This window comes from Lagopus muta, chromosome 2, assembly GCF_023343835.1.
Source record: "Lagopus muta isolate bLagMut1 chromosome 2, bLagMut1 primary, whole genome shotgun sequence".
Lineage (NCBI taxonomy): Eukaryota > Metazoa > Chordata > Aves > Galliformes > Phasianidae > Lagopus > Lagopus muta.
Window position 1 is genome coordinate 100,031,615 of NC_064434.1, and position 281,602 is coordinate 100,313,216.

General features: G+C 43.5%; 3 protein-coding genes and 3 long non-coding RNA genes across 25 annotated transcripts; 2 read left to right on the forward strand and 4 right to left on the reverse strand.

Annotated features, from left to right (window-relative positions):
* Window positions 1–795: 795 nt before the first annotated feature.
* On the forward strand, window positions 796–69,395 carry GALNT14 (polypeptide N-acetylgalactosaminyltransferase 14). 3 transcript variants are annotated; one of them, XM_048936379.1, is made up of 16 exons: window positions 981–1,092; window positions 18,908–19,057; window positions 23,300–23,469; window positions 35,593–35,691; window positions 43,356–43,423; window positions 45,136–45,201; window positions 47,073–47,194; window positions 51,554–51,641; window positions 52,288–52,372; window positions 53,190–53,293; window positions 55,647–55,773; window positions 57,666–57,758; window positions 59,027–59,110; window positions 59,993–60,137; window positions 63,677–63,796; window positions 64,371–69,395. In XM_048936379.1, the coding sequence occupies exons 2-16, from the start codon at window positions 18,956–18,958 to the stop codon at window positions 64,530–64,532; spliced, it is 1,635 nt and encodes a 544-aa protein (XP_048792336.1). In that variant the 5' UTR covers window positions 981–1,092; window positions 18,908–18,955; the 3' UTR covers window positions 64,533–69,395. The 3 variants fall into 3 exon arrangements, with proteins under 3 accessions (XP_048792334.1, XP_048792335.1, XP_048792336.1); XM_048936377.1 differs by lacking the exon at window positions 18,908–19,057 and having other exon boundaries at window positions 796–1,092; XM_048936378.1 differs by lacking the exon at window positions 18,908–19,057 and having other exon boundaries at window positions 796–1,092; window positions 64,374–69,395.
* On the reverse strand, window positions 35,702–48,815 carry LOC125689371 (uncharacterized). 3 transcript variants are annotated; one of them, XR_007375226.1, is made up of 6 exons: window positions 48,670–48,810; window positions 46,706–46,796; window positions 45,233–45,404; window positions 44,755–44,829; window positions 43,931–44,121; window positions 35,702–43,489 (listed from the first exon to the last, which is right to left on the reverse strand). It is a non-coding gene; the product is annotated as an uncharacterized LOC125689371 (long non-coding RNA). The 3 variants fall into 3 exon arrangements; XR_007375225.1 differs by having other exon boundaries at window positions 43,931–44,088; window positions 48,670–48,808; XR_007375224.1 differs by having other exon boundaries at window positions 43,931–44,829; window positions 48,670–48,815.
* A 1,807-nt stretch (window positions 69,396–71,202) lies between the features above and the next one.
* LOC125689259 (calpain-13-like) lies at window positions 71,203–122,950 on the forward strand. 13 transcript variants are annotated; one of them, XM_048936208.1, is made up of 22 exons: window positions 71,203–71,378; window positions 72,127–72,227; window positions 90,639–90,887; window positions 93,979–94,048; window positions 94,881–94,999; window positions 97,506–97,639; window positions 99,226–99,400; window positions 100,364–100,432; window positions 101,428–101,513; window positions 102,146–102,220; window positions 103,047–103,213; window positions 104,449–104,597; window positions 106,777–106,937; window positions 108,524–108,560; window positions 109,954–110,016; window positions 111,001–111,058; window positions 111,529–111,596; window positions 113,012–113,080; window positions 114,024–114,102; window positions 115,938–116,054; window positions 118,887–118,942; window positions 121,790–122,950. In XM_048936208.1, the coding sequence occupies exons 2-22, from the start codon at window positions 72,147–72,149 to the stop codon at window positions 121,940–121,942; spliced, it is 2,235 nt and encodes a 744-aa protein (XP_048792165.1). In that variant the 5' UTR covers window positions 71,203–71,378; window positions 72,127–72,146; the 3' UTR covers window positions 121,943–122,950. The 13 variants fall into 13 exon arrangements, 10 of the variants coding, with proteins under 10 accessions (XP_048792165.1, XP_048792166.1, XP_048792168.1 ...); XR_007375144.1 differs by lacking the exon at window positions 71,203–71,378 and adding an exon at window positions 119,849–121,356 and having other exon boundaries at window positions 71,844–72,227; window positions 115,938–116,161; window positions 121,790–121,848; XM_048936212.1 differs by lacking the exons at window positions 71,203–71,378; window positions 72,127–72,227 and adding exons at window positions 86,159–87,235; window positions 87,915–88,014.
* Window positions 113,182–121,621, reverse strand: LOC125689261 (uncharacterized). The gene is made up of 3 exons (XR_007375149.1): window positions 121,522–121,621; window positions 113,952–114,134; window positions 113,182–113,287 (listed from the first exon to the last, which is right to left on the reverse strand). It is a non-coding gene; the product is annotated as an uncharacterized LOC125689261 (long non-coding RNA).
* On the reverse strand, window positions 122,948–133,055 carry LOC125689260 (uncharacterized). Its single transcript, XR_007375148.1, has 4 exons — window positions 132,848–133,055; window positions 132,071–132,221; window positions 131,234–131,440; window positions 122,948–123,891 (listed from the first exon to the last, which is right to left on the reverse strand). It is a non-coding gene; the product is annotated as an uncharacterized LOC125689260 (long non-coding RNA).
* A 6,450-nt stretch (window positions 133,056–139,505) lies between these two features.
* LCLAT1 (lysocardiolipin acyltransferase 1) lies at window positions 139,506–245,840 on the reverse strand. Of its 4 annotated transcripts, XM_048938120.1 has the most exons (7): window positions 245,692–245,838; window positions 243,408–243,430; window positions 207,485–207,653; window positions 206,199–206,397; window positions 195,626–195,772; window positions 187,035–187,151; window positions 139,506–143,561 (listed from the first exon to the last, which is right to left on the reverse strand). In XM_048938120.1, the coding sequence occupies exons 3-7, from the start codon at window positions 207,647–207,649 to the stop codon at window positions 143,053–143,055; spliced, it is 1,137 nt and encodes a 378-aa protein (XP_048794077.1). In that variant the 5' UTR covers window positions 207,650–207,653; window positions 243,408–243,430; window positions 245,692–245,838; the 3' UTR covers window positions 139,506–143,052. The 4 variants fall into 4 exon arrangements, with proteins under 4 accessions (XP_048794077.1, XP_048794076.1, XP_048794078.1 ...); XM_048938119.1 differs by lacking the exon at window positions 243,408–243,430 and having other exon boundaries at window positions 245,692–245,837; XM_048938121.1 differs by lacking the exons at window positions 243,408–243,430; window positions 245,692–245,838 and adding an exon at window positions 237,093–237,177.
* Window positions 245,841–281,602: the final 35,762 nt, after the last annotated feature.

Below are 281,602 nucleotides of genomic sequence, written 5' to 3' on the forward strand. Positions count from 1 at the left end.
ATAAATCAGCAGCAGCTCCAACACTCACTCACTTTCCAGCATTTGACATATTATCTTCAATTCATTCCGTATGTTACTTTATGCACAGGTTCCTGCTTTTATGGGGTTTGTTCTACAGTTTCTGTACCAACATAAACAACTCGCATCTGCTTCGATAGTTAATTTATTCACTAATGTCTTCTGCAAGAGAAAGCTCAGCTGCTGCAATGCTTTTCAGCAGTGTGGAAGAGCAGCGGGTCAGGTAGGTGAGAAGGGACACCCGGGCAAGGCAACTCTTTCCCAGCACCGTACGATGCTTGATTTCTCTTGGCAACGTGTCGGTACTCCACTTGGGTCTGCGCTGTATGGGGCCGGCAGGTAGCGCCCCCGGGGCAGGGCTGATGGTGCACCAGCAGCCTCCCCGCTCCGTGTCGATGATTATGATTTTATTTTCTAAGTGCTCTTGACAGCTCTGGAGACTCGCATCTTCTCATCCAAACGCAGTAATTAAATTCCACCTACCTGAATTCCCCCTGCTGTTTCAATTGGATAAATTAATCTTCCCATCATGTCTGAGCCTCCCGTGCGTGCTGTTAAACACCGGTCCAACCCCCGGGCCGGGACAGGGATGAGGAGCGCGGCTCCGGCGGGGACCAACTCGGCAGCACTGCCGGGAACGGCTCGGTGTGCGAGGGGGGACACCGAGGTGACCGCTCCCCATGCAGGGGGGCCGCGCAGCCCCTTCCAGGGGCGAGCGGCTCCGGCTCCAGCACCCCTCCCTCCCCACGGCGGTGCTGGTGCCGCCTCTCCCTTCTCCTCCCCTTTCCTCCCCTCCCCTCCTTCCTCTCCTCCTTCTCCCTTCCCTGCAGCGCACTCACAGCCTGGGACTCGCATCGCCAGCTCCTAAGCAGACGGTCGAGACCCCTCTTTCCTCCCTTTGCCCCCTTTTGCCTTTTTCTGCCCGTCACCCCAACCCCCGCAGCCATGAGGCGCCCGACCCGCCGCCTGGCGCTGTCTGTGCTGGGGGTGCTCTGGATCGCCGCTCTCCTCCTCCTCTTCTTCGGGGCGAGGAGGAAGCCAGAGGCGGAGGGACCCGAGGGCCAAACTCTAGAGGTAAGGGGGCACCGGGCGCTGCGTGGAAAGTTTAGCTCCGTGCCCACTGCCGGAGTCTCTCCTCCGGCGGGGAACTGATGCTCTGAGCAGAGGGAAATCCCCGCTGTGCCGCTGCCGAGCCCGACTTTGCTGCTGAGATGGGGCACGCAGGCTGCCTCCGACACAAGGCACCTCCGGGCACCGCGCTGAATGGGGAGGAACCACGGGATGGGCAGCGCCGTGCCCGCCTGGGAGCCGAGCATCTTCAGCCTCGGTGGCACTTGTGGTCATTTTGCGTTTGCTACCGTTGTTTCTGTTTGCACCGGTGTGATTCGCGTTTGGAAGGCGTCCGCGTCTCAACATCTCGGCGCTCGCACGCTGCCGAGTCTCGGTGCGCACCTTCCAGCGACAGCGCAGGAGAAACGCACGGGGCATCAGACCCAGCTCAAAGAGGGAAACCGAGGAGCCCCGCTGCCCGAGTGGTGCGAAAAGCAGGGAGGCTGCAGGGCTCCCGGGGCGCTGCTTTGATGACGGCTACGAGTTGGCTGGGCAGGGAGCGGGGCTAACTTTGGAAAGCACCTGGATCGGCTCCCGCTCTTGGCGATACTGCTGTACATCTCGAGGAATTGAATGGGGGTTAGGCTGGATAAGCGAACTGAAGGTCTGCTGAGGTGGCTGCTTATTGCAGCAGGGGTGTGAGCCCCCCGTTCCTCCCTTTTCTCCCCCCAGGCAGCTTTGTGCTGCCTGCATCCTCACCGTTCTTCCTACGTGTGTCATCTCTGAAGCTGTGAACTGACGGCTTTACTAGGGGGAAAAGAATTGAGCTCATAAAGCTTGGTTTGATTTTTATTCATGTAAAGGAGTGATTGGTTCTTCGTGTTTTTTTGGTTTTTTTTTTTTTTTTTTTTTTTTTGTTTTTTTTTTTTTGGAAATAAAACTGATGGAGTGGGTTTTTCAAGCTTTCAAAAATCTTTGCCCCAGCAGAGGGGAATGAATCTGTGCACATTTGGGCCGAAAAATAGTTATATGTACGTACATTTATTTATTTAAGCAGGGGAAGGTAATAAGTCACTGAACTGGAAAGCTCCCTTAACCGTAACCATGCTTTTATGTAAATAGGTTTCTGTTGGAAAAATTTTCTTAAAAACCTGAAAAATAAAACCTGCCCTGTTGAGAGGAGCTGCTGCCTTCTCCTTCACATGAGCCCAGCTTTTGGCTCAGCCCCAGCCCTGGCTGTGCCACTGCTCTGTATTGCAGAATAGTGGGGCTCCTGGCAGAACCCCCTCCCATTCACTGCACCCCACCGTTTGGGCCAGCCTGGTCCCATCATCCAGCAGAGCAAACTTCAGCCCCCCAGATTCTGAAGCTGCAAGTGCCAAGTTGCCGTAACTCCGGTAATTTGACTGCTAGAATTGCCTCTCCTTCATTTCCTCTGAATTTTCCATCAAAACAGTTGCATCCCCTTGAGATTGATACAGCACAGATTTTCATTTTTGTCATGCATTACATTTTTGGCTTTGGGAACTGCTTTGGAGTGGCATGAGTGATGTGCTGCTGGCTGCAGGGATGCAGTGCCACCTTGGTTAACCCCTTGGAGTTGGGACTCAGTCTGACGCCAGGACAGCAGCAGTTCCTCCATCTCCTTTCCCATTGCAGCCCGTTCTGCAGCTGTGTGACCACCATACACCACCCCGGTGTAGGTTTAACCTTTGTTCCCTCCTCGTTAGGCTCACATCCAGCGCCGTGGGCTCCATTTAGGATCATGGAGCTTGTTGCAGAGAAGCTGTTCATAGGACAAATTCTTCCTGTTCTTATAGTACTGTTATCTGTCTCCTCGTCCCAGTGGTGTGCTGGCTGGATGCACTGGAAACCAGAGAAGTGAACTGGGGTTGGTGCCCTCCACGCTCTCACTGAGAACTCAGCTCTCTTGCCAAATGGGTCTGCAGGGAAGTGGGAACCCTGAGCCCATGCTCACCCAGACCCTTTGCTCTGCTTTGCTTTGGAAAGGAGGGGGAAAAAAAAAAAAAAGAAGAAAAAAGGAGAAAATAAAAAAAGACAAATTAATAATTTAATTGCATTAAGAAATAATGAGAGGAGCTGATACATGGGATTAATTACAAAGACATTCCCAAGCTGATACGTGTATGTGGAGCAGTGGTATTTCACCCACGTGCCAGCTCCAGCCAGTGGCTGTGCAGGGCTGGAGCAGCCCTGGGGGTGCAGGTGGCAGCTGAGGGTGCAGGTGGCAGCCCCTCAGTCAACTTGCCTCCTCTTCAAGGAGAGTCTGCTCAGCTTTGTATCAGAGCCCTGCCATTGTCTCATGCATGCCGACTTGGTTGCTCCAACTGATGGATGGCTGAAGCACAGCTGAGAGCTCAAAGCAGGTCATTTGCAGGCTGGGTTGTTGCAGAAAGGCTATGGATGAAAAGTTTCTTCTATTGAACAGGTGACCTAACAAGATGCATGTGGCTCACCTCGATGTTTGCAATGCAACAGCTCCTTCCTGACTCTGCTCAAATGCAGCATGGGGATGGCTCCCAGGGCAGGAGCAGTGCTGCCTCCTCACCGCCTGCTCCAAGTGCTCAGGGTGCTCAGCACCCCATGGGATTTGGTCTCCGTGCAAAAGGATGCTTGTGTTTGTATGCTTTGTAGCAGCCTGCATTTCCTTCTGCATCATTGCCATCGAGAAAGATTCAGCACCTGGAGCTCAGCTGATGGTCTCCAGATACTAAATCCCTTTCAGTTTTATAGCAGCGGAGCCACTTAACAGATTAAAATAACTTTACGCTGCAAAAATTCATATCTTAGCCATTAAGGGATTGCAGTGCCAAATCTGTCATGAGAAACAAGGTGGAACAGAGAAGTTTGTGCTCAGTGGGCTCAGTTGGTGGTTTGTGTAGGTCCAGAGAGGGGCAGAAGAGGAAAGTTGTGCTGTCTGGGCATAAGCACACTCTGAAGTGTAAAGGAACAATAAATGATAACTAATTTTTTTTACTGGCAATGAAAACCCTGTTAATTTTTTAGCTCTACAGAAGAGTTGGGCCCTGCTGGCTTGACCACGTGGCTGGTTAAAAACATTAGGAAGCCTAAAGGACTCAGAGCAGTGTTTTCCTCATTAACCCCCAGACATGGGGAGAGGCAGGGAAAGGAGCAGGAAAGCTCAGATCATCAATGCCTGCCTCCAGGACTGGAGTCTGCTCCAGAATTTTAGGCTTTATGACCATAGGAGGGTCTTTGAGATGAGAGATTTACTGGACGCCTGTCTTAATGGGGGAAACATCTCTTGACATGTAAGCTGGGAAGAGTGATGAGAGGGCTTTAAATTAGGATTGATGCAGGAAGGGATCAGCATCAGGAGAACTATGAAGCTAAGACAAGATATGGCACCATCTGAGGGTGACAAGGTTAATGAGAGCATCTAAAGGACATTGCAAGGAGCGCTGTGGGTTCAGGAGTGCATTTGAAACATTTGTAGAGAAACGCATGCAATATAAGGAACAAATGGGATGAAATCCTTTCCATGATAAGAGTATCCTCCTGATTTATTTGGATATAATTGGGGCCCAGGGACTGTTCTGGCAGGGTGTGCATCTCCTGCTCTTCCCAGGCATCTCTTTGGTTCCTAGCGTGTTGTGCAGTCTGTGCCTCTCTGCAGGTAAGTGGAGCTAAGCCTGCAGGGCCGGAGTTATAGATGGCAATGCTGAGTCCATGGGCATGCCACAGCACTGGGACAAGAGGTTTGCCTTTCCTCTGCAAGTTCAGTAGTTAAAGTTTAGGGCAGAGTACAGCAGGGCTGGTGTGCTGAGCTACTTTTGCAGGCATACAAAAGGAGGAGCATCATTCTGGGAGCAGCAGAGTTGCAAATAGCACAATTGTACAGACCCAGGGAAATCAACAGGACGGAATTGGCCCATTTGTTGAGGGAAGCAGTGGCCTGAGGTTGGCGTGCTTGAGCAGTGCTGGAGCAGCCAGCACACGAGGTGCTGGGCCCCACTCTTTTTCATCATTTAAGCTCGCTCTTAAAACACACCAGCCTTCCCTATAGGCTTGTGTGCAACTGCACATAGGAGTTCTGCGGATGATATTGGAACTGGCATCAGGCAGTCCATGGAATGCCAGCGTGGTGCTTCTGCGTGACTGGGTGCGAGCTCTGCTATCGTTGCCAGTGGAAAAGCAAGTCTGGGAGAAGTCATAGAGATGCAAAAGCAACGTACTGCAACTGTGAGAAATGCTGCCATAGCCAGCTCCCTGCACAAGGCAGCCCAGCAAATGAAGCCCATTACAAGGATGCGTCTGGGGAGAAAGTGAAAGTCAGATCTGGTTAAGAAAGATGTTTACATGAAGTAGTAATTATGTGTAGTGCAACAACAAAGGGTGCACTGGATTGACTGTTAATTGGAGCAGCTCTGGCACTGGCTGTTTGCTTCTTGCTGCCTTCTTCCTGTTTAAAGGAAGACGTGAGGGCCAGATGACTGTCACACGGGCTTGCTCTCAATTCACTTTCTTGTGCAATAAAAAAGCAGCGTTCTCCCCTTTCTCTCACAGTGAAAGGCTCCGATTTTGCCAGTGACACTTAGCACAGTTGCTTACTAAGCTGCAATTAAATTGATTTCCCACCCTCCTTGTCTCAGCAGGAGTTGGTGCTGTAGGAAGTGTGAGCCAAGGAGATCGTCAGGCCCGTCTCGAAATTAGCACTGCTCTGCTCCCTGTGTGCATTCCCAGATGAGCCACATGGCTGCCACCCTGTCCATAAGCCCCGACCCTCCTGTGGCACAGCTCCATGCCATCCCCTCTGGCCCTATCACTGACCTCAGAGAGCAGAGCTCAGCGCTGCCCTCCGCTCCCTGTATTGAGCTGCAGCTGCCATGAGGCCTCATCTGCATCCTTCTTCACCTCCATTGCTCTCCTTTGGATTCTATAACAAAGTGACTGAGGGCTTTAAGTCTTAACTCCTCAGTTTTCTGTTGGTGATGCCAGCAGTAAACCTGACTGGGAAGCGATATGAGGAGAGCAGGGCTTATGTGCTGCGAAACAAATGGACTCTGAAATCACCTTCTATTCTCTAAACATTGTTTGCAAAGCAAAGGAAATAGAGACGCACGATTATTATTTTTTGAAACTGCTGAAGGAATACGTCCAAAGGATGTAATTTGGCCCCACTGAGGAGAGCAAGGCTGCTTTGTCCCAGCTTTCTGAATGGCTTTGTCTGCATTTAGGCACACATCATTTCCTCCTCAAGGACCACTGCTGGCATCAGACAGTTACAAACACACCTCATAGCACATTATTGAGGTGCATGGCTTGCAAGTAAGAGGAAGGCATGTTCAGCAGGGCAAGCACTGACTGCAGCCCCCTCATGCTGAGAATGATTTGTACAGACCTTCTCACTTTTACACATTTAATTTTCCTTAATTGTGATTGGGTACAAGGGAGAAAATATTGGGATCAAAGAGTGTGCTCATGGCTTGTGCCAGTCCTTGTTATTAAAACATTGTTTTGTTGTTTGGTTTTTAAGCATTTTTCCCTCTGATTCGGGGCACTCTACTCTGCCTGATTGTAACTTGGGGTGCTTTGGGATGACAGTTGCTGTGTGCTTGTGGAGTATATGCAATACAAGACAACGTGGTTTAGTTTCTCCTATGGAATAAGCAAGACAAATTTTCCTTTTACACTCCCCTGCATAGTGGTGAGGAAGGAGTGGGGATGAGCTGCTGTGTTTGCAATGCCCACTGTGTTTTTCTCTTATTTTTCTCCTTACCTCTCCCTGCTGACCCTAGATCCCATTACTGAGGTACATACAGCATTATTCACTTCCGTGCAGGCTGCTCAATGCTCTGGTAGCTTAGAGCTCTATAGGCAATAATAATTGCACTTGCACAGTTTCCTGGGTAAATAAGAGCATGCATCCCCTTTGTGGAGGTGATACATGGAGAGTTTGGACACAACTTGAGTCACAGTCAAGTCTACAAACATCCTGAAATCTGCAGAGACTTCACAGGTCTGATCTTGTGCATTGCACATTTGTGCAGAATAGGGCTTAAGGCTTCTCATTTTGCCAAGTTTGCTGATAATCCTGGGGCAAAACTAAAATATCTGAACTCAATGGAGAGGCTTTTACTGCCCAGTGTGCAGTCACTGCCCCAAGACTCGGAGAAGGACTGATATCTAGAAAGGTCACCAGGGTTTCCTATCAGAAGCAAACCAACTTTTTCTTTCCCTTGTTTTCTACACCTGCTCCAGAAGCCCCTTGGCTTTTTGAGCAGCCCTGTGTGTGTAGGCTGTGGTTGCTGTCCTGGGGCATCAGGCTGTATGGCAGCACCCATGGGTTCAGCACAGGGGTCTATCTCTGCGTTAGCTGGAAATGAACTAATCCAAGTGTAATGTACGTCGTTTAATCTCAGTCATGCCTGTGTGAGCACACTTATTTGAGAGAAAAGATTATTCTGCTTCAATTAGTGTTATATCAATATCAGCTAAGTAATTAAAGGTGTGAGCAAGATGCCAACGATTTATTTCCTTTCTCTACAGCACAGGCTTTACTGAGAGTAAGGTGGGGATGAGACCTGGGCAAGCAAACATGAGGCCAGCCAAACTGTGTGTGAGTCATCTCACAGCTGATATTAGGAAACATTTCTTCTCAGAAAGAGCAGTGAGGCATTGGCACAGGCTGCCCAGGGAGGTGCTGGAGTCACTATCTCTGGACACGTTCAAGAACTGTGGAGAGGTAGCACTAAGGGATGTGGTCAGTGGGGATGGGTCAGACATTGGCATGATGATCTTAGTGGTGTTTTCCAACCTTAATGATTCTATGATTCTATGTTGTTCCCATCTTGGAAGAGCTGGCAACCTTTGCTGTATCAGAAAAGATAAAGCAGAGCAGCTCCCACTTTCCTCCCCATTTCCAGAAACTCTCCTATGAAGCCTATGGCTTCAACATAGGCTTTACTTTTCCTTTGGGAAATTTTTCAGGATGACATTCATCCAACTACAAAGTAAAAACGTTAAAGAATAAAGGTTAGTTATGGATTTTTTCTTTGAAAACAGGCTAACATTTAAACTGAAAAGCACAATATTTTTTTCTGAGAAGCATTTATATTTATACAGTGCCCAGAAATGCCCCCCCACCCCAAATCCTTCTCATGTGTGTCACAGGTGCAGAGATATGGAAATGAATCTGTTGAAGGTTTCAGCATTTCCACACTCATTTTCTCCTCACTAGGGCTGATTTTGGATGCTGCATTAGGGAACCCCGTGAAGCTTTATCACCTGGTGGCCAGGGTTCGTGCCTGCGGCTGTGCTGCCTGCCTGTGCTCTTGCATGGGAGCCACAGCGAGATTACAAGGGCTGTTAAGTGCCTGTAATATTCATGCTGTTAGAGAGACCGTTTGCTCCTGCGGGCTCTGCTGTCTGCTGCTGTTTGCAGAAGTATTACGCTGATGATTAAATTGCCAGTGCTAGACTGCATAGCATGGGAAGCCCCTCCAGCCAGGAGATTTAAAGGCAGCATTAAATCTCTCTCTTTTGCCCATCTCCTTTTTTTTTTTTTCCTGGGTATCTCAAGTGACAGAGGTTGTTGTTTTTTTTCAGGAAACAAAGTGTGCAGGGAAAGGGTTCAGAACCATGACACGAGATAGGAGACAAACCCCTTGCAGACAGGTTGAGAGCATGTTTGCTGTGAAGAAAAGGAGTTGGACGGGGGTCAGGTTAACAAACCTATGGTGCTGTCGCACACAGCATCTCCTCTTTTCAGATGGCAAGGACACTTGGAGGGGCTCTGAGGACATGCCAGAGAGAACAAGTTATACAAGGAAGCTGCACGTAATTCTTTTGATGCTTGGGGTCAGGCCTAGGCTGTATCTGCTGCAAATCAGCATGCTGAGCCAGGCACACATGGCAGAGCAGTATGTGGGGAGTGATGGCTTGATAAAGCTTTTTGGGCTGAACCAGCAGTAGACTATCATAAAAGTGCCCAGTCCAGCCCAGATTACATGTGCTGCATTTCCCCATTTGCTCCCCGCAAGCAAGCTCTGCTTGGTGTTGCTTTGGGGAGCATCCTTTCCCTACTGCACCCACCCCACAGAAGTCTGACATCTCCACAAGTGCCTTTCTTCGCTGGCTTTCCTACAAGGGGTCTGGATGAAGTAAGCCCTGATGAAGGGATCATTAAGGAACCTCTTGGTTAATCACTCCAGTCGGGTTTGGTTAGAGAGAGCAGTGTGGGGAAACACCTGGCTGAGTGCAGGTAGGAGGCTCCCTGAGTTCAGAGCTGCTCACACTGTGGTGCTGCTTGTTGGGAAACTGAGAGTAGTGGGTGCTTATAATCATGTTCCCAGTGAGGACCCAGGTTTTAGGAGAGAAGGCAAATGAGTGGCAAAACAAAAAAAAAGTCTCATGGCAAAGAAGGATCTCTCAGTAGTAAACACTGGGAGTAGGCATCAGTTGCAAGGAATTTGCTTGTAGTCAACTGGTGCAGTGGGCATCTAGTGTCAGAGGTGAGCAGCAGTGTTACCACAAGTGTCTCTGTGCCCTTGACAGCGCAATTTGATGGACAACTGATGGAGGATAAGACCAAATTGCATCCTGTGAACTGGGCACCGCAAGGGGTGCCCCTGAAGACCTGCCACATCTCCCTGGGTCTGTCTGAGCAGGAGCTGCAACGTCTGCCTGGAGACCTCCAACTGCCAGAGGAGAGACAGATCACCACAGATGTGCAAAGGGCACAGCTGTGCTGTTTCCCTCTCTGTCTCAATTTCTGGTCTGGATCATTGTAAGCCCCATGGAAATTTATTCCTGGTGGCGATTTTGCTGTGTGGAGAAGAGGGAACCCCAAAGCAGAGCTTTGTGGTTCTCAAGAGCCTGCGCTCTCTGGGAAGGGAGAATCAAATCCGGTTGGTTTCAGTCACAGTAAACAGCACTGCAACTCAATTTCCAGCCAATATCTGGCTGAAAAGATGGGCGTTCAATATCCTGTTACCCGTTGCTGTTCAGACACACTTCCTACCTGTATTTGAGCAGAATACAACTGCACAGAGCAGAATTGCTGAGTACATCTCCTTCCAGCTATTGGATTAATAAAATCATTAGAAGCCAGGATAGCAGAAGATGACATTATTATGTCTCAACAGCCTGTTAAATAGAGCTGATCATTTTCGTACAATGCTTTCATAAAAGAAAAAAAGAAAGAAAAAAAAAAAAAAAGAAAGAAAAACACCCAACCCACTCCAAATACTGCCTTGGAGCTGAGGTTTTGTGCTTGCTTTTCAAAAAGCAATTCCTGGCCAGGTGGAGGATGGAGCATCTTCTTCCACCAACTGCCCAACCCCAGCTGCCACAGGGACATGGGGATGGGGTGCAGAGGCCCTACACTCGTTATGTTTGTGCAGAGGCAGCAGCTGACAGCCAGCTGCTCTCATGAATATCTCAGTCTCAGTGGGCAGCGCGTGGCTCACCTTCCAGTGTCATTACCGGTCTCGCTCAGATTATGATGAATTAAAGTATGCTACTAATGCTATTTCCACTTTTTCTCCTCTCTATCTAAGCTTTCTTTTGCATTTCGCTCCATTTTGGCAGTGAAGCTGCTTTGATTTTCACTGATAGGCAGTTGTACTTTCCAATTTCGACTCGATGTTGTTACATTTGTTTTTGTAGCGTGTGAGGACGCTGTGATTAAAAACAAAGCAAAGCCTCTCTCACTGAAACAAGGAATAAAAATGATGGGTTAAGGCTTCTGCTAGTATTAAGGGCCAATATATGTGCAAATTTGGTGTTTGTGATTGGACAGAGTCACCATGGGAGGCGAGCAGCTGATATGCCTTGGGGAGCACAGGGGCATCCTGTGGCTTCTGGGGCTTTATCAGCTGATATGTTGGTGTCTGCCTGGGAGGAGGAAATCCATGATGCTTTATCTGACCTTTTAGAACAGGCAAAATAATATGAAATCTCACAGTCTCTGGAAATGTGCCTTTCTCTTTTGGGAATTTCCCACTGACTTTTTCCATTGAAGCTTCAGTGGAAAGTATGGGCTGAACCCTGCTAGGAGCTGTGCTGCTTTTCCCTCAGCTCCATAGACAGTCTCTAGACACTCAGTGCTCTGCTTGGGGATCACCAAAATCCTCCAGAATCAGCTTGCTGGTGTTTTTGGTTTGCCCTTACTGCCTTGTGTGATTTAGGAGTCTGGAGGAGTTCAGGAGCTGATTTTGGGGTGGGTGAATGCAACTTTTAGTGGCAGGACCTGGCTTGTGGCAGTAACATCATGGCTGTGACATCTGTAGCCTAAATTTCTGCCTGCCTCATAGTTGCTAAGTAGAGTTGGAGGTGCGATCTCACCTTTCTTGCTGAGGTTTGTGCTCACTGTGGATGCAGCATGTGTTCTACTGGGGATGCTCAGGTTGTGAGCATCAATCCTCCCCATCTCATTGCTTTGTAATCATGGGAGGCAAACCAAAAAAAGCTGTGTTTCAAGGGAGGTAAAGGAACATTCCAAACGAACAACCGTAGCAAACATTCAGAGCAATTTATGGCATCGCTATTTGTTTGCCAGGCTAACAAGCAGCATGTGGAGAAAAACATCAGGCTGTGCGTGGGATAATTTTCTCCTTCTATTCCTACAGTCAGTCCTTCATTGAATAACTAGAGCCAGTGTAAAGACTCCAAGACTCAGCTTGCAGCAGTGCTGGGGCAGCTCCCTCTGCCAGCCCCACTCCTTGCTGCAGAGGAGCATGGCTGGGGAGCAAGGAGAAGCTTTGCCATCTGCTGCCCCTGCTTCAGGGCTTAAAGCAACGTGGTGGCTCCTGTGTAAGGCTGCAACAAGAGCTGTGCTCAGAGCAGGACTAAAATCCCTTTTCTTTTGCACATCGATTACTTGATTTCTATATTTAATGTATTTGCTCTTCATGAGTCAACTGACTTTTTCTGTAATATTTTTTGCTCAAATATTAATTTGCACTGGCAAAGGGAATGTTTTAAAATGAGCCTTGCAGAGCTCTTCATAAATGTCCTGGTTGCCTTCTTCATGTTCCCAACACTGACAATTCTGTGATTCTCCTGCTGCTTTGGAACGCTTGCTCACCTGTGATGTCCCCCGTGCTTTCACTGCTGTCTCTGGTTCAGCCAGCTCTTCAAAACCTTCTATCAAATCATGAAGAAGAATTCAATTCACTCTACTCATCATTGCCATTTGTGTCTCAGGAGATAAAGGGGTGGTGGTGTGTCCTGGCGGTGGAGCTCATCCCAGTCTGTGGGGTTTGGCCAGCTGTTCTCCAGCTGTGCTTCTCATCTTCATTGGGGTGCTGGGCAGAGGGTAAGAGCCGAACCAAAGGCGGCTTGCTGGCTCAGGTGTGCTGCAGGAGGTGGCATTTCCCACCTCCACGCTGGGTTTTGTTTTTCCTTTCTCAGTTTGGGGGAATGTATTGTCCTGATGTGCCTTGATCCTGCTCTGTTGGTTCACTTCAGCACCTTGCATTTGTATTTTAGGATAACGAGGATTTTGCTGAAAGCCTGCTTCTCTTTCTGCAGTCGGGAGGCAGAGGATAGGGTCAGTGAGGAGAAATGCATGGTGAACCCTCTCTCATTGCTGAGCCTTCGAGCGCTTTGCAAATATAATTTTCACATGACTCTGAGTGAGCGTTGCTGCTCCTGCTTTAGAGCAGACACAGAGGTTGCTGGCAGACCAAGAGAAGGAAGGCTCTACAATACAGATGTTTGACAGCTCCCAGCTGAGCTGGCACAATCCACCGTCACAGTTTTTATTTCTGTCGAGATGTTATTCCTTCCACTGCAAAAAAGAGGGATGCACTCAAACGCTCAGCTGTACTCGGCGGCTCTGCGTTACAGCTCTCTCTCTGTGTGGGAGGAAAAGTCTTGGTTTGTGTAGCAGGCTATTTCTGGTGCCTTGCCCCAGACATCTGTGTTGGTGTGGGCAGAAACATCTGCTGCAGGCTGTGGTGGGACTCCCACAGCCACCTGTGTGCCCACTCGGTGTTTTCGCTCAGGCGCTGCCCTTCCCAATATGCAGCATGTAGGGCTTGGACGAGGCCAAGGGTGGAGGCTTGGTCCCATATCAGCCAAGCAGTAACTGCCCATCAAAACTACATTTTCTTGATTGATTTCTACAGAATCCTGTGTTCCTTATTGCAGAGGATTGCGTATCTGTGAGAGAGAGTCGGTGCCAGACTGGGGATATTTGTTTCAGTAATAACAACAAAGCTCAGTGTCTGCTTGCTGGTTTCTGTCCAGATCCCCATGCTTTTTGGAGGTGTTTGGAGTCTGCTGCACCACGTAACTCAGCAGTAGGCTTATTTTTTAGTTTTGAGTGTGGTTTTTTTTCTTTTTTTCCTTTGGCTTGTAGATATGTGCAGAACTATTGATCGCATTCAGATGTTGCCAGCATGCATAAAAAAGGAGGAAAGCTAGAAGATGCTCTGTACTTTGTGTCAGAGAATTGGTGAAGCAGGGGATGTTCTGGTGCTGGAGCAGAGCTGAAGAGTGTTGGTGAAGGGACAAGGCAAAGGCTGGGAGAAGAGGAATGAGCAAAGCAGGCAATTCTGCTGGCCTCCAGTTTGGTGTGCATCTACTGCATCCATACTCATTGTTCCTCCTTCATTTTTCTGGAAGGAAAATCCTTTCCAGTCTTGTCACTCTAGGCAAGGAGGTGTTTTTGCTATGCTAGAAGGGTGCCTTTGCTCCAGAATAAGCTGTGATTTTCCTGGCACTATCTCCTCCCTCCCTGCAGGGATTATTTTACACTTGTAGAGGAGGCTGTAAGGCAGCCAAACCTCTTTGGGTCACCCCCTGCCACTGCTGAGCTTGGCATTGTCCCTTAGCATCCTTGCGATGCCCAGCCCTGGAGCCAGTGGAGGCAGAGTATGGCAAAATGCTTTGTGTGTTTGTTTCATGAAATACCTTGTTGTCAGGTTATTTATGTCAGGTTATTTATTATTGTATTAATTACCTGTTGTTTTTGTTTTTTTTTTCTTCTCTTTGCTTCCTTCTCTAAGGTAGGCAGGATGGCTTATGTGTGTCATAAAGCAGCACTTGAAGGACTTCCACTTTTCACTGCAGAAACTGTCTATATCAGGTGCAGGTTATGGCAGACAGTTTTCACTGGCCTCAAGGTGCACTTCTGGGGCAAGTCTATCCTAAAATGTTTCTCAGGCATCAATACAAGCTTTGGTTCCTGCTGCCAGCCCCTGGACTGGCCCTTCTGCATGGTGCTGGTGTGTCTGAGGTTCTCCCTTTGCAGCCCTTGGCACTCTTCCTTCCCTGCAGTCCTTTCTGACCAGGCTTATTTATTTTCTAGTTCACAGTACCTTGCTATGATGCATTCCTCAATAGCCAGGGTATTTTTTACCCTATTACTGAGCTGAGATGGATGAAGGTTAGCCTGACACACATGCTCTAAATTATGCCTCTGTATCTCTGGTACTGTCACTCACATTACTGCCAGCTCCAGGATCTTGCAAACATTCTGGCAGCAGGTACCCAAGAATCAAAGGTTTAGATCAGTTCTTGCTGTCACAAATGTTTTATATCCAATTTCTCCTTGAGGGGAGTTCTGGGGAGGATGGGCTGTGGGTGATGATATGAGTGTCCTGCAGCATGGTGGCAGCGACCTGAGCTCCATCTGCTTCTGCTTGCATGTCAAGGATTGGCTCTGTACCCAACACAGGTTACAGAAACACTTGCTTCTGTGCAAAATGTCTGTGACTCAGCTCAAACTTTGGGTTAATCCCAGTATAGGGTTTTCCAAAGAGGGAAGAGGCTGGGAATTACTCAGCAGGGTGGTGCTCAGAGGAGTTAATAGTAGGGACATGGAAACTGAGCTCAGCTCGGGGGACTTTGGAGCTTGTCCAGAGCTGGGAATTGAGTGCAGGAGCTTTGACTGACAGCATTTCTTGCTGAGCAGTGGCTCAGGTGGAGGTGGTTCTGCCTTGGGTGCCCATCTGGTAAAACTCTGCTCCTCAAAAGCAATTAGCTGGCAGAGATGTGGGACTTTCTGTCAGTTTGCTGAGGACAGTGAACGCAATGCATATAAGTGCTTTGTGCATTTGCAATTATTTTATTTTGCTTGAATATATCTTCTCTAATCTCCTCTTTCCCTCCCCACCCTGTCAGAATAAAACCAGGTAAAATAGAGGCTAAGCTTTCCCTCCCTTGCAGGCACTTTCCCTTATCTGGCAATGATGCTTCACATGTGGCTGCCACCAATCACCCTTCATTGCTGTGTGGTTTGGAAGGGGAAAGATAGCAGCATTAGTATCTAAAGCTGTGTGAAGATCGCCATGGAAGCAATTACTGGATGGATTACCACTGCCTTTGCTGCTGTGAAGAGGCCACACTGGGTCACAAATGCCAAACATGTGAGCAGCAAGATCCTTTCCGAGAGCAGGCACAGGGGCTCTTGATAGGGGTCATTTCAGAGCAGTATAGGAGCTGCTGGCTTCTTTGTCCTCCCTTTCCTGCTCTGACCTTTGGCATTTATGCAGAAAGAAGAGCAAAGCTCATCTGGAGAATGAGTGCAGCTGTGGGCTCCTAAATACTAAATCAGCTGCCATTCTTGCTGAAGCATGGGAAGACTGCTTTGACCTTCATGGCTGGGAAGCAGCTCCCGTATGCCCTGAAATGGCTCACAAGAAAAACAAATGTCACCTGCTTCTGCAGTATCTCCTTTTTGCTACCCTACTTACGGCTCATGGGTCTGCACTGTTCCCAAATGCCTTTGACTTCTGATGATGCCAAGACGGGGTGGAGGACCAAGGGTGGATGCTACCTTCCTTTCTTTCCCAATTAAAGCACTGTGTAATTGCTGCTGACCTTTGAAGAACCACCCTAGGGCTTTCCTGCTTTCTATGTCCCCCCACTATGTAATATCCAGCTTTCCCTCTCCTGTCTTGGAGAGAGTGCTGTATGCATCATTTGCCCAGGGCTGTGGGAGGACAGGTAGGTATCAGATTCTTTGCAGCAATGACAGGTATCCCAAATCTCATCCTCAGTTGTTATACTGGTCTTGTTGTGTATTCCAGTGGGGATGCCTGGATGCTATGCTCTCCTTGAGGAGGGGCAGAGGTCCATCCAAGGGAGATCACACTGGGAAAAACTTCTAGAGTCAAGGGCAGATTTCTGTGCTGAAATCAGACTTGTCTGTGGTGAGATGTTGTTTGGGTGAGTGTCTGCAGCAGCTGGCTGTGAGGCAGGGCTGCTGTGGAGAGAGATGGGGGACCATGGAATTTGAGCAGCCCTCTGTCACAGCAGGGCAGGATAGAGACACTGAGACAGCCTTGGGCAGTACACAGCTGCTATGTGCATTGTAGCTGGAGGCAGCTCACAGATCTGCAATGTTTTGCAGCATAGTGGTGATGTGAGCCCTTTGCAACACATTCTCAAACCTGTGGCACAGAGAGGAATGAAAGCTGGACCAAGACTGCAGGATGATTGAACAGGCAGAGTGCAAACAGCCTCTCTTAACAGCAGTGCTGCCCCCCAGCATCCCACAGTGATTTCTGTCTGAGCCTGAGGGAGGACCTGCCCCAAGTTCATTTTTCCTAATTGCTGCTGGCAGACCCATTAGTAAGGGTTCACGGGTGCCAGCAGGCAGGGGGTGATAAGGACTGACCTAGCTCATCCTTTCTGGGTGGGTTGTGGCATTGCCTGGAAGTGCTCTGTTCTGGAGGATGTGGTTTTATTAAAATTAGGGAAAAAAAAAAATCAGCTCAGTGATGGGAACAGTACCAGCCACAAGAGCTGGGAAAACACAAACCCCACCGGGAGAGGGATGGGATGAAATAGGGCTGCAGACATGAGACTGAGGGAAAAGCTTATTGAGAAAATCTCTGCCCAAGCGCACGTAGTTTAGAATGAGCAATTGAGCCAAGCAGACCTGAGGGGTCTTGAGGGAGCAGCAGACAGAGGGAGACGACTGAAAATCCTCTCCTTCCTACTGTGTGCCTTCAGGCACAGACAGAGCTGGGTATTCTCTTTTCTCCAGTCAGCAGCTTGGTTTGTGCTGACCTCCTAAATATTCAGCTCATTATACAGTGTAACGTATAAATAAAACAGAAGCAGGCAGCAATATTCTCCAGGAGCATATAATCGGCTTCCTTTCCTTTTTAATTATACAGGATTTGTCTTCATGTGTCAGGCTAGCCTGTGAACTAATTTATTATTTTAACAAATTAAAGTCTGATCTTTGTGCAGTAAAGTGCTCCTCTACAGCTGCATGTGCACACCTGATTCTGGGGAGCGGTAGGGGATGAAGAGCATCAAGGGAGTCAGTAGCTGTGTGTTGCTTCTAGAGGTCAGCAGTATGAACCTTGGGTTTAGGAGAGACAGACAGAGAAGTGGAAGCTCTGTTCTTGCAGCTCTACTGCATGTTGCCAAAGACTGGAAGAAGAGTTGACATCTTAGCGTGGTTTTGGCAAAGGCAAAGCAAAAGCAATTGCATCTGTGAACCTTCATGCCTCATGCATAGTGGGGGATGCAGTGGATAAGAAGACATTGGGTTTCTGCTCTTTGAAGGGAGAGATATGAGAGACATTCTTATGCAAGGCTCCTTCTGGGCAATGTATAAGTGAAGATCTAATGGAGAATGGGGAAATACAGGAGATAGAACATTCATAACTGAATGAAAACAGGGCAGGAAAAGATTACTTTCTTCCAATAAGACCAGAAGTTTGTGCCTGCTAGAAAGGTCTAGGAGAGAAGAGTGGAGAAAGGCAAAAGCATTCTTCTCTATCATCACAGAGAGGAAGAACGTTCTGTTTCCATCGTACTGGAAATTATAGAGGTAGACAGATTTTTTTAGAGAGGGACTTCTTGTGATCTGGGGTGTGCAATGCATTGTCTCTGCCCCAGGGAACCAAGAGGATGACAGACAAGGAGCACTGTTCACATGTGAAGCTCAGGCCCAGGCTGCCTGCAGGACGTGGGAGTATGTTTTAACCTGGCACCACTGCTGGTACAGCAAGTGCTGGTTCATGAACATGCGATGAGACCTTTCTCCTTAGCAAAGCCCTGGAAACAAAATCTGGCCTTTCATCAAAGAAATGAATCTGTCATTTTTATCTTCCTGCAACTTAGAGTCTCCTGATTTGCAAATAAATTCCCCATGTTGGTGGCAGCCCTAGCCATCCGTTTAAAATTAAAGCTTTGGTGCCCTTACTGGAAACTGCGTCAATAATCCTCTGGCAGCTCTTTGCACCTTCATCTTTGGCTGGTGAGGTTGGCAAATATAAGCCCCTGAAGGGTGTTGTGAACCCTGTGCATCATTTATTGAGGATACAAATGGAAAATGCACAAAGTGCTGGTCCTAGCTGTGATCTACGTAAACACGGTCCAGCTGCCTCAGCTCTGGAATGGCTCCTTGTGCCATATCAATGGCCAGCAGCCTATGCTATGCCCAGATGAGCATGGGGACACTGAGGCATTGGAAATCCAGGTCAAGACCCACAACAGGAATATTTCCATCCAGGCAGTGCTTACAGACTTAAGTTCTCGAAGGCCCAGTCCTTTGCTATGGCCATTTTCCAGCAAGGGTAATGACAACATGGCCCTGGCTTCAGGGCCGTGGGTAAGTGGGACACTTACTGGAAGGTCTTCAGGGACTCGTGCTCCTGCTGAGCTAGCAAAAGGAGGCAATGCTCTGTCTTTTGAAGACAGCTGTGTGTGTGAGAGAGACCAGGCACAGGCAGGAAAAGGTCACTTGCAGCAAGCTCAGTGATGAATGATTAGAGATCCTCTAGGGACTCAAGTCAGAGGACAGACTTTGCTAGAAAAATGCTTTGTCTTAATTAGGTATCTGTATTAATATTTGATCTGATATTTAGTTTTTTTCTTCCCGCAGCCTGAATGGTCTCAGCTCTGCTGAGAGATACTGAATCACCTCCAAGCAATGGGAGGTCCTTGGCTCTGCTCTGCATCCTCACCTGAGGTAGCCCTTCAGGGTCTACCCCATGGAGCTGCCACCAAGGTGTACCTGTGCCCAGGTACTTCAGTAAGTGTCACAGCCCTCAAACTGAGGAGTTGGAGCTGAAGTCTTCATGGGGCAGAAGACTGTGAAGGGCAGATGACAGCCTGGGATCAGAGCTGCCTCCCTTTCCGGCACGTGTTTGGTGTCAGCACAAAGCTGATGAAGAAGGCCCTGAGCCAAAGAGGTGCTTAAGCGAGCGCTTAAGAGTTAAGCGTTTAAACAGTGACTTCTGTGGGCTCATACAAATGCCTGCAGTTGGCTAACTTTGTACTGAAGGGCTCGGATTGCTTATAGGAGGGTAAGCAGAAGGAGGGGTGGGTCCTGTGCCAGTCCCCCAGCTGCTGCACAGTACCTGGATCTCCCCAGAACGGCACTGTGGGCACAAAGCCTGGTCTGAGGGGATGCACAGCCCACTTCTGGGACCACGACATGAGGCAGAGTGTGGCCTTGTAGCCGTGCCTATTGCTGCAGGTTGGGATGGAGCTATCAGAATGTGGACTAGAGCACAGAAGAAATATATCCCAAAGTGTGACTTGCACCTTGATGCTCAGCTTTTTCAAGTGTCCCATGTGCGGTCCCACCCTGCATTTGAGCGAGTCCCATTGGGATGTTCGGGGAGATGGGGAGGCAGCGCGATGCCCTGCTGCTTTCTCCTGCTGGGGCTGCTGCCCCTCTTAGTGCCTGCTCGGGCACCAGGGCACAGGGAAGGATGAGCCCTACTCTGTTTGAAGTGTCATATATAATCCCTTCAGATGGCATTAGCGCCTTGGACAGCAGCAGCCCTATAATCAAGCCTTCCGCTCACAGGGGCCCAGCGCTTTGGCATGATGTTTAAATCTCATTTGTGTAATGCCTGGCTGCAATTCCTGCCAAAGGATTACCCTCTTTCTTTGGTGTCCCTGAGCAGCAGCACACACAGAGTTCGAATTGTTGTGGACTGGAGTGACATGCCTCAGGATATCGGGATCCCTAGAGGCTGCTTGCACCAAATGGAGAGGAGTTGTCCCTTGTTTACTGGAGCTGCTGCTAGGCTGATGTATTTTTAAATTTCTCCTGTCCTCCTTTTTATTAATGCCCAAGTCCCAGGAAAGCCTCAGAGATTAACACTTGGTGAGGGGTTGGGGAGGCGTGATCCTACCTAAGGAAGAGAGGCTGCAGCTCCTCAGAGAGCAAGGCTCTCTGCTGATGTGCTGATGTTTATGATTGTGTCCCAGTGCAATGACATGCCTTGTTTCTGCTGGTGCTCCCAGCTCTCCAAGTGACTGAGCCAGACCCCAAGAGGGAGAGCAAGCACAGAATGCCTGTGTGAAACCCTGTGCCTTGTGCCTGTCCTGCTTGTGTGAGTCTAAATGGAGCCAAAACAAAAACAACTTTTATTTTAGCAAAGGCTTATGTTCTCTATTTTAAGCCGGTAAACATCGCAATGGACTGAATTAGGAGCCACTTTTAGTTCCTGCTGCCCACTACCTTTCCTCCTTGGCATCCACCTGGGCTAGATGGAATGCCTTTCCTGCTCTCCCAACTGCTTTCAGCTCAGGGAATGATCTATTTAGTGATTTTCAGTGGATGATGTTTTTTTTTTCCATATGTATTTCCTTATGAAATCTCCAAGCTCCCTGCTCTGGACAGAACAGTTGATTTTGCAAACCTTCAGCCCGTATCTGGGGGCAGAACTATTCTGCAGGATGCCTCGTGCCCTAAGCAGGCAGGGATGCTTGTTCCTCCTTCCTTCTCCAGTGATCCCTGCTTTACTGTAATCACACAATTATTATGCCATTAATATGTCATATTCAGGGAAATCCACATAAACAAAGCACTAATGGTTGCCAGAAGATTGTATTCTTAGCAGCTAATGACCTGCTATTCCTCCACAGCACCACTGCCCCTTCTTTTGTTCCTGATCCATTATTTAAGCAGGAGATGACAAAATACACCTTTGCACCCAGTGCCGTTGAAGTGGAAAATCACCCCTGAGCTTGATCTTGGTTTGTTGTTTGACCTCTTATTTGCTGTTGTTGGGATTTGGGGGTATTTTTGACAGGAGACAGTTCTCCCTGCTCTGCATTCTCGCTTGGGAGCATCCCTGCCACATGATGGGATGCAGTTGATGTTCTCTGCAGTGAGTAAGAAAATGCAACAGAGGCATTGCAGGGTGCAGCATGGAGGAGAGAGTGAGCTTCATAGCACTTGTGGCCAGAGCTACTCATTTTTTTGATATCTTTTTCCACTCTTTCCTGTGGATTCATTCAGTCTCTCAAACTCTTTAAGCACTGAGTGTTTCCTATAATTAATACTAGCCATTAAATTGCAGTGCTAAAAGAGAAATTACCTAATTCCAAGGAAAAACAATGAAAATTTATTACTTGTACATGAGAGAAAATGAATATGAAGCTTAGGGAGAGGAGCGCTGTGGAAGATAGAAAGGCAAGAAGAGTATTGACTTAATTCTTTTCTAGTGCAGGGCAATTTGGCTTCTAAAGTGAGTTAGATCACAATAAATTAAGTTTAGATTTCTGCACATCAGTTAAGTAATTCCTAAGACAGGACTCTAGAGCGAGGAAGAGGTGATAATATGTGAGGGAAATATTACAATTAAGACCTCATCCAGTGACCCAGAACTGATGTCCTGTCTCTAGGTGGGTGAAGCAGATGAATCAAAGTGGGCTGGCGAGTTTCAGGAGGAAATGTTGCAGATATTGGGTGTTCACCACAGAGATGCTCCAAGTGTGCAGCTGGGCTGGGGATAGCCAGCAAACAGCATTTTCCTGACCCACAGCAGCCTTCTCACTCAAGCTTGTTGGAGCCTTTCCTGAATGGTGCACGTCCAGCTGCTCTAAGCCAATTGGATTTAATTGACATTTAAATATATAGAGAGACATCTAACGGCCTTAAGTGCTCTGTGACCACTTTTAAAATCCATTTCTCAAATCAAGTTTGATTTCTTTTTTTAAAAAAGCTAGTTTTGCTTTTCTTCCTGCCATTAAAATTTAGGTGGCAGTTGTTTTAACAGAGCAAGTCCCCCCAGGCACATCATGAAATCTTTATAAACTCGAAGGCTTTGGTGGACCTTTGATGCAATCGGCTTGCTTTTCCCTCATCTTTTACACGGCAGTAAATCATGTTTTGCAAGATGCCTCAGAAAAAACATCAACAATATTTATCACCCCGTCTACATCGGTCCTCCTGAAAACCTACAGATGGTTTACGTACGTTCCTCTGCTCATAAACCTGCTGGGTGCGGTGACCTGATCATTTTAATAACCCTCTCCCAGTCTTTGAGGGCTTTCTCCTGATCCAGCTGGTAGTTCAGGGCTTTCTTTGTGTCATGCAGCAGGATAAATTCTGGAGGAACTCCAAATAAAGCTGTGAGGTCAAGCTACAGGGGAATAACTACCCCATACCTACGAGGCCCTGTAGCCCCGCTCTACCACGAGTTGGGGGAGAGTCCCTTGAAGCCGGGTGCTTGTTGGGTACTGTGCTTTGGGGATGCCCTGCAGCAGTGCTGGTGGTTGGCTGACGAGCAGCAGCTGGGGCTCCCTCCTCCCTGTCCTGTTAACACAGCGAGCGCACTGTCACATGTGAGTAAAATCAATTACAGGATAAAAATCACCCGTCTCAAAAGCTTTGTTTTCACTATTAGCAGGCAAAATCTCCTTTGAGATGGTGTTAACAGAAATAAAAAAAAAAGAAAGAAAGAAAAGAGGGGGGGAAAAGAGAGAAAAAAAAAAAGGAGAAAAGATCAATTATTGGATAAGATCACAGTTTTCTTAGGGGCTGAGCCATCTGTAAATGTTTGAATCTCTCTGCATTACGTGTTGAGATCAAAGAGCCTGTGCTGCTGGAATGATGCGATCTTATCGGCGCTGTCTTGCACTCGCTGGCCTGGTGCCAAAAAAGCTTCTCTGTCCTTTTTGCTTGGCACCCCAAGGAGGGCATGGCGTGGCAGGGCTGCAGGTCTGTGCGTCTGTCTGCGTTTGCTGAGACCGTGCTGCTAGAGAGCGGGACCCACCAGTGGTGGGGGCGTTTGGTTAGAAATTAATCATTTCAAACTCCAACGACCAAATTCTCTTTAACACGTCGCTACAGGACTGCAGGGAAAAAGAAAACAAGAAAAGAATCAAAGAAAAAAGAACCAACAAAAAACAAAGGCTTAACTAAGCTCACTGTTAGCATCTTCCAGTGACGCCTGGCTCGGGGCTGCCCAACCTCTGGAGCGGGGCCGGGTGCTCCTTCCTGTCTCTAATGGGGCTGACTTTGTGCGCGCAGGGCTCCGAGGCGGACTGGGACGACCTGTGGGATCAGTTTGAAGAGCGGAGATACCTGAGCGCTCGGAAGTGGAAGGGCGGAGAGGACCCGTACCGGCTCCATGCCTTTAACCAGCGGGAGAGCGAGAGGATGCCCAGTGACCGTGCCGTCCGTGACACCCGCCACCACAGGTTCTGCCCACAATGCCCTCCCTCCCCTGGGATGTCAGGCACTGCGGGGGGACCACAGCTCTGCTGGGGGGGTTAGGGCAGGGGCACGGAGAGGTGTGCGCAGCAAGGAGACGCGCTTGCCCCTAGGATGTGAGGTAGTGGCCTTAGGTTGCATACAGAAGATTCACGTTGAGTATTAAGAAAACTCTTTGCAGAAAGAACAGTGAGGCGGTGGCAGAGGCTGCACAGGGAGGTGGTGGAGTCACCGTCCCTGGAGGTGCTCAAGAACCATGGAGATGTGGCACTGAGGGACGTGGTGATTGAGTGATATTGATGGTAGGTGGATGGTTGGAGTAGGTGATATGAGAGGTCTTTTCCAACCATAATAGCTCTATGAGCCTATGATTTAAGGGCATCCTAGGATTCACAGAGAAATCAGGAGAAGTGGCAATGGTAATGTTATTCAGTCTTCTGTATTTTCCTCATCTCCTTCAAGAAATCTTGTTATATGGGCAGATAGTAGTGTTCTGCTTCCTTGATTTGAGGATATTAGAGGGGGATCTGGGCTTTTAGACTGGGTTTTGTTCTGGCTGGATTGTATCCTTAAAATCAAATATTTCACTTAAACTGATTTATTGTCAGGTGTAGTAATCCTGAATCTATCAATTAAAAACATTACTTCCCATGTAAATGCATTATTCCAAGATCATAAGAACAGAAAGAAAAAACCTTTTTTTTCTCTCCAGAAAAGCAGGATAAGTTTGTGTGATATATAACTGCAGCAGTGGGTGTGCAGGAGCACATCACTGTGATGGGCATAGCCTTTGCTGGTGCTGGGAACTCTTGTGAAGGAGGCCCTGAGATGGTGCAAATGGATGGAACAGCTGCTCAGCAACTGTTTTTCTCTACAGAGGGAGGAGTTCATGGGGGGGCTGTAAGAGTCTATTGTGGAGTGAACGGGAGAGGTAAGAACTTATTGGAGCTGCTGAAAGAAATAACCCAGCATCATGGTGGTAAAAACATATCCTTTGGCACCCAAAAATTCTCTTCAGCACTTTGGTTGAAATGCTGAAATGACAACAGCTCTCCAGCCCTCTAGTAGTCAGTAGTGCTTACTTATTTATTTATTAATACTATTTGTTTTCCTAGCCCTTTTTCATAGTAAGGAGTAGAAGCTCCTTTCTCCAGAATGGGGCTAACAGCCTTGATGGACACTTATTAGAGTAGATCAGAGAGTGAGCGTGCTATTCCTGGAGGGAATTAACCCCAAGGTTATTAACCATCTGCCCTACTAAGAAAGAAGGTAGACTCAGTTGCCCCCTGGCTGCACCCAGGTCCTGGCGTGGTGGCCTGGGGGAAGATGGAAATGCAGAGTGCAAAACATCCCACATAGAAGAAAATGTTTACTCAGAACGCATGTGATTGAGGAGCTGCTGCAGCTGGTGCTTCAGCTGTTCATGAGGGAAGCTGCATCCTACAATGTGCCTTGCTCCAGTGCATCGCCGTGCAAAGAGCCATGCCAAGGGGCTCCCAGCTGCCATCCCCAAAGAGGCTCATGTGAGGGGCAGGAGGCCGTAGGGACACTTGTTCACCTCTAAAGCACGTCCTTGGGGTGAGCAGGTCTCCTACAGTCTCTCAGCCAAGTGTTGGTGCCCAAAGCAGAATGCTCTGCTCTCACACCAAGTTTTCAGGTTTTGCTTTAATTGCATTCCTGGTTATGCACCAAGCAAGCTCTTGGACCACATGAAGGGATGCCTTTCCCAAGGGAAGGGCAATGCAGCATCCTGTGATGGTTATCCCATCCCCACCAAGAGTCAAGACTAAGAAATTCCCATGCTCACAACACCAGCTTGAGCCCAGGTGCAGGTTGCACGTCTGAGCTGTGCATGACCATTGCTTGTTGCTGGGGTAGGTGGCTGATCCCTTTAGCTGTTGTGGTCACAGGCTGCTTGGGATACCTCACTGCCACTTCTTACCTTTAGCAGCAGTTGAGCTGCCATCATATAATTACAGAATGACTTGGGTCGGAAGGGACCCTAAAGCCCCCCCAACTGTATCCCCAGCTGTGGGCAGGGCTGCCCCCCACCAGCTCAGGCTGCCCAAGGCCCATCCAACCTGGCCTTGTGCACCTCCAGGGATGGGGCACCACAGCTCTGGGCAGCAGTGCCATGCATAGGGAGCATATCTTAGCTTTTCAGCATGGCTCATTTCAGCATGGCTAATTTTGGAAGTTGACAGAGAGTGTGCCTTATCTGAACCAGAAGAACTAGCCTGAGCAGGGATTTCTGCTCACTGTTGAAGTGAAGCAGATAGATAAAACTGGGGACAAGATCAACAGGTGTTGCAGCAGTGTTCTGGAGATGTAAGAACTTCCAGCAGACTTTGCTAGCAACTGCAATGTGTTTAAGTGTGCAAAGGATGTCAGCCAGCCTCAGGCATCCCCTACTGCCTGTTTTATTCTATTCCCCCTGCTTCTCCTTCTGCAGCTCCAATACAGGTTCTGTAGTGTTGTCTTGAGCTGGCAGAGCATGGAGGACAAAGACGGAGCCCTGCTCAATCCTGGCACAAGGCAATAATCCTCTGAATTTCTGAAGCTGCCTGAGTCCCAAGTGTTTTATGAGAGGCCATATCTTCCCGGCTGAGCTTGAATTTTACAACTGCTGGAGGGGGTATATTTGTGTGCATATGTGCATGTCTGAGAAAAAGCAAGCAGCTGCTCAAATCGAGCTGTGGTTGAGAAGAGAGCCTTGCAGGCATGCTGGCAGGTTTGGAGATTGGACACAGCATCATCTGCTGACATGGAGCGTGTTCTCAGCCATAAACTTGATCACATGGACTTGCCCCCCATAAAAATCTTATCTTGCAGTCTGTCATATTCCCTTTGCTTGCAACAACACATGCCGTAAGATTTTCTTGTTTTTGATGGCACGGCCTTTGATTTAATCTTTCTAAGCTCTCCTTGCACTTCTCACATTGCCTTGTTTTCCTCCAACCTTGTTGCCCACTAGTCCAAAACCATGTTGAGACAACCCAGCATTTCCTTTGATTCTCATCAGTTACAAGTGCAGTTCCCCGTGCAGGGATATAGGTGTGTCTTGTCTTTTTAATCCCCAGAAGCTGAACATAATCTGGAGAATACAGAAATGCCTCTATGTTTCTCGCTTGGCTTGTTTTAGAGCACAGATAAAGACCTGTGTTGTGCCTTTGCACCTGCATTTCCTGGCTGACAGGATAGAGGTGGGGTTGTGCTCTGCTCTGCTGTCCTCATTGGTACCTGAACTGAAGACCTGAAAAGCAGCTGAGTAGCTAGCATGTGCCTGAAGCTCTTTAACTCCGATCTGGATGTGTCTGGATGCAAAGGGGTATGGCTGTCTTCCTGCTTTTGTGGTTCTTTATTAGCTATCACTTATGATGTCCAAAGCCAGAACGCTGAGAATATTGAGATTTGCAGTTGTTGGCAGCTAAGCAAAGAGGGCAGCACAGGCCTTCCTTGCTATTAATCAGAAATAAGCACTTCATAAAATCATAAAATAATTCTGCTTGGAAGAAAACCGCAGATCAGCCTCCTGGCTATGAAATCGGACCAGGTTTCTTTGCTGTTGCAGAAACCACTGTGACCTCTAGGTCTCCTGCCTGTCGTGTGGATCAGTGTTTTGCAACACAATTTAAAAACCTTGACTGCAGCACATGTAATTTGTAGCTGCCTCTGATTTGTGTAACGGGCTTTGAAGTTGCTCGAGTAGCCAGCCTTACATTACCCACGTCTGTCCTATCATGCAGACACTGCAGTCACTCACAGTCAGTGCATTTAAATGAGAGGAGGAGGTGATACACATCAAAGCACTCTTGATAAAGCTTCCTGTCCTCACTGCCTGCCGTGCAGTGACTGCACTGCACCGCAACAACTGCTCAGGCTCTGCTGTAGACGAGGCTCAAGCAAACTCAACGTAACGTCCTTGTCTCCAGTCTGTGATGCTGCCTGAAAAGGGGAAAAATATTAATTTTAGCTAAATTTCCCATTCTCCTGCTTCTGTTGGATCTGGCCTGGAGGTGCTCCACAAAAGGGAAGCAGTTTGTGAGCAGCATCCCTAAACAGCATCCTGGGCTTAATCACCTTTGAGACAGTTGTAATCTAGGCAAGCCCCACTGGCATCAGAGGGAGATTATTCGGTTTCACACTGGTATCAAAGAGATCAAAACCTGCTCAGGGACATGCAGGCTTCCTGAAAACACTTTTATGTTGGTATAGCAAAATTACTCAGCATCAAGCCTTGAGTGAAGTGCTTTGAAGTACTGGAGGTTAAAGACTTATCTTCTGCTGCTGTCTCACCCAGGTGTGGGAACACCTGATGGGTCTCCTTGGGGACCTGTGGGCTGTGATTTGGGCTGGAAGCATGCAATCTTGGCCAAGAGCTGGTTATGTGTCCAGGCTCTCATCTTGGCAATGGCTGTGGCCTCACCAGTATGTGTGACAGCATCTGTGACTCTTCCTGCCCTGTTTTTGCTGTCTGGTGGAGGAGACCTGATGGTTTCTGAGACAGGCTGATGGCTTTAGGGGACAAAACTCAATGAATGCAATCATCTTTTTCAAATATCTATTTTTACTTTATATCATTTTTGAAGCTTTTTTTTCTTTTCTTTCCATTTAGTGGAAAGAAGTGTTGAGAAGGGGCTATATAAAATGTGATTTAGTGGGCTTAAGCACTGAGAAGTTGTATCTCCCCTAAGATAGCTTTAAGCAGAAATGGTACTGGGATAAGATGCTGCAGCAGGGGCAGTTAAGGGACAGGGTTGGTTATGAATTGATCACAGATACTGTAGGGAAATGGCAAATGATGATTTTGCAAATTCTGCAGTTGTGGATTTGAAGTCCTATTTCTCCTTTTTCTTTCTCCTAAGCGAAAAGGATGAGGGTGACCCTTGGGAAGGAGTTCAGAAGTGAGATAAGCTGTGTAAGGATCTGATGGAAATATACAGGCGAATGTTCTGAATGCATGAGGATGTGCTGCTTAAGGGGCTGTTACTCATTTCTTCTGGAGGGCAAAGCTAGTCATATCGGAAAGTACAGGAAAGAGCTGTGCTGGGAGAGTGAGTTATGGCTCCTGTCTGTACAGCAAGGAGAAACTGCTCCTGAGCTGCATGTTCTTGGCTAAAAGCTTTCTGTAGGATGTGGGGGATCAGCAGAGCCTGCCAGGCCCTGCAGACCCCTGCTGACAGAGCCCAGGTCCTGGCAGAGAGGAGATTCTGGGCTGACCTAGCCAACACTGGGTTATAACATGGATTTCACATCTCCTACACCTTATGTTCATTCAAGTTGTCCCCTGTGCCAGCCCTGCATTGCTTCGCTGGATACAAAGGGTGTCAACAAGGGACAGACATTCTCCTGAGAAGAGTGGAGGAGGCACCTTTAATTTATTTGGGCTAGTATTTTGCTTGCCGAAAACTGCTGAGCAAAACAGATGAAAGCAGCTTCTGCCCCTTCCCCAAGTGATAGATTTTCTTCACCGAGGTTATTTTTGTCTTATTTCCCCATGAGGCAGCTTTGATTTTGCTTTGGAAATTCCATACCCTCCCCCACCGCTATTATATTTTGCCAAGAAAACGTGCACAAAATACTTCTGGGTCGATCGAAAGCGATTCTTCCTTTGTTCTTTTTCAATTTCTCCATTCATTCAAGAAAGGTGAAAAAATGAAGTTTGCCTCTCTGCTTTTCTTAGCAGCCTTGTGGGGAGATGATGTGCACTGAATCCTTTGATGAGGACAGCTGGGCATGCAGTGGATTGGGGATTTTCTTGTGCAGATGCTGGGGATCAAGGAGGCTGCCCCAGCACAACCCCAGCTGTAGAGCCCACAGACAAAGTGCTGGAGCTGGTGCTGATAGGCTCTTGGTTGAATCCCAGTGCCTCATTCTAAAGTGCCCCCTGTCACTAAGGGCACAGACTAGGAAGAGCAGAAGATGTACAGCCTTTGAAGCAGGGTTTTTCCCATGTTAATATTCCCCTGCGAGTTAGTGCTGAAAAGCAGCTGTGGCTTAGATGTGCTGTCAGCCCAAACTTGAGGTAGTGGCCATCCATCCATCAGTGCCACCTGTCTCTCCAGCCTCTTATCTCTCACTCAGGCCCTCAGGAAATGGATGAGCTGGTACTGCCAAGGCTAATTATTCCTCCAGACAGAAGACATGATAAAATATTAACCTTTTTCAACAACAGAGCCCTAGTTAATTAGATCCACTTCTGTGACACGTTCACCCGGAGATAAAAGCTCATCTCCAGGAATCTGCCTGTGTGCAGCGATCTCTCTGTGTGTCATGATGGGAGCAGAAGGTGGGTAGAAGGAGGATGAAGACAGCTGGGAATTTAATAAAAGCCAGTGACCTGCCAGTAGCTGTGCCCTGAGGAAGAACCACTCCATTTTGATGTGAGGATGTGAGCAGCAGATCAACACAAGCACCACTGCTTTCATCCAAGATGCTGAAGCTCTGTGTGGAGGCAGAGCAGGGGCTGGTCAGATCTGTTCAGCTCACCTTGCCTGGGTTATGGCTATGTTGTCAGTTTGGAGACTATGTCAGTGGACAGGAGTTGGCCAGGTTGGCTGAGTAATGGTGTTTTGCTTGGTTGATTTTTTAAGAAAAATTAAAAACAGGAGTTAGCAATTTCAGGCTAAATCAAAAGTGAAGCTCTTAGGGAATCTGACGGTAAAAATGCAGGAAGATGTAAGGCCTAACTGATCTGTTTTTCTCACCCAGAGAAATCATTTAGATCTCAAATGTTTTTGACGCTCTTAGTCATCTAAAAATGACAGGCTGTATTTAAAGGCAAGCAATTTCTAAAATCAGATAAAAAGAATGTGTTGGATTTCTAGGGAACAAATGATGCAGCGGAGCAGAAGCAATGCTGTGATGCGTGCTGGGTCCCCAACATCTGCAGGAGATGTCAGTGGAGAAGCAAAGTACAGCTGTGTTGCACTGGGGAGGGCTGGGAGGCCCTGGGGACCTTTTAATGGCAGGTGATGGTGGTGGCTTCTGGTGATTCCCAGTGGGTGGGTTTTTAGCACCCATTCCTCTGTGGAACACAGTGTCTCCTCCTTGACCTCCAGAAGCCTCCATCCTTACGAGGCAGAGAAAAGATCCTATATTTTTGGAGGAAAGAGAAAGCATGCCCTAAACCATAGCAGGGCCCACGAGTGATTTCAGAGGATGGATATTGCTTCATCACCAAGTGCTTTGGTGCTCCCAGGCTGCCATTGATCACTCCCTGCTAGAGCCTCCCTCTTCCTTTGACTGCTATAACGTATCGACTACTTGCCTTATAATTATTATGTGCCATTGATTACTTTGATAGCTTGCTCTGAGCAATTCTGACAGAATAAAGTTGTTTGTTTTAACTTTCATGCTTGTCGCAGTGTTTCTATTGACCTGATATGTTTACCTAGACTGAAATCGAAGTTGGGTATTAGCAAGCAATGGAACTAATTCTCTGAGGTTGGCTATGGTTGACAGTTCAGGCTGCAAGCAAATTCTTTCTTTTTTTCCCCAGCTAACCAGAACTATAAAGTGCTACTCCATCAAAAGCATCAAAAGCACCCTCACTACCTGCAGTGCTTGCATTAAGTCAGGGACTTCCCAACTTCTCGTGCTACACTGTCAGTAAGGGGGTTGGGGTGCACAAGGAGCTGGAAGGGGACAGAACCCTGTGGCATCATTGTGAGCAATAACATGAGGGGAGTTGGCTAGGGAGGCTGCCATTGCTCAGAGACCAACTGGGCATCAGTCAGATAGTGGTGGGAGTTGTATTGTTCATCACTTGCTTTGTTTATTCTTTCTGTTGTTGTTGATTTTTGATTGTTTCTCTTTCCTTTTCTTGCTTTCTTATTAAGCTGTCCTTATCTCAGCTCATGAGTTGTTTTTTTTTCCCATTTTTTTCCCCCCCATCCTCCTGCATGGGGAGGAAAGTAAGCAACTGGCTGTATGGTGCTGAGCCAGGTTAAATCACAATCGGTTGGAGAAACAATATAGGCCCTGAGTCAGTGTGGAGGGCCCAAGAATCCCGAAATATTCATGAGCTTCTTTGAAAATCAAGATGTACAATCTTGTTTAACTTGGCTTTGAATGCAGCCATATTATTCTCTCCTTCCATTTGAGTAGATTCTTTTTATTCTCCTCCCCTTTTCCAAAGAATAAAATCCAGTGAATTGTTAATAAATTATTAATGCATCATCTTGTCTGTCGGTTCACAAGCAAGCAGCACATCATGTGCACAGAAGGCTTTTTTTTCCTTCTTGCTTTTCTCCCTTTCTTCAAAAGGAGCTGTTGGATTAATTATTTTATTATCCATCTTCCAGGGAAAAGAAAGAGAGAAAGGGAAGGAAGTAAGAAAAAGTAGGAAGGAAAGGAAGAAAAACCAAAAGAGGGAGCAACTTAAAAGAAATACTAAGTGTGCACCAGCTAAATATAACACTGCTGCAACTGCCAGAAGCTACATAAGAACATCTCCTTGGCCAACCTGCTCTTTAAGTTGAACTCCAGTATCTTTTGGAACTTCCTGGAGGCAGTGCGAGTGATGACCATTCAGGCAGCTCTGATTCCCTGCTAGTGCTGGTGGTTTGGTAGTACGTGTTCTTCTGGGAATTTACTCTACAGCCCAAACTGGTTTGAGACACTGGCAGTGTTTTCCTGATGGTCTTCCTTGGTATTATCCCTCTGCATCTAGTTAACACATACCAAATAATTCCTTGTCAGCTCTGATGTTAACCACTACTGAATATTTATTGCAGGTTGTACTGTGCGTTCTCATCCTTGCTCAAACTTTTTGCATCCTTAGTGGTCTGTTTGACTGGGGAGTTTCAAGAAGAACCAAAAATAGTTATGGGGATGACATGTCCTGAAGAAGGCAGCGCTGACCCCCCCCTGTGTGAACACAGTTACAGTGAACACAACAAGCCTACAGAGTGCTGAGCTAGTTTTCATGATAAAAATATAACAAGAGAAAGCCCTTCTTGGCTTTATTCTTCACTTATGGACTGCTACTGATTTCCAGAAGGGCTCCCATCCTTTTGGTAAGGTACAAATGTATATGTGAATGCATCTTGTTTGAGATGTCAGGTCTCTGGGTTGATATAAGAGGGTTGATGTGAGCCCCATGGCTGCAGTGTGGAGGCAAACCCAAACAGTCTGAGGTGCATGCTGGCTAGACCATTCTCCTACACATTTTCAAGGAGAAAAGGGGGGGTTGCACCATGTGTAGTTCATCTGCTGCTCAAAACTAATATGTAGAGAACATGTTGGAAGTGGATGGCAAGTGTCAAGGAAAAAGCACGCTCCAAATGAATGGACCAAGAAAGGCTTAGATGCAGAGTTGGTCTCCAGTCATGCTGTTATCACTGGGCTGCTTGCTCTGTGTTTCCAAGACAGGCTTTGGTGTGTTGAGGGGCACTATGAGCCAATTTAAATGCAAAATGGGTTGAAATGCTCTGGAAGTTGATGTGTTTCCCCTCAGGAAAACCTCTAGGTATGCAGAGTTGGCTGTGCATTGAGTCTATGCGAGTGTTTGATAGCTTGATCAGGAGCAGGAGGGTCAAAACAAACTAAGAGAAATGTCTTCAAACAGTGTCTTTGAAGGTCTGCGAGGTGCTGAGGTGCCCTCAGCTGTAGCAATGCCCAAGTTTGGGATTTTGCAAGAGGTCTTTGTAGCTCCTGTGATGTAACAACTTTAATTTTGAAATTATTTCAAATTGGAATGGGAAATAAACCTCAGAAAAGTGAAACTTAACGTTAAATGAAAGCTCAACTTCTTGGCTTCTGGGATAAAGGCAGAATAGTCTGTGTGTGTGGATGCTCTCTCTTGGGTGGTTTGAGCCCCTCCAGCTTCAGTGAGCAACTACAGCTCCCACCTTGCAGGCTGCTGCACATCCCTGCTAGCACTTGCAGTGCTAACACTGCTCCCCAGTCCTGCTGCAAGACTTTAAAATTCAATTTTAAATGACTTCAGCCTGTAAGTTCATCACACTGCAAGGTTATTACATTTTTTTTTTTGGTTATTTTGTTTTTTAAGGAACAATCTAAAAAAAAAAATCTTTCAAACTTTCTTTCTTTGTTTCCTGAAAATATTGTGGGTGGGGTTTTATGCTTCTTTTTTTTTCTTGTTGGCAATTGGGTGACCTATGAAATACCACAAGCAGCACAAAACATTTATCCAGTGACAGCCTGAGGTAGCACAGGCAGTTCTTAGCAGGTTTATTTTCATTATTACAGCAATTTTAGGGCTGCATACTGCAATTTGCACTTGCAGTGAGGTATTAAATTGAAATTACCCCAGATGTAATTGTCACACAAAATAATCCTGGACATGGTGGATTTAATGCTTTTCCAAGCTGTGGTTTTTATTACCCAAGCAAGTGCCAAAAAACCACTTAAGCTGAAATCTGCTTTCTCAGGAGCCGGAATGTGTAGCTGTTGTTAAAATGGGGGGGGTGAGATGCAGGAAGAGGGCCAACGGGAGGAAACAAATGTCGTGTAATGCGGGGTGTGGAAGCAGCAGTGGCCATTGCCTACGCAGTAATGGCAGCGCAGTCATCCATCCCATCTTTGGGATGTTACAAGCCTCATTGAACAGAAGTTAGGGGCGAGCCATAGAGCTGGTGACCAAGCTTTGGATGTGCTCGTGAATGAAGTTTTAGTGCTTTCTGCATGCATGAGGTCTAATTGGGCTGACGCAGCACGAACAGATCTGGAGTTTTAAAGACAAGTTGCCTTGCACAGGGAGCTCTCAGCACATCGCTACGGGCTCAGCTGGTGTGCAATATCCCCAGCTCTCCCATGAGTGGCTGATACATACCCTGGAGCATTATTTATTAGCTTCTTAACTATTGTAGTAACGTATTGATGGCTCGGTATTTTCCACCCTCTCTTGCTCTTCTCCTGAAATAGCTTCCCTTGTTAGCTACGCAGACTCCCCCGCCTCGTGCTGGAAGTGAGTGGAAGGACACACAGCTCAAAACAGCTGGGAGATAATTGTGTATAAATAGCACACGGAGAGCGACTGGTACCGTCTGTCACCACAGCTCTGCAGAGCAAGTGAGAGCCTCTCCTGTGCACAAAGCAGCAAAAGCAGTTTGCTTCTTGTGATGTCAGGTTGGGAAAACTCAGCTGCATTGCATTACTGAACGATGCAAGGGGTCAATGAGATGAGTAGCTTAGAATCATTAAGTTTGGAAAAGGCCTCTAAGGTCAAGTCCAACTGCCAACCCTTCCCCACCATGCCCACTGACTGTGTCCCTCACTGTCACATCTCCATGTTTCTTGAACATTTCCAAGGATGGTGACTCCTTGGCAACGTGTGCCACTGCCTCACCATTCTTTTTGAGAACAATTTATTCCTAATATCCAACCTGAACATCCCCTGGCACAACCTGAGGCTATTATTTCTTGTCCTGTCACTGTTATGTGGGAGAAGAGGCCAACCCCACCTCACCACAACCTCACTTCAGGTCATTGTAGAGGTCAATAAGGTGTCTCCTGAGCCTCCTCTTCTCTAGACTGAACAATCCCATTCTATCAGCTGTTCCCTGTAATACTTATGCTCCAGACCCTTCACCAGCTATAGTGCCCTTCTCTAGACACACTCCAGCATCTTGATGTCTTTCTTGCAGTGAGGGGCCCAAATTGAACACAGCACTTGAGGTGCAGCCTCACCAGTGCCAAGTACAGAGGAATGATCAACTCCTTAGTTCCAATGACTGCACTGTTTCTGATACAGAAGGGCATGGCCTGGTGCTGGTTAGTAATTCAGAAACATATTTTGCTTCTCTGAGATGTAGCTTTGATGGATGAGGGTGTTGCCACATGGAGCAATGTTATCAACGCTTCTCCTGCATGCAGAGTGGGCGTGCACCTTTGGGGTGCTTTGAGGATGGACATTGCATTATAATTGGATGAATGATGATTTTTTGGAAGGTTGGTGATTGTGTAGTCATGAGAAATACGGCTAGGTCAAGCGAAGGCAGGATTTGGAAAGCGTTTTGAGTGGAACAATAAGAAAGCAACAACTGAGTTAGTGTGTGCTGGAGAACACTTTGCTCTTCTTGTGTTCATGACATCCCACCTTGGATTTCAGCACCTGAAGGCCCTTTTTCTCTTTCTCTCCATAGGTGTACAACTCTGCGCTACCGCCAGGATCTCCCTCCCACCAGCATTGTCATCACCTTCCACAACGAGGCCAGGTCTACTCTGCTGAGGACCATTCGGAGGTAAGAGCTCTCTGTCTCCTGAAGCATAGTCGTAAATGCTTTTAGAAAGGGTGAGTAGGCTTGAGCTTTCTGTGAAGAAAGGCAGAATGTGCCAGCACTCACTGCAGCAAAGTGAATAGACCCACCAGCTATGAGCACAATTACCAGGGGAAATTAGCATGAAATTTGGTCTCTGAGAAGTAGGTTTTACAGAGAGGTGCTTGGGAAGCAAGTAGTTGTGCTTGCTTTTCCGGTCTAGTATTGGGCTGTCTGAGAGGAGAGGCAAAAGTTTATTACAGAGCCTGGAATAACAGTTTTAAATGCAGCTGGGTACCAGTGCTCAGCTCTGTGCTGTCCCTGTTGCCTAGGGGTGGTCATCATTCTGCAAATCTGCTCTGGTATTGCTGCTTGAGCTTCTCCACTGAGCCATCCAATGCCAGAAAGGCTTTACTAATTGAGAAGCTCTAATAGTACACATGCAGACAAGATTTTCAAGGATAGTTTCTGTTCTCTTCTGGGTGCACTTTGGAATGCTCTGGGAACGTGGCCATTCTTTAATTTGTCGGTTTGTTCTTGGCTAGATTTTGCTGTAGTCAGTTAGAGACAAAGGCTTCATTTCCACTGCAGAATTTAAAAATCAGTGTTTAATCCCAGCATGTGCCTTGCTGCACTTGAGGGAATATATAATGAAATGTGTCCATCACACCTTTGAGAGGCCTGTGTCCAGGTCCCAGCTGGTATCTTCTTTTAAGGAAAGTTCTCTGCTGTCTGACAATAATAAACATTTCACAGCTATGTTCCATGCTCACATAGTGAAGACTTGGTTAGCAACAAGCTGTAGGCTCTAAGGTCGTGTAGATACATAGGGGTAGCTCTTGTTTGCCAAGATTTCAGCCCTGCCGTGTTCACCGTCACATCCTGAATAAGCACTCCTCTAGAAGCAGCATCCATCCTCAGGTGGGTGCACTCCATGCCACAGGCGAGTTTGACAGTCCTAAAATTGAATTCCTGCTTTGCTTTATGGTTTTCTGCCCAATCCCATCTCCTTCAATTCACACTTAATAACCTATTACTGCTTTCTCTGTCTAGGGTGACTGGATTTTGGGTGTGCACAGCACTGACACTTCATATTATGTACCAAGTCCTTCATGCTGAACCTTTTCTTTTACGTTTACAGTGCCCTGCTTGGGGCTATCATCTTCCAGACTCCACTGTAACAGGGATGGCAAGGCAAAGTCAAGCACAGTCCTCTGGAGCATCTATAATGTGGGAAGTGTGGGGACAGACTTCAGCCTCATCTCTCCCATACCTTGGCACTTCACTCTGCTGGCAATTATGATCAGGAATGATGCTGCCACATGAGAGATGTTAGACATTATGCCTGGTTCCCCCTGCCTCTCTGTAGTTGCCATGCTGTGCACTCATGAGCTGACCTTTAGGAAATAGCACTTTTTCTCCTAATTCCTGTGGTTTGGAGATGACCTTCCAGCAACAAGTTTTCCTGTTTTCTTTTTGGAAACAGCACTCTGGGGTTTGCTGTGATCCCTCCAGCCCTTAGTAGCAAGTCTTCCTTGTGACATGGCTCCTGCCTTGCTCCCCTCTGGCCATGACTGTGCTTGTATTGCCATCTCTCTGCCTGTGGTTGGACCCAGCTGAGAGTTCATCTGCCTCTTCATCCTCTGTGGGTTCATTTGCTGTGCCTTCTGACTGATCTGTAGAAGCAAATGCTTAGTTTAATTAGGTCTTCCAGATAACTCCATCCCATGGTGGCTGTAACAGCATGGATCATTTTCCATTGGCCAGACAAACAAACCATGTCCTCCTGTAGCTGCTTTATGCCTTTTGGAACAGTTTGTGACCAAGTACCTCAAAACACTGCATGCAGCAGTTGTCCCCATTCTCATCACTACATCCCCATGGTGCACTCTTGATATAACCCAGGTGGCAGGTGAGGAACGGAGAGGTGATTGTTGGAAGCTGGTGGAAGATTTGCAATTACACACCTGGTTTCCTGAGTGAGTTAAGTTTCCCCCTCTGCTGCAGAATGAACGCTGCCTATTAACCTCAGTTGCAGGAGGAAGGAATTGTGCCAAGGGTGATCGCTGGGCTTGTCCAAACCAGGGCACCAGGGAGCACTTCTCACAGGACCGTGTATATGAGAGGAAGGATGGTGCTATTCCTATAGCAACAAGCTGTAGGCTCTAAGGTCGTGTAGATACATAGGGGTAGCTCTTGTTTGCCAAGATTTCAGCCCTGCCGTGTTCGCTTGGGATCCCAAAAGCCCAACATGCACTGAGGCTGAGGTGCATAGCAGGTTCTGTGGTTGCACTTGGCTCCTGATAGAGATGGCAATGCTCTAGCCCATGACGCAGAGATGCCAGCATGCAGCCTCTGCAGCAGCCCTTACACCAGACACGTCACAGGCGTTTGCTACACTTTGCTGATGAGCCATTTGCGTCATCCAAACTGCTGAGAAAAGCCAGCAGGCTGTGTGGAATAATGGATTAATTAAAGGTTTTGTGATCCTTTCTCTGGCCATTTGCCAGTTGGAAGAATGAGAAAAAAAAAAAAAACAACAAAAGCTAAGCTAATGGTATGCCCAAATCTCTGCAAATGATGTTGTCAGCATCTGTGAATGTGTATGCAGCTATGCTTGCTATACCTGAAAGTGCCCAGGTAGTAAGGACTGAGTATCATACCACAGAAGAGAACTGTCCAGAGGGAAAGAGATGGTGAATAGCAAAGTGGTTCTTCACATTTGTGGAAACTACTGCTGGGTTCTTATTGGAGCTGCTCACTTTTGTAGTGACCTCGAGTAAGTCTCTTATTTTGCATCTGTGTTCAATTTCACCTGTGTCCAGCTCTAAGGCTTACTGCAATAAAGGTGGTGACTCGTCAGTAGCATGGAATGGGACTGCATGTGTAAACCCCAGGAGGAATGAGGGAAAGAAGCTGCCATACAGAGACCCCCTTTAAGGATAATTTCAGTGTCTTTTTCTCCTTCTCTCTCCACCCTTCTCCACTGAGGAGATTGATTTATTCATATATTTATTCCTCAGATTTGCAGCTGGAGACCTCAGAGCAGGAACAGGGAGGCTTCATTATTTACCTTGTGCTGACAAACCAAAGCATGTCCTTTGGCAGGCATCCCAGTGCGAGTGCTGTGAATACCACATCCAATATTTAGATCCCTAATTAGAGGGTAGAATATTACACCTGTCACTTTCCTGGCGCTTGCAAGAAAGAAGGGTGATGCTCTGCACAACCAACACCTCACTCCTGCTCACGTGCAGATACCTTGCCTGCATTCCAGTGCTCTCAGAGCAGGGAAATAGCAGAGCCAACACCTCCTTCCTCCAACAGCATGTAGCACCGTACAGATTCTGTGCCATAACTGAAGTGAGGCTGATTAAAGGAGCAAAAACAAGCCAGGTGTTGCTCAGAAACTGTATAATTAGCACTTTGGGGTATTTTATTTATTTATTTATTTATTTATTTTGCTTAAGCCCTGGACTTTTTTTTTTTTTTTTAATTTGCTAATCATCTCTCACAGTGACTAAGTACACAGTGCCAAGAGCACTTTTACCTTTTGATGTTAACATAAGAGAACTCTTGAATTTCAAAGAGTGTGGTGGGTATTTGAAAGAATAAAATGTGAGAGCTGCAGTGTAATCAAAGCTCATTATGGTTATTCTTGGTGTGATGTCTCTCTACCTCCATAATTAGTCATTTTCATTTATTGAAGCAGTTCATTTTGGTGAGCATTTCCTCTCCTTGCTCTCATCCTGATTTTGATAATTGTGACCTTTGGTCCCTCCAGGGCTCAATTTTACTCCCAAAAGCTCTCTCTCTGTCTTTCTCCCTTCTCTTTTCATTTTTCCCTAAGTCCCACTGTGTTGCCATGGAGAGAATTAACAGGTTCAGAGGTTAATGTCCACAAGCCACCTCTGCAAAGCAACTAGTGTTTTGGGTGACCAAAAAAGAAAAAAAAATGCCAACCTTCTGTCAGAGAGTTTGAACTGCTCTGTGACAACACTTTTTATGAGTCAGGATGAGATTTGCACGGGTAGATGTTTGAAATGGGAGTTCTTGGATCTGATGCTTGTCTTTAGGCAGACTGGAAAGGATCTGAACAAAATGTTGGGGAAATTTTTTACTGAGAGAGCAATGAGGTGCTGGCATGGGTTGGCCAGATGTGCATGTGCATGCCCCAGCCCTGGAGATGTTCATGGCCAGGTTGGATGGAGCCTGGGCAGCTTGAGCTGGTGTGCCTGATTTAGTGGTTGGCCACTCTGCCTGTGGAACTGCCTGTGTTGGAACTGGATGGTCTTTGAGATCCTTTCCAACCAAGCCATTCTATGATTCCATAAGATGCTGAGGAGTAGAACTGGATTTGATTGTGAAAACTTAGTGTGAAATTCTGCATGGTTACATCTGCATAATATCTGCTCAATCCACTGAAACAAAGAACATTTCCATACTAACTTTGCAAGATTATTCAGCAGAGAATCCATTCTTAATGAGTTGAATAAGCTTAAGCACTAGAAGCCGTGATTTTTTTTGTATTGAGAGTGGTTTAAGAAAGAAAGTATTGTGCTCTCGAGCTCCACAGAACTTAAAAGCTGTTTTGATTTGCTAGAATATGTCCATCACTGCAGCAAATCTACCTACGTTTGATTTCAAGGAGAAGAAAATCCATAAATAATGGAAGGACTTCAAAGCACTATAATATTGTCTTGGGATTTTACCCATATAAATGCAAAAGAAAAAGAAAGTACACACACACACACACACAAAGGAAGATAAAAATATAGAATAACAACAACAAAATCAAAGCTAAGCAAAGCTCCATGAAGTAGAAAAGCTGGTATTAGATTTTTAAAAATGCTTTGTAGACTGTCCTTTAAAAATTCCCTTAATGTCAAAAACGTGAAGGATTCAGTGTCTCTGTTTTCCAGTTCTTCCTGAAGAAGGTAGAAAATGTAATGGAGATGTGAATTTGGCTTTGCTGGAAAGCCATTTGGGGCTTGCAGGTGGCTTTGGACATATTGGCAAGGGTGGTAATGAGTCCAAAGCCCACAAAAATCAGTGAACATCAGGTCCCTTAAAGCTGTGATAGATCTCTGGAACACACTCTTCAGAACTTTCTTAGTTGGGCTTTAGGATGGTGTCACTCCTCCAAATCAACTGAACGGGATTAATCACACAGGGAAAACAGAGGCTTCCACTTGACTAACTTAAGTTGGGGTGATCCATGCTTGGAAGATGTGCTCCATGACTAAGAGGTAAACTTGTTGGAGTCCCAAATTTTAGATGCCTGTAGTTGCAGTTAACTGGAAGAGATCCCACCACACCTGTGGCACCCTTTATGGAGACTGCATGAAAAATAAAAGCAGGCGGTGGTCAACAGCAAAGCCTTCAGTTGTGAAACCTGAAGCACGTGAGAACTTAGTTTTGGGCAGGGAGCCCCAAGATGCAGAAGATCAGAAGATGCCCAGACAGGATAAAGCGGTGACCACCACTGCTGAAGGTGTTGTGCACAGCATTAGGGGCACCCTCTCCAATGTATGGGGTGGCAACCTGAAGAACAGGGTTTGTCCCAGGCTGCTGGCACTGTAGGCACTCCTTGAAAGCTGTCCCTTCTGGTTCTTCTTTCATAAATGGGTGCCCTGGGGTAATTTTTCCAATGCACCAAACACTGCTAAGTGCTCAGATCTGCAAATACAGCCCAGTGTAGTGGCTTTCACTGACTTATCCTTACAGACATCACCTGCCTGTAGAGTTCAGCCCCGCGTTGCACTTCTGGTAGCCAAAGCTGCATAGGAGGCTGGGTGGATGCAGGCTTTGGATATTCATGCTACTCACTCCTCCCCGCTTCCACTCTCAGCAGGCTGTTTGCTGGCTTTTTTACAAGGCTGCTATTTTTTTTCCTGCAGGTTTCACCAAGTTAGCTTTCCAGGCAATCAGAGCTTGTTAAATATTCCACTGAGCGTGATATTGCTCTCCTGTCTCTCCCTTGCTGACTCTCAGCTGTGGTAATTTGCTGAATTCAGCTGTCACATATGGGGATATATATATATTTTTTAAAATAACAAACCTATTAATAATAATAATTAAAACATACTTGACAGGTGGGAACAGCACATCTAACTGGCTCTGTATGCCCTAGCTTTCTTTCCCCCCCTCCAACCTTAATGAGAGAAATGTGTGAAGCATGGGAATTAGTGGACATGGTGGCGATACATTGATGGTTGATGATCTTAGAGGTCTTTTCCAACCTTAATGATTCTATGATTCTTTGAAAACTATGGCTTTTGTCCAGGTCCTGAAACTGGATGAGGCTGAGAATATGTTTCCATAGTCACTGCAGGGAAAGTAGTTCTGGGCTTGGAGGTTGTCCTGGTTTTGGCTGAGATAGGGTTAATTTTCTTCATAGTGGCTGGTGTGATGCTGTGTTTGAGGCTTAGGAGAAAAACAATTTTGATACACACAGATGTTGCAGTTGTTGCTGAGCTGTACTTGCATGCTTGCACAAAGTCAAGGACTTCCCAACTTCTCCTACTGCTCTGTCAGTGAGGAGCTGGGGGCTCAAGGAGATGGGAGGGGACAGAAATAAGACAGCTGCCCCAGACAGCCATGGGGATGTCCCATACCATATGGCACCATGCAGTCCTTTTGATGAACGTTCTCAGGTGTCCAGTGCTGTGAGACCACCAAGGTCCCTGTGTTTCCTGCCTTCTGCAGCACTCCCCAGAGGTCTGGAATAGGAGCACAGTTTTCCGGATTTTCCAGCTTTTTGCTGGGGGTTTGGGAACCTGAAAAGCTGGGGAAACCTGTTGATAAGAGTTTTCATGTGGCAGTGGCTGGTGTTACCAGTGTCCAGACACAGCATTTAAGAGATTTTGGGAAGCCCAGAGGGCAGTGCTTCAAGAGCTCAGCCTTAACCCTTGATAGCAGTAGGATTTTACATATGTATAGTTCTGCTGACTTCTGTGCTGTGCTAGAGAGGGGAAGATCAGGCCCAGTAATTTTAATGATAATACAAAAAAACCACCTTGATATAATTAAGGGAAGGTTGTAGCTTTCAGACACACCTTGCAGTGACTGTACATGTGGAGGGACCTGTAGACCACATCTTCCAGCTTTTCTTTCATGGAGCTGGAGGGCTACAACTCTGTTCTTATCCTTTCTGCAACCCTTGAAGCACCACTAGGTCAATGATAAAAACGATTGCCCTGCCATGGCTGTGAGCTGTGTAATGATGTTTTTAGCTGGGTTATTTTCTCTGTGTTGGCCTGGCTGGCATTGGACACCATGCCATTTACCCAATTAGAGATGTGAAAATGACAGAAAGGGAATTTGGTGCAACATGCATGTAGATGAGGCCTCTTCCTCCAGGTGTTCTGGGCTGCTCTCTTTTGCTCACCATGGTGATAAGGGTGAATCCCATCTACTTCCCAAGAGTATCAGATGCTTAGCTGTTGGATTAAGCTGCGGGCAGCTGATAGCTTGGCAATGCAGGTTACTGAAGCAGAGACCAGTTTCTGGGTCTTCTCTTATATCTTTCTAGAAACACAAGCCTGGCCATTCTTTTGCAAAGACTGGTTCCCAAGCTTTTCTTTCCCATCTTCTGGGCTGATGAGTTGGTCAAACGCTGCCAAAGATTTTCTCTCTCTGTCTTTTAGTGTGATGAACCGCACCCCAGTGCACCTCATCCATGAAATCATACTGGTGGACGACTTCAGTGACGATCGTAAGTTTCTCCCTGTTAGAAGTGGGCTGCCCAGCTGAAAGGGGTGGTGTGAGGTCCAGATTTTTGCTGAGAGAGTTTGTTGGGAAGAAAGGAAATTTAAAGCTCTGTAGGTGTGGGTAGGAAATCCTGTTGCCCCACGTCTGCATAGCTATGTGGAAAATTCAAATTCTGCATGATCAAATTTGTTCTAAGGATAATAATACAGGAAAAGCACATGACAAATCATTTTTATGCCTAGTAGTTGTGAATCTGATCCATACCTAGCTGTATTGTGCTGAAGGTATGATTGATCTGGCTTTCAGCTGCAGCCAGGAGCAATTTTGGGCTCATATCACTGGCACTTGGGCATGCATCTGCTCCCTCCATCTTTCCCACGACTATTTGGCCCCCCAGCATATACTCTGCACATATTTTTGTAGATGGCCAGAAGCTCCTGATTGATTTTCACTGCCGTAAACAGTGGAATAGGATTTTCTTCATGAGCTGCCAATTTCTGAAATGCCTCACCTATAGTGCTGTATATGACACAGCCCACATCCTCTTGCTGCTTCCTGCTGGTTAATAGGGTGACTCCGGTGAAATCAATAGGTCCGGTCTCCAGCAGAAGTCCATAGCTGAAGCCGTGAGCTCTCAGGGAATGACCCTGGTTGTCTTCAGCTAAAGAACTTAATGGTGCAATGAGCAAATGGAAGACCCAGCTGCAAAGTAAGCACTCAAAGAAAAAAAGTCTTAGGCATGAAAAGGATAAGGCATTACATGTTGATTGAGTGAACTATGGCTAAATCGGTACCACGTTGTATGATGTTAGGAATAGATTTCACAACAGACTACTTACTGGCCATCTATCTCTGGCATTGATGCCTTGCCTGGGAATCAGCAAAACAGTGGCCAGCAGGGCTGTGGTGAGTTTGAGAGCCACTCCAGCAGATTGGAGGCTGAGCTGGGCAAGTCTGGGAACTTTTTGCTGCATGAAATCAGCTCTTCTCAGCTGTCTTGCATCTGGCCCCTTCTTTCCTGTGATAGTCTGAGCCTCCTAGTATATGTTTTGCATACATTTACATAAAACGTATGCATTTGCATAATATGATATAAACACATGGTCACTTTTCCCTGCAATCCTCTCCAAGCAACAGGTGCTTTTATCTCATGCCCAGTGGTGACTTATTTCTCACCACTGTCAGCCTCAGAATATTCTGAGTTGGAGGGGACCCACAAAGGTCATGGAGTCCAACTCTGCCTTTTGTTCACTGGAACACAGTTGTTCAACCTGCAGATGGCACATGCATGTGAGTTCCCACTATCCCCATCAAGTTTCCATTGTATATACGTACCAAACTTCTGCTGCCTTTATTCTTTTGCTGCATGCAGATAACCTCAGCTCCATATGTAAGTTGTGGTGGATGTATCTGCAAATAAAAGATTGTTGGAGTAGGAAAAATGTGTTTGGAGGTGCATGCATGGGGTGTGAGTTCAGAGTGCTGAGCTGGGTGTTCCTGCCCATGTACTCAGCCCAAGTACTGCTCAGTCTTCCTCTCCCATGCTGATGGAAAGTCAGCCAAGGAGCAATGAGGGCAGCTGCACGTGGGATCACAGGACCTCAGGTCTGGGTGGTCATGGAGCTGTTGCTGGAGCTGCTGCTCAGGGTGTGGGGGCCATTTTTGTGACCACCCGAGTGCTGATGGGTGATGTTGCTTCCCTCTGTGTTTCCAAAGCTGATGACTGCCGCTTGTTGGCCAAGCTACCCAAGGTGAAATGCCTGCGGAACAGACAGCGTGAAGGTAAGGGCCAACATCCTGAACCCCGACTCACCCTGGTCATCCTGGCCTGGGTGAGGAACCCAGGCTTTGGGAGATGAGAAAGTGATGGAGCGGGTGGGAAGAGAAGGCAGCTGTTCCAGTGGATGGAGCACACAGGGCAAAGCACTGATAATAGGAGACATGAGAGAGGGCTGGAAATTGGTATGGATTTTACCCCCCTGTCCCTGAAAAAAAAAAAAAAAAAAAGGGTCTATTAAGATATCTGAGATGGCTCAGCTGTAGCTTATTACCCAGAAAATTAGAACAGGCAAAACAAAGCCTCCAGTCTTCTTTTTAAAGATGTTTGCACTAATGAAAGAGATGAGAACTGCTCCTGCTGCTTCTGCAGGAATTAAAAAAAAAAAAGAAAAAAAAAAGTAATTAATTATATTTTAAAGATTAAAAAGGGCTGTGTGGAGGATGGATGTATGCCTTACTGGGCTACTTCTTGCAACCTTTTGAGTCTGCTTCTCCTTCCCATCTTCCTCTCCTCTGTGATTTGGGTACATGCTCATATGCTTATATGGTGTTCCTCAGCACTGGATGGAGCTGGAGGTATTAGCACTGCACAGCCTAGTCAGGATTTGTGAACACAGCCTGAAGGGCTTTCTTGAACCTGCTCATCATTGAAGCTGTCTCCTTCAGGACCCCACCAGTATTTATGAAGGCACTGGGTGGATGCAGTGTGTACCTACAAGATCTCAGAATCCACACAGCAGAGAGCACTGTGGGGACAAACTGTATTGCAGGAGCTGACCTGGGCAGACATGGGATTGTTCCAGGTTTTGTTATCTCTGCCCCTCTTCCTCCTACTCAAAGACTGTTCCTTGGTCCTTTTTCTACACAGAATTTTAATATGAAAGTCAGTGACCTTCCATGAGGCCCAAAGGTGTGCCCCCCTGGCAACCCCCATCTCTTTCTATTTGCTGCTGTCTCACCTTACATTGCTCCTTCATCAAGAGGCCTTTCTCCCCTTGAACATCCCGTATGTCCTTATGCTTGTCAGTAGATCATCCCATTCCATTGCAGCTCACTTGAGAACTGGCTGCAGGGCAGGAGAAGCGATGGAAAGCCAACTGATTTCTATATTACTAAATGGGTTTCCTGTAGAGTGTCTTCACTAACAGTGATCTTGCCAAAGAGACCAGTCTGAAATTCATATGGGCAATAATGGGCTTTCTGATCTCCCTCTTCTATTCATTCTTTCCTCTCAAACTCATTTAGCAGTCCGTCTCCTAAGGACCATGCATTCACTATCAGGGTTTTGTTGAGCCAAGGTTTTTAGCACCTGGAGAGCAGATCCTCTTTCCTCAGCAGAAAAGATGTTCCCATTGAGCTGCAGGTTAGCAATTCCCAAATTGGTAATCCAAGAGAGGTGCAAGAGAGGCCTCAAAAGGTCCCACCCTCATCTCCTCGCTAAGAGCTGTGTAGGGGGTTTAACACAGGGATTAGGAGCACTGGAAACCATGGTTGGAATTGGTCTTACCACATGTGCGCTGATGATGAGTAAGGGAAAGACTTTAGGTTCCCTTCTGTCTTCTGAAGACATTCGGAAGCATTTCAAGTTCTGTTTTGCCCTGGAACAGTGGAGACAGTTACACAGTTTAAGGTTTGGCATGAATGCTATAAATTATTGATGCAAGTGTAACTTTTTATTTGCTTTGGTGACACTGGGAAATGGCTGGCATGGCTCGGGGTGCTGGAAAGGCAGTGATGAACCTGAACCACATTTTATCTGAATGGGATTTAGATGGGTCAAAGCCCTTGGGGGTGTGTAAGGAGCCTCCAGAAGGCTGTGTGAGGATACTGCCCAGCCAACTTGGAGGAAGCTGATGTGGTGTGTCCCTGAACAGGTCTGATCCGGTCCCGCATTCAAGGGGCAGATGTGGCTCAAGCAGGAGTCCTGACCTTCCTGGACAGTCACTGTGAGGTGAATAAGGACTGGCTGCTCCCACTGTTGCAGAGGATCAAAGAGGTGAGTGTCCCAAGGGACCAGAACCACCCTTAGGGGATGTTCATCCCCTCTTCTCTCCTACTGGCCATCACCACCCAACTTTGTCCAACTGTGTGAAAGCATTTAATAAGAAAACAAGGAGCTTTTGGAGTGCCAAGTAACCTTTTCAGGTCTTTTTTGTGTCTTTGGGAGAGTGTGTGGTCAGGTGGGATGGGGTGTCATCTGGGGTAGTAGTGCTGTGACTTCACAAGCATGGATTGCGCCTTGAAAGGGGAATTGCTGCGCTGGGCTCCAGCAGGGTTTTTAATTAGGCTTATGTAAAAATGCTCAATGCCAATGATTTAAAGGAGTGACGGCTCCTTGAATAGGGGCCGAATTTAATTTCATGCAAATTAAGCACTAATAAATTGATTTAATAGGATTTAAATTCTGCTGATTTCAGAGCAGACAATGACACTCGCCTTTCACCGAGTCGGCAGCGCTAGCTGGATGTGCATGAGGAGGCTCAGTGGTGCCTTGTCACTCAAGTCAGCACGAGCCCCGTGCCAGCAGCCTGGGACATGGCAGGGTGTGAGAAAACCTCTAGCTGTGGCATGGATGGATGGTCATGTCCCTTTGCTGTGCCTTGTTCCTCCACTGCTATTCCATCTCTTGCTCCTTATTGCTAGTATTAGCTACTCAGTAATTTTACGGTTAGTGAATGGTGTTGATACAGGGGGCAGCTGAGGAGTAAAAGGATGAAGCAAGGAAGGAAGCTAAGGCACTGGCTTCTGGAGAAATCTGAACAGCAGCAGGTTAGAGCCTATCGTTGGGCAAAGGTTGTTGGTGTTGCTGGCACCCTCAGCACAGAACAGGTCCCAACCTCAGTTAGAAGGCTGTCCCATCGTGCTGCTGGTAAATAGTAATGGAGTGAAAATGGCATTTTTGTGTTATTGGTCACAACTCCTGTGGAATTTCAATAGCATGAGCTGTGAAACCCAACTTGAAAACCAGCTTTCTGATGCAGCTTTATGGGGTGGATGAATCTAGATACCATTGCAACTTCTTTACAGGGATTTTGATGTACCATAGCAGCAGTGGTGCCATTGCGTCTGACAGACAGCATGGAAAGTATTTCTGAAAGGGTGCTTTGCTTCCGTTTAGCCCTGCTTGTTTGCTTTTTAATTGCTTGTAGATGCAGCAGGATGAGGGCAACAGGTCATTGCTTTCCTCCTGCCCAACCCCGCTGCACCTGTCCTGGCCATCAGGGTTACGTAGTGATCAATGGGCTGTATGACATGTTACTGCTGCCACCTTCAGGCTGTGCCCAAGAGACAGGTCCCTGCTGCGATGAGGATTACCCTTCTTACAGGAGCATTTTGTATAACCAAGATGTTATAATCACAATATAATTGTGTATAATCAATAGATATCAAGATGTTATAATCGCAATATAATCAAGAGAGTAAGGCAAAGCAGACAACGATCACAAAAAGAGAATAAGTGGAAGAGCTTACCCTTCAGCTGAGCTCACCAGAAAACACCAGGAGAGGTGATCTCCAGAAGAGATCCTTCCCCTCTGGTAGCCAGCTCTTAAATAGGTCTAGGAGTGGTGGAACCAGGCTCCACCCCTTCCAGCAGCACAGCTGAATTGCCTTCACCTGTGCTCCTCTGGCTGACTCATGGCTCACCTCAGGTGATCAATCAGAGGTTCAGGCCGTGACTCAGCAGTTCCCATACACATTTTCTTACCGTGTCACAGGTAGGATGAGTCAGCTTGGCTCTGGAGTTTCAAGTAAGCCAGTAGAAACCACCTTGAGCCAATGCTCTCCCATCACCAGTCACCCTGCGAGTTGCTTTGCTTTTTCTTTCTCATGCAAAGAGAAGAGAGAGGGCCCAAGAGCTAGTGAAAGGGTCGTAGTGGGCAGAGGTGCAGGCATGTTCCTGCTTCAGAGGTGTGCGGGTCTGTGCCCAGGATGGTGCATGTCCAAAGAAACCACAGCAGCTGTGGCTCTTTTGCAAAAACATGTTTGTGAGTGTATGACTGTGAGTGTGTGGGCACATCTCTTTTGTTTTTACTTAGGGAACAAATATATCTGAAGCCATTAACGTCACATTTCAACTGAATAGCGTGGCTAAGGCTATAATTATTGAGCCTACAGTATTTTTATGGTATGAATCAATGAGCATACCTCAAAACCAGATTCGTTAACACTGGTGGGATGAAGCAGTGAATGGTGACCTCCCACTTCCAGCTCCTACAATTTGGTGCTCTCCTAGGGTAGAGGAGGCAGATGAGGGGCAATCTTACCTACCTTACCCTCTCTCCTCGCTCTTTTTGTTGACCATTGGAAGGAATGGGTGGCTGCCACAGAGCTGCAAGACAAGCTGTAGTCATTGTCCTCTACTGTTAAAACACGTTACTTTATTTTAAGGAAGTTTTTAGAGTTTTATGCTGTTTGTTTAGTTTCATAATGTTGTTTGTTTGAAATATACTCTGAAGAAATGCATTTTTACATTTTTGAGAGTTTCACATGAAAGAGAATTGAAGATTTGAATGTTGTGGATATTAGCACGTCCTGGTATGGCAGCAATCCTAAACTGTAGAGCAAGTGAAAACCAGAAGGTTGGAGCTACCTATATTAAGATCTGGTGTTCAGCCCCACGTAAATAACAGCAGCAGCACTGTGCTCCTGAGCACACAGTACTTTTTGTTTGGGGATCAGAGACACCTTCATGGAATGTGAGCAAATACAAATGTCCTCGTTATATGGCAGGGAAAGTGAGTCATGGAGAGGGCTGAAAGTCAAACCTTTGCAGTATTTTAGGCAGTCAGAAGGTAAAGGGGATTTTCCTGTAAGAAGCTGTGTCACGTAATGAGCAGGAGTGGAACTGAAACTGGGAGTGAATGTGGGCTCATTAGAAGCGCTCACTAGTAAGTTGCTTGAGGTGCAGTTTTTAAATGACCAGATACAATCCATTCCCAGTGCTGTGCATACAGTAATTGCTATTCTGCTTCCATCGTCTTTGTTTAAAGCCTTACCCTGCCTTCAACCAACACAAAGGGTGTGCTACTGTGTACAGTGTCACAGTATGCCTGCAATGAAGGGGTTTTGGCTGAGTAGTGTGCTGGCCAAGAACCAGCAAGATGGGCAGTGTCCTTGCTGGGGTGGGGACCACTCTTTGTTCCTCCATACCATGGCCTGTGTTGGTGTCCACATGGGTGGACAAGGACAACTAGAAAAGCTCTGATGGCTTCATTGCTCTTGTGTGCGAGTGGCTTGTCTCTGGGCTGGAGCTCCTTCACACAACGTGTGGGTGCAGCAAACTTCGCTGCTTTGGTGGGTTGTTTGCCTTGTACAGGTTGGCCAGGTTGGATGGGTCCTGGGCAGCCTGAGTTGGGGGTGGCAGCCCTGCCCATGGCAGGGGGTTGGGGCTGGATGGGCTTTAATGTCCCTTCCAACCCAAGCCATTCTGTCATTCACAGTCTATGATTCTAAGTCCCCAGCACAGCTTGTGGCATTCGGTTCCTTCTTCTAGCTTCTTCTAGCTGCACTCGAGTGCTTTCTGTTAGGAGCATTTTCTAAAACAAAGCTTCTTCAGAGAGTGAGAGCAAGGGTATGCGTGCTCAGATGCTTTCCTCTGCATAGCTGTGAAAAATGTTTTGATCTGGTGAGGGTGAGAGCTTGAAGTTTGAGGTATAATTGGAGTTCGGGATTTTTGAAAAGGAAAAGGGAGATAAGAGAGCAGCCAAAGCTGTCAGTCTTCCTCCTGTAGCTGTTTTTGTTTGTAACTGTTTGTATAAGTTCTTTGCCCATAAGAAGATGCTAATTAAATCACCACCAACTATTTAAAATAACTTGCAGTTGTTTCTGTGTTGTTGTTGTTGTTGTTTTAACCCTTTCGCACCTCTGGCAAAACTACAACTACATCCCCTTAATTTGTGCATTCAACAATTTCCTCTGATTACACACAGTGTGGTTATGCTGCTTGGCCAGTTGTGGGTTTTTTTCCTCATTTCAAATGCCCATTTGTTACCTGACTTTTGAAATTCAGTGAAGTGTACTGGAGGGAGGTGAGAGGGGAATATACCAATGAATGTGCAAAAGGCAGATAGAGGTTTGCATCCTGCAGACGCTTTGCTCTGCCCAGCTGCCCACCTGCTCACCCTCTCTTGGTGACATGTCCTGAAGCTCCTCTGCTACCATTCAGTCGTGGCTTGAATTGTTGTGACAGTGGAGGAGGCAGTGATGGGCACATGTCCATAACAAGCCACCAAACCACCAAAATTACCACTGAAATTTCCATCTGCTTGGTGGATCTGAGAGACTGGGCCACCCATTGACCACTTGCTGAATGGTGTAATCTGAAGTCACAGGTCCTTTTGTTTCTGCTTTCCAGGACCCCACACGGGTGGTCAGCCCTGTTATTGACATCATCAACTTGGATACTTTTGCCTATGTGGCAGCTTCCTCAGATCTCAGAGGCGGTGAGTGAGCACCATGGGCCTTGTCCCATAGTATAAGCGTGGCTCTGAGCTGTGCTGTGGGTTTCAGCTATCCTGCTCAAGGTGTATCTGCACTCTTCAGTGCTCCCTGTGCCATTTTCAGGCTGGCTTAGAGATGGTGTGAGGATTATTGTTTGCTATAGTGGAAAAAGTAATCAGGCAGGATAAAGGGTCATTTCAAAACCACCCTTTGCAGCACTGTAAGCCCAGATGCTGAAGAAATGGGGGATTTCTAGGCAAAAAACAGAGGATGCGACTGTAGCACTTATTAGTATGCTTGTGCTATTTGTAGCATGCAGTATCCATGACAGTGTGCATCTGTGTGCACTGGGGGACAAGGATGCCTTCTAAGAGCAAGGTTTCAACAGCAGATTTAATTCTGACTTTTCCTGCTTTTTATGTGCTTGACTTTGCAATTGTAATGCAAAGTGTTGTTTCTCTTTCATATGTAGTATAAAATACATTAGTCATTGGACTCCTTTCCCAAGAGCTATCTCCATTGGCTTGAGACATTTAAAAGTGAAAAAAATTTCATCCAACATGGATTCTGTAGCCTAATGAATTGAATTGCTTCCTAGTCCATGCCCGTTTCTAATTTCCCTAAGGTATTTCTCTGCACTGGTTTTAGGTTTTGACTGGAGCCTGCATTTCAAATGGGAGCAGCTTTCCCCAGAGCAGAAAGCCAAACGACTTGATCCTACCAAACCCATTAAGTAAGTCAAGAGGGGAAAGTGGAATGTGGGTCAGGACAGGCATCTCATCCCAAAAGGAGCCCTTTTGCTTATATCCCCAGATGTGAAGTGTTATGGTGTATGGTAGAGGGGAGATCTGGAGCTGGGGTGCTCAGGGCTCCAGGAAGCTCGTAGGAGTACAAAGCTCTGCTTGCACTCATGCAGGGTACTACAGAGACTTGCTTGGTGCAGCAGCCTGCACTGAGGCATCCTGAGTGCCTGTGTCCCATGAGATGATCACATGAGGATGAGACTTGTCCCAGCAAAGATCAAGTCTCTTCTGGGTCTGCCCTCCCCTCCTCCCCTGTGCCATCTCAGCACAGCTTTTCTTAGCTCATCCAAAGAGTAAAAAATAGACCTGTTTTGAAACACAGACCAAACAGCTAGCAGTGGCTTTTAAAAAGCCCTTCTGAGCTGGCTCTGTCCTGCCCTCCCCTCTGGAATTGTGCTCTTAATGGGCTGGCTGCAGGCAAAAAAAATCCTGTGAGAGTACCATCATGTGAATAACCCACCAAGCATTAAGTGCATTTCTGATGCTGAAGCCTGCAATCAGGGCTGTGAACTTCAGGCTTGTAGGAGTTGTGCTGATGGATGCATTAGCCAGTCATTAAATGCCAGGCAATTTATGATTGACAGCAAAATACTGAGGCAGCTGAAAGAAAGGCTTTGATGCTTTTTGAGGTTTACTGTTCTCATTTGGTAAGAAGGAAGTACACAGTTAGCTGATGATGGAAGAAGAGGCTAAAGGAAGAGCTTCTTCTGCACATCCAGGCACTTCTCTTGCTTCCCTGACCTGCAGGACTCCCATCATTGCTGGGGGGCTGTTTGTGATTGATAAAGCCTGGTTCAACCACCTGGGGAAGTATGACAACGCCATGGACATCTGGGGCGGGGAGAACTTTGGTGAGTCACCCTTCTTCCTCCCACCCTTGCAAGATTGGTTCTATTTCCAGAGTCATGCCAGGTAGACATGACATTAGTTAGGGCTTTGCTTTGAGTGCTCTGCATGGTTTCCCTCACTTACATTCGTAGCTTGCAGTCTCAGATGGATAAGAGATCTACAACCATGAATGGTGGGCAATGAGGAGTTGCTTGGGGCATAGGACTCTCTGCCTTCCATGATCCTTTGATTTTCTATAGGGAAATATCCTGAACAACAGAGTTCTCAGCATTAGTGTTACCAGCAAATGAGAGCACACCGCACATACTCCCATGTTTCTTCCTGATCCTATTTTCTCAAGAATAAAGCTAAGATGTGTCTTATTCTGATGTCTGATGATAGATAGCACTTCAAAGCCATGAATTGAGGCATCGGTGCCTCCCTAAATTTGCAGAGTGCCTGCACCAGTAACTTTAAGGGCACAATGCAGATTGGTGTCAGGTATCATGTCTCCTTATCCTGGATTGCTAAGAGCTTCATCAGGCCAGACTGTTCTCACTTTGCAGCTGCAGCAATGCTGCAGATCAGAGCAATAGACTGCCTCTGAGAAGAGGAGGAGACACTTGATGTCAGAGAGGCAGATCCAAATCTGGCTTTAATAGCTCACACCTCTGGGGAGTACAGCTAGCAAGGAAGGCAAAATCTTCTTTCTTAACACATATAGCAGTGCTGTCAGCCATCCAAGGGAACAGATGCTGCTGCTTTGCAGTATCCCACCCTCTGCCTGGCACTGTTGTTTGCTTCACACACCTTTTTCCTCCAGCATATTTTATTTATTTATATCTCATTGCTCAGTCGTTTTGCTCTTCCTCATCCCTTCTCTCTGTGAGTGGGTGTGTTGCTACTGGTTTGACCCAAAGCATCTGCTCCTCCAAGGAAACCAAGCAGGGACTGACTGCAGCCCTCCTGCCTTCCTCGTTGGTTCGATAGCCCAAAAATAGTATCCAAGAAGGGAACTGTAGATGTAAAGATGCCTCTGACCCGCTACACAACTCTGCTTGTTGCTGGTCTCCAACAGCAGCCAGCTCCAGGAACAGCAGTTCTCTCCAGGAATCTCAATCCCAGCAGCTCCTTATGCATGCTTATCGCTCATCCTATGTGGCATCATGTGGTGAAAAGGAGTTCGTGGCTTTGGAGCAGGCACTTTTTCTGTTTAGCTCTCTACTACCAACAGATCACAAAACAGGATATACAGAGCTGCAGAAGCCTTTATTTCATTTCTTTGTGCTGGTTCTAAGTATGACTGTCTGATGATACAGCTGCAGATTCATAGCTTCCCAGCTGCTGGGACCAGACAGACCATTTAGAGCAGCCGTTCTGCTGGCTGTGCCACCTTGCAACTGGGATCTCATCCAGCTCCCTGTCAGGAGCCCTGTAACTTTTGGTGTTGATCATGAATCACGCCACAAGCAAGCTGTCCTCTAACCGGGCCCCACTGAACAGCCAGGGAGCAGCTTGGGGACACCAGAAGATCTTACCCATACTGATAATTTTTCCAGATTTTTGGAATAATCCTTCTTGTCACTGACCTCAGCTCCTGCAAATGTGTGCATCTTGTTGATCCACAACATTAGTATATGTGCTAGGCAGGGTAAGCTCCTGCTCTTTTGGGGGCAGGTGATGGATGCTCAGAGCTGTTCACTTTGTACAACCAGCCTTAGAGTTATAAAGATAATGACCCACTGCTGTCATCATTAATGCACAGAATTCATGGCCTCTCCAGTAATATTAGCAGTCCCATGAAAGGAAGTTGCACTAATGTGAGCAGTGCAGAGGTCATTGTGGGAGTGCAAAACTGCAGGATGGTTCTCCAGTGTGAACAGGGCTATATGTAAAGGGACTCCTTACTGTGATAGCTCTGTGCTGCAAACAGATTTTGAGTGTGTGAACTTCAAACAGATTGCAAGAAGCTTTTAAGTACACTTTTACAAGAGTTGAGCCTATGAAAGCCCCTATGGTAGTTGATTTACCCCAGTTTAATATGGCAGAGGATGAAATGAGAGGTAACACCATATTCAGACTGCTTTAAGGCAAGAGGGTATGACCTCAAGTTGTGCCAGGGGAGGTTCAGGTTCGATGTTAGGAAAGATTTCTTCTCAAAAATAGTGGTAAATCATTGGCAGAGGCTGCCCAGGAAGGCGGTGGAGTCACCATCAGTGGAGGTGTTCAAGAACTGTGGAGATGTGGCACTGAGGGATGTGGTCATGGGCATGGTGGGAGTGGGTCAGCTGTTGGACGTGATGATCTTAGTGGTCTTTTCCAGTTTTGACAATTCTATGACAGAAACACAAAATGCTGAAGCTGCCTCTCTTGTAGAAATCTCCTTCCGTGTGTGGATGTGTGGAGGTAGCCTGGAAATCATCCCCTGCAGCCGTGTTGGACACGTCTTCCGGAAGAAACATCCATATGTCTTTCCAGAGGGGAACGCCAATACATACATCAAGTGGGTGTTTGGGGTTTGCTTCATTTTTGTGGGGAATAATAAGCTGCTGCCTTGCAGGGAGGTGGGGAGGAAAGCTAGATTGAAAAAATGCAAAATACCCATGGGCAGGAATCTCATGAGCCATAGTGAGCTGGTACAACTGTCTCCCTTAGGATTTCTAGAGTGTTGAGAATATGACAGAAGTAGGACACCGACGCGGTTCCTTTCATCACCACAGAAATGAAGGGACAGGCTCTGCAGCTCTCTCAGCCCTAGCTACCGCAACAGCAAATGTTTTAGACACTAAGGTCATAAGAAAACATTTATAATGCCCTGAAAGCAGGCTGTCAACCATATCTGTCAGTACCCAGTGACCTTAGCCTGAGGCTGAGCGTGACTTAGCTGAACCAGAAAATATGGCTCCCGGTGCCTCAGCAAGGAGCAGACAGACTGAGTAGGAGCATGATGGGCTGCACCTCCCAGCTGAAGGAGACCTGGTCTCACACCCAGGAACAGGGACTGAATCCAGTGCTGAAATAATGGCTGAGGTGGACTAAAATCCAGGAGGGAGCAGGTGAAGGCAGCAGTTGCTTAAGATGGGAAGGATTTCCTCCTCTTTTGGAGCTCAAGGATGAAGGCTGTTCCTTGAGTAAAGGACAGAGTAAAACACCAGGGGCACTCAGACATAATGCAGAGTTGTTTCCCAGACAAACTGCTTTTGTATGAACTTAGACACCAGGTGTTCCTTTTAGAGTCTGTTTCCTGGTAGTTCACTGAGCCAACAGGATTTATGAGGACTTAGGGTGTTGCAGCAGGGTTGCCACTGACCCAATCCCTCTGCAGCTCACCCATGCGTTGCTTGTGACAGCAATGTGGGAGGAGTGAAATCAGCGCCCCCCAGTTACACCTAATACAACATTTCCAGCAGTGTTTGGGGCAGGATGGGGACAGTTGAGCGTGCTGAGGTAACCCTGTCACCTCCCTTCAGAAAGACAGAGAGGCACAGACTGAGAGGCACAGGGTAGGAGAAGGGCACAAATCTGGGTCACCAAGGGATATTCTTGGTTTTAGTTGTGAAAGAAGACTCTTGCAGATAAGGCTGGATGTGAGCTTTGGGTGGGCCTGAATCAACACCAAGGTGCAAGTCTTGGTGTTTGTTCCCATGTTTCCTGTAAAACGTTCTGAGATCAGGAAGGCAGGCAAAAATATCCTGAGTTATGCAGAATGTGAGATCCAAATGTAGGCACTTGACAACCATCTTTTGGACAAGAGCACTTAAGCTACTGCAGGAAAATGGGAAGCACCATGGATCAGCAAGGGACTGAAAAGCAGTCTGCAGAAATGTATCCATAGCATTTCAAAGCTGAGTTGTGGTTAACCTTCTGATATCTCAGACTCAAACTTAATGCAGAAATATGTGGACTGAGTGGAGAAGCAGCTTCTGGCAACTCCGTGATGCTCCGTGGTATTTTTGATTAAACAGAGATGTTAGCTAAAAAAGCAGGAGAGTTCTTACAGGAATGACACAAATGAAATATTTGCTTTCAGTCTTTGGCATGTCTCGTGCTGGTTTTCAGAGCTCAATCCCATTCACAAAATACAACCTCGAGCCTGCCTGCCTGGGAGATGGTGCTTAAGAGAAAGCACAATTCTGGGTGTGATGGATGCAAGACATCCAGCGAAGCTTGAGATGGTGAATTCCTCACCCAAGATGTGGCAACTTAGGGTTGGTGCCTGCAGAAATGGATAGGATGGGGAACATCTCTGGGCAGGACACAGGTGGTTTGTGTAAAGCCATAGACAAAATTGAGGTTGGGAGGAGAGCATCTTGGAAGAGCTGATGCCTTTTAGAAAGTGTGGGCATCACCTCAGAGGCTTCCTTGGCATCAGCTGTCTTTCATTGCCTCCTTCAGAAACACCAAGCGCACTGCAGAGGTGTGGATGGATGAGTTCAAGCAGTACTACTACGCTGCCCGGCCCGCGGCCCAGGGGAGGCCATATGGAAAGTAAGTGTCCTCCCTGCTGCCATCACCCTGCTGCAGGAAACCTGCCGCGTTGTTTCTGCAGTAACGCTGAATTAAATACTAATGGTAGGCAGAAGCTAGTGAGCAGAGTGAATGCAAGTTATGAATGGGTCATATGTGGTACTAGTGTATCTCGATGAGAGAACCAAGTCATGATAAGGGAAACTTCCTCTGCCCATGTCCTGCCCTTGCTGTGGGTACAAGTACTTCAGATCGCACAGCAGAGTTTGGGAGAAAGTCCAGAGGTCTTGCTAGCAGCTGAGAAGCAAGAAAATAATCAGATTTTGGACCTGGCAAGGTGTTATTGGAAAGGAGTGAGTGCTTTATATTCAGGGAGTTTGCCATTCATCCTTTGAACTGTCTCCAGTTCAAATATCTTCAAATATTTCCTGATATGGAGAAACATCTCCATATCAGGAAATGTGTATGTATTTGTGTTTGTTTCTCATTTTCTTATACTCTTTCTTTCTTTAGAAGATTTCCTTGGGATCACAGCAGAGTCTAAATCCAAATTAATATGCATTCTGGCTACTCTTCCATTTCCATGCTAAATAAATTGCAATCCCAGAGATTAACCTATTTCCTCTGAATTTGTATCCTCTTCCCATCCTTCAGCATGGGATGAAGTAACAGCTCTCATATGAAGGTGCAGGAAAGACAAACTATACTAAAGGAAGGACTGGAAGTCATACCAGCTCCATACCAGCTTCAGCTGGCCCAAAGAGGAGCTGATGTTTGGGAAACACTACTCTGCAGTATGATACTTCAGCAGCAGAAGTTTAACCTTGATTAACATAAGAATTATATCACCATGTGATTAACTTCTAGTGACTGAAAGCTGTATTTAAGTGCTTCTGTGAATCAAGGCCTTCTGTAGTTCTATAAACTAAGAGTAATTTATAATAGCATATATTAACTTCCTAGCACATTGCTATATTAAATTAATGCTTTCATTGCATATAATAGATAATATACATTGGTTTCTAATCATTTTTTAAATAGCTGTGCTTTTCTATAGACTTTTTCATTGCCTAAACTCCAGGCTCCTTGTTAGAATGGCAGTATGTCATCGTGGCACTTTACCATGTGAGATCTCCAAAGAGACAGATATCAAAGCGACCAACGAAGCTCATGCAGAGGACAGCAGGAAATAGTGCTGCTGATGCTCTTGAGTTTGCTGCTTGTGCATATCTGTTGGATTCTGGGGGGCCTTGGGTTTCACCCTCATGATCTTCATTGTACCTTCACAGCATTCAGAGCAGAGTGGAGCTGCGGAAGAGGCTGAAATGCCACAGCTTCAAGTGGTACCTGGAGAACGTTTACCCTGAACTTCGGTATGAATGCCTGATCTCCACCAGGAAGCCCCATTCTTGCCGCCCCAGAAAGTTCTCCTTCCTTCCAGTCCCACACCTCCCTCTTGCCCAGACACCGGCACCCCACCTCCTCCCTTGGCCTTTGCAGGAGGGCATGCTGAATTTTGTCTTCATTTTCAATACCGCCTGTTCATGATGTAATGTATTTTGTTTGTGATCCTGCTTTCCATAAGCAGTCTTAGCTATGGATTTCCGTGGTGCAGGACCTCGCTGTTATCAGACTCTCAGTGTCAGGAGTTGATAACATGTATTTGGGTGATTCTGGCTTACTCTTAGCCTGATGCTTTCATTAATATACACTTCCTCAGCTGCAAAATAGTCCAGAAACGATTGCACTCATTCTTGCAGTCACTGCCAGGAGTGACATAGAAAGGGTGCACAATTTCTGGAGCTGCCTCCAGGGACCTGCTGGTGCAGTGACTGAGTACACACTTACAGTGTGAGAATGATTTAACTGCTGTTTTCTGGCTTTTTTGCCAAGTGTGGCACTGCGTGGCAGCATTGAAAAGGAATGCCAGCACTGTGCAGTCATTTTTTATACAGTTTCCCACTCCTGTAGGCTGAAAGCTGACCGTTAGCCTGCTTACAATCCATTCCTTGCTCCTCTGTTTGCCTTGCACAGTTATTTATTATTCCCCTGTCAAAGGCTGATCATCCATCCCTGAATGCTGCTTCTGCAGTGTCCCTGGCCATGTACTACTTGTGGTAGTTTCTTGCTGAAACAGATCTCACAAGTCCTTATCTGAAGGTGAATGGTACGGCAACAACTTCTTCATCCCATTCCCTTGGAGCACACTACTTGCCAGAAGGAGTAGGGCCGTTGTTTTCACACTGTTCCCACAGGATTCCCGAGGAACTGCTGTATCAGACTGGGATGATCAGGCAAAGGCAGAGCTGCTTGGAGTCACACAAGTCTGAAGACCAAGAGCTACCCATCCTGAGCTTAAATCCTTGCATCACCAGCAAAGGCACAGCAGCAACAGCACAGGTAAGAAGGCTGGAGAGTCAGGCTCTGTGGAGCTACGGGCTTCCTGCAGGAGGTGGGGCAGTCATTTAATCTCTTTGTATCTCACTTGTCTGCACAGAAGAAGAGGGAAGTACTTTCCTCCTACATTTTTTGCTGGCCATTTGGATAGGCAGTCTTTGAGGTAGAGCATGAGAGGGTTGATCAGAGCTGGGACCTTCCTTGTCACTGTCCCTTGAGACAGTGCATACCTGCTTTAGCAGGGGGCTTGGACTTGATGATCTCTAGAGATCCCTTCCGACCCCTACAATTTGGTGATTCTGTGGCAGCAGATCCAAGGTGATTCCCTCAGTTTACTAAATCCCTCAGTTGGATTTACCCTGCTGCCTTTGCTGAAAGGTGCCATTCAACCTTGGTAATCCACCTCGCTTTGCTGGAGGCCGTGGGCAGCAGCAGGGATTGGGGCAGAAACCCCAGTGTAGGCTGGACCACCTATTTCTGCTAGCCTGAGCTGAGATCATGCTGCTGCCCATCTGCAGAGATCAGAGGAAGACAAAGAGAACTATAATTTCCTCTCATCTTTCAGCCTAATTTCTTTCAAAATGCACTGAATTGCAATGGTATTTATAACTTCATAGTCTGTGTTCTCTCAATGTTAGATTGCCCATTAAACTATTGAGAATTTAATGAGGATGATCTTGTTTTTTTTTCAGTCTCACTGAGACAAGAAAAAGCAGTGTGAATCAGCATGCATTCTCCAAACCATATTCTAGGAAATGTTAGAGCCGAGAGCAGGCACGTGTGCCTTGCAGTGGAGTCACTGAAGTGGAACCCTGAGGACGTGGCTTCAAAATCTGCATTTGCTTCAGGCTCCCACTGTGATTTGGGGCATGTCAGAGCATTCTCTCATTGTTCCCATTTATAAAGCAGGGAGGATAACAATCACTTGCTTCTTTGGGGGTGCCACGAAGTAGTTGAATGTGCAGTGGTGTGCTCGCTTCCACTTGACTGTACATCCCTAATACCAGCAGCAAGAGGAGCAGACTAAGGAGAGCAGGTCATCACGTTTTGCAGGGGCAACTTTGCTGAAGGAAAAAAAAGAAAAAGGTGTTTTCTCTGGGCTCGCATCGGGCTGCTTCTTGCTAGGCCTGGGGGCTGCCATGCCAAGCCAAAGGTCACATTTTAAAATAATTTCCTTGTTTCTGAATGATGCAGAATAGCAGTGACAGGTGCCTGCTCAAATGACACTAAAGCCTTGAAAAAGAGTCGCATGCCTCAGATGTGGGTTAGAGTTAGCTGAGGCTGCAGAGAATTGCTGGCTGCAGTGTGCAGCTGGTAGCTCAGCTTTCCCATGCATCCTCTTGCATTTTCCCTTGCATCCTCTTACTCCTTGCTCTGCCACCACTTCAGCAAAAGCCGCTTTGTCTTTGAGAGGGCAGAAAACATTGGTCTCAGTTTCACCTCTTCTGTCTGTTTCCCTGTGTCAGTGGTCAGCTCGCAACCGTGCTGGTATCTCTGCAGCCTGGCCTGCACTCCTGGGGCCATGTTAGCTCCTTAAACAGTTCAGTTCTTAGGAAGACTGTGGGGCTGCCCTCTTGACCACAACAGAGAGGCTCTGCCACTCTTACTGCTGAGTAGCCTTGGGAGCACTCAGTGGGGCAGAGTTTAGAAGATACCGTAGTTTCTGATGGGGGGAAAAAAGCAGTATTTTTCATCCTGACTGGCAGAAATAATGGAAGAGATGGGGTGAGATAAAAATGTGCATGGCCACTTGCCTGTATTTTAACTCAAAGTTTTTAATGCATTCTGCAGCATTTGAGTGTCTTTTTTTTTTTTTTCTTTTTTTTTTTTTCCACAGACTTTCTTAATTTTAAGCATTATTTTCTCTGGCTTTCATTTCGGGCTGAAAAGTGACAAGACGTGATTAGAAGTGGATAGAACATTTTCAGCAGGACTCGCTTCCATAAAGAGCCAAAATAGAAGATAAAGAGTCAAAATAGAAGAGTTTTGTGGAAATCTGTCAGTTTAGGTAAAAGAGTAGCGAGACATCCTGGGGGCAGGGGTGGGGGATCCAATATCAGTTGTTGAGCTGATGCACATATCTAGCTTTGTAGGCCCAGCTTCTTAGGATGAAGAACTTAGGAGGAGTGTTTAAACCATCCGTGTGTCCCATGGAGCCTTGTTGAACGAGCAGATGATGCTTCCTTGAGGCAAGATGAGCAATGGGATGGCATGGGCAGTGCCTGGCCTGGAATTAAGTATGGAGGACCTCTGGGAGAAGCACTTCTCTGTAAGATGTCCCTGAAGCAAGGTTATAGAGGCCAGGGAATCCACTCCTTGAATTATTTGAGGTATCCAACACAGACACCAGTTGCTTGCTGATGCTGAAGAGCCTCACAACCACAGGTGTGCTATCAGGCCCTGTTCTGAACTAAACTATAATCAATTGGTTAAAAATGTAAAATAGTTTTCAAAGCAGATTGTAGTAACATGGGTGCCAAGAGCAGGTGTTGGAATTCACCCCTTAAGGCTTGGTTCTTCACAGATGCAGGACTAATTTGGCACAGAATGACGGTGTGCACAGTTGGGATGTCTGGAACGCCTTCTCTGTAGGATCAGGAGAACTCTGTTCCATCTGACAAAGAAGAAGTTGTTGCCAGAAGGCCCTTGAGTTGCAAAATGTAGCTCTGAAAATGAATGCTTGTTCTGTGTGGAAATCTTGGGCAGCTCTTGCTCAGAAACCTGTGGGCAAGCTGTTCAGAAAGACAGGCTCAATTTCTATTAGCTGGTGGAGAGAAGTAGGCTAAGAAGCATTGGATGCAAGGAGGACAGTGTGAAGTCCCTGTAGATCTGAGTCTGCTGTGCAAGAATATGCTTTCCCTTCTGAGTGGCTAAGGACCTGAATGAAGCGTGATTTGTATTAAAGGAATTACTGTACTGTACTGTCTGTTTTGAAGTCAGAGAGTGAAGTTCAAAAGTCATAGCAAATCAGTGCTTGCAAACATTTGGAGTTCAGTCTTGTTGCAGGTGAATGAGAAAAACAAGATCTTATGAAGTTAGCCTGAAGAATTTATTAAACACAATCAACAATTAAACTAGAAATGGTGAAAAGCAATCTGTGATAGTTTCCTGGTGGTCAAACCCTCTCCTGCTTACTACATGCTTAATAACTGAGCTATCTTGATTTGTACAAAATGCTACAGGCATATAGGAGTGTTGCTTACCTTGCTGTGAACATCAGGGAAAGGGATCTCTCAGCTTCCAGGAATAACCTAATCCTAACTACAGCCCAGTTCTGCCTATCTTTACCTTGTGAACAGTTTTCTTCTAGCTACTTTCAGGGACATTTGCTTTGGTACAGCAATCTGCCAGTGACAGCTGCAGATTTAGAGAGACTTGGAGCATCCCTAGTGACATGTCCTGGTGCCTCTTGAAGCCAATGAGTTTTCTGATTGGTTTCAGAAGGGGCAGGATCCAGGCCATAGTGTTTGCTTTCCAGGTTGAGGAACTCCAACAATTAACCTTGATTTCTCATCTCCTTTCTCTCTTATTTCTCTTTGCAGGAGTGGACGTACACATACAACCACCAAGTCCGTCAGCAGCAGCTGTGCTTGTCTGTGTATACCCTGTTCCCTGGCTCCCCAGTGCTCCTGTCACCTTGCAAAGAAAGTGACAACAAGCAGGTGAGCCCTTTCACTGACCCTCTATTTTCTTTGAAGCTCCCTTTCTTGCAGCATAATATCACTGCACATCAAATCACTGTGATATGCTCTGACTTCAGGGAAGTACAGTCAGTCTGGGGGCACAGACTTTACCCTGTTCAGCCCTTTACCTCTTAAATGAGTGCATTGATAAGGATGTCTATTAGTGCAGGTGGTGATCTGGATACTTATCTGCAGAAGTCAAACTGAAACTGGCAATTTAGTCCACATGGGCTGTCAGTCAGCCAGAATAGGCTAACGTTTCTCTGCAGTTAATCATTGAGCTGGCATTTGAACCAGTGACCTGGAGAAAAAGCCATTAGCAATACATTATCTTTCTAACACCAAGCAGAGGCTGAGCTTAAATGAGTGCTTCAGATGGGAGAAGGGCTCAGCATGTCATCTGCTTGGCATAGGCTGGGCAGACCTGTGCTTCCCTGTGTCAGGCCAAAAAGTCTTAGTGACAACTGTCTCTGGATGCTGAGCAGCATAATAAAAGCGTATTGAGGAGGAGGAAATTTATTTACCACTGTTTCTCCTCTCGTGTGTTTTTCAGCAGCAATGGGGTAAAGTTGGGTCACACCTTGAGCACATAGCTTCACGCTTCTGTTTGGACACTGAGACCATTGGGGACACGAACGAGAGCACCAAAGAACTCGTCATCAACCCTTGTGAGAGCACAGCCATGAGTCAGCGCTGGGACATGGTGATGTCTTGACCTGCTTGAGAACTTACCCAGCTGTGCTGGGTGCCGAGACTTGCTACACACAGCCGATATGCACCAGATAGAGCTCAAATGCAAAACCATTGGGGAGCCTTATGTATTATGGGTCAGGAGAGGAATCGATCAAATAAAAGCACGGTGCTGCAGGTTGAAGAACAGACGTTGATTGCAAGGCACGTAGGTGTTATTGGTCTGTTGGAAATCATGTGTTCCAAAAGGGATGGCAAGAAACCAAAATGACATGTTTTAGAGGGACACTGGGGCCCCTGGGATGGGCCCTGCCGAAGTTCAGTGTGTATAGTATTTATTAATCTCACTGGAAGAACAGATAGAAGAGCCTTGGATACCCGAAGGAGACTTGGACTCAGCAACACAAGCATCTTCATAGCTTTGGGGAGTAAGGCAAGTGCATGAGGAGGGATGCGCCAAGGGCTGCTAAAGTATGTCACTTGGGAACAAGTGGAAAACGTTGAGTTATCTTGCACTTTTTATTGCTGTGATTGAGTTTGTCTTCTGATAGAAGTCTGAGTGGAGCTGTGTTGTACATTCAGATGTGTATTTGATTCACGGATATGTATAGGCACACACAGGACAGTCGTTTGTGGCTACGGCCAGGAGCAAACTGGCAGGTAGCAGAGTTGTCCTAACTTTGTGCTAACTGGGGTGACTGAATCTCCAAAGTCTAAGCAAACAGAGGGTTCAGTGTATGAGATGAAAGTATACAAACCACTGTGAAGCTGGGAGCAGAATTATTCCTGCTCTCTGAAGGCCATGGGTGAACCTCGGTCATTGAAACTCCCCTATAATCTCACTATGTATCTCTCGCTGCTTCATGTCTGGAATAAGTCAAATTTTAAGTCTTCTTCCATAAAAATAATATTTTTGGTAATTTAAGGTAATTGTGTCATATTTATGTTTCCCAATTTCCTGGCTGCATTGGAAGGAACTCCTGTGATGTCCTACTGCCAAAAGAATGGAGGGGGCAACTAAAACTAGAGATTGCTCTGAGGAAGAAGGGACAGGTGAAGGAATTACCTGGTTTTGTTTCTCAGATATCTCATAGCACCAGATGTAAAGTAGAGAAGAAAGGATTTAGGGCTCCCACAGTCGTACCTGTGAGCAGAGAGCCCTGGATCACAAAGTAACTCTCACCCCAGTTCTTTCAACTGAAATGATTTGGCAGAGATTATTTCCTCGGGTTTTGATAAATGAGTGATTAGATAAGTTATTAGCTAGTGGTCTTGTTAAGTGCTGGGGCTGTCAAAGGAGAAAAGTACAGAAGACTTCAGAAGAGGCCTCCCCACTATGAGAAAACCTGCTGATCCCTCACAGCAGCAGGAGGTGGGCAGTGAAGCACCAACAGCACACGCAGCCCTTGTGTGGCAACAGCTCTTGGAGAGAATTTGCATAGGACTGTCAGCATCACTTGAGAAAAATACAGTTTGTGCCCCTAAGAGCTCTTGGGTTTAATGAAAATCCTGTCCTTTGGTCCCATGCTACAAACTCTGGGTAAAATATCGCAAGCTTTGAGCCCTCAAGTGCCTTCAGCATCCCCTCTTGAATAATTGCTGGCTTTCAGGATTTTACTGCCTCAGTTTCTCCTCCCTCAGCACTGGAAAAAAGCCATATTGCTTAAATCTCCCTGGCTTTAAGGGCAGAACCAGCGTAAGTCTTTATTTACAACGTGTCTCAGGGTATAAGTGCTTTTTATGTGCTGCAGTGATTACTAACCTAATCAAGCTCCCTTGGTGTGAGCCTCAAGGGCTTCTGTTACGGAAGGGCTGGAGTAAGCTGTCATTTCACAGCAGTAGATTGCATTGTTTCCGTGTCACCAATTTGCAAAGGAAAGGGGAAACATTTAAAATGGAATGGACTCATTCCACAAGGGTTCCTACTTAATTGAACCAGGAAATATCACACCTACTTTTCACACTGGTGGTGACAGCCAAGCTGTAATAATTCCCCATCTAGCAGTTGCAAGGAGAAGCACTTCCCAAGAGCTTGCAGCTTAATGTGTTCACACCTGTGCAGGCCTGCAGCCTGGGTTCGCCAAGCTGCTGATGCCAAAATGCTGCTTGCTGCCTTGCAGCTGACCCAGCTTTAGCTGAACTGTATGGCTTCAATTTTGAAGTCCAGCACCCTGTGGGTACACCCTGACGCAGAGCTTTGACCTGTCTAGTTTTATGATTGTACACATGGGACAAAAACACCCCTGCTGACAGCCAAAACTGTCTAAACAGGTAATGCTCCTTTTTGCCTTAGCAGAAACAGCTACTTCACTAGTCTTGCATGCTTGAACACTCAGACCCATGCTGCAGGGATATGTTCCAGGAAGAAACTATTTGAACTATCCCACATTTTGTGAAACCTGAATGCTATACTAAACCCCTTTCAAATAGTTGAAAGAGTAGATAATAAATAGGGGAAATGGTTTTGAATTGAAGGAGGGAAGATTTAGGTTGGATATCAGGGGGAAATTCTTTACAGAGAGAGTGGTGAGGTGCTGGAACAGGCTGCCCAGAGAAGTTGTGGATGCCCCGTCCTTGGAGGTGTTCAAGGCCAGGTTGGATGGGGCCCTGGGCAGCCTGGTCTAGTATTAGATGGGCAGGTTGGTGGCCCTGCCTGTGGCAGGGCGGGGTTGGAGATTAGTGATCCTTGAGGTTCTTTCCAACCCAAGATATTCTATGATTCTATGAGTCTATGACCCCATTTATTCTAAAACTGCATTATGGTGATAAGCTCTATGTGATAGTGGAAGGCAATCAGTGGAGAAGGTGACATCAGGCACAATATCTCCTACCAGTAAGCTTCACTGTTTGGTTAAGACTAGACCCAGGGAGCTGCAGGTGATCGTCTTACACATCTGTTGGCCATAACCTTAAAATATAGCATGTTTTACGCTCTAGGAAATGAAATTAGCCCTATGGATCAGAGAGGTTTCCAGAGAAGCCCGAAGTATCACCTGGGAAACTTAATATAAGCAGGCAATGAACTGGCAGGCTCCCAGATTAGCCATAATATGGCATTTAGCGAATCTTCTGCTTAGCATCCCTAAAAAGAGACCTTGCATTGTGTCAGGGGAAAGATTAACTGCTGCTGAAATCTAACTCACCCTTTTAGTTTATTTAACTTATTAAAAAACTTATTAAAACACACTGGAGACAGATGAATGTTTTTGCTTTATATTTGTTCACTCCCTAGACATTTATTATCACACCGTGATGCCTTTTTATCCCTAATGTCATTTGGTGGTAATGCTTCTGGTAACATGTTGCATTTACTTGAACCAATGTGAGATAAAGTAGGAAACATGGTTCTAATCCTGGATGTTAGGCTTTGTGAAATGCTTTATTCTTTTTTATTATCATAAGCTCTTATGAGTCACTTCTACCTTGAGGAAAACCCTTGGGAAAAACAGAACAGGAAACTCAGGGCTGGAACTACCACTGCCTTTCTAAGAGCCCAGTGAGGTTATGCAAACACAACACAAAGCACCATAGACTTCCCTTCCCAAAGACGATCCATGTTCCAGTGGGATCAAATCTACATAATTGTCGTTGGGCTGGGGGGTCTTACATATCCTACCTTTGTTGATCTGATTTCCAGATACTTTGTACTCATCCTCTCTCCGTGCCAGCAAAGTACCATAAAATAACAACATAAAGCATTAATGTCTTAAAACATAAAGGTGAAATAATTCAGTAGTAAAGAGAAGGAAACTGAATTCAGACGTCTTTGATCACATAATGTGGCAACAGGAAAGTGGGGCCAGTGAATGAAGACTTGGAGGACTGTGCTTGAAGTCCTGAGCGCTGAACCCTTCCACTGCTTCTTGGAGTGACTTGGATTCCTTCTCCCACCTCAATTTCTCAAACTTTTGTGGAAGGCTGAATATTTTGAACAGAGAGATATCTTTGTATTAGTTTTTGCTGTGCATAGCAGTAGCAGTACTGGGCTAGCAATGGACTGACAGCCCTATTATCTTTTTTATCTGTCTGTACAGAATCTGGTGGGAGTGAAGTTAATTTTCATCATAGCAGCCTGTACAGTGCTGTGTTGTAGTGACCAAAGCAGTGTCGATAACAGGCAGCAATGTTTCCGTGATTGCTGTGCTTGCACTGCCTCAGGGCATTCTTGGTCTCACTGCTGTTTCAGGTAGGAGGCTGGGATGGGCAGGAGGTTGGGTGGGGACACAGCTGGGACTGCCATAAGCTGACTCAAGGGATATCCCCTACCATAATGTTACAGACAGCAATAAGACTGGAAAGAACTGGGAAGACAAATTTTCCAAAGTAGAAACTGGCTGGGCTTTATTTCTGCAGGTGTCAAGTGACTGATCGCCTTTGCATTACCTGTTTTGTTTTGTTTTTCCCCTTTTCCTTCAATAATTAAGCTATATTTATCTTAACTCACACGTTTTTGTCACTTTTGCCCATCTGATTCTCTCCTTCCTCAAGGTAATTGGAGCAAGTGAGAAATGGGGTGGAGCCCTTGGCTGTACTAGGTGACGCAAGTCTGTAGACTTGTCTCCTTCATGTGACTCTGACTACAGCTGTGCAGTAGGACCTGTGCTGCTCAAGCTTCACATCTCAAAAGCTGTAGTTAACAGCTGTGGGCTTGGATTTTTGTAAGGCAGTAAAGGAAGCAAAAATCAAGCAGATTGTAATCTGCTAATAATGAATATTTGTGGTAGAAGAAAATGTAGGTCATTAATTTTCAGGCTAAGTTAATTCATTCGAATGGTCAGCCCAGCCCCAGTTGTAGTATGATGTGGCTGCTTTAAGTGGCCAAAGAGTTTAAGGAAGCCTGGTATGAGTGGCCAGCTTACTTTGAGATGTAAGGGCTCAAATCCAGTAGAACTATGTCCCAAAATCCCCAAATGTCCACTGTCCCATTTCTCACTGGAAGTGCCTAAGGACCCTGAAAGAATAAAAGCCTGACTGATTGCAATGACTGATTTTTCTGTGATTTATGTTAAAGTAGTGCATAGGCAATACATTGCCAGTGTACAGAGTTAAACTTGCTTGTGAAACCAACCAACCTATCCTGGAGGAAAAAAAGAGGCAACAAGAGGATTGAAAGCTTACATGCAACTTGATGCATGTAATAAAAGGATATGGCAAAATCAGGACTGTGTGGGAGTCAAGTAGAAATGAGTTTAAGTATATTTTTAAGAGAAGTGTACAAAAAAATGGTTGCGTTGCAGTAGGGTAGCAGATGTCCCTGCTGCAATGCTCAGAGTACACAGGGCAACTTAGCACTCTAGTATGGTTGTCTACAAATTGGGAATGTGATCCAGCCATGGGCCAGAGTGGCTGTGCTTTGTCTGAGTGAGCTGCACATCCAGCCCCAGAGACTCAGTGCTGCGCCACGGTTTGTAACAGAGCACCACAGCAAAGTCCCCTCAATCTTTGATTTTCTTATTGAAAAGAGAGTGCACGTGACTCTGCAGTGGTCCTGCAGAGTGGCTGTGTTTGTATCGTGCACTGAATATGCACTACAGTGTGCAAACTAGCTGTCACCATGGAGACACACAACAACCCATATCACTTTTTGCGTGTCTCTGCAGGAGAGATATCCAGTCCCATTCCTTCTCATCGCTTTGGAGAAGTTGCCTGAGCCCATTTTCCTGGTGGTCATCATCCTGGTGGCGTAATGCTGTTGTTGCATTTGAAATGTTTTTAGATAAGCCTGTGCTAGAAGTACTTCAAGCAGTTTTCATAAACTCTGATTCTGTTGACAATTTCTGGATCTCCCCCATGAACATCCAGCCTATTTTCTGTAGAAAGTGCTCCTGATCCTCTCCTAAAGTTGCGTTCACCTCCTTAGCAGTCCTTGGAGAGTGGAGTTAGAAAGGCTGTGAACAAGCTGGGGTGAACAGCAGGTTTGGCACTGATGGGAGGCACCAGCAGGTGGTCTGTAGACACAAGAGCAGCTAGAGGGCAAACATGGTGAGTTCAGAAGATGCACAGCGAGTTGTGGAGCTGTGAGACCTGCTGCAGCAGGCCATGTAAGACTACGGAGTAATGAAGGATGTCACAAATCATCTGAGCATGAAATCACCTACTCCTGGGGATGAGGAAGGCCTGGTAGGTGTTGGGTCAGCATTCTGCACTTTGAGGGTTTTTTATTTTCAAGGACAACTGATCCAGTGGCTTAAAATTGCTGCCCTAGAATGTTGTAAGGGTTAAAACAAATTGTGTATCTGCTTACACCATATTTTCATTTCTGTTAGGGACACTGTTGGAGTGGCAGAGGATTGCTACATATCTTGGAGGTCAAACCTTGATTTGGACACAGTGCATACATTGACATGGGCATTACTTGTCATGTCTCTGCAGTTTTGCACTGCCAAACACTTAGTAAGTTTGCAATGGATCTTTAGCTTGAAAGATCACAGCTGCTGCAACTTGAAATTGATTTTCTTCTGCAGAGAGATGCTTGAAGCAAAAACCAATTTGGTTTGTATAAAGTACATTAGATATAAGAAGATATCCTTCAGAGTACATAAGATCACCTTTGAAGCCATTTTCACCCTACTATGAATAACAAGTTGCACAATAACAAGAATTTCTTACAGCCAATCTAATCTCTACTCAACTGTGAGTTGGCTTTGAAATCAGATAAGCCTATCTGTTCTGATTCAGGATAGGTGTATCTTATTTCCCAAAGACATTACAGAGACTCACGAGGCCTGGTAGTGTAACCTAGAGCATTCTGCTAAGGTAAGTGAAGCAGCTCTGACTGCTTTGAGGGGCTTGCTTGGTGAGTCAGATGCTAGCCTGCTCCTAGTGCTCTCAGGAGGAAGCAGGGAGTTGGTCTGTGAGATTCCACCTGATGGTAAGTGTTGTCTCTGGAGAATTGCAGGTGTACCCTGCTTTTCTCTCTGGCTAGACTTAGTATCTTGTATGTCTTCTCCCTTCCTCCTGCCATGAGCTAATAATTCTGTCCTTAGAGCCTATTCTTTTTGTATAGATTCTTCCACCCTTAGAGCCTTCCATTTTGAAACAGTATTCCAGCCACCTTGGTTTAGGTTCTCTGGCAGTTAACCTACAGAGAGCAGTGAAATTGAATGTATGCTTTAGAGGGAAAAGCAGCAAGGAAGAAAATGCCACAGTAACTGCCCCCAGGCCACTTTGCCTTTTGTAATAGTACCTGCTGGTGCAATAGTGTACTGGTATCTAGTAACATCCAATTTTTAGGTATTCAAAAGGTAGCAGGCCTTAGGATGGTACTTTGGTGCTGGAGATAGGAGTGCATTTGCAGTAAAACTCCTGTGTAGTATCACTCCCTTTGTTCCCTCAGCTGTGTCAAGACTGCATGTTTTGTGGGTGCTGTGTGACCACTGGACTGTAGTAATTGGACTGGGAAAGGAAAGGGAATGTGACCTTAACCTGACTTCAGCTTTCTGTGGCAAGTAACAATAGCAGCAGCTGCAGGTGAATGGATGGATGTAGGTGAAGAGTCTGCTTGCTAAGTGATCTGGCCAGCCCTGAGTTATTTTGATGTGAGGCAATGGTGAGTTAAAAGCTCTGTTTTCTAAATCTTGTGTTCCATGTGTTCAAATGTGGCACTGCTCTGTTCACAGCTGTGCTGGGGCCCGGGGAGATGTGCAGGGTGCCTGCAAGGTTCTCAGGGTCTTCCTGGGCTTCTGGTAAAAACTTTTGGAGGATTCCAGGATTCCTGGAGGTAAGCTGTGCACATGCCCTGTTTGTTATACCTTCCTGATGTGATGAGACTGCTTCAGGGGAAACAAATGTCAGCCTCAGCAGAGCTGGTGAGAGCCTATTTCCTCTCAGTGATGCTCTGATGGAGTGAGAAGTCAGATCTGTTGAGGCAGTTATTCCATGGAGGCTGCTCTTTCCAGGGCGCTTGGCTGTCAGGAGCATCCTGAAATCTATTTGTATTATAAACTAATTTAAAACTACTCAAACAAGCCCTTATGAGTGCACAAGACCAATGGGTATTCATGGATGTAATGATAACGAATTTATGAGCCACTTCATAAACCAAATCCTCGGGAGCTACTGAGATCATAATTAGATTTGAGGATAACATGATCCTTCATCACCCCCCTCTCCAGCCTTCTTTCTGATAGAAAATCAAAAGCAAAAATTATATTACTCAGCTTGTTGTGGTGGATTCAGTGTGGCCACAGGCACTTCATTCAGTAATACAAAGGGATTACAGCTTGGTACCACGTAGCCTGGGAGAAGTGCACGAGTGGAAGTCCATGTGTGTTTCTTATGTATGTGGCCCACCAAGCCTTAAGAGCAATTAATAATGAAATCAATTAATAACAAGATCTGTAATTTGAAGAGAAGACTCTCTGGTCTCTCTCTGAGAGGAAATGAGCAAACCAGCAGGGGACATGTTGGTTGTGTCTGATTCATGTTGTCTCTACAATCCCAGCTAATGTTTTAGCAGCCCAAGAAGATGAATTACTCACTTCAACAAACAAGCGGATCAGCATGGGGTTTATTATGAGCAGGCTATCATTTAACAATGTCAGGAGTGTATTTATTATTAAACAGAATCTAAATGGAAAACCATTACTCCTCTTTGGACACCAAACAAGGTATGTCCATTACGTCAGATGGCTGTAATGTTGCATGCTTGCATGAATGCAAATTCTGGGTCCATTTTGCTGGACCGCAGGACTTTCTATGTTTAGCCAGAGACAAATAAACCTAAAACACTGAAGTGATGGAGGATGAAGTTGTATACTGCATAGTTAGTTCGAATCATAAAGCTCCCCAGTGGTTCCACCTACATGACCTGATAAGAAACTAGAGACAGGATTCTGAGTACAGAACAGAGAGATTGGTTAAAAGAGGTAGCCCATGGGCCAGGGTATGAAAAATGTTCAATAAAACTGTGCTAGAAACACAGACTGTCTTCTAAAGTGTACTCTGTATTTTTAGTCTAGAGATTGCTCATTTCTTCCTTTTTCCTTGAGACTGCAGTCTATCTCTATAAGAAGACCAATCAGTAAATCATATGTTAATACACAGCAAGCAACATGGTTTCATTTATCACTACATTAAGTTACCCTACAGGAAGCATAAATAATGTAGATCTAGAAGATTAGTACTCAGCATAGCAGTATTTCAAGCTGGATTTGTGGGGAAAGCTTGTGGGCTGGCCATGTCTTCAGTGCAGTTTTGCAAAACCGAAGTATTTTTGTAGGTCCAATGAACACACAACCCTCTCGGCCTGTGGCACACCCATACAACCCTATGAATTGGTTTTGCAGTTCTGCTGTTGCTGTACATTGAAAATGGCAATCATGGTAACAGTCTTTTGTTCTGGGTATGGGGAAGAGTTACTGGGCATGGCTGTCTGATTGATGTGGCTGTCTGCATTCGTGGGCTGACAAAATTGACTTTGAGCATCACACAAAAAAATCAACAGATTTTCTCAGCGTATTTTTAGCGTGTTCTTATAACTGCCCTGATGAAAGAAAGCTTGAAATATGACAAGACAGATTTTTGACATTTAGAAGCCAAGCTACAGAATAAGCTGAGAGCTGAGGCAGCCATGGAGCAGGTATGACAGACTACATTCACTTATTTGCCCCTCAGCCCTTTTTTAAAATTAGTTTTTAAATCTGGGAATACCATATTTCTGAAGTTTCTTCAATATTATACAGATTTCCTAACTATCTATAATATCAATTTCAATTTGTTTCTTTAATCTCTCAAGTTAGACATTTGTTAATACACTAAACTGGCAATGCAAGATGTAGGCTAAGCAAAGTTTACGCACGTCTTAAATCTTACTCTTCACCAGAAGTTGCTCTTCATCAAAAATAAAATGAACGAGTTGACTTTTCTATTCTTGTTTCTTGTTGTGTATCTGGAACGGGGAAACATTGAATATCCACTTTACTGTGCTGAAAGCTGATGCCAGTCCTTGCAACAGGCTCTGTGAGGCATAAGATCTGCTACTGATATGGTTTTCCTATAGCATGACTTTTTTCGGTTTTCTTTATTTGTAGTGCTCAATTTGTCCTGTTAAAGTCCTTTTCTGTTTCCTTGCCATTCCCATTAGGTCGTCCCATCACTCAACAGCCTGTCACTGTTCCCTGGATTCCCTGTAGCCATTATCCACCATCAAATCATAACAGCAGATTTGGTATCACCTTAACAGGAATTAAAAATACCTTTGGTTTTAGCCATGCATGATTTTTACATTAATTATATCGTAACTGTTTCATTGCTGCAATTAACAACATTGCTTTCACTGAGCCTTCACTGTCATCGTATGGCATTACAGCAAACTCTCACTTCTGCAGACAAGCAATCACCTGTAGGGGCAATCTATATTGCTTTTCTTATGAGATGTCTGTATAGGAAATAAAATATGCTACCTCCAAATGGCACTATCTATTTCAGCGTAAGTAGGAAGATTAAGAGGAAAGATTAGAGGATAACTGTGTAACTGTGTTCAACTAACCAAGAGGAAGAGAGAACCTAAACTTAATTCTTTGATGGCACCTAAAATCCTGCAAGGGAAATGTTTAAAAAAAACAACCAAACAACAACAACACCAAAAAACAAAACCCCACTTCTCCGAAATATTCCTTGTTCATGTCCTCTTCATGCAGTTGGGACTCCTACACAAGGTACAGAGAAGCCAGAATTGGATCTCCAAAACTGAAATTTAAGGAGCGTCATAGACTGAATTCAGATGTCACCATGTCCGCTCATGAGATGTCAGTAAGTCTCACTTGGGAGTGGTGAAATTCATCAGTGCTGCATCTGTACGGGAAGCTGAACATGCTGGTCTAGTTATGGGTGCTGGCCTCGGCTTTGTAAGAACTTGGGAAGACTATTGTGATGAACCAAATGGAAGCATCTCATTCATTCTGGCACAAGATCCTTTAGTTTTACTTTACAGCAAGCCTGAGCAAAGCCCAAACTGTTATATCTGGAGACTACATCTTCTCTGTTTCTGACTTTCTGAGGTACAGTTTTCAGTGTCACCTCTTGTCAGTCTTCTGCACAAAACTAAAATCCATCTTAGGATATGTCAAAAGGATGCAAGTACAACAGGTTATTGAAAGCTACCTAGGCTGGAGTACATTCATGATGTTAGCCAGATACCAAAGTCCATGCTTTCATCCTGCTGAAGAATGGTCTTGTTTATCTGAAGTAATTGCTAATCTGGCTAGAAGTCAGGGATTAAACAAATTAAAACTACTCTCTGGCACCTGGCAGCAATCTGGGATCTTTAAGAGAGCGTCATGCTTTGTATTGTGGTGCTTGGGCTCAGGAGGCTTCTGAATGAACCTTCTCTTCTAGTCAGCATTAAGCTGTCTTTTAACAGCACCATTAGCTATCGTTACTGCATGATGTCTATCAAGCAATAAACCATGGTGTGTATTTAGCAGCAGGAGGTCATTATCTAGTAACAGTGTTCTTTGTGCCTTCAGACATTCAGCCTTAAATAAGGGTCAGCCATCCTGGCAACTGCCTAAAATAACTTTACCCTAAATACAAATGCTGATTTTGAGTATGAGGAAGAAATGAGACTTCAGAAATGGCTTTTAACTCTCAGTCATTTTGTTTTTCTTTATGTGTGTGTGTAATCAAAAGTGCTCTGTGTGTGCTTTGGAGATTTTTAGTATTATTATTATTTTTTTGCAATGGCAATTGCTCTGCTGGGATTTCTTATTATTGTTACATTCATTTGAGGTTGCTTACACAGACAAAAATCACTCAAGCGAAATCACTGCTGATCACCGTGCAAGTGGGAAAGATATTAAGGTGACAGTTATATGGGCTTAGTTGCATTGATACAAACCATCTCCATTGGTTGGAAAAGCTGCCTTGGGACGAGCTCAATCATTTTGTGTTTGCTTTCAAGTGCTTAGGAAGAAAGGCAGCAATTACAGAACGCGGCATAGGGTCACTTTAAGTCATCCAATGATGAACATTTATGCTACGTCTTGCCAGCTTTGGAGAAGGCGCTGTTCTGTGTCAGTGGTTACCCGCTGTACAGGTAATTGCAAAACAAACTCTATAGTCCAGTTGATGCCTTTCTAATTACATCTCACCTTCATTAGGCTACTGAAGTGATAAATGCTGGAGAAGACATTGTACTCCAGTGAAAATGCTCTGTCCGTGGCATTCACTGACTGCAGTGTGTTATCTCCTTGGGAGACCAGCAGAACTCTGTGCAGCAAAGCCATGAACAAAACAGGAGCAACAGCAACAAGAAGTCAGCAAAGTAGAACTCAACTAAACAGAGAGCATCTGACAGTAAGGCCTGAACTGGTCCACTGGCTGGGGCTGATGTGCCAGCAGCAAGTGACATGTTATTTTCATTTGAATTGGACCAGTGCAGGGAAGAAAGCAAGTTCATTTTGGCATGTGTTTGGGAGGCAGAGCTGCCTTGTGTTTATGGGTCAGTTCTGTGCCGGGGGCGCTGAAATGTCATGGGGTGCCAAGAGGGGTGTTGTGGTGGGCCCACAGCTGCTCCTCTCTGCTGCTCCTGCCTCCTACTCTTTCCTCCCTGCTCCATTGTGGTTCCCTCCCCAAAGGATGCAAGGCAATCTCTGCTTTTGCACCTGCAGCCTTCTCCCCTCCTCACTGTTTGCAGACCTGTTCCACACACTTTCCTCACCCCTCTGTGTCTTCGTGCTATGTTGCCTTTTCTCAAGTATGTCTCTGTAGGGCAACTGCTATGACTGCTATGACTCTTAGCAGTTTGGACTGGACCAGGCTTACACAGCTGCTCAGGGCTGACGTCTTGAGAGACAAATAGCTGGGGTTTCTCATGAGCACAAATCATTCCCCAGAGGACAGCCAAAGTCATGTTGCATCATTTCTGATCTTCCTACAGACAGATTGAGTGCTTCTCCGCTGTATTTGCTGTCTGAAATTATTTGCTGAATACAGCCATTACTCGTTTCTGATTTATGAATTTTTCAGTCCATGAGCAGCTCCGAGGAAGGTATTTGAGATTCAAAATCTTAGTTGTGCTGATGCATTGATTAGCTGGTCCGAATGCATTAAGCCACTCAATATGCTTCCATTTTCTGACTGAAACAAGTTTGACCTGTAAATGTTTTGTGCTACTGAAAATAAGAAGTCATTAAAATCCTTGGTAGTTGGCCTGTGCCCGAAGAATACAATCCAAAATTAGGAAGAAACATTTGTGGGCTGCTTATTGTCAAACTGTAGCAATAGACTTTCCTTCAGCTTCTTATCACACAGGTAGTTTTTTAATTCGCTCACTGCCCATCTGTATCTGAATATCTTGCAGAATTGTCCTACACCAAGTCATCGGCATCTGTTATGTTATTTCTTTGCTTTTCCCAGAAAATTAATTGGATGGAGTGGGATGATTTGTTTTGAGATTGATGCCTTTTTCAGTAAGTACCATTACTGCTGAAGTTTTCTGCATCTGGTTAGCAGGCTAACAGACCAGACACAGCACTGGGTAGAACATAATCTGTTTGTGCAGGAAAACTGTGTGATTTTTCTTTTTTTCCCCTCAAAGTTGTAGAAATTCATTATTACACAGTGATAAGTCTGTTTTCTGTGACTGCAAAGTTTGTCCAGAATGCTATTTCTGAATATATTCCTGCCAGTAAAATTATTTAGAAGCATATTTGTAGAAAAGTAATGGGAAAGTAGCCTGAACCTGGAAAAAAAACAAGCTTTTTCCCATTCACCTGTCTTTCAAACCAGGATACTCCCTGAATTGTCCTGCTGTTGCCATTGCGACAAATACTCGTAGACTCTGGGTGTTACATCCTCTTACTCACTGAGGAAAGGGATAGCAAAATCAATGGGAAATGCCTGGTTATTTGCAAGGAAGGAATTCAGAGCTTATAGTGAAATCTCATGTGCTGGTGTGACTTTGGGGCAATATGTCCCATAAGCTAGAGAGCAGGGCACGGCCACAAGGCTGCTTGGAGCTATTTGTCAAGTGTTTTACTGTATTAAGGTTAAACAGATCTGTGTGTGAGTCAAATCCACTCTCAAGCTCAGGCCTGGCATTTGATTTCAGTGCTAATGAGGCTTTCTGGGTTTTGCAGTAGTTCCTTCTTGGGAACAGAGCTTAGTCTTTGATACCTACAGTAAAGGTTCACAGCAAAACCTGTTGACTTCTCTGTGCTTTCGTGACAATCAGACACGATAATATGGATGCTGTAGAGGAGGAACACAACACCTGGTAATAATAAGCAGGTAGACTCAGTGGACCCAATCTTAGCAAATATTTGCTCTTCGAGCACTTTTGATACAGCTGGCTGAACATGAGCCAGCAGTGTGCTCAGGTGGCCAGAAAAGCATCCTGGCTTGTATCAGCAACAGTGCAGTAAGCAGGAGCAGGGAGGCGGTTGTCCCTCTGTAATTGGCACTGGTGACACCACATCTTGAGTAGTGTGTTCGTTTTGGGACCCCTCACTGGAAGGAAGATATTGAGTTGCTTGAGTATATGGAGACAAGAGCAGTGAGGCTGGTTAAGGGACTGGAAAAGATGACTTGTAAAGATAGGCTGACGGGTCTGGGCTGTTTAGTCAGGAGAAGAGGCTGAGGAAAGACCTCATTGCTCTCTACAACTGCCTGAAAGGAGGTTGTAGTGAGGTAAGTGCCCTCTTTTCTCAAGTAATAAGAGATTAGATGTGAGGAAATGGTCTCACTGTGCCAGGGGAGGCTTAGATTAGATATTAGGAAAAATTTATTCAAAGAGAAGTGGTCAAGCATTGCAGTGGGCTGCCTAGGGAAGTAGTGGAGTCTTGATGCCTGAAGGCATGGAAGAGATGCTTGGACATAGAGCTAAATTGTTTAGTGCTGGGACTCGGTTGGACATAGGACTTGGTGATCTTGATGGTCTTTTCCAACTTCAAGGATGTTATGATTCTGTGGCTTTGCACAGATGCAAGAGGGAAGGCAGGCATTAGGGAGGAGTCAGAGGGAAGTGGAGAAAGTGGAAAAAGCAGTGCCAGGCTGGCAGGGAGACAACTTGTGCTAGACTTGTTAATATGGACTTAACCATAGAATACCCTTAGTTGGAAGGGAACACAAGGATCAATAAGTCCAACCCCTGCCTTCCCCAGAGGTCCCTTCCAATCTCCATGGCTCTGAGACTGAGAGATGCTGCGTTAGAGCTCAGTAGTAGTTAAGCCAACAAAGCCCTTCTCAGTAGGTTTTTATTTGTATGGTTGAAGAAAGCAAATGGGGAAACTTTCAGGCATTTAGGGCTTTCTTGGGGTCTGAAACAGAAGTTGACCTATCCAAAAAGATCCTTTTTCCTGGTTAGTGAAGAAACATTATTATTTACCAGATGATCATTTGCAGGTGCCTGTACCCTGGCAGCCTGGATCAAAATGCCTTTTTGAGGTGGGGATGGGGAGAAAGCTTTGTGGTGTGGGCTCAAACTGTGCCTTGTTACTTTGCATTAGGAACAGATTTAGGCCCCTCATGTCTCCTGTTGTATTCAATAGCAGGGATGAAGGCTTGGTGCTTGCATGAGGTTTGGCCCCAGGCACACTAGCCTCTGTCTCACCCCAGAGATGTTCTTCAAGGTCCACTGGAGTTGTTGAATTAGCCACGTCTGTGGCCTTTGGGTTAGATCCTGAGGAGCAGAGGCAGTTGCGCATGGTTTTGTTTGGAAATCCAGGCCTCGCACTCCTCCCTGATTAGAGAAGCAAAACTTGCAGATATTTGAGGTGGACTCTTGATACATAGATTGGAATTCATTTTCCAGCAAAATGGTTTCCAATTTCACTTTAAATAGTCTCTCTGTGAATGTTTCCTCTGGCAAAATTCTCTCTTTCTGTCGCTTTGTGGAGCACAAATGCACAACAGGCATGAAGCACGCAGCTCAAACTCCTGGCAAAGCAAAGGTGTCAACTGGTGGGGAACAGTCGTTGCTCTCCGCTTTTCACTTACTGCTCACTGATGAATGCCATTACAGGGTCTAACTCACCTCCAAACCACCACCAGTGGCAAAAAGGGCAAAGGGTGCATGCTTGAAAGTAGGGGAAATAGAAATAAGTGAATAAATATGATGGTATACCTGCACTGTAGCTCTGAGGCATGTTTTGCAGGCCTGATAACACAGCAAGTACAACAAAGTACATAGAAATCTGCATAAAGCATTTTTTATGATAATGACTTGGCTTTTCTCCTCAGAGCTGCAAACATTAATGAAATTCCTAGAGATTTATTAAGCCAGCCCAGTTTATTAAAAAAAGAAAAGCAAAAAAAAAACCCAAAAAACAAAAAACAAACAATTAAAGATTAACAGTTCTGCAATTTCCCTGTGTTTCTTACATACCTGATTGTTAAAACACAGTAAATGTTCTTAATCATTCATCACTCTGACATGGAATAATTGTTTGTTATTACTGTTTGGATTACAGAGTACCTAGAAGCTCTACTCAGGGATCAAAGTCTTATTGCATGAGGCACAGTACACACATAATAAATAGAAGCCTGCAGCCCCAAATAAACTGCAGGATGGGCTTGCTGTACTATATCACTTTCAATATGTTTCTCCTAGCAAAGTCTCTTCTTTCTCTTTGGCAGTCTGGTTATTCAGTATGAAACCCATCTTCTTGACTTGTGTGATGCTGCAATGCTCTCTGTTGTATGCTTAATAGGAATATCCCCAGTGCTTTGGCAGGAATATGGAAAGGGAGGAGAGAAGGGGAAGGTAATTCTTTGTTTCAGGAATTCAATCCATCACAGCCTGCAGTATTTTCTCCCCAGTACCTTTCTCTGTTACTCACTAGGATATATTGGGTCGAGTATATTATATTTTGATTCTCCAGCTAATGACGACAGAGGCCTGCAACAAGCACAGCAACTGGAATACAGGCTGTGGGAGAGAAATAGCTTAGTCTCCCTTTCAGTACATCACACATGCCTATACAGAGTTTCCTCTTCGATGCAGTAAATGAGGAGATCAGTATTGCCTTATGGTCTCATCCCACATTAAGGAATAAAACCTGACAACACGTACAGATCTCAGCACCAGTTGGCATCTAAATACAGTATCTCAGCTTTCTGGCTCCAGGGAGGAAACTCTTTGATTCAAAGCCTTTTTGGTCCACTGTGGTAAGTTTGTCCTTGATTTGCCCCTGGGAAGTGCTCTGATGGAGCTGCCTCTTCTTTTCCGTTGGAGAGTCACAATAACTGCTTTGTTGAGTTCTGCTCCATATTCGTTCCCTTTCTGCATCTCTGCGTGGCTTACTGGCATTAGAGTAGCTGGCAGAAATGAGACAAGTGGGAGAAATAAGGCCTTCTCCTCAGGTTGGGCTGTGAGGAATGGTTCCTCACCCAGCTCTTGCTCCATCTTCAGCCCTCTTTTATATCAGTGTACTGTATTTTCACCCTGTTTCTATTTCTGACTTACCCACATGCTTGACTGTGACTTTAATAGGCTTTAGTCCTCCCCATTCTCCTTCACAGAGAAGAAGTGGGTGTTTAGAAATACAATGGTTAGGTTGGAAAAGATCAATGTAATCTGTGGTGAGTTTCCTTAATCCACTACGTAATATAGGTAACCAAGAAGGAGAATCAGTTGAAATGTCAATGAAAAGTATCAGAAGTGTTCACTAGGGACCATACGTTGTTCTCTGTAGTGGAATCCTGTTCTCTTTACATGCATTAAGCCCTAGTTAAATGGCTTATCTGTCGTGCTGAGCCCTAGTTAAATGGCTTATCTATTTATTTAAGGTATTTAATTAATAACTCGGATACAGTACCAGTCCTCATTGTTCTTTGCTGATAGAGCAGAGCCAAGAGTGCAGACCTGTGTTATCAAAGTATGCTGCACAGCTCTAAGAAGAGGCTTTTGACCTGAAAATAAGAGCTCAGAGCTGGAGCTGCTCCAAAGCCGCTCTTGCATGTAGTGTGCAGGAAAGGCGTTTCAGTAATGAGCTGGCATGGGAACTGGCACGTCAGCCAGGCGTGTGGCAACAGGCTGGAAAATAAGAGTGAACACACAAACCTTTCCTTTTCAAAGCCCTCAGCCAAAAAAATAAAAACAAAAAACAAAATTAAAAACCCCGTTTATTTTGCTAGAGGAACCCACATTTCTGGAGCTTTTTTTCCCTTTTCCTTTTGAATTTCAGATAAGGGGTGAAATTCTCCATTGTTTTGATCTGAAGTAACGCTACTGAGCAGAGGGAAAATTCAGCACAGAAAGTCTTTACTCAAAGGGTGGTGAGGCCCTGCACTGCTGCTCAGAGCTGTGGTGCCCCATCCCTGGAGGTGCCCAAGGCCAGGTTGGATGGGCTCTGGGCAGCCTGAGCTGGTGGGGGGCAGCCCTGCCCATGGTTGGGGTTGGGGCTGGGTGGGCTTTAGGGTCCCTCCAACCCAAGCCATTCTGTGATTCTATGAAGAATAAGCAGAGTTGCCTTCTTTGTGGGTGGGATCTTGGTTTTTATTTAGTATCAGATGAGTAAGCTCAGAGATATCCTTATGACTTTGTAGCCAGATGAGAAAGTGTGACTATACCCAGGCCAGTAATGTTTATTTGTTTATTTTTAAGACTGCCCAACCCTATGATGCTGAAAGTCATCATGTTGTTAAGAAAGTCATGAGGTGGCTCTTTTCACGGCCAAGATTGTTCTTGAAGGCTCAATAGGTCTTTAGTGAAAGCAGGTCCAAAGCAAGCACTCCTTCATTCTCAGAAGGCTGTAGTAGCAGCAGAACAAGGAAATGACTGTATGTCTGACTTCCAGACACATCATGGTCTTAATTTCAGGGTTGACAGTATTAAGATTTTCCCCCGGTTAGCTCTAGCTCCCTCCCCTTCTCCTGCTCTGGTTTGGATACTAAGCACAGTGTCAGGTTTGGGGTGTTTGCTGAAGAACACAGAATACAGGGACGGCTATCTGGCTCTCCTCAAATTGCAGCTTTCTCTATCTGCAGGCATGGGATTTCTTGTGGGAGCAAGGAGGAATGGTAAACAGCAAGTTGCCTACCTAAAATGCAGACAGCACGTCCTTGCTGACATGTGACAGATGGCCAGGTGCCAAGTAAGAAGGAGCTCTGCTGTGCAATATGCCCATCTCATCAGCAAAGACTTGAGGCAAAGACTGTGAACCACAAAAGCCTCTAGTGAGCTATCTGCTTATTATCTGCAGATCAAGGATTTTTCATTAGAGCGTGGCAGAAATGTTTCACATTTGTTTGTTTTTCAGAAACCATTGCAGTCAGTTCACACCAAGACACAAACAAAGTGTAGAACACATTATCTGATGCCAACAGGGCTTTTAGAAGGGCTGGATGCAGAACTGCCCAACAAGGGCTAATGTGCTGCTGGAAACAAGAACTTCATGTTGATGGCCCTCCACAAAGGTCTGGTTCTAACAGATTTTTACACTGCAAAATGTTCAATCTGTTGCATAATAATGATAAAGTTATGTTTTTCTTTTCCATAAACCAAAAAAAATGAGACCATTCCAAAATCAAACTGGAGCCTGGTGGTGTTATTGAAATGTATTTTGCCTTGCTCGTGGTGAAAACTCATCGGTAGTGGCTTTTGTGCTTGACAGACCGGCATTTTCTGAAGGAAGAACAGTCCACTAGGAATTATCTAACCAATTGTAGAGCTAACATCAGAATTTGTAGCAGGCTGCCTGCTTTCTGTTTCTTTGTTTGTTATTTTCATTCTTCAAGAACTCCTACTGTACTTCCCAAGTCAATGGATGTTTCTCCTGAAAACATGGCTCCAGAGAGAGAGGCTTTTGACATCAAATCCCCCTCCCCAAGTGGCAGTGGTACTGTGCTGATTCATTGTGTACTGGTATACAGCTACCACATTTCACTTCAGCAGCAGTTGTACTTCATTTATAAGCAAAATGATTCATCTGTGAGTATGAAAAATATGGAAAAATAATGCAGCTCGTGGCTAATTTCCACTAAGGGGCAGCTTGTGGGTGAGGGCTGGGTATAAGAAGATGCAGAAGTTGGTAATTATGATTTAACTGATAATTTTACAGTTCTAAAAGCTTGTGCTTGTGAATGGGGAGAAGTTTGAGTGCATATACCCGAAGTGAACAAGATCTTCTATAAATAATATTTTTCCTAGCCTTCTAGCTAGAAGAAGCAAATTAGGATAACATTTGACTAATATACAAAATTATGAATGAATAAAAGAAACTGATTGATTTTTCCATTAGTCCCATCAGACAAAAGCAGCAGAACACCTGATCGAAGTGAGTGCAACAAATGCAAAGTGTTGAGGGAAAAAGAAGTAGTTGGCTACCCTGGAAATGTCTCCTGTCTCCTTTTTATTTACCATAGAGTCAATTAGGAGTATCTCTGCAAAAACAAATGTGATCTTCATGGGGTAAAAACAATGGAAATGGGAATTGAAAGCATATGTCTGAATGTTGCAGAAGACAGCAACCAAACCTTCAGCATGTAAGCTGTGTGGGTGGTGTGAGGAGAGCTGCTTTCCTTAACGCTTCCAGGATTACTTGGGCAAAGTTATTCTGTTCTTTTTTTCCCCTTGGAAAGATGACAGAAAACACAGAGATTCAGAGAGGCTGCAAATAATATTTTAAGTGCACCCTCAGTGAGTTTGCAGATGGCACCAAGCTGGGAGGAAGTGTTGATCTGCCTGTGGGTAGGGAGGCCCTACAGAGGGATGTGGGTAAGTTGGATTGCTGGGCTGAGGGCAATTGTATGAGCTTTGAGAAGGCCATGGGCCAGGTGCTTTGGTCACAACAACCCCATGCATTGGTACATGCTTGGGGCAGAGTGGCTGGAAAGCTACATGGAGAGCAAGGACCTAGGGCGTGTGTTGAGCAGCCCTGGGGTGGTAACAGTCCATATAGAAGCACTTTGAGTTTCCAGTTTCTCTCACCATCTTCTGCTCATGCATGGAGTAAGCTGCACAGCCACCCTGAGGTGGATTAACAGCCCTGCTCTGCAAGAGCAAACCTTAAGTCAGCACAATGTTGCATCTGCCAGAATCAAACAGGGTAGCACTGGCAGAAAACAGCCCTCCTCTCCCAGCACACAGCCCTGTGCTTTTCAGTCAAATGCCTGTATTTTATTGCAGGACTGCACAAACACTTGGGAGGAGAGCAACTAATCTAAAGGCTTATTGCCGTGCAGAAATCTCTGTGCCTTCTGGATCTCTTCCTCCGAAGCCACTGTGAGAATGGACACATCAATACAGCCTTCTGCAGGAAAGCTGACACTCTCAAATCGGTGCTGTGCTGCAATAACTGAAACCCCCTGCCAGCTTGGTGATGGTGCTTTCTAATCAACTTTGCAATGAATATTTCTTAAATCATGTTAATCCACCATTTAAGCAGAGATAGCGGTTCCAGACAATAAAGCACCGTACCTGGAGGGGAACATACCTGCTGCTTCCCCAGAGAGGAGGCAATTAGCAATGCGAGTGATGTCAGATGAGCTGGCAACACCAGCATTTATCACCCCAAGCTCATTTCCTGCAACTAAAAGAATCTTCACACTCTGCTTCTGTTGCAATCAGCTTTTATTTATGTTGTGGTTGTGGAAAGCAGCTCTTAAAGAGAAAGTGAAGCTGCACTCTCAGGAGCAGTTTTATTCTGATCTACACAGATGCATTTCCTGCTGGAATATGCTGAATGCTGAACTCTCGCGTGGAAATGAGAGTCCTAAAATGAGAGTAAGCAGGATGCAGTGCCCAGCTTTTAAAATCCAAGCCTGGAGACCCACAGACCTTGATGAAGCATTGATGAAGAGGCTGTGCAGCCTTTTACATCAGTGTTTTCATCTTCTCCTTTTCCCAAGCTCCTGTGGACCAGCTGCTACAGGAAGTGCTGGCATCCCAGCCCAAAGAGACTGCAGTCCAAGCAGAAGGCATTTCTGAACTCAAGACGTTGTTATGGAAGGAATGATATACTGGTATGTTTTGCTGTTAAGCCCCAAGCTAAGCTTTGGGAACATTCCCTGCAGAGGAACTGCTCTTGACAAATTGGTGGTGGTAGCTTGAAAAAGAGAGGGTAATTTCTTGGTTTAATTATCTAACCTGCTGTGCATACACCTGGGCCATAACCTGGGCTTGCTAGCTCAGCTATGCCTTAACACAGTGCTTGCAGTGAGCTAATCGTGCCGGCCCTTAGGTGGCCTTCGCAGCCACTGTGGACTGTTATGTTCCTTGTGGAGGTAACCAAGCAGACCCGAAGCCAGGCTCATTGCTATTGAATCAGCTGTAGCTTCAGAAGAAGAAACAGAGGGATATTCATGTGAGAAGGGACCTTCAAGTCCCATCTCTGCTCAAAATCAGGTCTGATTTGGAAGATATTGCTGATGGCCTCATCTACCTGAATGTCTCCGTGGGTTGGAGATGCTCCAGCCTCCTCATGCAGCTTTTCCAGGGCTGAACCATCCCAAAGTTGTTTTGTTTTGTTTTGTTTCTTTCTTATCACGTGTTGTTTCCTTTGCTGTTGCTGGTGTCATTTCTCAGCTCTTCTGCTGCCCCTTTAAGAAGAGTCTGGTTTCCTGGGAGCCCTTTATGAAGAGCTGACTGCAATTTCTGCAAGGTTTCTTTCTCCCAGTTGAACAGCTTGACTTTTAGCCTCTCCTCTGATGCCATGTGCTCCTGCACTCTGACCATTCTGTTGAGCTTCTGCTGGATTTACTGTGCTGTCAGGGCCGGTCTTATATTGGGTAGCACCAAACAGGACATACTACTGCAGGAATGGACACAAAAGGGCTGTGCAGAGGGTAAGGATCCCCTCGATCCCTGGCTATGTGCCAGCTCATGTAGCTTAGGATGCACTTGGCTTTCTTTACTGCAAGAGTACGTTGCTGGCTCACTTTTAACATGCTGTCTACCAGGATGCCAAAGGCTTTTTCTTCAAAAATGGGTTTATAGGATGTAGGAATACATTTAGAATTGCCGCCAAGCAGTGCATCTCAGAGGATATTCTGCATGCCATTTCCACTGCTTTTGGGCTTCTTTAGGTTCTGTTTCACCTTCCCAAAATGAAGAACATTCCCTGTTCCCATATAATTCATAGGATCATAGAATATCCTGAGTTGGATCCTGGAGTTCAACTCTGGGCTCCACGTATCATCACCCTCAGCTCTGATAGCGTGTTTCTTGGTGAGTCCTCCCAACCTATGCCCAGTGTCACTGCTGCATTTCCTGGTACAAGAAGGATAGCCTGGAAGTGTCGTGTATGCAAATGAATCTTGTTTTCCTGTAAAAACGGCTGCATCTGAAACCACGGTAAGCCGTGGGAAACTAGACTATCAACTTTTATACATACAGAGATTTAACTGTGTCTGGCAGAAGAAATGCATTTGTGTGTGTATACATGTGGTATCTGTATGAAACGCCTGTGTCGTATTGTTTGGTTTTGGCCTTGAACTTGAATTCAACCTGATTGTGTTTGCTAAGGGCAGGGCAAAAGCTGCCCTATAAAGGAGCACTGGGATAACAGCAGCCCATCTGTTGCCTTCTTGGATTTGGCTGAAGGGTTCCACTGGAGGCATTGCAGGTAAAACATCACTTTGCTATTTTACTTAGTATGAGATAAAGCAGGCAAAATGCAAGGAGTAGTGCTGGAAAGTACCACAGTAACACTGAGAGGAATTCGTCTTGGGGAGACAGAATAAATTAGAGTCCCTGTCTTTAATGTTGCATGGAGGGAAAGAAAAAAAAATATGAATTTGCCATCATACAAAATGCCTAACAGTAAAACAGCAAGTTGTCAGAAGTAATCGGATCAGGTGGGAGCAGAGATCCTCAGAGGAGGAGGACTCTATGGTTACTGTGTGCTGCTGCTAAATGAGGCAGAAAAAAAGGTAACTGGAATGTCCTTATGCTATGTAGGAAAATAAATAGCCAGAAAGAAGTACTTCATAGACTAGTTGGAACAGAAGGTTGTATCAGATACTACAGGGAAAGCAATCTCTAGGAGGGTTGCCAAAGTGCCTAGCTTTGGGCTTGAATTTTCTGGGGGAGGTGGGGTGGTGCTCATGGCTTTTTAATGCTGTATGCTGTCTGTCTGTCGGAGGGTTTGGGACACCCAAGTTCAGGTCCCTGCTCTTCCTGTACAGTTGGCTGTCACTGAGGGCAGTCTGCCGAGATCCAGCATGCTCTCATTTGTTTTTCCCTGAGTGCAAGGAGAGCTAATGAACCCCCACTTTCCTTCATTATAAGGCCATTTTGGAACTGATTCCTTGCAGTTTTTACAGTACTCCAAGTACATGAGTGACAGGGTCTTACAGGAAAAGAGGGCTTGCATTACTGTAGCATGTATCGAATACTGTGTGAGATTAAATTATACACTGACGTTTTGGAGTGCTTGAGAGGGAACAGGAGAAGAACGGCTGATGGCCTTTTAGCCTTCCTGGGATTCTTCTTCATTCTTGATGCAAATACAGCAATCTTAAAGTACAGAAACCCAGCCAAGCCAACATGTATCAGAAATGTTCTGAACAAAGTGGATGGAGAGGAGAAGGTGGATAGCTCAGTGACGAAGCTAATTGCTTATTTCCACTTCCTACTCAGTGAAAACTATCAGAAGCCACTGAAGGAAATAATGCGTGTACTCTGACATAAATCTTTGTGCAAAGTATAATTAGCTGTCAGTAGCATTTGCCACCACTGAGTATCTGATTATAACAGTGGTTTGACATCTTTTGTGAATGAATCCAGGAGAGTGAAGAGACTTACCCTTTGCTGGTGGTTTTTAAGTTGTTTAATGCAGAAAACAGTGGGTGCTTGGGGTTACCCAGTCGGTTTCCGCCCTCTGCATGTCTCATGACTGGGAACAGTCCAAAGGCCAAGCATTCCATTACAGTTTTGTCCCTTTGTAGCCTTTCTGCCTCAGAGTTCAGTAACTGTAAGGTTCTCCCCAACCAGGCAGGCAACATTCTGTTTTAAAAGCTGTTGTGATCTCCCTGTCTCTGTTGCACCTCTGGGAGCCAAGTGAAAAGGATATATGGCCAGGGCTGCTCTGAAAGGGGTGGCCAAGTGGGGGCACAGTGCTAGCTGGGGAGCACTGACCCCATCAGAGACAGAGCTTGTGTCTCTGTGCACATGTACGCTCAAACACCAACAAAGTGATTCTTGGAAGACCAGAAGTAGTTAAACGTATTATTTTCTTCAATCTGGTTGCCAAATTATTTCGGATATGTTAAGCAACGTAATTAAACGCGCACAGACATGCGCTAAAAGCTCGTGTTCTTTGTCAGAAGAGAGGGAGCGCGTGTCAGCTCCAGCCTTCAAGCTCTGTTAGTTTTAATTTGAGTTTTGGAATTAGTAATCAGTTTTGCTGGAACACTGTTGCAAGAAATAGATCTTCGCATGCATGGGGCTTGGGCACAGTTTCAAATGAGTATTTGTTAAGAAGAAGCCATTTCCTTGTCATGTTATGGTACATTACATGAGATTTATTTCCATTGTATTAAAAACTGCAAGCCCAAGGGGAATGTTCTCTCATCTTGTTGGCTAAGGGTGATTTCTGAAATCTATAGGACTTCTTTTTTTTTCTTCTTTTTCTCTTTTTTTTTTTTTTTTTTTGGTGGGGCTTTTAATTAAGATAATAGAACACAAAATCTCCTTGTTTTTCTGTGCTGTAGTTACAATGCAAGATGGCCAAGGGACTTGAAGCACCGAGATGGGTGGTAGCACTAAATGTGGGGCAAGGTGCCTGGGTCATACCTACATTGGGGCTGTTCTGGGCTCAAGAAATCCAAGGCTTAGCTCTTATTGGTGCCTTTTGCTCCCATTGTACTGCACCAGCAACACACCAGATCCAGCAATCTATTTGCTTGATAGGAAAGACTTTTTACCTACTAAAAGAAATTTTTAAAGCAATGGCATCCAGTGACTTGAAAGTGAAGCTAAACAGCAGGCTAGATATTAGCACAGCAAAGTTAATTAAAGGAGGAGGATGCCTCGCCCACGGCATGTGGTAGATTTTCCAGTGCTAACTGTTAAATCTGGCTGGTGTAGAATTTCACCATATATGTGAAATGCCTTCTCCTAAGCAAATTGTACCTTGCCTTGTGAATTGTATAAGTTGAAGCATTTTAAAAAAAGAGGGGTTCATACTTCAGGGCACCACTTCAGATTGGATAGCTAATGGCTGTCTGTGTCTCTCCTCCTTCACAGGAAAGGGGCACAATGCTCCATCTCAGCTCGGCTCTGAGGTTGGAGCAAGGCATGCAAACAGCAGGGACAACAGGAGGCCTCCAGAACCTGAGGAAATTTAATAATCAGGACTTTGAGCACCTGCGATCCCTGTGTCTGAGCCAAGGTCTGTTGTTCGAGGATGACACCTTTCCTGCTGATATCAGCTCCATTGGTCCTAACCTGCTCCCAAAGGATGAGCTGCAGCAAATAGTGTGGAAGAGGCCAAGGGTGAGTTTTGCTAGCCAAAGTATTTCATGTTACTGCTGCTGGATGTGGGTGCTGATGCCTTCATCTTGAGGTCTATGCTAAGCAGGGAAATGTAACCCGAGGGGAACACTGGCATGCAACACTGAAAGAAGGCATCCTTTGTTGTAGGACATGTGGGAGGAAGTTGACCTATTGACAGCATCTTCTTCTGCATGTCTAGTGTGTGAACTGCCTTTTGCAGACCAGGGCAGCAAGGAGAGGGATGCTGTAAACATCTGTTTCGACCTGAAAAGTGAGCTGATTTGGGATGGGAGTTCCTGGAGGGGTAGGTCAGTCATCTGAAATGTCCCTTTTCCTAACTGTGCAGTAGTTGTGGCTTTCCATTAGATGGGAATTGCTCCAGACCTGTTTTCAACACCAAGCCCTCATGGTAGAGATTTTTGCATGTGGTGCTTCAAGCATTAATCATCCCTCAGTGAAGACTTGGGGAACATCTGCTGCTGCACTCAGTATCTAAAAAGTATTGGGGAAAACAGTAAAATTTCAGACAATGCTTGTCTTATGGGACTCACTACTTATTTAAGTCATAGACGTTTCATTATTTGATACAGTCATTTTGCAGAAGGGCTTTCCCACATTTGACCTCTCCACTCCTCTGCCCTTTGCAAAGTAGGTGCAGGTATTTCAGGAACAGAATGCTTATCCTAATTCTACACTTCTTTGGGTGATGCTTTGTTTATTGGCACTTTCTTTAATTCCCAGAGATTTCCCGGAAACAGCATCAACATTAAAGAAATCTGAACACAGAAACTGAATAAACAGAACCGAGCCGTTAAAAAAAAGAGGGTTTTGGAATTAGGATCTTTGCACACAGCTAAGCTGAGCTGCAGTTCCTGCTGCATCAGTCTTGGCTTATCTGTAGCCAGAGGGGAGAAACAGACAACTTCTATTCAGACAATAAAGCAGATGGTAGCTTGGAGTTAACCTAAAAACTTAGCTTTAATGGCATGGGGGAGGAATGCAGAAACACCTATCAAATACAAAGAAATAAAAATAGAGAAAACAAATGTACATAGTCGTGTAAGCTGCCTTAAGCAAACTATGGAAATGTGAGGCTCCCTTATATCCTGTTCAGTATTTCTCCTTTCAAAGTCTTGAGGTTTGTCCCCTGTTTACCTCCTTTGTTTGTAGTTGCCATTGTGTTTTAGGCTGAACCACACAAAGGAGTTGCAGGTGCAATCTGAATGGGTTTCTGCCTCCAGTGATGCCTGTTCTCCAGCAGGGCTTTCCTCTCAGGCTGGTGGGCTCCCTTCTGTGCTGTCCAAGCACCTCTATCCCAGCTGAGACAGAGAGCTGGGGCAGGTTTTGAAGGCACTGAGGTATTTGTGCTGAAAAGATGTGAACGGGAATTGAGTTATCCTGCTGCAAAGCAAGAAATTGAGTTCTGGTGGTGCAGGCAAAACCCCTTAAGATTAGCCTGTTTTTTCACATCTAACTGTTGATAGAGCCTCGAGACAAGAAAGTCCTTTGACCCCCAGTGGATGGAATATATATGGATGTATGCAGGAGGAGCAGCAGAGCTTACTTTTCACCACCCTATCAGACAGCACTGCAATGGGCAGACCTTTGGTCTGAGCCAGCGCTGCGCATTCCTTGTTCTTCCTTCCCTTGTTAGTCTGACTGGTTCACTTCTGTGCTGGCTACTCTGTGGAGGTTTCCTGTGGATTCGGGTGTGCACCATCAGTGTATGCCTGATTCATCCTCAGCACAGAGCTAGGAAATTCCCTCAGCATGGAGAACAGCGGTAGCAGCTTTGCCTCTTAATCCAGAGCAATGCTGTAACAGGCACAGCAGTGTTGCTGAATTAAGATTTGTCTAGCTGCGAGGAGAGTTTAGCTTCCAAACAACACCAATCTTTTTATTGTTCTTCGCTTCCAGGACACTAATAAGCCACAAATAAAAATATATCTTCTTCAGAGTTAAAGTTACAGCAACAAGCTCAAGCTGGGTGTTTCTGAGGAAAGACTGCAAGCAAAGAAATCCCTAGGCAGTTTTGCCCTTACACTCTACATTCCCAGGCCCTCACCTGGCAGTCCAATAGTACCAATATCTGAAAGTCTTTCTGCTTTGGATTGGTTCCATTCATTGTCTCTAGGTGAGCTGTTTTCTCCTGTCTGCAGGACTTATGACTGCTGATGGCTGTGGTCTGTCAATGCAATTTTTCTTAATTTCTTATTTTCCAGTTGGAGCTGGCTCTGTAGCCCTCCTTACTTGCAGATGTGTAAAAGTTCATCAGTCTTAGGCTTCTGCTAATTTAGCTACTAGTGCTAAGCAGGATCCATACAGCATTCTATTATACAGGTAGTGTACCAAACACAGAAATGGAATAACCCAGGGGAAAATACTACAGAGCCTCATAATGGTTTCTTGTGAAACACAGCAAACTTTCAAGAAACGTAAATCTAGCTTCTGTGTTTATCATGCAATTTGAGTGCTAATGGATTGTGAAGTCTGCATACCAATGTGCAAAATAACTAGGCACATAGCTATGCTTTCAATAACAGCCAGTAGTTCCTGATGCTTTATGCCCACTATATTTCCTTGGAAGAATGAGGAACTAATTGGAGACTTCCTTTCCTCCCTTTCCTTCTGCTGGAAAAGGGCTAGGTTTCTAAAGTGCTGCTCCCATCACAAACGTAGATTAGACTAGAATAGAAGAATAGTTGAGTTGAAAGGGACATACAGATTAGGTCCAGCTGCCTGACCGCCTCGGGGCTAACCAAAAGTTAAAGCATGTTAATGAGGACATTATCTGCTTTGGCAGTGGGGTTGGACACGAAGATCTCTGGAGGTCCCTTCCAACCCCTACAATTCTGTGATGATCCAAATGCCTCTTGATCACTGACAGCCATGGGGAATTCACCACCTCGCTAGGAATCCAATTCCATGAAAACTTTATGGTTTGGCAGCTGGGCACAGAGCCCTCTGAAAGGTGTTTGTAGCGTTGGACAAACCCAAATGAGAAGCCAGTTAGGGACTCAGAAAGGGGCAGGAACTTGTGGCTGGCAGAGGCTGGGTCCCTACACTTCTCTTGGCATTTTCTTTCTTTCAGGAGCTTCTGAGGAACCCCTTTTTTATAATGGACGGAGTTAGCAGATTTGATATTATTCAAGGAGAAATAGGTAAGCTTATTCCTGTTTTGGAAAAGATTGACAGGGAGCAATAACCTGTGCTTGCTTTGTGATTCTGAGTTCTTGGTGGAAAGGCATGAATCATGGTAACCTCGGTAAACAGTGTAGTTCATTCCAGACTGCTGCAAGTCTGCATGCAATTTATTGGAGATATTTAACAGGATTACCAAATGCAGGAGCTCTAATCCCTGCTACTTTAGCATATATGGCACCCACTCTCTCTATATAAGGACAAGGTCTAAATAAGTCCAGGTAGAAACTTTGAATACAAGGGTTAAATATAATTATTGGGTAAGTAGGTACAGCTCTGATATGTATTTCATCCTAACATCTCCATCTGGTCACTCTTACTGTTTTGTGTTTTTTTCTTTTCCTATAATACTTCTGTCCATCTTCTACACTACTCAGACAGATATGTGTCTACATCTCATATCAGTTCCATCTTTTCCTTCCAGCTCATAATCATCTTTGTCTTTGAGAACAGCTCCCGTACTGTAAGAGCTGTCTTCCTTTTTCTCACCTCACTGGGAGCTGTGAAGGTTTTCTATGCTACTTTCTAGGCTGCAGATCTCAACATGACCACAAAAGATAAGTATGAAAGTAGCCATGGATTGTTAAGTGGCATCAGGGCTCCCATGGGGCATTACTGGTGAATGCTAGGTTGCTTTTCAATGTTTTTGAAGAACAGAAGGAAGACAGAAGAATACTGGCTTCTTTTAATAAGCTGCTTCTTAGATGTCTAAGTCTATTCTTCTGATGAGCCAGTTATTTTCTGCAACAGTGAATAACTTACTGAATGGTCTGGATTTTTCCCTTGCTCGAGGTGACTGCTGGATGCTGGCTGCCCTGGGCTCCCTGACAATGCAGAAGCGATTTTTGGAAAATGTTTTACCAAAGGACCAAGGATTCCAGAGTGATTATGCTGGGATTTTCCATTTTCGGGTAAGTAATCTGCCATATTTGTACTGCTCAGGCTTGGCTGGTTGGATTACGTAGAGATCCGAAAATCTCAACATCCTTGAGTGCTTTGGTTCTGAGAACCAATTAAGAACTCTGTGGTAAATCCCAAATTTTCTAGTGGGTCCTCCTTTTCCAGGTGGTACAATCAAACTCCTGGGAATTTGAAGCCCTTTCTGAAAGTTATGACTTGTACCCACTCCAGAGGTATAGGTACCAGTTGTTTGGATGGATCTGTGTACACAGATAGTCTAGATGGCGTTCTGGTTTCTGCTTTGATTTGTTGTGGCTGTCAGTGCACTTATGGTTTTTATCTACTTGGACTCATTTTCTGTTTTCCAGTATGTTTCAACTTTCCCTATTAGCTGGGTAGTACTTACTTGAAATTGCAAACCCTGGGAGACAGGTCAGAGGAACGGATTCAGAGAGAGGAGCAAAGTCCTGTAGTAAATTTCACTTCCTACCAACTCTTGATATCCTCTGAATCTCTCAGGTAAGAGACAGGGAGATGTGAGTGACTGTCAGGCCCTGCTTGCTTGCATCTGAGTCAATCAAATATCTTATGGGATTAGAAGCATTTGCCATACCATTAAGCTCTGAAAGCTAAATGGGAACTAGAGAGAATCAGTATATTACTTGGCCACTCATCATTTTCCTTTTTTCAGAAGTCTGTTTTGCTATACACAAAGAGCTCTGGCAGTGACACTTCTTTTACCCCTTGGAGCTCTCATGGATCAGCACCAGGAAGATTATCTCATAGGCAGGATAAATTTCTGTTCCTTTGCTCCTCTGAATATCAGATGTTTCTGCCTTGGCCCTTTTCCAACATGCAGAGGTGCATTACGTGAGGCAACCCAGCTGAAGGGATTCTAGACCACTTAAATGAAAAAGATGCAAGCTGAATTTTCTCTCGTGAGAGCTCTGAAAGGATTAGTTAGGAACAACCCTTAAATCTTAAGCAATATAAATACCTTATGTATTTGAAAATGTTTTTCCTGACATCTCATCTGCAAATCAATACAACTGTTTCTGGCTTTCCTCAAGTGATAAACCCCTGAGAAAGCTACTCGGAATGGAAATGACTTCTCGGCAATGTCTTTCAATTACTCCATCACAGACGTTTTACTGCCATCCACAGGCAAAGCCACCAGACCTCAGTTCAGTGAAGAATCTCAAGACAAATCATATAAGCTCCAATTTTTGTATTAGAATAATGTTTTCCTTTCTGGATCTGGAGTGCATTGCCTCTCAGCAGTACGAGGGGTTGCTCCAGGCTTCCTCCACAGTGCCGGCTGCTCATCAGCAAGAATTAAGGGTGTTAAGCTTTTCATCAGCAGTAGTTAAGATGAATAGCATTTTTGTCTAGAGAATACTTATAGTGACTTTATTTCATCAGGGATGTTTAAGGAGCTATGTAAACTGTGCAACTGGGACGTCAGGCTCCACGTAACCTCCAAAAACTTAAAGGACCTACGTGGATTAAGTTAGTCTTGTGTTTTTACAGGAATCCCTTTTTCTGCTACATAAACTGATACCTCTGAGGCAGGGTCTGCCACATGTGAGCAAGGTACTCCTTGTTCAGCCTGGGAAAAGAAACAGAAATGTTCCTCAGGGACTCCAAGGGCTTATGGCAGAGTGCATCAACTTAAAATGGGAATCTGACCTGATCTGGTCTTGTCCTTTTCTAAAAGAACAGCTCACTTTGAGATTTTTCACTGGCCAAAGCTGGTGAAATAAAATGGTAGACTAAATCTATTGCTGGCATACTTCCACTGGAGGCCTTAGCATTACTGCAAATAAGAACTTGGCCTCTTATGACTGTGAATCATGCTAAGGTACATTAATCTGCTAATGACTCTGGAAATGGCTCCTTTAGGCCATCCCCACGGACATCCTTTCCAGCCTTCTCCATTAAAAGGTTCCATCAGCTGGAAACATCTGCTCTGTCCACTACCTGCATCCTCCTCATCTATTGAGGAGATGGATAACGCCTCAAAACGATCTTTAGTCACTACACTGTCCCTCTCCACAACAGCACATATCTGAGTCTTAATTGAAATATGGAGAAAGGAAAATCTAGGGACCTGATCTTGACAGAGACTCTCTGGACAAGGCTGTGTTGCGGGGGAAAATCCAAGTGTGAGGCTCACCAAACTGTCTGCTCAATTGTTTATCAACTGAAGCTCCTGCTGTCACCCAATAATATTAGCGTATTTCCCATATTGAATCTTTTCCTCCCACTGACTGCAGGTCTGTTTGTTTCCAAATGATATCCTCTGCCATGGGAAATAGTCACGTGGTAGCTTGGTCCACAAGTTAGACCATTAGCCTGAAGTAGTTTGGGAGAGAATTTGCACATATCCATGCTTTAGATTAATTCCTGTGCTGCTTCAGGAGACAGTTGCTTGGCATGAATATAAGCTCTTAAAAAGGGCTCATTCTTTTCTTTCTCTTTTTCTTTTCTTTTTTTTTCTTTTTTTTTTTCCTTCAGTTCTGGCAATTTGGAGACTGGGTGGATGTAGTGATAGATGACCGGCTGCCTTTCCTAAATGGGAATTACCTGTCTGTACACCCTCGAACATCAAATGAATTCTGGCCATCCTTGTTGGAAAAAGCATATGCCAAGTAAGTCAGTTCTCCTACCCAGTGCTGAGTGCTTTATGGGGTGGCTTCACCCCCTGCTTTACAGAGATCACAAAGGGAGAAACTGAGGCTCACAGCTGTGCGTGTTGTCCTGTGCTTTTATAAGAAACTGGCTGTGTGCAAGCACAGGACCAATATAACCTGGAGATGTAGGTCTCGTGCTGAGGACCTAAACGTACTCTGTCCAACTCTGGGATGTTAGTGTCTGAGAAGTAAAATGAAGAAGGTAATGACTAGCTACACAAAGGGGTTATGCTTCCCTTCATTTTTTTAAGCAAATTTCTTCACTTCTGTGTTCCTTTCTATATTTTTCTTTTTAAAACTGCAGACTGTGCAGGGATTACCTCTGTAGTCACCAAGAGACCATGCAGATGTTGGGTGGAGACAATGAGATCAGGATGTTATTCTTTAGCATTTGTAATGCTGCCTGTTATTAAATACTCTGAAGAGAAATTCCCATGCTAGAGTGAAGTCTGAAGGGCTGGGGCTTGGCAGACGTTTCCTGGAACAAACTGTTGTGAAGTACAAACTGGTAATGAGAGCTAATTATTTCAGCAAATCCGGCTGAGAATCAGCAAATGCTAAAGCAGCATCTGAGTAACTCAAGAATAGGATTCTTTTTTTGCCCTGAGATATTTCAGAGGAGCTGGTAGCAGTTTGCTGCATAAGATTTTATTTACAAAGCAAAGCAAACCTCTGCTAAATTAAATTTGCAGGAGATGCTCTTTATGAGATTCCCACTTGAGAAGCTTCTCCCCAGTGCCTGTGACTAATTCTTTTCATCCGTGGAGGACAGGGACAATTCTTCAAAATACAGTTAGCCACAGACTTCATTTGATTATGTACATTAAATACAGTGTGCGTAGTGAGCTTTAACAGCATGATCTACCTCTTCTAAATACAACGTGTTCCAGCTTATTTGCTGCCTCTATAAAAAGCGCATGATAAAGACAGAAGAACTGTGTTGACAACGTTAAATTATTGCCCTCTTGCACTCTAGCAGAGTAATTTGGGAACAGTGTTGAAAACTTTTTTCGGTTTTGCATTGGAAATACAGAGAAGTGACCTCTATTTTCCAATTGCAAAAGGAATTCTGGTTGTTTCTGTGAAGAGCCATGACAAAATATTACGTAGGAATTAACAGCTCACCTTCATTTAGCTGAAGCATCCATTTAAACTAATCGTGTTTGGCTCCCTTCTGGTTCAGAAGAAAGAAACTGAATACTTGAGGATGAGACTCAACTCATCCCCCTAAAGCGTGTCTGTTGGCACAAGATGCACTTTACATATTTCCCACTATCCATAATGACTCCAGACAGGTGCTCCAGCTCTGGGTGAATACACTGAAGGAAGTCCCCCTGCCTCATTCATCCCAGAGGATATGTGTTTGTCTGGGCATTTATTTCAGTCATGTTGCCTTTCATTACCTGACCTCATGACCTGGCCCTAATGTCTCTGGCTCTCCCATTTTCACTGTCTCAGTACCTGTGTTCATTTCAGAAGCCATCACTGTCCACTGTTTAATAAAACCATGGTGTGAGGACTACTGAAATTTTTTCTGTTCTCAGGCTGCAGGGCTCCTACCAGAACTTGCACGGGGGCTACATTTCTGATGCTTTAGTAGACTTCACAGGTGGAGTCCAAATGCAGTTCTCATTAAAGGACCCCCCTCCTGATCTGGAGGATATTCTGAAAGCTGCTAGCAAATCTCAGTGTCTGATGGGATGTAGCACCTCAGGCCGGGTGAGTCACAAGGCCAGAAGCACATCTTGGTTTGCTACGTTTGCAGCAAGTTTACTCATTTGAGTGAAAAAAGGACATCCATAATCACTCTGTTTCATGGCCACAGCTCATGGATGCCTGGTGAGATCTTGGCAGCAGAAAGTAAATAAGGTTATGCAATGTGGAATGTAAAGGCTTTTGGGTAGATGTAGATGGTTTGAATGCGGATGTGGATAACAGTTGTGGATGGAGGGAAGACTCACATCCCTCTCTGAGGGGCCTTCTTCCCATTTTGACCTTGATAGAATCAATTACTCAGCTGTCTCTGAGTTTTGTGTGTCTCCTAGCTAATTCCACCGTGACTGAGTGCTATCTTCCTGCAGCAGGGCTGATTTTGGTCTTATAGCTTTGTGACTGATTCTAGAAAAGCCAAAATGTTCCTGTCTTCTGTAAGGGGATACTGTTATCATATCATGATTTGCAGACTACTGATATTAATGCTGTGAAGCTGGAAAATATTTTGTGATGTATTAAGTACTTTCATTAAAAGACTTGACAAGGGCTTATACAGCATGTCAAGGAAAACTGCAAGGCACGTTCCATTGCTTCTGTATTGTCTGGTTTGTCAGGACAGAAAGTTTGGCTATTGCAAGCTGGTGAAAGACAAACCCCTCAGGTCAGGTGCATAACACTGGGCTGCAGTGAGATGTTGAGGCTCTCATCCTCCTAGCAGCCCAATCCACATCATGTTGTAGTTGCACCAGCTCTGTACCATTAAAAATTTTCAACTGTGGGAAGACATGTGCTTTTGTTATATTTTCTGAACAGCTCATAGCTGCAGTCACGTTTCTCTGGAGCTGGTACATCTCAGATAATGCTGAAATTAAAACTGAGTCTCTTTCTCCCATGCCAGTTCTGGGAGTCAACGACCATTCCCTTGCAGTATGGCAGAGAGATATAAGCTGTATTTTCACTCTTTTGCAGATGAGAAACACAGTATTAAGGAATGGGATTGTGCAAGGTCATGCATACACTGTCACAGGAGCTGTGAAGGTGAGATTGTGGAGTTGTTCCTGCCTCGCGATCTCATACTGGTTGTCCACCACAGGGATGTGGAAGGCAGCCATACTGCTGTTCCAATCTGAGTAATTGTAATTAACTTTCCACCATTAGGAGAGATTTCTGAAAGTATTTAGTTCAAATTTTGGGAGATACAGAGGTTCTAGCACAATGAGAAGAGGGTATCAAAATCCTGTAATTTTTCCTGATGAGAAGTTTCTGACTGGCCCTCCCAGGGTTGGGACTAGATTCCAAATCCTGTTGGAGAAAGGAGCGGTCTCTTCTAGCTTCCTGCTGCTCATATGTGCAGAAAGGAGAACATGTATGTCTCATTTACAGGAGAGTCAAGGCATCCCATGTGCTGCAGGGATGTGGTCAGGAGCTTGCCCAGGCCATTGGATTTTTGCATATGGGAAGAGAGTGTCATGGCATTTTTTTTCCCAGCACTGTCAGTGTGCGTAAGGAGGCCAGAAGCAAAAGTATACTTCTCCTTTCCACTTGTGCCATTTCATTTTCACTCTGAAGGTGTGTTTCTTCTGTCTTCAAACAGTGACACCAGAAACTCCAGATATGGAAGCCATGATATTGTAGAAACAGAGAGACAGGTTTTATTTATCATCACCTCTCCATGCTGACTGTCAACATTTGCACGATGCAGTCAAGTGGCCTCCTCTCCCAAAGTCTTTGCTAGGACACAGTGTTAGATGTGCAGAACTCACATTGGACTTTCCCAGAGCTGTTGAAGTTGTGGCATGGCAGCAAGGCTGCCATTTCTGTGTCAACTTTCTGCTATTTGCTGTCCCTGGGAAAGCAAGGGCATCTCCATCATCACTCCTTTACTAGCAGGAAAAGGCACTGTATTTTTAGCTGCAGTTAAGCCAGGCTTCCATAGTAAAGAAGATGTATTTTATTTCCCATATTATCACTGACTATCATGCTTATGAAAAGCTGTGACTGAGATTTGTTTTGTTTTTTTTCCATCTTTACAGATACGATTCAAGAACCACTGGGAACATATCATCAGAGTCTGGAATCCATGGGGCCACGGGGAGTGGAAGGGGACCTGGAGTGATGGGTATGGCCTCAAAACTTCCATCTCCTAAGGCAAATCACTCTTGTATAGGCTAATTCTAAAAGTATCTCTACCTCACACCCATTGTAATGAAACAAATGCTTCTAAATCAAGAAGCCTAATAGCCTTGATTCCAGTTGCAGAGAAATCCAGCTGAGAAAACTCATGAAGCATTGCTTTCATACGTACTCATTGCTAAGCCTAGCTCAGATATACCTTTTTGTTGATGTATGCATTTTTCTCAGTGGGTAAGCTGCATAGATTGAGTTATTGATTATGTTTATCTTGCATTCAACAGAAAGTACAATCCTCCCATAATTATAAACATGCTGCTTAGAAACAATACATCCGACTGGCTAATGTGCCCTCTGCACACTGCTGTGCTATCAGCACTGAGAAGCATTAGGGGCAGGGGGCAGACACAGGATTTCCCATTCTAGGGTGGGTAACCCTAAGCAGAGCAAAGATGCCCTATTTGCTAGTCTTGGTTATGAGAATATTAACACAAATCTGTTCCCATGTGCAGTTATCTTACCCTTCTTCATCCCTCTCAACTTGATGAACTGGGTAGAGGAATAGACTGGCTGGAAAGATGGAAACTTGTACCTCTCACAGCTGTTTGTTCCTGTTTGCAGCTCTCCAGAATGGGACTATGTTGAGCCTGAAATTAAGGAAGAGCTCTACAGAAAGAAAAATGATGGAGAATTCTGGTATTTCCCAACTGATCCTTTTGTCTATCAGGCTTTCTCTTTGTGTTCATTATAAAAGAAGGGTCATTTGGGCATTTCTTTTCTCTATCTTAGTAATGGTTCAAAGCACGCCTGTGTTAGTTGTGGGCAAACAGCAAGTTATTGCAATGGTATCAGAGGAAACAAGGCTTGAAGAAGTGAAACTGGCCAATACTATGCAACAAGCTGATGGGGAAAAAAATAAAGTAGTAGTAGTGAAAATCCAGCTTCGTGAGACCTAGTGATTTTGTCACTCTCTCCAAGTGACTAGCTTGAACTTCAGACTGCTCAGAGGAATAACTAGTTGAGCTCCTAGGGCTCGTGCACCTGACTGCTCTGCAAGTGCTTGTGGCTTTTCACAGCCTCCGGTTACTCTCAGATCCAGTTAGCCATGGATTAGATATTCTCTATAAAAGCTCTTATTCTTCAGAAAGTGCACCCTTTCCCTGAGGAAGACGGGAATGAACAACAAATGGGTCTGGGATGGACACTGCAGGCTTGAGCAAAGCATGGAAGGCAGGACAGGACACTGCAGTGGGATAGTAGAAGGCACTATGGCAGGGATGTGCTGGGGATAGCAGGACTCCATCAAGGCACTACTGAACATGCCCTTTAATTTTGCTGGGGCTCTACGTGCATTTGGGGCACCCTAAATGTACTGAGAGCTAACTTGTACTGCTAAGTGTCAGCCAAGCTTGTCTGCACCCTGTGCCACTGCTGTGTAACCCTGTTTTGAAGACACTGAGGGGTTGAACAGGAATATCCAACTGGTGTCTCAGACTGAAAGGTGCGGCTTTCTCCTTTGCAGGATGTCCTATGAGAACTTTCGGGAGCAGTTTTCCTGGCTGTGTGTTTGTAACTGCACCCCAACGTTTCTGGACTTTGGAGATCAGCACCACACAGGATGGTCTGTGGACAGACACATCAACCTGTGGAGCCCATTGCTCGCTACTGGCAGGAATGACTGGTCCTCTGGTAATAAATGCTACCTGCAGTCACCCAATCCTCTCCTCTACACCAGGGCTTACACTGAAACATTCGCCGTGAGCACCAGTTAACAGAAATATTGATTGGTAGTTGTTAATGCCTGCTCTTTCTCATTACAGCACCTATCAGCTAGGGAAACAGATAGAAAGCAGTGGCACTGGCTGCTGAGTTGGGGGGGAAAAAAAAAAAAGAGAGAAGAGGGCTTGTGATTTAGAGATTCTAGGCTGCCTAAAATCAAAATGTGCTTGTCTATGTTCTTTCAGCCTGTTGAAGTAGGTGCTACAGGGGACCTCATCAGAAAGTCTGGTCTGGCAAATATGTGACTGGTCCCCCAGAGAAAGAGGTACTCTGGAATTAAATGGATATGGAATGAAAGAATTGTGCTGCAAAGCTCAATTTGAACAAGGTCTTTTGACCAGATAAAACCGTGCATTTTACTGGAGAGCCTGAAGCACAGCATAACCATCTGATCAAAAGAGGCGATTCTCTCCTTAGTGCTGGTGCAGCCTCACTTTGAATGCTGTGTGCAGTTCTGGACTCCACAGTACAGAAGGGATATTAAGGTCCTTGAAAGAGCCCAGAGGAAGGCAAGAAAGCTGGTAACAGGGCTGGAAGACATGTCATGTGAGGAGAGGCTGAGGACTGGTCTGGAGAAACTTTCAAGGCCTCTCAAAACATGGCTTCATGTCTAGGCTGACACCTCAGACCTTTTCCTCCAGTTTCACTTCTTGTCAGGGATGCTTCTTATTTATTAAACCTTTGGACTTTTTGTTCTGGCCCTCAGGACTGTCTTCTGCATCACAAACAGTAATAGGTAGGAAGAGGAGGATATCTTTGGATCATTTTGTGTTTTTCATTTATGTGCTTATGATCTCCAAATCGCAGTACTTTTTCAGCTCAGCCACAGGGTCAGCCAGGGGATTGAAAATCACTGCTTTCCTGCCTGGGGAAAATGTGCCATGTAGGTGAAACAGAAATGGGTGGGTGAGAAATCTGCCTGACATTTATGACTTTGCCAGAGATTTCTGAAATGATTAATGGGCAATTAGTTTAACTCTAGATTCCTCAACCCCTGCTAATAAAGGGACTACAGTGCTTTGTTGCATCAAAAGCGTTTTGGAGAAGTAATTAGCTCTTCTGAGTCTTCATAAGCATGATCTAACACAAGAGGCTACTACTGGGATGTCTTAGTGGCTATTACTAATCTAATAACACTTCCTCAGCAGGTGCAGTTTCAAAGAACCCTCAGTATTTCTTCAAAGTAACAAATTATGACCCCAAATCCTACAATGTGGTCATTTCACTCATACAAAAAAATGCAGAGGGTATGCAGGATGCACAAACATTGAAGATTGGCTTTTTTATCACCACGGTAAGCACAGTTAGATATTATGTAGATCTTGTTGTTTGCTACATGGCTTATTATACCTGCACATGTAAATGAAGGATTTAATTGTCTTTGGACTGTCTTTTGGAGAGAAATCTATTTGGAGCAAGTTTCTGGATGTCTTCCATATTAAGACAGACCCAACACAAGAAGGATGTGGAGCTGTTGGAGCAGGTCCAGAGGAGGGCCACAAAGTTGAACAGAGGGCTGGAGAAACTCCCCTACAAGGACAGGCTGAAAGAGTTGGGGCTTTTCAGTCTAGAGAAGAGAAAATTCCATGTGGACCTTATAGAGGTCTTCTAATACCTGAAGGGAGCCTACAGGAAAGCTGGGGAGGCTTTTCTTCAGTGCCTGGAACTCACTATCTGTACTCAAGGGCATCCTCTGTGTGGATCTGTCAGCCCTCAGGGTGCCAAGAGACCAGCCATGCTGCTCAACTAGATCTGCCACTCCTGGTAAATGGGAAACCCAGTCCTTCCAGCACCCTCATCAGCTGTCCCCCAACAGTCACCAGACATGGAGATCCCTGCGTGCGCTAGTTTGGTGCACGCCCATCTTGATTAGTCACTCATTTTGATAAAAAGGACCTTTGGTGGGTTGTCATGGCATAGTTCTATAGACCACTGGAAAGAGGCTTTTGTTTAGTCAGGAAGCTGTCCAGGCAAAAGGTTTGGCCTGTTTTCATTTTGTTTTGCTCTCAAGGTCAGATGAAATTTGATGAGTGTGTCACTTCTGGCTGATGTGACCTCTGTAAGGTGTCAGCCCATGGCTCGCCTCAGGCTGAAGTTGACTTTGGCTCCAAGATGCTCCCATGCAGGAGCTGAAGGGCAAAGTCAGAGCAGCTGATCGCCAGGGCAATAGGATTTCTGTGGAACACCTTGGTAATGAAGGAAAGATGACCTTAGTGCTGTACTCCCTCAGATCATTCACAGTGTCTACCCTCAGTGCCTGAGAGTAGTCGGAAGTGGCATCTTCATGTAAAAAGTTTAAGAGGGGGCTCTTTTCAAAAGGAAAGTGCAATTGCCAAGATTCCTGTGGTTCATTCTTCCCCCTCAACTGCTTTTACTTCCATTATTCATCATCAGCCTTATTCGCTGTTCGGTATCATTTGAGGTGCATCACATTGGCATTGGTAAGGGTGTCATCCATTGGCAGGATGAGAGGGGAATGCAGCACAGGCAAAGATGCAAGCCAGAATGGACATAGCTGATAGCTCTATGAAGCCTTTAATTAGGTATTGATGTGGAGAACTAATACATAGCTGTGAGGGAAGTTTAATGTTGTGTGTTAGAGCTGAGCAGTGTATAGAGTCTGATTCTTATCTCACACCAGTTTTGACTTCTTTGAGATATTAATCTGCTTCTGCTTTTTACCAGAAGGAATGTAGAATGAGACACAAAAGTAAAAAAGGATTGTGCCATTTATTTCTTCACAGTGCTGCCCATTTCTATCTGCTCCATATCTGACCCATAATATTTAGCAGTCTGCATACCTCCCAGCCCTCTGTAACAGTAGTCATCTTTTTTTCTCCCTCCCAGAATAGCAGTTTTATGCTATTTTTCTCCCAAAGGCATGGCTCATAAATAACCCTGCCACGCTGTACAACCATTCTAAATGGAATTTATACATGCTGAAGTATTTGGGGGAATGTGTTTAGTAAGGGTTTTTTATTATGCTATCTTTACATGTCATCATAATAATAGCTGTTGCATAATATTAGTTTCATCTCAGCAAACATACTGGAATAATAGAAGAAAGATGAGAACGTTCTGTTTCCTTGTGACACTTGCTGGAAGGTTTGAGTTGTGATCCTTAAAGCATTGTCATCACAGTGAGATGCTTGGTGAATTCCCTGGGTTATGCTAGATCTCAGGAAGGTTTTAGTAAGGGCATCCTTACTGTTAATTGAAGTTCTCTTCACTGAAATATATTTTCTTATTTTCCTTTTTTACCCACTTCTTCCAACTTTTTGTATTACTGATGTGTGCTTGGACAAAGTTTGTCTCCTGTTCAAGCTTTCCATGCCTCTGGGAAGGTTAAGGCATATCAGAGGCAGCGTAGATCCAGAGAGCAGTGGGAGCACAAGGCTGCTCTGGGTACGCTTACTGACTTACTTTGACTCCTGGCATGGAAGGTGAGATAACCAGCTTTGTTTTTCTTTTAGGAGAACTCCAAAGTTCTGAAACAAGTTTTCTCCCTTACACGAGATGTGAGCAGCTGCTTTAATTTGAGCCCAGGAACTTATGCTGTCATTCCTGCTACAACAGAGGACCGAGAATTTGAATTTGTCTTACGAATTTTTGTAAAGAATCAAGACTACAATGAGTAAGATAATGACAAGTTCTTCATATGGGCCCCAGATTTGCTGTATGCCAGGATTTAACAATTTAATGTTGAGACAACTGATGTAGCAATTTGCTTGCAATGTACTCTACAAATGTGCTGGGACAGCACAGCTGAGTGTTGAGGACCATGTTAAGGGGGATCGTTTGTGTACTGCCAGATGCATAGGTGGCCATTGCAGAACAGGGCTCATCAGTAGCCATCAAGGATCCTAGCTTTGGTATGAAGAGCAGTATGATGAGCAATAATTGTGGAATATGCCCTGCCAGCTTGCAAAGAAATCTCTCTTTAATAGAAGAAGGACTGCAAGCTTCTTTTTCCTAGCAGCCACTATGCAGTTTTGTATGTTGTGCCAGCTGGACCCTGCATGGATCAGGTTGTTGGCAAAGAAGCAAAAAGCAGTGGAAGACTTGGAACCCTTCAACTAGTCATCAAATACACAGGTCAACAGGGCTCCCCTCAGTAAGAGAGGGGTCGTGAAGAATAAGCATGGTAGAAAAATAGTATATCACAGTTCCTGCAAAGGCAGCTTCTGTTGCATTTGTGTATAAATATCTGGGTGTGCTTTATTTAAAGAGCAAACCCTACAGCTCAGCGTTACCAAATAACCCTTAGGGATCAGATGTGCAATGCCTTTCGTTCAGTAAGTTCTGCAGTATAGGTGACTGCAGCTCTTATGTCACAAGTCCATATCTTCATAATGAGATTGTTCTCTAGGTTTTGGCCTTCAGTTAAAATGGCTCAGAACCAAATAAGGCAACTCCTTAGTTATGGACAACAAACATGAGTAGTCTGTGCCACAGGCTAGTCTGCTTTCAGTGTGATGATTCATGCACAAGAAGGTTCAGACCTTGGATGTAGCTCTTTCCAGGAGAGCTTGTGACCCTTACCTTACTAAGCTAGGCAATGCATGGGCATGCCCTTCCCATGGGTCTTGCAGCACCCACAGCATTAAGGTTTGTTCAAGAAGGGAGCATCAGCGCCATGTGATCAGAGGGCACTAGCTGGGCTCTGTGCTCACTGTCTGGGGACAGGTACTTCCTTGTGAGACCACGCAAGCTTTGTCATAGACAACTGGCTTACCTGATTTCTCTACTGAAAGCACGCCTTCGGTGTTAAATGTTAACTGCTACTAAGTGAGCCTCAGAAGGAATGATGATCTCCAAATCAATGTTGCCTTTTTATAGCCTGGATGCTATGTTTATCCCTGACTATTAAACTTTTTTGCGTGGCTCAAGGAAGGACAGCCCTGGCTTCTGTGTGGGGAGATTAGTCCTGACGTTCTGAATGAGTCCAGTTATCCTTTCTGTGCTGCTGCCCGCAGGCCCAGATGACGGAGGGCAACAGCCCCAGAGCAGGCACTTGGTCTGCTCATATTTAGTTGCACAGGGAGGTCTGCGACCAGCACAACAGAATTGACTGAGCTGGGTCAGACCAGGAGATGTGAGTGCTGGGCTGTAAGCTGGGCAAACAAACTGGTCGCTGCCTACCTCCTGCAGTGTCTGCAGAACAGTGCTCTTGGAAAGGCACATTTTCTCCCAGTGTGATGTGACTCAACTCTTTTCTAGGAACGCAAACTCTCAGCTCAACCCAATGCTGCCAATGGTAAGAGTCCTGGAAAACTGCTACTGATACCGGTGTGATAAGCAGGGGGGGGGAGCATTTTAAAGACAAATGATTCCTGCAGTGTCTGTAAAATGGGTATGTGTCCAAGGAGGAGAGAGGGAGAAGCTCTCCCTCTCTCCTCCACAGCTCTCCCTCTCTACTCCACAGCTCAGTATAGCCATTTTTTCAAAAAACTTCACAGCTGAGAGCAGAGTTGTGCACGCTCTCCCCAGAGGAATGGCTTCTCTTAGTGTTTGCATTCTATAAAGAACAGGAGTTCATTGAGGTGAGACACAAAGCAGATTTCTGCAGATTTTCACCTAGGTATCTTCACAGATGTAAGGGAAACTGCACTTTAAATCTGGGTACAGCTCAAGTTCAACCCACATTTCAGCCTGTCCAGCCCAGTTACCATCCAGATACCACTGGATATTAGGAAAAAATTCTTCTCAGTGAGAGCGGTGATTCTATGGTTCTGTAATCTATTGCTGGACTTCCTTCCTGTAAACTGTGCACATTGCCAGAGCTGGTCCAGTCCATGCTGCTGCCTCAGTGGTCATTTGCAAACCACTGCCACTGAGCAGGCTGTTATTTACAGCAGTGTAAACTCTATGTGGGTTGATGAAGCCAAAGATGCTCCAAGAGAATGGAAAATGAGTCCTTCCCTTGTGATTCATTTGCCAGCCTGCAATTAAGCCCCATTAGAGAGGTAGCATAAATGGTGGCTTATTATCTCTTCCCACTGACAAGTCTGTCAGTTTACTTGGTTGTTGTCATTAGCCAATGTTTTGACTTTGACAAATTATGGTACCCACAGTTTCTGATCTTATTCAGGCAGTTGGACTTCACCAGTATGAATAACACGGAAGGCATTAGGGATTAAGCTCAATTTTTTTTTTTTTTTTGAAACTTTATGAAGTTAAGGATATTTCTCCATATTGGCTCCATAGAGAGCTGCAGTTGTTCAGATACTGTCAAGCCTGCATTGGGGTAAGAGAGAAGGGAAAAGTCATCACCTTGTTCTATTCTCTTGGTACATGCCCTTCCTGGTGCATCTTCCATGCTCTGAGCCAGTGGTTTCAACCAAAGGCCATCAATAAGGATCAGTCCTGGTATTTGTATTCTCATGTATTGACTTGCTGAATTCCACTCCAAGATGTTAAAGTTGTTTTCCCCAGGCTCCCTCCCAGCTGTGCTAAGTGATAGCATCCTAACAATGTTTCTTCCTTCACTGCAGTAGCTTTCTTACTCCTAGTCCACTTTAGGGATGTTAAAACTGAATTTCTACTGTTGATTCTCCAGCCCTCTCTGAAGCATTGTTTGATCTTCAGACTGCTGCTTCCAATTGTTTTGTAACTGAATTATTTATGTGCGCATTTCTTATTTGATCCAGGATGTACCAAGACAGAAACAGGACAGCTCCTATAAGGCTATCTTCCTAAAATATGCGAAGCAGGTACACTGTCTAAAGCATCTTGCTGAAAAATAATAATATATATATAAAAAAAAAGGCACGTGGACTTGCAAAAAGAAAACTAATCTCCACTGGTCATACTTGACCCATTTATTAAAATGTTCTTTTGGAAATGTAGCTTCATCCTTAAGGGGGCACCCTGAAAGTGGTATTGATTTACTTGCCAAAACCCCTCAGAAGAACAGGAATTTAGCTGGGACAGATTGGCTATCCCCATATTTCAGAGGAGGATTGGAGATGTTGGACTTGCATGTGTACTTTTTTTGGCTTTGGTTTGTTTATGTACAGAAAGCAATTAGAAAGCTTTGGGTATTCCCTCCTCTCATCAGCATCATTTTCCATTTGCTTTTGCAGCAGCTGGAAACCAAACATCAGTGAGTGTTTGAGTAATTGATTCCTGCTTTTTCTGAGCCAAACTGTGTGCATTCACAGGAGATGCGTTTAATGGCTTAATAAACCATTATAACAAAACTGCTTGACTTAGGAGAACAAAAAAATATATACATATCTCTGCCGAAAGTTTTTGCACAATGCATCTCTTGCAGTTAATAGTTGTATCAGTGCACTGAGGTGAAAATGAACAGGGCTGCCCTGCTGAAAGCCCTGGCGGTGTTTCAGGCAGGGAGGCATTCTGGTTTGCTGATGGTTTGGGTGGCTCAGAGAGAAGCGGGCAGTTGCTGAGGGTTTGGTGAAGAGAATGTGGACGAAAGGAGCAACTGCTCCCATCACCACTGAAAACACTCCATGGCAATGGAGCCTGTGGCTGCCCAGCAGACCCTCACAGGGAAGGACAGAGAATGGCCCAGCAGCAAGTAGGGCTGTGGCATGCTTCTGTGCAGGCACGGTCATGCATCCATCTGCTAGAGGTCCTTCTTAGTTGCCATGGTGCATGAATAAAGGTATTTGGGGCAAAAGTGAGGCAGGAGTAAACTTTGCTCTCACAGACCTCTCTTTATTCTGCATTAGGGCTCAGCTATTGATGCTTTGCAGTTGCAACAACTTCTTAATGACATGGTCCTGCAAGGTAAGGTTTTTGCCTCTGGTGCTTCCCTATTCTTAGTTAGTGTAAATTAGAAGATTTAGTAATATCTGTATGTATTATGTATGTATGTGTGTGTGTGTGCGTGTGTGTGTGTGTCTATATATATACACACTTCCCCTCCCAGTTCAGTACTGGGACAGCCTTCCTCATCACTGCTATTTCACTGATCCTTATCCCAAGAGCCTTCTGCTTCCAGGAGGGTGAGTAGATGGGTCAAGACAGTGCAGAACAGCCACCTGTGATCACCAAATGGGAAAAGAGGTAGTGGAGGTTTTCAAGAAGGATCAGACTCCTTCAGTGGACCTCACCCCTTGTTGCTGCCTGAGAACTTTGAGCTAGATCTGGGGCTGTGTAGTTTTACATGCCTTCACACTGGTGTCCTTCCCCCCCAGTGGTGGTCTGAATGTAGGATTTGCTTTTGCTGATTCTGTCTGTTATGTCAATCCTTGCAGATGAAATGACCAGCCTGGGAGGAGAGTTCAGCTTTGATTCATGTCGAGCCATTTTAGCTCTGATGGATGTATCCTTTCAGCAAAAGCAATAAAGTTCCCCAGTGTTGCTCATCCTTGCCTTGAGTTATGGCTGAGCTGAGCGTCCCAGTGTGAGAACCTGCAAAGATTAGCCATATTCCTCAGTAAATAGCTGCCACAGCCTATATGCAGGACTTTGCTATGCATGGCCTGGCTCTGGGAGCATCTCTGCTGAAAGGTGAGAGTCAACCTGTGCGTTCATACCTTCTGCCAGCAACAAATTCCTTTGGTCTCATTTTCCATTCTGTGGGGCCCGGGGCTTTGCTAAGCTTCACTCTCAGATGCAGGCCCCAGGCACAGGTTGGTGCGGCCACAGAAGCCCAGAATGTCAGCTCTCAGAGCTTGCCAGCAGAGCTGCAGTAAGAGAAAACACTGTCTCTGCCCACTCACAGCCATGTGTCTGAGACTGGCAGGCCATTCATCCTTCCCAATGTGCCTTTAGTTGGATCCACAGTCATTTTATTGTTAACAATGCTGGAAATACATTGCCGGCCATTGTAGAACAAGAAGACTCCTTGATGAAAACATAAATCCTCCCTTGTGTGTTTTCTCCCATTTGCTGGCTCGCCATCTCTTTCCTTCCATGCCTTGGAATAACTTTGAGACATTTTCAGATTTTTAGAAGCTGACAGGGAATGAATAAAAGTGCTGTGCAATCCCTCTCTTTCCAGGTTTCTCCATCTTGCAAGCAAAAGAAGTTTCCCCCCTTTCCAAAGCAACCGCTAGGCTAAGTGGGCACTGTGAATGCATGGCACGTGCAAGCACCTGGCTGACAAAGCCACTGCTCTCCTTTGATTCAAGGTGGATTTTCATTCTCTGGGCTGCATACAGCCCACGTACAGTGTGACCTATCCTGGCCTGCAAAAATGATAGCAGCTTTTTTTCAGTCAGGTTTCACTTGTGGGCTCACGTAGCTTGTAGTGAAGTGTTTTCTTGCTTGCAGTGGCTTCTAAGAACAGGCATCAGGATCAGCTCTGTGTGTTCTTGGCTCCTTCACTGCCTCTTCTCCCAGAAGGATCCAGCCAGAGCTGATCTCATGCTGTCCCATGCACAAGAGCACATGTAGGCTGGAGCATGAGGTTCTGCTCCTCCTCAGTGGCTGCTGTGCTCAGGGGCCCAATATCAGCTGCATAGATTGCCTCAGGAACCCTTATGGTTAAAGACACCATAGAAATAGAAACCTTTTGTTGTTTGTGAGCATAGATATGAGCAGCTGCACAAATTGCCAGAAAAGGCATATTTAACTCTGAGCATAATTGGGACCAGAAAAGATCTTCTAAACACAAAGCAACAAACAGAAAAGGCTGCATCTTAAGGCTCCCTTTACATGAAGGCAGCATCCTCAGCAATGAAGGCATCACCAGGTTTAGCTCATTAACTGCTTGATTCTTAACTAAATGCACAGCTCAATTCAAATGGACAACTCACGCTGCAGGAGTTTGGGAGCCTCTGGCGAAGTGTCACCAAGTACATGGTATATGGGGTTGCTCTCTCTTTTCTCTGCCACAACCATATTCCTGTTTTGTTTTTTTTTTATCACCAAGGTGCAGACACTGCAATACCAAAGTAGATGTTGCCAAGATTGCATCTTTAGTAGGTCAGATTTCCATCCTCTCATGCAAAGGCTGAGGGCAGGAAGCAGGAGTGTGTGAAATGCTGTAAGCGAGCAATCAGGGGCTTTCTGAAATGGGAAAATGTAGGAAGGCCAGTTAGTCTCAGGATTTGATGCAAATCTGTGCCCACTGCTGGGTACACTTTTTAAAGCCTTTTTTTTTTTTTTTCTTTTTTTTTTTTAAAGTCTCTGCTCTGAGAAAAGCATTAGATTCGGAAACAGTGTGGATGCCAGCTTGGTATTTAGGGCCTCACCTAAGTTCAGGCAGCTTCCCTGAGTCAGGTCCTTCTTCCTCCAGTCTTACTGCAGAAGGGGAAGATTCCTTGAAGCCTCCAAGATGGGCAGACTGTGCTTTGTTCTGTCCCTCTCAAGACAGTCTGTGGCCACCTAGGACAGTAGGGTGCCAATTCCCTGCTAAGCAGCAGTGCCTTCCCACTGACAGCACCTCAGGTTTGTTGGGAAAGATGACATTCTGGGACACTGGGACTCCTGGCAGATTTAATGTATTACAGACAATGTGTTTTTGTCAGTGGAAGTATGAGTATTCCTGTTGTTGTCTGTGCACATAAACCAGGAAAGTGAGCAAACAGGCTTTAACCCACCCCAAAGTGGAATTTTTTATGGTATAATATAGTGACTGAGCCTTCTGGAAATGGTCTGTCCTGTCATGGTCACCCTATCTTATCTGTTGACTTCCTTGCAGTGAATTTATTAAGGAAGGAAAACATCCTACCTAATTAGATGTAGCAATACATTTGAAGAGCAGTGATGAAGGTCTAAAAGCTGCTTTTCTGCTGTTTTTCAGGATCTCTTCAAGAGAGAAGACAGAAATCGTTCTGGATTTCTTGATGTATCTGAACTGAAGAGTGCAATACAGACAGCAGGTATGTCCAGGTGTGCTGAGCAGCTCCTGTCCCTGCAGAAAAGGATGAAAACAAGAAAGGGCTTTAGGAGTAAAGCAGTTTGGAATGCACAGAAGTGCCAGTTGGATCACAGCTCTGCTCAGAATACTGCATTGTTTCAGGGCACTGAGACAGAAAGCTCATTTTGCACAGAAACCTTTTCTTTGCTGCATGGCGCTGTGCCCACCTGCCCCCTCCCATACAGGAGCATCCACCCTTTGAATCATAGCAAGGGAAACAGCAGAGATGCAGAGAAGCACAGGCTGCAGGTTTTCTCTAAGTCATAGACAAAACAGGGAAAGGAGCAAGGAGCTTGCACATAATCCAATTCCTGCAGTTTCTCAGGGAGGCAGTGACTAAGTCTATTATGGAAAGCCACAGTGACAGGCATTTATTTAGTTTGCACTGACCTCTATTGGCTACACGAATGCTGAAACTTGCAGTGAGTGCATAGTGTCCCTTTGCACAAAGGAGGCATTATTGCTGGGTTATCTCTCCAGAGACTTTGTGCATGAAATATAGCTCACAGATAGCAAACCTGCTGGTAATCGTACAGTAGAGAAACTCCCATTTGTATACCTGGAGCTTGGAGTGGGTGCTGTCTCTGGGAGGAAGACGGTGAAGAAGAACTGTTGATGGGAATCATCAGCTCAGAACGGATGTGTAACTTTTTTGTTGCTGAGAGGTAAGCAGAGCATCTGCATAACCTGAGCAGTGCAGCGCTAATGTGCCAAACGGCAGTGAAGAAGCTGCCAGGCCACTTCTGCTACAGCATGAACTGGGAGAAGCAGCAGCTAAAATGGTGCAGCTATTGGAAGGGCTAAGCATAAATGTATTTCCATTACATAACTATTGCACATCGTGTGTGAGATTCCTGCTGGGGACCTTCTCCAGGTAGGCTTGTGCAAACAGGGTTTGTCATCGTGCTAACCCACCTCCAATAGTTGCATCTCTCCCCAAAAAGCTGTAGAGAAACCATTCCCTTCTTTTCAAACTAATTTGGCTTCATTATGAATTCATTTAAAACCAGTAAGTCTAGAACTGGTTGGTAAAAGGGGGAAAGGCACTTCACTTGCCACTGAGCTGCTGAAAACTGGGGATGAGCAAATGAGACTTTCTGGAGTCACAAAGAATGCGTTAGCCTGAAGCTATCAGTGCATAACAGTTCTCTTTTATTTAGTAAATCAGCTTTTAGAGCAAAAAATATTTAAATCATGTCTTAGGTAGCCAGCATATTTAGGGTAGTTTTATTTAACTTATAAAAGAATCATTCTAATAGGCAACTTTTGTTCATTCAGTTGAATACCAATTTCCATCCAAATAGACTGTGACACAAATACTGAATAATCAGCTAATAAGAAACGAAATGCACCTTTCACCGTTTTCTGATATAAGAGAAAATGTAAAAATTAGGAATCCTGGGCATGCTGTACTGCATAATAGCAGTACGTCCTATTCCTGCTTAGCAGAAAACGCCGGTGGTATTGTGAGTGCTGCGCTCAGACTGCAGCAGTTATGCACCATAGAAAAGAAAATCATCATTTATTAGAGAAAATAAAAGCGAAAAGTGCAAAGTAAGACTAGAATCTTTAATTCTGCAATAACCACAGCTCATGTGATGAGAAGGGCTTGGATTCTCCACTACCCTGCCCCAGCTCTTCCTACCACAGCTGGGAGAAGGCATGCTGCTGTGTGGGGGCCCAGAGGGCACCCAGTCTGACAGGGAGGAGGGCTTATCTGTAAGAGCACGAGGCCAGCAGGGCCAGTCTGTCACCCTGCAGTGATCCCCAGTGCTGTCCTTCTGCTCTCCCCCACAGGCCTGCCCGTCAATGAGCAGATCCTGCACCTGATGGCCCTGCGCTACGGCGATGTGTACAGGAGAATGGGCTTTGCTGACTTCGTGAGCTGCATGATGCGCCTTGAAACCATGACCTGTGAGTCCTGGAGCTTTATCACAGGGTGCCTGCGAAGCCAGGCTGACAGAAGGAGGCAAAGGAAAAACTGCCAGGCACCACAATACAGGCTTATGGAACTGCACGGGGTAAAAATCTAGGCCCTCCTAGCCGTCCCTTTGGACTTAGGCTTATCCTGAGAGCTCCCATGCACTAAGACAGACTAATTTTCCTGCACTGGTGCCTTTTCACAAAAGCTTGAGCATCCTGTTGTGCATTAGATCTTCCTCTAGGGTGGCATCGCCCATACCACAGGAGGGAGACTGTGTTCACTCATGTCCAGTGAACTCATGTCCGTTAAGGTTGGAAAGACCTCTAAGATCATCTAGTCCAACCATCAGCCCATGCCTGTGACCACTCCAGACCACATCCCTCAGAGCCATATCTCCATGGTCCTTGAACACCTCCAGGGATGATGACTTCACCACCACCCTGGGCAGCCCATGTTCCAGTACCTCACTGCTCTTTCTGAAACAAATTTGTTCCTAATACCCAACCTGAACATCCCCTGGTGCTACTTGAGGCCACTGTCTCTCATCATATCACTCTTACCTGGGAGAAGAGCCTAACTCCCACCTTCCTACAACCTGCTGTCAGGCAGCTGTGGAGAGCCATACAGTCTCCTCTGAGACTCCTATGAAATGGAAGGCTTTCTCTCTCTTTTTTATTTCTATTTCTTTAACTGGAGAGATATTCCCTCTGTCTTCAGCACAGTTCTTCCAAAGTTTTGGTAAGGAGAAGGCGTGAGACCCTTTCAGTGGGAAAACAAATGCGTTTCCTCTGTTGTGTCCTTGTATTGTCTGGCAAGGAAGGGAGTGACTGTAAACGAAAGTGCCTAATTCTGTTTTATAAAAGCATAGTTTTTACTGCTATAATTATAAGCATTTTGACTGGAAATAGCAGTAGTTAAAGAAATCCAGCAATTGTAGCCCACATGCTAGAACACTGCTACAGCAATTTGGTTCGTCTTTGGAACAAGCTGTGTTTCAGCAGCACGTGGAGTTGGGGGGTTATTTTTTGCCCATGTTTTAGCACTGATGTTTTAGGAATCGCCAGTTGTCAGCAGATCTGCCTGGGTGATGAGGCTGCCTAAAATTCCATTTCGACAGAACACAGAAGCAGCTCAGATAGTCAGAGCAGGTCCAGATCTTAATACCTTCACTAAACCCACAACTTTTAAATATCTTTATTTCTGTGATTATGTCACTTACCGTGGATGGGAATTCTTATGCCTAATGCAGTAGCATAGCAATTTTTTCATCATAAAAATGTCCTTTTACATTTTAAGTGCCAGCGTAAAGACAACTCCTTTAAATCCATTTGGAGAAGAATCTTTAAAAATTTCAGTGCCTCCTGTAATGAGTGTCTAAAGATGTTCTTTGAGCCTTTCAGTTATTGCTTTACAGAGGGTTTAATGTGTAATGCATTTCCCAATCTTTTCAATTCACTGTAAGATTTTTAGAGGAGTGCATACAGGAGCCAAGTGGAATGGATGTTGAGCCAAGTGGAAAGAAGAGACATTCCACCTTTATGGGGATGTGAATGCAGCAGTGGAGACAAATCTGTCTCACTGAATCATTACTCATCCTTTCAGGATCGCCAGAGATGAGACCCAAACCAAAAGCAACAGCTTCTTTGCAAATTCTATTTAACTGGAGGTAATGAAGCAGTAAAGGGGTACTTCTGCTCAGAGGAGGCAACTTCAGCACTGCATTTTTTCCTAGAAAGACTGCTGAACATAAGCTGGCCTGCAAATGCAGCCTTGCTAAGGAGCTGGGTGCAATGTGGGCATTTCTTTGTTCTATGCACTTTCTTCAAAGCAGTATAGGGTGGCTGTTCTTCATTATGTTGGTTTTCCTCCCTCCCTGCTCTCTGCTCTGGGTCATATAGGTAGCTCTTGGTTGCCTGTGAGCCCAGGAAACCTTGTTCTAAGGGGCTGATGAGCAGTGGGGCCTTGTGCCCTATTCCTATGCTCTCCCAGCAGCCTTCTATTTCTCTAAAGCTGGGTAGGTTTTGAAACAGGCTCCTAGAGCAATGTTTCATTCAAGGACAGACAAACTTAGATTTGTTTTAACTTTTCATTACTGTTTATAACAGCACATTTCTAGGAGAAAAGTAATTTTGAAATAAATAGGAGCTCATAATGCCGTGTTTTTGTTTCATCCAAACACTTAGGTTTGCTAGCGCTGCTTCTGGACAAGCTGAAATAGAAACGTGCTTTTAGAATATCAGTGTTTGAATGAATTCAAATTTTCTGATGGCAAAGGGTTCTGTCAGAAAATGTTAAGCAACGTTAATTTCAAACTCGAGATGAATAACAGCAGCATCTGCATTTCTATTCCCTGGAAAAACCTCGTAAGGCATACTAATGACATCAAGAGAATCATTTTCCTCAGGGCACACTGTAATCACTCACTGAAAGGGAGGATGGAAAAGGACCAAGGCAAGTTTCCCTGGGGGAAGATGTTTCATTAGTCTGCTGTTCTCCGTCATCCTTCAGGCAGGAGGTACCACTGAAACAAATCACGGGAGGAGATGGAAGCAGTCACGTGGAGTGCTCCTGTTCCTATATTTTTGCTTAACTCTGGACGTGCAGTCGGGATGCTTTACTTGCTGTGATGCTAGGCCTGAGGCACAGGGGGTGCCCAGCACAGAAATACGATGTGGCCAGGCAGCACAGTGCATGTGGACACCTGAGTGACGCACAGCACTCCAACACGGGGACCACAGCTCTGCTCCAGGGCTTATTTTGAGGTTTGTGTTGCATTCTTGCTTCCTTCTCCTGAAAAAAGCTTTTCTTTGTTCTACTCCTAGATGCGTTTCAAAACTTAGCCAAAGGTGGACCACAGGTTTTGATGACGGTGATGGAGGTAAGGATGCTCCTTCCTTCTCCCCAGCTCCACAGCAGGACCATAGAGTTAAGTTAGCAGGAGGATGATGCCAAGGGTGCTGTGTCAGTGCTGTGGGTGTTGCCAGGAGCTTTGCTGCACTGTGGGTTTTACCTGGCTGGGTGCATAATGGGCCTCAAGAGATATTACCTAAGGATCTCTACTCACACAGCCTTACTAGTATGAGGACAGCTCAGTGGTGGCCATCCCTATCTAAAACACCGTCCCTTCCCGTGCGCTGCCACTTCTGTCACTGGTGGAAATGTTACTTATTGTGGCTTTGAGGAAGTGACAAAAACAAACAAAAAAACCCCATACCCTCATTTCATACTGCCCCATCTGTTAGTTCTGGACTGCAAAACAGCTTGTTTTTATGAAAGAAAGAGCAGACAAGTGCTTGCTGTTGCTGTTTGTCTTACAAAGCACAGCCTAGATAGCAAGCTGAATGGGGATATATTGAGCTTTTCATTGAGCCAATCTGAAGCAAAAATCCTGCTGTGCTCCACACTGATGTGCCTGAGAGCTGTATTTTATCAGTCTGGAAGCTACTTTTTTTCTGACAAAACAGTGTTTAAAAGGTTTTATTAAAAGGATCACCACATTCCTGGAGCCTGCTACCTCTTCTGCTTGCAGCCATGCAGGTGCCATCCTTTCCCAGCAATTGCTCCCACTGCAGCTGCTGCAGTAATTTATCATGGAAAGTAACATATGGAAGGTGTTTCTGGGTCTGAATTGTAGTAAGGGAAAAAGACAGCTTCAAAACTCCTTAACTGTTCTGTGCAGGACAAAAGGACCACAGTGACTGGGTCCCAGCCTGAAGGTACTGAGACACAAGGATGAAGACTTAGTGCAACACCACTATTTAAATATGCCTTTTCCTTTTTCCAGTGGCTGACTCTTGTCATGTACACCTGAAGAGTTGTCAGAGCTCGATGTGCTGGTGAGAAATCTCCTTAGTACTGTACAAACTGAGAAGGGGTAGGTGCCCTTACATTGGCCATAGGGAACACGAGTCAGAGGGCTTTACAGACAGCTCACCCTGGGCTATGGTTGGATTAGAAAGGAAGAAAAAAGGTGAGAGCTGCAGTGTGAGGGAAAGGGACTGCAATGGCATCTGAGGGCTGCAAAGGGAAATGGACAGCAACTGGACTTCTGGCTTTTCTTCCTTGGGGAATTGCTGATGGCACTGCAGGGTGCTCAGACTGCCAGTGGCTCAGTTTGCCACTTGCCCTCTCTCCACGTGAGGTGACACATTTACAGTAGATCAATTAATAGAACTTAGCTTTTTTGTCTGCCTCTGAGGTGTGAAATTACTCCTGCACATCTGACCTAGAAGTGGCAAATTTAAAACCAACTAGAGGGTGGAGATGTGATCTTTTTGTCAGTTTGATAGCCCATTTTTAACTGCATTACATAATTTAGCTTACTTTTGAACAACAATCCCCACCTTGTGTTTCATTCGATGCTTGCTACCTCCATGTCAGGCCTGGAGAGAAGCAATAAGTGCCCCCAAAGTTTACTTAAATCTCCCAGCTTTGCTAATTGGTTCCAGAGAAGGACTGTACCTTTCCTACAAAACTTGTCCCATTAATAAAGCACCTCAGCCTCCTACTTTGGTTAATCCACTGGGATGCAGCTGTTCCCAGTTGCAGTGGTAAGGCATTAGTGCTGGTTCCAAACAGCTGGTGCTAAGGAGAGAACAGAGATGATAACCAATCCTTAGAGAAAGGACATGGTGAAGAACCAGAAGTGCCCAGCTGATGTGCTGAGATTGGACCCAGAAACTCACTGTGCACCTTTGGGCAAAGTCACAGGCTTGCCTTATCGACCCTGTTCAAAATCTGAGTGGAAAAAAAAAACAAAACCAAACCCAGGGTCTTCATTGGAATTCAGAGACTGCATCCATGTGAGGCTTTCTATAGACAGATTTTGTGATCATAAATAATACATAAACAGAACGTCTGGTATCTCACATCCTGTTTCTGAAGGCAGTTGACATTGAATGCCAGCTTCAATGAGAAGTTAGAAGGGAAAATAGATAATAAATCCCAATCCCAGGGAGACAGAGAGGTGGATTCAGACCCAAGGCTCTGTGCCTTTTACCCTTGGCTCCAGGACAGTGTTCATGCCCAGCTGCTCCCCTGACTTGGCTGCTAATTGCAGCTGCTGTGCTCAGCTGCTGCAGGAGCTGGGCCTCACTGCTCAACACTGTGATGCTTTCACCCTTCCAAGTGTGTTTGTAGTTATTTACCTGAAGGTTTGCCCTTTGCAGACTTGCCTCGGACAGCACACCTTCCCTTTGTCACAACAAAGCTGTATTTTGGTGTATTCATGCTGTGTAGAAGCAGGTTATTAACAACACAGCACCCACCCCTTGCACCATATGGTGTTATTAGGTAAATATGAGACTAGAAGGATCTCACTTTGGGGATTAAGTTGCTTAAATTACTGCCTGCAAATGATATTCATAGTCTATTTAGTCTCCTTTTCTCCTTTCATGAATCATTCATAAACCGATCATAACTTCTGCAAATAGATCATTAATCATAATTTTCACTTACCAGTTTTGAATGAAATTTTGCCTGTAGGGTGTTTGTAAGCTTTCACTTCAGCAGTTCCCCACTTGCTTGCAAATGGTGGTTGGGCAGCAACAGCACGGGCCCCTCAGAGGACAAAAACTCTTCAAACTACAGCCAGACAAATCATGAGTAGTGTGGAAGAACACACGGATTGTGTTGCAAAATTCTGATGTGCAAAATAGCCTCAATGATTTCCAAGGCCTGACCTCCAGATGTCTGTTCTGAACAAGTCTCTTTACCTCTCTTTCAGGTGGCTTTTCTCCAATTTGGTGTGAGGCACCTCCAGGTCATCCCATTAACAGCCATCCATGGGGCTCTAGAAAAAACAAATGCTGCAGGCATGAAGCTGAGTTTTCTTATTTGCTTACATGTCACAGTACTTAAAAATGAAAAATGTCTGTAACTTCTCAGTAACCTGCACAGAAACTTCACCTCCATTCTTTAAGCACGATGATAAAAGTGATCTGATGTTCCATTCTACTCATCTACTGGGGCCAGCCTGGCATTTTTTTTTAGTGGTGGGGATATCACCTTTTGTAGCACCCTGAGGAAATGTTATATGCTATAGTTTCAGGGCACCTACCCGGCTCCCTTCCACATGGGACAAACTTCCACGTGAGGCTGATGCTCATTAAACAAGGAACATAGCCATCCACTTTAGGAAATAGCATTTCCTTGTTTAATATGCCATATATTAGATTCAGTGCTATTCAGCTCCAAATGCCAAGCTGATGCAGAAACACCTCTGAAACCAAGCTGGTTGTGTGAGAAGAAAGACTGCTGTGCAAATAGCAATATGTGTTTAAAAGGAATGCGTTTGGGAAAGGAGATGGGGATCTCTTTGGGAAGAACTGTTTGACCATTCAGGGGATGAAGGCATCTTCCTGTGAACATTTGTACCTCAAGGCATGCAGCAGGCCACAGCTCCAGCCCTCTCTTAATGTCCATTTAATAGAAGCAAGTGCTAGAGAAGGCAGATGTCAGCACTCACTCATCTGTGCTGCCCGGAGGTGGAAGCACAACATTGCAGACACTTCTTCATAGATAGCAGACACTTTCTAAAGCCAAAGTTCAGAGTATGGGATAAAGGAATTCAGTTTCCATTAAATCACGTCCGGAAAAATCACTTCTGTATTTCTGGTGCAGTTTCATTTGCTACAGCTTTGGGGGATGGGAGGGAGGTCGTGCTGTTGGGAACAGCTCAAGACGCAGTTTGCTGTCCATGCAGGCTCTCCAGGACGTGCCTGCAGTGCTGCTGGGCCAACAGTGGCCACATTCCCACTGACCTGTGTTAGAAGCATTCAACAGTTGCTCATAAATTGCATAATTTACCTGATGAAGGGACTGAGATGGTGATTTTGTGTGAGATGTTAAGCACGAGCATGTGGATATTTCAGTATAAAATGCGTTTCTGCCATAGCACTAACCAGAAATCACTGCCATTAGGCATTTGTGGCTTTCAAGATACTTTGTGGGTGAATTGGTTCTGTTGTTGTCTTGGTGGGGGAACTGAGGTGTAGAAGAGTTCTTTATTTCTCTAAGTCAATAGCAGAGCAAAAAAAGAGTAAGAAAAGGGCAGGATTGCTGAAACCCCCATTTAATTTTGACTGAACGACTGGAGAGCCTTTAGAAAGGCCTAGGCTCAACCAGAGAGGGGCACAGTTAGTAGGGATGGACATTGTGCTCTTAGAGATCCTTTCCAGCCTCAATGATTCTATGATCCACTCCTTGGAGAAACAGGCCAACTCCTCACTGTCTTCCTGGGCAAAACCCCACAACCAAAGACATTCAGAGCTTCAGCCAGTTGGAGCTGCTCGGCCAAAGCACCTGAATGAAACTTTTTCTCCCTTTCACTTGTGAAATGGATGGGTTGGAGAAGAACCCTTGAGAAAGAGCACAGCAGTAAACCCTCTGCACTCTGATAGGGCAGCACACCATGAGCCTTATCTCATTTTAATTCGTAATTTAAGAGGTGTGTTTTAACGACTCAATTATTAGGGAAATATCTCTCATTCAGTCTCTTCAATTCCTCTTAAAAACCCATTTCTCCTGTTCTCACCTCTGGGAAGTTTAAGCACAGACAGTTTAGCTGAGAAGGAAGGGGCTACTTCAGGAAGGGGCTGCTTGCCCACCCCTGCTGTAGGCGCAGCAGCAGAGCCTCCCGCAGTCCCAGACGCGGGCTGCAGGTGGCACGCTTGATCTGCGGACTCATTTCGAGGCTCTCCGAAGCAGCAGAGCCGAGCCGTTCCGTGGAGCATCCAGCAGGTGGGCCTCGGGATGCGGGGTGTGGAGAAAAGAGCTGAAAAGCTTCAGCTGAGGACAAACCTGGGGGCTCCACCATCTCTCAGGTACCTGTTAGGAGTAAAAGCATTTGATGAAGTGCTTTTCTCAACACCTCTCTTCCCTTTGAGGCTTTTTTAATGGCTTAAATGGCAGTTTGGAAACAAACCCAATTTGCAGCTTGATGTGGCAATTCTCCCTTCCCTGTTTAAATACTGGCCCATGTTCTGCCATCAGCATGGCAAGAGTGAGGAGAGCAGCTGCTGCTGAAGCTACAGAGAAGGCAGCAGAGGATCTCATACTGCACTGAGCAGAGAAGCTGACCAGCAGGTTACACAGGATGGTTGGAGTTTCCCAAAATGAGGACAACTTGCTGGTTAGTGGTGGAATAATAGGAAATCATCTGTAGTTCAGGCCCATTGGCTTCTCAGCATCGCTCCAAGAACCTTGTGTGCTACCCTTGCAGACTGGATGTCTGGGTGTTCAGTTTGCTGGCTTATCCAGCTTGCCAGAAATATGACCAAAGGATGATTCAATATTTCAGATAAAATACACGCAGAGTTGACACATAATTAAGACAATGGTGGCTTCATGGCTCTTAGAGGCAAGACTGCCACACTTCTAGCAGAAAGCTGCAATCTCAGCCTGACACACCTGGGTGAGGTACTTGCTGTCAGTGGTGGCATTCTGTGGGCCTCCACCACCTGGAACTTCACTTGGCAGGGTCCATGCAAAGGCTCTGATTGATGACAAGAATATTAGGACTGTTCCTTCAGCAGCAGGCACTGGCTTCTCTCCAGATCCTTTGTAATTTCCACATCTCGTGTTCAATGTCTGTTTATCCTAAATTTGCTCAAATCCTGGGTATAATTCTGTGTTGGGGTGGGGGCATGTAATTCTAGTCAATGAACTACTTTTCCATAATTGCATTTGCCCACAGCTAGCCCTCTAATCTGCCTCTCCCCAAATCCCTACCAATCCTGCTGAATCCACTTACAGCTGCATATGCAGGAAGGGACCAAATCTGCAGGACTGGGGAGGGGAGGATGGGGGTCCAGGGATGTTTGTGTCCCAGCTGTCTCATCCCACTCCACTTCAATAGAGCCAATGTGGCATCAGCAGGAACCATCTGCTTGCTGCAACACCAGCATCATACCTACAAGGCGCTCATGTAACATCTTGCCCCTTTTTTTCAGGAAAGGGAGCTGAATCACCACCTTTGTCCACTGTGGGAACTTCCTCTCCTCTCACCATCTTATATTCTTTTGGAGTGTGTCCAGAGGAGGGCCACAAAATTGGGCCAAGGGATGGAACACCTCCCTGTGAGGACAGGCTGAGAGAGCTGGGGCTGTGCAGCCCGGAGAAGGGAAGGGTATGGGGAGGCCTGAGAGCAGCCTGTCAGTATATCTAATGTGTGGCTAGAAGAAAGAAGAGGGAATGCTCTTCAGTGGGGTCTGCTGTGATAGGAAAAGGGGAAATGGTTTCAAAGTAAAAGAGGGGACATCGAGGTTGGGTATAGGGAAAAAGATTTTTACACTAAGAGTGGTGAGGCACCACACAGGCTGCGCAGAGAGGTGGTGGATGCCCCATCCTTGGAGACATCCAGTGTCAGGCTGCATGGGGCTCTGAGCACCTGTGGAGCTGTGGGTGTCCCTGCTTACTGCAGGGCAGTTGGACCAGGTGGCCTTTAAGGGTCTCTTCCAACTCAAACCATTCTATGAAATAGACAATAAACACAATAACATTCTTACACTCGGAAATAGAGGTTACAGTTTTACAGTTTTTTTACATGCTTTGCTGCACGAAGAAATTCAGATAAGGAAGCAGAATTTTGGCACCTCATTTGTCTCCACTTGGTAAATCCATGAAAAGTGATGGAGTGTGACTCCATCCTGGAGGTGTTCAAGAAAACTGTGGAGATGTGGCACTGAGGGACGTGGTCAGTGGGCATGGTAGGGATGGGTTGGTGGTTGGACATGATGATCTTAGTGGTCCTTTCCAACCTTAATGATTCTGTGATTCTTTGAAAACTGGCCAATGAGCAGGCTCTGCAAACAAGTGCCTTGTAGGGAGCTCATTCCCACAGCTCCTCCATGCTGCCCCTTTCTCAGCGCAGGAAGCCATCAGCAGCACTTGCAGGTTGCCAGCTCTTCCTGCTTTGTTTCAAGCACAGCTGAAAGGCTCTTCAAATGAAGTAATCTTCATTTCTGACAGCCACAACCCGGCAAGAAAGACACAACAGCTCTCCTTGAATTGCACAGCTGCCGTTTTGCATTTTTGAGTTTGGTACCCAGGGAATTAGAAATGTCAGTAGTTCCATTTAGTTTTTCCTATGATAATATTAAAGTCTTCCAGCTGTGGGGGTAATTTCAAGCCAAAAACAAGCAAACAAAAGAGTTGAATCACAGTTTTGTGATCCTGTGATCCCCCTATAGGAAAAACCAAACCTTGCCTACACTAAAACATTAAAGGTGTTTCAAGGATAGTGTTAGAGAAACTCTTTTGTTGTGGTATCAGACATCTCCCTGGGCAGGGGAAGAAGAGGTGTCCCAGCTGAGGTCTGCTCAATATACATCATTTTCATGTTCCTACTTCAGTCCATTTTCCCTTTCAGCACAGCCCTTTTGATGCATTTCCCTTATAACTGCTCTGGACCATGGGGAACTGGCCACAGGCAGAGGCTTCTCGCTGCCTCTTCTTGCTTGGACATTCAGATGGGAGTGAGGTTGGAGGTGTGAGAGGGATTGATGCGGGGGTAGAAGATGACTACTGGGACAGAAATTGCAAAGAGATGTGAAAACTGGAGCTCTGAAGACTCTGTCTGCTGTTATCAAGGAGAACCCAGGGGCTGTGAGCCTGCAGCATGACGGGCAACAGCAAGGGTGAGGGAGCATGTTGGTTTTCTTAGAGGAAAAAGTGAGCAAGAATGACCTCGATGGAAAAATATTTTCTCTCCCTCTCTTCCTGCCTCGCAGACAAATATAGCACTACATGTTATGCAGAGGCAGTTCTCAAGCACGGCTGGAATGAGCGACTTTGGAGGCAAAGTGCTACCGCTTGTTTTTGTCTTTGGTATTGGGCTTTTATTTCCTTATTTCCTCTTGCAGCATGACACATCTCTGACAGCTGTTGCATCTCTGAGCCATAACAGCCCACACAGCATCTGCCTTGACACTAGCCCTGTCCTCGGAGCTGTGAGAGGCAGCCACCAGAGCATCACGGCGCTGCAAAGTGCTGGAGCCCAGTGTGGTGCCCATCCTGAAACCTGCATGAGGTGAAATCCTCTTGGGAGCACCTGGAACGCGATACCTTGGCTGTGGTGCTCAGTGTAGAGCCAGGAGCTCAGCAAAGGGCCATGGGCTTCCCTGGACCAAGAGAAGATGTAGGACCCAGGGCAGGGTCCTGTTATGCTGCCCATTGCAGGGCAATGAGAATAACTGTGGCTCTTCCAAACATGACTGATGGGGAAAGATAGGTTGAGCTGGAATTAGAAAAGATGCCAACTGTTTGAAGAAAGATAGAAACTGAATACTAGAAAGACCTCTCCAGCAGTAAGTGAAGGCCATATTAGACTGGTTGGAGATCTCTCCAGCAGATCTGTCCAGGAGTTGGTCAGACAATACCTGTCCACAAAGATATATAACACAGGCAATTGTCTCTCTTGGCAGACTGACTGCTCAGTCTTACATCACCCAGATGCTTTTCCTGCTGCCTCATTTATGCACTAGGAAGTACAATGAAAGCCCCAGTATGAAAGTCACAGAACATTTTTGCCTGCAGTCAAAAAGGCTGCAACGACATGGAGTTGCTCAGAAAAAAAATCATTTTCCTTTGTTTCCTGGACAAGCATGGTGCCAAACGCATGGGAGAGCATTCTTCTCCACCAAACCACTCATGTCTGAATTTTCTTCCAGAAAATCAATCAAAGGAGACAAAACTGAAGCAAACAGATCAATCTATAAACAGAGTGGTAGTCTCAGTCTTTGATGGAAAAAAAAAAGCAGCAATTGCATTCCCTGAAAAGTAACAGCAAGCATCATCCACCAGCATGGCTGTTTTCACTCCTGGTCAGGAAGCAGACCCAGTGCTCCCCATTTTCCTGTGAATGGGCTGCAAAGCAAAGCAATCAGGCAGACAAGAGTAAGTGGTCCATCCAAGCACAATAGTCAGCAGAAGAGCTGTTGCAAGCAAGGTCAGCACTCCCACCTCTGTGGGGCTTTGATTGTTCAGCTCATCTGACAGCAGCGCCAAGGCTGTGAGCAGGACAAAGTGCCACGCGTCCACGCGCTCCTCTGTTCAGAGCTGAGATTTAGTTCCCAGGAATAAGTGTGAAAACAAAGGGATATTTAACAACTATTTGTGTTCCTCCAAGAAATGACATGGCCAAATGGGTTGGGATGGGACAGGAAAGAAATCATAAATGCAATTTGTTAATGCCCCTACAGAGGTAGAAGAACTTTGAGAGAAGAAATGAGGGAGATTCTCTGCTCGTTACAGAGGAGGGGTGAAGGGCATGGGGTGAGAGGTGGGAGAGCTGTGCTAGCCAGTTAGTCATCACTGTGACACTGAAGAGGTCTTTTGAAGGCTGCCACTGCCTCTCCCAAGCCCATGTCAAAAGCCAACAATAACTTTTTTGGGTTTGAGCACTCACAGCCTCCCACAGATTTTGTCAAAGTATTTTTCTTCTTTGACAAACACATGGTTTTGCTGGAAGAGCCTGAAGCCAAGCAGTGACAGATGATTTTCTGTTGCCATCAGTCATGTGGAAGAGCTGTTTGGAGGCTGCCATCACTAAATAACACCCCACACATTTGAGGAGTGATGTACACAGAGATTCAGTCTGTCTTTGGCACAACAAATGATCAATATCTCCTTTCAGATTTCTGCATCTACATCTCCTGGACCTGATGATAGGAAAACTTGGTTACAGGTGTGCTTTGACTCTGAAACCACTACATTACAGCACTGGTGATGGCACACTGATGAAACCTGACAGCATTTTTTTAAATTTATTTACTGTGATCAGAATTTAGATCTTGGAGTTATCAGGGCATACGTGGATTTTCTGACAGGGGTGGGGACTTTTTCCCCTTAATGGACACCAGCAGGTTCCCATGCTAAGCAGTCTCTCTCCAAAACCAGTTAGGGCAATACCTGCTCATGAATGATGGCACAGGTGCCATCCCCAAGTGCCCAGTCTTATCACCTCACATAGTACAAGACAATATTGGCACAGATCTGTATGCAGAAGGCCCTTATCTGCACTTTCACCCCTCTCTGAGTTGAGGTGCCTGACAGAGGAGGTCCTGGCATTCCCATGGTGCCCTACGTCTATGGTACCCTAAAGCAGAGTCTGGTCTACAAGGGCATGTTGTCCTTTCCCCTTCCAGACTGTCTCACAACCTGCTGCTTCAGGAGTTGGACTCAGTGATCCAACTCAGGATATTCTAATTCTCTCCCTGGGCCACGCATGGCAATACCACAAGTGCTTCTCCATCTTCCATTGATCTACATGGACAAACTTTCTTCTGCTTCAGTATAAAGAAACACAGCCTACAACAAGAAGGACATTGCAGATTTCTATCATTTCCTGTCGGGTGCAAAAATTCAATCTGATGACTGTAAACAAAGATTTAGTAGTCTTCCTTCACTGCAGATGCCCCATGAAACAGCAAACCCAGCCGACAATGCACAAAAATCAGACCTGCAGCTTCACTGTGGCACTGAGCTGTGATACCATGAAAAGCAGACCTGCCCCACACGCAAAGATATTGGGCATTTGGAAAAGATCATGCAAAATCAAGAGGGAAGCTGGAGACAAAATCACTTAACGGTGTCTTCCGGTCTCCTCGAGTCTATATTGCACAAAACAATGACAAGATTGAATACTATTGAGCCTCTGAAAACGAGCTGTGTATCTTAGTGCCCCAAGGAGGGCGTTTGAAGGAGATAAGCTTTATCTCTTTTCCTCTGTGCACACACACAGCATCACGCTGATGTCACAACATGTCCAGAAAATGAAAGAAAATAGACTAAAACAAGCCCGAATCTCGTAGACACATCAAAGGAGCGCAGCCAGCAGAGGAAACAAGCACACCTCTTACATCAGCCTGCATCAGGTTGCTATGCAACCGGGAAGTCAACACGTGTTGCCATGACGATGTCACTTCATCATCATTCAGTGCACAGCTCAATGGAGGGCGGCGGTGGAGCCAATGCGCACATGCCAGGACAGCAGAACGTGGCCTCAAAGGGGAGTGTGGAGGGTGGCAGCATCCTTCCCCCTTTGCTGCTTGGAAGGAAGGGCAGCATCTGGGGAAGCTTTGCGAGGGGGAGTGAATGCAAGGGCAGCAAAGCTCCAAACCAACCCCATATTGCAGCACTCGGCTAGGGATGCTAGTGATCCATCTCCAGTGGTCGCCAAACCCCTAAGGAAAACAGTCACTGTGGCCAGCAACCACTCCTTAGGATCCTCCTCCACATTTGGCTTTTGCCATACGGACTACTGCTCATTTGCAATCAGTGGTCAGTTATAGAGAAGAAAATCTTTAGGTTAAGAAAATCTATAAATTCCAGCCATTGCTCTCTTGATATTTTGACAATGTACCCAGTATAACATTTGTAATTCTTTCTGCTTATGTGGTAAACACATCCCTAGAAGTAATATTAAGAGTAAAAATGCAGATTGTTTGCCAGTCTGCTCATGCTTGGAGCAGCACCCTGCATTTGGGTCTAAGAACCACCTTTAAATTTCATTTGAAAACTGCTATCCAAATCCCGTCCGAATTCTCTCACAATCTTTTCCCTCCTTCCCGCTCGCTACACGTGTTGAGTCTGCAGGAGGAATGACAAAACACAGTCATTCTGTGCCCTTCATGTTCCTGCACTGCTCTCTGTAATTGAGATGGCGTTTGACTCAGCCATTTAAAAGAGCAAAATCTCACACCTCACATTCACACAGCTCCTTTCTCAGAAAAGGAAAGAAAAATTGCTGGCATCACACAAAAGCTTCTGTGTTTTGCTTTCCATGTATATTTTCCCCTTTGTGCTCTGTGGCTACCAGGCTCACCCAACAAACACAGAATTATCCTCTTTCTATTTTCTTCTCCTATTTCTTTTTTTTTTTTTTTTTTCTGTAGAAAATATCATAGAATGGCCTGAGTTGGTAGGGACGCAACAGCCCACCCAGTCCCAACCCCTGCCTAGGCTGGGACATGGCTGCTGCTTTCCTCTTGGCACAGGTTGAGCTGGTGGCAGGGCTGAGCACCTCTCCCAGAGACACAAACAGATGTCCCCAGCAGTGACGGGTGGCCTCGTAGGCTGCCCCAGCCAAGGGCTGCCTTCAGCAGGACTCACACACAACACCGATGTGTTTCTACCTCCCTCAGTACCAAGGGCACTGGCATTTGGGTACCTGACAGAAGCAGTGTCCGTGGGTGCAGAGATGCAGGCTCCATGCTCTCCCAAAGCAGGAACGTGGAGCTGAAGCCAGCAGCACTGCGTGTAGTCGTGCAGCAGAAGACCTGGACCGGCGTTGGATCCGTAGTGCACATCACATGAAAGCCCAGAGCTCACAGAGGATCCTGGCTTTGGAATATCCTGCTGTGGTGGCTGCTCCTGCCTGCAGAAAATACTCATCTTGTTACCATCACACATGTTTGATATACACCAGCGTTCCTGGCACACCTAGATTCCCTGCAGTGAGCTCATATGCTAATTCAGCCCCACATGGGTGAAGCCTATCGAGTTGCTAATGCAGACCAATGGCTGATAAAGAAAAAAAATTTCATTTCCATTTTCCGGCAGCAGCCCCAGCAAACAGATGTAGCCAAGTAAGTCTGACATTTCAAGCAACTACTGAGATCACATTACTGAGATGATATTTAACATGGACGGCCAAATCCTTCAAACAAAATCAATGTTCTTTTACTTAATAATACCCTTGCCACATCTTAATGACGGCTCCTCCAGCACAAGGCCTTATTTTTCTGCAGTCATTTCATTCTGTGACATCGCTGACTGCATCAGATGGTGCATAATGTTGTTTTCCTCCATTTCAATTGGATTTTGAATTCCCAGCCTCGATTTGTCAGTTGCGAGATCGATTAATCAAGGGGCTCTTAGGGGAGAAACATTTTGATTACTGAGAAGGAAGGGGAATTTATTTAAATTTTGTGTCTTCCTGCAGCATCCAATGCATTTTATTCAGTTTCCCCACCAAGCATGGACAGGAGGGCGACAAGAGACTTACAGATCAGTCCTTTTCCACCAGAGCTATTTGCTGAAACAGGAACTGACCACTGATAACCCGCACCAAGCAGGCAAGGCAGCGCTGGGCCTTGCACAGGCAGCATCCAAGAGTCAGCAAGGCAGCACTGGAGCACGAGAAGTGGTTGCAGCAGCTGTGGGTGAGAAGAGGAAGACATTTGTCATCCCAGTAGATTCACTTTCATTAGCAGCGCCCGGAGAAATTTAGTCAAGTCGTGCTAAACACTTGTGCAATTAGAGAACCTGCTGTAAGCCTCCTCTGAAAGCTGGGGGGAAAATGTTAATTTATGTATCAGCTGGTGCCTGTCTCAGGGTGAAGGATCTCTCAGAAGGGCATACTTAGCATCCTGGGCATTCCAGTCAAGCTGAAATTTTGCAGCAGACCTGGCTGTAGTACCAAAAGCACATTCCTGGCCCCTAAATGAGCACTGGCTGCAGCATATTTTCTCCCATCACCACAGCACAGCACCATTCCTTCCCACGAGCAGGCTCCCATCATTTCCCGGATATTTACATGTACCATGGCAAATCTCTCTTTGCATGTGCTTGGCTTTGCACCTCAAAACCGTGGTGGAGCACTCACCCTCCAGGTTCAACTTCACCTTTCAGCCCAAGGAATAAGGGAAAGCTTGCCAAGTGCCTTTGCATTAGGAGACTCCGCAGTGAATTTGGGAGCTCGATAAGCCAGCTGGGAGCAAGTGCCACCAAAACTCAAGCCCAGAATGCCAAGTTCAACATTTCTGAATGCCTAGGTACTTACAGCCAAGCCTGAGCATGGTGGTATGGCTTTCTCTCTTGACCGAGTCTGCACTAATATCCTTCCTTGCATGACAGCCTGCGGGCCCATATCCTCTTCAGCAGTAGCCCTACTTTGAGGGGTCACGCTTCCTCTCAGATTGATTTATCACAAGCATCTCCTTGCACACAGCCAAATGACGGATGAGGGTCTACTGTATCCTCCCTCATGGGGTGGGCTGAAGGATTTAAAAAAGAAAAAGAAAGGTTATTTAAATTGGGTCTCAAACCAGGAAAATAACATCACAAAGGCCATAATCCACTTTTCCATCCCATTAACTCTTTCTGAAGGACCTTCTTTGCTGCCAGCAGAAAATCTGGCAGGGTTTATGTGAGCCCAGCCCCTGCAGTCTCACTTAGGGGAGCAGCTGTGGGCACACTGACCTGCCATCTCCACCCTGTGCACCAATAGGGCCCATTTAGTTACTACTGCTGGCTAAATGAGGATGTGTGAAACTGCTAGGGCTGCAAGTGGATGATCAAGGTCAGGTGTTTGTGGCACAGGGCTTAAAAATAAAAAGCAATTGCAGCAGCTCTTGCAGGATAGGGACTCACAGCCAGGGCAGGAGAGAGGAGCTCTGGAACAGCAGAGCTGTCTGCATGGAGGATGGAGGATGGAGGAGAGCAGAAAATGTGCATGAGGAGCGCTGCCAGAATCAGCTCTCTTCCAAATAAATTACCTTTCTTAAGAAATATGCAGTGCGCAGAGCGGCTTCACAGTTAGTTTTGGATCAGTGTCTCTTCCTGGTTGCTGTGCAACAGAGCCTCATTTCCCAGCCTGGTCCCAGACTGACCAGTGCATCCATGCTGGGGGTACTGGGTTGGGTGGACAAATCACAGTGGCAGGGAGCTGCCCCCAGGTGCTTGGAGCAATAGCTCAGGAAGACTAATCTAGTCTCACCAATGGGTGCCCAGGTCACTGGGTGGGTTGGGCAGTGACCACAGGAACCCCACAGGCAAGCATCCAGGTGCAGTTCATGCAAAGAGTGCATACAAACATCTGTGCAGAGCACCAACGTGATGGCAGCCTGTACCCGTGTCCCTCCATCCTGGGGAAGACCCTGAGTTGCTGCACCTCCTGTCCTTTCACTCTGCGCATCACTTCCACCATCCACAAGACTCTGCTTCTTCTCATAGCCCACAGCTCAGCAGTATCCCTCTTTCAGGGCTAGATTAATACTGGCTGTAGAGTCGGGAAGCTCTACAGCTCATTTAGGTAACCTCAAGCCTGGCATTCACAGGAGAGAGCTGTTTTTTGGAAACTTGTAACAATAGCAATGAGAGAACACCTTCTGATGAAGCTTTTCCAAGCCATAACAAAATGTGGAGGCTCCAGATGGGTCAGAGAGAATGACTGCTTTGTGGATGCTACTGAGAGGCACACTGACCTTGGTTGTGATGGGTCACTAATTCACTGGCTCAGTGCAGTTTAACCTCTCTATCATTGTGTTGCACTTCAAGTGGATTCACTGTGTGAATTGCACGTACTGCTTTTGTGCCACCTTTAGCAAACGTACAGATTGTATGGAGCAGGATGCTGAACAGGTGATGCTGAGGACCAAAGGCATTGCAAGGAGCACTACAGGGACACAGAGCCATCAAGATGGTCACGGAAGTGGACCATCAATACACTGAGAAGAACATGCAGCAGGACAGCTGAATGGCCAGTGTCTGCCTCCAGCAGGCAGGTCTTCCATTTAGTATAAGTGAAGGCAGAACTGTGATCCAGGACATAGTGATTAAGAGCTTAAAAAGACAGTTGTCACGTACTAGACACTGCACAAAATCAACATAGGGCCTGCAGAGGGAGGACCACTCTGCCCAAACTAAGCTGTGTTCTCAGGTACGGTGGGGAAACATAACCACTTACAACAGTAAAAAACAAACAAGAGACTATTCACCATTCTCCTCCAGCTGTTCTATTTGCCTAAGATATCTCTTCTTAACCACTTCAGCTCATGCACAACAGCAGAAGTGCCCCTCAGGCTGTCTGATCACCTTGCTGTCTCCAGCCACACGCAGTAGGATCTCACAGGCAAAGCTGAATCTGTGTTGGCTTTCAGTTTCAAGATGAAGCAGCAATAGTGGTCCTCAAAACATTGTCAGCAGACCCCTGTGTGGTTCAGGAGACTTTCTCTTTAGCTCAACACTGGCTCAACATCAAACATCACAGCTGAAGTCTGACATGAGGATCCAGCACAGGTTCTGCTCTCACAGGCAAGGAGTTTCTGAGCGTAGCATCCGCAACTATAGCCAGTGCCAGGATGGCACTTGGTGCTACCTGACTTTGACTCCCTGAGCTCCAGGACACATCCTCTTAGAGTCACTCATATTTTTAGGTTCTTCTCCCTGATGATTCATTAGGAAAGCTAATGTTTTCCAAGTTGCTGGGCATCCAACCCTTGAGGTGGGAACTTCATGCACTTCTGATAAATATAGACCACTTCAATTATATAAATGCCTCTAATAGGCAGCATCTTGTCTGGAGCAGTTTGTCTGGAAAAGAGGAGGCTCAGGGGAGACCTTATCGCCCTCTGCAACTGCCTGAAAGGAGGTTGTGGCGAGGTGGGGGTCGGTTTCTTCTCCCATGTAACAGTGATAGGATGACAGGGAATGGCCTTAAGTTGTGCTGGGGGAGGCTTAGGTTGGGTGTTGGGAAAAACAACTTCTCTGAAAGAGCAGTCAGGCACTGGAATGGGCTGCCCTGGGAGGTGGTGGAGTCACCATCCCAGGATATGTTCAAGGTGCAAATGTAGAACTAAGGGACACGGTTCAGTGGGCAATACTGGCAGGTGGACGGTTGGACTAGATGACCTTAGAGGTCTTTTCCAACCTTAATGACGAATGTCTTCAGCGTCTCTGACTTGTTGCACCCACTTGTATTGGGTGAAGTTTTAGTTAGACATGTTTTAAAATCTGAAATGGGCGTGATCTGCAATTAGAGGCTAAGAAGAAAGAGGGCTGGGAAGTTTTGGTGTTAGAGTGGTGTTTGCCATGTGGTGGTGGGTTTTTTTTTTGCTGCTGACAACTGAAATCTCTGTTCTCAGTATGAAGGCTTTTAGCAATAATGAGAAGGGAATGAATACAAATAAGACCAAGCAGGATATAGAAAGGCCTAGATTAAAAAATAAATAAATAAATAAATAAATAAGGACTTGTTTCTTAATTGCATGTGAGAGCATTTGGCCAATCAGGAGACAACCGAACCACAGAACCAAGTTGGAAGGGACCTACAAGAATCACTGACCCCACAACAGCACCACTCAAAACCCAATCCCTATGGCTGAGATCACTGTTCCAACACTCCCTGAGCTCTGGTCAGGCCTGAGCCTGGTCTGTTCGTATAACCAGCGTTGCCTCATCCCAGGTTGAGAATCCAATACTGGTGCTTGTTTAATTTGAAGTGCTGTATCCAAATAATTTCTGAAAACACTCAAGAGAACTGGCCCTGAAATGGAGCCCTGTGTGATCCACCAGTGACTGACCGCCAGCCTGATGTAACCCCATTTATTACAACCCTTTGGGCCTGACCCATCAGCCAGCTGCTCACCTATCACATCATGCCTTTGCCTACTTGTATGCTGGGCACTTTGTCCAGAATGAGACTGTGAGAAACAGCATCATACACATCACTGAAATCTAGAAAGATCACACCGACTGACTTCCCTTGGACACAGAAGTAAGCAAAGGACTTCATACCTAGGTGTACAATGGTATAGAGCTAGAAAAGAAACCTGGTTTTGTTCAGAAAAGGTGTCTGGTTTTGTTAATAAAGCAAAGAGAGCACCTAACAGCATGTTGTGTCAATACAGAAAGCTTAAAAAGTTCATGAGCTTTTTATCAAATAGCAAGGCTAATGGAGTTGGGCTGTGATGTCACAAAAATCAGGACTGACAACTTTGGGATCTAGATGTTACTGCAACAACTGAATGGCAAAATGCAGAATAATCATTAAAACATTCAAAATACAGAAGGAAGCACAGAATTAATAGACATGAGAAACACTTACATAAACGATGTTTTTACACAGTGATTCAGCCCTTGGCCTCTGTCTCCTTGTAGCACATGCAGCAAGAGCCCCATGGACTGGGGAAGGCCTGCAGTGGGTTTGTCTTGATGTCTCTCCTCAAGGAACATTCAGGGACCTGCTAATCATAAGACAATGAAAGCCCCAGGGGACAGAAAGACATGTTTGCACATATTGTTTAGAAAGAGAAGGAGCTGCTGCCATTAAATGCATTTGGTGCTGGCTGTTTGTTTGGCACTGCTCAGCCAGGCTGTCCATGAGCTCCATAATGATGGCAAAGAGGTCTGCTGTGGTGGATTGAGAGATACTTATGACCAGGACTGTTCTGCCTATATTTGTTGTTCTTACTGTGCAAGCACACATTATGTCCTGTTATAACTTAAATAGCTTTTATGCAACAGCTTAGAACAGCAGAGCTAATTAAAGATTAAGTGTTTTACCTCCCTGGCGTTATCCTTGTCTTTACCTAACAGCCAGTGATCCAACCTCTTTCAGTCACCTGTGTTTCTTGCTGGCAGCTTCATCACGGAAAGGAGGCATGGTCCTACAATGAAGCAAAGAACTCTGCTTTTGTTCCTGGACCAGCCCTCTCCTGACATGTAACGGCTTGCCAACAGGCTGAGAAAAAGGGACGTGTGTGCTGAAACACAAGGGCACGCTGCTGTCATGGAGCTGGAGCTCCTTTGACCCTCAAAGAGGTTCTACAAAATAATGTAGCGTCGCCTTACTGACAGAAATCCACAGGACCACAGGTCTGGGGTCTGCCGGAGCCTGCAGAGGGGAATGCTGAGCACTGCTCCCTCCTCCACCTCTGGGCCTGCTAAGGATTTTTCTTATATGAAGACTCTGCAGGAAGCAGCTAATGCAAGCTCTCCTGCTCATCCACAGAGCTCATATCCAACAGATAATAAAACCACAGGCTCCTTTCTCATTAATCCCTAATTAAGCACTCTCTCACATAGCACTTTCCGTCATTAGCTGTGGTAGAAAGCTGAGAGACTGCCTTTAACCTTCACACCTCACATAGAGGCAGATCCAAGCCCTTGCTGTGATCATGTCTACACACTTCCTTATGTTTGCATTTTGGGGCTTATGGCAAAGATCCTCCTCTTTCTGCATGGAAAGATATAAAAGACAAACCTTCCTGAGAGGTCGGCATCCATCCAGAGGAGGCTGGAGAAGGCACACACTCCATGTCACCATCGAGTGACTGCAAGGTCAGGTTTGCCCTCACCCAGCATCAGGGCCCAGGCTGCTCTGCTGCAGCCCTGAGACAGATGCTCTGCAGATAAGCTCGGTGTGGAAATGAAGACAACAGATGATACACTTCCGGCTGGGCTCCTGTCTCCATTACTGCTCTTTGCTGCAGGAAAGGCTTGTTGAGTGCCCCGGTGGGCTTTTAAGCTGCTGTACAGTCATGTGGTCTGGCTGTGGCTGCAGAAGAGTCACAGCATGCCTGAGAGCTTCAGCTTTTTAATTAAAAGCTAGGGTAGGTATTTGGAGTGTAGATCGAGACACCCTGAGCCGGGACTCTTGAGAGGTTCAGCAAGGACAGACATGAACCCTCTGCCTCTGCTGTGCCTCAGCACAACCGTTCCCTTCCAACTGCACTCTATGACAAGAGTCACTCGAGCACATTATAAGCACTGACTGTGCTAATAATTTCTGGTCGAGGTAACTTGCCATCTGATTCACAGTCCTCATGAAACAAAACTGAACATTCTGCCAGTTGTACTGAACCAAACGGGGTGTGCTGAGGGCAGACAGAAGGCGAGAGCTTTAGCTTTCTTTACTACTATTTTCTTTAATGCCAGGTAAGACATGCACTGAACAAAATATTGTATATTTGAGCCCTGAGGAAACAAAAAGGAAGTGACAACAGCCTTTTCAGAGAAACAAGCCACTCAGTACAGAGTAGAGCACACTTCCACTTCTGGAGACTGATTTGAATGCTCAGAGCATACACAGAAATCCCAAACATCACCTCCAGCTGTAAAAACAGCTACCAAAGTCTCTGTTTATTACAGTCTTTCTGACCACAATGAAGCAGCCACATTAAAGTCATTACCCTTGTTACTCTGTTTGATAAAAGGGCCACAGCAATTCCTAAGAAACAGACCTCTTACCCTTCCACACCAAATTAGTTTCCAGACAATGGAGAAACAAATCACACTGAGCCTGCAAAGCCATATCAAAACAGGTCCTATAAGTAAGTGAACCTTGCCACAAACTACTTTTTGTCTAATTACACTGATGGTAAAAGGCGAGCAATTATCTACATATCAATACTTAACGTGCTTTTACAAGCCAATTCTTGAGCAATATTGGCTAAGAAACCAAGCCAGGCTAATACTGAGCTATAGCTCCGGCCTGCCCAAGGGCTTCTGCATCACTTTATGGGAACAGCAGGGAGTGTACAATCTTCTCCACTTCCTAGGAACAGAAGGGAAATGTCACCTCAACAACCGTAACAGCCATAAACCAGCAACCAAGTACCTGCAGATCAAGACATCAGTGTGAGTGGAGACAAGGCTCCTTAAGGATGCATACCGAATATGTGACACAGTAAAATGAAAACAGTGAAGTTAAACACATGCAATGCTTCAAGACTTTATTGTTGCTGTAGAGTAATTGATACATGGTTAAAATACCCTAATATAACCAATGAACTTTGAAAACTAAGGCTTTCTGTAGGTCTGTAGTATCCTGGCATTTTCTTTCATACAATGTACATATAAAATCAAGTTATAAAAACACTCATCTTTTTTAAACAACAGAGATGTACGCAATGCACAGAGCTAGAAACTACATTTCGTATGATCAAGACAACACCTTACAGACCAGCTTGGAGCCCCACAGCTTTGAACACAAGAGAAATGTCTTGGTTTGATGCTCTGTTAGCCAGAAGAGTTTCAGCACAAACACAGATGAGAGGACTTCAACTTTCAGTTCGGAGCAAAGAGAAAGAAACCCACAGCACAGATGAGGAAACATTTGAAGGAACAAACAAAGAGTATCTCCAAAGGCAGGAAAAGCAAGTTGTGTTTCTCAAATAACATAAGGAAGACAGCAGAGATGGAGGCCCCATAGCAGGAGTAGTCGTGGTTGAATGACGTGCTCTGTCTACCGGGACTGTGAGAGGACACAAGCCATGAGAAACTGGGCTGATCAGTAAGATAAACCTGGGTGCCAATATGAGGTCCACAAAAGGTAGACGTGTGATTGCTGGAGTACTAGCACCTTTAATCTAACAGCACTGAGAACACTTCAAGTGATTCACCCAGCATGTCTTAGTAACTGGAGTCTGAAAAAGGAAATGGTGAATAACAACAAAGTATTCTCCCCAAAATATGCATATTAAAACCTTTCGAGTAAAAGCTCTTTTTGACCAAATAGGAAAAGAACATACACAGAAGGATCTTCCTCATCACTTTAGTGACTTTTTAAACACAAAAGCTGATTTTTTTTGTCTTGCATTTCTAATTGAAAAATGAGGCACGGCGTCCAGAAAGTCCTGCCTGTCTCAAAGTCAAGAGCCTTCCCTGCGAGGAGGATTCCTCCCTTACCATGGGCTCTCCTACTGTATGCAGCCAGGCAGTGCAAATGCAGCATTTAGAGCTAACAAGATGAAGATTATTTCTGCTCACTCTGAATCCACGGGAGAGGAGGATGAATTACAGATTTGCAGGACATTTCCCACATTACATCAGTTACACGTTTGGCTCCAGCCGGACAGAAAACTTGTAAGGGTCATCTCTGAACCGCATTATATTTCATTTTCAGAATTGAACTCTAATCAAACACAGATACAAAATACTCTAGAAATCCTTCCCTGCTTGCATGACCAGGACTCACACTGATGTTTCTGGTATGCTTTATGGTGTCACCAAGTTCTCTGAATGACTGAAAATGTGTAGCTGGTATTTATGTCACAGCTGCCCTCTGAAGTCATTCCCGAAGACTTCTAAGGCTGTTGGTGTGCCCCAGCCATGGCTGCTCCTGGTGTGAAAGCACAGCCATGGCTCAGGACAGACTCAAAGCCTTTGGGTCTCCTCTGCTTATCTATAAATGCCAATTTTAGTTTTTCCCTTGTGGTGACTGTTATGTGGACATACAAGGAACTGCACCAAAGCAGAATACTAAGGGAAAAACACCAGCTATGCAGATCTAGGCTTTTGTCTAAATGCCTTTGATATCACAAAATGACATTAAGGAACATCACCGCACCACAGAAGAACTGCAACAAAACAACAGTTACCCGACTTTAGGGACTCCCATATAAATATGAAAAATCATTTAGAAACATAATCCTAAATATAAACCTACTTTTATTTATCTTTTAAGAAAAAAAGGATTAAAAAATTAGAATAAAACCGATGGCTTCAAGTACTTTGTGCATAATAAACAGTTATTATAAGCACGGATTAAAAAATACTTGTCACCTTGCGAGGGACAGTCGAATAGAGGCTGGTGATTCATTCAGAAATGGCCTTTGATAGAAACACAGGAGACAACATGTTCAGTGTTGTAGAAGAAACAAATGTACCTACAGTGCTGACCCAGTGCTTGAAATAGGCAGTTCGTATTTCACAGCAGAACAACTCAACATACAGTCAGGCTCTTTTGGTTTAGCTCAATTAAGTCTCCATGCAATAAACAACAAATGTTCAGGAAGTCCAGGAAGTTCTGCAGCAATACATTTGACCAAGTGATCTGACATTGCTGAGGCTGAACAAGTCTAACCTGAAGTGTCTCCTAAGTGCTGGCAATGTTTGTACCTTTTATTGTAGATATTACATTCATTACACTTGCAAAGTGCATTTTCAGAGTTTAATTTGGATTTCATGATATTTAGAAAGCCTCAATATCATGAAAAGAAGGAAGCGTGTTACAGTGGGAGCCTCCCAAAATAATAAAAGCTTAAAAGTGAAGAAGTATGGAAAAGAAGTGATGCAGTCAGGCAATGCAAGATAATTCTGCAAAAACAAGCTGAAACTCAGTTTCCCTTTGCTGTCATGGTCTGAAACCCACCTTTTCCAATACTCATACAAAGACAACCATTGCATTGGATACATTCCAACAGGTCTGGCTGGCTTACACAGAAAAGGCAATTTTCTTCTTTATGCATTTGGACAACTGAAATGTCTACAGAAGTAACGTGAGAATAAACCAAAAAAGCCTTCAAAAAACAAAAAAAGATACCTTGCCTTCTCCAAAAATAAAAAAAATTAAAAAAAAAAATATCATCAAATAGTGTCTATAATGAGACCTCTTTGAAAAATCATTTACCAGCTACTCCAGAGACAGACACATCTTATTGCCTCTACCAGAAAAAAAACACCAATAAAACAACAAAAGCCAGCTCCCCTATCCTGCAGCTCTACGTACTACAGCAGGAACACATCTCCCACAGCTAAGAGGGACACCAAACCAGCACCAACAGTGAAAAATCAAAACCTAGCTGCATAGATCTATTAAATAATCAGCAAAGACAACTGGAGGCAAAGCCAGCACTGTTTCTCAGACCACAACACAATACTGGCAGGCCTAAAAACCCTTTAAGTTCTGACTGACTGAGGCAGAGCAGGTTGAATAGCGTGCTAGGTTCAGTAGTGTTGGAAGAAGCTGAAGTCAAAGCATTTTAAAGTAAGTGTGACTATTTGAAACAGCAACAAAAAGAAATGGAACATCCTCTTCCAGCTTCCACCTACCATCAAACCACTGTTAAACATAGCAGCTTTTCCAATCCGGTGCTTCATGACAACGTGATTGTACAGAAGTAACACATCTGTCTTTCTTAGCCGGACAGCTGGGATTTGTACATGGACTTTCAGTGCACCTCACATTTATTAACATCCCTTTGATTGTTCAATAATCCAGCAACGTGTTTCTTAATTACAGCAGAATGCAGTTGCTAGCTGCTCGCAAGAGCAATGCTGAAATTACATTCAGAGATAAAAACTATCATTTTCACACGCAGTGATAACTAACGGTTTTCCTTCTTGTCACAGAATTAAGTGCAAATGTCTAGCAAACAATGACAATAGTAAAAGACAATTCTCATGCAAAAATTCTCTCCTGTCCATAAAATTTGCAGTACGTCCCAAAGCCACCCATTATTATGCCCTTCTTTACGCAAGAAGCTACTTCTCTTTAATTTTTGTGTCGTTAAGTTTCTGTTGCTTTTTAAAATATTGATGACAAGCAAGTTCAATTAGTTCCAGCCCACCAAATATCTTTTGCTGCACAACAAAAATGATTATCACGGCTGCAAAATACCATCGTGCAAAGCTGTACAGGTACAGCAGTGCAAACGTACCCATTGGGAACACCGTCCAATACAGGAGTGAGATGCACTTGACTGCCAGGACCCTGAGCTCAGACTTACACGGGGGAATAAAGCTTTGCCCCGTCTCATCAAAGCACTTTCCACCTTCATAGAAGCGTCGAAGTCTCTCCTCTTTCTCTTCCCAACGCTTCTGGCACCAAAGCTGCAGCTCCTCCTTAGAAGTGGGCACTGTCTCTACAGGGTATCTCTGGACATGAAAGTGAATCTCCTTTGGGAAGTTTCCATTCAAAAGGTGCTTCTCCGTCTGAGGAATGTTTTGGGGGTATGCCACAGTTATGTCATGGATAGCATCAAGATTGTTACCTGGAAGAAAGATGTGGGGAAAAAGATCAATACAGGCCGTACAACAACCAGAGTGCTAATTCACTTCAAGGCACATTGAAAACTGCCAAAATTGTAGAAGGAATCCCAAAGATACGCCAGCTATGCAGAGATTGTTTTATATTCTGGAATCCAAAGGCTGAGAGGTCAGATATTTCCCATTCACTACCTCCTCTGAATTGAGCAAAACCTTTGGAAACAAAATGACACTTGCACAAGCTAATGTAGAATTACAACACGGGGACTAAGGGGATAAAGTCAAATCAGAAGGAGAAAAGATGCAAATCTGATCTTGGAAGAAGAATAGAGTATGCACATCTAATCCACTAACACACATTTCCAAAACAGTCATATGTGTGTTGCAAACATATCTTTAACTCATCAAACATAACCTACTATGTACTCCTGCGAACAGAGCAAAATATTTAGTCTGAACTTTGATCTGAAGCAAACAGCACACACAGTCCTAATTTACCAAAGATCTGCAAGAACATGCATGGAGCACACACCAGTTTAAATACCACTGGGTTCATTAAGTCTAGGGTGACTGACGAAGGCTGAGGAGCCTCTCTGTAGCTCGTCCAGCTTTGCAGAGCACTCCATCTAACACAGTTCTTTATGTTTGACCTGGTATTCCAATGGGGTGAGCTGTGGCTTACTTCATTCCAGAGCTGGTAAACACAAAGTGCAGTGCAAACAGTGGAGAAGCTGAGCTTTATGTAAACCACATACCACTATCTGGCCAGAGTTAACTCTTTGAAAAGCAACTTTGGATTAGAAATTCAAGGAATACTGATGAAAAAAACGGATCTGCATTACCATGCCTGATCAAGCCAACACTCCAGAATGGACAGCACTATTGCCAAAGCTGTTTTTACAAGCATATCTCTGTACTAACCATTTTTACATGGATGCTCTTCCCAGTATTTTCTTTGCCCTCAGCCTTTGCCTAGACATTCTTTTCAGATTTCATAATCTAAATTCTGCTAGTATAAAGCTGATCTAAAAATAGGTGCATGGTGCGCTGGACATTGCATAACTGTTAAGTTCTGCCAGCAGTGATTTATCCTGTGTTGCTGTTTCTATTTTGCTGGCTGTCTCAGGGCAAAATAGAATTGGAGACTAAATGCTGTCTGTAGTTGCAGTGTCTGAAGACATTTTTTCTCATAGATTATGTTAATTCTTGCAAAAACAAATATAACAACTTCTTCTCAGCTCTGTTCTCCCTTTCCTTTTGCTCTCCTTCTTCACATCTTCAAAAATGACAGAAACAGAACAGAGACTTTAAATGGCCATGTTCAAAATAAGTTATCTAAAGTTCAACTCCAACTATCACAAGAGAGGAGGAAAAAAAAAAAACCCTATGCCATCCATCAGAGTATTTTACAACGGTAGCTTATTATAATGGTCTCTCTCAAGAGAGTTTTGTGTCTTGGGTTTCTAAAGAGCAACCCAAAAAAGGCGTAGTCTTCCTGAGATTCCCATATGAATAAAAGTCTTCTGTGAAAAGTTCTTTGGGCTACTTGAGTGTCTCACTCACCTTGCAGTCATTCGTGTCTCTGAAGCTAAACAGGCAGTTTGTCATTACTCTACAGGATGTGCAAATGTTCTTGGAATATCAAAGCTTTACACAAACTTCCACATCATCGTAAGAATTGTGTTAAGCACTGAACAGCTTAGTACTAGATTATTCTGATAAAGAAGCATTTATATCTTGTACATCTTATTAACTCTTCATCAGACTATTGCTTTTAACATACTTCTTATTATACGTGCACATCTGGTTGATCATGGTATCTTTCCTAGCTCGAAAACTTGCTTGGGATGTATCTAGAATTTATGGCTGTCCCTTGTTCAGAAATCCCCACCTATGAATGTGGAGCAGGACTTCACCACATTCTAAAATGTTTACATTACACAAAGGTTTCTAAATAAGCTACCCAGAACAAAGCTCCCAGAGCTGCATACAAGAGGGTGAGCTCTATATTTTCTGCATCACAAACAGGGAAATTAAAGCAAATGATGATGAGGTGATCACAGACTCACAGATCGGCCTGGGTTGAAAAGGACCACAATGATCATCTAGCTTCAACCCCCTGGTATATGCAGGGACAACAACCACCAGACCAGGCTGCCAAAGCCACATCCAGCCTGGCCTTGAATGCCTCCCGGGTGGGGCATCCACAACCTCCTTGGGCAGCCTGTTCCAGTGCATCACCACCCCCTGGGTGATCCGCTCAGTGTGGCCAACTTGAATCAGCATCTTCTAACAGCCAGCTGCAAAGTTTACCTATTAAACTCAATTTTACTCAAGAAGAAATTACGGTTATTTCAGAGGTAGATTTATCACATCTGGAAGCACTGAAACATCAGAAGGAAAAGATTAGAATACCGGGTTTCACATGCAAGAGCATCAGAGCCTCTCAACAGGTCCCTTGTTTGGGTCATGCATATTTAAAAACACACAAAAGGCAGACTGAAACTTTAATTCCCTGGTGAGGCAGGCAGGTGAAAAGGACCAGCTTCAATCAGTTTTCTACAGCTGTTGAAAGAAGCATGCCCTGCCATTTGTTACGTGCAGTGAAGCTGCTGGATCCACACCATACACTTGAACAAAAGAATTCTGCATATTCTCTGTTGATACGTCAACAGTATTTTAGAATATGGCCAGGGTCTGTACATCATTTCCAAATGTGCTACAAGTGAATCTGCTAGAAAAGTTACTGCAGCAGATGAAACCACACCACCCATGAACAAGGACAAAACTCCCTTAGGCTATGTTTAATCAGGCAGTTTTGAAGATGCATCCTTGGCTAGAGCACATTTACCACCTCTGTTGCTCTCTGAAGTTAAGCTGGTTCCCTCTGCAGCCTGAAGATAGCTAACAGCAAATGCTTCAAATGAACAGCAAGGTGGAGGACAGTGAGTGAAAGAGTGATCCTGACTAGAGATGCATTGAGGTGACTGAATTTAAAGATCCACTTAAAACCTCTATTTCTGTACATTTTAAGAAGAAATCGCCCTAAGGGAAGTCACCCCGTTCTACTTCTCCACTGGATCAAAAAATGAAGTGAATTAAATGTGTTTGTTCATAGTTTAAAGAAGCTGCCAGTGGACAAAGCCCCTCTTTACATTGCTCTTTGTGATGTTCACACGATCTTTATTCTGCTCTTACCCATTTCCACTCACTGTAAGACTTGTGCCCCAAGTGTTGTGTGTTGACTGAATGCGACCTGACCTGCAGTGCGTCTTCCTAAATGACCTAAAAAGCATGTTGTAACTCAGGCTTCTGAAAATTCAGTGCAACTGTAAGCCAAGTGCTAGAAACTGTAGGTGATGAGCTATGCTGCTTGTTTCTTTCTTATGTAATAATAAATCTCTAATTATAACCATGGCCCTGCAGCCAGTCACTGCCAGGGATCCCCAAAGAACCTGTCCTGGTAACAAGGACAGAGAAAATCAAATAATATTCACAATGTTGCCTCTGAAATCTAATTTAACTAAGAAACCTCCATTAAGGCAAAAATATGTCAGGTAGCTAGCCCAGTCCTTCCGGACAAACACATGAGTTTCAGTAGCTTTACATCCTCATTGCTTTCACTCTGCAGAATTAGACCTATGAACATTATTCTGTCCTACGCTTTACAGAAGCACTTCAGAAAAAGAAAGGTTACTACTGTGCCCAAGAACAATTATAAAATTTGTTTGTAATTATTCTTAAGCAGCTACAAATACAAGGTGAATGATTAATAAACGTTGCAATCTCTATGTTGGGATGACAGAATGGCACAAAAGCCACAAAGTTATTTTTCTCTTTAAATGTTCTGTCCACCAGTCAAAGTGATTGATGTTTCAGGATATGCTGATACACAACATTAGTTTAAGCAACCACAATGCATAGTTGGTTGCTATGGGCACTGAACTTACAGGTGGCATAGAAAGAATTTACCAGGATCCTAGCCAAGAGAAAAAACATCAGAGAATGATGCCTTCTTTTAAAAAAAAAATTCCAGCAGAAAGTTAGGACATGATCTCTCACCACACCAGCTGTTCCATCAGAATTGTTGTTCTGTGTCACAGAGTCAGCAGTGGTAGCCCAGTAGATGTGAGGCTGCCCTCTTTTCCACCAGTTTTACACAGACAGATATACATACAACCTGATCTCAGCTGACCCCAGGCCCTATGCTGCTGGGTTGAACCTTTTGATCCCTCTAATAGCCAACTTGTCACCATCTGATCTTCCCAGCATCCAACTCATACATATAGCAGCTTCAATAGCTGTCTCCTGAATATCCCATAAATCCCATATAATCCCCAAACACTCTCCTCTGCATCCCACAGTGATCCCTAAAGTCCTGCAAGGAGTAATCCCCCTTGGTCTACAAGGTGATGGGCAGGTGCCTCCCTCACTGACACACTGTGATGGATGCCCACCCCAGCTCATGGCTGATGGCTGCCCCATGACAACCCTAGGGGGAGGCAGGACAGGACTCTAATTCTCTGTCTGTGTTTTGGGATTTTCCTGCCTACTATTACATCCCTGTGCTCCTCTGTGTGTGCACAGACCAGCCCTTTATCTCACAACCCAATATTATAAAACCTTATAACCAGGGGTCTCTTCTTAGGTTCAAAGTAAAGACATCACAGGTAAATTTGGAATTCTTTTAATGATGTGTGTTAAAAAAACCCAAGGTCAACACAATATATTTCTAGGGGAAAAAGGAGTCTGAATATAAAGCCCGGATTAAACTATTTTAAGCCTCTTTCAAATACATTTGGAGCTGCAGTTGATGAAAATTGCCAGAACTGATGCTCAGCCCAAGAACACAGTCCGAATTAAGAAGACTGGTCGCTCACCCTCATCCCCTGCAGTGTAAGGATCGCTGCTCACTCCTCAGCAATGACTCACGCTAGTGACAAGGACGTTTTCTTGCTCATACCTGGAACAGAGCAATGCTGAGCAAGCTCACTGTGAGATCTATATAGGCAGTGACTTGAGGGCCAAAATGATGATTCAGAGCAGCAGCTCTTAAAAGCCAAAATGGCCATCACTGTGCCAAAAATGAGGTAAATCCATGTAATGCACTACTCAGGCTTTCAACAGTCTGGAAGGTGAACAGGTAGCTGAGTCTCCTCAACATTAGCAGTGGTGGCTATTATCCATTTCCATTCCTAGTGAGGATCTAAGCAGCTGGACTTCATCCCACTTTACTTACCACTGACACTACCTTAAATCGTACGAAGATTATATGGTCTCTTCCCTTGCATTAATATAGTAGAGAAGATGCTATTCTTAACTGCAGTTCATCACAGAGCAGTGAGCTGATGAATGGTGAAGTCAAAATGAGAGAGGCATGCTAAGGTGCTTTCACAACAAAACAGTCATGATAAACTTAAGATAAACCGTTCTGTGAATATACACAAGGCCCCTGAGCCTCGTCCCTTCCATCTCCCACCACAGTGTAATTGCAGCACACCTATCCCATAATCACACAACTCTGAATGCATCACACATCTTCAGACTTCCATAAACATCACCTGTAGCTTTTTCACCCTCCCTTCAACAGCACAGAATCGTTTGCGTTGGAAGGGATCCTTAAAGGCCATCTGGCCCAACTCTCCTGCAATAAACAGGGACACCCACAGCTCCATCAGGTGCTCAGAGCCCTATCCAGCCTGCCTTTGAATATCTGCAAGGACAGGGCACCCATCACCTCCCTGTGATGCAACCTGTGCCAGTGCCTCACCACCATTTCTTTAAATAACTTTATCCGCAATATATTTATATATATTTCCTTAGGAAAACAGGCAGAGGAGCTCAGCATCTGTAAACAAACATAATGAAAGCAAAGCTAAAAATGAGTAGAACAGATTGTCTACACTGCTCAGTATCTGATTTTTTACACTAGCTTTGAGACAAAGATACATTTTTGGACATTAAAACAAAAGTTACCTAAAACAGCTTACTAGGAAATATTACTGTGTGGGCTCCTGAGATTTCAGTCATTTTTCTTTGAGAAAAATACGTTCCAGAGTATCAAAATGGAGCAGATTCAAGAATTTACAGCTTCTCTTGGGAAGCATCATCTTTGCTGAGATTTAAAACTTCAGGCAGCCCTCTCTAAAGCAGCAGTGTCAACCACGGTTCACCTAAATCACTTTCAATTCAGTAGCTATTGGAAATCTTTTTTGGCTAAGTGCAGCAATCAAATAAGCAAACAAAAAAAGACAGAAGGATAATGATGACCTTGATTAACAGAGAACAGTAATCCTGCATACCAATTCTTACTCTAGCTATCCCTTTTTCTATTGGCCCTGTGATAAAAGGAGATACAGAGACCTTCCTCCAGAGAAGATGGAGTTCAGGCACCAGCACCTCTTGTCCCTGAAGCTGGAAGCCAAGTTTTCTGGTCAGCAGCAGGAAAAAGCAGCGCTCTGGGTGCTGTGCATGGGAGCAGGGGTCTGCTGGGAACCATCCCAAGGTACCTTTCACTTGATAGTACAGAGATTGGGAGGTGTAAGGACATCCTCAAAAGTGTCAGCATACATTACATAAGTTTAGGTGTTTTGTTCAGTACATTCAAACCACAGTTTTGCAATCCGATGCCACGTGTCGAAAACGTGCAAGAAAACATCACTAACTGAAGCTGTCTATGGAGGAAACAGGGAAGGAACTGTTTTTACCTCCTGACCGTAGAGTTCTGCTAAATAAAACGGGTCATGCAGTTGCTAGTCTGATCTACCAACCTTGTACATTGCTCTAGAATCATCTAAACATACAGAGAGTACAGGCAGCGGTGCTGAATTTCACCTGTTTCACAGCACTTCAGAACCAGCATCAACATTTTACAGCTCCAACCCTCCTCACCATCTCTCTGGATACTGGCCTTGGGATCAAAGTCAGGTGTGAAATGCTGTGTGTCACTACTGGGTGATGCTGCAACCACTATTCCAGTGATTTCAGGAGCCTCATCTGCTGTGTGTTCAGTGTGTGAGCACATGAAGGAGGGCTGTGCAGGGGAAGTGAAGGACCCAGCTATCGTGATAAGGAATGCGTTGACCAGAAGGCTCCATCTGCAAGGCTGCCAGATGGTGGCTGCCCTTCAGTCTTCTCTCCTAGAATCCAAAGGGTTATTTAGGAACTGCAAAGTGAAAGCTGTTTGTGCTATTAATAAAACACAAAATATGTGGAGAGGAGGGAGCGAAGGGATAAAAGGGATGGAATAATAAGTTATTTTCAGTCAATAGGGATGACCAGGCACAACTGACTCACCACTCTTTACTCTATCATTCCTGAACTATATTTATCAAATCCAGATAACAAATATACCATATTTATTCCCTTGCCTGCCTAGCTTCCCACACTTCATGTCTGCTCCACGATATAAACATGAAATTTGGTTTTCAAATGCACGTTACACACTAGAAAGGAGAAAACATATTGTTTCTAAGTCACTATTACTGATTTGTAAATGATGTTTCATGTAAGAGACAGACTCTGACGCACTGGTACACCACTCATCAGCTCCACTGAGCTTTAACATGAATTTCCTGGCAAACGGACATGAAAATCACAATTAAGTTTGAAATAAAGATAATTTACTGTACTGCAGTGAAATCCTTCTAGAAGCATCACATGCAGTCTGCCTTGTCAGAAGGTATCTTTGCAGAAAGACAAATTTACATTCACCAGGAAAGAGCTGAACAGCTGTTTAGTTGTTTGTTAAAACCAAAGAAGTTCAATTATTCGTACAAGTACTTCAGTAAAGCTACACATCATAACAATTAAGCAAAAGTAAGGTATCATATAACCTTAAAATACATCCCATCTATATATGATGCATGAACAAACAACTCAAGCTGATTCTTATCTTGTAACACAACAGGCTATCCTCCTAATTTCTCAGTTATTTGGTAGGCATTTGAAATCCCTGAGAATCTGAGAAAGAGGCAATCCATCCACGTGTATTTCTTTGCACTCTGCCTAGATGAACAATCTCTCTGCAGCACCGATGGAATTCAGCATCAATCTCTGGAACCAAAACCATATCCTTACTGGAGGCAATCCAGTCCTGCTACAATCCAGCTGCTGCATCTGAAATTTCCACTGCCATGACGACTGGCCTCACTGAGTTAACAGTCAAACAAAACACTCTGGAACAGTTTACATACACAACTGCCATACCAGTGATGTTCAGAATTGTAGGACATCACTGCTACGTGAACAGCAGTTCACCTTTGAGCCAGCTCAAAGTCTGTAAGTACTGGGAATAAAAAGTGATACGTTCCTAAAGCTGTCAGGAACAGCAGTATGTATCAACTGTCACGTTACAGCTTTCAGCATCCCAACTAAAATAAAAGCATTCAATGGGCTGCCTTTCCCTATCTCCCTGTTCAACTTATTTATTTCCTCTTTGTCTTCCAAAGCCCTTGCTTATATTCTTTTCAAACAATTTTTTTTTTTTTAAATGAATCTGGGATTAGCCAGGATGTAGAGTAGGAATTTCTCATGATTTTCTCACAGTTTTTAATGTTTTTCAAATTGTTTTAAATGCAGGACCATTAGGCTCCAGCTGATCTGCAGACTGACCCTACATTTTGAGTCTCGTCCTTTGTGAAGTGGTTGCAAAGTCAGCATGAGATGGAGCATGAGGATTAAAAAATAATTCACCACAAATATTCAGAAGAAAGCAGCTGTTGCACAGTAATCATCTGATCAAAGTGTATCCTATCTTTTTAGGAATGCCACAGAGTTGTCACTTCTGGTCAGACCCTTAGTTCGTGCAATGGAACAATGGCACTGAGTAGCATAACGTTATCCAACTGTATTGCAACGGTAGCAATAAATAAATAAACAAGGGCTTCTACTGAATTACATTCAATCTCTTCTATGATCAAGATAAAGGTTCAGCTTAATTGCCTTCCCTTACTTCTTCTCCCTTCTTAATTGCTACAATCTGTTAACTCAGTGCATGCTGCTGTTTTTATCACTACCCAGAATCAGCCGCTAGAGAGTAGTCTTTAGCTGCTCAGTGACCTTCTACTTTTAGACAGACTTGCCCTCTTCAAACTGTCCCTGGCATCACTCATGGTCACTGACCCTCCAGGAGCCCCAGTTGGAGCAACCTGGCATCAGAAATAAACTTCAAGTGGAAGCAAGGCTGCAGGTAGGCTAGATGATACACCCAGAGCCACTGTATCTGGGATACAGGAGAAGAAACTCAAAACACTCACTCAAAACTTTTGAGAGATTCAGTGTTACAAATAAGGCCCATACCAGTCCAAAATAATTGATGAAAATGTACCCTGCAACAGAAATAGAATATAAACTAGACGTTGAAAAAACACCTGCTAGCAGCCACCTCAAATATTTGAATGGAGTGTTTCTACAGACATCCTGAGCCAATCTCTCCCATTTCATGCCTCACCGGTCTGTGCTATTGCCATTCTTGGTCACAGTGGTTTGTTTTCCTTTCAGCGCACAAAGTGAAAGGAATGCAGAACAGCACCAGCAGTCCGACAAGAAGGTACAATTTCAGCACAGAGAAAATCGTTAGGCTTATAACTTCCTTCTGATTGATACACAAAAAAGCCACGTTATCCATTTGCTCCACCCGGTTTAAAACGCAGGGCAAGGATTTTGCTCTGAGAACATGTCACATGCTACCTTTTGAGGAACTTCTGCCAAGAATGTGTGTTTTATGATCTAAATGTGCAGCTGAGGCATATTTACACAGAAGCAAGCTCATCTATACATCTCAATAGGTGGTATCAGTCTAGGGCAGAGAGGCACTTGGGCTTCAATTAACCAGCACAGCCTCTTGAATTAATCGACAAAACACAGCCTCTAACCTTATACACTCAGTTATTTAATGGGATTTAATCCCTTGAGATTCAACTCTAATACCACTAATTCCATTTCCATGTTTTTTTCCCCTGTTGACCAACAAAACAAAACATAGACCCCCCCCAACACTAAAGTGTACAGCACTGCAAATAACAGGCATGCAGGCCCACGACTGCGTGCACTGAGAGACATGGACGTATTGTACCCAATCCCCTGGTGCTAAAACAGTTTTCCACCAGACCACAACACACAAGTGGACAAATCTCATTAAATTTAATCAGCCTGGTACTTGGGGGAGCCATCTTAATCAGTAAGGGATTTAATGAAAAGCCGCAACTCCTATGAATAGTCTTTAATTACGACTGACTAATATTTATCCACAAAGAAGAATTTGTTTCAGGATTAGTCTGAGGACCTGGAAGAAGCCAAAGACATCAATTTAATAATGGAATGCCTAATTAAAGTATAATGGAAACTTAATTGTGATATGCTGCTTTGTAGCGCACATGATTTATTTAGAACAATTGCTTTTCACTGGGCTCATTAGGGAAAGTTAAACAAAACACAATGGTAAAAAAGAAAAGGGAAAAACAGACAAACTGGAACTTCGATGATGATTATAATCAGCTGATGAAAGATAGCGACATGCTTGTCAGATAAAGCACTGCCATGCCTTTGCAGGCTGTGGTTAAAAGTGTTTTAAAAGGGTAGTAATGATTACACAGTTCCTTTGCTCCCTAACAACGTGGGATCAGTCCCAAGCCCTACTGCAGCTACTTGGTGGAGCTCCACTGTTGCAAAAGAAGCCATCAAGTTGAAGGGTCTTTGGACTCTCCTCAGTCAGAGTAACCTCACGTAACACACACACCCTCACAGAATCATACAATGGCTTGGGTTGGGAGGGACCTCAATGATCATCAAGCTCCAACCCCCCTGCTGCGGGTAGGGCCACCAACTTCCATACCTAATACTGGACCAGGCTGCCCAGGGCCCCATCCAACCTGCCCTTGAACCTCCAGGGACAGGGCATCCACAGCCTCTCTGGGCAGCCTGATCCAACCTCACCACTCTCTCTGTAAAGAACTTCCCCGACATCCAACATAAATCTTCCCTTCTGCTAGGGCAGAAATAAGAAGATTAGCTTATGGTTTTGTTCCAACTACTGCTGTTCATAGGGATGCTTTAGAAAATCATGTCAGTCAATCCTTCAAATGAAAATGAGAAAAGATTGCAGAGTGCCGACCCAGACATTCCCATGTCTAGATGGATGCTGACTTCTTAATACCCATCTTTGTACTTCCATGTATGTGATGCTATCAATCTGCCAGTCTGAGAAGTAAAACCCAATTCTTATCTCAAGCAAAAGTAAGATGTGGGGCCAGTGGTTCATCTTCAGATCTGGTCTCATTATTTCCACAGTGAGGCTGAGAAAGACCATTCATCCCAGTTCGCAATGACCCAGTATTGAGCCAAATGTAGCATTCTGTCAAGGCAAGTAAGAACAGGTTGAGGTTCATAATCAGTATGTTCAACCTTCTTGTTAAAGCCACGGATGACAATGATCTGCTCCTTTTTAATGCAAATCAGAAGATAATCACAGAATAATCCTGGTTGGAAGAGACCATATGGACCACTGAGTGCAACTCCTGGCTCTACACAGCACCACACAAAATTCACAGACCACAGGAGTTTTGTGAGGCAGAAGATCACGATGTGCCTTGCAGTGACTCCACCAGACAACCTACACCTTTGATATTTTATCACAGGTGGGCTGAGAACATAACATTTCAGTGCTGCCTGATCTGGAAGTGACAAGTGTGGGAAAAGCAGAAAGCCATGGTCTTGTAACCCCATGCTGGTAAGTGAAAACAGTTGTTACTAACATTTTGAACATTGATTTTTGACACAAATATGAGTTTGTACACAACTAATTCACAAGGAACAAACCGAGGCAGATCGGTTTATTTCATAGGACTTACAGAAAGAAAGTCCACTGTTGTCAACAGGCAATTGTTTTTCTTCAGCATTTTGGTTTAGAGAAAAATGAAAGCCCCCCAAGCTTCGAGCAGCGCACTGAGAGGACAATGCTTAATTAAGGGAAGAGTACTTGCCATTGCAGGAAATTCCTTTCAGCTTCGTTTTCCCTAAGGACACTTTGCTATAGGAAACAAATAGATCTAACACATTTGAGTTCAGAAACACACTCCCTCAAGTTTTCCTGAACAATTTCTCAGCACACCTCCCCAGGCTTACCACTGCAAGCACAAAAGGCATCACATGGTCCTTACTCCACAACTTCTTCCACTCTGAGATCCTGAATCACACTGGAGAAGCAAATGGAGAGACGTGAAACACACATATCAGTAATAGATCTCAGAAAACTCTACTTACCTTGGTTGTAACTTGTTTTTTTTCCCCTTCTAGTGCATACATAGCATAATCCACTCTAACCAGCTTCCAGCTGCTGACGCCTTGCTAATTTGTCTCAATGCCCATGACTTGACATGAAAACAGCTACTCAAACTCACTATTTGCCTTATGGACACAACCAGGTGTACAGACCTTCAGCCACGACAGAAGGGCCAAAAGTCTCTGGGCCATGGGCAAATGCCAGCATGCCTCTGCCCTGGAAGAAGGAAGGTCAGGGAAGTGAACTGGCTCAGGGCTGGTAGAATCACTGCTTAGAGCTCTGATCTGCCTGCAGGAAAGCTTCCCATGGTACAGAACTTATTTAACAGCCAGGTACAATTGGATGTCTCCCTTTTTCCAGCCCAATGGGAAGGAGAAAGACTATGCTTACAAATGGGAACAAAGAAGTTGCCACAGGTTCCTATTACACATCAACAAAGGTGGGAGAAAAGTCTGATTTTATCTGAAGAGCATCTACCATCTGAGGAACAGCTTATATTGAACTTTTCAAGGGTTGCAAAATGACAAAGCACCAGTTGGTCTTTTGCAAATAAATGATGGGGTGATGAAAAATCCACTGCAACTTCACTGAGTTCATAGACAGCTTAATTGTAAGAGGTACTTGGTAGAAACTGAGCTTGCCCAGCAAGACAAAAGAACTTGAGCTGCTTTGCTGTATATGGAAAACAGGACAAATGAATGCTGAAACCCAAAGCCAACCCATCTCAGTGTTTTCTGCCTAAGCAACAGTGACAAAAACAAACTCCCAACAACTCCTCTGAATACACTACCTTCTGAAAGCAAACAAAAGAAACAATAAGCAATCACCGCATGAATACCTCTGCAAAAACACAGTTAGTGACCAAGACAAAAGAAATGCAAAACAAAGTGAGACCTAATATTTTTCTTCTCCCAAAGCAATGTCAACCTACAGTCATAGTTTTGTTAAGTGATGAAACCAATTTTAACTGTGGTGATTCAGGGTAGAAATGGCATTTCTAACAACAAAACTCATTCAGCAAGCTGACAATTTCTGTTTAAACACCTGTAGTGAGACATGCTTAAGTGTACTGCATACCAAAATTGAAGCATTCTTTGGTTAGTTTATAAGACATATTGTATGTCAAATTAAAAAACAGCGTTAGAAGAGTGAACACGCTGCTGTAATAATAGCCAGTATCACAGAGAGACTATAAAATGGAGTATTTTTCTAGGTCAACCTGCAATCTGAGAAGTCATCATAACATCACTTCATTCTCACTAGCTGCAGCCATGAATGAATAATTCCATCGGTAGAGTAGAGCTCTGGCACACACGGGCAATTTAAATCGACTGGTACAGTGAGTTATGCCGCTGTGTGTGATGAAACAGCTCTGTCGACAATAGCCCCAGATGGCAATGAAGTGGCTTTTGTCCATCGGTCTTCGCTGACTTCCTAAAACTTCTTCACCGAGATGAGCAATACGCCCCCAAAGACAGACGCAGCTGTTTGATGCAGCCGTACCTGCGCTCCTCTCCCAGCCGTAAGTGTGGCACGAGGGCTACTGACTGCGCACGGCATTCCTGAGACACGCGGCTCAGTAACCACCAATGGCTCCTGAGAAGCCCAGACCCTGCACCTTAGATTGAACATCTGCAACAGAAATATAAATTACATCTACCTATAAATAGCACAGACATACTGAAACGGAATTAGCTTGTATAACGCTTTGAAGAACGTAAGATTACTCAGACTCTTCCACAACAAGAAGGGATTTGAAAACTGATGAAAAGTCTGTCATTTTGTCCCGACAGAATCCTGAAAGAATGCTGACATTACAGCTGATCTATGTAAGAAATTCTGGTGTACTTTACCACGCTTCCTCCTTGGGATCTTTTATCTGAGATGGTAAGCCAGTAACAATACCTGCCTCCTTTTTGAATACCAAAAAGGGGAACAGCATAACAAATACCACTAAATGCATAATGCCCTGAATTCTTGATTCTTAAGTATACATTCTCAACAGGCTGTTTTAAGAAAATATTTACTTTTTGGTTGTTATGGTGATCTTTTCACAGCAGTTTATAAAAATAGAAATGGCTAAAAATAAGAAATAAAAAAATCCAAAGAAACCTAAGGAACTAAAAAGGGAACATGGCATGCAGATTTGTTTGGTTCAGAATAAATCTGCATATAGTGTCTTGCAGCAGCACGCTTTACAAAGGGAATTAAAGCCATGAAATTAACATTTTAATGAAGTAGAGAGACCATTGACGTCAGGACTACTCACTGATTGCTGCTTCCAGGTGGCCTAATGAGATGAAAATGAAGTTTATATCTTCAGCTAGTCTAAGCCAGGCTTGTTTTGTGACTGTGATTGAATTTAAATGAGAAGATACTGCTGTGTACAAACAAGTCTAGGCTGGTAAGTAGCCTTATCAAATCCAGGCATAATAAATGCTTGATTTAAAATTGATTTTATGTTAAGAAAAGAGATTTCATTATTACTTCCGTAACTCAAAATAAATGCAAAGCGAAAGTTTTACCATTAATTCTATCGAATGCCACCAGAGCTTTTGTATTGGTTGCTCCAGGAATCCCCATACAAAAATTCTACTGCAAGACGTTTATCTATCAAGAAGAAAAAAAGCATTCTGGATTCCACCGGTGAAGCAGGAAATCATAAATCCAGTGTAGTCTGTGGATAAGTCATACTGTGACTTTGTTTGGCAGCAGAGGCATTTAGACATTGAGGTCAACTGATGGAAATGCAAGTCCACCATATATCGTGAAACACTCTTGAAAAGGAATTAGTGCATACCATCAATTCATTGCTCCTAAGTGCCACCGAAAGAGTGCATTTCATTTTCCGCCTTCACTGTAAGCAGTGAATAGACGTGCATAAATATTGCCCATTATTTCCCATTAGAGTAATGAATCAATATTGGTTTTGCTTTAAATATAACATTTCTACTTAGAGAATGAGGTAACAGTAATGATGGAGACATTTTCTCAAAATTTCTGTGAAATCCAGTGAAGAAGTGTAGTATCTTTTCCACTTTCTACCACTGTTACAGTATTGAAAAACACATACAAATAAATAAAATAAATCTAATTCTCACTCCATTCTTGTTCATACATCTGACTTCCACAGTCCAACTTCTCACTTCATAAGATGTCTTGACATAAAGCCTGCTCCAGATGGTATAATAGCTCAGTACCAGGGAATAGAGCAGGGCAGGAGAAATGCAGAAAACACAGAACTGATCCTCCAAACTCAGCTCTTCTCCTGAGTCTTTAACCTAGAGCTAAAGAACAGCAAAGAGAGGTCATATTTTATTTCCCTTGCTTGGAAGGATATCAAGGACCACTCACCATGCCCTGCCATGGGAATGCTGGAGCAGGAAGAACAGCTGGCAAACACAGATTTGTGATGCTTGTGTCACCAGCAGAATGACCCACGTTCTTGTGGGCAAGTAAACACATCTGATCAGAACTGCCACCTGGCCCTTAGGACAGCCTTGGATTTGCTGTTTGCATTATTTGCACTACTGAGCTGACTGATCTGGACAAAGGGTTGGGTACCTGCACGTTCAGTGTGCTACAGAATTAGAAACGCAACCTGTTAAGTGTGGCAGCAAATACCTTTCTACCCAAAGCTAGCTGTTTGTAAACCACTTTTATTCTTAGGATGCTGATGACACCGCTAAACCAAACCAGTAGTAATCCATCTCAGAAGAAGCGAGCTTGCTTGACCACCACCTCCCACTGAGTGCTCCCAATACTCCTTGGTGAGCCCATGCAGCAGATGAAGCCAGCAGAAGCTAGTCCTGCCTGTCCTTCATTCACTAAATAGGATTGGCTCTCTATTTCCCTTCCATCCAAGAGGTGGGTGTAGGCATGTCTTCGTGGGGCAGGAGACCCAACCTGCAGCTCACAGCTGTTGTGTTGGTAAGATACAAAAACAAGATTACTCAGAACACAGCGTCCTCCCGTAATTTGCATGAATTCTGGGCCAAGGGTTGGAACATTTTTTCTTCATTATTCTACCGTTGCCTAGTGCGGCATTTTCCTCTGTTAGCTGCTATTACCTCGAACAGCATCTGGAAAAAGTTAGGTGGCCAGAAGAGAGTAACAGACATGAGCTCAGTGTGTTCCCAAGACCTGATTTTCAGAGATACAACACACCTGCAGTTTCAGCAAATACACTGCAGAATTAAAAAGCTCAAAGGTTTCTGAAAAATAAAAAAGAAGAAAAAAAAAAACCAACCATGATGATTAAAGCCACTCAGCATGTGTGCCCCTGCTTTCTACACACCAGCTAAATGCTCTGGAGGCTTGTGAATGTTTGCTCCAAGCATGGATTGCAGTACTTCATCCTAGGAGATGATGAAGACATGAATAACCTCAGCAAGATCTACATCCGAGGAGGATGCTCACAAATTCCTGGCTAGCAACAGATGGAAAAAACAAAGGCATGGAACCACAGCTGCTCCTTTTCTGAAATGGTGAAGGACCCAGGAGAACCTTTGGACTGCAAGCTCCAGCTGAAGCAAGCAGCACACCCTCCCAGCTCTCTCTGAAAGAGCAGGCACTAACTGAGCTTTGCCAGATAAATGCTCTTTGCCCATCAGCTAGACACGCTGCTGCCATTCAGATCCAAAGTTCTTCATCACCAACAAAGCACAAAATTGTTCTGATTATGGAAGAGGTACGTGCCTTGCATGCTTTAGCACAAACAACTCTAAGGTAGGTGAGAATAAAACAACCGTGCTGTATAAAAACTGAAATGAAACTGTGTTTTTCAGCACTTCTTAGTCTCTCCCTCAGCACCCTGATGCATTCATTTATCCAGAACAGCAACAACTTCAACAGATTGCTGACACTACAAACTCCCAGACAACCACACTATGTGCCACCCTCCACCACCAGTCAGTTCTCGGTGCTTGACAACCTCACACACTTAAGAAATTGGGGAGTACCTCAGGAGAAGAACAGAAGGAAGCCAGATCTACACGACCTCCTCCAGATGTGCACAGACTTAAACATTTGAATCTTGCAGAGCTCACCTTGAAAACAGAATCATAAGCAGAGGCACTCCTTAAGTTTCTCACTCCTCTGAACTATCAAAAAAAGTCAGAAATGGCTTCAATTTATAGTTTCTTATTATTATTATTTGAGAGAGTAGGTTCTTTGTTTTCTGTCTTAAGGTTGAGTTTCTGTGTTTTGGTACAGCAATTTCAAGATGTTTCCTGCCTCCCATCACTCACCCAGCTCTTTCAGGATGATCTTAAGTGATAAGGAGCTCACAAACACCTCTCCTCCTTATTTCCATACAAGACCCATAAAGCCACTTTAATGACACACTATTAGGCAGTACTGTCTTTAGTAAATACTGCATTTCAAGCTTCCAGTGCTTTTCAGTTTCAAAATAAGAATTTCTACTGAATGCTTAATGCATACATTTGTAAACTGACTGATCAAATAGTGCTAAATTTGATGCAATGTAATTACTTCTGTCAGAAAAAATGCTGTTGAAACAGAGTAAACACATTTGTTGAGAAAATTAAAAATAGCCCACGGCACATCAAATACTGTACCAGAGACAAGACTTCGCATCATCCTTTACTCTTGCTTGCCTGACTTTTCACTGCCTTACAAATGGCAAAGTGCTTGACCAGAGAATTAATTGCAGAGACAAAAATAATACTGAATCCCATCACGGGCTGTTGACAAGAAACCATGTCAGGTACCTATTCCATAATAAAGCTCTGAGTAAGTGTCCCTGAAAAGAACCCGGTTCAGTTGAAGAAAGACTTGCTGTGAACGTGGCATAAAAATAATAGCCTTCAACAAGACGGGGCACTTTCTTCTATGACTCTTGCTACAGTAAAAGGATTTATAAATGGTAGCTAACATATTTTCCCAAAATAAATTTGCAGTTTGTTCATTTAATGTCTGGAATTTGCAGGATATTTTAGGTACATGTTCTCCATACATAATAAGTACAAAACCCGTGCGTGCTTAAACCTGTCTAATTATCTTTTCTACCTTTATGAAACGCATCTAGAATTTCCATCCTAAATTACACACAAGATTCTTTATTATAAACGATGTGACTCACCCATGTAAATGTAATCTGCCCAGAACTGCTTACTGTAGTCAACTGTATGGCAGGCACATTGCTGGCAACACCGTATGTCGATGACCTCAGTCCCTCCTCTCCCACCCACCACCCCACTTTCCAAAGCGGTGAAGTTGAAAGATGTTGTTATGCTGCACTTTGGGAATACTTGAGCACAGTATAGAACAATTCTGTATGAAAAATATCATCTTCTAGGAAGGATTTATATCTTTGTGTGGTTGTTGTGTATTCACTGTGTTTGGCAGACACGAATCAAACACACTAGTCCTGGTTGAGACCTGTATGAGTTATTATAGTGCCATTCTTTATAATAACTTTCAGTTTTATGGATGAATCTCAAGACCATTCAAATGGACTGTAGGGACTCCTCTTACAAGGGCAAGGGACATGATTTACCTTAAAAATATCCGTGCTGGCTGCTGAAAAAGCTTCCTTCAGACACTTAAACAATTCCTGTGGTGTTTCACTGATTGCTTCTGAAAATTAGCTTCTTGGTGTAGTAAATCCACTTATTTCTGTTGCTTAACTAAGGAAATCAACAGTTTAAAGATGTCATATTCAAGCAAATCCTTAGCTTGTATTTTTCCATTTCTTAAGTAGAAACACTGTTACAAAATGATAGCTTCACCTCTGGTCCCATGCACAGAATTGCAATTAAATGTTAAGCTCATGCAGTGATAGGTGAAATCATCCAAGTTCTATGTTTCAGTCCAAAACAGAAAGGCACTATTTGGAAAAATATAAAGTAGAATGCAGACAATCTGAAATGAGGCTGACAAGAGTATAAATGTAGTGAATTTGGGTCCAAGTCTTTGTTCCATACCCACATGACAGCCTTGTATGCCCTGTGTATGAAGGAGACCTCCAGCCAGGCACTGCACAGCAAGCTGTCTGATTTTGGTTTAGAGAGAAAAGCTCTGACACATTTAACTTCCTTGGGCATTCTGAAATAATTTTTCCATATAGCAAAATATTTCCATATTAGAGCCTAAAAAAGAATTAAGTCTATTAAAAATATCAACTCCTGAGATGATACTGCACATACACATATATATACACATATATATACACACCCACATATTGCTGTATTCATGCATGTTTTGAAGAAGCAGGTTTTAGGCTTTTCTTGTTGTTTTCAAGTAAAAAATTATTCAAATTGGACAGAAAGTGTCTGCTGACAGATTCTACTAAATCTGCAAAATCCATTTGGTGGAAAAATATTATAAAACAAAAATCAAGCATGTTTGTTTTAGTGCACTGGGTAAGTAATAAAAATATATTGTGCTTCGACATGTTTGAAAGAAAGAAGATGCCTGCAGAAGATGCATTACATAAAGAATGCTGTTTGGGTTTCATCTAAATTACTTATTTTTATTTTCAGAAACCTAATGCACTAACAGGGCTGAAATCAGATTTGCATAGCTTGCCCTGTGTATTTGTGCAGCCCTTTGACCACAAATGAAATTGCTAGATTAGGATCTAAAATTTAAAGGACCTTCTGTAACCTCTCATGCCCGTGTATTCATATGTACAGGCACCAATGCCTTGAACAATTTACAGCCTCTCTGTGCATCCTTATTCATTTTCACTGAGTCACCTATACCTTTCATTTCTCCTTATTTCCTGCAATCCACAAATCACGTTCTGTGCAAGCAAAGGAAGACATAAAGTGGCCAAATAAGATTGCTGAGACAGTAAGTGAATAACAGAAGCACCACATTATACAACAGAATATTATATAACATGTTATTCTCTTCTCACAAACATCACTTGGCTTTCTTAGGCACACTAATACAGAATGAGGAATACAGATCCGATGTATTTTTTGCTTGTATGTGCTACTGCTGTATCTGGATGCAAGGCAGGTGAGAGCACAAATCTGAGTCCATTTTGAAAAATACACCTTTGTACACCCACCTACATCAAGCTGGACCCTCACAACACCCCCAGGCAACACTACAGGTTGGGGCAGAGGGGCTGGAAGACGGCGCAAAGGAAAAGGACCTGGGGGTATTGGTTGATGCTCAGCAGAACACGAGCCAGCAGTGTGCCCAGGTGGTCAGGAAGGCCAATGGCATCCTGGCTTGTATCAGAAGCAGTGCAGGCAGCAGGTGTTCAGGGTTGTATCTTACAGTCCATCTTTCAGCTTGTACTAAAAAGTGATCATATCACATTGCCATCCTATATGATGCTGATATGCAGATCCTGGATTTTATTAATGGAATTTAGTGTGGCCAGAATCCCAGCAGGGTACACTGACATTACTCTCCCTCCACCCCAAGCATTCTCCAGTCAATAAACAGGAAAAACTACTGAAGAGCCGACACCATCATAAGCTGCAGCCACAGACACATATATCCTGTAAACTTCCAGCTTACAATACCAACAGCTGCAGGGAAGGAAAAAAAAAAAGGAACATTTCATAACAAGATTTTAAAAAGCACCCTTAACAGTTCAACAGTTTCTGGTTGAGAAGCACCAATTCCTCAATATCCATGTACAAAACTATCAGAAACAAAGATGCAGAAAGACAGATGTCACGCTGCAGATGGTGCAGCATGCAAAAAACGTCCATTTTTATGTCTACCAGCACACAACTGAGGGTGTGCAGGAGGTGTCATCCTCTTGCCAAGTGGATAGAGAAGAATTGCAAGATGGGATGTGTCCAGAGATAGAGGTCAGAGAGAAGAAAAAGGAGAAAAGGTCACATTCAAGCTTTTAATAGACAATAATATTTTCTGGAGGATATAATTCCACAACTATTTGGCAAAGCTTCAGGACATCCATCAGCACAAGCAAAATGAGGGTCAGTTGGCTATTCTGTGAAATATTGAGCATTTTATGAGTCATAAATTTAAAAAATGTGGATATGCTAAATTTACTTCACTCCCAAGTCACACCCTTTTTTGGTAACCTCTGTCCATGATGCTCTTTAATGCATCAATAATGGGAATCCAAAAAAACTAAACTCAGAGGAATTAAGACCGAATAAAAACAGACAATACACAAATACTGAAGTCCCATTTAAGGTAACAGAAGAATAGAGAAAAAACTCCAAACACACAAACCACAAAAAAAAAAAGCAGATATCTCATTTTTCTTGCAGAGTTGTAAGTGATGATAGGAGAACCAACATTTCATATAGTTTAAAAAAAAATCAGGATCTTGGAAGTACTTTTGCCAAATGATGATAGACATTTTGCAGCTAGTTTACTTGAAATCTCATTTTTTTTTTAAACTGAGCTGTTTCCCCACATACTCCATACAAAATCCTAGAGGAGGAGAGCTCAGTGAGTCCCTCCAGTTTACCTACCCACAACGTCACTGCCACAGCATACAAAAGCAAATTCTGCTGACCACCCATTTGTAGCATATACAAATCTATGCCTCTCTCAAAAGCAAAACAGTAATGACTTCAGCTGAACACAGTGGAAGGTCTCAAGTATTTACTTCTTCATGTGATTCACAGTTGGGCTGGATATTACACAATTTCTTTGTGCCTTGAATCTTTCCCTGAAGCAGCTGCTGAAGAACATACTAGAAGTTTGGATGCACTGACTGTCAGGTTTTGCCTACCAAGTTACTTCCCTATAAAAAAAGCCTCAGCAGTACTCTGCCATGTCTTCTCAAATCTGATCCTTTGCTTGATTTCAATATAAACTCGAGCACAGTTTCAGCAGGCAGTGTTCTGCTTCCCAAAGTCTTCACGTTGAGCACAGGAGACTCCCTGTTAGCCCATCTCTTTGTGCTATTCTGCTTGATGCCTCACCTTTTAATTTTTAATGTCAACTATTTGGTTCTGCATTTAATCCTGCAGCAGAATGGAGTAAAATCCACCGCCACAGAAAGAACAGTGTAATGGCCCCCAGATGCACCATGCTTTCCAGGAGTTACTGAGATGAGGAGTGGGAAGACCAACCAGTTTGCAAAGAGCTTCACGGATACATTTCACTGCAGTCTGAAATCAGACCCGCACGAAAGGCAGTGGAGAAAGGACCATCTGTAGATTCCAATACTTTTAGAACATAAAAGTTAACTTGAAGAAAACAGCTGGGTGGAGTAGCAGAGCGAAGGAAGCAAGATCTAGTTCAAGAAACCACTAGTACATGCTTCAACTTAACCAAACACTTGTATGTTCTCTGTGCTAAAGAATAAGAGAGAAAAAGGAGGAAAGAATGATAAACAGAACTGAAACTGGCCAAAAGCCATTTTCCCAAGCAAAATCGTCATGCAAGAAACAGTATCAAAACCTTTGATGGATTAAAGGACTTTAAAAGACACTGTTCTGAGGAAGCCCTTCTGTGGCTGAGGCTTTGCATTTCAAGTTTCTTCAAAGAAACAAAAGTAGTGGCTGTTTTCTGTTTTGAAAATTCAGAGGAAAACAAGGGTTGTCACTGTTGTTCAAGGATGAGTTAGCTTCTCTTCTGTTGCATTTCAAAAACTGCAAGTGCTGTAAAGCTACCAAACAGTCTCATTAAAGTACATGAGGTTATGTCATTTCTCTCGAAGGATTTCTGTTTTTCTGGTGTGAGGAGGACAGGATCATTTCAAGATTATCAGCTATCTCAAATGAAATACAGAACGGCACAAACCACGTCACAACTTTACCATACTCCATTCTTCATGTGATTACAACACACAGGCTGCTATCATCTTACTAATTTCAAGTTAAACGTTGTTATTTAAAGGATAATATCCACAAAGGGTGGAGCATTTTGTTCCCTTTGTTCTTGTCCCTGTTGTTTACAAACAGGAGAAATTAAATCAGGCAGTATCTGTAATATTTGTACATAAAATCATGTACACAAAATGACAACACGAGATGGTTCTTTGCAATGTTGGTATCTTTTAGAATTAATAGTGCAGTCACTTTCAAGAAGAAACAACCAGGAAAAGCAGACTACCAGTATTTTATCCAATTTATTTTATACCAAGAGCACTGCTTTTGTTAAGCTTAAAAAAAAAAATTCCAAAGGATATCTGGACAAAGGGAAATTATTTAACTGCTCCTGGTTTTTCCCTCGAATTCTATCAATAAGATACAAAGAATTTAAAAACAGTAATGTTTGACACCTAATATCCAAGGCTGACTTTTAACAAATTAATGTTTTTTTCTTCAAAGTCAAGAAGTTAACCAGCCCTCAGACTCTTCAGGCACGTCAAACTGAGTCAGGTATCCAGGTATTATATCTGTAAGGATTAATTATTTTTCTTCTGTCACCTGGCCCAATTGCCCTGCTGCTTATGTTAAGCTGTAGTAATTAATCTGACACTGGCATTAAAATGAAATTGCTCCCCGACTCCGGCATGCCATGGCTCCTTCTTCCCCCACTACCACTGTTATGACACAAGCATTTGCAGGCCAAGTAGTGAATCATATAAAAAAATTCAGCACTTGAAAAAAAAAAATAAATTCTTTTCCTGTATTTTTCCCTGGTGGCAATGCTGTTTTAAACATACATAAATCTGCAGCGCTGGTTACAGAGACGGCACGGAATGAAATTCCCTTCTATCATCTCTCCCTGAGTTGTGCAACTGGTTAAGAAGCAAACTAACTTGAGAACTGCCTCCTGCTTTGTTTTACTGAAGTTCAGCTGGAAAATAAAATCCTGAACTTCCACAGCGCAAACCCAAACATTATGGTTAAAATAAATGCATCCTCAGTTATGTGAAAATACTTGACTGGATGTAAATCAGCAGAGCTTTATGTACTTCTACTGAGCGCCCAGCTAAGGATCCAGTCTCGAAAAAGCAGACAAACAGAAAAGCAGCAGATCTTCCCTTGTGTCAGTGACAGCTGCATTCATCTTGGAAAGGAGCAAAATAACTTTACCCATAAAGGGTAAGATGTTATTAGTAATAAAATTCTTCACATTCTTTTCATAAAAAGACATTTCATATTGCAAGATGATATCCTAACAAACTAACCTTAGATGGTTGGATTGAGTCTGCACAGCATAATGCCAACATATCATACATTCTCCTGATCAAGCAAAAATCAAAGTAGGACAAGCTGTCCAGTCCAAATCGGGTTATTTGGATAAAAATAAAGTTCTTGAACACCAATTTTATGTTATTATGAAACAACTCAGACAGCAACAGCCAATTTCTTTTCCTGCAAAGCAGTGTTAGTACCTCCACATTACAACTGACCATGTCTCTCATTACAATACCCTTCTGTAGTTGTTATGTAGACCATCGTGTTTAAACCACTTAGACTGAAGTGGTTTAAATTTCCAGGCTCTTTTAGCCTCAGATTAATTTAGCTGATGGGAAGAAAGGGTACCACAATCACAGCTAAGCAATTCAGCTATATTAAAGACTAAGGCTATGGAAAAGATGACCTTGTAACTTAAAAAGCCATTTAAAAAAAAATAAAATCAGATGGTTTCTTCTTTGGAGAGGACAAGCATCCCCAAACCCTAAAAATGGGACTTAAAAGTTTGGCAGGAGATGGTATTTTTGTTAGCAATAAGCTTTTTTGCCAACTTTCAAGAAAACATCCCAAATTTGGCCAACAACTACGAGCCTTTGAAGAATCTTAATTTTGCACACACTCAGCAAACATTTTATAAAGTCTATAGCTGAAATTTAAGAAGAATCTGTCCTTGTCGAGTGTTCTTCTAGCCTTCAGTTCACAAAAAAACCATGCTACAGCCCCTCATCTTCCTGAGTGTGACCACCCATGTAGCACGGGGAAGCAGACAGCCTGACTCAAATACAAAGGGCACAACTGTGTGATAGCTCTTGGAAGAGAATCTGGTAATCAAAGAAATGACACAGGCTGAGGAAGGATGGTGGCAGTGTCTGTTGTGTGACCATCTGTTGATTTAGCATTTAAAAATATTTCAGAATAACATAAAACGTAGTAAAGAACATTAGGTTGCAAAGTTCAGTACTGAGAAGTAGGAAAACGCCTGATTTAAGGTCATTTCTGACTGTACAATGGACATTATCTTTTGTTTCATGATGATATACTGCTTTGCCCCAAGATCTGAACTTGCAGTGAGTCAGGATTATGTAACAACAGATTGCAGGAGCTTTGCTTCATTTGCTGCATGACCAGAAAAGTCTGCAGTGAACAAAACAGTGTGTGAGTGGGGGAAACGGAACAAGCTCAACTATAGGAGTCTCAACCCAATCGCAGCTCTAAATGATACCCTGAAGAAGTATATATACTATTTCTGCTTATTTCACAAATAAACTTTGTTCTCATCTTCTGATTTGGCTAACTGGAAGTTTCTAAGGTCAGTTTTCTGCTGCATTCCCAGATGCAGCCAGCAGAAACACTATGACTGAAAAAAATAAGCCCACGGGTGTCTAAAACCAGGTAGCACATTGACCTTAGTCTTGCTGGACTTCAATTTCAGACATGCATGAGATAAATGCAGACACACTGAAAATAAATTCCTTTAAGAATATGAAGCACTTCTGTACTAGAGCAGCAAGCAGCAGAGATGCTTATAAGGAAATTCTGTTTTCGGAGAAGAGCTTGAATCTTGCAGCAGTGGGGCCACACACTGAAGATGAGAAGAAAACAAAATATTTTGAAGTTGCTCCTTCAGTGAGTGCTCAGTGAGGCCAAGGGCCCGAGTGGGGAGAGAATGACATGCAATCATCTAGTTAAAGACCAAGATCATCTCGTATACACATGTAAGGAAACCAAACAAAGATTCAACAAACAACTTTATGATGTTAGTGGACTTCTGAATGCCAAATTTTCCAAGCATTCTGCCAGCAGCAGGACAAAAGGGAATGGCCTCAAGTTGCACTAGGTAGGGTCAGGTTGGGTATTAGGAAAAATTACTCTCTGAAAGAGTGGTTAGGAGCTGGAATGGGCTGCCAAGGGAGGTGGTGGAGTCACCGACCCTGGAGGTGTTCAAGGAACATTTGGATTTTGTGTTGAGGGATATGGTTTAGTGAGAACTATTGGTGATGGGTGGATGGTTGGAGTGGATGATCTTGTAGGTCTTTTCCAACCTTGGTGATTCTGTGATTCTGTTATTCTATACTTGCTGTTGAAAGATGGTAAAGAAATGAAATTTGGCCTCACTCTGAAAGAATACATTAAGCCTTCAAACACAAAGGCATTCATTAGTTTTTAAACTCAAAGTCAAACCTGATCTGTGAAGAAACTCTCAAAGCTTCATAGCATTGCATAACCATACAGGCAAACGTTTGTGTTCTGCATGACTGTGGCAGTGTGTTTACCTCAGATTGAGGAATCACTGTCTTACAGAAAGCCGAATGGTGGCTAAACTAATAAAACCTAATAAAATTCAAGAGTAGATTAGAAGGATTCTGTGAGAAACAGCAGCAGAACAGTTGCTGAAATCAGAGATCACACCAACTGACTTCCCTTGGTCAACTAGGTAAGTTATCTCATCACAAAAGGAGATTGAGTTGGTTGTACAGGACTTTCCCTTGGGAATCTGTGTTGTGAACAATGACTGCATTAACTGGTTCTCACACTGATTCAATGCTAGCCCTATTACTCACTGCAAGGGACAGATGGTGACATGACACCCAACACAGAATTAAATTAGCTTTTAAAAGGTGTACTTGTCTGACTGCTTCTGTACAAGACTATACTTTTGAAAACTACAATTTTAATATGTACAGAACACCTAATATACATATATAAAATATATATAAAATACCTACTCATGAAAAGAAGACTTAAGAAGAAAGAGTCTATTTCAAGCGCAAGTTTGCTAGTTTGTTCTATTCAAATGCAAAACAGTGCTGCTGCTTATTATATTGCACTTTCAAAATTGCTTAATTAACATAAAAATTAGGCTCTTCCTCTGCAAGCATCAAGCATTCATGGTTAGAAATTTATGTATATTTAATATATTTCCATATCACTATTAATTGCTAGATAATTATTCATGCAACTCTTACCACGTTTCACACAGTGAAACATAAGAAGTCTTTATTCAACATCAAATTTCCATTCAACAGATGAGTAGCAATTTCCCACCCATCTTCACCTCTTCCGTGTTTTGATACTTTTTTCTGATGTTTTACACATGAAGGCTATGCACATTTCAGTTACTGAAGATACACCTCACAGGCATCCAGTCTATTCAAGTTAAACCAGGAATTCAACACAAGCGATGAATTGCTGACCTTTTCTCATCCCTTTTATACTACCTTCAATCCAAATCATACTACCCATTACAACATACTGACATGTAAGACAGCTGCACTTAGGAAGCCTCACCGAGATTAAGAATTAAAGCAGCTGTTTGAAACACCAGGACTTCAAACATTTTTGTGTAAAAACATTATACACATTGTCTTGAACAGTAACACATACCACTACCCTATTGGAAACATTCAGTATTCAATTTTCAACAAGTGATAGATGTAGCCAGAGCTGAACAACTAAAGAGACACTTAGAATTATCTTAGTGTAACCTTGCACCAAAGGCTGCAGAAATTCCTGCAAGGAATTCCTATCTAAAACACGAAACAAGATAGAACCATTATATTTTCAAAACAAACAAGCAAAAACAAAACAAAACAAAAACAAACCACCAACCCTGTATATTTCTATTCTTCACAACATTAAGATAAAGCAATACTGAGATACTGGCAACAGCCAGAGAGCCAGGGCACAGGTTTGATAGCAACAACTTTACCATTTCTGCCCCTGTTAAGATACTTGAAGTTCACAGCTTTGAGATTAAGTTCTGCTCATTTCTGCTGCTCTCTGGCTACACACTTGGGATCAAAACTCATCTTTGGTTGGCAAGAAGGCTTTTTTTTTTTTTTTTTTTTGCCAATGGGGATTAATTTCTATTTCCATTCTAGACTTGGTGTTACAGCCATTTACTTTCAAGTCCAGAAAGGAATTTATGCCAAAGCTACAGCAGTATGCACAGCCAGGGCCCATTAGCCCAGCTCTCTGCACTCCACACGCCATTCAGAGTTCTGGTACACGTTTTCCTGTCCCTCACCATTCCTCTAGCAACTCGGCAATGACCTGCCTTCAGATCTGACAGATGTGATCATTTGAGGCCATAGCCCATTAGAAACAAACTACTTTGAGAGCCACCAGCTGGCCCGATGTCATCCAGGCTGCACGTTTGGCAGTCGGGGCATTATTATTCATGACTGTTTATTCAATAGAAAACAGCAAATCCTAACTGGCTCTGCTCTGTAATCTTGACCGTCCTCTGTTGGTAAACAACAGGAAACTACTGAACTCAACCAACCCCACTTGCATTTTTGCTAATTGAATTTCAATTGAAACGCCCCATAGGCTTGAAATATGAGGTTGTATAATTTCTTCTGGACAATGAAGGACAAAAGAAGGACCCACATATATCTGGTGGGCAAAGCAGCCAAGTAAGAAAGCCCTCAGTAATGCTGAACTGGAAATACTGCTAAGATAAAGGCACAGAGGCCATGAGATGGTAAGAATCCTCAATCCCTGGTGAAGCAAGGAGGTGGTCAGCAGAACGGCCACTGTGGATTTTCATAGGGCAGATTTTGGCCTATTTAGAGATTTGGTTGACAGTGTCTCTTGCTTGAGAGGAAGCTCTAAAGGGCAAAGGAGTCCAGTAAGGCTGGATATTCAAAGAACAGGTCATCCCTATGTGCTAAAAGACAAACAAGCAGAGGTGAGGACAAGCCTGGCTGAGCAGACAGCTTCTTCTGGAACTGGGGGAAAGAAAAGAGAGTAAACGACCTTTGGAAGAAGGGGCAAACAACAAAGAACAACCATGAATAAGTTCTGAAGTTTAGCAGGGAGGAAATTAAATGGGCCAAAGTCCAGCTAGAACTTAACTTGCCTACTGCAGTAGAAGACGATTTAAAATAGTTTCATAAATACACAGATGACAAAAGGAGAACTGTGGAGAAGCTCCACCCTTTACAGCATGTAGGATGGAAACATAATGCTGAGAGATGAGAAAAAGGCTGAGGTACTTAATGCCTTTGCCTCAGTCTTTATTAGTAACACTAATTGTTCCCAGGGTACTCAGCCTGCTGAGCTGGAAGACAGAGGGAATAATCCAAGGTGAAATGGTTGGTGACATAACACATCGCTTGAACACACGCAGATCTACGGGGCCAGACAGGATCAACCCAAGGGTACTGAAGGAACAGGCAGAAGGCTCACCAAGACACCTTCAAATGCAGAAAGCGCACGAAGAAGACATACATGGAAGACATGTCCAAAAGACAAGTTTATGAAGGCTTGGAATCTTCTTTCTTCTCTTGAAAGTCAGAATTGAAAGCTGCCTCCTTCCACACCCAGATGAAAACAAAAACAAAGAGTGGCAGGGCAGAGAAGGAACCTAAAGAACTGACTTTAGCTTCCAGAGAGTTAGTGAGGCAACTTACAACACTCTCCTAAGACTTTTTCTGAGCATGGCACACAGAGGATAAAACTGCAAAAATTCAGTGAAGGAGGAAATGAAAGTGCATTTTGAATGCTTACTGCAGGGATGTGTACAAGAAAATCCTTCAAAAAAGTCACAAAAGGGAAAAATACCATGAATTTGGATGATCCCAAGCTGTTGTGTAATACTGCAAACAGTAATTCACCTGAAGAAATTGTGGGCTGATAAAGATGTAGCTGGACATCAAGCTGGAATCTAAGCACAGAGCTCTGGATAATGAACACCAGTAAAGGCAGTGAGTTCTAAAATTACTGTAGGCTGTCAGATGGTCACCTTCCATTTCAGCTGAACTGCACACTCTGTTTTGAAGGCTGGACTAATTTGACTGTCCTGATAACACAAGTGCTCTGATGTCTGCAGTGACAAAAATTATAACAAGGCATACTGCTTTCTGATCTACCCAGTCATTAACTTGCACCTCATAGCTTCCAATTAACCTCTCTCAACTCCAAGGTTCCACCGATAAGCACCACGTTCTCCACACCTATTTCATTTTATCTCGGGTGATAAATCAGAACATTTGTGATCTTCATCTAAACATGACCACAGGTATATAAGCATGCTGGTTAACTGCTCTTTGGTTTTAACCAGTGTAGACTATTGTGGAAGAACAACAGAAAGAACAGTTTATCTGAATCAATCTCAGCATTTTATTTCTCTTGTAACTTCAATTAACTCTTCTGGCTTATTCCTATTTAACCAGACTCTCCGCTGTATTTATTTGGTTCTGAACATCCTGCTGTCAAACAAACCCTGCTGAACATAGCATCTGACGAATTACAGTGGCATCCTCAAAAGGCATTTTATACCTACACCATGCATGAAAACAATTTCTGATCAGTCACATTTGGATATTTTCTGAAATTCAAAGAACATTTTCAAACATGAAATTTGCTTCCCCACAGTTGCTGTTTTTTTCTAATGAGTAAGCATACCCAGTTCTCAGAGTTCACTGGAATGCTAATGCAACCCCTTTTTCACACTTAGTTGAAGGATATCCTGTCCTTCTGCTGCATTATTAATACCAACCAAACCACTGGAAAACTAAGTGCAAATACCAATTCACTTAGTGCTATCATTCAACTCTACAGAACTTTCCATTTTAGCTATAGCATGTGTTGAATATCTGACAAAATATACATTACATGCAGTTTTCAATAGCTTTTGACTTGTGACAAAAAACTGACCAGTATATTGCTCATGTTCTTACTTGTTTATAACTCACTTGTTACTGCATTTGTTTTTCTAAGAGAAAACTTTTTGTGTTGTACTTCTGGGATTATAACTATGCTGATGTCCTTTCCACAATAACTGCTCTTTTATTTCTCCACACCAGATATGCATTGCGAATTCCATGGAGAAAATGACACGATGTTTCTGTTCCATAAAGCAGAAGTGCCATTTAGAAAAGTCACTGAAAAAACATGCCACTTAACTGGAACTGTGTATTTTTTTTTAGAAAATGAAATTTGAAAGATGGGCAATGCTTATTACGTAACCTATCCAACAGCCCACCTAATATAGCACTGCTTCTCTAAGTTTACCCTGCATTACATGTAGATATGAAACATTACATTTGCAAGATCTGAATTTGACAATCTCCTGCCACAGTATACATCCTCAAAACCCTTCTTTCAGCTGTCTCCAGAGCTTCCATCCTTTTTGTAATTGCCACAACTTTTCTACTAAAATAATACAATTACCAGGCTGGCAAAACAATGCTTGCTCTCTCACTCAAAAGCAAACACCACAAGAGGGCTGCATTCAATCTCACTTATTGAAATTCCTGTTTCTGGGCATTTTGTTATGCAATCTGAGCATTCAATGCTTCTCTTCTGTTTTACTCTGCAATGCCTTATGAGGCCATTTGACTTGTAGGTCAGGACAGATCACCCAGATAGTGAATCTTGGAATTTTTTCAAGTCATATACATATACCTACTGAGTTCCTCTATCAGCTATGAGGAAGCAATGGAGCAAGAAGTCAGTGAAACTCCTTCAGAAAAACAGCTCTGACATCCTGGGTTAGGACGCCCCAAGATATTTTGCAGATGGAGTGACTTCACTTTGTTCATATTCTGGGAGAAATCTATTAATTGGCTTCATTACCACAGTCTTTTTGCTTCGAGTGTAAAGCTGCCCTGATCTCGTGATGGAGCTTTCTGTCAGCTCAGATAGGTTCTTACTGCATAAAATCACAAAGAGTAAGAAACAGTTGCTGTACAAACAAGATCTTAAAATGCAATCTTCATCCTAGGCAGTTAGCCAAGACAGACAGAAAATAGCTACCAAAACCCCTATATATATGTACATACATCTCTCCATGCATACAGTTTATATGTACACGATATAGTCTACCTTACACAAAAAAATATGCCATGCAAGCCATAGGCTCGTTATATTCTATCAGCATTTATCTGTTTTATTTTCATGAGTTCTGTACTGTTCAGTGCTATACAAACAAAACATGAAAAAGAATATGCCACTGGTTGATTATAAAATGTGTCAGATCACACTGAAAGGCATGAGACTAAGTCGAGACAATTCATCCCTGCAAGGAGGTGAATAAGCCTTCAAAATGTTCTCTCCTAATGTACAGCAGTGCTACCATAAATCAGGAATTGTGTATATAGTTTAAATTTGACTGCATGCTTGTGTGCACGTCTTAGTGTGTAATGTCTACTGAGTTCATTAGCACCACAGGTAGCAGAAATCCTAATAAACCTCTGTGGTTTCTCGGCATTGTTAATGGGTTTGTTTAACTTCTGCAAAGCTGTGGACATGCAGAATGTACTACTTGCAGCAGCTGCATTTCATTCACTTCATTGGTACCTGCTACAACAATACTAATGTACCTGTGTGAATGGTTGTTTCAGACACTCCAGAACAAAATCTCAGCTTCAACAAAACACAGTTTGAACAGATATGTGAATGGGAAGAAGCCACATAGCTGCTGAGAATACATTTCATTTAATTCTCTGATTCATGCTGCAAGAAGAGCAAAGCAAAGAGTTCACAGAGAAAGCCAAGGAGCTTTCAGATCTTTTGGAAGGAATACTTTTTTGGGTAAGTAAAGACAGAAAAAAAAAGGACTGGTTAAATCACAGCAGCACTGCTGATGGGATGAACCTGGAGACTTAGGCTAACAATCCTTTTGAGGGAAGGTTTTTTAAAAGCATCCAAGCAGATTTAAAGAACAGTCATTCTTATAGGATTTTAAATGGGACTTATGTCCCTAAGGTCTGCTCTCTGTCTGTTTGGCTTTTCAACATCAGTACCCATAGCAACTTCCAGGCAACACAAACGCACCATTGCTCACAAATTCCAAAGCGTCTGAAGCATTTCTGAAAATGTCTCTCTTTTTATTTATTGTGCATGTTATGCTTTCCTCCTAATAGATGTGCTTACTGTCTATGTAACGCCTTAAACCATCAGGACGAGCCAGCTCCTTTCAGAGCAATGAAGGACTGGTTATCAGAGCAAGCCAACCAGAAGGATGCTCAGGTGCCTGCTTCTGCAAGGGCTTTATAACAATTAAGAGCACTCACTTTTATTGCTGTACTGCAGGGTCAACAACGACTAGCAATGCAAACAAAACCAAAGACTTGCATCTGTCTAAAGCAGCTGATATGCATTTAAGAGAGGCTTTTTCTAAGACATGAGAACTAGCTTTTAACTAACTTTTAACTAACTAACTTAACTAACTAGCTAGCTTTTTAGTATGAAATGGGACTGGGGAGAAAGATTACTACAGAGAATGTATGTCAAACACAGCTCTGCAGTTCTCAGATGGCAGCCGTTCCACAGGAAAATGAAATGATGGGAAAATCCATTCTTACTTGAATCTGTCTATACTATAACTGTATATACTTCAGCTAATTCACATTGCATAGTTCTTCAAATAACTGGCACAGAACATACACACTACAGGGAAACCCTTCCTATATCTACCAATGTTTGGTGAGAACACCGACAGCAATGCCCTCTGGAATCCTGCAGTTCAGGAAAAGGTTGACAAAATAGGTTGCAAAGACAACAATATTTCAGATTACATACAAGGTGATGAATGAAGTAGAGAGTTGAGTTCATGCTGAAGTTTGTGTTTTGATAAAAATCTATTTTAAAAAGCATTTATACTCTACTACAATTTTTCCCAAGCTCCTCTGCCCTCTTATGTTTTCCAGTTTTCAGTATCAGTACCATAGCAACATCCAGGGCTCATGAATGTGGCACTGCTCTCTGTCTCTGGAGTAGAGCCTTACAAATGACTGCCAAACTCAAGGATACGAGTCAGTCTGGAGAAATAAGATGCTGGGCTAATTTTTGTATGCCCTCAAAACAGTGACAGGGGACTGGGAGGAGAGCAAAAGGAAGGAGCTGAAGCTGCAACAGCAGAGAAGAACGAAAGAATAGAATCTGCTTGTAGTTTAACAACATATAAGCAGCAAATTCCATAACTAGAGGAGATTTAAAGTTTTATTACTATCTTACAGCTTTGGTGAATGTATCAACAGTGTAAGGATTCCAGCATTTTCAGTAACTGAAGTGACTCCAAGTGAATCTTCTCCCCTGCCAGCAGTTACTCGTATAGAAACGTGATATCAGAAATACACAAAATACATTTGCAGCAACTTTAATGCAGCTGGAAGTGAAAAGAGCCAGCATCTGCGAAAAGTGGAAGAGTGGGGAATCCATTAAACATGATTGAGAATCTCCACTACAATGGAACACTGATTTGGGATTAGTCTATTCAGCCAGTAGATGCTGCTATTTTTCTAATATAACACATCAGGAAACATCATCTCCTAAGTAAAACTAAAGCAGTATTTTGTCCTGGAAAAGTATGCACTCAAGACTGCTTGAAGATAGTATTTGTCTTACTAATAAGCAGAGAGAAATGGATACGGTATGCACAGCACCTGGTAAGGCCATGCAAAATAAACAGATAATGATTATACTCGTCTATTTCAGAGGAATTAATTTCAACTTCAGCAATAATAAAGTATGCCACGAATCCAACCAACATCACCTGCAAAATTACAGGTCATGAACTGACAAAAACAAGTAGTAACTAATAAACCTGACCTTCATCAGAGGCTCACCTATAGTCTGTCCTGCCGCCATAGGTCTTTAAACACACCCAAAACATTCAGTATTCTGATGCAAATACCAAAACCACTTGATAATTCTTAAAGTATTCAGCATGCTTTCTCAGCATCAAGCCACTCAAAAGGATACCGTGCACAAAGCTACAAGAGGGACTGGTTTTTGTTTTGTGTGGACTCAGTGGAGCATCAGAAGTATGTCAAGGCACTGCACTGACCTTACTGTACTGCTGTGAAGGATGCTATAGGAAAAAAAAACCAAACCAATTAAATGCTCCAAGCAGATGACTGACCTTTTGAAACCTACACCCAGAAAGATGCTGACTAGGGCAGCAGATATACGTTGCTTCACATGTTCAGTCCTCCATCGAGCTAAAAAGCATTAATAACCACAATAACCTTTCAGTAGAGCATCCTGAAAAGATGACAAACATTAGACAGAGAACATCAAGAACTGTTTAATTCTGAAGAGATTTAGTCTGTACTTAGTCATTTTTTTTCTGATCTATGGACAAGCAAGAGCTTCATTTCTACGTATGCAATGTGATGGGCTAACATAATTCCATGCCTGCAGCTGGAGAAATTAAAATGTTCACATTCATTAAACATTACACGTAGTTACCACAGATGCTGTGTATTCCAAGGTAAGGGAAAACGCTGGAAACCTCTAATACCACTGTGGGTTAACTGCTGGCAAATAATAACTTTTTAATATGGTTTCTACAGCAACTACTAATAACCTGTGAGGACATAAATGGAAAACGATCTGCGACATGGTATATCTGCTTGTCACAAGCCATGACTCACACGTAAGAGAGTTTAAGAAGATTACTGCAGTTGATGGGTCTTGATAGGCTCTTGGTCATAAAACCTGAAATATTTCCAATTAGCTGTACGGATGTGCAGGTAACAAAAATGTGCCAAGCTGCAAACCCACAGATAGTGACTCTGACATGAATCTATTGTAAACACTGCAGTGAAATGCTGCACTTAATTCTCAAAAGCAATGGAGGATGGAAAGAATGGCATCTGAGAGAAGAGCACAGCTTGGAAAAACCAACTCCTTCCAAGGATGACTGAGGGAATGGGCTGTCTGCCACACAGGTGAGGTGAATACCGCTCCAGGAATACAAGAAAGAAGAGAGAGGAACAAAGACTTCAGTGTGTAACAGAGGGCAGAAACGATCTGACAGAAAGCTGGTGCTCGCTCTGAGAAGTACATCAACGTGTGCACATGCAGAAGTTTGCAAGACATTATAATTATCGACAGACAATTCTGGAAGAAGTCAAGCTGCCCTCTCTCCCATGTTACAAATGACAAAGATTGTCAGGACATGTAAAGAAGAATAACAGCCTGCCCTGTATTTTCTGCATTACTGAATTTCACAGACATGCCTAGTGATAAAAAATGCCTTTGTGAACAAGGTCCTTGACTACCTTCATTAACTAATTTGTTATGAAGGCGCAAGAGACATGCAGTCCTCAACTTACAGATATTTTTCTATATCTGAGGCTATGCTATTTACTGCACAGCTTCCAATTCTTATGAAAACACGTTTTCAATTATAACAGCAAACATTAAAGCTTATTTTCAGCTAAAGGAATGCTATGAGTACTTTCATAATAGTTCTGCAATTTCTAAGTACTGGTCTTATCTACAAGATGAGTCTGGGAGGCAGACATACACAGACCGAAACAAGACAGGGAGAAACTTTCCATGCATCAAGGAATGACAGTTTAGTGTTGCTGTTTGATCTGTAATCCTATGGACATACAGGTGAAATCAGGTGACAGAGGACTTACACTTTCCTGTTCTCAGAACAGTGGTTTCAGTTCACACGTGCACAGAACGACTATGACAAACATGTCAGAGCTGCTCGGAGAGGCTGCAGTGCTCCTCAGTGTGCAAGCTCACAAAACACATACAGGTTTTGGTAGCAGTGCCGCATATCATTCTGGAAGTCATATGTGTGTGCAGCTACAAAAAGGGAGGCTAGTTTTCACTAAAACAACAGACTTCGCCCTTAGTGCAATGTGACAGGGGGCCCTTTCATGTTCTGCATCCCTGTTATGCAGAACACAAAGTGGGCACAAACCTGAAAACTGCTGATTCCTGCTTCCTCTGAAGGTAACTCAGCAGTTGCTTCTGTTATCACTTCTGCCTGCTGCACTCAAAGTATAGGTGAAAACAAACTTTGTACATCAAAGTAGAAAGCAGTATACTTAATACCTTCAGCCACACAATCCCTAACTCTAAACAGCTTGAGCTGTTCAGTCAATCAAGAAAATTATCACAGCTTGCTTTTTTACACCTGTTTCAATTTTCCCATAAAAATTGGAAAAATTCAACGCACCTAGAGCTTAGTATTTGATTTACATTTGGAAGAATGAATCACATCCATCTTGTAAGCTTTAAGAGCAGAGACTGGAAGCAGCGCCTAAAACAGAAGATAAGCCTTTGGCTTTATTACGGTACCAGCACCCATCAACACTGCACCCACACAGAGAAGCAGCCCTGGGAGATATAACATACATCACCTCCTTCAGGTTGGAGGGTCACAATAATGAATCACTAAACTGGGAGTCCTGACTTCAATCACCATTTACACAAATACATCAAACTTAAGCATCATAACAACTCCAGAATCACCACAGCAGTCCTAAGAGATGTAGGGATTTCAGTGGTAGCTTACTGTATGCTCTGTGCAAAGCGAGGACATCTGGATGCCGCTTTGCCGTGTAATTGCTTGGCTGTATGGAATACCTGAATACAATTTTCCTGCCCAGCAATGAAATACATTGGGATATCTGCAATTACTGAAATGCTGTAGCACTGTACAACACAGATTTAAACAAAAGCAGATAGACCGATTTATGACTGTGTGTATAAACATTTACTTTGGGGCAAAACTATCAATTTTGAATGAATAATAGAAAAAAAGATGCAAATTGCTGCTTATTTCTGTCACTAAGAATACACAATGAAGGCAAGCATGTTAGATTTTTCTCTTTTTCTATTTTTGGATGCTGAAGTTGGCAGCTCTTTTCTGCAGTATTCTCTTCTGTTGGCTAATTTATGACCCAAAATAAATTTGAAGCTGAATGAAGTACTGTAATAATCCAAATATTTCTGACTCTGTCATACTGCAAAGCCAGTGAAATGCGAACCCTGTTACAGGAACACACAGCCCAATGTATCCAGGTATTAAATGCTGGTGATGGATATATAGAAAGTGTCAAAAAGAGGTCAGCTCAAACTTAGTGTTGACAGAAATGACTGCCTCCAAGAGTACGAACAGTCTTCTAATGATGCTTTAAAACCTTAGTTCTGTCTTCACATGTGCCGTTTATACAGTCCTGCGAAAATACTTCAAAGCCAAGAAGCAATTTTAAGAACACATTTATCAACGACTATTTTCTCCTGACAGATTATTTGACTTCAGCTGCAGATATTATGTCAAGATAACGTGTAATCCAATGAATTCATTCCATATTGAATCAAATCAACTGGGATTATTTCCCACCCTGTTGAAACTGAACATTCGAGCCATATGAATGTTCAGTGTCATTTGGCACTTCAGGAAAACCTTATAAAATGCAACGAGGTCTGAAAACCTACACTCAATTTCTGGGTAACTTCCTGACCTTCCAGAGAAGGATCTCTGATCTCTGACAAACCAGATCGTCAAGAGCATTATGTAAACCAAGAGCATTATATAAACCAGAAATGTTTTTCATTAACTTTGTTAAAGGAATGCTTTATAAACGTCTCATTTAAATTCCTGCTTATTTCTGTCATTTTCAAGATTGCACAGGTTATAAAAGGGGATGATTTCCATTAAGCTGAACTCTGCCAAAAATGACTCCACACACAGCATCTATTCCAAGGCTCAAGTCTGAAAGGATTTGATGGGAATTAAGGTGACCGTTAAAGAGCGGTGCATAACAATTATTTTTTTTATTCTATAAAATTACGACCAATCTTCATTTTGGTGTATAGAATTCATTTTTCACTGCTTATTCATATCAAAACATGCTGTGACTTTCTTTCCAAAAACACTCCCCTTTGTTATCCAAGGAAATACAGTGGAAAGCACTAATAATTTTTTACCAGGTGCTCATTGAAACTGGGATTCGTAACAGCTGAGGCAAGACAAATGATACACTTAATCATGTGAAAAGAGTTGGAAAGCAGTAAATCAACTATTTCATTTCTCTTCGCTTCCTATCAATAGCCAACTAAGCTGATGTGAATAAAGTATATGGGATCGCAGAAGTCATTTTGGTCAAACGCGCTTTGGTCTTCCACAGGATAATTCCTCTGGCTGCCATGACAACTAAACTAATGGGCTTCAGTGCTGACAAAGTGTAGAATTCAGCGAGTTCATAAAATTTAAGTATTTTGATAGACAAAGGACAGAGAAGCACAGAAGGAATAAAAGGCTGGCACTATTCTGAGCAACGTGCATCAGTAAAGATTAATGAAGTAGCTCACAAACCTGCAAATAGAAATTCAATAACCGTTCCCATGAAGGAACAGCTTACACAGGTGAAAAATGCATATATTTTGTTACTCTATATTTAGCCTAGGTGTATTTAATGCCTCTCCATCTTCAGTAGTCCTTACTGAAATTTCTTTTCCTCTCTTATTCAACTCCCACATCGTAGGTAACACACTACTATACTGCATTATCAGGCGGCAAACTGTCCTTACGCAACAACCATGTGGTCTTTTCACCTTCACATGTCCATACAGCATCTTCTTTTACCACACAAACAACACCATACTAAATCATCCTATTTAAATTTACTATTGAGCCAAAGGAACACACTTCTTAAAAAAAAAAAATCAATGCTGAATCAAAATTATGTCTTTCTCTTGCTTAAAAAACAGCAACAACTGTAGTCCTTGTTCTACTCAGTACGTTATTAATAACCCATCTAAAGCACATTCATCATTCTGTGCTCACTCTTGGGTGGTTCTTTGGTTTATATCAATGAAAACCTGTAGTATGACCTTTACCTGCATGTATTTTCACTATTGTGGCACCTGAGCACAATCAAAAGAAAACACAGTCAGCTTTTACCTGGGTTTCTATTTAAAAGATTTAGTGCAGGGAGATAAGCACTACCACTTACAGAGAGCTAGGATATGGTGGGGTGGGGGGGAAGCAAATAAATGAAAAAGAGGGAGTCAAAAGCCAAGGAAGAAATGCACTGCCTGAGCTATTTTTATTGCCAGCCTGTTTGGTGGAGGCTAAATAGATTTATTTTTTTTAAGCTTCTTTAATCTTAGAAATGACACCTTAGCAGCATCTCTGGGCAAAAGAGATCAAGTAGTTGAACTAATGACCGTACAAGAGCAAGAAGGTGGTCACAGGAATTTGTGTGCTGGTCATCACTGGCAAAAATCCATCCAGGTGGTTCAGGAGGTTGTGCTACCTATGGAAAGCCAAGGACTGGTAACTGCTAGGATTATACTGTCAGCATGCAGATAGTGCCTCCTCCAGGAAGAAGCTCTCCCATAGAGATACAAGCCATGTTTAGCTGAAGGTTATTTTTTCATTTCCTATTCAGATGGGTCACTTATTTTATGTAATAACAGGTAATTCTTTCACGCTATAGCTCGTGATGCATATTAATCAGTGTTCTTGCATAATTACAGTTTCTTTCAACATTCAAAATGCAGTTAAACTACTAATGACATTTTTCCCCCTCACTTCATCAGCCTATTTTGGGAGTGAAGGCCTGAAGTAGACACCCGAGCTTTGGGAATGGAAAACAGCCACGAGCCAGAATGTATTCACAGTAGAGCTGTAGGGCAATAAGGTTGTCATCTACGCACAAAGATACTTCCAAACATATAAATATGATGTTAAAGTCTCCACCACTCCCTTCTCAGTGTTAAAGTCACACACACCATCTTCTGCTGGCCATTACAACCAGTAAAAAGGAAACAACACTATTTTTATGATTACTGGTATTACTGTAGCACAGTGACATTCCTGAGACACAGATACAGTGTTAACACCCTACCCTTACCACTCCTGGTTTTCTTTATCATTGCTGGTATCAGAAATTAGAATTGTAAGAAAACAGTACAGATGAGTCAAACCAGAACTGCATGATAATATTTGGTATCAAATGTGCCATTTGGATCTAAAAATCCACCTGGACATCAATATTTCACATACAAAATGATGAAGGCATGCAGATACGTAATACTCTGCAATGCTCTCGTAAAGCAGCTACAGGTTGGTTGTCCATAAAAATATTCCCACACAAATGTTCCATATTTAGCACACTTGCAACAACAGAAAAAGTCTTACATGAGGAAGTGATAACCTAGTATTTGAAAATGCTGGTTGAACTACCTTCTCACTCATACAATACTACATAATAACCCACAGTCATCGTGTATGTAGCATACAATGCCTAGCAATGTACCAAACGCTGGAAGGACGTTAATATTTCACGTAATATCTGCTTGACTTAAATAAAAGTAGGACTTAAAGCATCTGAAAGCTTAAAAAAAAAAAATCTAGAAATGTTTCTGGTATTTTCCCTAGCTTGGTGCTGTGTAAAATTAGCTAATTGCCTTTAAATATTTCCATTTTTATAACCCAACATCTATCTAATTTGCATAGACCTTTTATAAAAGAGCACGAGAGAAAAGAATTAGAAAATGACCGTACAACTGTGAAGCTCATTTCTGAGGTAATTACAGAATCTATTATTTGTTAAGTTGATAACATTCCAGGTTGAGAACACTTCTTTAACTGAAAATTTATTCCAGGCTAGAATTACCATTATGCACTATGCCATGGTTTTATGATTTGGGTTATCAGTATTCCACACCATAACATCATGTAATGCACTGGGGTTTGACTGCTGATGCTCAAGTTCCGGGTGCCTGTCCACAGGAGAAGAACAACTACATTCCCCAGGGGCTTTGCAGTCAGCGAGGAGACACAACTCCTGGCAAGGTCACCTGATGCTCTCTTCTTCGCCTGCATCGGCTCTTCTTCACCGGCTCAACTGGACTGCACTTCTCACCTCAGCGTTGTGGTGAGACTATATTTTGCTGATACTACATTTAGTAAATTAGTTTGTTTCTCCTCAGATTGCTGCTGTTTTTAATTATTTTAGGGTCCCCTGTTTCCCTTTTCCAGAGGTGCAGATTTTGTGAAATCCCTCCGCCCCGCTGGTCACGGAACCGGGCCAAACCAGCCCGTAAACTGTTGACAACCAGGTTAACCTAATGTTGAAAAGTTCCCAGTAAAACACGCCTTGAAATTTCACGTATCATTTTTCACTACAGCAAAATGAATAATAAACTTTCAAGATATGTGAAAATCTAAGATGTCCAACACAAACTGCTGGGTAAATATATGGCCATACAGATACACAATTCTTTATGAAGATATCCAGTCAGACAAATTATTGAATATTAGCTGTGTTTATATTGCTTCTGCTCAAGTAGAAATCAGGCAAAATGCAAGTCAGCTCTGCTTTTAAAATCCAAGCAAGGATTCCAGCAAGGGAAAAAAAAAAACCTACCATCAGGACCTCATTCCCTCATTCTTTTTAATAATCTCAAACTTCTCCCTTTGGCAGACAGAATAACCAACATGTGTTAAAGATCTGGAATTGCTTATTCCAGAAGAACTAGCCTATAAATAAGTCACTTTACATTTACTGTACACGTTTATTTTCTTCAATCATACATTCATACATCCTGAGAACATTCACTCATTTGCATCTGAATCACTGCCATATCAGTATTATTACAGCGATTACACCATTATGGCCTAAAGCCTGGCAGAAATCTCATCAAAATGCCCATTTCCAAAACATCCCCCAGATGTTTCATTCTAACAAGCAATCGCATCTCTATACTCTGTTCCCCTGACAATACAGAATCAGTCTCTTAACACCAGATTAATACAAGAATGGAAGATCATTTCTAGCTAAAAAGCGAGCACCACACGTTCTCTCGCCCACTGACCATGCCAAGCAACATAATTCATGTTTTACACAGCTTCTCCAAATCAGCACTGCCTGGAAAAGCTGACAACATTGGGCAGCTGATTTGCTGCATCTGCATGTTGCTGAGCATTTCCCATGTTCACTGAACACAGCAATTTTTTCACAGCTGAACACGGCAGCTTTTGAAATACACGTCTGTGTGTTCAGTGTCAACCCCATGAAGGTTAAGGACTGGCACGGACAATAAGGCTGAAATTCCTTGGGACCTTTTCCACTATTTTCTTGAAGTAGACTGACAAGCAAGCTACAGTATTTGAGAAAAAAAATATGCAAAAATGTTGTTGTTGTCATTCATTATGCCTCTTCAGTATTCCATATCAACTCCCTCAAATCTATCCATGTTATTATCATTTTAAGCACAATGGCAAGCAAGACCTTTTTGGTAATCAGCGTACGTTAAGTATCTCTGGAAACACTTCAAGCTTTGTGAAGATTGACTTCCACCATTTTGGGGAGAGTAGGTATATTCAAGACAAAAATGTATGTAGAAATGGAGAGCAGGATTACCTTCCCTTAGACATTCCACCACAAAAGTGAATCCTGTAGTCCTTGGATGTAAGACATACTCATATTTTCGAAGCCCATTCTTTTCAGCAAAGTCATTACTGCGAGCTTTGGTATTGGCTGGAGGAGACAATAAGAAAGCACAATTTTCTATGAGTGTGCATGTAGAGCAAGAATAATCATGATATGTTAGGAAAACAAGTAGAAAAACAATTCACACAGCACAAATGTACAACAGCTTTTCAGTTGGGGGCCAACTGCAAGATGCTTTTGGTTATACATATATACGTATACATACATACATACATACATACATACATATATATATATGTTGTGGCATGATAAAGAACAATGTCTATTGCAAAAACAGCCTTCCTACTTGCTCATTTCTTCTAAGAAAACACTCAGCAAATCCTTCATATTTATCAAATGCAACCTGAAATCTAGAAACTGAAGTTTAGTAGTTCTTCAGATACTTCAATACCCATTTTTAAAGTAAAATGTTTTAATGAGTTCACTAGCATTTTTTTAAATTAAAAAAAAACATGATGTATAGCAATGCAGGTTTGATTTTATATCAGCTTAACCATGTAAAACTTATTTTGTAAAGAAAACATTAAGCAGAAAAAAATAGTTAATCAAATACATTGAAGCAGTATTCTAGTTCTTCATTTTGAACATGGTACACATTATTCATCAATCTGCTCTACACATACATTCCCCATTTTAAACTTTCTGACCTAGTGCCCAATATCACAACACGAGGTTGTTGCCAGACACAGAACTGGTTCTAGGACCTGGAAGGCCACCAGGCCAAACCCCAGGACACATGGATTTCATAGAATCATTAAGGTTGGAAAACACCATTAAGACCACTAATTCCAACCACCAGCCCATCCTCACCATGTTCACTCACCACGTCCCTCAGTGCCACATCTCCATGGTTCCTGAACACCTCTGGGGACAGTGACTCTACCACCTCCCAGGGCAGCCTGATCCTTGCTTCTCTTTTTGAGAAGAAATGTTTCCTCTTATCCAATCTGAGTCTCCCCTGGAGCAACTCAAAGCCATTCTATCACCCTACCTCTATTACCTGGGAGAAGAGCCAACTCCCACCTTGCCACAACCTCCCTTCAGGCATGTAGAGAGCCGTAAGATTTCCCCCGAGACTCCTCTTTCCCAGACCAAACAATCCCAGCTCTCTCAGTTGCTCCCCGTAAGACTTATGCTCCAGACCCTTCACAGCTTCGCTGCCCTTCTTTGGATGCTACCCAGGGCTTCAATGTCTTTCTTGCAGTGACAGGCCCAAAACTGAACACAATATCAAGTACTGGTGCAGCTTCACCAGATCAAAACTCTGGCAGAAAGAATTCTACCCAGAGCAAACCAAAGTTTTAAGAGCCAATTGCTAACAGAGCCCACTAAGGGAGAGAGAGGTCGATACAGTGGAAACTCCTCAAAACAAGTGGAGAAGCAGCAATTTGTTCTCTCCCACACGTAGGCAACTTGAAAGCAGAAGTCCAACAGCCTTGGGGGCTGTGCTTCTCCTTTGCTGTGGGTACTTCTGCACCTCGCTTTGGGCCAAAAGGCAAAGGACTCATAGAATTTTACCATGGCAACAAGAAATCATTTTACATAACTAACATATTAAAGAACTAGTATTTATAGAGTCCCACATGGTGTTTTAGAAGATGAAATCCTAGCACACATCTGTGGAAGAAAATCATTGCCTAAGCAATTCATAATCTTTCTCAAGCAGAAACAGCTCATTTTTCTAAGTGCCCACAGTTAACCTTACCAGAGATGAGAGATAAACTACTGGAAAATCATACCAATGCTTAATAATTTAACAGAACTGCTACATATAGGCAAGTTCTCTGCCTTACACTCAAAACTTCACCCTATAAAGGGGCAACAGAACATGCTGACAAATCAGCACAGTAGTACAGATGCCTTTTTTGCATGTATACATCTTTCTAATTTCTAAACTGCACGAGCTCATCGTTTATCAGCAAATGTGGGTCTCTCCTTCACTATTTATCAGTATTCCACTATTTATCAGCTATGTATCAGTAAGCGTTATATCATATTAGTATTACGAGGTACTTTTCCACTGTGGCCTATTGTTACCTGTATAAGGTAACATGTTACCTACACGCCTTACAGACCTGTACTCCTCAAGATTTACTGCACGACATCTCCTGACCTTGTGACTTGGAGGAAAGGAAATTATTACTGCACAGTAGCCAAATGGTTCAACAAGGAACAGCCAAAGATTTACTTCCTGCCAAGTTGTCAAAATCTACAGATACTTGAAAATATTACATCTTACAGCAGTGTTGTAAAAATCATAGAATGTCTGAAATTCTAAAATTACATTTGGCTACATAACTTAAACTCATCTTTCCCTGAGCATATGTATGATGGCTCTCATGACTGGAGTACCTATTTTTGACTGCTAGACTGCTATTTCAGTGTTGAAAATAGACTATTGTGAATCAGTGAAGGGAACTTGCCTGTAGGATCCTTGCCTCTGTTGTGGCAAAACTTGAAAAATGAGTCATAAGCAAGGCTTGGAATGGCAGAGAAGAATAATCCCCTAAGTATTAAATGTTCATCTGAAAAGCTGGGTTCTATCTTACAGCCATAACTGTATTGTACTATTAGGACAATGACCACTAGGTTTCCTCTAAGAAACACACAAGTCAAAAGCTCTAAAGCTCTTTTCCAAATTCTGTGATGATTCAAGTAATGTGCTTAAAAACAGTTTATCACAAAGTTTTTAAGCTACTGTGCTGTTTCTTCCAAAAGACACTATAAGCTTCTACTTCATTTTCTGCATATGCAAATTAAGATTTCAAATCTGCAAATCGGGTCAAAGCTTTGAGACAAAAGTGCTATGCAATTCCACATTAGCTGAGCAGTTTAAAACAATCAAAACATTAAGCATCTTAAACTGCACAGTGTTTGTGTGCACCCAGAATCTACTCCTCCATATGCCTGCTCACTAGCACTTGTGTTACAAAGGGCAGCATGAGAACAAGTTCTGTCTGCTGAACACTTCTACTTGCACAACATACAAAACAATGAGTAAATAGGCAGCTTATTTTTCTTTACCCTGTCAAAAAAGTCAGAACCTCTGCTGTTCACTGCGTTGAAATAAAACTCACACTCACCTCCTTGTACTTGGAAAGATTTCACTGTAAACATCTGCAAAGCATCTTCTTAATTTCCATTTACTACAATGCCTTTCTAAAAATGTGAACAGCTGGACACTGGTGCTCCAGCCAACACTCATCAGCTATTTCCTTATATTCCATTTGTTTGTGCCCCTCTTGTCTCTGGACTGTAAGATTTATATAATGGATTGTTCCATCCTCCTTTTCATGAGCCTAGTGTAATGGGCTTTTAGAAGCAAAGTGACACAGCTAACACAATGATCATTCTCTTCTGGAAGAAATATTTTCCTCTGCAATTTGTAACATCTATCAAGCCACAGGCCTTTTTGCATTATATTTATTATTACAATACTGTAATACAGCAAGTTAAGGAGGTCAAAGGGGTTATGATGCTATCCTGAAAGCGCAGGATAGACTTCCACTATACCAAAAAGTAAGCATCACACTCTTCCTCCCCATCCTGCCTCTCTTGGCATTTTTTTAAAAAAAACAGTATGTTATTTTGATATTATTTCTGCATAAATGCACTGACTGCTACATTATCTGATGCAAGCATCTCAGTGCATGCTGCTGCTTGCAATCCCTGCATGAGACACCCGTGCTTAAACCTTCTGAGTGAAAGTCAGAACAAATCTCCTGCTTAGTACAAAGTTTAACAAAAGCCAGAAAATTGGATGTTCCATATTACATGAAACTTAGAGGTTAAAAAAAATGATGCAGGAAATTAAAAATACATTTATTTTATATCCTCTCCAGCCTAAGTGAATTTACACAACAGTCACCTCCTATAAAACCCCTTAGTCAGCAGTCAACACTGCAGAACTTGCGTGGGTGATTCATTATTCTGCAGGCAAACTTGTAATATTTGTAGGTGGAAGCAAGAAGAAGAAATAAAACTGTAGGATGCCTTCGCAAGCCTGTTAATGAAGACACTTCCTTAAAAAGGGGAAATGCAAGTGTAATGCGAGCTGCATAAAGGAGCACTTGGAGCAGGGACCGCAACTGAACTTGGTTCAGGTCTTCCCAGTCCCAAAACACCACTCATAATCTAGAAAAAGGTAACGCTCCCTCTCACGCTCATACACACACACACACACACACACACACACACCATATTGCTTTCTATAAACAAATATTTCCATTTTTTTCCTCTGCAATTAAGAATGAAGACAAAGTAAATCAACCTCCTAAGCCCTCACTCATCATTCCCATTAGGTGAATTTTGCATTTTATTTTAACACCTTGGTTCCAATAAGAAGGAACAGGTTAAATGATCTATTCTTATGAAAAAACTTCATACATGGATTTCAAAAGGAGTACAAATTTTAAAGGCAGTAAATGTCCAGTAAGGTATTCATTCTCATGGTAAGGTTATGCTATGTGCACCTTTAAGAGACACCCAACTAGGACTGTATCAAACCCTAAATTGTTGAAGAAAGAACTTCAGATGATGTAGGTAAATAATGGCAAACAATGTTGGTTTTCACAAACAGATCTTCTACCAGCCTCCTGCAGATGTAACCCCTATTAGAATAGCTATATACAAACATAAAACCTCCCTACATCCTCATTTAAGTCCTGTCATATAGGCTAACAATTATTTCACAAGGTAACATTTACTAGTTGTGCTTGTTTCTGTTCCAGTGTCTCAGCTGATCCATGCAACTACTTGGAGGGCAGGTGGCAAGCACAAGAAGACCATTTACCTGAGGCCTTTACACACTGCTGCAGGGCACTTGTCAAATTATGCAATTTTTCCTCCACTTATCTCAAAATTTATGTTGGGAAGTCCCATTAACTGCATTACTGCTGGAAAAGCTCAGACGTCAGCAGCAGCACAGAGGCACCATATCTCAGAATCTCATTTGAAGTGAACTGGAAGACGACGTTACATTAATCTGTTTCCTTTGTCTTCAAGCTATAAAACTTCAGGAACTTAGAATTGCTTTACACCCATGAAATCCAGAGAAGTGAACAAACTCCTAATCTTTAAAACCATTATAATTTATACTGCAGTTTTGAATTAAAACAAAAACCTCCAGAATTTGACTCTGAAGGGAGCCATAACACAGTAATGAGCTGCACTTGCTAATGTAAAGACTTGGAACTACAGCTCCATAATCTGTGCCAAAGAAGGAGGTACGTCCGTGCTTCCCCAAAAACACGTAAGCAGCATGAAATCACCTCAAAAGAACAAGCTCACGTGTGTTGACGTCCAGCATTTTCCAGCTGATGCATTTTGCTGGACATCACTCAAAAGAACGATACATTACCCTCATCATCCTACTGGAATGCTAAGTCAGACAACTTTAATACAACTCTCAACTCTTTTCTTCCTTTTTCATTAGCACTGAAATTTGGATATCATGCACTTCCTTTTCTTTAATCAGGCTTATGATAGAAGCACACACATATTCCCATGGCGTCAAGTACTCCCAAATGCCACTGGTACCAGACAGGGAAAGAAGAAGTGGATAGTCCAAAAGTCTCTTTTTTGAACAATTTCTCATTCATCTGTTTATCAGAAGTTCGCATAGAGAGCATAACAGCTATATTGGCTCACAGTTATCATTTTAACAAAAAATTAAGCAGTTCTTGCTCGTACTGTTTTCAAACTATTACCTCTTAAACTCTACCAGCATGTCTTGAGTAACTGTTTGTGCATTAATCCAGCACATGACATTACTACAAAGGAGATAAGTATTACAGTACTATGCTATCTTCTAGATAAAACAGTTTCACATCACAACTGCCTAAATTTTGGCATCAACAAACTTTCCAACTTTTGTTTGGTTTTTAAGCTATTTCTTATGAAAAAAAAAAAAAAAAAGTCTGTGGAATCACAGTTTGGCATAGAGAAGAGATTCATAGTTTAGCCCTAAGAGCTTTCAGAAAAATAAATGGCAGAACAAAGTGGAACTGCCAGCAGTAGAGATCTTAGTAATGGGAAAAGCTGGCATATCCTCCGCAGGCAGTGGGCCTGTTGGGGCTTTCAGCACAGCGTGCAGCAGTTAACACGGCTGCTGGAGAGGAGAACCACAGCACATAATGCCTCCTGCAGAAACAGCAGCAAGAAAGATTTGTGGGAATGTCACGTGAAAGGAAACCCAAGAAAAAGGAAAAACTGAAGTAAAGAAGAAACCACGTTTAGGGATGCAGACAAATCCACAGGCAATGGATCCTACAGAACAGACCCAGAACAGTACAGCAACTTTTTTTGTTCTCTTACTACTTTGTAGAAAGTTACTACGAGAGCCTCACACAGATCATCAACAAAAAAAATGAGCAAAATGGTGGGCTGCACGAGTTGTTTGTTTTCTTCAAGTCTTCAGAAAGTCTGACTTCTTAAACAATCACAATAAAATGCCTTGGGTGTATTTAGCTTTAAGCTTCAAGCACTCCAGAGCGAAAAGATGACCAACTGACCAGAAATAATCATCAACTTTATACACAGATTGCAAACACATTGTTCAGGGTTCAATTACTACTTTTTAAACTTACTTAAGCATCATCTTCCAATGCAAAGTACCTCAACAACTTAAGCTCAGGCAGCAGACCACATATACTTTGTGTTTCTTTTAGATCTTTCATTCTTGAATATTTGAAAACATTATACAAGAAGAGTAAATCTGTTGCTGCCAGGTGGCTTGAGAGGATAAGAATTACAGTAGCAAAGGGCCACCCAGCAATACTCCTTTCCCTTGAAGTACAAGTACCACACTGCTTCCTCCCTGGGCTGCCCAGTGGACTGGGGGGAAATTAGCACCATCAATCAGTGGTAGCTGAAGCTACCAGGAGAATGGAGTAAACACAGCACAGACATCTATTTGATGCTGCAAGGTGAGAGGAACATGCATTACGTGAGCATGAGAAGTGACAACTAGAGCAACAGAAGAATCCCACCTGCATCAACTTCTGAGTTGATGGCATACACCTAAATTTAGGCAGAGTTGTTTATAACCAATTACAGTGGAGAAGAGACTACCCTCTGCTGCCTTATGGAACTCCACGTTTGGGTGGGGAACATTCCCACCACTGCCTCTGGGACTCCACAGCACAACTGCTAATATTCTGCAGCTGCCTTAGTCCTCAGCTAGTTCTTGTTTAGAACTGTAATAAGGAACTTCTTCAGTCCTTTAAAATCTGTTGTCTCTGAGCAATACTCGGAGAGATTGGAAGGCATTCATAATTTGTGGGTAAATTATGAACAACCCAATTCTCTTTAACCGTCTTGCAATGGAAACACCTGGGTGACCCAAGGAGACATTTTCTGACACGGAGTAAGATTAAGAATTTGTCCTAACTCAGAACAACCAGAACACAGGTAGTCATTAATTCAAAAAAAAAAAAAAGAGATAATTTCCATCCCCCTTCCTAATTTTAGATACAATTACTAATTCAGCAAGAGATATCATGTGATGCAGCCCAAGAATGTTTAATGATCTATCCTCCTTTAGGAAGAAGGATCGAGTGACAACAACTCCCTGCAGTGTGATGCCATCTGAACATTACATATCCGTGTTTAAGGATACTGGGAACATGAAGAAAATAGCAGTTTCCATTATGGATTTTCACACCGTGCCTAGTATTTACTGATCTGACATTGAGGTAAGGCATGATTTGAGAATAGCTGCAAAGGAAAGTAAAGATCTAAGATAAGCTAAAAGGTAAAAGTCTAGTTGTAATTGGTTTTCTGTTTTAAAATTGATGCTTATCAAATAGTGCTGCAGGCATAAAGAACCACAGAACATTCATAAAATGCTTTCTTTTATTGGCATTTGAGTCTTTTTCAACAGCGGTTAGCAGCTTGCTATCGCTGCTGTAAAACACACCTGCATTAACACAGATATTTTTACTAAGAATTAAGCAAACATTTAACTCATTAAATTGATTACAACAATAACACTGACATTTGTTTTCAGGAAACATTTTTTCTTTTAGATGCAGATGCAGGCAACTAACATGGCCTAATGAAGAAGCATATCCATTTTCTCCTCTTAAAACATGAAGCCAGAAATCTAATAGAATCATTAGCTCTCATCTTCAATCACCTTTCACAATTTTGCACTGTACATCCCAGTCACATGGAAAATAGGAACATAAAAGTAATTTATTCCAGGTCTTGTAAACTATTTTTCCAATACAGTACAAAGGTAGAATTAACCAATGTTAAGCTCTTTCAATTATGGGATGCTTTTGAAACTTAACAGTTATTTCTGGAAGCCTGGTTAAACCCCTTAGTGAAACCATGCCTGTGTTTCTTGGGTATATTAGCACATCAAGATCGTTAACTACATTTTCTGCTGTCTGAGAGAATGCAGTATTGCTCCTAGCTTGGATGTTTTTTCAATTATTTCCACAAACAATGAGGAATTTCCATATCAATCACTACACAAACCAACAAATTTATCCTACCTGTGAGATCAGTTCCTTCCGGAAAGATGAGGAGTTGTAGTGGCTCATGAATGTCACAGAAATAATGCAGCATTTTTTCAAAGTGACCCTTGTCATCTTCCCATTTTCTCTGAATGAAAATAAAGGCAGCAACCTGCATCGCCCAGCCTGTAGTTTAAAAATACACCTTTAGTAATGTTTCATGGTCATACTGCCACAGTGTCTGTTATTCCTAAATACTGTACAGATTGTGTCAGACGCAACATTTTATCTAAAATCAGCTCAGCAGATGGAGCCCACACAGCCAACATGCCTTCTGCAATCTGGACCTAATGAGTCTCAGATACTCAGATTATGAACGAGATCCAGAGAGCTGAATCCTGGAAAGGGTTACGTGAATTAAGAAGGGAAATGCTTGGGATGCAGTCTCAGCAAATCCTGGCAAATTTCTAAACTGCGTCTTGTTAAAAAACCTTTGTACACAACCCAATATGTTTACCACCAAATCTGATGTGCATCCCTGCACATACCGTGAGCCCACATCTTTAAGTAGCTGCCCATACAGCTTTTTCAGCATAGGCCATCCACATTTGAACAAATCATTTGCAGGAAAAAATAAAGATCAATTTTGAAATAATTAAAATGCGACTTCCACAGTTGAAATATGCTCTGTTCTGGCATTTAACCACCTTCTATTATTACAGCATGTTTTACTACAATAGTGCAAAGAGGAGATCTTTTCATACAAAATTATGTCAAATACCAAACGGTACCACAGCATTCAGTTATTCTAGGGGGCACCCCAACTGAAATTAAATTCTTTAAAACAGCAAAGGAAAAAAGCCCTCTAAGCTGTAACAGAAATGCCTTCTCCCAGTCACAACTCTAAGGACACAGCAAGCTCCATCAGACAGAGTGCAAAACACATTTTAGGAAAGTTCTACAGCCATTTTGGTATGTTCCTTCCACTCATTCTTACCATACTGTCTAAACTTTCTGTATGTTTTATGTACTCAAGTCAGTCCCCTTGAATTACTTTATGCAAAAACTGTACTGTGCTAAGCCATTTTATTGTTTGGTATCACACATCAGATCTAAATAACTTAGTCCTCAAGTTCTCAGCACAGCCTGTGGGTGGAAGGAAGGGAAGCAAGAAGCAGAATAAGTGATCAGTCGGGAAGCACGCTGATATTGTCCCAGGTCAGCAGCTCCTCAGGAAATGTGATTTTGGTCCATAATAGAGAGGGACCATGGAAAAAAAAAAACAAAACAAACCTGTCAGATCCCATCCTCTCCCTTGGATGTCCGCAAGGAACACGAGGCTTTAAATTACATGAAAGCTTCCATAGTAAACTCTTTCCAGTGATCCTCCTTCAACATCACCAAGAACATCAAATTACACAACACTTGTAGCTAACAAGAAAGCTGCTTGGGTGACTTGTATTTTACTTGCTTAACATCCCTTAAAGCAGAAGATATCCAACATTTGCTCGTTCCTATCCTAAGTGGTGGTGTTATATACAGGCCATAAAAAATTAAACAGGCAGTGATATAATGACAGTGTCAAGGAAGAAGGACAAAAGACAGAAATGAGTTGGTAGGCATCTAGTCTTCACAAATAACCACAGGTTTGATTTTATAATCTAAATATAACATTCAGTGTACTGGAAGGTTTTTTCTATATTTAAATGTGTATATAATTAGATAAAAAAGCCTTGACTGCTCCTACAAGAGCAGATTATCTAACAGTCAGATGACAGATAGCAAAGGATCCTGGTTTCCCTCCCTATTTTCTCCAGCACAGCACACCAGGCCAAACTATTCTGACTTCTATGAAAGCTGAACATTTGTTCAGCACTGATGCCTCCAGTGGAGTGTGACATGAATGTGAATTCCTGCTTTCAGTCACAGTCCTGGTCCATACAACCAGTGACGGCGATGTCTGCCATTTGCATGGCTCACCATTCTATTAGATTCAAGAGAGGAAACGTGGCACAAGCTGGCTGACATATGTCTTTAAACAGAATGAAAACAGGCTCCTGCTTTGATTTCCATGCCACAGTCTGTCTGCATCATGCTGCTGGAAAAACAACACAGAACCAGTCTGAGACATGATGTGAGGTCCAAACGGGAGGACAAAGGAAGGTGGAGGAATTCAATACAGCATTGAGCAAAAGGAAAGATTTTGCCAATAAGCAAGATCTAAAAATAAGCAGAAGGAAGTACCTTCTCATGTGCTGCCTGCAGGGAGAGATGCTGTTCAGCTGATTAAGTTTAGGACAAGATATTGTCTGACAAAAGTAATTACACTGTGCTTGCTTGCACAGTGGTTTTGGTCATCCAGAAGGTGCTGGGCAACAGGAATTTTCCAACCAAAGGCAGCATTTACTTGAACGGGGAAAAACCATTTTCTGTTTGCAGATTTTTGAGAAATGTTGGATTAGGAAAACATCTTGTAACATTCAACATTTACGATAACCAATACAGCTTGGAAAAGCATACAACAGTAGATCTCTTAACGAAACCTGCAAAATGGTTAGCAGCACAAAAGTTTTACTAGGTAGAATACCTAGCCACAGTGACATTTAAACAATTTTTTTTTTAGCTGAAAAAAATTAAAATAAAATAAAAGATGAACCTTCAAAACTCTGAACAAGAGAAGATGTACCTAAGAGTTTCCTTACTACCTTGGGGATAAAGCAAATGACAGCTTATACAGGTTGAGTGCTTGCAGTACTGTATTAAAAATGCTAATAGCAACTACGAATCTTTATTTTAAGACTCCACTTCTATCTCCCCCAAACCTTTGGTCTGCCAAGGGACACTTGCCACCAACAAGAACCATCCACATGACATACCAGTCACAGGAGAACTCTTCCCAGTAGGTTTCACTTATGCCAAGGATGTTGTAGCTCTGGGACTGAGCCAGGACTTCTAGCTGCTCTTGCGTGTTCCTCATGCTGAGTACATTGGTGTAATAACATATCCAATGCACTTCATGGTAACCAGCAATAGTATCCATGTACTTCCTACAACTGCTAAACTAAACCACACACACACATCCAATAAATGATTCAGAACTATAAAACTAAGAAGGAAAGTGTAAGGCCTAGCTCTGGGGCCTCCTCACTCTGCCCGTTCATCTTCCCTCTTTTCTTCCATCAGATTTTTCACTGCTTTTCATATCAAGGGTTCTCTTGGTCAAATAAAAGCATTATTCAGTGAGTATATTCAATAAGGACACAGCCTTGCTCAGGCTTCTGACATAACAGTGAACCACATGTCTAGGCTTAGTAAGAGAAACCACTTGGAAGCTCATGATCATGCATACAAATCACAGGTCCACTCAGAGTTTGGTACTCCAAGAGTTTCACTGCATAAAATACAAGGCAACCAGCACGCAATTCTAACTACTCCTTATTTTGCAGATCCTTATTTTGCAGATTTTGTAGGTATGGAAAACATGTCAGCACGCAGCAAATTACATTGGAAAACAGGGTTAGTGTTATTATATATACAAGGTTAAGTTTCGACCTTTATAGTGTGCTGAACAGATTTCTGAAAGTTCAATCAGACTCATTCATTTTACTGCACTTTTCTGGATAGTTTTATCTCTAATAGCTGAAAGCAAATTAAAAATTAGAAGTTTTTTTTCCACATAATGGTTTAAGTGCACAAACTAGGAAAGTAATTAAAGAAATGCTTCTTGAAATAGCCTTGCAATGCACGATTTCCACTCCTTGCAATTGTTTTTAACAACACTCATTAACAATAACATAGTTAATAGTGGTGTGAATTGAACGACCATCTGATCTGATGCATTCTTTGAGCAAATTAGAACTATAAAACTAGCTAAGAGATAAAATTCATGTATATCCATTCTAGCACTCCCAGCTCCATAGTGAAAAAAGCTGATTCAGTTGTGTTAAAGTATCTATTTAACACTCGTATGCTTTCGCTATTGCCTTGCCCTTTCAGATTTTGTATATTACTTTAATCTGCATCTGGTTTTTTGGTTATGTTTGTAGTCACATTCAGTTTACACTCAGATTTTACACAGGTATTTACTTCACAGCCTGCTTATTACTTGGACCAAATAACAATCTATTACAACACATGTGAAACAAACCTTTTTTTCTTCAACGACTGAGTGAACAAATGGCAATGCTAGAAACACAGAATCATAAGACAGGATCCAAATAGATGCACAGTATCTATCACAGTAAATACAAAGGTTTCTTTCAATATTCAATCCCTTAATCATGGTTCTGAAATATCCTATTTGGACACTTAGCACTCAAATATTCATTCTGTATTTGCTAAACTGTATTATTTTTACTTAATACAGACAATCAGATGACCTATTAAATCTACAACTATATTAGTGCTATTTCCAAATAAACCTTGCACTAAAATGCTTTAGTTACTGTGAAGGAACATTAAACCTATTCAGTTACAACATCTATCTTAAAATAACATTTCAAATGTGATTTGATGCTCTGTATGAAATCGTTAATAACATAATTTGCAACTAAAGCAAAGGGTTAGCAACTAGAATGGCAGAAAGGCTGCTTTTTCTAATGCTTTATAAAAATACAGCAACACAGTCAAATCGTGCATGTAAACTTAAGTACCCAAAAGGATGACAGAGATGTTTTTCTGTTCACAATTCAATACTTTTTCCATTGGCTGGCATCGTCTTCAGATGCTCTACTTCCTTAAGGGAAGACTGCAAAAGTAAAGACTACAGAAAGCACTGGTTGCCTAACCTGAAAGCAGAAGAGGGCATAATTAACTTTTCAAGCTGCATCTCTGCACTGGGTTCCACAAAGGTGAGCTTTCTCAACCCACATTCTCAGTCAAGCTGGTGTCCAGTGCTGCCAGGTGAGAGTAGGACCAGCCAAGCTGAGATGGGCAGACAAAGACCTTACCCCTAAGTAATAGGGCCTGAAGAGTTGATTCATAGAGGTCCAGCAGCATAACCTAGTGATAACAGCAAAGGAATGTAAATTGGAAAAACATGCCATGCAAATTGTGCTGTATTTATTAGGTGAGCTCAGACAAAGTAAACACTCTCTTCACCAACTGCTATTTGTACAATGGAGAGAATGAGAAAGGTTATAATCTGATCTCACTCTTTTGATGTTTGTCTGGGAGAGGCAAAGGTGGCAAAGAGAGACTGGAATTTTTATTATAGATAAAGGATAAGGAAAGTTTTAATGGAAATAGAACAGCATATATTTTTCCTGATAGAGTTGGGAGAATTTCTGCTGTATACATCTGAAAATATTCCTATGATTTGTTCACTGAGTAATCCAGTAAAAACCAGATCAAACTGGGGATAGGGAACCTAAGACTTTTTTCTTCCAACACGAAGAAGGCATGCAGAATTGCAAGCAAATTAAGTTACATTTTTGCTACCAGGTATAATCGTTCCCTCACTCCTAATGCTGCTTCTCCAAGAAAACCTTCCACATGTCTTTTTGTAAATAAATTATAGAATTGTAGAGCTTGGCAGGAACCTCTACAGATTATCAAGTCCAACATCTGCTACAGCAGCTCCCTACAGCAGGTTGCACAGGAAAGCATCCAGGCAGGTTTTGAGTATCCTCATAGAAGGAGACTCCACAGCCCCTCTGGACAGCCTGTTCCAGTGCTCTGCCAACCTCACTGGAAAGAAGTGTTTCCTCACGTTTACACAGAACTTCCTCTGCTCCAGTTTGTGCCCACTGCCCTGTCACTGAGCACTACCGAAAAGAGCCTGGCCCCATTTTCTTGACTCCTGCCCATTAAGTATTTATGAGCATTTATAAGATCTCCTCCCAGTCTATTTCAGGCTGAACAGATCCAAGTCTCCCAGGCTTTCCTCATAAGGGAGACGCTCCAGGCCCCTAGCCATTTGGTGGCCCTCCACCAGACTTTCTCTAGAATTCCTTCTCTTTCTTGACCTGGGAGACCAGAAGTGGACACAGTACTCCAGATGTGGTCTCACCAGGGCACTATAGGATGGGCAGGATCACCTCCCTCAACCTGCTGGCTATGTTCTTTTTAACGCGCCCCAGGACTCAATGGGCCTTCTTGGCCACCAGGGCACACTGCTAGCTCATGCCAACCTGTTGTCCGCCACAACTCCCAGCTCCTCATGTCCATCAGGTCATCATAATGAGCAACTCCACTACCATGTCCCACCACGTCTCCGTGACTGCAGTGAGGTCGTGATCCTCTGGCTACACACTGAGCTCTAATTCTTTCTGATCATTCTTCCTGCTACATGCATTGGTATCCAGTCACTTCAGAGAAGAAAAGAGAGTAGAGGTTGCAGCGATCTCCAGATGAATGCAAGAGGATCTCCCACTGCCACACACACCCGTGAATAATAACTGTGCTTTCCATTAGAGAGCATACTCTCTAAATTCCACTTTCAAAATCACCTAGGATAAAAACTAGAAAGTAATTAAGTCTGGCAGCTCATAATTGAATTTCCACAAGACAAGATGTCACATCTGAAAACTCTAATTTCAGACTATATTATCATAACAAAGATACCTGAAACATGAGCTATACTAGGAAGTTCAATAGGTTATAGTTTTAATTTTTAAAACCAGTATGCTCTGTTGATAAGAATGTGAATGCCAATCCACTGTAACCTGAACAAAGATGTTTTACGCTGAAGTATTTACAATCTCACCTATAGAAGCAGCTGCAAGTAGCACAAGCACTTTACCAATATGAATGTGTACAGATTCCTTGCAGTGTTCCACTGTAACTGTACTTTGGTTGAGTTAACTGATAGTATTTTGTAAGGTTAGCTACACCAATATTTTACTTCAAGATAGCTGATCCATCACATACATACAACTGACTGTATGTACACTCTTAGCCCATGGCAAAGGCAGGATAATTGGAGCTGTTTTGTCCTGCTTCATGGAAAACTCAGATGGCTCAAATTCTTTGAATTTGCTTCAGGCTAAGCTCACACAAATGGACAGCTATAATGGATCCAATGATGTGAAGGAGAATACTGGTGGGGCTAAGCCTAGTGCTGTAATAAATCACAAATCCTCTTCTTCCCTGGTACTTTACAAAACAAGGCTCAAGTTAGATTTGGCCCTTTGAGAGTTACAAACTTGAGTGAATAGACAAGTGGTAAATAACCAAAAAGCTCCATCATCCTACAGTCTATGTAAGAGCAATATTAGTCATACAATTACTTGCATACACAGATGAAGATCTGGGCAGAGTTAGTCAGTTAACTCAGATCTTAACTCCTCTAGATTTGCCAGTTTTGCTTATTTTATTGGTTGTCTTCTTTTTCCTTTATGGCCTTGACGTTTTCTGCCACAATACACTCCAGGCTTAGCAAACAGTTTTTAAAACATTAAGTCTTCAAGATCTGTCCATCAGCGGTGCTTAAAGCACCTTCATACTTTCCATTTGTGCACTCAGATACTATGTTATCTTTTCCATTCCGTTAAGCAAAACCAGAATGAACATTATCTCACACAGCAGCCATGAATTGTTGTGTTACCCCTAGTTACCCTCTCATTTTTGGACCCATTTCTCTGAGAGTGATCAAATGTAATGAAAAACTAATTGATTTTTGTTGGACAAATGCTGAGGCACATTTAGGCACTAAAATCGATGTATGACTGCAAGCCCACCAGGAGCTAAAAATCCTGCAACAATGAGCATATCCAAATTGCCAATCACTGAAATACATCTCTAGTTCCAGTTCCTTTGAAATTCATGTCAAATCAAGGCTTGTACAAATGAAACTAAGAAGAAAACATGAAAAGATGCAACTAACTCATCACTTAGTCATTACCTGGTCATCTGACATTACTGTGTATGCTCCCTGGAACCTATCTGGACATTATGTATTCCACAGCGTATGTTGAACACAAGAGCATCACCACCTCTATCACTTCCTCTGCTACTTTTTTTAATGGAAAATATAAATTGTGCCTATCTATAATTGTAGAAAAGTCCTATCTTGTCAGCTGTGCAGGAAACTGACAACGCTATTAGAAATTCTCCTTGAAAACTGACATTGCAGAGTATGTCAGTAATTGCTGATGATGTCATATGAGAAACTGCAGCAACAGCTCAGAGCAGAGCAGCGCTCTCCTGAGACTCCAGCCTGGGCAAGTTGTACTGAAATGCGGCAAGAATGTTTCTGAAATTTAATACCACTTTTCAAAAACTTTACTGCACACAATTCATCAAGCCAAAGGTACGGTTCCAGGAAAGAAGGTCCATCTGTTTTTCTGCTGGGTTTCTTTATTTAAGGCTCACATTTAATCAAGTTAAAGTTTTTGGATATATTGGAATGCAAAGAATTAATAACTTAACAACTAGATAAGTGACTCTATGCTTCTCCTTGAAATACTCTCTTCTGATTTTAATTATAACTAACTGGAAATAATTGCCTACTTGCAATATAGACTTATTAAATACGATACCTTTACACTTTTCACCTACAAAGGAGGTGACAAGGACTCTGGATCTATTTCCATTCACAGCCTTGCTCTACCTACCATTTATATCACTTGGAGCAGGAGAATCTCATACATACCTTAATGATCAATACTTAATGTATTGAACCATAGCTGCAGTGCACTGAAACTGTCCACCTGATTTCTAAGCTATGTTCTGGCCTTAAAACTTATAAAATGAGCAAAATGTTTATGTAAAAACCACAGAACACACTTCAACAAACAACATCTGGCAAATACCTACTGAAGGTCTATCACGTAACGCAGCAGTGCCACTAGAGGTAAATAGAAGAAACTCTACTTTTACTGCAGGGTTGTTCTTTATGGACACCATTCCCTGCATCAACATCCACCCCAAACGTAATTTCATAATGAAATCTTCTGTCAAACTTCATTTAATCCCAGAGTCTCACCATTCAGTTGCCATCCATTGGGAATGCTTCATTTTTGCAAGAATCTGCTACCCAAAATACAGGCTGACTGAACAGGGAGACTCGAATTTCTAAGGCCTCTTTTTAGATATACTGCAGTTGAATAGATGCTTATCATTCATGACTTAAACTATCAAATTATGGCTTGAGTTAAGGATGTGGTTTGGCTGAATTTCCTTCTGTGATAAATTAGATTAATAGTTTACTAAAAATTAAGCTAAAATATCAACGCTGCAATCAAAATTACTCAAAGCACATATACTGCAGAGGATATTTAAGGATTTGGCACATAACTAGCAGTTCATAACACTACAGATCCAGGCATCCACTCTACTGCCAGGAACTGTCATCCCACAACAAGAACAAAAGAAGTGTCTGTTTGTACCACCTCCACCATCGCAGTTAACAATATGGAGTACAAATCCAGAATGCCAGCAGTAGCTTAAGCACCTAAGTCAGAACTTTGAACCAAGATGTTATTGTGAGCAGGTAAGATTGCTGCAACCGTGTTTGCCAGAGCTCATTCATCACATCTCTTAGATATGCTAAGTTTATGTTCTGAGGACTGAAAAACTTCTGAGCAGCTAGAGGCATTTTCAGGAGCAAACTTTTGCCAGGCACACATAACATCCCAGACTCTTGAGCTGACCTTCGAGTTTTATTAAAGGCATTCTAATACTAAGCAGGCACACGCATGCTTAGTTAAAAAAAAAAAAAAAAAAAAAAACCAACAACCCAAAAACATGCTTCTTTTGAAGATTAATCTATCAGACTTGCAGAGCATTATCCTGGATTCCATCTTCCAATATTTCCTTTAAAAGTTGCATGTGCAGCCGATTCCAAGACTTCAAAACATCTCCACTGTGTTCTGAAAACATTTATCTAAATACGTATTTTCTCATTTCCTGTAATGCTAGAGGAGATGTCTTTTGTCAAGTAAAACTGACCATGTTTGAATATTAGGAAAAAAAGTGGGTTACCTAGCTGCAGCTTTTACTTAGGACTAAATACCCAGCAAGTGAATACAGTATAAGCACAACAGTATGAGAGTTCCTCCTTATGGAATGCTGCCAGAATTATCTGTTCAGATAAATGACCTGACAAAAAGCAACCATAAATAAGGTTACTCTTTCAACATGATAAAGTTGACTCATGTTCTGCCCAAGCTGGTTTTGTATAAAACAGCAAATAAATCTAAGAGATAAATATAATGCAAAAGGGATGCTTTTATTTCAGATAAGTTTGTTGATTTGTTCAGAAACCACTTAGGCAGCAATTTTTGGCATATCTAAAATGGTTTCTCTGAGTATGTGCAACTCAGATCCGTTCCCATCTTACGCCACTATAAATACTGATTATTTCATGTCCCAAAGCTAAAGTGTTGAAAAAGACCACAAAGAATTTTAAAATCTTCTCTGAAATTATCAAATTTACAATTTGAAATTTACTTTCAGTGAATAAAGTAGCAATATTTTTACAAATAAATGCTTAAGCATGCAGTCCAGGGATCCCTTTGAAGACAAAGGATCTTGTATACTACATATATTTAAGAGAAGATATATATATTTTTTTAAACTGAAATAGAATTCAAACTTGGGCATAAACAATGCTGTGCAAAAGAATTTCTGAACAGATCTTCCCTTCCAGTTAAAACATTTAGAGACCTACCAAATCCTGGAATGCTTTTGAGACTGGATTTGAGACAGATTTTTTCAAGTCTGAGGTAGCTGTATCGCAGCAGGCAGTTCCACAGGAACATCCAGTCCATTCGTGTGCGATGGTTCATGATAATGACACTCCTTTCTCCAGGAACGAATCCATCACCAGTGACAACCACCTTGGCACCAAACACCATCTCCAGCAAAGCCTACAAATAATACATCTAATTTTATGACTTTACTCACCAAAGAAAAACAACAGTCTATCATCAATGCAAATTAATCTCAGTGACATCACTTCATTTGTTCACGCTCACTATCACTGGTAAACAAATTTGTTTCCTAATAAAAAAACAGCTTTTCAACAAGGATCAAGCTTGTGACACTATCAGTACTCAGCTATATTTCATCGCAGCAAGAAATTACAGTCCCTATGTTCTCTTCACTGATAATTATTGCTTACCTCCTAATTTCATTGCATTTAGTAAAGGAGAAAAGGGTAAAATATTAGAAGATGAACCTCGCAACCCTTCAAAACAAACAGAACAGAAAAAAAAACCCACAATCTGATATGTAACAAACCTTCATTTATGTCACAAGATATGCATTTCTGAGCACCAATACAGTATCTTATTCCAGAAAAACAAATCTTAAAAGGAGAGGAACAAAGTCCCTTGATTTCTGGAGAAGAGATGAAGGGAGAGACCCTACGCACATCACCTTTCTACAGGAAGAGTTCAAAGAAGAGACCCCCAGCTACAAAGCTAATGCAATGTGAGGACAACTTTATCTCTAAAGGAATTCCTTCTTTTCGACCTGAGACCATTTGTCTAATATAACTAGATGACCTAAATTCTATGAGGATTAAGTAAGAGAATAGCGAAGGTCAGCAGCGCATACCATACAGTAAGTAATTTCTGTAATTAGATAGCTGGAGCACAGTTGGAAGCAGAAGTTTATAAGAAGAGTCATTTAGGAATCTCTGCAATTTAAAAGAACCTTTTGCCTGTTAGTGTTTCACCCACCCTTCTCAGATCAGCATTTGACAATGGATAAAGATAACATGAAAAGGCCTTTTCAAGAGTACAAACAACACACAGCAGTGATTTATCTATACATTAAGCTGTAGAAGAGAGGGACTGTAGACAGGAATACAGCCAACATTCACTGAGCTGAAGTATTACCCTTCATAGATGGTTAAGAAAGTTACGGTCTGTTTAAAAAACAAATTATTGAAAAAAGCATCAGTAAGCAAAATGAATAGTTACTCAGAACTTGGTTCACACTGTAACTTACCACTGGAAGTGTGAGCCACGTGGCCACAATGCGGTCGGTGATCCAGCGATACCAGGCCGGGGAGATAAACATCAAAGGTAGAAAAGGACCAAGCATGAAAATACTTCCAAAAAAACTTCCCAAAAACAGTGCAACTACGAAGTATATTCCTTTCCATGACACCATGGCTCTGAAAAAGAAAGTCGGCAATATGTTAGAGAGGCAAAGTAATTATAGAACTCTTCAGAGCTGTAGGTTCAGTCTGAGGTAGCATTCCTCCTTCTTTTCATAGCTAACACCACAAAATGACAGTAAAAGCAAAAAGCAAACAAAGTGTTCTACCTCACAAGTAGCTTTTGGAGAACAACTACATAAACACAGTAATCTGTAAGACACACTAACACAGGGGTCAAAAAGTACCAGCTACAACATAATTTCCACCACTTACCGCAATATGCAGTTCCATTCTGAAATCTTAAGAAGGCTATTTTTAACATGGGAAGGCACAGAAGACGACTTACTGTGAAACAGTTTAGCTTGGAAGGGTCCTTAAAGCCCACCCAGCCCTACTCCTGCCCAGGGCAGGCTACCCCCAACCAGGGCCCAACCAGCCTGCTCTTGGGCACCTCCAGTAATGGGGCACCCCCAGCTCTCTGGGCAACCACCACCCTCTTAATAATTTCCATCCCGCATCCAATCTAAATCTTCCCTTTTAGCTTAAAGCCATTCTCCCTTCTCCTATCACTATCAGACCATGTAAAAAGTCCTCTTGCTCCTAAGTTTCCCTCAAGTACTGGAAGGCTGCAATGAGGGCTCCCCAGAGCCTTCTGCAGGCAGAACAAGCCAGCTCCCTCTGCCTTTCTTCACAAGAGAGGCACTGCAGCTCTTTGATCATCTTCAGAGCCCCTGTTCCAACTGTTCCTAGTCCTTCCTGTACTGGGGACCCCAGAGCTGAACACAGTGCAGCAGGTAGGGCCTCAAGGGAATGGAGCAGAGGAGGACAATCACCTCCCTCACTCTGCTGGCCACGCTTCTTTCGATGCAGCCCAGGATACAGTTTGCTTTCTGAGCTGCAAGCACGCACTGCCAGCCCATGTGCCATTTTTCATCAATAAACATCTCCAACTCCCATCTCCTCAGAGATGTTCTCAACTCATTCTCCATCCAGCCTATATCTGTGCTTGGGATTGCCCTGAGCTAGATGCAGCACTTTGCACTTGGCCTAGCTGAACTTCGTGAAGCTTATATGGGCCCACCTCTCCATCCTGGCCAGGTTCCTTCTCTCCATTGTGTTGTCTACACCACAAAGCTTGGTGCTGTCAGCAAACCTGCTGTGGATGCACCCAGTCCCACTGTTTGCACCGCCAAAGATGTTGTATGATATAGGTCCCAATACCAACCAATGAGGTATTTGACATAAGTACAAACATTAGCAATTTCTAAAGATAAGGAACTTTGCTTTTTTACTTCTCCATCTTGTTTCTTCTTTCTAGGCCCATAATTATAGAAGTTTGCCTTACTGTCTAACCAGGGTCAATGTCTGACCTTCAGAAACTATTTGAACTTACAACTGATCAGTCATTCTGAGCAAGATCTTCCTTTTCAATACAACAGAGCAGGCAAGCAGCATCTGCAGTCCCCCAGCTCACTCTTAGTGCATTTCTGACTCTTTGAAGTCTGCTGTACTTCCATTGTCCTTCTCAGTTATTTTCCAAAAAGCCAATAGCTTTTGCTTGAGAAAGTCACTGAGACTTGAAGTAATTCAGTGCCTATGCTAGCTGCTAGACTGCCTTATTATACATGCACAACGCATAGAGCTTCTGAATGCATTATGGCAGAACACGCAGCGATCCTCCAAGCAACTGTAATAGCTGTGAGCTTTCATAATTTAGCAACTACTACCAGTTATGACAAAGCAGATGTGGAAATATCAGTTCTTTAAATTAGGGCCTAAATATAGACTGTTTTCAACTATTTACGGCTCAGCCAATTGTTTATAAAATGAAAGGTTAAGTAGAAGTCACTTTCCAGTCACTTCACTGAATTCTTGTTTCGACAGGCTATTTTAGAAATTGTAAGAGCTCAGATGGACAGGACTTCAAAAGAAGAAAAACAGGAAGCTGGTGTTCCTAATTGGAAGTCAGCAATGGAAAAGTAATCCATTAAGACTTGTGTACTCTAAGATTTAATCCATTAAGACTTGTGTACATTCATGATTTATCTCAAGCTTGTTTTGTGCCACGTCCATAGCAATATTGTTTCCACAGCAAAGTATTCCAAAGTCAAAAATCGCATCCCGATTGTCGCTAGCACAGAAACCTGCTTCTCCTACTTGACACTGATAACTCACAAAAAAGTAACAGCATTTGGGGATAATTTTATGTTTAAACAGCTTCATCATGTGCATTTTTGAAGGAAGGCTGAGAGCAGAGACCATACAGATTTGTCAACGTATGAAGGAAACAAAGTTGCACCAAACTTGATTTCGGCAGCATGGCAAGAAGAGTAACACTAAACGTTAACTGCTGATAGCTGTATCAGAAAGATTTTGGAAAGAGTAGAATTTGAAGTTGTTTAAAAAACGACACATTGTTTACATTCTGGAGTGCACAGCCCTCTTTTTGTTGCAAGAAGCAAGGCATGAAGAACCAGCCGGTCACATCTGCACACACTAATAGGATCTATTTTAACATATCAAAGGGTCCTTGAAGAGCACTGCGCCAACTGCTCTACAGACTTTCTTGTATGTGGTACAGCAGTGAAGGAAGGAAGGCTGAAACAAACACAGCTGAGGGCAAAAGAAACCCAGAGAATAAAAGAAATAGCAGCAGGCAAAGGAAAGCACTAATTGTAGCAGGTCTAGAAACACTAAAATACCCAGATTTGAGTCCTGCAAAAGGGAACAGATAGCATTAAAATTCAGTATCACTGATCTGATCAGGCACATGCACTTTCTGAGGAACAAACACAGCAAAACAACTGAAAACAGCTTTCCAACCCACTAGCAGCACAAGCACAGCACTTGGTCAGCTTCAGCCAGCTGCAGCGGTTCTCCTGGAGGCTGCTCAGAGCCACGGCTCAGCACAGCAGGCACGCACACATCTGTCTGGCACCCCGGCCCCAGGACACAGCTGACAGCACCCAGATACCCAGTTTTCCTAAGAGAAGGCACTGCTCTGCCATCCTCCCAAAGTCTTTTCGAAAGCAATCTAGGTCACTTGCTTGCAGACTGAGCTTTTCAGTTTACATTATTCCTTCCCTCAAATTATAGCACGGAGCCAAATATTTAAGAAAAATCCTTTCTGTATTTTATATAGAAGACTGTCTTGTAAACATAATTTCTTTTTTTTCAAGATTGAAGTATGTGAGCTATGGTAAAGACTTGGGGAAGTTCTGAAGTTTCCCTTCTTTCACCTGCACTCCAGCAGCATTCTGTTCATTGTAACAGTATATAAATACATACTGCATCCCACTGGGATGAACACTGCCATGCTTATTCCTAAACACAGAAGATCATAGAAACCACAGAAACATTTCAGTTAGAAGGAACCTTTAAATATCGTCTAGTGCAACTCCCCCTGAAATGAACAGGGGACACCCACAGCTAGAAGAAAGATACCATGTGTTTTTGTCATTCATCTCTTGCAGGTACATTTTGAAAGTGTGATACATACTGCATCTTGTTCACTACGTATGTAAATAAAACATACTACCTTCACACTTGCACACATGCATTCATGTAGAATAATGGATAGAGCTTGCCAGTGACTAACTTCCAGCACATTGAAGTACATACCATGAAAGCACACATGAGAAACAGAAAAACAGCTCCTAATGAATTCAAGCAGAACTGCAAAGAAAGAGCCCTGTGCTAAGGTGAAGAACAGCAGAGCGTAACCATCCAGCTGGCCTCCTGCACGCAGCAGTCAGCAAGACCATTTTAGTAACCAGGTGACATTGTTAACACTCCCAATTCATTTGCTCTTGTTTGTGGGTGCACATGATGGAATTACAGCCTGGACAACAGGTTACGTGATTGAAAACGCTCCTTCGGAATGACCTCCCTCAACCTGCTGGTCACGATTCTCTTCATGTGACCAAGAACACGGTTGGCCTGGGCTGTGAGTGCACACTGCTGGCTCACACCGAGTCTTTCATCAACCAGCACCCTCAAATCCTTCCCCTGAGGGCTTCCCTCATGCCATTCTCCATTCAGTCTATATTAGTGCTTGGGACTGCCCCGACCCAGGAGTATGATAACTCTCCTCCTATCTCACACCTAGCTTGGAACCAGAGTGTTCTTGTACACACACATCACCTACCCTAAGTCTAGCATATGCATTTAATGAAAAATGCAAAAGTACACATCAAGAGTTTCAAAACATGATTGCAAAAGCAATCACACTGGAAAGGTACCTCATGAGAACTTGTACAAATGGCCTGATGCAAAAGTGAAAATCTGAAAACAAAGAAAACCCAGAGCTGATTCATTTGAGAGATGAGATACCCAAGAAATCAATCAAACAATTACATGGAAAGTCTGAGCAACAGAAACCAAGCATTTTCAAAGTACAAAAGTACTTCCTTATTGCTGTTGACAGCTCTCTCTTCCTATAGCAGTAGTTAGCCTTGGATTTGGAATACATAAAGACTTCTGTCCATTTTAGAGCCACTCTCTGTTGGAGCTCTATCAGAGCTGCGGGAAGATGGTCAAAACTATTTTGAGACTCAGGCTCAAAGCTGCAAACAGAAAGACAGCATCCACATTCTGGGTTTAGAGCTCTTCATCTGTTTTGTGGCAGAACTCCAAGTTATCGAGATACTCTTCGTGTTCTTGTCGCCATAGCAGAAGGAAAACATGCTCTGTCTCCAGGTAACAGGAAACAGTAATTCTTAAAATACAGTTTTTGTTTTACATTTTAGTTAATTCTAAAAATTCTTGGCTACGATGGGATAAATTATTTCCCAAAGCAGCTGCATTTCTGTCAAGCTCATCTTTATTAAAATATTTTCTTGAAGTTATTCCACAATTCCATGCAGTTTTTGCATAGTAACATAAAGTAGAGGCATCTTCCTGTGATCGTATTCTGGTTCAGTTCATTTATCATCTTTATGATTTTATTTAAGATATAGCTGGAAAGACAAACCATGGCTTATTATGATGTTTTCAGAAGGCCTTAAATAGGATCTGTGAATTTGCTGTAGAGATCACGTTTTTAAGTTTTTCTTCCCAACTCTTTCTATGTCTTAGAAGTGTGCAAAAGATGCACACAAGTATATCTGGTTAGAAACAAGAAGGTTCCTCTGAAGTTAAAGCTTGAAGTCTCACAATAGTAGACTCAACACATGCTTCACATTTCCTGAACAGTTTCAGGACAATTTGAGTTTCTTGTACAGTTTAGTTGTCTTCCAAATCCAATTAAAAAACAAACAAATGAACAAGATTTAGCCTACACTACTGAACTGCAATCATAGAGTCATTAAGGCTGGAAAAGACCACCGAGTCCAACCCCATCCCACCCCCATCACACCCTGACATTGTCCCTCAGTGCCACGTCTCCATGGTTATTGAACACCTCCAAGGGCCGTGACTTCACCTCCTCACCAGGCAGCCTGTACCACCGCCTCACTGCTCCTTCTGAGAAGTTTTTCCTAATATCCAACCCGAATCTTCCCCGGCACAACTTAAGGCCATTCCCTCTCACCATATCACTGCTACTGGGAGAAGAGGCCGACCCCCACCTCACTGCAATCCCCTTAAACGATATTACAAAATACTACCTGACAGAGCCAGCTTCCTGATAACGAGAGCCATTTTCAAGTGTTTAGCATTATGCGGTCAACAAATCAGGGTTTATTACAGCACCAAAATAAATGGCAAATAAAACAATGCTGCGTGGTTTCTAGTCGGTATGGTCCCCTTCAATAGCCACGGGCAATAAAATTGCTTGTTCAGTAGTCTTTATGAGCTGAATGAGGAATACCAGGCACTCAGTTTAATTTTTTTTTCAGTCAATTACCAGTGGAAAACGTAAACACGACTTTCAATTAAAATTGAGCAGAACCTCATACAGTCTTTCTCCAATGCACTCACAAAGAAAAATGCTCCCAAGTCAGAAGATAGGTTTTTAAAACCTTTCACCTAAGTAAAGTGAATTGGTCGTCTTAATGATGCAATTTGTTCATATCCTTAGACCAGTGAACACATAAACAGAACTGCCTGGAAAGGAGAGCACGCAGACAGAAAACCCTTCCCAGCTTGCAAGGCAAACAACACAGGGGTCCCAGCAGCCCCTGCCCAGGTGGGCCAAGTGACAGACCACTGGGTAGGCAGAGAAACTGGAATGGAAATGACACGTCCTAGCAGAATGCCTCCTGCCCAACACATTGCCTTTTCTATTACAGCGTTTTACAGCTTTTCTCGTAACAGTTCAGTGGAAATTTTCACCAATTCTTGCACTCAGAGCAAGAAATTAGTTTCTATATAATGCTATTTTAAAAAGAAAGTTGCTTAAAGTTATCTGTTGTAGACTGACTCGGTCTTATTTTTCAGATCCACAACTCACCCCGTCTCCGATCACATAACTTCTCACTTGTCCCTCTGTTAAAAGAGCTTCAGAAACAACAGAAGTTTGAAGAAACTGAATTATTATATTATGTATATTTATAATAATAATTATTATAGACATCCCCTCTAATTAGTAGCACATAAGATACACGCAAGAAGTCCCATCAGTTTCCACACATCCATTTATGAACTACATTTTATTTCTCATGCCTCTCGTGTCTTCAGTGTTATAAGGAACATACACATATGGCACAGATCAACACCATATGTGAGGAAATGGGCACTTGACTGTTAAAACTATTTCCCTTTTACTCAGTTCCTGCCTTTAAAAAACCTTCAGGAGATTTAATATATGCACCATAAAATGATATAGAAGAGGACAATAAAAGATAATTACAATCACAAACCACATCCCTGACTCTCTCCAACAATAACATGCACAAATAAAAAGCACAATAATTAATCAGTAATTTCCATAAATACTATTGATAAAATATGACTGCTGGTGTGCATCTTACCATTTATTATCTCTTTTATTTGCCCAGACTTAATCTGACTATTGCACTTCAATAAAAGATGTAATGGAGTATTTGATTTGCTCTTCCAAGTAATCGTGCCTTTCCAAATGCAAAAAACCTGGCCAAGATTCTCTGCAGCACAGCCCTTAGATGCTGCAAGCAGATAATTCACTCAAGGTACAGACATCAAATTGGGCTGATGATTTTTCACTGTAGTTCACTGTAGCACTACTTCCACTGTTGCTCTAGACAACCACGAAGCCAGCAAAGCTTGAACAAGAACACCAACAAATGTACTTATAAACACTTTGTAAGAGGGTATCAAGTGACAGCTATGGCTATTTCCAGGAAAGAAAAAAAAAATTACAGAAAAGAAATAACTTTAAATCTTTACTCCATTCAGAAAATCAAGTATCATTGACATGTTGGGCTGCTGCAGGAATAACCAAGCTGGCCAATTTTGATAGAGAAGAAATCCACGTGAAAATGTGGAAAAAAGTGCTCCTCTTTGAAGCTGGAGATGTTACAGTCAGAGTGTTAAATTAAATGATCTTCCCTGTGTAACAGCATCTCAACACTCCAGTTCACAGCTATTCTTAGTGAGAGGCATTCTTAATTTCAGAAGTAGCTGTTCAGCTGTAAAACCACCAACTGGGGAACAGAAATCAAGTTCTGCAAGCAATAGAAAGGAGAGCCTAAGACAAAACTGGCAGCGCGTTCCATGGGGGATCCGAAACTGCCACTGGAATTAACCAACATCACCCCCTGAGAACAGTAAAAGCACTTCAGGGTTATTCATATCTGCTGCAACAGAGCCTCAACACACACTCATAAGAATTTGCATTTCCAAGGCTCTAAAACCTTTGCTGTGCCCACCATTTCCAACTGTTAGCTCAGTCTGATTACAGAAGACTAAGGCACCACTTCCTTCTCTCTAAGGATACATCCTTAACTCAAACAGAACTTTCTCATTGGGTTAAGAACACTGAAGAGAAACGGGAGACAAATATGTGAACAAAATCCAAAGAGCCTCTTTCACGAGCTGTATAAACTACCAACCATCACCAGGTCAGTAACTGCGTGACAAAAAACCCACACCAATTCACACTGTTCTGAACAGATCGGTTCTGGAAACAAAGGGGGAATGCAAGGTATCCAGCTTGGACAAGGTTCCAGTGAGAGCTTTTGTAGTCATCCTCCGTAAAATCTTTCTGCTTTAGAACAGAACGTATTAACTCAAATAATTCGTGCTTTTCCAGTTACTGTGTATGCTACAAATACAAGTTGCAAAAAGTGAACTTGACTCTGATGTATACTTAGCATTATTTATGCTATGAGAGCCGCCACCTATAAAACAACTTCAACTGCCAAACTCCTTCATTTCCTGGCAGCATGTTACAGGCTATAAAACTTCAGCAGGGCCAGCCCCAGCCATCCCAATGGCAAACACCAAGGCCTCACCCAGACTCAGCAGTGAAGTCAGCTCCACTGAAGACTTACCTTCATTTCCCTATGCTTTAAGGCATCCTGACTAAACAGTACAATCACAGAAGATGGTTTGTGTTGGAAAGGACCCTAAAGCCCACCCAGCCCCAGCCCCAACCCCAACCATGGGCAGGGCTGCCCCCACCAGCTCAGGCTGCCCAGGGCCCATCCAACCTGGCCTTGGGCACCTCCAGGGATGGGGCACCACAGCTCTAGGCAGCAGTGCCAGGGCCTCACCAAACCCCCGAGTGAAGAATTTCTTCCTAACATCTAACCTAAGTTTCCCCTCTTAATTTTAAAGCCATTCTTCCTTGTCTTATCACTATATTCCCTATTGCTCTCCTCCTGCTTATAAACACCTTTTAAATACTTTAAGGACGTTTAGCCCTTATGTAAGAGATGAAGAACTGTGCCTACAGACGGATTTATGCCTTCCTCTCTCTTTTTTTTTTTTTTTTGAATAATAAATTGCTGTTATCAATCACATAGAACTCTGCCAAATCTTTCAGTCTGTGCTACTGCCTCAGGCTTTTTTTTTTATTAAATATATTTCCAAGACAAATATCAACAAAAAACACATTCATAATCAATGTTAATCATGTCCTAGCCACATAAATGGAAAATTCCGAGCAACACAGAACTTAAAATTTAGCAGTGCCACCTTTGTACCAAGAATACGTAGCACGTGGAAGCATACTTAAGCATCAGCAAATATTACATGTTTCTAATAACTTTAAAATCCACAAAAATTGTAATTTTCTGTTCAGTTTGCTTGCAGGCTGGCTGCTTTTCAAGGTAAGCACAACAGAAAAAACAGATCAGTTACCTGGCAGGCTTGAAAGCAAAAAGAGGAAAAATGCAGTGGTTCTGCAGAAAAAAAATACCATTTAATCCCCACCAGCATCACTACAAACTGCTCATTTACATTTGAGCGATTTCTGGACATGAAATCCTGTACTCCATCTGCTACGTTTTGGTGAAGATGAAATATCCAAAAAACGCATAGCCAAAATACACAGGATGCCAAACTCCTGCCCCACTAGTAGTTAATGCTGTTTCTGATTCGGGACTCGAGAGCAAGAGGCAAAGTTCTGCAGTGCTTTCCAGAGCTCTTTGGAGAGCACAGAGAGCAGGGTTTGAAAGGGCCCTCTGGAGATCATCTAGTTCAACCCTTCAGCTAGCACAGATGCTAGGTTTGCTCAGGAAGATGCACAGCTGAGTTAGATGAGCTCTACTTAAGCTCACAAAGCTCCATGCCTCAGCAGGGATTTCTAGCCCATGTTGATACTTTTGCTCCTGGTTCCAGGGCTACTGAATCTGATTCTATAAAATACGCACTTTTTTTTTCTTCAAACTTTAAGTGTTGGCAAAGTAAAAAAGTGTTCTACCAAGATATAATAAAGCAACTGATGTTTCCTGTTAAAGCTGAATGGATTTGGTCCCTCAAAAGCACAGGAAGATAAGAGCTAACATTTGGTCCTTATTTCTAAAAAGTAGTTTGCATTTTGATGCAAAGGACAGGATGTTTTGCATGAACACTTAACAAGGTCATTCTGTCCCATAACAAATTACCAGTACAGGATGCTGATCACAGAATTCACTGCTGAAGCAACTGGGGAAGTTAACTGCCAGTGCTTATGCAATATTTTACTAAGCATCCAGAAGGCAAATGGAAAAAAAAACAACATGTAAGACTAAGATTTTTAGCCTTATGTAAAATAATAGCCAGAATGAAAAAGAACCTCCACTTCTAATAACATTTGCCAGAACCGAAGAGAGACCATAAAAAAAAAATTAAAAGGGTTTTCATAGGTATTGCATTTCCCATTACAAAGACCAGGTCAAAATTACAGTGAGTTTCAAGCCAGCTGCAAATTGACTTGGCAGTTGCAAATTCATTAGATATACATGGCACGGCTGACATATAGGTGCTAAGCAATCCAAGACTAAAGTATCCATGAAATAATCACAGAACAGCGAGTGACCTAGTCAGGGTAATAACCCATAACAGCTACTTGGGGACTACTACATTTTATACTTGAGGAAGGCTCCAAATTAACAAGAGGTAATAAGAAAAATAAGGGGAGGAAAGAAGGAAAGCCTCACAAGAGCTGCAGATGAAGAGCCTCCCAACACACACACACTGGGTGCTGCTACAGAACAGCTTCCAGCCTTTGTCGCAGCACTGTTGATGTAGCCATGAAAGTGCCTTAAAAGCTTCAAAGTAATTGGGAAAGGAACAAAATGAAAGGACAACTTTTAAAAGGCAGCCACTGCTGAAGCAAAAACTGTTTGGATGGTAAAGAAAAGTATGCTGCTTGTAACTTGGTCTGGAAATGCAAAATATCCAGACCTACACCATCAGTTTCGCGTGGGAGACATGCAACAAGGCATACATAGTACAGGGAAGGTTATGAGTCCATCTTTGTATTAGATAAATCATACCCAGAGAACGAAGATACCATCCAGATTTGGCAGTGCAGATCATACTACCAGGAATATTTAAGCTATGGACATTCTCCTAACAGCCTCTGTAGTTGTGGAACATGGCTAATATCAGCTGTACCTGGAGTAGAGCACTTACATTTAACGACCTAGCAATTCATTATTTTCTTTAGAAGAGTTTCTCTTCCAAGAAAATCTAGAATTCTTAGTTATTTCCAAGCAGGAACGCAATCTGACACAATTTTGCTTCAATTTTGAGCAAGAGCCCTGACCTTTCATTAAAATGTTTACACAAAGAACACGGAATTCCTGGAAAGGATCTGCTCTTTTCAATTAGCACAGTAATACCTCTGAAACAGAACACAGAAGAGCTTATCTTGAAGCTACAAAATAAGCTCATTAATAAGGATATGCATGGAAAAACACGCACATTTTTTGAGTTGTGTGTGCAGAATTCCCAAATGCAGTCATGGATCCCTTTAAGAGCTTGAGATGCCTCCAATAAGCACTATAGAGGTGACACTTTTGTTTAGGAAATTAGAATTTCTGGACTTGTCAAAAACAGACACTAATGACATTCCATTTCCCTCTCTTCCTCGTCACTTTGATGCTTCTCCCTGCATATAATGAAAGTGAACACACTGCTAGAACACTTGCTACTCCCAAACAACCAAAGCAGGGTACATCTTTATATACTGAGACATTTTCCTTCTACATATAATGGCCCGCAGAGAGACGATATAGAAATCAGTCCATACTGCAAGGGCTGCTATGTTAAGAAAAAAACATCACAAGCACAGCCACAAAGCAGAATACAAAAGCAAGAAAATTAAGAATAACAGAAGTGACAGTGAAATATTCTTATATCCCAGAGCTAAGTGACATTTCTCAGATGAGCGTGGAACAGACAGCTACGTTACCCTCTGCTGAGATCTACAGCCTTGACATCATTTCTGTTGCCAAGAATGACCCCTCAAGTAAACAGCCTGGTAAACAGAAGCAAGCATAGCAATGGCAAGTGATGCAATACAAAAACTTGGTAACACACACACTACTACTTGGAGTTTGTTAAAACTATTTGTTTATGTCAGCAAAATAAACACTAACAAAAGTTATTTCAAGCGACTCAAGTTACCAGACTTTCATTAAACAAGGGCTGGTAAAATCGTTTCAACTAAAATGCAACAAATTAACTAAGTGGAATCTGGGTCTTCTCTTCTGGTATCTTTCCCAGGTGCATAAAAAACCAGAAAGACACACAGGATGCTGCTGATCAAATTCAGCAACAAGCAAGGCAAGGATCCTGCCCTTCCACGCTGTCTTCTCCGCTCAGAAGTTTTAACCTGAGCAACAACTGAAGCACTAATGCCTCCATAGAGGCTACACTGCAGTTCTTAAATTGCAAACTCCCAGTTCTGGCCTTTAACCATTCTGGAGGTTTCTGTTGAGTGCTTCCACGCTTAACACTGATTTTTTTCTTGGATGTATTTTGATCTTAATTTACCCAAGAGAGCTGTCATTCCATGGGGGCAGTTCTTTATATGTTTATGGCCTTAGGAGTGCTACACAGAAATGCAGAATTAGACTTTTATTTAAAGAATAACAATTTATTTTTCATAGTTGAAATACAAGCTAAATGCAAATTATACTATGATATCTCTAGAAGAACTATGTGGAAAAACTCCAGGCTGTTACAGCATCAGCTATATGCTCTGAACAGAACCACAGGATGGCTTGTGTTGGAAAGGACCCTAAAGCCCACCCAGCCCCAACCCCAACCATGGGCAGGGCTGCCCCCACCAGCTCAGGCTGCCCAGGGCCCATCCAACCCGGCCTTGGGCACCTCCAGGGATGTGGCACCACAGCTCTGGGCAGCAGTGCCAGGGCCTCACCACCTTCTGAATGAAGAATTTCTTCCTAACATCTAACCTAAGTTTCCCCCCTTAATTTATAAAGCCATTCTTCCTTGTCCTATCCCTACATTTCCTTACTAGGAGTCCATCCCCAGTCTTCCTGTATTAAGCTCACTTCAGCTTTTCAGCCACCACCACTCCCAAGTCCTTTTCCACAGGCATGTTCTCAACTCATCACCCAGCCAATATTCATTTCTAAGACCGCCCTAATCCCAGTGCAGCACCTTGAAGTCAGCCTTGTTAAAACCTCAGGCCCACGTTTCAAGTCTATCCACGTCCCCTGGATGGCATCCCCACTGTATAGTGTCTATAGTGTCATCCACCAAGTTGCTGAATGCTTACTCAACCCCTCATTCTGTGTCACTACCAAAGATGTTAAATAGTGCTGGCTCCAAAACTAACCCGAGGGACACCACTCGTCACTGGAATTAACACTGACCACAACTCTTTATGACCATTCAGCTAATTCTTTACCCACCAAATGGCACATCCTTGAAATCCACATATCTCCATCTTTAAGACAAGGATGTCATGTGGGATGAAATAAATGATTGATGTTAGGATGGTAAGAAACATCACTCTTAGTTTTATGTAAATCCGCCTAATATCCAAAACTTTCTTCTCACACCCAAATCATTTTCACTTGCTCCTGCTGCTGTCACAGAGAGGACAGAAGGCACCAAAACAGTGCAACAGTGGGAACGATGGAACACGTTCTGTTACAGTGATAGCTCGTAGCTACTTGAAAGTACTGCGTCACAGCTAAGCAAGACAAAACAGCACGCTTTCTAACACAGACAATTAGAAGCCAGTTACAATAGAGGCCAAGCAAAATTATACAAGTGAGTTTTTCATCGCTCGTCACTGAAGGAGGGGGCAAAGTTGGTTCTAAGAAATTTTCAATGGTGCATTAAGGATAACATCTGAAAACAACCTCAGGAACATGGATTCCTGAGTTCTCAACAAGCACTGAGTTCTCAACAACAGTTAAGATTTATTATATTGATTTTCTTTTTCTCCAACAGAAAATACAAGGTATAACAATGTGTTTCCCTACCAGTTTTACTCAACCACTGCTGTACAAAAAGCGCTTCCACAACAACTTTTAGAAGATCTTTTAGAATCAAACAAATGTATTACTGAAGTAATCACAAAACTGTAGCGGTTGAAGGGGACCTCTGGAGATCATGAAATCCAACCCCCAACAGCAGTTCCCCACAGCAAGGACACAGGAAAGCATCCAGATGGGTTCTGAGTGTCTGTGAAAGGGAACACACAACCGCAGTGGGCAACCAGATCCAGTGTTCCATCACCCTCACAGTGAAGTTACTCCAGCTGGTGCCCCGTCCTGTCACTGGGCACCTCTGGAAAGAGCCTGCCCTGTCCTCCTGACACTCAGCCTGCAGATACTTACAAGCATCCATGAGTTTCCCTCTCAGGCTTCTCTTACCTATGCTCCTCCAGTGCTAATAGCAGGAATCAATCACTGGATTTTGTGATGTCAAGAATTCCAGAGCACTTAAATATCATTGCTAATTTTGATATATTGATGAGAACATCAGAACATTTAGCTCCTTTTCATTCTTTTTAGTTCAAAAACAGTAACAGAAACCACCACTTTGCCTCATAGAATCATCAGCAATTTTCCTGGTGGGATGCAGTAAGAAGTTCACACACAAAGCACTCTCATCAAGGAGACGATGATTACATGGCTTGTTAAATACGCGTGTTCTCACCTTAAAGATATTTCGCTGGAACAGTGTGAGCACAAGAGGAAGAAGCCACGGACTCTTGGCAGCACACACAAGCTGCCATTACTGTGATGAAACATCACACCACAAGCAGCTCCCAGCTCAAGGCATTCTTATGGAAAGGAGCACGTTTCCTCCAATTTTTATCTTCAAAAGTCAAAGAAGTAATTTTAAGAATCATCCCCTAAATCACCTCTTTGCACATACATTACAATTACATTGCCATGGTTTTGGACTAGCAGTTCAGTTGCTTTTTTTTTTTTTCCTCCTCATTCTCCTGTCTCAAGTCTCTCCACTCATTAGACTGCTCCTATAATCTAGCCTGAGAAAAGAAATCTCCACTTTCCCTTCCTGTGAAGCACCAAATACATACACAGCTTATTTTCACGGTCGCCTGACCTACAGGGGTTTAATATTGAGAACTTCTGAGCAAAACAGGTGAGCACAATAGGGAAATCTAAACAGACACTTGGCCTCAGGAACTCTCCTTATGCTTCACGAGACACAACATCCTTCCACATTTCTTCTGAGAAAAGGGAAGAAAAGAAAGGTGTACAGGATGCCCTGGAAGAGTTCCCACTAATGAATAAAGCTTTTCCTACAAAATACATCACTGCTGCTGTCCCATACAGATTGCTGTCTTAAAAGGCTGCAAAATACAAAACTTAGCTCTGACAAGTTGGTTTTGAGATCAGATCAAGACCAAAATTGTATCAGAACTGCAGACACATATATAAATAATGACACTGAAAACTGCTGTTTCTTTTTACATACAAGAAGTGCCTACACATATGATGAATAATAAAAGGCATCAGCAATTTGAAAACCTGTTTAAAAATGAAGTGCTTTTGCAAACTATCCCTCTCCAGGGATGGGGCATTCAAGGCCAGGCTGAATACAGCTCTGGGCAGCCTTAATAACAGACTGTTCAGTACTGCCAGTCACTACAGCAGTAACACTGTCCAGTAAGACTTTGAGTTCAGTAATTTTCTTTTGTCAAACTTATTCACTAGATTATTCCTCCCTGCCCCCCAAATTCAGAAACAGTATCATCTGTCTCCAGGCAAATTACTTGTAACTCAAAAGAATAAACAGCAACCTAACTGGGAACTTTTCTAGTTTATCTGGGGACTTTCCAAGCGCATATCTAACTTACTTACAAGAACTTGGCCCTCCAACAACTACTTATCATTATGTCTACGTTCAGAGACAAGAGTACAAAAACAGGATTGTAACAATCAAACATGGTAACAAGTTCTTGCTCAGGGTTCCTACCTGGCTAACAAACTGTGAAATATCTCATATCCAGAATATCTGAACTCCAAAACAAGCTGAGCATTTACACTTCATATATGGAGACGCACAACATGCTTACACAGAAGATGAGCTGCACATCTGCCTAATCCTGCATGGAAAATTCCCTCCCTCTCTGAAAGGTGGAACCAAGTGAGCATTGTCACAGCTGAGGAAATGGCCACTTCCTCCAACTACTATTGAAAAGTTACCTATGACATAATAGCTGTAGGTTAACAAAGAGAAGATTGCTCCAGTTATAGTCCATGTTGCTGTTGGTTTAATTTAGGGTTTGTTTTTTGATTTTTTTTTTTTTATTTTTTTTTTGAGTTTCAGTGTTTAGTTTGTTCTCAAGATAATTTGCTTTTGAAATATCCCAAACATGGCTCAGATGCAGTAGCTGATCCAACTAAACTAAACAGCCAGCATAATTTCTTGACAAAATAAGCCCAGTTTTCATGGAGACTGAAGAAGTCCAACCATGAAACTCTCAATATTATAGGCCTGTGTTGCTTACGAGTAAAACTGGTACGTTTCTAATGAAAGAGTAAGCAACATTCCTGATTCCAGGCCTTTCAGTCAGTCACTTACAACTTTAGAGAAAGCAAGCAGCAAGATACAGAAAAACTAGTATGTGTTCATACGAATCAAAGATGCTAGGAGTCCACATCTGAACTGAATTAATCTGTGCGTGGAATTTTACTTCTAGCATTTAAGTTTTGTTTTCTGACAAATGAATCATTTAGAAATTAAATCATTTCATTCTTTTCATTAGGGAGACCACAGGGTTTTTCAAAATACTAGAGGGTTTTGTAAATAATACAGCATATCTGAACTGTGGAGGAGGTGAGAGAAGTATCAGGCTTGCACGGCAATCACCTTCTATCAAACTTTCACATCTATCACACTGGGGTGTATTCATTTCTCTTTCTCCCATAAGAAGAAATTAGTCATGCAGTGGTCAAGGCAGAAGACAGCTACCCTCACCTTTGTAAAAGACATCAGCTGGCACTTCAGGGAATGAATTCTAGAGGCTGTATCCCAACAGAAACATAAATCAGCACAAACCAAAAACTTGAGTTAGAAGCCACAAAATCCTAACAAGCACACTCACTGCCTTCTGTCAATGCCAGGCCTTTGCAACCATCAAAAACACCTGCTAAAATAAAGCCTCCTACTTCCCCCCAGCTATTCCCTCACACAATACACCTCTGATTAATAACAGTTTTCTTCTGAAGTAAATTCCTTACTTCCGATCTTTGTCCACAGGATGAGAAGAAGGGTTATAAAAAAAAGTGGCAATCAGTCCCTATGGAGAATAGACTACAAGGCCTGATTACTCAGACGACACAGAATAACACCAAATATCCACCTTTGCAAAATCCATGGAATACTGGGGAGGGAAAAAAAGCTACCTACTTGTCTAAAATCAGCCCAAACTATGGACTTAAAAGGGATCATGAAGGATATGAGTCATGGGGAAGATTTCAGGGAAATTTCACATGAAAAGGAAACCCACAAGCAATTTCGTAGAATTTTCCATGCTCACTGCCCTCCCCCCACACCCTGCTTTTTTTCTTTCCTCCTCCTTCCCAGAGGGTTGATGGCAGAGGATAGGCCTTGAAATGCTTTTATTTTTCCTGCTGCTAAAGAGAGAGTGAAATAGAAAATAGACCATGCTACGCTCTGATGTCCTGGTGTTGGTTGCATCTTTTCATTCAAGGAATTAAAAAAAAAAAGTAATGAAACACCCATAATGTTTCACAAACTAGCTGTGACAAGCATTCAAGAGCCATGACTCAGATTACCAAAATTCTAAACACATTAGATAACCATTCTACTTTCAGTTTTCAGACGCGCTGCCGAGAAATGAATGTCCAGCTTGCACATGTATCCTTTCTCATCCTACATAAGCAGGCAGGTGAAAAATTCCCAAGCACATTTGTCTTGCAGCTGTGTTTCCAATCAGCTGTAAAGCAAACGTGTCAAAGTCCCCATAAGGTCACTTGGAATTGAGGTCAGGTCACTCCCTGAAACTTTGAGTCAGCCTCCTACCTTTGCTCCTGTTTTAGAGTGTCTTAGCTTCAGCTGGGACAGAACTGTCATCTTCAGATCATATGGTATGATGCTATGGCTTGGTTCTAGGAGAACAATCTGATAACACACCAATGTTTAGAGCTGCCTGCTAAGCAGAGTTGTACAGAGCCAAGGCCATTGCACTACTCAGGACCCAAGGAGCTGGGAGGGAACAGAAGTAGCACAGCCCTTAGACTGGCCATAGGGATAGTAGGGATATTCTATGCTGTATGACATCGAGCAGAAGGTGTTTTGAAGGGGATGGGAGTTCATCTGGCTCTCTTCCACTGCTTGGGGGCTAGCTGGGCATTGGTCAGGAGGCAGTGAGCAATTCCTCGTGTATCACATGCCATATATACATATGTACATACTTGGCATAATTATCATCCTTTTCTTTTTCTCTTAGCAAACAGTTTTATCTCAACTCATGAGTTCTACTTTTAGCTTTTCTTGCCCAGTTCTTTCTCCCATCCCACTGGGACTGGAGTGGGTGGGAGGGAGAAGAAGTGAGCTAATGACTGTGTGGTGCTGAGCCACTTGCTGGGTAAAACACAGAGAAACCAAAAATTTGAGGGGGAAAAAAAAAACAAAACCCTATACGTGAACAGAGGTCCAACAGGCTTTATTCAGGCAAATTAGCTTCTTTCTGCCTTTCTGCTGTCAATATCTTATGTCATCACTTAATTAGAGAAAGAGAAAAGCAAAGTGCTTTACTGTTCTAGGTCAGCATAGCTTTTTTTTTTTCTTTTTTTCTTTTTACAGAAAGCACAGCACATTGGAACTTCTCAGCACACAGGTCACAGTGCTCTGCTTGATGCAATTCCCTGCTTATACACTTCCAGCCTCCGCAGCTTCTAAACACCCAGTTAGATTTGGTCTGGATTCTGAATAGGGTTGCATTTCTGAATAAAGTTTAACACAGTTTGCAGGGTAATTTGTCTGAATGTGTTCAGAACAAGAAAAATGGAGTTCTCATGCAAAACATCTGTTTCCAGTAGGCTCACAAAAGGATTCTGCTACTAAAATGATATCATGTTTGTCTCTAAAACAAGCATGTTTTCCAAAAGCCTTCCACTGAGACCTTCCATGGACCTGAACCAGATTTTTAGCTTTTGCTCTCTTCAAAAAGCAAAAAAAGCAGAAACTGTATAAGAAAGCTAAATAGAAGCAGCAGCACAGGAATTGAAAAGAGCTTTTTTGACAATGATCCTCAGATTCCAGACTGTCTCAGTTTGGGTGGCTGCTCCTCCTGGGTTGGGAATTCCAGTCTGAAAATCAGTGAGCTCCTCAAAAACATATCTCAAAGAGGTTGCAAGTCTCACCATGACTTACACTGAGTGAAATGGTTTCACAGAATCAATTACTTACTCTTTGAATGTGTCACGGTGTATCTCATACACAGAGAGAGTGGTGAGGTGCTGGAACAGGCTGCCCAGAGAGGTTGTGGATGCCCCATCCTTGGAGGAGGTCAAAGCCACGCTGGATGGGGCCCTGGGCAGCCTGGTCTAGTATTAAATGGGGAGGTTGGTGGCCCTGCATGTGGCAGGGGGGTTGGAGAATCGTGAACCTTGAGGTCCCTTCCAACCCTGGCCATTCTATAATCTGTGATCAGAATTAAATGGGAGACAGGGAAAACAATGAGGTACTGTGAACACCTGCTTTGCCTCAGTCTTTACGAGAAAGGCCTTCAGGATGTGCAGGTCTGAGAGAGCAAACTGAAAGGCTGCAGCATGGAAGATCCACACCTGATGGAAAAAGATCAGCTTAGGGAATATTTACACAAGCTGGGCATTTGTAAGCCCATGTGGGCTCTGATAGGATGCACCCACAAGTGCTGAGGGAGTTGGCAGATGCAATAGCAAGGCAACCTACAACCTTTGACCAAACATGGTGACTGGGAGAATTTCCCAAAGATGAGAGAAAAGCAAAGGCCACTCCTATTTTTGAGACTGGGTAAGGAGGTCCTAGGGAACTACAGACAGGTCAGTCTCTCCTCAAACTCTGGGAAGGTGAAGGGGCAGCTAATCCAGGACACTATTTCCAGGCACAAGCTGATGGACAAGAAAATCATCAGGAGCAGGAAGTCACACTTAACCTATCATGTAAGCTTCTATAATAAAAATGACCAGCTTGATGGATCTGGAAAACAGCTCTGAAGAAAAGGAACTCTGAGTTTCAAGAGTTTCCAAACTGAAAACGAGCCAGCTGTGCCCTTGCCACAAAGAATTCTAACAGTATCCTAGTACACATTAAGCAAAATTATTGACAGCAGGTGAAGAGAGATGGTCCTTCTCTGTTCAACAGCAGTACTGCTGCACCTGGAGTACTGCTGCACAGACATACTGGAGAGGGTTCAGTGAACAGCCATGGAAGTGATGACAGGACTGGAGCATCTTCCCAGTGAGGAAAGGCTGAGAAAGTTGAAACCCTGCAGCCTAGAGAAGAGATGGCTTGGGAGAATCTCATCAGTATCTATGAGTACCTTAAGGAAAGGTGCAGAGGGTACGGAACAAGGCTCTTCTCAGCAGTGCCCAAACAAGACAAGAAGCAATGACTTGCTGATACAGAATGCCTTTGGGGAAAAGAAAGTTTCCTCTCTCTAAACTCTCATAATAGTGAATTCATTGTAACTCCAAGAATGTAAAAAAAGAATGACCTGTAGAAAACAGCAACATGTTCAATTCAAGACAGTGAAACTGCAGTCAGTCACCAACATTCCCAGAGTCAGCTGTCTTTGTGACTGCCATTAGTGGTTGCCACACACACAACCCAAACAGCTATTTTGTAGTTGCAGAAAATATCCAGATTGTTGCTCTAAAAATCTGCTTCCTGTCCCTCTGGACATTGTTCAGCCTTGGTTTCTGATCCTGCTCCTCAGCAGTGGCCCTTGGCACTCCAGTCCTATCACCTCCTCCTGCCTGCATGCCTTCTGCTCTCAGCCCTGTCTCTGGCCTGCTACTCAACACCACCCCCTACATCTCACTCCACACCACATCCAGTTCACTCCAGCTTCTTCTGATCACATCACTGAAGCCAGAGGAGAATCAAGCAGGTGTAGATCACAGGCTCTCTAGACAGAGGCTCCTTGTACATCACTGTTTTCCAGCTCTTCACCACAGTATTTCATCCCAATCTGTTCTAAATTACAGGGTCTATTCATCCATGCCCCATTTAAGGTTCATCTCAATCAATTAGAAAAAAAGCACCAAGCAGCTAACTGATGTTCCAGCTGCAAGAGTAATGGATGGTATCAAAGAGCAAGCATATGCCTTAATATTTCCTGCAACCTTAATAGAGAGATCAAGTCTCCTTCATTGTTCTTGTTCCCTGGCATTTTTGTCGCTGCACCTACTGTGAATTAAATCAGATCTGAAAAAGAGTCTGGTTTGTTTTATAGGTTCTTTGGGAAGCTTTGTTGTTATCCTGGGACAAGGAAATAGAGCAGCATTTACACAAAACCTGGCAAGAAGTGGCAACACCCTCTTTTCATTTGTTATTTTGGCCCCCACTGCTGATATTTGTGGATTTTTATTCTGGAAAAAGGATAAAGATGAGGAATTGTCTGAGGGAGTGTTTGCTGGGCTTCCTGCCTTCAGTAAATTGGAAGATTGCCCGGGCTAAAGAAAGGACGGATTCTGTAAATCCTGATCTAATCTGTGTTTAACAGAATAACATTTACAGAGAACGAGTATTTACAGTGTCTTGACCTAAGATACCTTGTATCTTGTATATGATGCTGGGGAAAAAAAAAAATTACCAGTGGAAGAAGCATAAAAACTGCCCAACTGAGGAACTGTAATAACAGTAGCCCACCCAGTGGTATGCCTGCCCATGTCTTGAGCCTTCAGAAGAAGGGGCAGGAAGAAAGCCTCCAGTATGCAGTTATGGCACTTTTATTCTTAGTCTGTTGACATTAATCTGTAACCATAAAATACATGTTCTTATATCCTTCCCAACATTACTCATTCATTAACAGATGGATCTTGTTTTCCATAAGAACAAAGGGATTATGCCTGCTTAAGCAACATACTTCGAAGCCTTTTTCACTGTTGCTGAGCATCCAAATCTACAAACATGAGTGACTGACAGCAAGCAGACAACTTGCCCATTCAGGGCAACAAAGGTACAAATCCCACCCAGCTTCACTCAGCTACCACTAACAAACAGGTAGGAAGAAGTGAGGAGAGAGCCATGTTGTTAGCTGTGAACAGCACCTCGGATTACATAAAACAACTTAAAGGCTTCGGGGAACAAACTATTAAAGAAGAGGAAAGTAGGAAGGAAAAAATTAGATCTTACTTCTAGGATTGGATAGTTATAATAGAGCAATGGGTGCCTCTCCAAGCCAGGAAGATCTTGCTGAACTTGCCAGCAACAAAACATGCCAACTAAGACTTAATCATCCTTGAACTGCTGGAAGAAGCTTCCAACCAAAACACAGAAATAGTAAATGCAACTATCAGTCATTATTTTATACAAGAACAACGTACATACCATGATTCACTTGCACCAAGTCTGACTAAATATATCACTACCTTTAAACAGAAAATGCATGCAATGATTTAAAACTAGAAATAGAAATATGTGGATGTGATGTACCGACTGTGTGATTTTCTCCTATTTTACCTTTCATACAATCATAGAACGGCCTGGGTTGAAAAGGACCATAATGATCACTTGTTTCAACCCCCTGCCATGGTTGGGTTGCCAACCCCTAGAACAGGCTGCCCAGAGAAAGCGTTTCTGTAGGTGCTTACCAATTTTGCTGCTCCATTCTTTTTCACTCACGCTTGCTTTATTTTTCTGTTGTTTACTGAAGTAAGAAGACTACAGACAAATGTGTTTCTAGAACTTTATACAAAATAGGGCTGCATCACTACCGCAATAAGCATGCTGATAAGAAACATAGGTGCCACTGTAGCTGAAGAAAAGCAAATGGCAAAGAAGATGACAACGAAACGTGTGGAAGAAAATACCTAAATAAGCCCTTCATAATGAAAGGAACTAGAACTAAAAGTCTTCTAAAAATGTCAGCTAGTGGAACTCAATAAAGGTCAGGACACTTTGAAAAGGAGAGGAGAGAAGATTCTCTGTATTTACATTCCTTTGTTCCATAATTCAGTACAATGTATTCCAGGTTACTTTAATCTAAATGTGACCTTTATTGCCAACATTCTCTGTCATTATCCAAGACCCAATTTTTGCCTGAGGAAGCAAACTTGTTGATGTGTAAGTTGCCTAAATCTGCATCTTGCAGCACGCTTACTCATGTCAGCCTTCAAACTCAATACTTAGATGCCAGAAGTTAACCAACATAATTGATTTCCACTATTCTTGCATAAATCAATATAAACAACAGCTGGGAAATGACTTCACATATTTTACAAAGCCCGTAGCGTTACTGATCCCACCACTAACAAATGGAAACAGGTGAGGAAAGTGCTTTTGTGCCAAAAGAAATCTCATTTAACCACAGAAGCATGCCAAGATAGTTAAATAAAGTATACAGGCACGTTTTGAAGTCACTGAATTTACAGGCACAACAAAATTGTGAAAATAAGTGAGCAGCTGAAAAAGGGGAGCATTTGTCATTATAAAAAGGCATGAAGATTTCCTTCAACTAATAGAAAGTCACGCTTTCACAGCTTTTAGAACTGTCACTCCCAAAACGAAAGCAAAATCAGGAACAATAAATTGTTTCTGATACCACACATGCTCCTGAAACTTACTTTTTTCTGTTGGTGGGGGTTTAACAACCACATTTTCCTGTGTTAAAAGTGCTTCTGTCCTTTCTTACAGTGCAAAACCATTACACAAACAAGAGTACATAGCAAGTGTTTCTCTTTCCTTCCTCCCCCAGGAAGGAAAATTATTTCCTCTGGCAGCCCCGTTACAACACACAGAAACTGCTCTAACAGCAGCAGGTTTAAAAACACCACTTTGGTTCTCAATTCACACCCTTCCTAAGACTTAAAAGAGGAAAGGAACCTTCTTCCAAAACATCCCTGACTTTGCAGCTTATTTTAAGCCAAGTATTTAACTCCTCCAAAGTGGATGAAAGCTTTAAAGGAATTAAAGTTACCTTTTATATTAAAGAGAATCATCTTCCCTCAAGAAGCACTTGTGGGTGATCTCAAATCAATAAAGCCTGTATATCATGTGCACAAAGTTACCTGCAGCATGCATAAAGGATACAATACAGCAAAGAAAACAAGATTGATTTCACAGAACTATAGAGTTTGCAAGGGACATCTAAGAGATGGAGTCCAGTCCCCCTGCTAAAGCAGTTCCATACAGTAGGTCACTAAGTGTCCAGACAGGTCTTGAGTATGTCCATAGAAGACGACTCCACCGCTTCTCTGGGCAGCCTGTTCCAGTGCCCCAGCACTGATAGTGAAGAATTGCTTCCTTGTGTTACTATGGAACTTCCCCTGTTTTGGTTTCTGCTCACTGTCCCTTGTTTTATTGTTGCTCACCACCAAAGAGAGCCAACCCCATCAGCATGACTCCCTCACTTCAGATGTTTATAAACAGTGATGAGATCCACTCTCAGCCTTCTCTTCTCCAAACTGAAGAGTCTCAGGTCTCTCGGCCTCTCCTCATCAGGGAGATGCTCCAGGCCCTTTATCATCTTTGTGGCCCTCCAGCACACTCTTTCTAGCACATCCCTGCTTTTTTTTGAGTTGGTGAGCCCAGAATTGGACACAGTACTCCATACGAGGGCAGAGCAGAGGGGGGAGGATCACATCCTTTGACTTGCTGCCTATGCTCTTCTTAATGCATCCTAGGACACCACTGGCCTTGGCCACACTGCTGGCTCACGGCCAACCTGTTGTCCACCAGAACCTCCTGATCCTTCTCTACACAGCTCTTTCCCATCAGGTCATCCCCTAACCTGCACTGATGTATGCAGTTATTCCTTCCCTTGTGCAAGACTCTACACTTACTCTTGCTGAATTTCATGACATTTCTCTCTGCCCAATTCTACAGTCTGTCCAGGCAGCGTGGCCTTCCGGTGCATCAGCCACTCCTCCCAGTTTCATACCATCAGCAAACTTGCTGTGAGCAGACTCTATTCCTTCATCCAGGTCACTGACAAAGATGATGAAAAAGATTGGGCATAATGACCATCTGATGACAGCATTTCTTCAGATGTCAACATGTTTAATATCTAACATGGCAAAAAAGAAAGCAATCAGCTGTGACAAAGCAAGAAATCAAGTAGAAAAGTTACTCTAGGAAACTCAGCCTATACATCCTGGCGTTGTTTCAGAATTTAGTTAAGCAGCTGCTACAAATTTCAACCTGTACACTGCAAAGACATTCAAACCACTCTGAATCTCAAAAAAAAAAAACCCAATATGTCTCTAGCTAACATGCTGGTAAATCAGCAACACCGCAGGTTATGGGAATGGCAAAGCTTTAATAAGCCTTAATGAACCGAACAAAGAAAAGGCTTGCAAAACCAGCTTTGCACATAATACAGCCTATTAAAAAAAAAAAAAACTTGCAGAAAGTAACAGAACACAGTGAAGGTGTACAGATTGATGGCTTATGAGTGGAACAGGCGGAATCTTAGGTATTATACGGGAAAAAGGAAAATTGAAGTGATCTAAAACATCTACCACCATCACTGCAAGCCTTCTGTACTGCTAACAGATTCTAAGCTTCAAGTCATGTTTGACTGTATTCGTCACTGAGAAAAAATGCAATGTTTCCTGATACTTCACTGAAATTCCTCAACCCATCTATAACAAAAACAAATTACAATCCTTTTTAGAAAGAATGCTCTGAAAGAATTCTCTAACAGTTCTTCAGGCACAGTATACATTGAAAATACTTCAAATTTTCTGGCTGCAATTCAAAACAACGCAGCTGGGAATCATCTATCAATTGTCCCACAATACTCAATGTAGACGAATCATTTCTCTTTACAACTTTCCATCTGCAGATTCTCAGATTAAGATATCAAGCACATACATGGAAAATTACATCACGATATATCATAACTAGCCCTTATAAGCTGAAAGTAGGTTTTGCTGTACGTTACGTATAAGAACCAAATCTCCAATTCCAATTACTTCAACATGGCCGCAAGATGCTCTATTAAAGAAAAGCATCTACAACCTGCAACGTTGGTAATGTTACACATTTTGATTGTTTATTTTAGTCAATTCTTACTGTGCAGGACAGAGTTTACTCTGCAATGATAATGTTTTTTTTCTGAAGCTCTTCAGAAGGCATAGAAGAGTAATATTTTTCATTAGCAAGGAATTTAAGAGAAACTGTAACTTGTAGACATCTATATGTGTAAAGATGATTACTGCATCCAACAGCTGAAGAAAAGATTCAACCTCTTATCAAATAAGAGAAGCTAGAATGAAAGTAAAAATCCCAACTTCATGCCTCACTCATGTCACACATCTCTCATGGCACACATCTCCAACTTACCCAACTGTAGAGATATCAGCTAGTTCATCAAGTAAGCTTTGTCTCGTTCTAAATATCACGAAAGACAAAGCTGTATTTACATCAAGTAAATCAAAGTATATTTTCACCGTATAAACTTCATGGTGAAAGCCAACAAAGTGGCTCACTAATTAAGCAGTAAAAGCCATTCAGTGCATAGTGGCTTAGCACTGATTTCCCAATAGAAAGGGATCTCAACCAACACCCTTTATCTTGACTGCAGAGGCATCAGATTGAAACTGCAAATAGCTGTTTCCTAGATAGCCAATACAATTTTAACATGGAATTTTGCAAAGGAGAATTCAAAATATTAACTGATCGATTACAAAAGCTGTTTTCCTATTACTCCTCCATGGAAAACAAACCACATGCCCAATCATGCATATAAAAGACTATTTCACTCTGGACAAAAGCAAAATTTGAAGAGGAAGCTGTACAATTCAAACTGCAGGATCATTTATGATCATTAACTGCTTTAGAGAAACAAACTGGAATGCTGTCAGTTTTAAAGTCAGCTTAAAGGGTGTGAGGTGTTCAGCAACCATCAGCATCCCATTACTGAACTGTTACCTTTACAAAACATTCAGTGAACATCTGGGATATTGAAGCTACATGATCATAGAATCGTTAAGGTTGAAAAAGACCACTAAGACCATCCAATCCACCACCCACCTGTCAGCCATACTGCCCAAAAAGCCACATCCCTAAGTGCCACAAGTGCCTGTTTTGGGAATGCCAGGTGATTTCCACCACCTATTAGCTGCTATGTGGTCTCCTTAAAATAAACTTGCCTTCATGGACACGTGGCTGGATCACCAAGGAGACAACTGAATTTGGTACCATGCTGTAATGGGGAAGCCAAGTTCAGGTAGAAGCAAATGCTTAACATTCCTACCCTCAAGCATCCTATCATCAGGCCAAGGCTGCACAGTGATGTGGGACACCAAGCCCTCCGACCGTCCAGTGCCAGAATCACCACCATCATTCCACCGAACGCAGAGAAATTACCTAACACCAAAATTAAGGCTGTTCCTTCCCAGCTCGTGTGTCTGCCACATCCAAAGCACACTGTTTGAGACCAGTTAGCAGGGATACATTATTTTTAACTTCATTTTCTCTTCTCGTAGTACAGTGCTAAATTACTCAAATCTTAAGAGGAAAAAAAAAAAAAAAAAAAGAAAAAGCTATTTTTCTCCCTCTATATTATGCTCAAGATATTACAATCTGAATGTGTTACATGCCATCATTTTTTTCCACAACAGATTATGCTTTTGCAACTCAAGATCCATAGCACAGAGCATACAAATTGTGTGTGCCTGATCTGGAATGTTCTCAGTCTAATTTTTCAGAGTGTTTGTCACTGTGCATAAATTCAAAGTTACTATTAGCTTCAGCTGTAAAAGCTTTACGTGGCTCATTTTATAGGTGTCCAATTTGAAATCTTAGCATTCAATAGATCACAATTAGCATTGCTCTGACAGTAGCTAAGAGTCTCTATCATGTAAACAGCAAAATCCAATTCTTAAGAGCGGCATTCAACTAAAAAGAACTTCCAGGTGACCATCATCAATCCCTCATCCAATTCAATATACAACATCAAGCACATACAACTAGCACAATGGGTTCTATAGATCATATGCTCATAGATGCTTAAGGCATTCCTAAAATACAAGCCATTCTCAACAGTAAGTCTATTAGGCAGAATGAATTGCGGTTGGACTAGATGATCTTGCAGGTCGTTTCCAACCTTGTGATTCTGTGAAAGATAACACACTGATGGAGTTAGGGGCAGTTAATTTGTATGAGATGTACAAAAAAAAAAGTTAAAAAATGTCATTTAACATCTATGTTTTGATGATACCATAATGCAGGCTGAATTCACAAATCTAATGCAAAGAGAATTTGTCAAAACAACCAGCTTGAGAAATTTAATTTCTTTATTTCCACGGGATGGAAGAAAGCATTTTGTTCTTCCTGGATTTCCAACAGTCATAATGAAGAAGTTGGACAGCTTCAACAAGAAGGCCGGCCATTTCCTTGTGCAATATTTATGCTTTATTAAAAATCCCAACTCAACACTTAATGAGGCCACACAACCGTAACACCTAAGCATCCTCTGCAAGGTCTTCATGTAAATAAATGACTGAAGCATGATCTGAAGAGGTAACAGGCGTAAGTTTTTCTGCAAGGGAAAATCTGTTATCAACAGATCAGTGAGAGTAAGAACAAAGCTTTGGGTTTAATTACCACTTACAATTCAAACCATTACAGTAAGTCTGTGTATTCACTGTACAACTCCTTAAAGCCAGCAGGCTACCCTGGATTAAAGAATAAATCCTATCCCATTTAATATTCCACAAGCCTGGTTCAGGTTTCTTTCACACGTGCTTCTCTATTTCCCTGTGGAGAAGCAAAACAATGCCTCCTGCTGCTATTAACTGCTCATAAAAAAAACACTTCTTTGAATAAAAACTTAATATGATAATTCTGAAATGCAGCCTATTTTTTTTCCATATAAATTCTGTCCATTAAGGAGTATCACTGAAAGCAAACTTTTAGAATTTGAAGATAATAAAGATAAAGCAAAATGACTCTAAACCTTTTTCCCTCCTGCATTAGTTACATTTCGGTTAGAAAACTTCTTATTCTACATTAGGGAACGACTTACCTACCTAAGGGAGCTTGCTTCTGCAAAAACAAATGTGGCTTTTAAGAAGAGGTTTAGTTTAGAATAGGCACATATGGAACTTCCCTAACTCTATTCCAGAGCAAAAATAGTTTAAAATGTTTTAATTAATCCACTTTTCCTTGACAAATAGTTCCTTCACAATGTTTCTAATATAACTCAACATTGGCTGCATCTTTCCTGACAGCTGGTATTTCCTTAACAGAGAATGTCTCAAATGGCTTATGTATAACATTCCTTCTAAAATTCATTTCCTTTCTGTGTAAGACTTTAATACAGCAGGAAAAAAAAGCAGGAATGGTTCATGCCATGTGGGATATAACAGTTCTAGAGTTTTGCTTTAAATTAGCCCAATAGCTTTTTCTTGGTAGAAACATTATTAATGTGGCTGTAGCTTAACATTTGGAAAAAGGAAAAATACTTGCCCACAACTTTGCTTCTTTCCAGATCACATTCCAACATGAACTTCATTTTTATGTTCTAGCTCTTCAGTACAAGCCCAGTGGAAGTCTGACAGTATCTTAGGGGAAAGAGGTAAGAAGAAAACAATTGTCTTGTTCAGAGGCAAGAGACTGATAGTTCCATATCAAATAGCTTCCTAACCAGAGAAAGAAGCTCTCAATAGCTAAGCTCTAAACATTAAAATCATTCAAGCCACTGAAATGAGAAGGAAAGCACACTACAGTCTTTCTCAAGAGAAGGACAGACACTACAGCCTCACCAAAGAAGATGCAACTGCCATGGGTGGGCCACTCCTCTACATTAACAACAGATCCACTGCCCTGAAGCGCTGGGAGACTTGTAGGAGCTGCATGTAGGAGAACTGAGGTCTCACATGCACAGACCCCTGGAAAGGCTCCTTACAGGATACTGCACACAAACAGAGGCATTCAGTCTAAAGTCAGTGTCTGCACCATTGAAAGGTTGTAGAACTTAGCCAAATGCCTGTCACTGCTGTAGCTCTCCAAGTCTTTAACTGATTAAGCTATACGTCTTGATAATTTCCTTCCTCCGTCATGCTATAAAGCCATATATTGCTATAAATCACAATACTACTCTGACAGATCAGACCATTGTCAGTACTGCACAAAATTTCCAGTCTTCAGTATTCTGCAGCCTATACAGATTGATGCACAATGGTATTTTTGCAGCTACTCTCCATTTGAGGTGGGGTATCTCCTAGCCAACGTGCCTTTTTGTGATTATCTTTGTTAATAACTGCACACACACAATAGTGAAAGTCAGTTACCAGAAAGCTTCTCTGCAAGTTCAGGTTTGCTTATCTTTGCTTCATGAATTGGCACATTTCTAAACTTCAGCAAAAACCCATCCAAAATATGCCCTCCTCAACTAATTCTACATTTCAAGTCACAGTGAGAGAAGATGGATGCAGGAAATGTTCTTCCTTTCTAACAGGCCAACTCATTTTAGCACCCAGATCACAAAAGTAATACCTTTAATTCTGAAAGCAAGATTCATCCTGCATGCCTTAGCACTCACATCAAAGCCATGGACAAGCAAATGAGCACTGCAGATCTTAACTGAGTTTATGGACACCTTATGCAAAGCTAAAGCAAGAAGAAAAAGCCAAACTTACCACTTCTCTCTGCCACCACCTACATGAAAAAGGACAAGAATCTGAACACTTTGGGGGCCACAGGAAACAAAGGAATCATTGAATAGCTTAGAGCTTTTAGCTTTTATTCTTGTGAAAGTATTTGCTACAGCCACTTCAGAGGCTTAGTGCCGTTACACAAGGGCAACGCTTGGCAAAGCTGCAGGCACAAAGAGAGGACAGGCCCTAAGGAAATCATGCTAACATGTGACTGATGCAATCAAAGCTTACTAAATCCTCTAAACTTTTCATGACGTTACTTTCACTGATTCAAAATACCTGCTATTAGTGTATTTTCAGACATGGTGTGCAGCACAAGGGGCTGTGTCTCACATGGTGCTGTTCTGCAGCAGAATAACCTACTGCAACTACTTTAACAAGAAAAGAATTCTATTTATTTGTCCTGTAGGGAAGAGATAACATAAATACTGCCACAATCTAAACGAGATACATCATTTACTTAAAGCACTGACTTAAATTTGGGATGTTTTTCTTGCTTATTACAGCCAATACGGCTCAACACATAGTGCTATATCCAATGGAGAGGTGCAAAACCAACTGCTTCTCAACATTTAAGAGACCAAGATCCTTCCTTCAGAGTAGCACTGAGATACACAAAGTACAACCACCTGCAATGTAACAGAAGCAGAAAAACTTTTTAGTGAACAAAGTCACACAAATGACTGCCCAAAGTAAATCATGGAAATGGATCTCAAAGATACAACCATACATAACAAAATAATGAAGTATTCATCTTGTAACGTACAGCAGACCAACGCAAACACTGGAAATAGTGGAAACTGACAGGGTTTTATTTTAAACTCGGTATTTGAGTGAGAAAATTTAAACCTGATGTTCCCAATAAAAGAACCCATTTCTCTGAGCAAAGCCGTAACTCTGGGAGACACTGTCACTGCCAGCGGTCAGAAACAGATGGATGAGCCTGCAGAACACTTTCTGTAAATCACAGTGACACATGAGGATTTTTCTGAGGAAGCTACAGTGCAAAACCCATCCATCTCCTGGAGACAGCACAAACTGCAGCAAGTCTGATCTCTTTGTATTTTCTTTTCCTGGAGCAGTCCATCCCAAACTGCAGAAAGATCGCACACTCCCAGAACGCCATACTCCATCTTCCAGTTATTTAAGAGAGATTAAACCAGTTCTAACACCCTCTTTCCAAATATGAGGTGTATGTCAATTCCCAAAACATTAATTGTTTCCAGTGTTTAATGATGGCTTACACATAAGTTCCGTGGCGATATATTTACTTGTTGCAAAGACAAACCCGGGCAAGAAACCTTGGAAGAAATGCCTAAAACTGTTTTCTCTTTAAAGCAAACCACTGCTCAAGTTGACAGATTTACTGATGTTCTCACATGAAGAGGGAAATCTGAAAGAAAGGTCCTGTCAAGGCAGGGCACTAGAAGGAAATGACTCGCCTTACTTTACCAGGCTCCACACAACGCTCCATTCCAGGTAACAGTCCTGGTTATGAGAAAAACCATGGAGCAAAATCCAAAAATATTTATTCCATCTAAGTTTAATAGGATTCAGTGTAACAGTACAAGGTGCAGCCACAAATAATCATGATAAAGTTGCTATTGCTTACTATTGCTGTAATATTACCAGCTTCCTCAAAAAGCACATTCATTACATTCTAGTAGAGCGTAAACAGCAGTAACAAAAGTGATGTGACAGCAGATGGAATTAACCATCTGAGCAAACCTACACTTATTCTAAAATTAACATTAGGAAGTAGAAGCAAACTGAAGCCCATAAAGTGAAACATCTGACAAACTAAGTTTTACACTGCCACATCCAAACCCGGCCAGTGTTTCACTTCTAAATCATTCTCACCAAAGGACCAGCGGGTCAAAGTTACCCACAAGTCTCAGAAAAGCCCACTGTGTTGCCTGTAATGGACATCCATGCCACCCACATCTCCCTGTCATGACATTTGCCTTCACCATTCGCTGTGAGAGCACACCACCCTGAGTGCAAGCGCTAACAAGGGGCAACCTGAAAAGATGGCTGCTGGCAGAGCAGTGCCCTTCATCTCCATACATGCCTTCTTCTGGACATCCCCCACATCACTTTTTTAAGCTACATTTGGGTAAATACTAAGAGCTATAAGGTTGGCAACAGGTTTTGGTTTTAAATACTTCCCTAGAGATTGAGCCTACCAAATTTCTAGCAGCAATTCATGGAGCTGTAATAACCACCTGAGAGTCAATTCTGGCATCAGACTCTTTCTGTACGTCCTCAGAAACAGCAGCAATGTTGAGCACTTCCCACACAAAGCTTAACATCTGCTACAGACCCATTTGCACCTTCAGCACACCGCCAGAACATGGCAGTGGCACCTCGCCTGAGGTACAACACGACCCATCTCCAAAACCACCTGCATTTAACTTTGTTCTGATGTTGTAACTTGGCTGCGCGCCGGTAGAATTCACAACGCATTTCCAAACAGCTACCTTTCAACCTTCAGAAACACAGCATGAAGTGCTTTCAGTGGTATTAATTACATAAAGAGTACTAGTATCGAGTCATATTTAGGCAGTCTATAAATGTTTTTAAGTTATAAAAACACTTCAAAAGCATTAATCAGCTTAAAAACATTCATTGCCGCGTACATCTCTCTACATATGTTCAATCACATTAGGAGAACACATCTTCTGAAATATGGCTCAAGCTAATTTTAAGCATGGTTGGAAAAGTTTGGCCTACGCCGATTAAAACTTATATTTAAATGAAAGGAAAATTTAACCACAGAAACTGTGCTTAGTTTAGAAAAATAAGCATATCACTGCCAAAGCGCCGTCCTAAGTTTGGATTGCTGTCTAACTAAAACATTACAAGAAACTAAAATGGATTTTTAAATGTTTCAAGATGAAACACCCATTGAGTAATTTGCAAGATATCCAATTATCTGCTGAATTCAAACACAAAATGCTAATGCTTGATCCGAACAAATGCAGTCTGTAGATTGTTTCTTGTAAGGAAAATAAGCAAATCGATGTTAAAAATCAATAACAGCACTAGATTAAGAGAAACCATAATGAAACCTAAGAGCAAAATTACCAAGTGATGTGGAATTAATTACTCAGACATAAAAAAAATACTGCTTAAAGGAAGGGGAAGGAATGTTTCGACTCTTCACCTACTGCTTCTGTCCCTCTGAGAGCTCAACAAACTGAATAAAGGCTTCTCAGGTTTTTGAGGAAAGGAAGATTGAGGTTGGATGTCAGGGGGAAATTCTTTACTATGAGGTGGTGAGGTGCTGGAACAGCTGCCTAGAGAGGCTGTGGATGCCCCATCCCTGGAGGTGTTCAAGGCCAGGTTGGATGGGGCCCTGGGCAGCCTGGTCTAGCATCAAATGTTTGAAAGGTTGGTGGCCCTGCCTGTGGCAGGGGGGTTGGAGATCCATGATCCTTGAGGTCCCTTCCAACCCTGGCTGTTCTGTGATTGTTCTCCCCACTTTTAAAACTGTATCAATGCTGTATGAAGTGTTTCATGCAAACTCCCACGTGAAGCAGGACAGTAATGTTGTCACCTTTCAATACCAGGGAGGGTCTTCCTAACATATTTGAAAGATGACATACTTTTCTAACTTCCAATTCACACTTGTATCTGGGTGAATTCATTATCATACCATCCACACAAGAAGAAAATAATAAAAAAACAACACTCCACACACTAACCTCAGATCTGTATGCTTATTTTATGTACAATCACAATTCCAAGTACCTTAAACAGTTACCTAAATCTTGGTCTGAGACAACCATCACTAGACTGATTCTCAATCCAGATCCCAGGTGATGAAAGTAACTCCTCACCTACTCAGAACTGATCAGGACTACATGGACCTGTCAGAACCTGCACTGCTTACTACTGCTTCTGTTTGGATGAGCAAGAGAAAAGAAGTGCTTGGTTTTATTTCTTGTTTTCCTGGGTGTTCTGTTGCTTTTTGACTCTTGTAGTTACAACCACATCAGCTGTTACACTGACTTGGTGAAGGAGCACAAAACAGTCTGTGAGCCCGTCTGGGGACACAGCAGTTTGTAGACACTGCCACAATTCAAAGACTAATTTTTGTAAGAAATTAGAACAGTCTTCAGAAAAGTTGAATCCCTTTCTACAAGCAAAATATGGAAAGCCTTCTAACTGCCTCATATAGATTCACTGGGCTGTCTATTCATTCAATCAAACAGATATACATTGATTTTAATCATGAACAACAGTGAATGTCTTAAGAAGAGCACAAATGCTATGAGCTCAAAGCACTCAAGATTATGCTGTACCATCAAGAATCGCTGGAACTAAAGCATTACTTGCTCTCTTGTTACTCAAAAGGACATCAATAGCAGGCTTATATCAATGGGTGAGAAAAGACAGCAGCACTCAGCAGTGTAGAAGTCTCAGGACCACAAAGTAGCAGCCTTGGAAAAGCATTTTTAAAAGCAGTAAAATTTAGGAAAAAAAAAACAACACCACAGTTGCATCAATTAAATCCCAGAAAAGAATAAATCCATTGTCAGATTAAAAGTAAATTCATTTTCTTAAACTTGTTAAAAGACAGTGAGTGAACTAAGCAGAATAACTGTTTTTGTATTGATCAGAAAGCTTCCCCCCATTCTGTACTTCTAAGCATATAAGAAACCCCAATAAACACAAACTGAATTAGGGATATATACTTTTTTAATAGCAGAACAAGCTCACAAGCAAACGAGCTCAACTTGAAAGAAAAAAATATCTAGAAGAAAAGAGAGAGATGATGTCTAGGCTTAAAGAAGTCTGCTAACATTTTCCTCTAGCACCTCACTGTGCTTGCAGCAGCAACAAGGGCCGTTACAAAGCAGAACTGTCTTCAGTGGTGGTTAGCTTTCCAGACATACCAACAAAAAGGCACACGAAAACAAACTGCAGGCCTTCTCACACACTCAGAAGGGATTTGTTTCAAAAGTCAATTCTCCAAAGGTTCCATTTTCCCCTCCAATAGCTCCAAGTGTTGACCAACACACATAGCACAAACAAGCCAGCTGCCAACAATCCATAACTAATAAAACATCAAACCAAATTTCGCAACTCAATATCAGATACAGACAGTGGGGAATCTTACCTGCCTGTTCTCAACACCACAACCTGAAGAAACAAACGAACAATGGGTCAGTGAAGAGTATGAATTAAGAGAAGAAAAAAGGAGAAAGGAAAACAAACATCACCTGTACACAATCAGCACAAGCCCAGACAGGTATCCTGTGTGTCCCAAGGAGTTGCAGTGGAAGACAGTAAAAGCAATGAGGTGCATGTTCTGGCAAAGCAGGGTGATGTGTGGGGCAGGGGAGATGACAGCCTGCCAGCCAAAGGCAGGACTGGGAAGAAAGAAAATAAATTAAGACCGATAAAGCAAAAACTAGGAAGTGAAATTCCACCGGGAGAAGACTTGGACAGCAGAAGCCAGCAGAAGCACAGGGTTTGTGCTTAGGGCAGCTCAGGTGATTAAGAATTCAGTTTGGCATCTTTAGAAATAGCAGCTGAGGAAGCAGAGACTCTGCAGAAACAGATGAAATACATGCCAGTCTCCCACTTGTGAGACTGGAAAAAAGATTTGCTGGATCAAGTAACCTTAATGCTGCTAAAACTCCACATGAATGTTTTAGTGAACACTTTAATTTTCTTTTGAGATTACTTCTGTGAAAAAAACAGGGAACTCCACAGAAGTTAAAATTTGCTAAGACTGAGGAGTCAGAATGTACCTGAATCAAGGGTTCTCTGTGTAACTTCAGTTTGGCTTTTGCAGGAAGACACAATACTGTTTCCCCTTATGACTCTTGTCCTTAAAGTCTAAAAAACACTTTGTAAGGGGTTTCTCTTCTTTTGCACAGGAGCTCTCTGACACACAGAGAATTAGTGGGACTAAAAGTCACTTTAGATTTTTAATCCTTGCCTTCTTACCACTTATTTCCTACGTAGGGGCTGCCTTTTTTTTTTTTTTTTTATCCAAACTTCAGCAGCTTAAAGTATAGTCCTTACTCTACTGAATGAGCATTATGGGATTTGGTTTTTCGAGGTACAACTGCACCTTACCCCACATTAGTGCAAAAGGAGAAAGTTCTCATTCATACGGTATCAAACACTCAATAGAATAACTTCCTACTGACAGAAGAACACCCCCTTGGAATTGTTGGATCAACTGTCCCTGCAACCATCAGATCCATTACAAAGAAAGCAGCAGTAACCTGTAACCTGTGATTGTGAAGAAGAGAGACCATGCTTTCTAGATGCAGCCCACATATCAACCAATGTATTCACACTTAACTGTACCCTAACTTGCTGAGAAGCTAAAATTGCACAGCTGCCACTGAAGCTTATACTCAGAGCATTAAGAAAATACAATGAAACCTGGCAAAAAAGGCAGCCAACATCTTTCAGCTGTCTGTGCTCAGTTTAAGACACTTTTTAATCCATGTTTCCCTGTTTGTACAGTCATAAGAAAAACCACCTCAACCTCTGCTACAGCAGAATTAATTTGCACTTTGATAAAGGTTAGAACGTGGCTGTAATAATCACTACTGAAAAGTCCATAGTCCAAAAGCAGAGCGTAGGCGGTGTTTTTGAAATGAGAAACACCTACCACAAAGTAAATGAGTTATGGAGACACTTAGCAATCAATAAGCTGCCCATTACATAAGCATACTCCACTCCATGAATTAGCATAAGTACAGCTTAAAAATAGACCAGTTACATCCACTTATCACCATCAATATACATATGCAGCAAAATGAGCTAGCACACACAGCTTAACTCCAACACTCAGGTCTCAGCAGGCAGTTATGTTCCACGTGGTTTGACTGCCAGAGCCTTGACTGCCAGTGGGATGGAGCTCCCCATCCTACGTTAGGGACCATTCAGGTCAAAGTTCAGCTTTGCTACAGAGTGAACAAAGCTGAGATAGCAGCACAGGAACCAGCAATGCTGGCAGAAGTAACAACAGGTGCAGTAACTACAGCAAAGCACGCAGCTACAGCTGGGAAAACCTGACTGATTTCTTCGTACATACAAGTCAGCAAGAGACCGCACTGCCTCCAAAGAAAAAGCACCAAGGGTCAGACCACAGCAGGAACCCTCCGTTTATTCATCTATGTAACAAACGTAACAACCCCTAAAGCAAGGCTTCTCACACAGAGAACGTATTTCCAGACGAGCTCAAGCACTTCACTTCAGCCACTCCCTGCCCGGCATCCCCCACAAGGCGGCCCCGCCCGCGGAGCAGCGGGATGCAGGTGACAGGCCGGCACGCCGCACCTCGGCCTTAAGAGCCGTCCTGCCCGCTGCTCGACCAGTAACCAAGGCCCAGAGCCCCGGCTCGCGCAGACCGAAAGCTCCCCGGAGCCCGCCCTCACCTGAAAAGGGGCAGCGCAGCGGCGGGAAGCTCCCGCCTCGCTCACGGAACCGCCGCCCCGCCGAGCGCGGCCACAACGGCGCCCAGCGCCGCCGCGGCCACGGCCGCCATGTTCCCGCTGCCAGCGGCGACCTCTGACCCCCAATCGCTTCCGGTCACGGCCGTCAAGCCGTTGTTATGGCGCCGCTCCCGGCCTCGGCCGGCCTTAAAGGGGCAGCGCGCCCCGAAGCCCTGCTGGCCGCTGCTGGGCTCAGGCAGGGGGGATTTAACGTAGAGACGCGACGCGTCGCAGCGCTTACAGTTCAGCCGTGTGCCGTCCTTATGAGCAACGGTTTGATCGAAATGACAGGAATTCGCATTGCAAAATCTGTCCTGCCGCTGCCAGGCCTTTCCCCCAAAAGCAGGGCAGCTCGGCTGGGACTCCCAGCAGGGCCGGGTCGGTCAGTGCGTGTAGGGCTGCAATGAACGGCGATAAACAAAACAGAAACAACAAGCATTCCTCTTAATTTTGCTGTTAGCTTAAAAAGGACGATGGCTAATCAGCCACTGAGTGCCATACGGTGGGCAAAAAGCTGTGCTACTGCTAATGGCAGAATTTATCATCAAATAATCTGCCAAGAGCCAAAGCAGCAGCAAGGGGCCACGGAATGATTTCCATCGTTTTGAGAGCAGGGCTGGGGGTGGTTGCCCTGAACTCTCTCTGAAACTGGCAATATTTCAGTTTCTATTGCACCGAACTTTACTGCTGCTCAGTTAGTCATTTTATACCCTTTCTACATATGTGTTTTTATAAGGTAAACGGATCTGGTGAAACCTCCCCAACCCAAGAAGGAAAACTCCAGGAGTTTTCAAGTGAAGTTTTATGCTGTGTTAGGCCAAACGGAACGTGTCCAACTCCATGGATGTGCTGCATTAGGACCAACGTGACCTGGGCTCTCCGTCTGAACCCCCCGCCATTCTGTGTGCACAGCAAACAAATCCCTTGGAAAACCTTCTACAAAGCACAAGTGCCAGGGCAAAAAACCTAAGCCTGTAATCAAAGTATGGCTCTTTGGATTTGTAGCGCAGGGAAACCATGGCTCTTCATAAGCTTGATAAACTAGTAATGGGTAAAAATGCCTATAACTTAATGTCATAGGATGAAGTTCTCTGTGAATAAACCCATGCTAAAATGGGTTAATAAAATGTTGAAGTAGATTTTGTAGCTAAGCAAGTCTTTTTCACACACCAGCGTTTAATTCTTTGCGCAAAAGGAACCCAGACACTTACCATCTTGCTCTGTCATTGTGGCTCCAGACAAATGCCTCCTTCTGCCTCTTGTACAAGCAGGAATAATGACATTTCCTCCTGGAAGTGCTATCAGAAGATACTAATTAATATTCATAATTTGATAAGATAAGAAAATGTGAAACATTATGCAGCTTTGCTTGTTATGGTGGAAAACACTTAGCTATACGAACTTCCAGGCAGGACATTTTACTTATGCCTGTGGAGAAAACAGTTTGTTAAGACAGATTATAACACGCAATTGCATTCCAGTTTTCCTCAAGGACCCCATTCTGTGTAGTTTGTGGAGGCATCATTTTGTCATTGAAGTGCAGTCTCCTGTAAGGAAGAACATTGCTCTTTTCAGCTATTCACCACAGCAATCTACTAGAAAATGCACGGAATTGCATTTCCAGCCACAGCTACACAGGCATTGTATATAAGCCCTTGAACTTCTCTGAGGTGAGTTAACATAGCCATTTTGTTAGAAAGCAAATGGTCTACTTGAATCTATACATGCAGTCATAATGCCCCCACAGTTTTTGTAAAAGTGGAAAGTACGATTTCGACAGCCAAAGACAACAGTGAGGGGAAGAAAAGAATGTTCAGTATTCAGCAAAAAGAAAGAATCTGGCTGACTGGAAATGTATGCACATTTTAAAAGGCCTTGTTAAAATAATATTAGGTACCGGTTTTACCTCCGCAAAAATAATGCTGTTTGAAGCTGCAGTCAAGCTTTTGACATGTTTGAAATAAAACAACTTAGATTTAATTTAGGCCCAAAACAGTTCCTGTGTGGAGAGCTGGCAGTAAGCAGGCCTGATTTATGATATATTTATTCCCTGCATCCCTCGGCTCACCTCCTTCCCTACTACATTGATTTCATCTCCTCCCCACACTGTGATCATCAACCCCACTAGGTAAAAAGTGGTAGGTACAGGTTGGCCAGAGTGTACCAGCTGCCAAGAACAATAATGATGTTTTCTCACTGGGAGCACGAGTTTATTTCTTTCTCCTCTGAGATGCTGTTGGTATTAACAAATCTTCTAGGAAGGTAATTGTTTCTGAAACCACTGCTCTTCCATCACACCTGACAGAAATTTGTCTCTCAAACTATTGGAGGAGAACTTGCAGCCAGGCTAAAAGCCAGCGTGGCTGAAAAAGAAAAAAAGAAGAGAGAGAGAGAGAGAGAGATAAATTAACTGTGGAATCAATGAGAATCTTTTTGGATGGGGTTGGAATTAGAAAATGATTCAGACTTTGTAGTTGGGCAACACCTGAAAAGTAGAAGGTGAAAAGAGAAAAGAGGTGAGGCAAGCTATCGTCCATCCACTGATAGGGCTTGGAAATGTATAGATGAAGAGCTAAGAATTTAAGACCTCAGTACTAACACAGCAAAAGAATATTTGGGGGCAATACCCAGGGCAGGATTTGTAAAAGGTTTTCAGTGATATGATTTGCTATGTGCCCCTTCAATCTGTCATCTGTAGGCATGGCTCACCAGGGGTTTACAAGTAGCATCATAGGGCTCATGAAAAAGCACTAAGAAAGTGATGACAGAGAGGAGGAGAAGCTTGAAGCTGGCTTCTCTAACAACAGCAACACACCTTTAACATTTTGCATTTTAATCACCATTGCTTAGCTCTGTCTTTTACTTGCAGATAAGGCCCCCTTGGGGCCTCTATCAGTGCCCAGGGAAATGACAGACCATGTGGCACTCAAGAAAAAAAAAAAAGAAAAAAAAAGATAAGGAGTGTGGAAAATATCTTTAAGCAGCCAGTCACACCCCCCCTAGAACTGCCAAAAAACAGCAGGTAAAAAAATTCATGTTGTCCCATTCCTTGCAAAATCCTCAGTGACTTGATTGAGAAAACACTCTAGCAGCTCATGCTGTATATGTTCTGGGCTGTGCTTGCATCAAAATGTCTTCAAATTGTGATCCACAAGCACCTTATGTGTCTGGCAAGAACCTGCTATTCACATGGTTATTTCCAGCTCCTAAATAAATCCTTTGACATGTAAGCAACTGCAAAGTTAGACTCAAGTTGTAAAATGGTAAATTGAAGAAGTGAGAAGAATCGGAAGAGGAAAGGACTGTGTGATAGAAAGGGAAGGATGAGTAGGGATCATAAATGCAACAGGTGAGGGGTTGTGAGATGCTCTCCCCAAAGACTTCCACCCCAGAGAGCAGTAGAGATACTGCCATCAAGGCTTCTGTGTACTCTGTTACCCCTTCAGAACGGCTTAGTGCTGATCCCTGTGATGTGCCCTAACACAACTCATGTGGCTCATTTGCAAAAACTGCAGTACTCCACCTGGATTTTTCCTCTCTCTTGAGCTTCTATGCAAATTTAACTGCTTGTAAGAAGAGCTGAGTTACAGGATATCTGGTTCATTCACCTCCTTGCCTTCGTTTTCCTGCTTTTCTGGAGAGCTAGAGATAAGGAATTGACAAGCCAACATAAGGACTTTCACTTCTCCATCTGCTTATAAAGGAAACCAGATACCAGATCCCACATACCCTCTTAGGTGTGGAAATTCATTAGCTGCTCATAACATGCCTGAGCTGCACTTGTTAAATTTTTCAAGAAGGGGCCCTGACTCAAAGGGTATCAGCACAGCAGTGTGCATCGAAACAGGAGGCAGTGACAGCATGGAAAGACTGCACTGATTTAAGCTAGTACGATATTTCTGGTGCCTGTAAGGTAGGCATGTATCTCTGGAGACAGACTAAACTTGTTCTTTTGCACAGTCCCATGAAAAGCAAACAACAAAGGCCACTATTTACTGCCCTACAAATACAGTAACTGGCACAGGTGATATAATGAATTTAGGTGATTTGTGAAACACCATGAGTTTAAGTGCTTTTTGCTCTCAAATTCAAAAGCCATCTGCAGGTATAACCATGAAAGGTAATTCAATACACTGCTGGTTTTGTGGGCTTTCTGTGTGTGTGTGTGTGATTATTTTTTTTTAACTCCTCAAAGCCTAAGAGAAAATGGATTTAATTCAGAAATATTTGTTTGATTTATTGGCTGTTTGGTTCACAGGAGACTTCCCACAAGGGCAGTAAAAACCAAGACTGCCTTTTTACAGTACCAAGATTTTACACTGCATCCCTCTCAGTCTTTTTAAACATGCCTCCCTCTTGTTTAAAATACTAAAATATTCCATTCATCATGACTCAGAAATTTCAGAGATGGAAATGATCTATTAAGTCTTACAATCCATCTCCTGAACACTGCAGAACTGCTCTGTGCAGTGCATTTGTATTTTGAACATGTTGTCCATCAGTTTAGAAGGTCACATTACCAAGGTGTTTTGAATCAAATTTCACGTTTGTGTAAACAAATACATGTTTGCAGTGTTTCAGTGTGGTCTTACAGATGAGCCAGAGAAAGAAGGCAAGTAGTAGCCAGGATAGGTGGCAGGGGCCAGTATTAGTGGATTGTTTTGATGTTAAATGTGATTGGTGCTGTGTGCAGTGGGCTTTCAACTACTCCTCTTTGGAAAACAGTCACTCTGATGTCAGTCACTGGCAATTTACTGCTGGTCAGTTGGGAACAGCATGCTTTCTACAAATACCTTCCATTAGTCACTGGTTCTGGTCAAAATAGCTGGTTAGAAGAGAGAGCATGCTCGTGTGACAGGAGTTAACAGGATGGCAGAATGTATGGGTCCGTTATCATAAGACACATACTTAACATTTTTTGAATGCCAAAACTTAGCCAAACAGGCTCCGATCTCTTTTATGTTGAGGTCAGGCTGGAGCTGCACCACTGACATCCAATGGAGCCTTTTGAAAAAAAGCTAATGTACATGAGATCACTGTCTGGCAGCAGTACAGAAGTACATTTGCTTGTCTCTGAAATGCAGCCACCTCTGGCTTGAAACATGGCAGCTGTTTAACGTCAAATGGTAAGGATGTTGACCAGTATGTTTCAGAAACGAAGGAAGAGATAGAGGGGGAAGAACATGGAAGAGTCTCACTAGTTTTGCATTCCTGTCATCAGCCTGTTTAGTAGAAGCTTCTATGACAACTACACGTGCTGTCAGTTCAGATACTTGCTGTTTTGACAGCCTTTTGTCTCACTGAAAATAAGCATTTGGGCATGATAGGAGACAAAAGGAATGAAAGGATATAGCTTGGTACTAAGGAGAAAAATGATGCGGCAGAGAAAACACATCAGAGCAAGCAGCACATCAGCATTCAGCTAAGTCGTTCTTTAGTTTTCTCATGGTACAAAAGGTTGCTTTAAGATCATAGAAGTCATTTTGGAGCCTCTAAAAATGGGACTCACATGCAAGCATGTTCGATAGCAGAGCAGAAAGAGAAGCAGCAATTTTTGAATACAAAGCTGCTTGTTTCTGGAGCAACATACAGGGAACTGGGTGGTTGCTCCCCAGGGTCAGGGTAGGAGCCTAAGGGTGTAACTGGGAAACTGGGGGTGGATTAATGCTGTCCCTGGAGGAGACAGCAGAACCCGAACAATGGATGGGGATCAGAAAGGGGGCAGAGGAGCCAGCCTTGCATAAGTCATTTCTCAAAGTTACACAATGGAGAATAATACTAATGCAGTTTTATAATGCATTCCTACAGAGATTTAAAATGCTTTGAAAAGGTAAGTAAATATTATATCATAAGATGACAGATGGACAATCCGGAGCGATGCGGAAGTAAGAGACTTCCTTGTAGGTGGAAGGAGAGTCAGAAGGGTGGTGGGGAGCAGAGGTAATGTTCCTGGAGCCCTCGGAGAGCTCGGGGCTGCTGGATAGAAGTAAAGCCAGCAAGTTAGGAAGAAATTTTCCCTAAATCAGGAAGCAAATCAGAGGAGAGAAGCACATTTTTCAAGATGGGAAAAGATGTTTAGTGAAAACATTCCCAGGATTTTATTATCTTTTTCTAACGTGAGCCAAAGGATCATATCCAAGTTTCCAGAGTTGATTCTTCACAGGAAAACTAGGCTAATAAAAAGCATAGCAATTGCACAGTAAAAACAACAACAATAATAAAAAAGATGCTTTTTGTTTAACCACCTGGACAGATTCAGCACTATGCAAATAAAATGTGGGATAACAAACTGCAAGAGGCAGCTCTCATCTACAGGGGCCTGTTAGACCAAGGCAGTGAATTGAGGCAAAGTGAGCTGCTGCAGGGGAATGAGGAGCAGCACTCCCAGTAGCATGCTCCTGCCCATGCTCTTCACACACAAGCTGCTGCTTGCCATTGATGCTGGGGACCCTCAGGAATTTTCTCCCCACCCTGGAGAGAGAGAGAGAGATTTGTCCAGTCATATGAAATTCAGTAACTAATAAATAATCATCTGTGTTTCTCTGGCTTGAACATTGGCAGCCATTAATGAGTGTGCTATGGTAACAGCTCAGTGGCCAGCCAGGCATTAGCCCATTTCTTCTGGGAGAGGCTGCAAGCTGCCAAAGTTTGCTTGTTTTTATATGAGGAGCGTGCATACATTTTGTCCTCATTTTTCATATGTACAACTTTGACCTTCCTATCTATGCTACCTGCTGACATTCTGGGTAGAACGGGGTGCCTGACTGTGTCTTTATTTCATGATATACACAACCCTCACCCAAGTCAACCCCAATTTCTCATTTTGCTGCACATATTTTCTCCCAGTTTTCTCTTTTCAACCACCCTGTTCACTGTTTGGAGGGGCAGAGCAAAGCCAACAGTCAGGTGCTGTATTTGGGCCTCCTCCCAGTTATAATCCCTGCAGAGCATTACTACTGCCAGGGCGAGACCCCAGGAATGCCCGTGGTCTGTCTCAAGCTGCTATTTTCCTCTGCTGTGTCTCATTGCAAACAGCTGAGGCTGGCACAGAGGGGACCAAGCTGGCTGCAGGAAAAGCATGTGGCTCTCCAAACATCTTGCAGAAAAAGCAAAACCAGCAGTTCTGACATGCTGTGAGCAATAAACAATGAGTTTTGTCAGCATGTCTAGAGGAAATGGTAATTCTTAGAGTGTGAATGATGAAATGTTAACCAAGGTGGAGGATTTGGATTGCCCTGCACTTAGAAATGCATATGTGCATCACTGTGGAAGAGCTGTTGCTAAGGCAAAGAGCCCTTGACTAAATCATTACATCTTCATGACCTCTCAACCTGCTCTCCATGGTGGTTTTTTCTGCTCGCTTTGTCAGGGGAAAAGCATGTCTTCTGCAGGAAGGCACATTTGCACTGTTGCAACCAACACCTGAATCTGCTTCTCTCCCCATGTGGATCTTCATCACCAACCACTCCGTGCTGTCATTCCGACCTCTGAGACACACAAGTCTTGGTTCAAGTCAATTTACTATTGAAAATGCATTACAAGATTGGCTATCCATCTTTCCCATTCTTTGTACTGATACACAACTCTGATTGCTCTGGTCTTTTCTCCTAAAGGCGAAGCTTACTGAAATCAGTGGGAGACTTTTTATAGCTTAATGTAAACTTGTCAGATACCTGGTAGCCCAGGATAGTTTTAGGACCAAAAAGAGTATTTGTCCCCTTTGCTCAGAGGACATTAGATCTATCCACAGCAAACCATTTCACATGTTCCCAATCAATCTAGCAATGGATACCACCAACATGCATGTATTAGAAGAACAACTGAAATCAAAGACAATAATATAATTATTCCAAACTAATACTACTAATTTCATTATGTTGTTATTATAGTGGCAAAAATAACCTCAAGATTTATTCTAGTGTGTGGGATGGAGGACTTCTGTGTACCTGAGTATGTGCAAGATCTTATTAGACAATAACTTTCTCCCGGTGTACCCTAGGAAACATGGATCTTTGCTGTCCCCATTATTCAATGCTGAGGAAAAAAAAGAAGAAAAAAAAGAAAGAAAAATAAGGCAAAGCCCCAGTGTTCTGCTATGGCTAGTGTTACCCTCAGGCATTTCTGGTATGTTTCTGTTATAAATTAATTTTATATGTGGCCAGGAAGCACAACATCTTATTGCATCATGTAAGAAAATACCATATTTCTTCCCTGTTACTCATTTCCAGTCTCTATAAGCATCTGGTGGGAGCGTGTCAGAAGATCTGTCATTAAGAGTTTTGTCTCTCAATGCAGTTTCACGCCTGGGCCTCATCTTGAAAGAATAGAATCAAATCATACTTTAGTTTTCTCCCTTTTTAACTGTGTCTTTTTGTTGTGCTTCTCTCTTTTAAATGTGACATCCATTTTCTCTTCTACTAAAAACAGCTTTTACCACTTCCACCTCTGGGCAATTTTCTTTCGAGCTGAGATAAAAGTTAACCCTGGTGCTTTCCAGGAGAATCCTAGCACCATTCATTTCCTCCAAAGGCTGGCCAACATTTTAACATCTCCAAATTTTGAGGCACCCTTAGAAAAAAGAAAAAAGAAAAAATAGCCCAAAACACTGAACAAGGAAAAGCAGTAAAAGACCAGGCGCTTCAGCTCATAAGAGTGATAACGCGAGGTCTGAGATGATGGCTAGCAATACTGCAGCATTTGCTGGAGGAGCACAGGTTTGTTAGAGATGCGAAGGCTCATCTGTAGTATGATGAACATGGCTTCTCTCCCACTTCTCGTTCTCATTTTTTTTCCTCTCTATCCTGATCAAGCCAACATCTGCTTTACTGCTTCCGTCGTTTTCCCAATAACTCCAAAACATGTCTGTTAAGCATTAGGGGAAAGATAGCAAGCCATTTGCACAGTGCAGAAAAGACTTTCATTGTTCCTACAAAGCCAAAGTCCATGCCCAATCTAGAGCACTGTGTACTAGCGCAGTGCCTCTCAACTCACTACCCCACACACGCAGATACTGAGCACTGCAGCAACAGAGTTGGATCATTTCTGCCCAGCTCTATTCCTTCATTATGTAAAGCCACGATCTGCATGTTTCTGTCACTGCGCCTCATCTCCCATGAGTGTCTCTTTGTCACGTATTTTATTTGAGAACAAAGATATAGATAGGAGAAGTTGTGTTTCCTTGTGGTCAGAATAGTTCCTCTGACATAAGCCTCACAACTCATAATGGAAGCAGGAAAATGTGACAAAATGCATCTAATGTAATTAGTGTAACCTTTCTGCCAGGTGGTTAACAGCAGAGAAAACGTCTGGATTTAATATACCCATGGCTCCCTTTGATAAAGGACTGAATTCCAGTCTTCACTTAGAAACCTGAGAAAACCAAACATACCCTCCCTGAGAGCTCTTAAAGAGATGGATTTCCACCACTCATGCATTCCCAGCTTTTTATTAGGCTCAGGGGAGCACAGTCATAAAGCCAGGCAAAACCAGCAATGGCAATATATATGCAGATAATGAGTAGAAGACCCCTCTTTCTTGGTTTTGTTGGCAGGGGTCCACCTGCCTCCACTCCCTCCCTCTAGTGAAGTTGCCCCAGGAGAGCCCCATAGCTCCAGCAGCGTGCCCAAGGTCAGGACTGGTGAGCAGTTTCACCCCAGGCAGTGGCGAAGGACCCCAACTTCACTGCCTGTGTTACTGATAAATGAGTTTCCACCTGGCAGCTCAACCACTTAATGACAACATACACTGAGATGCCACAACATCCCTGGGACACATCAGTCTCTGCGCGGTGCAGAGCTGCAGAGTGGGGGTTTAGGCAGCAGAACGCCATCAACCCCCAGTTATCAGCGAAACGGAGTCAGCGTTAGAGTCACTATCATAAAAGTTGTGTCCGCATTGCTATGCCCTGGGGACAAGAGTCTCTGAGGCTTCCTGCTCTCAGGTGGCTGGACAGCAGTAGCTGTGATTTCCAAAAGTTGTGCATGACTGGGAGGTTGCATCATCCCAGCTTGGAGATGGGACCTTCACCTTTCTGCCAGCTGGATTGCTATGACTTGCTCTGCCCAGTAGCTGGGTTTCAACCTATTTGGAAGCTACTGCTCCATGCTGAGTGGTGCCCAAGGCCAGCTGTAGGAGGTATTTCCAAATGCATTTCACCATTTGCAGCTGCTTATACATGATTTGGGATGATGAAAGTGTTGATCTTCAGTCTGAAAGACTTAAAGGATTTCACTCATTTAGTCAAACTTAGTCATATAAGAGATGGATGGCTTTTTAATTACAAAATGTACTGCTCTCCCCTTCCATTCTCTTACCCACTTACTGGGTCTGAAATACACAGGGGCTGGATATGAATTCAGTTCACTCTAGGTTGGATTCTTCACTGTATTCGGGTAAGCTCAAAACTAAGCATAACTCTTAGGGATGAAGACAGAGAGTCAGAAATGATAGGGAATGTTTGGAGGATTTAGCTATTTTCCAGGTTTTGCACATGATAGACTTTTGCCTGACTAATGTATACTTTGTGCCCGCTCTAAATCTAGAAACTTATTCAAACAACCTAAGTGACTCTGAGACCCTTTCAAATTACCTTCCCCAGATATGAGATTAAAAGGATGCTCTTTCTCCTTTCCTGAAGTCCCTCACTAAAACAATAAAAGGCCTTGACTCCAGAAAACAAGGAGCAGAACAACAGTCAGGACCAAGGAAGGAGACGACAGGGAAAAGACAGAGCTGGCATCCTTGAGAAATAGCCCAACCGGTAGCAAAGAGACAACAGGAGATGTTCACAGGCAGTTCTCCAGACAGATCCGTTCATCCCTCCGTCCGTACACCCGGATGAGGAGAGCTGGGACAAGTCAGTGCTAACAGCAGGGCTGTGCGGAGCGCTGCTCAGTGTTTGGATAACGCAGCCAGCCGTCCTCCTGGCTGTCCAAACACATCTTGTGACGTGGGCTGAGGCAAGAGGGGCTGTCTGGACAGTTTCAGAGAAGACTCATCTTTCCCATCTGTATCGAAACAATTCCATTTAGTTCTGATCTTTGCTCTCTTTCCCCCTACCAATTCTTTCCATCTCTTTTTTTTCCAGAAGGCCCATCCCCATGGCCATCTGCAGCATAGCAGGTTTGCACTGAGCAGCATCAACCCGCAGCAGGGCAGCTTGGCGAGGGGAGCTGACGTGAGCTCTCCTGTGCAAAGTTTGTGTAATGCTGTGGGAACTCCTGCAATGAGCAAGAGTTCTGTAAAGGAGAGATATTCCTGGGCTCATTACAAACTGTGGGATGATCCTCAATCCTGTGAATTGCTTTCATTCATCTCAGCTGATGTCAACAGTCCAAAGCAATTTTAAGCACTTGGATCATACAGTATATATAACAATCCAATGATAAGTATGGCTCCCCGTTGAATGAACAGGATATCACAGCCTTGTTTTGTCTTCCAGATGAGTTGGAGTTGATTCTTTCTCTGTATTTTCACACATTTTCTCACAATAGGTTAGCTTTTTACTCAGAGGAAGCGTTGCTATGATACTCAGGCTCATCACAAGCACACAAACACCTCTGGATCTTCTGAAGATACTTAACATGAACTTTTTACAACCTGCAATTCATTTTCTCTTTCTAACAAACACCTTCATTCTTAGGTACAGGTATCATTTTGGCTCATGCACTCAGCCTGTACTGCACATCTGTGGAACCAGTAACCTTGAATCAATACATATCCTCTCACACTTCTTTAAGGTGAATCAACTTTTAGAGACAATTATGGCCTTTCCCATAGTATTCCTATTTGAGTACCAATTCTCTTAAATAATGACATTGTATTCCTGTTTCAGATAGACTATTTACAATACCAAAATAGCCTTTGTAAAAGATGATAAAAAATGCCTGCAGTATTGTGCAAGAAGAGCAATTTTGTATTTTTAAATGATTCTATGCTACAGTTTTTTGAAATTTCAGCAGCCACTTGCAAATGCTGCAATTCTCATCTGGCAGCTGCTTGCAGAGAATGAAAACCACTGAAGTGAGCTCAAGAGTAAGATTATTTTGGCTGTGTGTGTGTGTGTGTATTTCTTTAGGACTTAAAAATAAGACAGTGAGAGAAAACAAACTCCAATCTTAGCTTGGAGAGTATAGTATGTGTTTATTTTCCAGTATATTTTGGCCCCTGTGTTCAACATACAAGGTATATTGTTCACCTATATGTCCAGATGGACTGTGTCTGGAGTTGGAACTAGGTAATGTTTAAGCTCCCTTCCAATCCAAGCCATTCTATGATTCTGTTTGGACTTGGAAGGACATGCATGCAAATACACATGCATGAGTATGGGCTTGAACGCATACATAAATCCAGACCTAAATTCATGATTACAGAATGTTTGTGCTGGTACTGTATGTGATGCCATGGTGAAGACTTTCAGTCAAAGATCTCAATCTATTTTGAAGTCATTCAAGAACCACACAGCCAGCAGGTGTAGCCATGTGCTACAGGTTGCCTTGAAGCACCCACACTAAAGTAGGTTGTTTGTCAGAGGAGAAGCAAGCATGGTGCTCAGCAGCTGGGTGAGTCCCAGCAGAGGGCCATGAGGTTTCTGTGAGAGGCTTTGTTGAGCAGGGCACAAAGCAATCAGCATCCCAGATCTGAGCACTACGGAAAGGAAAACGAAGTTCTAAATTAAAAAAAAAAAAAGAAATCCTGTCAAGGTTAATCTTCCAAAAGCATTAGTTCAGCTGGGTGCCCTACTCCTCAGTATTAATTATGAAGACTCGCCCTGCAATCCATAAAAGTGAAATATGAGTGAAACGTAAGCTCACTGCAGTTGCATTTAATATTTTGCTTGCTAAATCCACCACGAGCAGGAATTCATCTAGCCTCAGGGGCTGCCTAAAACACGCAACCTCTTTCAGTGAGCGCTAATCTCCTCCACTGAATCTTCAAGCTCATGAAGTGATGCTAAAGGCTGGTTTGCTCCAGGAGCTCCCAGGGCTGGAGGGGCCGAGTGCAGGTGCAGCACTGAGCACGGCTCTGAGATGAGCTCGTCCAAAGGAGCCGATTCCAGTGTGATGTTGGAGGCAAAGAGCACTCAGCTGAGTCTGTCAGCCACGGGAATGCTGGCATACAGAGCCCCCGCTTGCAGTCTTGAGCAGTGAGATCGATAATAATTTCCACAAACGGCGCTGTTTCACAGAGCTCCTTTCACATCCCCACGGGACACACAGCTGGGCGCTGGGCTGACATTTTGCAGATGCGGCTCCGGGAGCAGCGGTGGAGGCGGTGATGGGAGAAGGGACACAGGAGGAGGAGAAGCGGCTGAAATTCATTACTTGGAGGGGTCACGGGGGTCAGTGACAGTGGCACTGAATGGATTTTTCCAGTCGTTTCGAGCTGAGATTTGCACTCTGTAATCTGAATGCTTTTATCTATTTCTGAAAATAGACAGGAATTTTTTCCACAGGCTGCTCCAATCTGGCCGTGGAGATGCAGGGAAGGATTACAGGGATAAATTCAGGTTTTGTTAAGCAAGCAACGCTTTTCCAAACCAAACATAGAGAGCTTCCTTGCAGCATAAACACACGTACAAGAGCCCCCTGTGAAACAGATGCAATGCCGGGCGCCCTGCACTGCCCTGCAGTCCCTACCTCTTGCTTTGCACACTGTTTGCTCCTCTGGGCCAGCTGTGCTGGAGCCAGTGAGAGCTCTCCAAGGCTGCAGAGAATGCTCTGCATTTGTTTCCCCTGCTGAATGGACGAGTTTACTCAATGATTATTTTCTGTTTCACTCGCCTTGTGCTGCAGCTAAGCTTCCTCTCTTGCTTAGTCACGTCCTCTTCTGGCAGAGGTTTCTTTGAAAAGAGAGCTGGTGTTAGAAATTAGGGCAGAAACCACTGTGGGGGGGAAGCTGTAACACAACAGTCTCAGGGGTGAGGAACTGATAAGGAGCCAGCTTTATTTACTATGTCTCTTCTATCTATCTGGAACAGACGATGCAATGCTAGGGCCTAGTTCTGGTGTTAGTAAAGGACTTTGAGCTGGAAGCTAGAACATGTACTTGGGTATCTGCATGCCAATGCTTTGGGGTAAAATACTGTGGAATGACACAGCCTGCAACCCCACCGCATCAATTGTTCCCATGAGATTTTACCTCTTGGTGTCCCTTAGTCTTACCAGTCCTGTCCTTGAGCAACTCCCCTACCACCCTTGGAAGGCCTGGGCTCCTTCCAAGTGCCAGTGATGAACAAGCTATCCTTTCTTCTCGTCTGTATTTTAGCCACCTCACTTTGCACACACAAATAAAAAAGTGTTTATAAACCATTGAGATGCCCTTTTTGGGTGGCAAGAGTTAAAGACTGAGATACGAACCTGCTGTCTCTGTCTGCAGGCTGGGCAGCAGATCCAGAGCTGTGTTTCCCATGCTGCCATCGGGTGGCTCTGCCTAGCCATACCCACCCAAAGGAAACACCCTTCAGCTGTAATTACAGGGAGAAGTATAAAACAAAAGGTAATTCCATTAAGCATTGCAATTATTAATGACTTTAATAAAAAAAAAAAACCCAACTTTGACGTGAGGAGGTAAAGATCTGCATAGAAAACAGCATAGGTCGTTAGGCTCATCAGGGCCACATCAGGGCAAGCAGGAGTTGGACAGCCATGCCAAGAGCTGCTAAAGCATCCTGACAGCTCTGAAAGACTGTGATGGCAAGGGAATGTCCCCTGGGAGTCTCCTGAGCTGGAGATTCAGAGCAGGGAAAGGGTCTCCTAGGAGGCTGCCAAAGCCATTGAGCTTCAGTTGGTTGACAATAGAGGTTTAGATCAGCACTTCTCTATGCTATCCAGCATGTCCATCAAAACAAAGCAAACACACACACACACACACAAAATCCACAGCAAGTGCAAAAACCCATTGACATTCATCCACGTCGTTAACATTTACACATTTACAGGCAGTCTCTCACCACCCTCCTGTCTGTGCACCCTGCCATTTGCCTGAGATCAGAGCATTCTCATCGCAAGCCAACAGCAAGCACTGCCTTGGGAGTCAAATGCCTTCAGACACAGCCATTCTCTGGCACTGAGGAAGATATGTCAACAATTTCCCCCAGCCAGCTAATGCTGACAGTAAAATCACTTGAATACATAATTTGGAAATTAAGTTTCTGTGATTTCCCAAACAGGTCAGATTGGAACTTTCGAGATCCCGTTCTCCAGGCCGGAAAAGAGTCTGAAAACAAGCTCTAAGGAAGCATTCAAGGGAATTTGCTTGTGGGGCAGCAGGTCTGGATAGAAGGCATCCCAGTGCCAAGAATATTAGCATAGTGCTTGGACTCAGAGGACTCTGCACTTGCTCCCAGGGATCCCAGCAGGTAGAGTGCCCCACACATCAGCCTACCCACACTGATGGTGGATGGGCTCTGTGCTATCAGACCTCCAGCTGCTCTTCTGCCTCTCTCTCTGCCCTCCCCAGTAAACAAATAATGGCAGACTCCTGTTCAGCCTTGTCTATTTTGGGATCTCTAACAGTCCTAGTGATGATCACTGATATAAATGTTTATACGGATGGGAGACTGGCCCTTATTGTGCAGAGATAATAACAGTACAATTTGATATTCAGGAGGTGCTGATGATCTCCAAATATAGAAACTGAGTAATTATTGGTGGCATTGCAGACTGGAATTCAAAAAGCAGATAAATGGAGAAATGGATATGCTGTTTATTGCAGCTTCGACAGTTCACAACAGGAAAGCTCTCTTGATTAGGCAAGGGCCAGACTGCAGACAGCCCAGCACAGGGCAGAGGGTTGAAACATTCTATCAATGTGAGAGAAAAACACAGAAAATCAGAAAATACACCTAATGCCAAGCTCTCTCCATTGTGCATGACTGTGCAAGGCAGAGGCGAAGGAGGTTGACAGTACCGTGAAAACCTATTGTGTAACTGAGTGGGAAAAGCATTGCAGCCGTTACTACCAAGCCCACTTCAGGCAAGACAAAGCCTTTGGCCACCACAACCCATGCATGTCTGCAGTGAGAGCACCAACAAGGCTGTGGTGAGAGCGTGCTCAGCACCAACCCTGCCCACCTGCAGCACAGGCTGTGGTCAGTGGGCAGGTGCAATAGCATCATGATAAAGTGACACAGCCCTTTCCTCTGTAATGTCTTAGGAGAAAATGGTCCTGTGATCATTCCCTTCACGGAATGAACCATCCACATTATGTCCAGTAACAAAAGGCCAGTGTTTCAGACAGTCATATCATGACTGATAACAGCAGGAAAACAAACAAACAAACCAAAAAATACCACGAGCTCCTATTTTGTCATCCTTAGATCCATTATAAGGATATTTATCTCTTACTGATGGCAACAAAAATAATGGGCGCTCAGGGCTTTTAATATACAGGCTGCTGTCTGACTACAGTGTTCTTACACACAGGTGTAAGCACTCAGCTTCACACTTGTAGGCTGAAATCACAGAACGATTTCCTGGCAGAAGCTCTCCTTTGTCAGAAGTGTGTGTGCATTTGAGAGCGTGCGTGTTTGGGGCTGTGCCCTTCTCCCATTCTCAGAAGGGTGCTGGTAGTATTAGTTACCTAATGACTGGAAAGATACCCATCTGTCTGTCCTTTGGAGTTTCCATGCAGCAGTGATACCCACAGGGCTGAGTGTTTGGACTGCCAAAGTCACCCAGGATATAAAGCTATTTTGTGCAGCCCTTCCCTCCCGCACAAAGCCAGATGCACTTCGACTTTGACCTTTATTGCTGCTGCTGAAGAAAGCACTCACAAGCTTCTGTTGCTAGAGAAGAGGACATAGGGACCATAGCCCGCCTGTTCTGCAGTCCTAAGAGTTAAGCAGCAAACTGGACCCTAAACATCTCCCAGGTTAAGGGATTCACTGCTTACTTGTGAACTTCACATGCATCATCTCAATGCATGAAGAATGAAAGTTTTTCACATGCACTGCAGCTCTGCCCTTCCTGTATCTTCTTTGTGAGTGGCCAAAAAAGAGAGAGAAAGAGAAAAGAAGGAAAAAAATGTCTAGAGTTTCAAGTGAGAAAAAAATAGCCATTACACTCCATAGCTTGTATGTGGCATTTAGTACACTGTTACAGCCTTATGAATGTTGGCCAACTTGTGAATCGCGCTATAGATTATTGAATTGGGTTACTCTGTGTTGTTGGAGCAGTGAGGGTGGAAGTCCCCAGGACTTGTACAGCTGTCAGACAACACTACAGGATTTTTACTCAGATTTTACAGTCAGGGAAACGAAAGTGCTGAGAAGCTGCATGTCTTGGCCAGGGACACACAGCAAATCACTGTCATGATTTCCCTGGACACTCAGCCTTGCTCTTGGTCAACAGCACCCTCAGACAAGAAGTGTTTTGGTTCAAGTGCACAGGCATGGGGTTTTACACTGGATCTCCCCAGCAGCATGAACTACATGTGTCTGGGGACACTTTCATGTGTTTTGCTTGGCTCTGTGTCAGCGTTGGAGAGGGATGAGACTGCAGCTGGCTCAGTGTCACTGCCCAGAGGTCACAATGACTTGTCCAATGGACCCTGACCTGGTCCAGACTTGTCTGCACCAAGTCAACTCCCACACTGACAGATTCATCAGGCATTTTGCTCAAATAACTGGCAGGGGATGTTCTTGTTGTTGAACATGTGTTTCAGTTGGAGAGATTGCTCAGCCTGTAGGGAATCTGCTGTGGCAAAGGCAGATGAGAATGGTATTTTTTAATTAAAAAACAAACAAAAAAAAAAACCCAAAAAACAAACGTTTTAAACACAGTTCCTACTCTGCCTGGGGAGGAGCTTTTTGCCCTCAGGGAGTTTTCAAGATGCTGAGCTGTGGCAGCAGCTGTTGCTTCTCCACTTCTTGCTCTTAACCAATATATTGCTCTCCCAGGCAGGTGATGACAGAGGCAGAGCAACACCTTCTCCAGTATAATTGGAAGCTCCATGCAGTCTGTTCAGGTTACAAAAGATGCCCAGAGTGGGGGTGCTTCTTCAGAGCTGGAGGTCAGAGATGCTTGCCCTGCAGTCTGTAGCCCCCAGGTGCCTAGCAGGAGCTCCAGGTGGTCCAGCACAAATAAGGGAAAATGTGACATTTATTTATAAATTCTAGATTTTTCCAGTTCCCATTTGGTCACAGTTCAAGGGTGGGCTTCTCAATTGCAGCCTTTACTGTTGTTTTTTTCCCCAATAAAAATATGAATTTTGTCTTCATTAAATCAGTGATTGGAGTTTTCTACTCCAGGAGCTTTTCTTCTCAGTCACACATGGCCTTAGGCCTAGTAACTGTATGTCTGAAGACCACCCTGTGGCAACAGGCAGGGTTTCTCACCAAAATCAGTTCTCTTCACCTGAGACTTCCTCCACCCTTACATCATAAAATCATAGTATCATTTGAGTTGAAAGGAACACTTAAAGATCATCTACCCCTCTGCAATGAATAGGGACACCCACAGCTCCATCAGGTACTCAGAGCCCCGTCCAGCCTGACCTGGGATATCTACAAGGACGGGCATCCAGCACCTCCCTGGGCAACCTGGCCTCACCACCATTACTGTAAAAAGCTTCTTCCTTATATCCAACCTAAATCTCCCCTCTTTTAGTTTGAAACTATTTCCCCTTGTCCTACCACAACAGACCCTGCTCAAGAGTGTCCCCTCCTTTCTTATAGCCTCCCTTTGCATAATGAAAGGCCACTCTCAGGTCTCCTTCTCCAGGCTGCACAGCCCCAGCTCTCACTAGCCATGCTCATAGGGGAGGTGTTCTCTCTTCTGGATGGACTCCAGCAGGTCCACGTCTCTCCTCTGCTGAGGACTCCACATTTGGACACAGTACTCCAGGTGAGGTCTCATAGTGCAGAGCAGAGGGGCAGCATCACCTCCCTGACCTGCTGACTGCACTGCTTTGGACACAGCCCAGGATCCAGTTGGCTTTCTGGGCTGTGAGGGCACATTGCTGGCTTATGTCCATATTGCCATCCACCAGTATCCCCAGGTCCCTTACAGCAGGGCTGTGCTCTGTCCTTAAATCCCCTAGCTTGTACTGATCAGTCCTGTTACCTGAAACCAAGGGATTAAATAGAAGTGAAATAGGATTGAAACGAGTGTAACAAGCCCCGAGAACTAATCTAGCTGTGTGAATTAATCTATTTGTTACATTTCCTCTGCTGCAGTTGGTCTTATTCTTCATAGTTGAGGCTAAGAGATGGTAACTTCTAGGGCTTGAAATAACTCCTTATTTTTTAAACAGCATACCCATGTAACTCCTTTGAAGCACAGTGCAGAGAAGTCAAAGCACGTACTGGAGATGAGAAAGGAGTTCAGAGAACAGGAGAGAGTTAGGAAGAAGAAGGTGGAAAACCCAAACCCTCAGTTTTCACTCATTACAGAAAAATACATCAAAAGCGCATCTTTACATGCAGCCGAAGGTCAGTTTGCTGTTTGGGACAGTGAGGGTGGGAAATGGAAATAATTATTGTTTTTAGCTCAGAGTACACATCCAAACCAAACCTCCACAGCTAACTTTCCTCATAACTTTTTCCACTTCCGCTACCTGCAACCCTCGCTTTGGAATGAATGGTGGAAACAGTCCTTGTAGGTCATGAGAAAGGATCAGACCTCTAAACATGTTGTTATTCCTGTTTTCCAGCTCTCAGCACCCACAAAAACAGATGATTAGATACAGTAGGTAGCAGTCAACTGATCCAGCTCTCCCAGCAGGTAAAGAGCATTCTCTGCTGAGAACAAAACCACTGGAGTCGACATTCTCCCTGTTGAAAATGTGTATGTTATTCTTTAAGACCAAATCAATGCATATGCTGCAAAGAAGCATCATCACCTTACTGAAACAACCCTTCCTGCCTTTTTGCTCAGGCTTATTACTAAATTACTTTGTCTGCACTGTCCTTCAACAAACTGATGAGCAAATCAGCACCTCTCCTACTTGAATGAGGCAGAATTGTGGACTTCTTTTTAAGAAAAGGCACTTTCTTACATCTGGATCAAAGACAAAGCTTCTGTGCAATGTAAGCTCCTGTACAGCTACATCTATACAGCTACATCTGTACAGGAGCTTACATTGTACAGAAGCTTTGTCTTTGATCCAGATTTCTTGCCAAAATCATTCTTTGATCCAGATTCTTGCCAAGAATCAGTAGTAACCACACGCATGCACACACCTGTTATCTAGTACTGACATTTCTGAATTTACAATAGTCTTACCCCTTAAAGAAAAAGAAGCAATAAAGACCATAGGTTTATGTCATTCCTCTGCCATGGAGTCTATTGGATACCAACGACAGAGCTCATTTTCTGCTGATGCACCATCATCCTTCTCAGTAAGCTGACTGGTATGGTACTTCTAACATTTAGACCTTTCACAGCAGTATCATTTGCAAAACATACATGTGTTGAATGGAAAAAAAACACTCAATGGGCATTAGATTACCCTGTTGCTCATCATAACTTCATCTGTTGAGTAAGCTCCCTGGCATCTGCTGGGACAGAGGATGAAGTCACTTATGAGTGCAGGCCAGGGAGAGGACTCAACGGCCTTTCCTAGAGGAGCATTCTCCATGGGAGAGTCTGAAAAAGATGAAGAGGCTTCAAAGTAGATCAGTCAACAGTCAAATTAAGAATTGCTTACGAACTCCTGAAGATAGATTCCTGCTCTGCTGGGATACCCTCAGGTGGCCAGGACAGCCTTAAAATAGACATAATCCAGCCTCCTCTCAACTAAGCACCCTCTTCTTCTCTAAAATGAACTCACAGAAATATGCATTATAGGTGTAGCAATTCCAGCTCCACAACTGCCTCAGTCATCAAGCCTGGAGTAGAAGGTTCAGCAGAGGGAGTGCTGATGTGAAGGTAGGGCAGAAACCAGGGCAAATGTGTAGGACATCTGTCTCACACACTGTCAACAGCTCCAAACCAACAACATGGGAGATGAGTTATGTCAGCCCTTAGAGATGGAGCCTGAAGGAGGGTCTAGAGGTTTCCAAGCAGAAGAAGTACATTCCATTATGACTCCACTCCCACTACACTGCTTCAATAGTCTGTTACCTCCACTTGGACATGAAATGCCTCCCAGTTGCTGTGAGTGCTGCCCAGCAGGGCTGGCAGGGAAACTTGGCCTATATGAAATGTACGGCCAGCCCATGAGACATGCTCTTTTACTTCAGAAATGCCAATGGTGTTTTCAGAGTGACCAAAGCCATCCCAGCCTTTGCTGCATGCCTGGGGTCACCACCTCACTGAAGCTACCAGACCAGCTGGTCTAGGAGAGGTGGCCTTGCTCAGGTCCCCACATACAAACACTGCAGTACAGTCATTTCTTTGCACTACCTGGGTAGAAAGCCAAGGTCTGGCAGCCATGGGAGATGAGCAGTCAGGATCACTCCTCAAACAGCTCTGCAAATACAATAGCCCTGTTTCCAGAGGGGCCTAACTAGTGGCAATGTTGCTTATGCACATATACAACTGGGATTCATTCCTCTACAAAGGGATTTTTAAAAAGCCAGACGTTTTCCCTTTGTCCTTTATTTTTCTGCAGTGACACGATGCAAAGGTCGATGTTACACAGATGGTCAACAATGAAGCCATGTAACAAAAGAGAAAAGGAATTGGCCTAAATATTTCACAGGGAGCCATCACATTTAATTATGGAGCAGAAATAAATGTGACCCACACAGCACTGGTAGGGATAGCTGGGATTTGACTCCCCAGTGCGACTTCTACACCATACCAAAAGGCTACCTGAAAATCCCTCACTGGAGTCAGCCAAATTTTTCAGACATATTCAGGGACCTCGGCCAACTCAAGTAGCTTCTGGTTTATGAGCTTTGTGGACCCTAAGGCGTGTGCAGTGCTCCTATACACCGCAATGGATTCAGACTGGCTCTCTGCTATCTATATTTATCACGATCCCCTCAGGAAGTGCTTTGGCAGGGTTTTGTAATGAAAACCCTGCCCAGAGCACTCTTTGGCATGCAGTGAGCAACCTTAAAATAGTGCGGTGACATACTGCAATAATTACTCATATTAACACTCTTTATTGTGCAGCGTGCTGCTTTGTTCCTATTGCCTGGCTCGTTCCACTGCCCGGCGTCTGGTGGGAAGGCAGGGAAGAGCTGGCCCTTCCTAAAAGGCAAAGTTCAGTGCCAAGCTCTGACCCAAAGTCCCGAGAATGACGCCAACCCAACCATGCTCTCCTCCATTACACAAAAATAGCCAATGACAACACTGCAATTTTCTTCCAGATCCAAAGCTTGCAGGTGTTCAGGCAGGATATCTTGGCTGTTGTTTGTGGAGAACATTAAAAAAATATAAGTGTAAAAAGCAAACCAGAGAATGACTATGAATCCACACTATAGAAGCTGGTTCTTTGCTGGTTATGTGCTTTTAGCCTAGCCCACATTTTGGGGTTTTATACCTTTATGAGTAATTTTTACTGCACTGTGCTAAGCTACGCCTCGTTTTGCCTTAAAAGGTTGAAGAGAAAAAGAGTTGTTTCAGTCATAAGAGAAATGGAGAAGTGGAGACAACTTTGCTTGACGTTCATAGGACCCTCAGAAGCTTTAGTGTCTTTGAGAAGCGTTGCTCTCTGTTCAAAAGGAAAAACAAAATTCAAACTGCTTGAATTGTGCATCTTGAACATCTGCCTATACAATAGCTCAGAGTTCCCCAGGGCCATGGGACAAATGTTTCAAGAACACACAGCCCTGTTATTACATGGGCCAGGATCTCTGAACAGTTATCAGTAACTGCTTAATTGCTGCTTCACAAAGACAGATAATACTACGGTGTCTTCAATATACTCTGATACAGAGAAAGATAAGTTATGGCTTGACAGCAGCCGCTTCTTTAAGTCTTTAATTATCAGCAAGCCTTCTGTCATTCTGGGGAAGATTAGCACCTGATAACACACATCCCTTGATTTGCTGGCACAACCACATATTCTATTTGTGTATAGACTTTCATAATGTTATCTAAGGAGCTCAAAACACTTCCTGAACTCATTTGTGCCTACATAGCAGGTTGCTTTCACACTAACGCTTCCAGTCAGCCCCGTTTTTAAGATACAATAATATCAAAGATGTGGAGATGGAGCAGTTGCCCAACATCTCTGAAGATCCCAGAGGCTGAAGTTAACGTGCATAAGTGGGGTCTGGGCTGAAACCTCACTTACCTGTATGGGATCCTTCTGCTGTCTATAGGGAATGGCAGGAAACCCACAGCAACAAGACCAGAAGATAACAGCAAGAAATGTCACTATGGGAAGTACAGTTAAACTGGTTCAAACATACATCTGGTACCTCAGCATCAGTGTAAGCTAATTGCTGAACCTCAGAACACTTCAGCATTCTGATAGTCTCGTAGTCACCAACAGATTGAGATTTGGATTATATTCACTGGGCAGCAGTCATCCCAGGACCTGTTTTTTGGTTCCATACTCAAGGTCCCAGTTCTGCTTCCTGGTTGACTCACTGAAACTTCCTAAGGAGAAATGAATAACAAATATCCCTGGTGAGCAAAGCGCTGGGGAGAAGCAGAAGGGGCAGTTCCTTTCCTGGCCAGCTTCCAAATGGTTTATTGACTGTGAGCATCTTTCAGCGTATTTATGAACAGCAAAACACATCTGAAAGGACAAGAGCATACTGAATCAACACTCAAGGCCGTTTTCTTCATTAAGAAAACTAATTCAGGTAACGCAAGTTAGTGAAAGTGCTCACAACCACTTCTGTAGCTGCGATGCCATGGAAGAAATGCTATTCTGAGAAAGCATCTGGCTAAATACAACAGGCTTCCATTAAGCGTTCCGGCACTTTTGCCAAACTGCAAAACATCTTACAGAACACATCCAAGGACATTTTCCAAAGCTGCCATTCTCAGGCGTGTCGTCAGATCTACCCGTAAAGCACAGCCCGGCAATGAACTCAGGATCTGAATTCGTAATGGCCTAAGTATCTGCCAAACATATCGTCACCAGTGAACAATGCACCCGTCATATGGATTTTTTTCCCATGCACCAGTCTTTATTAAAACTTTTCTAATTAATTCCCTGGTCTCCAGGACCTTCTGCCAAGGTCACCATTCATGGCTGAAAGCGCTCCTCACTGAGTAATGAACACTAACTTCTCTGGAGACTTTTTGGCAAGACGTAATCGAATGCAGTCTTCTGTTAATTGCTTACGCATATTTGGTGTATTAACAAGAGCATTAACGTACTAACAATGTATATATACACCCTAACACAACTGAGGAAGGCAAGGCTTAGATATTAGCACCATAAGATGATCTTGTTGATGACTTTTCTATTAAAGCCGGATCTGATTAGTGACACGGGGGAAATGTTTTATTTGGAATAAAGCCTTTATTTCAAAGACTATCTCACAAATGCAGTCCTGTTCTAGCATAAATTCTAGCCTGTGAGAAGAGCTTAACAATGGACTCTTGTCCTAATTACTGCTCTAGGACAAGCTGTCAGCTGGAAATCCACTCCTGACCATCTGGAATGAACCTGAACAACACTGAACAGCACAGCCTGCCTCACCACACTCAAAAAAATAAGAGGTCCAAGGAAGTGCTGCTGTGAGCAAACAGGATCTGATCAAATCAAAACCACCCACTCACCCAACATCCCACTCACCCATTAAAACAGGGTTATTCAAACTTGTGAGAATACTGCTACTTAAAAGTGATCGGTCAGCTCGGCTGTGACACCAGGGATGGCTCTTGGTCCTTTCTCAGCAAAGCCTCTGGTTAAACAGAAGCTGATGGCACAGCTGATGAACCTGTTCTCGAGCGAAGTGGCAAGAGATCTCCTCTCCCCAAAACCCTCCTCAGCCTGACTGTTGACCTAAAGGAAGTAATAACCCCTACCAAAACATGGAGCAGAGCAGGACGTCATCACAGACAGCTGTAGGCATTAGCAGAGCTCAGCAGGAATCAAGGAGGGGTCAGTGGGCAGGCAAATGCCTGTCCTTATCTCCTAACTGTCTAACTGACAGGAGGGAGCTTGCACATTGCCTGCCTCCAGGACTCAGAGCCTTTCTCTGAGTTTATGGAGATGGCATCTTTTGTCATCATTTGTCTCGAGTGAGCTTATAGGCCACTCCTTCCTACCCCAAACAGACAAATCCATGCATTTCTGGTTGTACTTTACTTCCTATTAAGTGTGAAGAGAGGCAGCCTCTGGTTCTCAGGTGGAAACTGGACAGTATAGTGATGGATAACTATCAGAGCCTGTTAAAGATATGCATCTTGCTTTCTTTTTCATTTTTTCCCTTTGAGGCAATGGCACATGGGACCTTTACTCCCCAGAGAGTAATTTCAACAGGTAATACAGCTCAGAAAGTCCTGGAGAAGCATGAATTTGATCTCTAGGCCTTTTCTCCTTGCTTTTATGATCCTTGTGCAGGTTAACATGTTTTTCTAGGTATGCCACAATTCATATTACATTATTTTTCCATTGCTAGTTTCAGATTATACTGCCTCTCCCTCTAAGCCCATAAAGTTCTTTTTAAAAGCTCATAAAATTTCACCTGCGTTTGTTTATGGCTCTCAGGATATGAACTAAACTCAATTGATTTAGCTATATTTACCATTGCTGAAGTTCACTCTGTATTTCTCTGTACTACCTTTTCAGGTGCCACTTCCCCTTCCTTTCCTCTTACTGAATTCTCCCAGCGTGGCCACTGAATCCAATTCTGTTTTTCCATTTGTTGGATACTCACTGATACAGTTTTGGTTTAGAACATAAATAAGCATGTCTACACTGACAGATAGTGTAGTTTCCCACCTCTCTCATATGCCATAAGTTTATGATCATCCAGAAAACATATTCACTAGTTGGCTCAAAGTATTTCCTTCCAGAAAAAGCCACAAGCAGAACTCATGGGACCATTACTCTAGTTTTCTCATGGCACTGGCACAATAGGCGTGGAAGACTCTACTGGTTCCTTCATCTGAGATGAACCTGCAGTGCTTTTATGGGACCCTTCACATTCACCTCCTCTGAACATTCTCTCACAATAACCCAGAGCACTCAACACATACCATTAGCATCACATTAGAAAAGCACCAACCTATCTGCTTGCAACGTGACCCCCTTGTTTCTTCAAGATTTTCAACCAAAAACCAGAGAAAAGTACAAGTGATGAGTCAAGGCCATCACCTGCAGCCCAGAAAATACTTTTATTAATACAAAGCCGAACACTTTTCAATGTAGGTACAGCCAGGCTGCTCCAGAGGAAGTAACCTGCAGCAGCATTGACACCAACCACTGCATACCCCTATGCTCTCGGGACAAAGGATTGCCTTTACAGATGGCCACCTTGAGCAGAACAGATAAAGCACCTGAGAAAGTTCAAATGTGAAGCCTAGATCTTATAAGCAGCCAGAGCAATGGCAGTGTTATGCAGATCTCAGCTTGGAAAAGCCTTGTTCTGGAAAACCTAGGTCTTGCCAAGGTTGAGCAAAGAGGCTTTATCCAGGAGGAGTCCAGCAACAACTTTGCCCCTGGTGCTGATAGAAATTAACACCCATACAGTAACACGGTAACCAGGCGTAAACCCAAACCTGGAGGCGAAGTTTATCTAAACACATCTGAGTTGCCATGATTTCTTTTCCCATTTTAGACAGGACCGTGAAAACAGTTTTGATCTCTAGCCCTTTATTTCCTTTATGGCTGGAACATGAAGTGAATCAACATTTCAGGACCTCCAAAATATTTTGATTTGCTTTCGGCATTTGCTTGTAAAAATGATTGGATTTTATCAAAGGGAGTGGAAGAGCAGGGTTATTTTTTGCTACGTGGAGAAGGAAGGAATTTGCAAAGGGTACAACAAGAATTGGCTCCAGCCTTTCCAAGTCTGTGAGTTTACGCCTCATTCTCTTTCTTGGTTTTAAAGTAAATTGAATGATCCAGCCCCCTCATTCCTCACAGCTTGGGACTTTGAAGTAGTCGTTCAACTTTGGTAGCCTCACCTCTTGACAGAGGCCATCACTACACATTCCTTACCCTTCTCCTGCATGGACCTCATGGCCATAGTGGGAGAAGAAAATGCATGCAGGGATGTGGGAGGACAGCTGTTGAAGCCCAAGTTGCAATGCAGAGGCATCCCACATGCTGGAAGGGGAGCACTGCTCCTCAAATATAAGCAAGGTTATGGTTGCAACTGAAAAGAAGAAAGCTGGATGACTTCATTTAAGTTTATTATGCAGAATTAAACGTGATGGAGAAAAAATAATCACCTCAGTACAGAAGCTTCTGCTTTTTCTTCTCCAAAGAGACAAAAAAAAAAAAAAAAAAAAAAGAAAGATGCACATCTGTCCTGTCCAGTGAGATCTGAAAGGCTGGGCTGAAAGCAACATCCCAGGTGTGAATTTCCTGAAGTTTGAGATTGAATCTCATCTCCTGTAGTGGTCCACATTTAAAAAAAAAAAAACAAAAAAAAAAACAAAAAAAAAAACACTGTATAATAGCCATACCAAAATTCTAAAATCTAAGTAAAGGTGAATTTTGAAACAGCACATCTAGATACATATCTCAGTTTAGTGGGTTTCAGATATGGGAAAACAACTGATGTGGCATGCCACACTTTAAAATTCAGTGTTTTTCTTCAATACCACATGCACTGAGATACCTCAATAGAAATACTCTCAGGATACTCCAGGACATTTTCAAGTCAGAATAAACACAGTCATATGTGGAATTTCCCTCTTGCTTGGTTTTATACAACAGACTCTGTGTGAAAAACAGCACACCATTCCTATTAACAGACTCATATTTCTGGTAGCACTTCCTGGAGGGAGCTGGTTCACTACAGTCTCTTCTTCTCCTTTTGTATTATTGCTTTAAAGGTCCTACCATTTTCTTCAGTAAAGGGAATGATGGGCCTGAATGAATGGACCAAATACCTTTCCATAAGCAGTTGCAGAGGTGGTCCACACACATCAGGCCATAACGAGGTGTAAGAAGGGGATTACTCAACTGGAATATTAGCTCTCTGGGTTCATGGCTTTTATGAATGAGAAAAAACAAGATGAAATCATAGGTCTTAGCTTCATAGAATCATTAGGATTGGAAAAGACCTCTAAAATCACCAAGTCCAACAGTAAACCCATTAGCACCTCAGACTTCATTCACTTGAGCATTCTCTTATATTTCAGCTTCCCTCAGAAGTGATTTTTATTTTTTTTTTTGACTCAATGAGAGGGGCCATAGTAAGAAGTACAAGCTGCAAAATCTGCTAACACACACCATCAGCTGCCACACAGCTCTATGAGTGTGCTCATAACCCCACACCCATGCCACACAGCTGCTGCCTGCTTAGGCGGCTTTCCCTTGAGCTCCTGGCACTGGAGCTGCCAAGGTGCTGGCTTCACACCATGCTGAGATGACAGAGGATAGTCCCAGCCACTGGCCGTGCACACATAGGTAAAGAGCAGCTAGTTCAGCTCTGACTGCTCTTCACAACCTTCCCACTGGAGGTTATCAACACCTTAACAAGGCACTGATGGGAAAGCTGTTTCTCTCTCAAAAAAAAATTTTTAAAGGATTTTTGCTATTTCATTAATATGGTTCAAATCGCTTGAGATCCTTTGCAGATAACAACATGACAACTCTATACACAGATCTAAAGGATTCAGAATCCTTGGGGGAGGCCAGCGGTGGGCGTGCAGATGCAATAATGTCTTCAGCAAGCAGAAGTGCACCTGGAAAAACTTACAAGCGCACAGACTTGGCACCATCTTCTCCCCTTTCTTCCTTCCACTGGAAACTTCTTTGACACATTTAAGTTAATAAAGTCTGTTTGATAGATCACCTACCACTCATGTTCCCATCTCCTAATCACTTCCATGTCTCATCACCACCCTAGCTGAAGACTGATGACCGTTCTTACTCACTGCCATTGCTGAGAGTGCCAGACACCTGGTGCCAAGGCTCTGTGAGCTCTGTCCGTGGAGCACCCGCATGCCAAAACCCAACTGAAAATGGCTCCTTCTCCTGAGAGATGGATGGTGGATGCTTTCACCTTAATAGCCCTGTATTTTTAGAGCAGTGGAGAAAATCAACAACGAGGCTTCACAAAGGCTGGCATTTTTAGAGCAGCACCAGGCACAACTCCATGGGATAGGTGAGGAACATCCTGGTCCCACCACTGGCCTCAGAAGTGGGAAGTACAGAATCATGGAGTATCCAGAGTTGGAAGGAGCCCATAAGGATCACTGAGTCCAACTCCTGACTTGACACAGGACCATCTAAATCACCCAGAGCATCCATGCAGGGCCAGGACAAGAATGTGCAAGCCATCTTTGGGTGCCCTGGGGGCCACCTGGGTTGCGGAGCATCCATGGGTAGCTGGCAGAACTTCTACAGAGGAAGCACCAAGCCACAGCCTGACACTGGCAGCCACTGTTAGTGGGATGAGCTGGCCCTGCCTAGGGAGAGCATTTGAATCCATGCTCAGTGAGTGCTTGCACATCACTGCTGCCATGGTGGATGGTTGCTACAAAGGTGGGGTTGGTGCTGGGAGCTTTCCCGAGTCACGCAGCCTGCCTCCCTCACCCCCCCTGCAGTTTCTCACCACACCCTGCTAAGGGTGTAATGTCATGCACAGTCTCCATCTCAACAGGCCCCTGATATCAAAGGGAAGAAGCTGGTATTGCAGAAAAATTCAGATCTAGTAGGCATGGTGCTCTGCTCTGTTAAAGGCCATCTGGCAGTGGAGAACATGAATGAGGAAGCACTGGGATGTTCCTGTGTGCTGTGAGGGCAGTGCAGGTTCTATGCAGAAACATTTGCTTGCATAAGAGGTTAAAAATTAGAGCTACTGGAGACCTACCTGAATCCTGCATGCATCTGAACTTTGCAGCATGATTTTTTTCTTGCAGCACTTATTAAGCCAGAGACAGAACCTTTTCATTTCAAGCAACTCATCATGTATCACACCCTGTTAAATCCGTTCTGGCATCAAGATAAGAGTCTCAGAAGTCAGAGCTCCCAAACTGCAGGTCCAGAGTCATAGGGGCTGCATTCACTCCCCAGAGGAGCTGGGGGATATCAGCCCTAAGCACCTGCACACGTGGGCCAAGACAGAGGTGTCTGCAGAACATGGCTCTGCTGCAGTTCCTCTCCTCCTGCACCTATATCACTTTCCACTTCAGTTTTTCTGTACCACTTCCCCTACTCAGATGAGCAATGCTTCAGCTGTGGCCAGCTCGGTAAAAGCTTGTGTGCACAGGTGACCCCAGATCAAGGGTGAAGGGTGCTTTTGCAGAAGTGGAGATTCGGGGTTGTCTGGTTTGGGGTTCCCAGACAGAGATTTCAAAGGGGCCCAGAAAGGGCCGATGATGGGCCTGTTTCAAACCAGGCTACATAGTGTATTTGGACCTGAATTTTTGAAAAACTAAAGCTCTTGAAAATCCCAACCCTCTCTGAAACCTGAGGTAGGTCATTTCAAATGTACAAATAAAGTTCAGGATATTCAGCCTGTTTCCTCAGGTTTGAGCAGAGTGGAAAACAGAAAAGCATCCAAGAGCTTCTTGCAAGCAGAAGTTGATTTTTTTATTATTATTATTATTTTTTTATTTTTTTTTAAGTCACGTGGAGTGAATTAGTCTCCCAGACCTCTACTCTTTCTCACCTAAACACAACTGTTGTTTCCCTTTTCCTCCCCTTATTTTAGTCCATCCTCTTTTAAAACTTCTTTCCCACCAGCCAGGAGCTGCTGGCTGCAGTGCAGGGAAGGACTGCTGGGAGAGACTCCTACAAACATCCCAAGGCAATGCTTTGTACCACTGCCTGCTTTCCCAAGGTCACCCCACATCCTGCTGGAGCATCACCACTCTGCCACTGTCCTGCTGCTTGCATTTGGAGAGGTGTTGCCATGGCACCAAGGGACAAATTGCTTCTGAACTTCACTGCAAGTCCTTCCCAGCAGAGATGGGCTCGGACCCATGAGCTTAGCTATTTTTAGCCATGTGCTACATAATGCACAAGTTGATGAAGATCTGCACATCCTCATTAGTCAGCTGTTCCCAGGTGCCTGGAGATAGGAGCAGGGAGCCAGAGAGAAGAGGAAGGCAGGGATCAAACACAGAGAGGGCAGCTAGCTGCTTGCTGTGTGGGAAAAACTCAGTCTTGATTTCAACTCCAACCCACCAGAACAGAGCTTGATGGGAAGCAACCTTTGCTTCCCACAAGCCTGAGGACCATGGACGTATCAGCTTCTTCCTTGAGCTGCCCAAGCCACCTGTGCACAGTATCCATATGGTGGCATCTCCCCTGCTTTCCCCTATTCCAAAACCTGCTTGCAAGTCCACCTGCTGTTTGCAGCCCTGGCAGGGAAGGGGGGTCCTGGGAACCAAATGAGGCCCTTGGGCAGGGAATGTCCCCAGTCCTACTGATTTTCTGTCCCTGCACTTGCCTCAAGCACACCCAGGACACATCACTCTGAGCCAGCCAATAACTGGGAGACAGCACAAACCGCTACAGGTGTCTGAGGCTGCAGTGAGGGTGACAGCACTCTAAGTGCCCTTAGGAAAGGGTCACATGTTGGTCTTCAGGAAATGTATCAAAGATTATCAAATGCAGTAAGCTCAGATACCCACTCCCCAGCATCTCTGGGACACAGACTGCCAAATTACAAGAAAACCTTGTTATTAATATAAAGATGGGCACAAGCTGCAAGTCACTGTCAGAAAGAAGGCACTGAGACTGGAGCTGCTCGGGCAGGTTAATTCCTCCCAGCCATCACACAGCCTAGAAGCAGCACAGCAGCACTTCCATTGCCTGAGACAGATGTGCTGCTCCTGCTCACTCTGTTCCTGCCTTGCTGAGGATGGCCAGCTAACAAGGAAAGCAGAGCAGCAGCCAGGCAAAGTTCCTGCAAAATTAAATATTGCTGGCTGGGTCCTTGCATGAGGTCTGACACTAGGAGAGAGGCTTTAGAGCAAGCTTTTACACATGGGGAGGGGGAGGAGGGGTGTTGCAGCACTTCTGGCTTTAAGGGTGCAACTGCTGAAACCAGGGGAGCTGTGCTGATTTATACCAGCTACACATTTGATTACTGAGGAGCAGTGCTGTCTCATTCCATATTTTTCCTATTTTACGTAATGTCAGGAGATAAAACAAAGCCATATTAGGCTCTGCTCTAAGTCACTCACTGTAGTTTGGGCAAGGATACATAGGCACGTGCAACTGTACTGAGGGACCAGTGGGACTCTGAACAGGGTCAGTAGGTAAAAGATGGTATTAAAAAAAGTCACAACAACAAACAAAACCAAGCAGGACATCCAGGTACTGTGACACGGTCACATTCAGCTTGGTGACTCCACCAGCAGCAGAACATCCTACCCACAGGAGATTCCCATCCCCAAAGATACTCCTTACAACAGGACAGCATTGCAGCACATCAGTGCCCCAGCCCTGATGAACCACAGCCATATCAGCTCCCCAGGGATGAGAAGCACCACAGCCCAGCACGTCCTACCTGTAGCAGCTCAGCCCAGATGCAGCAGGGCTGTCCTCAGGCGTTCATCCCACCCCTCCTGTTCAGAGAAGGGGACCCAATGGCCACAGAGCATCTGGTTGCTGAGCTTAGGCAGCTAAAAAATGTTGGACTGCAGCTTTCACCACTGCGTGTTGGAATTGTTTACCTTCCTGCTTCCTCTGAAAAACAACTCATCCCAGCTGGGTCACAAGGAAAGGAACAATAGCCATATATTTTTAGGCTCTATCTGTGAATCACTGATGACCAGTTTTTCCATTTTGTCACCCAGAGCGTTTTGCTTGAGCAAGAGACCTTGTGAAGCATCTCAAGGCACGCAGGGCTGCAGCAGGGAGATGTGGTCCTGCTGGTCTCTATTAAAAAGCCAAGAGTGCCTCTTCTCTATTTCAAGCCCAAACACCTGGGCAAAACCTGCCTATTTCTCCTCCCCTCCTGCAGCCTCATTGACCATACAGCACAGAGACACTCAGAAGCAGCTGCAGCCCACACTCCACTCAACAAGTAATTCACCTGCTCATTGAGCAGCAAGTTAATGGTGCAAATCTACAGCCTAAATATAGCATGCAGCTGAGCCCCAGCCCAAATGCAGCCGTGTGGCACCTCAGGGGATGTCGTGCAGTAACAGCCTGACCATGATGTGTGAGCAAAAGGACACAGAGCACCTTGTTGGCATGACCATCCCCTGGGCTTGGGGATTGCATGCACTGCTGGGCAGTGTCTTGTGCTGCTGTGTGCTCTCCAGGCAACTTCACGCTTGTTCTCCACAGCATCATCCTCTGCTTCTGCTAAGCACTGCTTTTGGAGGAGGCTACAGGTGGATTTAAAAAGTCCCTCATGAACTTTGAGCACAAGTTCTGCTCCCTGTGATTCAGTAAGTAGTATGGGAATCATTTCTCCCTTAAGACAGAAAGGAAAATGGAAATGATTCAACAACAGATTGCCAATCACAGACTGCCTCTCGCTCTGATCTCTTCCCGTCTCCTCCAAAGCAGTAGCTCCCTGTGAACTTCAGTTAGCCCACAAGGCTGCCTTCCAGCAGCAATTCCTTTTCTCATGGTCATAGATGAGGTAGTGTAGGTGCAAAGAGGGAAAGATTTGTTTTGGCTTGCATGGAAAACCATGGGAAATTCTGCCTCTTGTCCTTAATCATAAGCCTATCAGCAGTCATCCAGACTCCTCATGTTGCTTTCTCATTAGCCCTGGGGACTCTTGAACCTGTGTTTTTCCCAGGTCTCATACATAGCATGAGTACCTCCTCCCCAGGCCTGTAATAAAGGTTTTTATCTTTTCCATGCAGAGGGGCAGGTCTTGGGTATTCATCTCACACAGCCTTCTCTCCCTTTGCATAAGCACTGATTCATGTGAAACACAGATACCTGTATTTTATATGAATAATTCCCTCTGTAGCTTATGTTCATGACAATATTTTTGTGGAGCAGTTTTGTTATATTAGCCCACAAAAAGCCTCATTACTCAAGGCCTCCCCCACTCATCTAGCGTGTTTCCGTAGGAAGCTTTTCCACTCTGCTGCCTGGTAATTCTTTTTCATGCAGAAGAAATGTTTCTATCAGCAAATGGATGGGCTCGTGCAGTCATTTCCCAACGCCTTATACTCAATTAATATTTCTGAGGATGCATATATGGATAAGAGCAAGTAGAGCAGACAAAGCCCATAAACGCATGTTTCCTCCTTCCTGTATACATGCCAGAGCAGCAAACAGCATTCATCTGTGCAGTTTGATATGTATGCACATTTGCAGACATGCATACAGATGCACACATGAGACCAGCCACAGCCCTGCTCATTCTCCCCACCTGTCCCACAGGTATGCACAACCAATATCACACAGGCTGTCATGTCAACTTGTGCCTCCCCAGACATGTATCTCCTATAGCAGCCCTGCAAGGAGTTAGTGGGAGAGAACACCCACCCTCCTCAAGCAGGCTTCTGGATGAGGCCAGTTTCTTGGACAGAGCTGGATTGAAGTGAAAAGGATCAAAGCAACGTCACTTGCTGGCTTTACCGTGCCCAAGAGGAGCCCTGACTTTATCTAAATGATAGGAAACCACGTTTGATGCTTAAGTTCCCTAGAGCATAGGCAGCCAAGCCATGTGGCCAGAGTGCTTTCAGGATGCCAGAGCTGCAGTTCCTGATGCACTTCTAGGAGAAGGGACTCTCACCTTACGGACATCTTTTCACATATTAAATTGAAATGTACTGGGTTTCTTTTATCCCCTCCCAGTACCACCTCCTCTTCGCCATCCCACCAAGAAAAACCCAACCATTTATGAGCTTCTTTCCAAGGTCATAAAACAGTGATTTAAAGGATTATAAATTCACTAAGAGGTACACTTTGAAAGAAGCATTTCTTCAAGCAGATATATATATACACACATAAGAAGAGGAAAAAACTCTGTTCCTCCCCATCTTGCAAATACCCTCCCCTGTATTGACACACATTAAGGAAGGATATGGGCCTCTACATGCTGCCTTGTCTCCTCAACCTAGAGCAAGTTCCTGCAGCTCCAGAACTGCAGGTACAGGTTTGCTGCAACCAGGCCTTGGGCTTGAGGAAAGCACTTCTTTTGTTTAGAAGAACTGCTGGGATAACAGTCATTCCTTTTTCATGCTGGGTCAGACTGCCAACGTGGTCATGACCAGACCAGAGCTAGAAACATTTGTTTCACCGTGGTCCTTTGCTCCAGAAAACACAAAAGTCTTCTATGATGGAGTGACAGTATTGGTGGACAAAGGGAAGGAAGTGTCACATACCAGGACTTCTGCAAGGCCTTTGACATGGTCTCCTACCATATCCTCATTTCTAAATTAGAGAGATACAGTTTGGAAGGCTGGACTATTTGGTGGATAAGGAATTGGTTGGATGGTCACAGGCAGAGGGTGGTCATCAACAGTTCTATGCACAGGTGGAGGCCGCTAACAAGTGGTGTCCTCCAGGAGTCCATCTCAGGACTGGTGGTCATCAACATCTTTATCAATGACATAGACAGTGAGAATGAGTGCACCCTCATCACATTTGCTTATTACCCAAGCAGGGGTTGGAACTAGATGACCTTTAAGGCCCTCCCCAACCTACTCATTCTAGGATTCTCTGATTACCATAACTGCATGCTTAACTGGGGGACCCCCCCACACCTCTAAAGAGTGCTGTGTGCATGGCTTACCTGGCAGCACTGAGCTTTTCTCCTCACCACCACTTCATAGTCCCACACCTTGCTCTCCACTGGATTTGGATCTCTTGAGCCATGCCCTGCCTGTGCTGTGTGAAGCTGCACAAATGCAGAACTAGCCCTTCAGACAAGAGATGCCCTGCTTCA

Bases quoted from the DNA above. Each gene is read 5' to 3' on its own strand.
- GALNT14 (XM_048936377.1), top strand. From the start codon at position 964: ATGAGGCGCCCGACCCGCCGCCTGGCGCTGTCTGTGCTGGGGGTGCTC. The intron at 23,470-35,592 runs GTTCTGCCCACA...TTCTCTCCATAG, and splicing joins CGTGACACCCGCCACCACAG to GTGTACAACTCTGCGCTACC. The intron at 47,195-51,553 runs GTGAGTGTCCCA...TCTGCTTTCCAG, and splicing joins TGTTGCAGAGGATCAAAGAG to GACCCCACACGGGTGGTCAG.
- LOC125689259 (XM_048936208.1), top strand. From the start codon at position 72,147: ATGTGCAGGGTGCCTGCAAGGTTCTCAGGGTCTTCCTGGGCTTCTGGT. The intron at 101,514-102,145 runs GTATGGCCTCAA...TCCTGTTTGCAG, and splicing joins AAGGGGACCTGGAGTGATGG to CTCTCCAGAATGGGACTATG. The intron at 111,059-111,528 runs GTAAGGTTTTTG...CAATCCTTGCAG, and splicing joins TAATGACATGGTCCTGCAAG to ATGAAATGACCAGCCTGGGA.
- LCLAT1 (XM_048938120.1), bottom strand. From the start codon at position 207,649: ATGGTGTCATGGAAAGGAATATACTTCGTAGTTGCACTGTTTTTGGGA. The intron at 187,152-195,625 runs GTAGGATAAATT...TGTCTCCTCCAG, and splicing joins GGAAGGAACTGATCTCACAG to CCAATACCAAAGCTCGCAGT. The intron at 143,562-187,034 runs GTAATCCTGCTC...TCTTTCTTCCAG, and splicing joins GGTGGAATGTCTAAGGGAAG to GTAACAATCTTGATGCTATC.